This window comes from Lepidochelys kempii, chromosome 13 (assembly GCF_965140265.1).
Source record: "Lepidochelys kempii isolate rLepKem1 chromosome 13, rLepKem1.hap2, whole genome shotgun sequence".
NCBI lineage: Eukaryota > Metazoa > Chordata > Testudines > Cheloniidae > Lepidochelys > Lepidochelys kempii.
Window position 1 is genome coordinate 24,639,481 of NC_133268.1, and position 288,358 is coordinate 24,927,838.

Sequence of the window (288,358 nt, forward strand, 5' to 3'; positions counted from 1 at the left end):
CTTTCCTTTCCCTTCCCCAAACCAAACTCACTGTGGGATATACAATCTTGCAGAAAGACAAACACCAGCAAAGGCCTTGGAATCAGGAAATGACTGTACCTTATTCTTAGGAGACATCCTACAGCCAGAGCAGAAGGGACAGCACTGGCAAGGAATGCAGCAACAGAACCAAAGTCTTCAGAGGCATTAGAGGAACTGACCAAGGTAGCTGAGCTTTATACAGGACCAGGCATTGTTTTTCTGGAAGAGCCCATTCTGATGCAATCAAGTCATCACTGGCTGGATTTGAATCCTGGGGCATGGCTCCCATACAGTTTTATTACTCCAATATTATCAGTATTTCCTATATGCACTTTTCTGTTACATGGACAATGCTGCAGTGAATGTTACCCAGTCATCTTAACCTGTCTTGCTAAATTACAGAGCATTTAAACAGATATTAAAAACTAGTTCAGTGTTAACTGTTTATTCTGTTTCCTTTTTGCCTTTCAGTTTGCCCAGTGAAAACCCAGTCGACAGTTCCTTCCCTGGGTCTCATGCACTAGCAAAATGCTGCAATGTTTGAGTTGTAAACGCTGCAGGAGAATGACTATTTAAATCATCTGGGAACCCGCTACCACGAAAAAAAACCAAAACCAAAAACATTATAGGCTTATCTTTAGTTAGACTCTTCCTGTACGTGTGATTTTTTTTTAAAGAAAGCCTACATCAATTTTTGGTTCAGAAATCCTTGACATAAATAGAAATATTTTCAGTGAACATAATTGAATGAATGAGGTTAACTGTCTTGTTATTTTTAAAACATCAAAGGTACCCGCTATTATTGTTAGAATCAAGAAGTTAATTTCACATCAATATCATACAAACCTAGTTGATCTTAAAAATACCAGTCTACTTCTACTGTTCCAGCTGAGGAAAATACAAACATCTTTGTTTACCCAGATTGTTTATATTAGGGACTTAAAATATTCATATTTTACTCAGTCCCTATCAGTAACAGGTCAGGGCTGGTTTTATTTCATATCTGAGGTTTAACAGTGACTGAAATGTCCCTATGAGAATATTTTCATGCAAAACCAACTGGCAAGATCTCCATGGCCCTTTTGTGCTGCAGACATCCCTCAGCTGCCCTCAAAGTGACTGGAGAGCAGAGTGGCTGGAGTGGGCTTACCCAGGAATCCCAGCTGGGCCCCTGGCCATGACAGGGCAGTGGGATCAGGGGTGGTCCTGAGATGCAAACACACAAGCAGAAAGCTGTCGGGAATGGGCCAAGAGTTTTGCAGCGAGGCTGTCAGTGGTCAGCTTTCTAGGAGCTGTAGCGGGGTCGAGGAGTTAACCCTTTGCCCTCTCCTCTACTTATATTTGATCTCTCCAGCCTCACAGGGCCTCATTACAAACGCTATGGCCTGTGGGAGGGCTATTGGGCAGGAACTTTTCCACTGAGGAGGACGGAGTCTCTCCTGATTCCACAGCCTCAGGGACAGGTGGCTAGATGACGAGTTGGTCTCAGTCTCCCCACACTCCATTGGCCCTGTGACATCCCCACTGCCACGGCCCCTGTGTGTGCAATGTCCTTCCCATCTCTGTGCTCCAAGGCCTAGAAACAAAATAAACACTTCCCTCCATGATGCCGACCAGAAATCACAATTCCACAGATAATTCCTAAACCCTAAGGTTTTAGCCTCCCCTGTGCCCCCCTGCCCCGCCATCACCCACCCACACCCCTGGATTTCAACCTCTTCAAGCCTGGCTTTTAGTCTTCAGTCCTGCAGGAGGACTTCTAGTGCAGATTTGGGGCCTGTGAAGAATCTCACTGGCAGGGCTCCACACCCCTAGATCTAAGATGGGCCCTTGGGCTGTAAGCTCTTCGGGCAGGCGTAGCTTTTACTTCCCTGCCTCATACAGCTCTTTGCACATTGCTGGTGCTAACCAAATAATAGACACCGATAAGTGTCCAGCCGACTTCCCCCTCTCCCCTAGGCTCTCTCAGAAGGGGGGACAAAATGGCTTTAAGGAATAAAGGCTGCCATAGGCGCATATAAGTGAGAAGATTCAGATATGTTGGGGTTTTCCACACTAAAAACACTTGTGTCTGAAAACCCACTTTCCTTACTACTCCCAGGCACAACTAAGGTCTCCAAGATGGCAAGAGAACACAATGAAATATCTGCTTGCTCAGTTGTTTACTGTGTTCATTGGCAGACACTTTGTCCTTTATCACTTTCACTATTTCCCCTGAACAGTAAGTTACTTTATTGTGAACAGCAGCAATCTGTTTCCCTGTTGTTCTGTGGGTGCTTCACAATAACAGGGAGAAAAACATCTTTCAGGGATAAAATGTGATTGTATTTCCTGGTCTCCCCAGTGTTCTCTACAGAAGGTAGAGGGTTCAAAAAAGAATTAGCGGTAGATAAGTTCATGGAGGATAGGCCATTGATGGGCAGGGATGGTATCCCTAGCCTCTCTTTGCCAGAAGCTGGGAATGGTTGACAGGATATGGATCATTTATTGATGACCTGTTCTGATCATTCCCTGTGGGGCACCTGGCACTGGCCACTGTCGGGAGACAGGACACTAGGCTAGATGGACCTTTGGTCTGACCCAACATGGCCACTCTTATGTTCAGCTGAAACACGTTTTATAATAATTTTCTAGCCCGTCTGGCTGTAAACAAATCCTTCAGTCTGTGACCCAATGCAGGGCAATGGAAAAACCTCACTGACCTTGCAGACAAACAACCAAACAACTGGAGAGGCCTGAGTCCACTGATATCAAGAGTCATCATTATGGACTTCAAAGGGCTTTGGATCAGTTTCTAGTAGAGGTGTGAAAACTGGTCCATTCATCTCAATGGGGTATTCACTGTGAAACCTCCTTCTGGCAGCTGAGGTGGCCCCATTGATACCTCTTGCACTGCCCTTTGTGTTGGAGGCAATATCCAGGCACTGGGGTTTGCAAGTTTCATTCATTTGAAAGGTTCTTTCATGGGAATAAAGCTCGACATTAAATGTTAATGGTGGACTGTTCTATCCCATATAGCCATATTTCCCTCTGTCTGTGACTTCCCCATCCCCACTGCTCTGGTCTCTGGGAAAGCCTTGTCATTATTCTTCTTTGATAATATCCATACCAGGGATGGAACAGCTGGTTTTGTGCTGGGTGCTCTGTTAGGGACTAAAAAAAAAAAATCTTGATGCCCCTCCTGTTCCGGCCTCAGGGTGCCTCATGGAATAGCAAGGTACTGTCATTTCCTGATTCCAAGGCCTTTGCTGTAATTGTTTCTCTGCAGGATTTTTCAGTGTTCAGCTGCACTCACACCTGACACCCTGTGTTAGAAACTCAAGTGTTGGCTGGTGCAGGTCAAGTGGAGGTTGTACACGTGCACCCAGAGCACCAGGGCATGAGCTTCAGGCAGTGATGTTGGGGTTGAAATCACACGCTAAGATAGCACTGGCTTCTCTATGGGGACCCTGTTCCAACCAAGTAATGCAATGGGAGGCTGCCCTTTATCAACTCGGGGCACAATCCTGCAGGTACTTACAACAGGACAAGTCACATGCATCAAGTGAAACATGGATGTAAGCACTTCCAGGATACAGGGCTGGATGAACAGGTGTTGTGTATTCCCATTTTAGAAACCTACACACACAATGCACAGTGATAGGCCTGTTGTGTTGCATGCAGACTGCACACTAAGCTGCTTCTTCTTCTTTTTTTTAATTCATGTTTCAGGTGCAAGGGCAAAGCCTCTCAGCTGAACCTAGAGCCAACCGAAAGAATCTGCAGAATAACTCACCAATGCTGGGGGAAACCCTTACCGACAGGTGTCACCTTAAACCCTCACTGCTTTCTAGGGATGCTGCCATCTGGATGCCATGCCAGGTGCTGCAACAAGAGAGGAGAACCAGAGGCTAGAGGAGCATGCTGAGGAGTTGACAGAGAAAATGTCCATCATGGAATCCAGACTGGCAGGCCTCGAGCAAGCCCCAACCCCAGATGAGGCTGTACACACCACAGGTGTGGTCCTAATTCCCAAAGTGGCAGAGGTCAATGACACACGGCCAGTGGACTGTGAGGGGACTGAGGCTTGTCAGCTATACACCCTGGGGATGTGAAATCAGGAGAGGCTCCATCTGTCTCCGACAAGCAATCCCTGCCCCATAACCCTGCTACAGCAGCCAGCATACCTGACAGCTCCCTCCTGCACATCTCCCTGGAGGAGGACAGGAGACTGTTTGAGGAGGCCAAGGGGGACATTGCCAAGTATGCCCTGGCAGTGTTCAGAGACACAATGCTGCAGGATTATTACCAGCAGTGGCGGGGAAAGGCCAATGTGTCCGGCACGCACCAGAAAGCCGCCCTGTCACCCAATCTGGTGAATGCAGCGTTCAAAGCAGCAAAGAAGCAGAAGCCAGAGCTGGCAGGCAAAGACTATAGTAACCTCAAAATCCAGATCAACAACCTCATGCGATCCCGGAAGAGCAGAAGCCTGGTTGTGTCTACAGGGCAGTCGTAACAGCACAGCTCCCCCCTGTGCCAGGGTTTTGGATGCCACAGCAGCATAAAGAAAATCCTGAGAAACCAGTCAGCTTTGGCAATCTCCCCATGGCTCCAAGGGGAGCTGTGCCTGAGTTATGCCGGCAGGATCAGGCACTCAGTGGGTTTGCTCTCTGGGAGGCCACAGTTTTAACCAAGTTAAACCACAATTGTAGCAGTGCTGCCAAAAGATATTTACCAAATGTTGATAAGACCCTCACTCTGCATGGTCATGAGCACAGTATAGGTGCCTTAAACAGATTAGACAGTTCAAGGGGTTTTGCATGTTAATACTGGATTTATTTTTGGTGGAGGTAAATATTATGAGTAGGAATTATGGTTAGAAAATCTCCTGGTATTCTTATTGGTGTGCTTTAGAGAAATGTAATCATACTCTGGCAATTAGCAGTAGGGGCACAAAAAAGGATTCCAACAAGAAAAGGCTATAAAGACATCAACATGAGCCAAATGAATATGCGCAGAGCAGGTTCTGCTGCTCAGATCACAGCGTCAGTCTCTCATACGTGCTGGTATGATAGGTCTTATTGAGACTGTTCTGTTTTAATCAAGGTCTGTCAAACTACCCTCCAGCACTGATAAATATTTTCAAGTTGGTTACTAACCCCCAGCTTCTCTCTAGCTCCAAGGATCCCAATGCACCTGTTATACATTAAGCCTGAGGTTTCTAGCTTGGGGGGCAGGGAGGAAGGTACCAGTGTGTCAGTGTGTACTTTTAAGCAAAGTAATGGCTCACTTGTTCGCATCAATATTTTGTTATCGTTGTGTAACACTGATGGACCCGGTTGGCAGCATCAAACCAGGGACCTCTGGAGTTTAGTGCATGAGCCTCTACAGCATGAGCTAAAAACCAACTGACTGTGAGTTAAAGCTGTAGAGCAGATTCATAATCTCTCTCTCTCGCCCCCCCACCCCCGTGCCACTAGATGGGACAGAACACCACACCCAGAAGATGTGTGGGTTACAGTTGCACCACTGAAAATTAATTCCCTTGCATTGAATAAAAGCTTGTAATTGTAAATGTGGTGTATGTAGTTACAATAAAATACCATCTCAAATTGTTGTGCAGTTTATTTCCATGGATTTGACCTAACATTTTGGGAACCACTGTTATACCTCAGACATTTACCACCATGCCCACTCAATCTTACCACCAAAGCATGTCAATATCATCCCCATCTTCATACTGCAAAAATCTTTCAAAGGAATGAAAATTGCAAACCCCAGTGGAAAAGCTCATTAGCAGCCTGGATATTGTCACCAAGGCAAACAGCAGTGAAATGAGGCCACCTCAGCTGCTAGGAGATTTGACAGTTAACACCCCATTGAGATGAATTGGGCAGTTGACACCTCTGCTAGAAGTTGATCCAAAGCCCTTTGAAGTCCGTAAAATGACTCCTCTGGACTTCAATGGCTATAGACTCAGGCCCCTCAGCTGTTTCAAGCTGACTGACTGTAGAGGCAGTTAGTTAGTTTGCCCTGCATTGGGTCACAGACTGAAGGATTTATTTATGAACAGATGGGCTAGAAAATTATTATGAAATGTGTTTAAATTGAAGTTTACCTTCTGTAGCAATCCCGGGGGAGAACAGAAAATAAGAACTCTCCATACCCACAGCAGGGCCAGGAACACTAATTGATTCAACATAACATTGGATGAGGTGAATTTCAGAAGATATTTTTCAATACAACAGCCAACAGCAGGATTCTACCTGTTAACATGACACTTTCAAAGTGAAACTAATCAGAGTAAAATAAACATTTAAAAAGGACTTTCAGGGACTAATCATGCTCCCCACCTCCACCCCACACCCCGATTATTTTTATAGTTTTGCAAAAGCATGTTTTACTCCACTTTTGCTGCGAACAGTCCACAGGAACAACTGATGTCCTGTCCAGCAAAGGAGAAAAGACTGACATATAAAGGTAAAAGTGACTACAGACAAAGTGCCATTGTATTGACAGAATAAAGAAACTGAGCAAGCAGAGATTTCATTTTGATTTCTTACCATCCTGGTGAGCTGCGGTGTGACTGGGAGTAGTAAGGAAAGTGTGTTTTCAGACAGAAGTGTGTTTCTTGTGAAAATCTCACCATCCCTGAGAACCAAAACCTCTGACTGAATTGACGTATGGCAGCCATTATTCGTTACAGCCATTTTGTCCCCCTTTCTGAGAGAGCCCAAGGGAGAGGGGGAAGTCAGCTAGAAACTTTGCAGTGTCTATTATTTGCTTAGCACCAGCAATGCGCAAAGAGCTGTATGAGGCAGGGAAGTAAAAGCCAAGCCTGCCCAAAGAGCTTACAGCCCTAGGGCCCATCTTCGATCTAGTGGCATGGAGCCCTATCAGTGAGATTCTTCACAGGCCCCGGACCCTGCACTAGAGCTCCTCATGCTGGACTGAAGCCTAAAAGCCAGGCATAGGTGGACTGGGAAATCCAGAAGTGGGTGGCTTTGCAGGTTGACAGGATAGGGACTGTTCGTGCCATTCTCACTGCTGGTCACCATCATGGGAGAAATGTGGGGTTTTTTAAATGACTGGCCAAGGAGGGGCAGTGGGTGAAGGGGATGAACAGTGACTGGCATTCTCAAGTTACATGAGAGGTCAGAGAGGTCACTTCTGGGCAGTGGGAAGGTTCCCTCCAAGGAAGCAGTGTCTGCAGCCTAGAAATTCTTCAGTGCCTTTGAGATCTTGGGGCAGCCCTGCAGAGAGCCAAGCTCTCAATGGCTTTCCGAAGTCTCCATCCTGCTCCACCAGTACAGCTGTCCATTGCTGGACCCCACATCATTCCCCTCCCCGTGGAGCAGGCTGGCAGGCCTGGAGAGGACTCACTGCTGCTCCTAGCAGCATTATCTCCGAAGTAGATTTGTATCGAGATGCCCAATGTCTTGGGGAGAGGAGTGGAGAAAGCCATGGAAACTTCCTGCTCCCAGCCTGTCCCCATCTGGGCTGGGAAGCCCCAACCTGCTGTGGGGATTCCCAGGGATACCAGGCAGGGGAAGGGCATGTAAAGAAGGTGCCAAGTCCCTTACCCACATCTGTGACTCACATCCCAACTCTGGCTCCCCTGCCGTCCCATAAAGTGAGGCGAGCACCAGGCCCTTCATCCCCAACTTCCAATTCACAGACTCAGCAACACTGCCTGGTTCAAGCCAGGCCCCCATATCAGGACCTGCCAATCACTGTCAGACTGAAATACCATTCCCACTTAGCAAACCCCACTCTCAGGTTCGAGCTGGTTTTCTCTCTCCCATGAGTCACCAATGGGTCGTTCACTCCCAAAAGAAAATAATGGCCTCTGGGGATCCTGAAATGCAAAATTCCAGGCTCAGAAAAAAAAACAACACACCACCACTACCATGTATCATGTAGTTCAAGGGAGGCCTGGCAAACTAATATCCTCCTGACCAAAACTCCTGCTCCAAGGAAATCATAATGCTCGGACAACAGAATTCCACTGCTTATCAAGGCTGAATACACACTGGGAATGACTGGTTGAGAAGTATCAGAAACAGGGGCTCTCAAAGCCTGTAGTTAATGGGACAGTTACTTGTGTACGGATGGCAACGCACAAAGGACACGGCCTTGCTGGAGGTTTGGGATTTTTTTTTTTTTTAAACACATGGAGGCATGTTGAGCAAATAAGTTGAGGGAGTCACAAAGTGTCTTAGGCCAAAAACATCAAACTTGGCCCCTTGCATTAAAAGGTGCTCAGCACACAGGCATATGTCCTAGGTGCTCAGCACACAGGCATATGTCCTAGGTGCTGTACAATCCCATAAGAAAACCAGACCTGTCTGTGTCAATAGCAGTTTTACTGAGTAAGAACCTCAGAATTGGGATGGAAGAGTATGTTGGTTAGTTTGTGGGAGAAACACCCCAGGAATTCAAATCCAGCCAATGGCAACTTGATTGCATCAGAAAGGGCACCTTGAGAGAACAATGCCTGGTCCTTTATAAAGCACAGCTACCTTGGTCAGTTCCTCTACAGCCTGGGAAGACTCAAGTTCTGTTACTGAGATTTGTTGCTGTTGCTGTCCCTCCTGGTCTGGCTCAGGATGCCTCATTGGCCTTACAAGGTACAGTCATTTCTTGATTCCAAGGCATTTGCTGTAATTGTGTCTCTGCAGGATTGTTTACTACACCACCAATTTGGTTTGGGGAATAGAACAAGGGAACCTGGCCTCCTTCAGGGCATGGATGTCTGTGGTGAAGCTCAAAGGCCCCTGCATCCATTTCCAATTAGTTTTGTTTTAAGTTTTTTAATGTTGCAGGATTTGAGGTTGCAAACTCTGTTGGCCTTTGGCTTTTTTAACGCTTGTTTGTAATTAACCCTTAAATGTAACCAAACAGAATATCAGATGGAGGTCACTGGGAAGGGGTTAGGATCCTGAGACGTCAGATCATTCCATTCTAATAAGTCTTTCCATTCTTAACACATTTCCTTTCCCTTAGAACATTCTCGGGAAGATTCCCTATAGTCTTATTTTGCTGATGCTGCGTTTCAGCCCAAAGGGAAAATGTGGGGGATTTCTCTCCCCCCGCCCAGCCAAGTTAGTTGAAACCTTTGGAATTCTCCAAGTAGGTCAAATCTGATGTGTCCTTTTGAAAGGAAAATGCAAAGTATGCTCAAGCACCTTATAAGTCATTCTGTTTTTAACATGTTTTCATTTCCTGTCTGACACTGCAGACGCTTACAGTGAATAACCACTGAATTCAGACGATGCAATTAGTGTACTACAGAGAATATTTTTCTTCATATGCTTTTCTTTAAAAAAAATACACAAATTTGAGGTAAAAGCTACTCAGTTAATCTTTACTTATGTTGTCCATAGAACAGTTAAACAAAAAACTTAAACTAGTTTCCTTTGAATTGCTTATGCTGGTTTTATATTTCTCTCTCAGTTTGCACCAAGAAAACACACCAGGGAGTTAAATCACAACAGATTTTTTTTGGGGGGGGGGGCGGGGAGGAAACATAGGTGTCATATACAAAACCCACAAAAATTAGATAAAAACATCTTTAGAAATAGAAATGTTTTCATGAATGTAATTGAATGAATGCAGTTTATCATCGTGGGTTTCAAAAAATCTAAAGATTGCCCTAATTTGCCTCTGTTATGGTTCGAATCAAGTGAACTTGATCTAGGGTTACCATATTTCTGGTTCCCAAAGACAGGACACTGCCAGGGGTGGAGGTACCTGGGGGGTGCTGGAGGGAGGGGTGTGGGTGTGTATTGGGAGGGGGAACCAGGGGCCTCACTCTCAAGGTGGGGACAGTGTTGCTCCCAGTCATAGTGGTAGGGAAGCTGCCGCAGAACCATGACACAGCAGTAGTCATCAGTCACACCTCCCTGTGGGCCTTTCCCCCTCCCCAGGGCTGGGAGCCGGGACCTAGCTGGGTGGGATCTGGCAGGTGCATCTGCAGGGAAGGGCCTAATCAGGCATGGAGACAGCTCTGCAAAAAATCTGCTCTGCAAAAATCCCAGATATTGCCTCTGATTTGAAAAATCCACCTGCACAGAGGGTGGAGGATCAAAAAAAAGGGTCATGTCTGGGAAAACCCAACCTATGGTAACCCTAACTTGAGCTATATGATATTGCTATGAAACTGACTAGATAAACACTGACAGGGGTCCCTCTGCTTTCACTGTCCAAGCTGAGGAAAATGCAAACATACTAATTTACCGAAGTGTTTAAATTAGGGTCTTAAAGCTACTCATAGTTAATTCAGTCCCTACTGGTAACAGAGCAGAGCTGGGTTTTAAAATATCTGATCTTTAATCCAACAGTGACTGACATGTCCCTGTGAGGAAATTTTGTTCCAACACAAACTCACACCAGCAAGCAAGGGACCCCATTAGCCCTTTCGTACCACAGGCATCCCTCAGCAGCCCTCCCTGACAGGACATCGGGGTAGCTAGAGTGTGCATACACAGAGACCCCTGCACCTTTTGTCCATGCCCTGACAGGGGGCTCTCTGCTGGCCCTGTGGCAGGCATGCATACACAGGGAATGGGCCAAGATCTTCACAGAGAGGCTATACGGTTGACATTCTAAGAGCTATAATGGGGCTGAGGAGCTGTCCCCTACCCATTACTTATATTTGATCATCCCACGCTTACCAGGTTGCTCTATGCTACAAACGCTACCTGTGGCTGAAACCAGGCCAGGATGCAGCTTAGCTGCAAGGTTAGACAAGAATAGCATCCATTCCAGCAGCACCCATAGCTGACGCTCTGTGTTAGAAACTGGGGCTCTGGCTAGTGCAGGCCACGCTGAGTTGTACTTGTGTATCCAGCGCACCAGGGGGTGAGCTGTAGGCAGCGATGCTGGCATTGAAATCACAAGCTAAACAAAATTGGCTCCTCCATACTGGTGCAAACCAAGTAATGCAACGGGAACCTGCCCCTTATCAACTTGGGACCTGATCCTGCAAGTGCTTACAGCTTGCAGGATCACGTGTATCATGCAAAGCATGGGTGTAAGTGATTGCAGGCTAGGGGCCTGGGTCAGTCAGTGTTGTGTCCCATTACCCATTCCTATTAAGAATTCACAACACTGAGCGCAGGGTGGTGTGGCTTATAGTGCTTCCCACAGATGGCACACTAATTGACACTTTTTACATGTGTTTCAGTTGCAGAGAATCATAGCTGAGACCGTAGCCAATAAGAAGGATTTACCTGCCGCAGGAGAAACACAGCCTACAGGCATCATATTCAGACCATCCCTGCCATCTGGAAACACAGCCCTCTGGTTTCTGACCCGGGAGCTGCAGCAAGTGATGAGAGAGAATCAGAGTCTATGGCAGCATGTTGAGGACTTGACAAAGAAAGTGTCCGCGATGGAGTCTAGATTGGCCCATCTAGAGCAAGCCCCAGCCCCGGCTGTGACTGGACTCCCCACAGGCACTGTCCTGATTCCCAAGGTGGGGGAGATCCAGATACCCCTGGCAGAGATGGATGAAATGAGGGCAATGGATTGTGGGAGAACTGGAACCAATTTGCCAGCTGGACACCCTGAGGCTGTGGAATCAAGAGAGGTTCCATCTACCCCTGAGGGACAGTCCCCACCCCATAACCCTCCTGCAGCAGCCAGCATACCCGACAGCTCCCTCCTGCGCATCTCCCCCGAGGAGGACAGGAGACTGTTTGAGGAGGCCGAGGGCGACATTGCCAAGTATGCCCTGGCAGTGTTCAGATACACGATGCCACGGGATTACCACCAGCGGTGGCGGGGAAAGGCCAATGTGTCCGGCACGCACCAGAAAGCTGCCCTGTCGCCCAATCTGGTGAATGCAGCGTTCAAAGCGACAAAGAGTTGGAAGCCAAAGCTGGCAGGCAAAGACTATAGTAACATCAAAATCCAGATCAACAATCTCATGCGATCTCGGAAGAGCAGAAGCCTGGTTCTGTCTACAGGGCAGAGGTAACTGCACAGCTCCCCCCAGTATCTGGGCTTTGGATCCTGCAATTGAGAAACCAGTCAGCACTTTGAATCTCCCCAGGGCTCCCTGGGAGCTGCACCTAAGTTACACCTGCTGGAACAGCACAATATGGATCCCAGGGCTTTGCTCTTTGGGAGCCATTGTTGTTTTATCTTCCTTAAACCAAGGATGGGATCAATGAAGCAGTGCTGCCAAAGGACACTTACCAAATGTTGGTAAGACTTTCACTATCCATGGTGATGAGCACAGTATAATTGTCTTAAATAGATTCGCTAGTCTGAAGTGTCTTTGCAAGTCAATGTGAGGTAGGTAAGAATTATTATCCCAAGCATTGGTAACCTCTTTCAGATTGCCAGGAGTTAGAAACCCCAGGTTTAATTAATGTACAGCATTGGGATCCTTGGAGCTAGAAGGATGGTTTCCAACTTGTGGAACGTGCCCCGCTCCGTTTAATTTTTAGCAAATCGGTGGTCACTTGTTAAGAGCAAAGCAATGTTTTGATGTCAGTGAAATGTTGTATTCCCTTGACTTGTAATTCTAAAAATGCTGTGTATAGTTGGAATAAAATCGATCATTTAATACAGGCTGTTCACTTTCTGGAGTAGGTTCATTTGACTGGACACAACCTAAAATGTTGAGAGAACTTGTTAAGCCTCATATTGTCCACCTTAACTCCCTTTCCAAGGGATGGTAACATTATTCCCATTTTATACCAATGGACAAGATGAATTCTCTTACCCTTCTGCAAAATGGAGATCATTCACTCTGGGCAAAATTCATCCCTCTGCCTAGGGCTAGTACAAGCCCCAGGCACCATATATGCCCTCAAAATAGAATCTCACATATTCTGCTGGTCCTCTGCCCGGGGTGAATTTTCACTCGCCAAAGTTTGTTCCATGTATGCACATGAACCCCCAGCAGGCTTGCTACAGCCCCAAGTACTGAACAGGGGCTTGTTAGAGGCAGGGAGTTGGCTCAGTACCTCAAGAGGAACATAACCTAGATGGGAATGGGAAATGCAGAGGTGCTGGAGTGAAGGGGAGCGTTTATGAAGGTATGAAATAGCCCCCTTTGTTCCTGCTTCCTTAGGGTGGAAGGACCAGATCCTCAGCAGTATTTAAGCAAATTCAAACATACACACCGATTTAGGTGCTTAGTGCTTTAGTACCTTTGAGGATCTGGGCCTAAGTTATTCCCCTTCCCAGTCACACTACCTTTGCTGGCATGTCCCCTGTACCAACCCTTTCACCAGCTCTGATTTTCATAGCTGTGTCCACCCTAGGCCTTTCCCGCCACTCACATTTCCCACCACTGCTCGTGGCTGTGCAGTGCCATCAGCAGCACTAGCATTTGCATTGGCTGGGCCCTGCTGGCTTTTTAACCAGCACATCACCAAGCTCTGCTCAAAGGAGGGTCTAGACGACGTGGTGTTAGCACTCGCGCTCCCAAACAGGTCACCTGAGGAGCTGCTGCAGAGGGGAGCTTGAGAGGGAAAGCTGAGCATTGTTTCTGGACCATTGGTACAAAACACACAAGAGGAGCAGCATTGAGATATTGCCCTTGCTCGGAGAGCAGATTTTGCAGCCTACTTAGCTGTGTCTTTGGCAATAATTGGCTTTGTTACACTGCTCATTTCCTAGCTCAGTAGCAGAGTGACGGAGGCTGTTCCAGCTCTTGGGGCGAGCACGCAGGCTTTGGCCATGGCCACACTTTGGCCTTTTCTATTCAGTAGCCATTTCTCCACCAGCAGGAGCCAGCAATCCATGTTTCTTAATCAGCATTGGCCTCTCTATGAAGATAAAGGTATGCAAGGGTTGCACCAATTGAGCTCATCAGGGTTTAGCCTGATCAGTACAAACCATATTTGCCCTTGTCTAGATGCTGTAGGACTGGGGCAAGTAGCCCTATTGCTGACAACCGATGGCTGGTCAGGGCCATTCCTGAGCACAGAGAAGGCCTTTGCTCACCATGTTCCCTGCATCTGGGCTGTGTCCATGCTAGGTAAGCGTGGGCTTCTTAGGATGGGAAACTGAAGTCACAGCATTGCCAGCTCTCATTTTATTGCGAGTTTTGCAATATTTTATGTTCTGCTTGAATCCCCAATTCCTGGAATCAGGTGATCATGTGAGTCTCTGCTTCCATTTATTAAAAACAAACAAAAAAACAAAACAAAAAACACGTTTCTAGCCCTTTGGGGTGCAGAGTAGAGTTTGAAAAGGTGACCCAAATGCACCCTAAAGGCAAAGAACAAAACCTTGCATTTCACTGTTTTAACATAACTAATTAGTTTTTAAAGCTCATGTCATTTTGGGTACTGGACTCATGATTTTTCAACATTTGAGGTTGGTGGTACTGGAATTTTTGCTCTCAACATTTTCAGGTTGGTTCCTCTGTTGCCTCCTGGCATCCAACCACAGCAGAAGTCTCTACTACGATCAACAGTGACAAAGTTAACAGTGCTGACATTTGAATGTGTTACAATTCAACCTCAGAGTTCTAGAGAGGAATGGATTGATTCGCACCTTTCAGCGGTATTGTCAGAGTGGGTCTGTTTGAAGCTCAGTAGCAGCTGTCTCAGGTCACAACTTCACATTCACAAAGAAGAGGGCTGGAAATTTAATTTTGGTTTTAAATGAAAATCCATTTAAAAAAAAAGAAACAGCAGCCATGAGAGAGACTAAACCCTCATCAGCCATGGAACTGCCACCTCTGGCCGGGTTCATTAAATAGCAGCAGAAGCTGGAGATTTTTGATTTTTGCATAATTACATTCACGGCATTAGTCAAATTTTCTATTCAGTCAAAAACAGGACAAGAGAAATTGATTAGTTTAACAGTGGGGTGGGAAGAGGGAAAAAAAAAAAGCCAGAGTCTGAAAAGGGCTCAACGTATTATCGAAGCATGCACACTGGAAGATAATTCCTATAGTCTCTTAGCACAGCCAGTTGTAATTTCTAACCAGGACCAACTGCTAAAGAACACAGCAAACTCAGAGACGGTTAAAACAAATATACTGGGCAAGAAGAAAGCCATCCTGTGAATCTTCACTTGCAAAATAAGAGCAGCAAGGGAAAACCAGACTCCTGCAGAGGGAGACTTTAATTCAGTTGTACATATACACAAGCCGCAGGGTTTTAGAGCAAATTATATACAGTCCTCGTACAGCAGGAAGGGCTGGCTTTTCAAAACACGGCCTCCAGCTGACTGCATTGAGCCACTGGCACAGGCAATGTGTTTGCATGGTCACACAGGGATAGTTACAACCCTGAAGTTCATCAAGCACATCTTCTCAAGCAGCAGCACCAGTTGAAACGGTGCGAATCCGTATTGTAGACAAGCAAAGCAGGTATCTGCCCAAGTGCAGTTGACCATTGAATGAAAGCAGGCTGGAGCAAACAGGCCTTGCTTATCTACACTAGGGGTTACTGATGGCTAGAATCAGGCCCAGAGAAGGTCTAAACTCCCAAAGTCCTGCTCCATCATGCACTGAGCTCACTGTAAATCCTGGAGTTGTAGAGGCTCCTCTTTTGCTATTCCAGCACCTTGGCCAGGCATCTGGCATGGTTGTCCCCAGGACATGATAAGCCTGGGCAATTGTCTTTCTCCAGTAAGGAAGACAGCCATTTCCCCAACATCCTCTACCAACACACCCCTAGTCACAATGGCCACTGTCTCCCATTGTTCCCATGAATCCGAATCCAGACTGCCTTCAGAGAAGATGGCAACCCACTGCACCCTCTGACTTGGACATATAACTCAGGGGGCAGAAGCTTGTTGAGGACCAGAGGACTCTGAAGGAAAAGAGAGGGCGGCAGGGGAATGCGCAGGGAGACTGAGGAGACAGGAGACTGAGGGAAAGAGAGACTGGGGTGTAGAAAACATAGGGGAGTAATTGGGGGCAGCACACACTGTGGGGAGGAGAGAGGGAGTTTGGGGACAGGACACTCCACTGGGGGGCTGGGGTGGGTGGTGATAAGGGAGGGGATTGGAGGAAGATTTAATGGTACATTGCTCAGCCCCAGAGTTGGGAGGGAAAGGAGGGTGTCCTTTTTCAAAGCTTCAGGGTTAGCCGGGGGGAGGGTTAAATTGGGATTTTCACCCTGAAATTATCTCACACAAACAGGGGGAGGGGGAGAACAGCTCCTCCCCCCAAAAAGCTCAGAAATCAGCATGGAGAATAAGGGGATTCATTGCCTTTTAAAAGCTGGTGCTCCTTTAAGTCTAGCTTTCCAGGCTGCCACGTTCAGATTTCAGGAGGCTGGCTGGAGACACCGGCAAAGGGGCCTTGTTGACAGAGGGAGCTGAGTACCCTCCCTCTGGAAATCAGGCCCCTTTATAGTTGGACACCCAGAGGTCACTAGCCACTTGGTAGATCTTGGCCATCATGTTTAAATTCCTGGGAACGATCACCGGTATCAACACTGGGAGCATTTCACAGAACAGGCTGGTTTCTTTGATGTCACCTTAGTCCCTCCCTGTCCACCCTTCAGTTCCCTCCCCTTGCCCAAAGAAATCCACAACCAGCTGACCATAACATGAGTTATGAGTTATATGAGTTATAACACGAGCTACACTACTTCCAAGAGAATAGGGGCTTGACATGCTCAAAAAGCAAGCCAACCAGGCCAGCTCCTTCCAGCGTAGGTGAGGGCAAACTCAGGACAGTAGCACCTAGTCTTGCAGCTGTCACTCCTGCAGTTCCGGCTCAGAAGGCCGGTGTTTGGGGGCCTATTCCTTCACGCACTTAATTCCCTGGTCCTTCTCGCATGACCAGAGAGCAACAATACCCGAAGTCCAAAGGTGCAAACAATTTGATGTTTATTGGGGTGAACTTCCAGCAAGCATGATTCCAGTTTCCTTCCTTAGCGTCCCCCTTCCCAGCTCTGACACCACAGAGCCGTACACCTGTGTCCCTGTTCCCATTCCTGCCCTTAGCCAAACATGATTCCAATTTCCCCATCCCCATTCCCTGTTCCCATTTTCCCCACACACACTTTCTGATTAACTGCAGACTATATAGTAAAACTTGAGTTCTTCTTAGCTATACCTTAGCCAATCATTTTCCTGAAATTTAACGAACCAATCCTAACTTATTGTAACATGATTATTTAACCAAATTATATCCCACCACCTTAATTAGTTTACACCCAGCAAAATTAATTATACAGCAGACAGAAACAATCACAGAATCAGACAGAGATTATACAGAAACAATAGGGAAATGGGGACTACAATGATAGAACAAACACAGAAATGAGGATTTCACATCCCAGTTATTGATAAGTGAGTTCTTGCCAGACAGGATGCTATGAAACTTAGTTTCCTTTTACATCTTCTAGGCACTTCCCTTTCTTGGAGGCAACAGGCATTATCAGGACAGGATTGTATTCCTAACAGCTCAATAGTGCCTTATTTCAATGTGTCTAATTTGGAATGTGAGGATGTGATCATTCGCTTCCCCGCTTATGGCTGCCTCTTTTGCTTAGCCAGAGGCCTTAGCCTAAGAACAGGGCCTTAGACTGTCACAGTAAGAGAAAGACCTTACACTGGCAGACCGTGATTTTGATTCTTTCTTTTATACCTCTATAACTAGCCAAGTGATAAGAATGCAACTAAATTCTTAGAGTATAGGCCTTTACAAATAGGCTTGAATATCTATATCCTAACAGCTGGGACAGTTTGGCAGGAAAGAAAACTCCTTGATGACTTTGTGTGTATTTCATCCTTTACTTTTCTCTGTTTGAATTGTTTCTATGGAGGAGCTTGGGTCTGTGTTTGAGGGAACAGGATTGGTTTTATTTCGCATTGTAGACCAAAGGATCAGCAATGGGTTTGCGTGTGGGGTTGGTTAATGGGGTTTTCTGGAATAAACAGGCACTTATATCTTGCCAGCATTAGGAATTTGCCCTGATTTCAGCCATTGGTGAGCTGTATGGATATAAACCCTAGTGGAGGCCATGGCTTTGTCTACACACAGGGCAATTTGACCTAATTTTCGCCATTGCTGGACAGCCACTGGTGTGAACCCCAGGCAGGCAAATCTGACATACACCACAGTTTGACCAACCAAGATGAGGGCCCCATTGTGCTAGGCACTGTATGTACCCTTCGAAAGAGATTTAGCTCCTACCCTGAGGACTTTACAATCTAAAATACACAAAACAGCCATAGGGAGGGGGAAAAGGAAATCTTCTTATCCTCATGTTACCGATAGAGAAACTGAGGCACGGAGAGTTTAAGAGACTTGTCCAGGATGTCTGTGGCAAAGCTAGAACTTCAACTGAGTTGCTATATCAGTGCCAGGACAAGTTATTCCTTCTTGGGATGGAGGTAAATTAGGATTTGTCTACACAGAGACAATTGGAAAAATTAATCTGGCTTATTTTTAAAGTGCAAATTCAAAGTAGATTAGTTAAACTGCATTAAATCCCCCCTTGGGTGCTCTTAATGAATTAAAGTGGCCTTAATTCCGTTTAGTTTCGCTTCCAAAGTGACACAATGGTCACTAGACATGTACCCTGGTCTCGTATTTTGGGCTGACATTTTCAGCCACAGGTGACTTTGGTAGCAGTGCCAGTGTCCCAGGCCTGGGATTATCAGTCAAATGACCAAAATGGTGCCATTCACAAGACACAAGTGGTTCCGGATGCACTCTGAGGTGTCTGGGATTGCAAATATTTGGGGTGGGAAATAGCCCTATCTCAAGCCATGTTTCCTTTTCAAAGAAAATTTGCAGCACAAGGAGCTACCATAAAAATCTGGCAAAACAGAGGGGAACTTGTCCGTTACATTTCACACAAACAGTTTTCCTGTTCGATTGCCATGTCCCAGCCTCCTGCAGCCCTGGCAGTCTGGGAAATGCTTGTGTTTCAGTCAACAGAGGTTCCAGAGTAGCAGCCGTGTTAGTCTGTATTCGCAAAAAGAAAAGGAGGACTTGTGGCACCTTGGAGACTAACCAATTTATTTGAGCATGAGCTTTTGTGAGCTACAGCTCACTTCATCGGATGCATACTGTGGAAACTGCAGAAGACATTATATACACAGAGACCATGAAACAATACCTCCTCCCACCCCACTCTCCTGCTGGTAATAGCTTGTCTAAAGTGATCACTCTCCTTACAATGTGTATGATAATCAAGTTGGGCCATTTCCAGCACAAATCAACCTGGATTTGTGCTGGAAATGGCCCAACTTGATTATCATACACATTGTAAGGAGAGTGATCACTTTAGATAAGCTATTACCAGCAGGAGAGTGGGGTGGGAGGAGGTATTTTTTTATGCTTTCTGTGTATATAAAAAGATCTTCTACACTTTCCACAGTATGCATCCGATGAAGTGAGCTGTAGCTCACGAAAGCTTATGCTCAAATAAATTGGTTAGTCTCTAAGGTGCCACAAGTACTCCTTTTCTTTTTCAGTCAACAGAGGGTGTTTTTTGAGTGAAAAATTCAGTGGGTGAAATTCAGCCCTGTGCAAGAGACTGAGGTACCACTGAGAATGTCGGTGTTTGATAACTGTTCTGTTGGGCAATTCTGCCACACCCTCATGGAGCTGTAATAATGCAAAACGACCACAACCACAGACAACACACTTTCCGTGCAACACAAGATTTCAAGCCACACGGCAACCAGCTCTCAATAGAATTGCTACAAGGTGCAGAGCAGCCATGGGAGCCCCTGGATCATATACCAGAGTGCTGCTAACAGCTCACAGCATCCTTCCCTCACCCCCATGCATGGGGGTGAATCCTCCCAGACACACACTCCACGCCTCTCTGGTCACCTACAAATTCCTCATATCTTGCAGCTGGGGCCCTAAACAAACACATTGCAGGGGCCCCCAAACCTGCATAGAGCAATCACGGTAAGCGGCCCAGTTTTCTCCCAACCCCTTCTATTCCCTAACATTGTTTAGTGACCTGGACCTCTGCAGCCATAACTACCTCCAAGGAAGAAGCTAGGCTTGTATCGATCAGACTCCATAGGCATGAGCGTGGAGCCAGAGCCCGGTGTGTATTAAACACAAGAGACATCTCCACTTTCCAATTAAAAGCTAATTGTCTTTTCGTCATTAACCCGCCTGTGCTTGCTCATTTCCCCCAGAATTTGTCTGGCACTGGATCTTCTTTAATAAGCAATAAAGACTTGGCAGCACACCCGGCTACGCAGGGATTGATGGTATTAGAAATGGCATTTAATACTTTTCAGGCTCAGAATCCTTTAAATGTAGGGCCAACTCCAAAAACACGTGAGCCCAGATTCTGCACTGATTTACACTCCAGTCAATGGCCGCAGCCGCTGGGGAGGGCCCTTGGTTTGTATCATTCTGGGAAAGGAAAAGCCATTCATCATTTTGCTTTGCAGGTGACCCAGCTAGGGGATCCCCTGGCACCAGACAGAGGAGTTTGGAGAACACACTGTCCGTCCGCCTTTCCCCGACCCCGCTATGTGTGTTCCCATGAGCAGTTTGGTAATGCCTCTGTTTTACCTTCCTGAGACAACCTGTCATACGCAAATAGCCTTCACAACCAAAGTGAGAGACCATCCAGTCCCCAGACAGGGAGGGAATGGCGCATTACCCCAATACGTGACTCACCATGCCAGAGCATCTCCGTGTGGCATTGCAACTGCTCTACCTCAGTTTCCCCACAGCAATCTTCAGCCTACTCCCACCATAGAGGTGTCTTGCCTTTCAGCCAAGCACCTTCAAAGCCTTTAACCACTTCCGGGTAACAGATCCTGTTAGTCCAAGTCCAAAAACATCAACATGAGAGAGTCCTCTTCCTTGCTAGGCTCAGCCTTCAGCCCCCTTCCTGGCAGGCGGGCTGCCAGCAGGAACAGCCTGTGCAGTCTAACGGCCAGCTCCCACACACCAATCAACCCAACCAGCCGGGGCAAGTCTACCTTTCTGCCAAGGGCACCTAGTAGGCTTCAGCCACTTAGCAGCTCAAGCCCAGCTATTTGCTTCAGACTGCAGTAGCCTATCCACACTCCTCCCCCAGCCAGCCTGGATTGCTGGGCTTTCCTCCTCTTCAGCCAGCTCCCCCACAGCTGTTAATCCTTAGGGTAATTGTCCCCTCTAGCCACCCTCTCTCCTCAGGGTGGAGCAGAGGACACATCCCCTGGCTCTTTTCCTCAGCTGGTCCATCCATCCACTTCTAGCAGCTTTCCCTAGGTATTTCCGCTGCTGCTGCGTCTGTCCCACACCCTGCAAGGGTGTAGCAAGCCAAGTTAAATGGCTCCAGGCCCCCTGGCTCTTAAAGGGGCAGGCCACCTGTGACAGTTTTCACCCTTCTTTTACTTGCTAGAGAGAGCCAAAGCACCTTTTAAACCAGCCACACGCTCCAGAGGTTGGACTAAATTAAAAGCCAAGGGTGCGATCTAGTCCATTGGGAGTTTTGCTGTTGACTTACACAGAGCCAGGATATCACTCAAAGAGATCTTGTCCCCCGGCTCCAAAATCTTCTCCATTTTTCTTCCTCCTCTGCTGATTTTCCCCATAACAGAGTACAGGCTGCCTGCCCTCCCTGCACCCACAGATCAGAACCTCAGGCCAGGGACTCAGGTTAAATGATAATGCTGCTGCAACAGGGACAAACCTCCTGCAGTAGCGATTTTTGGTCCCTCTTTGGGGAGTGGGATTCTAGGAGAAAGCTCAGCCCTACCGAGCCCCCCAGGCTTGTGTTTCAGCCAGACAGCTGTATGTGCAACACACACAGGTTTGGTCTCTCCACTGCCCTTTAGACTCCGCAGCGGAAGCTGGACTTCCTCTTGGCTGCTGCCTACCCACTTAGGCCCCTAAACTCACTCAGCACATATATTTCCACTGTAAAAGCTTCCTAGACACCTATGTTTCCAACTCTGGGCCTGCACACTGAGCAGTCCACAACCTGGGGGCAACAGGCAAAACGCCTACCGCGCCAGCGGGGCCTGATCCGGCAGGTGTGCTCAGAGGTTGGCCAGCACCACACAAAACGGCCCAAGGGGGAAGACGCCGACTCCCTCATAACTTGTAGCCCAGTCTTTAGAGAGAGCCAGGCTCAGATCCCCGCTTTGCCTGACGAGAAGGCATTTGAACAGGGCACTCCTGACAGGCTCTGGGAGAGTCTCTCAATCTCTCTTGGTGAAGCTGCCTTTCACTTTCAGCTGAATAACAAAATATTAATTGGGCCAAAGGAGACAGCCTGAGACTCACTGTCTAGCCCATTGGTTAGAACACTTCACTGAGAGATGGCAGATCTCCGATCAAATCCCTTCATCTCATCAGGCAGAGGGAAGATCCAAGCCAGGGTTCCCACAGCCTGGGCAAATAACCTAAGCACTGGCCTAAAGGTTCTGAGGGAGGCCTGTTCCCACCAGCAGCCATTTTGTGTGGCATCAAACACCCGCCTAACTCATTCTCACTAGAACCAGCGTAGCTGGCTAAGCCACCTGCCTCCAGGCAGCCGGGTCCCAGCTGGGGATCATACACAGATAGGTAATTCCCTGCTGTGGGGACTTAGACCCCAAACTCAGAGTGGGGTGAATACCCCTCTCGCCAGCAGCTCCGCAAGTAGGATGCTGCCTTTTGTAGATTGCTTTGCCAGAAACCTCTCCCTCTCTCCCCATTCATTGAATAGGGAGCCTGGGCCCCTAACTTAGGATCCCATTGTTGTTCCAGTAATTTTCTGGGGGCCTCAAAATTAGGGATTGCAACACCCAAGTCCTGTTGTGGACATGGGCCGCCTAGACTAGGCAATAGCCAAAGCGTTTACACGCATGCCCGGTTGCTTTCACTGTGCTCCTAGTGTTGTTTAAACCTTTAAATACACAGTTAGCTAGCCACAGCTGAATGTAAAAAGGAAGACAGAATTATTCAGGAGCAGCTAGCCCCTTTTTAAGGTGTACAACTGAATCTACACTAGGTGCAGAGTGGTGATTAGAGAATATTAATTAATACATTCTCACACCCGACCTCTTGTTCTAGTGTCAAGGGTTTAGGACTGTTACTGGAAAGATAGGCCAGGTCTGTCTCAGGTGTGCGGTAAAGGCTGGCTACTCCAGCACAGCATGATTTGCTAAGTTACTGAGGTTCTATGGATTAAAGTATAGCTGTGTTGTGGGTTAGCCCACACAGCGCTGGTCATACAGAGATTTTGAGCATCTTCTATAAATAAGTCTGACCTGGATTCAGTGTTACAGTGATTGTCAACTCATGTTTGGGCCAAAAATTAGATCAGGGATGGGTATAAGTTATTTCCCTTCCTGCACCTATCCTAGGGGTGGAGGGGGGTTGCACTGCTTTAACTGCCTTGGTATAGTTACAGCGTAGACAAGGCTGAAGAGATAATTCACATTCTCCCTTGTCACCTTATCTTTTCAAGTGCATGGGTGGTGAGGGGCGCTGAACTGGTTAGCCTTGGACACTAAAGTCTTCTACTTATTGACAGGACAGATACAGTAAAAGTGGTGACACACAGAAGCTTTCCTACACCCCGCAGCAAAGTCAAAACTGTACCACGGCACACAACACTAGGCCAGGGTAAATGAAGTGACCATCCAGAATCACAAGTTCAGGAGTGAGACAGAACTCCTCTCTCCATTGCAGGTGGCCAACGCTGGATGCTCAAGACCAATAACACACCTCGTTGTGTCATACTATACCATGGAGGGGGAGTGGGTGGGTGTCTGGCCATTTCTTCCTGCCCAACACAGCAACCAGTTTATAAACAGAAGCTGGAGGGCTGAAGATCTTTGTAAATGTGACCCATAATCGCAGATGCTGTTTTCATGCCTGTGGCGAATTTTGTACTAAACACACAGTGCTCTGGGCATGGATGTATCTATATTACTTCACAGGTCACTGGGGCATTTTGCACAGCCACTAATAAAGTAGAGGGCTTTCTCCAGAAGCTCACGCACCTACTGCGGACAAAGCATTTTCTCAGCAATTAAGTCTCCATGCCTGTGATGCAGGAAGTGATCATCCCCCTTTATGCAACTAGGGAAACTGAGGCAGAGAGGTCCACCAATTTGCCTACAAATCACACCAGACTATTGTGGGTTCTGTTCTCAACTGTGCAAGATTTCCTGCCTCTTCATCCTGCAGCTTAACACAAAGCTATCCTCCCACTCCCCTCTCCACAAGTGATACCCTGACCTCATCTTCTGCAAGTGAGATATCACCATTGAGTTAAATCACTGGGGCCCTGATTCAGCAAAGCAATTAAGCCTGCATTTATGTTCTATTGAAGTCAATGAGCCTTAAGAATTAGCTTAACTGCTTTGCTGAATCAGGGCCCCAGTGAGTATTTGGTGAGTCTGCGGACACCCATGTGCGGCCCACCATAGCATGGTTGTTTCTAGATCTTGGTGCTGCAGCGTTCGGGCTGCAAACGCAGAAAGCCCATGGCCACAGTGTATACCAGTTAACCAGAAACCTTAAGCAAAAGCAGTTCTCAGCATGAGAGGCCCAAGCTGCTGGATGGTGGAGGAAAGCAATCCCGACTGTCTCTGCTGGAGATGGGGCTGATCTATCCGCTGGAGATGGGGCTGATCTATCCGCTGCACAGGAGCAGGGCTGGTGGAACACCGGAGCATAGAACCTCATGCAGTCCCTTGGGCTGCTGGCGTTTAAGGCCCCATCCTTCTCCAGTTTAACTGATCTCTTCCCTTCTAGTTTGTTCCCATTCACTCACACTCTCTCTCTAGAGAATCAAGGCACTCTCCACTTGTTCACAACAGGAGAGATGCTGGAACTAACCCCCTGCTCTGCTCGAGTCAGACAATCCTGCTAGTGGCTAGACCACTGTCAGGCAGCGCTGCCTTCCCTGGAAAGGCATAAGCACTCAAATCCAATACAGCATGTGGATCCACAGAGCTTTGGACCAGGTCTCAATAAAGTGGTGAAGTCAGGCTGATGAAGCCTGATAGGAAACAGATTTATTAAAATATATAAAAGGAGAGGGCATTTCCCAGGGGAATAGGTTCTGGCCAGCCCCCTCCTATATCATGTATGTATCACACATCTGGGCAAATGATTCTCCTAGGGTCAGATAGGAAGAAAGCTGCTAGTTCAAAATTATAATCAAACCATCCTGAAGGACATGCCCCCTCCAACATCCTTTCTTCTGCTGACCTCTATCACCCCCATCACCTGTGATGATGGAGAACACTCTCATCCAAGGAAAGCCAGGAGGTGCAAGGTGAAATGTGCAAGGACCTTACACATTGCTCCCAAGAAGCCAGAGCAGAATCTAACTCAGTCTGTTTTCTGCACAGCAACATCTCCACCTAGGTTAGGTAAATGCCTCATGTCCATTTCATAGGCATGGCAGAAAGGGGTGGTGTGTGGGTGGCTTATTTCTACCTCCGGAGAAGAAGAAGAGGAGGGGGTATCTTTCTTGGGGGGGAGGGGGGGAGGACAGGCTATTTTCCTAGCCCTCCCACCCCCAGATTAAAGTTTTCCACAAACAATTCCAAAACTTACATCCCACTTATCATCCAGTATTTAGCACAATTTATTAAAATAGGGATCTACCAGGGAACAGAATTCAGAGAAGGAAAAATAAACAGTGTCTTTGCCAAAGAGAATTCTTCTGCGTGTTCTTTTCCCCCTCTACTTAAAAACAAACAAACAAAAACATAAAGCAGAGAAAAACCAACAATCCTTCATGATAAGATCAATGTCCTTGACGTGTGGCTCTGTTTTAATGTGCCTAAGATCTGGCGAGCTTTCTCTTGCATGAAGAGCTGGTCTCGGGTTCCACCGCAAGCCACTACTTTCCATGCACTGGACATCTAGCGCAAATGGGGGAGAAGAGAGAGAGATTTTAAAATATGCTTATAGATTAAGATTTGGATGGCTATGGATACCTGTAAATACCTCTGAACAAGAACCCAGCCCTTCAAAGCATGCCACCCAAAGCTAACTGACTTAGCCTTACAACCCCCCAGGGGTAAAGGAATCAATATTATAATCCCCACTTGATTGAGAGGGAGCAGACATAATAGTCAGCAGCCTGATTCCAAAGGGTCCGAGGAGCTGAGCTCCCATGGGAGCAGTGCTGCTCTGCGCCTCGGAAGGAGCCAGGTTCAGTGACTGGCCCCAGATCACAGAGCAAGTTGGGAGCACAGTGGAGATCAGAACGCAGCGATACCTGTGTTCCAGTCCCAGGCACAGCCCAATAGCCCTCAGTAAAAGATTAGAGGATAGGGAAGTCGTGCCACTTGCATCGCCCAAGTACACCAGGGGTCGATTCTCCAGGGAGCTTGAACTTTGCTCAGCGCAGGACCCAAAGAGGAGAAGGGGAATGGGGCTTCACATCACCTTCGCACATCCCCTACTCTTGGGCCATCCAAAGGCTGCAGCACATGTTAGAGGAGTCGGAGGGCTGCCCTAACTTGGGTTCAGCTGCCTATAGCCTCAGGGGGCTGTTGCAACATCCAGAAACAGGCAGAGTGCAGAGATGTCAGTTGTGCCCCTTACACAGATGTCTGCCAGTGAGTGGCATGAAGCTAATATGTTTGCTCTGTGCCACACAGGGACTTCCCTTCTAGACCACAGGAATTCCCTGGTAGCTGAGCCATAAGCTTCACAGCCCCTTTGCACTGGAAAAACCAACAGAGAATCAGGCCCCATGAGGACTGCATTTGTTAAGAGCAAAGCAGCCACTGCAGCACCAACAGCTGCGGCTCAGCTGTCGGTGCATTTATGTGGGGCTAATTTAGTTCCCGCAAGCCATTTTACTTAATTTCCTAATCAAATTATCTCTTACTGCTAGCGACTCCAAGGAGAGCACTAAAGTAACCCCGAAGAGCCCAAAACTGCAGATGTCATCTTTCTCTTTGGGATTCTACAGACGGGATTTCACAATACACACACAATCTTGATCTAGTTCAGGATCGCAGGGGCTCACTCCTCCCTCCAGCCCTCCCATGCTTTCAAGACATTTTATTCCTTTCTGCACCTTCAAAGCTTTAGCCAGAAGTTATTTATGCAGCTCTGTCAGTGGCGAGAGCAATGCGCTCCCACGCCACACTGGGAGAAGTGGTTTATAAAACGGACAAATTAACTGCAAATGGGGGTTTATTGGGTGGGGGGGGTTGCTTTGCTGCGATTAAGGAGTGTTCATTCATCACAAGATAAAGCTTTTACAACAGACAGATCTAATCCAACTACAAACATCTGAGAAGAAAGTTATCCCTTCTGGCTGACATCTAGCTGGAGACAAAGAGTCAGAGGTAAGAAGCAGGGTTGAGAAGTTAATCACTTGTACTTGTGCTTCTGGGAGCTTTCAGCGGATCTCAAAGCACCTTAAACACCATTGTACAGACGGGAGAGGTTCAGTCACTTGCCCCAAGACCGACAGTGGCAGAATCATGACCTGAACCCAGAAGCCCTGGCTCCCGTTGCTAGATAATGCCAAGCAGGGGCTGGTAAAGGTTTGCCAGGTTGTCTAATGAAACATGTCCAGGGATAGAAGTAAGCACTCTTCAGAGAGATGCCATCGAACGGACACCCTCCAAAAAGGGGTAAATTGTTTAGAACTGATGTCAGCCAAATGTGTAGCCATTAACAGTCCCTCCAAAGCTGGCTAAGCACTGGCAGAAAAGGGAAAGGGGAGCAAGCAAAGGTCTTTAAATTACCCCTTGCTCACGGTTAGCTAGACAAGAGCCCAGTCGCCTCTGCAACCTGGGAATGTATTCGGTCACTCTGGCTGTGCCTATGCTAGCAGCTTCCCACCATTGCACCTCCAACTGCGGGAGCCTTCATGCATCTTAAGTCACTGAGTTAAGCCCTGCTCAGAACAGGTCTAGATGACACTTCGACTAGAAGACCTTTGGGGCAGGGATCCTCTTTTAGTTCTGTGTCCGTACAGCGCCTGGCACAGTGGGGGCCTGGGTCCAGAACGGAGGCTCCTGGGTGCCACAGGAACACAAATAATGGAGGTCTGCTGTTGCTACCACTGGTGAGCCTGCAGAGGTTGGAGTGCAATTGTGGTAAAATTAAGTAAATTGCTGGCATAGGCGAGACCTCTGCTTCTCTCTCTTGCTAAAGAGCTGGGGCAAGATTCCAGTGCCCCCTTGGAAATGTGGTGCAGAGCATCATAAAGTGATCTGTAGCAGAGATCAGACAGAGGAATTTCACCCTGAATTCCTGCACCTCGGTCACACTACACTGGGGTACCTGCTTGCCTAGCATCGTCCAGGTGGGCGTCACCGATGAAGAGCAGACATTTTGTGCCTACGTTTATTTTCAAATAAAGTTTCATAAAGAGAAAATGAAGCATTGAAACAGCGAACAACTTAGACTGTCTAAGCAGCAAGAGTCTGGCTGGCTGCCAGCTTGCCTCCACCACCAGCCGAGCACAGGAACAATTCCCACTCGGCTACTTCCCCTCAACTGGGACTGTTTCCACCTCCCACAAAGCACAAGCGTCATCCCCTTGGCCCCACAACCTACTGCACAGCTCAGCCCACCCATGCCAGCACATGGCTCAGCTCCTCTCCCTCCCCCACCCTGGAATAGTTAGCTAATACCTAGGGTCCTACCAAATTCATGGCCAGGAAAAACACGTCACGGACTGTGAAATCTGGTCTCCCCCTCTGAAATTTGGTCTCATGTGTACCTTTACCCTATACTATACAGATTTCATGGGGGAGACCTGCATTTCTCAAATTGGGGGTCCTGACCCAAAAGGGAGTTGCTGGGGGGGGTCACAAGGTTATTTTGCGGGGGGTCACGGTATTGACACCCATACTTCTGCGCTGCCTTCAGAGCTGGGCGGCCGGAAAGCGGCGGCTGTTGGCTGGGCGCCCAGCTCTGAAGGCAGCGCCCCGCCAGCAGCAGCGCAGATGTAAGTGAGCAATCCCATACCAGGCCACCCTTACTTCCGCCCTGCTGCTGCCGGCGGCTCTGCCTTCAGAGCTGGGCTCCCAGCCCGCAGCCACCGCTCTCCAGCCGCCCAGCTCTGAAGGCAGCGCCGCCACCAGCAGCCGTGCAGAAGTGAGAGTAGCTGTACTGCAAACTCTCCTACAGTAACCTTGCGGGCCCCCCCCCCCCCCCCAACAACTCCTTTTTGTGTCAGGACCCCTACAATTACATCACCCTGAAATTTCAGATTTAAACAGCTGAAATCATGAAATTTACGATTTTTTAAATCTTATGACCGTGAAATTGACCAAAATGGACAGTGAATTTGGTAGGCCCTACAAATACCCATTTGGAAAGCCCCTATCATGCTGCTGGTGCTATGGAAACAATGTAAGCTTAAAACTTCCTGAAGAGAGAACAGAACCCAGGACTCTTCCCTCAGGGCTTGCCTCCCAAGCCACGTGCAGGCGGGAGGTGAGGGGACAGGGCAGGCTATGCTAACTGCTGCAGCGCTGTTATCACAGTACTGCCATGCAGCCAGTTCCATGCATAGAGTTCCCTCCGAAAGTTTTCTGGTGTGAGACTCTCACTCACGAGCAGCCCAGTTGCTAAAGCATCTCCTGCTATTCCCCGTACACTCACAGATCGCTCTGAATGAAACCAAGTATCTTTTAGAGATCACTAGAGGGCTGACATTTAAGCCTGCAGTTAGAACAGCCCACAATGTTCCCAACAAATGAACCTCCACACTGCAATAGATGGATGGTCCATCTAATCTGATATCTTGGCTCTGACAGAGGCCAATGGCTGTTTGCAGGAAGGTGGGAACTCTCTAGAGTGTACCTTGCTGTGCAAGACCAGCCGGTGGTAGGGAAGTTACCTTTCCCAGCCAGTGTTCAGTTTAGCACACAAATCAAGAGCTCTTGCTACGTGATGTGAAGTGCATCTCCCATGGCTATGGGCCTAATCAGTTTCTGAAACTCACTAAGCCATTTGCCTCCGTCTATCCTGAGTCTCAAACTGGAGAGAAATATCTGGGCCACAGATACAGGAAAATCCAGTTCCTGCAGAGGTGTCAGTAGCAGCTCCAGGGTTAGGAGAGCACTGAGTTTTGCACTTCAAAAGCAGGATATGGCTGTGTCTTGGAAAACAGAACAAAAACCTCCATGGAAGTGGGAGTGCAGGGGGAAGCGAATTGCCCACAAAATCAGTGGCAGGAGCAGGAGCAGATTGCAGGATTCCAGATTGCTAATGCCCACATCTAACCCACTATAGCACAGCATCCCCCTTGCTGCCCCAGGCAAGGTACTTTGGCTGAATTCTTTAAGTAGTATCCATTGATTTTTGGTGCAAGGCTGAGATGCCCTGGGCCTGATGGTGAGAGATGCTGAGCTGATAGCGTTTTGATGTGTACTTTGCAGTACGTTGGTTTCCTAGGACTTTTTTACCCCTTCCTTTCCTTGATCCCCCTTAGCACCACATCTCCCAGCTACACACATCCCCACCTACCATCAAACATCCCCATGCCCCACTAGCCAGGGCAGCCGGTCAGTGCATGAAAGCCAGGGCCTAGAGACTTTCAAGGGAGTGTGACCAAACTTGCATCTTCCCAACAGCCTTGTTTTACTCCATCATTATGTAATAACCTTCTACTGCTGCAATTCTCCTCTGGCGCAGACCTGCAGGGTCCCCAGCCTGGAAGCCCCAAGGGGACCACCAGCATAAGTAAGGGGCTGATTAGCCAGTTTGTACTCCCTATGTCGGTCTTCAAAGGCCAGAACCGGATCATGAATAGAGCTGGTTGGAAAACAGATTTTCCAACCCATAACAACTTTAGAGATTTTGAAAAAAAACAACCACCCCAATAAATCCTGACTTGGGGCGAAAAGCCAAACTTCCAAAGATTTCAGGAAATGAAATTCTGGATTTTTGCTTGTTTCAGGTCAATCCAAACATTTTGTTTCAGTTTTGACTCTTGTGAACTCCCCTTCCCAGCCCTGAGATCCAGAGCAAGTGATTCTGGGAATGACTGCTCTGAGTGGCTGAATTTGAATATGGTAACAAGGAGGTAGAGAGTATCTTGGTTTAGAGGGAAGAATAGTGCTCCCTTCAGCTCCAAGTCCCAGCAGATGGCACTGCACAGCAATGCAATCTAACTTTCCTCCCACAGGCCAGGTGGGGTCTCTGTTCCTATCCCCTACCCTCCCAGGGGAAGAAAGGGTATGCCTAGACTGCACAACATGGCCATGGCTGGCCAAGGTTGTCTACACTGAAGTTTTATAGCCCCGCAGCTTGACCCCTGTGAGCCTGAGTCAGTGACCCAGGCTCGGAGATTCATTGCTGCGGGTTTTTTAATTGTAGCACAGAGACAGTGACCAAGGCAAAGCTCAGCATACAAAGCCTGGGTGGTGAGTGGCACTAGCATTTTGAGCTGTTGTGTGGCTCTCCAGGGACAGTGCTCTCTCCTGACTCAAGCTATCATCTCCCTTTCACCAGTACAGGAGGGACAGGGTTTCTGCAACCTCCAAGCCTTTTGGGTGGATGGCAGTGCTGGTATTTACCGGAGTGGGTGGTCTGAATTGGCTTGGGATCTTCCTGGAGGATGAAGTCTTCTCGGTCTTCACGTGCACCTGCACAAACCCCCTATTGAGCAAACCGCTGTCGTCCTTGCTGCTTGAGGAGGAAAGGTTTAGAGACCTCGAGAGGAAACTCACAGGCTGCAGGAAAAAAAAAAAAACATACGCACCAAGTTAATTTGCTCCCTTACACTGGAAAATGCCACTTAACTAGATCCATTAACTTGTGTTCCTGTATTCTCCTGTCCATGCATTTAAACTGCATGAGAAACAGCACGTTAGGATGCTAGCAAGGTTCTACATGCAGGGAAGTAATCAGAGTGTCACCAAGCGATTACTTCATGTCTGGGTTACTTTTTCCGGACCTGACGCAGAGCTCTATGCAGCTTGAAAGCTTGTCCCTTCCACCAGCAGAAGTTGGTCTATTAAAACAGGGGTTCTCAAACTTTTTTTGCTGAGACCCCTTTTGAAAATATTTCAGGTTGTGACGACGCCTCCACCCCCACACCATGCCACCCCTACTTCTGCGCTGCTACTGGTCGTGGCGCTTCTTTCAGAGCTGGGCGCCTGGCCAGCAGCCGCCGCTCTCGAGAACCCCCCCCGCCCCCACAATAGCCTTTTGGATCGGGAATGTTGCATTAAAAGAAATTCCCTTGTCCACCTTGTCTCTGTACAAGAGTATGCCGATATTGCACCTGGGAGAGAGCAGCCCAGCTCCATAGACTTGGGCAGTGGGGCTTGGCTGGCATGCTAAAAACATCTGTGTAGACAGGACTTTGACATTGTGGTTTGGGCTCTAAAGCCTCCCTGTCCCAGGCTTCAGAATCTGAGCGCCAGCTCAAGCCACAACTATTTTTAATGCGCTTGCGGTGAGCCCCCCTACTGCAAGGCTGTGGCCCGAGGCTGGGAGGCCAGTTCCCAGATGTAGCACAGACAGACCCTAAGGCCTAGCGAGCAGAAATCTTTCCATTAGGTGCACTTAACAAATTCAGTTAAAGTCTGTGCATAGATTTAGAAACTCCCCTGCTCTTTGTGCCATCCAAACATACCAGTACTGGGCTAGCACATGGGAGCCAGAAAATGAAACCGGCTAATCTACTTTCACTGTTCAAGCCAAGCGCAGTGAGAATAGCATTAACAGCATGAGTTCCATTTATCATTCTCCCTCTTATAACAGTCCGCAGCTTGTTCGCTGTGTGCACTATACTGTTGTGTTTTTAAAATACATGGGCCAAATTCATCCTTGCTGCAACTCCACTGAAGTTCATGGCGTTACACCAGGGGCTGAATGTGGACATAAATCTGTATCTTGGCAAATCTATTTCCCTTTAACAAGCTCCATAATCAAACGTTGATCATTGCATCAAACTTAATGGGGCACAAGAACACCAAAATGAATAAGAACTTTATAAGTCTAATAAAATACACTAAAGAGCCACACGTCTGACAGGAGCTCTCACCAAAATGCTCCAGTTATTTTATATCTGATCCTGTGAATAACCAACACAGAATGGGCTCATTTCGGTACGTTTCGTTGTGTGCTGCATTTAGTGTTCCAGATATTCAGTTCTTCAGAGAGGAGAGGTTTACAATGGGATCGGAAAGCACAATGCATAAAACATTAAGTTAAGGCCACCCCTCCTCCATTACATTCAGCACCATGTGCATGACCTAGCATAGAGGCAGGAAGTGGACAGCCAGGTTTAAGTTGCACCATCCATTTGGGTGGAGAAAAGAGGAAAGGAGAGGCAGTTTTCCAAGCAGGTCCTTCCCTCTTATCGTCACATTTATCTCATTAAATATTTGTTTCACTGGCACACCTAAAGCCCCAGTTAATCCAGTATAGTTAATCAGATTTCATAGCCATCCTCGGACATTTCTGATTGTTCCTGTGTTTCAGAGATGTCTGCAGGGAAATCCAACTCATAGCCAGCCTTAAGTTTTCCTCTACATTCACACAGACACGTCTTATCATGCAAGCACATGTCTCACAGCATCTGTGTCCAGCCCTCCCTCCCCACCCTCATCTGAGCATCCCTGACCTGTGCTCTTTTGAAGCAGATGGACCTGGGCATGGCGGACACAGTCAGCTTCACATCCTCATCCACAATGTCCAAGGCGAGAGACTTCCTGACCTTCTTGATGGGACTCCTGTGCAGCTGGGAAACACAAGAGAAGCAAAGCAAGCAACCGTAAGCGCTAGCCTGCAGGGGAGACAGAGCAATAGCAATGGGAAAGTGGGTCTCGGTGAGCATTTTCTAGTTCCGTAGAGAGAGGGAAGGGTCACCATCACACAACTGTTTGGGCTTGAGGGGCTGGGGACCACGGAGGCTCAGTGGCATTAAAACATTTCCTGTGAATGTCACTGTGGTGGAAGAGACCAGAGACTCACAACCCCTAGAGGCTGAACACCTGCCTTTACAGAGCAGGGAGAAACTCCCCAGCTCCACCTAACCGTGGGGCCTCCGGCCTATTCCAGGGGGGCCACCTCTAGAGTGCTGAGTGGGGAGCTCCTTCTCTTTGTCCCATCCACTGCTTGGCCTCTCTGCCAAAAGGGTGGGGTGGCTCATGGTGGGACAGCTCATGGTGGGGCTGCCTGTCCACGGAGACCCACCAGCGTGTTTCATGCAGGCCAGCCCTTTTACAGCAACACCTTTAGGGCCACATTGGGACAGAAACCCAAAAGCAAAAGGCCCCATGTCCCACTACCAGCCTCATCTCATCCGCCTGGAGGCGGATGGTTTGAATGAACAAATCTCTCTTCTGAGGGTATTTTAAACAGTCAAACCAATTGTCCCAGATGCAGAGTACACATCCGGAGACGTAGGGCTTGCTGTTAGCTGTGAGCAAGCTGGGGCACCTGTGCCGTGTGGGTGGCAGAAAGTCAAATCACGTCTGGCATTGACAGACAGTGTAAATAACGGGTTGGGTCTCTACTGTGACCATCACAGCCCAAGTGAACGCACCCGCTCTGCCACAGCTTTTATTGGTATGATTTCTAGCATGGAGAACAACCGACTTAAAAACAGAAATCCTGGCAGGTCTGGGAAGGGAAGGCCAGCAGAACAGGAGCAGCCAAGACGGAATTTGCCCAGGAGGCCTGGGCTAATGTTCCAAGCCCTGGGAGAAGTGCCTGAGGATCTTTATTTCCCCAGTGCTCAGAACCCCCGTTCTAAGTCTGAGCTGAGAGATGACAACTCCAGAACACATCGTGCCCAGTATTATGCTGGGGCATTGGGTCAGAATGGGTTAGGCCACAATCCAGAAGCACTTTAAGCGTGCGAGTAGCCCACTGACTCCAGCAGGACTGTTCATGTGCTAAAAGTTAAGCATGTGCTCAAGTGCTCTGCAGAATCAGGCCCTTAGCGGGAAGGGTGCCAGCAACTAAATCACCAACTTCCCTGTAGCACCTGGGCTTTCCTCCGATTCTCCCACCCAGTACTACCCTGGCCTGACCCTGCACGAGGAACCAGGCAGGATCACAGCAGGGGCAGCAGCTGTAAGACGAGACACTCACTCCTTGTTTCCTTTTCTGTTTGTCTGGCTTCACATCATCCTCTATGATCAACTCGATGCCAGCTTCACTCCGGAGCACTTCCTTCAAGTCTTCTTCCAGGTGAGGGGTCTGCGGCTGGGGTGAAGGACATATGGGGGAGGAACATAGCACAGGGTTTACAGTGCAGGCTACAGTTACATGTCTGGATTTACGGTGCAGGTGAACCTGTGCTAATGCTGCAATTATATAGTCAGTGGAGACGTCCCCCCACTGCAACTCAGTCTGCAGGGCCGTTGTTCATTTCTTAGTGTGAATGACACGAGAGCTCAGCCAGCCTGGCCTCTGCACAGGCCCTTGATGCAGTGAGGATACAGGACCCTACAGCAGAAGCTTCAGGAGAGCAAGTGCATCAAGAATCTCCTATAATTGTTCGGCAGGCAAGGGGTGCCATACCCACAGCCTGACTTCCCAGCTGGTCTACACAGCATCGCTGGTTATTTTGGAATAGCACCAGGTCTCCACTCGATGGGGAGTCCCAAACAACTGCTAAACTCAGAAGAGAAAACCCATTGGGTCGGTTTCTTTTTAGGCTCACAAAGGAACCAAAAGCTGCAGCATGAACACAAGGGATTTACAGGTTTCAGAGTAGCAGCTGTGTTAGTCTGTATTCGCAAAAGGAAAAGGAGGACTTGTGGCACCTTAGAGACTAACCAATTTATTTGAGCATAAGCTTTCGTAAGCTACAGCTCACCTCATCGGATGCATTCAGTGGGAAATGGCCCACTTTGATTATCACTACAAACGGTTTCCCCCCTAGACCCCCCCCCAGCTCTCCTGCTGGTAATAGCTCACCTTATGTGATCACTTTCGTTACAGTGTGTATGGTAACACCCATTGTTTCATGTTCTCTATGTACATAAATCTCCCCACTGTATTTTCCAATGAATGCATCCGATGAAGTGAGCTGTAGTTCACGAAAGCTTATGCTCAAATAAATTGGTTAGTCTCTAAGGTGCCACAAGTCCTCCTTTTCTTTTTAGGGGATTTATAAAGTACCTCAGTCCAAGTGGTCACTTATGGGAGCATATTCACCATACCATTTTAGGACAGTGTTCCCCATAGCCCCCCATCTCAGCCAAAGAATGTGCCAACACCCAAGCACACTGGTAACGTTAACAATGAAAACAGAAATGCACAAAGATAGGCTGATGGGACCTTTCGCACCACATATCCGAAGGCCTTTTCACTGGCAGATCATGCCAGAATATTCAAGGGTGAAGATGAGATTTTTGTCATCGGGGGCTACAGGAGCACAGCTAGCAGCACTGGACAATGCTAGACAGGGCACGCATGTTGGTTAAATACTCACCAGTGGCCTCATGGCGCCGTACTTTTCCAGGGCGTTCTTAAAAGGCGTGGGTGTGTGGGGCGTGTTGTCTGCTACGTATTTCTGATCTGGGGTGACAAACCTGCCAGCAGAGAGAGAGAGAGAGAGAAGGAGGTCAGGAGCAGAGCACTGCACGCAGGTGTCCCCCAAGCATTCCCCCCACAAGAGAGGAAGCACGCTCTGGCCCTCCAGCCCCAGGGCTGCACTGCCTCGCCTTCCAAGAGCACATGCATTCCAGAAACACCCTGACACTTCAGACACAGGAATTGGGGTCTTACATCACAATAACAAGGATGGCGTGAACCTCCCTGGCTGGGTGTGCTGCAGGGGCTAAAGAGCAGTGGAATAGCAGACATGCCTTCTGGCAGCACCACCCAAGTGGCTCTGACAGAGCCAGACGTTATTCAGTTATATCTCCACCAGATCACCTGGCAAATCACTCTTCAGTCACCAAGGTGGGTGAAACACAGATCCCCACCCACAGCCCTTCCCTCTCCCACCCACCCATCTCAATCTGGTCTTGAGCACACAACAACGCGCACGTTGCTGCAGGAAAGGCTCTGGCTCAGACAAGGCTATGTAATGCAGGCAAGGCCCTGTCTACATGGGGGAAATTGACCAGCACAGCTATTTGGCCATAATTAAGCTATTCTGGAATAACTGCCCCGTGTGGATGCTCTTCTGGAATAAAGGTGATTTTATTGTGGCACAATTACTCTGCTTTGTGAGTGAAGTGATTATTCTGGGATAAAGTGACTTTTAATCTGGAATTGAGTATCCATATGGGAGAGTTACTGTGGAACAACTATGCACATCAGTTTCCTTGGGTGGACAAGGCTTAAGAGGAAAGCATGCTCCACGAACTCTGTCAGGCAGGGGATACACCTGTAGACAACACACAGTGGAGAAGAGTTACAGGGGTCCAGAAAGTCCTGTTAGCAGCCAGGTCCATAGTCCAGCAACATTCCCCAGTAAGACACGTGCCCAGAAGCAAAAGTTCCAACCCCGCATAGACAGAGCAGGTTCTGCCAGGCATTCTAACACCAGGACTGGGCACTCAGTCGAATCCACCAGCGTTCCTTCCCCACAGCTTAGTGGCTCTGGAGAAGGTGTGAAATATTTCCCTGCCTTTGAAGATGAAGGGCAGAATATAACCATAGAAATGATTCCGACCTCACCATTCCAACTGAATGCCCTTCTGGTCAGTGCGAGCAAGAGACCACCCAGCAGCATTCAGAAGAAACTGCTTTGGAGAGAGGCACTTCATCACCATGAGCAGATCCCATTGCTTAATTGGTGAGACTTTCCCCTTCCAGATCCAGCCTCTACAAATGTGCCTTGCTCACTTTAAATACTCTAGCCCACTTTATAGTCGGACACCTTCGTTCCAGAAGGTTCGGCCCACAATTCACTATTAAAATATGTTACAATACAGCAGCCCTCCAGAAAAACAGAATACACTTGTGGAACTCGAAAAGTAGATAAAGCCCACTATTTGCATCCCCCCTTTCCTTCCCGTGGGGCTGCCACAGCTACAGAACACCACTCCGGAGACAGTTCAGCCTCCCTGCTGTGTGATGCAAGCTGGGATGAGGCTGGGAGAGTGGGCTATGACTTACGCTGAGTTTTTCTGATGCAGCGGGGTCTTGTCCCTGTGCAGCGGGGTGGTCACTATCACCTTCTGACTGCACACGGGAGTGGAGGTCAGGGACGGGTTCTCCAACTCCAGTGTATCCTGTTTGGTCCAGAAGTTTAAGAACTGCCAAGTGAGGGAAAGAAACAAACAGAGAACACACTTCACATCCTGGGAAATTCAAGGCTGTCACTGGCCATTAGCTTATGCTAGTTTTACTGAACTTGAAAGAGGATCGCTCACACTGACTGATTACATGTATTTTTGCTACCAATAAGGCAAACAATATTCCCTCCACAGATCAGGAGATCCGGACTTTGCCCTGATCCACATACAGTTTTTGAACCAGAATAACTATGTGAGTTCAGGGTGTGATTTTTTTTTTTTTTACCTAGTATGGATGTAGTTATAACCAGTATAAAGTGCCTCCTACCAGTGCAGCTTATTTCTCTTTGCTTCTGGGGATAGATATGCCAATATAAGCGTACCAATACAGCTGCATCCACGCATGTATCGCTTTGACTATACTGATGTCGTTCAAGCTGTACGTGTGTGTTTAGCAAGGCTCCAGTGGGTGTATCTTCACCACAGGAAAACAAGTGTTGGCTAACATGAGTTATCACAAGGTAAGTCCTAGTGAAGACAAAGCAGTTTGTAGTTTTCACATGAGTTAGCAGGTCAAGTAAAGCCTGCGCTGCCCCATAGTCTAACTCAGCCTATTAACTCATGTTAAAACCACACACTGCCTCCTCTTCATGATGCTTTTACCCCATGCTCATAATTCGTATTAAGAGATTGCCTTTATTCCTTGGGAAGATAAGGCCAGCGAGGAAAACGCCTTCCAGGTGCCCCCCACACTCTTACTCCACTCGGGGTAAGAGTTATTTTTGTTACATTCATCGCAGGAGACTGGTCTTGCGGTTGGAGGAAGAGCCCGGGAGTCAGGAGATCAGCTTTCTGTCCCAGCTTTGCTGCAGATTCACTGTGAGACAGCAGCTCATGATCTCTGTGCCCATGAAAATGGGTGATACCGAACTACCTCCCAGGAGGGCTCTGAGGTTACCGGCTCTAACACTGCCAAGGTACGATACAGAGAGGAGGAGACCGAACCCATCAGAGGGGAGAGATCATGAGCCATTGTGCACCAAAATCCACATAAGCTAAAAGGAGTGACTGGCTGTTATCCTCTATGCTGGTCACAGAGCAGAGGGAGGCATGATCACACACAAGGTGTGCATGGGGAGGTTAAACATGGAAGGTGTGGTGGTGCCTGAAGGCCAATTGTCCCCTGCATTCCTCTTTAAAACTCTCCTTTGCTGTGACACCTACAACAACAAAACAAAACACCCCAACCTGACAATACTTAGGCAGCTGGTGTGCTGAGACCACTGCCTGCCACGCTGCCCAGCACTGTCTCAGGCCTAGTCTACTCTACAGCATCAGGTCAGCGCAAGGCAGCTTACATCAACCTAGCTATGGAAGTGTCTACGCTCAAATTTCACTCCCACTGATGTAACTGCCCAGCTACACTGAACTCCACATCCACAAGCGGCACAAAGTCAAGGTCGATGTAGTTAGGTCAACGCAGTGTTGGTGTAGACACTGCGTTCCTTATGTTGACTGTTACTGGCTTTCAGGAACCATCCCACAATGCCCCACACTGACAGAACAACGGACACTCCTGGGCAGGACACGCACCACCGACACAGGTAGCAAAGCGTAGACACGCACAAGCAATGTAATTACTGCAGCAGCTGGATGCCAATGTACGTCAGGTCAACTTAATTTTGTAGTACAGACCTGGCCTCATTGTTTCCTGGTACTCCCCCATCTCTCTGTCTCCATCTGTTGTCTCTCGTCTTATATGTAGACTGCAAGATCTGTGGGGCAGGGACTGTCTTGTTGTTCAGTGTCCGTACAGCACCTAGCACCATGGGGCCCAGCTCTGTGACTGGGGCTCCTCAGTGTTATGATAACAAACAATAATACAATTGTACTGAGTCCTGTAGGAACACAGCATAAGCAACAGTCCTTGTCCCAACGAACTCACAGCCTAAGGGAATGTCTTCACTGCAAAACTAACTCAGGGGTTTGCATCACAGAAGTGTAGACTTCAGGTCCTGGCCTTGAACTCATGGCTCATGCTGGCCTCACAGCAGAGGTCCACCAGGAGCAGGGGTCAGCCTCTGGCCAGCTGGCAGCATGCTGGGAAGATCTCCTGGCCACAGTCTCTCCTGTTCAAGTGCTGTGGACACGCAGTAGAAATATGGAAGCGTTGCAGGTACAGCAAGCCACGAGCAAATGTACAGTTCAGACACCACACCAGGCTGTATGAACTGGAAGGTGACCTCTGGTTCACAAGCAGGGAGTAGGTAACACAGCCCAGGGAACTGTGGGAAGGCACTGGAGTGCACGCTGCTGAGCGGCTGTGTTAGCAGCACGAGTGCTGGCAGAACTCAGGGTCAGCTAGCCTGGGTAAAAGGGGACCACACTCGAGAAAGCGTGTGGGCAGGAGTCAGAGTAGGGCCAACATTGGAGTAAGAACCTGAGTTAGGACTTGTCCTTGCTGCACACAGCATTCTCCTTACCGCAGCAGCTGGTGAGGAGGAGAGGGCTTGGATTACAACACCTGCCCAAAGCGTTTGCTCCTAAACCTGGCTGGGTGACAAGCACATGGACTGAACAGAAGCAGCTTCTTCGAGGGCTTCTGCCCTCAGGGTACCCCCCCTCCCCATTGGGAGGAGACAAACTGCATACACCATAATGATGCTGTGCGGGCGGTGCCGGCTGGCCAGCAATAGGCCAAGTAGCTTCTAAGCGGGGGCGGGGAGGGGCAATTCTCATCCGCAGTTTAACTGTGGGTGAAGAGCTGGATGTGTGTGCCTCCACCTACCTAACTGCAGCCACCTCATACAGGGAGGCTGGGCTTCGGTTTAGCTGAACGTGTGCCCCATTATTCACGTGCCCCATCTCCCACGGCATGTCTAATGACCACAAGCGGCCAGAGAACGCCAGTCCTGTGGCTCAGCAGGGGAAAGACAGGTACCCTACACAAACTGCAGCGAGACTGGCCACACCCTCTGGGGGCTGGTCCGAGCCTGTGGAACGAACTCCCCCCAAAACTAAGGATCATCTCAAACCTCTCCATTTCCCGCTCAGTGGGCATTTCTTTGACCTTACCTTCTCTAACAAAAAGCAACAGATATATTTAGATTAAAAAAAACCACACAGCCTACCAAAGCAAGACACTCCTCTGCACACGCTTCTCCCCCTGGGGAGAGGATGAGAGAACAAACATGTGCCAGATGTCTAGTCGTGTAACCTAATGGACTCCTGGAAGGTGCTCAGATACCACTGCGATGAGCAGAGAACAGAATTCCACCACCATCCTACAAACTGGCAGTGCCCATTTCAAGGCAAGTGGCATGATAAATATTAAGCAAACAGAGCTGATCAGTGTCGACTGCATTATGGCCAATAAATAAAGTACCAGCACAGACCCTCTAATTCATGCACAGTGTCCCAAGCAGACAGCAACAGAATGAGCTTCGCCTGTGTCATAAATATTAAAGGAAGGGTAACCATCTTTCTGTATACAGTGCTATAAAATCCCTCCTGGCCAGAGGCAACATCCTGTTACTTGTAAAGGGTTTAACTAGCTCAGCTAACCTGGCTGGCACCTGACCCAAAGGACCAATAAGGGGACAAGATATTTTCAAATCTTGTGGGGGGTTTGTTTGTGCTCTTTGTTTACGTGGTTGTTCTCTCTTGGGACTGAGAGAGGCCAGACAGAAATCCATCTTCTCCAACACATCCTAATCCAAGTCTCCAATATTGTAACCAGTATAGGTAAGCCAGGCAAGGCGGATTAGTTTATCTTTTGTTTTATGTGAATTTTCCCCGTGTTAAGAGGGACTGTTTTCTGTAACTTTAAGGTTTTGCCCAGAGGGGGATCCTCTGTGTTTTGAATCTGAATACCCTGTAAAGTATTTTCCATTCTGATTTTACAGAGGTGATTCCTTTACCTTTTCTTTAATTAAAATTCTTTTTTTTAGAACCTGATTGATTTTTCATTGTTCTTAAGATCCAAGGATTTGGGTCTGTGTTCACCTATGCAAATTGGTGAGGATTTTTATCAAGCCTTCCCCAGTAAGGGGGTGTAGGGCTTGGGGGGATATTTGGGGAAAGAAGTCTCCAAGTGGGCTCTTTCCCTGGTCTTTGTGTAAGACGCTTGGTGGTGGCAGCATACTGTTTAAGGCCAAGGCAAAGTTTGTACCTTGGGGAAGTTTTTAACCTAAGCTGGTAAGAACAAGCTTAGGGGGTCTTTCATGCGGGTCCCCACATCTGAACCCTAGATCTCAGAGCGGGGAAGAAATCCTGACAGCCTGATTCCCATCTAGCTATATACCTGGGAGGGGGAGAAGGGCAGTGTCTTCACCGGGGTGCTCTTGGGCGTCATGCTGTTACAGGAGTCTATGAAAGAATAGCTGGTGTTCTCCGTGACGGGCGAGAGGGAGATCTTCCTCTTCTTCTGCCTCTTGAGCACCGAGGGCGGTGTGCCAGAGCTCACCTCTGAGCGGGGGGAGATGGGGATCAGCTCGCCCTTGCTGCTTTTGCTCAGGTCTGAAATGGTGTGGCCATCCAGGCGATACTCCGTCACATGGGGTACAGGAGCTGTGGGCTTGCTGGGGGCTTGCCTGACCGGGCTGTTGCTGCTGCTGTCGCCAGCAGCTGGATCCTCAGGCAAGTCAAAGTGAGTCAGGTCACACCACCCATCTGGGTCCTACCAGACAAGAGAGACGGTTAGAAATGGCCAAGAACGAGCAGCGTCCTGAGCCGCCACAGGACACAACCTCACAGACCAGTGCAAAGGCAGGGCCTAGCAAAAGGCTCCAAGGACCCTCAAAGACTGAACATTTGGTCTATAAAAGACGTGGGGCCCAAGTCTGTCTTCCACACACTATGCAGTCCTTTGCACCAGTGCAAATCAATACGGCAGCATTTTACATCCACTTTGCACTGCTCGATGCAACTGCACAAAGAGAATGGAGAATCTAACCCTTGTAGTTCCCAGGGCCCGCACTGCGCCCTCTGTTGCCTGCAGGGACATTTCATTTACATGCTACATAAGGCCAGGGCTACACTACAAACTTCTGCTGGCAGAGCTCTGTCAGCCAGGGCACGAGGAGACGTGATCCCTCACCAACACAGCTGGGCCAGTGTAGTCACAGTTACACTGGAAAAGCTGTTTTTTTGCCCAGATAGCTTGTTTCACTCAGGAGCATGGGCGGTATAAGCTAAACCGATATCAGCTGCGTTCACACGAGGAGCGCTTTGCTGGTATTCCTACACTAGTAAAGCGCTCCTCCTGTAGACATTGGCCCTTCTGAAGGCAGTGGCATCCTGCAATACATTTTAAGATCAGCAAGGCCAAGAAACTCAAAAATTAATTAAAATGAATCCCCCACAACAGACTTCAGTTTGGGGCTGCATTTAGCGTTCATGACAGTAACAGACTTAGCAGCACTAGAGACTAGGGGTACGTCTACACTAGAGAGACTATACTGGCATAGCTATGTCACCAGAGCTACACCAGTATAACCCCGTAGCCTAGACCAGTGGTCCCCAAACTTTTTACCTCGTGCCCCCAACCCCCGTCATGCCCCCCACACCCCGTGGAGCTGGGTGGCACTCCCTCCCCGCCCCCCGTGGAGGCTGGCCCTAGCCCCACCTTCCTGAAGGCTCTTCTGCATCCCCCTCTGGTATAGGCACAGCCTATGCAGACAGAAGGGGTTTTCCCATCGGTGTAGGAACACCATCTCCCAGAACAACGGTAGCTACGCCAACAGGGGCATTCTTCTGTTGACAACGCTGAGTCGAGACTGGTTAGGGGGTGGCAGCTATGTCAACCAAACTTTTAAGTGTACACCATGCCTAGGAAAATGCAGACAGTTTCTCTACAAGGCTGAGATTTTCAAAGCTGTGTAAGAGAACTGGAAGCCCAATTCCCATTCAATGTAATGGGAAGTGGACTCCCAAACTCCGCAGGCACTTGGACAGTCTCAGCCCAAGCTTCTTCCACGAAGTTCAGTCAACACCCCTCTCTTCTGCCTCGCTTCCCGCCTGCTACTTCAGTCCTGGTCCCCACACAGCTTTGCCAATGGAAAGGACAGTCCTGATTCAGTCCTTCACTTCTTGCCCCACATCTGCATGGATCCAGATGGGGTCATGTTCCCCCCCGTCTAACATCCTCCATGAATAGGAAGGTCAGTCGGAGAAGCTAGTTACCTGGAAAGCTGAATAGGGTCCATTTTAAACAAGATGGCCAAGTCCCACTGATATTTTTAACCTAACTCCTCTGTGACATGCTCTGAGCAGCAGCTGTGAGGCAGGCTGGCCAGGGCTAGCCAGTCAATCACATCCCTGTGGGAAGGTTTATGCCAATAGTTCTCAAACTTTTGTACTGCTGACCCCTTTCACATAGGAAAGGGTGCAGCCCCTCTTATACATTTTTTTATATATTTAACACCATTATAAATGCTGGAGGAAAAGCGGGGTTTGGGGTGGAGACTGACAGCTCGCGACCCCCCACGTAATACCCTGTGACCCCCTAAGGTGTCCCAACCCCCAGTATGAGAACCCCTAGTTTAAGCTTTTGCTGTGTAACTGACTTCAGGTTGAAACAAACTGAGGACTAGATTGGGACTTGGGTTGCAGCCTTGAGCATTCCGGGATTGAAAGCAGGTAGTGAGAACCCACAACAAATTGCCAGAGCCCAAGCCTGGAGTCTTTAATCACACAAGCAGCCCCACTGAAACCAACGCATCGACAAGGATCGTTTGGGGGCTGTGGGACTGGGCCACACCATTTGCCTCCCTCTCAGAGGTGTGTATTAGGAGACAAGACATCACTCCCCTCTTACCGATTCCATCATGTCCAGAGCTTCCGTAAAGGCCGGTCCCGAAGTCAGGCTCAAGTAGTTGGCAGTGTCAGCTGCCCATTTGTATGGAAAGGTGCCGTCCGGCAATGTGTCTTCAGGTGCCACGTCCTTTGGGGCCCCCTCGGCATTGTCCTCTGCCAGTGTTGCAGCTACTTGCTCAGAGGGCAGCTCCTGGAAGCCAGCTGCTTCCTCCTCACTGGCTTCTTCCTCCTTTATTTCCAAGGTATCAGCAGGCCAGTTAGCATGTAAGTTTTTCTTTGAAAACACAAAAGCCATATATCAAAAGAACGCTAAGGTTGCAAAATCAAGCTCTCAGGGGTTAGGGAGTGCCAAGCCTGAGGTCCCCCGTGCAACCTTAGTTCCCCTTGTGCGTATGCATTGTGCTGGAGTCTTGTTAGCATCATATGGAAAATCTGTGGCAGAGCCAGAAATACAACCCAGCTCCCTAGGCCCCAGTCCAGTGTCTTAACCACAACAGAATTATCCTTGTTCTTCTTACAGTCCTCTTCACCAAATGGAGGAGTCTTGTAAAACAATCAGTATGTGATCATGTAATTAAAGCCTGTGCCACACTGCACACACACACACAAAGAATAACTGAACTAAGCTTACACAGGCACCCTTACATCAGGCATTTCTTAACTTTAGAGAGCATGACTTAATGTTCTTTTAATGTATATTTTTGTATGTAATTTCCTAGGTTTAAAAAAAAAAAAAAAAAAACCAATACCACCACCACCACCCCCCCTTTACCCAAACAAACATACATCATCAGCAGGGTTTGTACCCAGGCTCTTCAGATCCACATCACAGACCTCTCCCACTTGAGCTCAGAGAACCAGCCTGTTATCCTCTCTATGGACCAGCACTAAAGGACGGAACATGCATTGCACTAGTGGCTTACACAACTACTTTCTAGACAGGAGAAGAGTTTTGGAATCAGGATTCTTGAGTTCTATTCCCGGCTGACAACGTGGCAAGCTAGTGGGTACAGACAGCACAGCCAGGCACACAGCTTTGGCACATTCATTCTGAAGGGCAACATGGCTGTGGATTAATGTCTCTGATCTGCATTAACAGAACAATGCACACCTCACCATCAACCAAAATGCAAGATCTTCCACTGCAAGATTTTATCAGCCAGCTGGTGCTGTACCTGGTTCCCGGCACTCTGGACACTTTGGCTTTCTTCACCCTCCACTTCCACCAACAAGTACAGGGACTCAGAGTCTTTTGTTTCACTGAGGAAACCTCCTGTGTCCACTTTCCGTTTGATGGTGGAGTTCCAGTGGTTCTTCACAGCATTGTCAGTCCTGGAGAGAAAAGCCACAGTCAATGTGCATTTTAGAGGTGATGGCTCCTGATGAAATTAAGAATCCATATTCTCAGCATCCCTCAGATACACATATTTCAACAGCATATCTGACTCTTAAGGTATTAGCATCAGGCAAGGGCCCTACCTCCCAGGCAGCAGCTTGGCAATCTCAGCCCAGCGATTCCCCAGAACTTTGTGAGCCTCAAAAATGATTCGGTCCTCCTCCTCCGTCCACGAGGACTTCTTCACCTCGGGGTTCAGGTGGTTGTGCCAGCGTTCCCGGCACTGCTTCCCCAGCCTGCCTTTCAGGTACTTCGCTATCAGTGTCCATTGCTTTGTGCCGAATTTTTTAACCAATTCAATTACCTTGAAACAAAAGGAAAATGAAGTGAATGAATGGGTATCAGGTGCACTCGTTTTCAGGTTTGCTTTTTCCACCTTCAGTGTCTCTACAGGGACCCGTGGATGCCACAGTGAAAAGAGTTCTGTCTAGAGGAGAGTCTACATGAACCCATCACTCAGACCCGGGGGCATGAGTCTCCTTTACTCTGCACCTAGAGTTGTCGCTCACACCAGTGCCACGTGTGTGTAAAATGCTGCCATTCTGTACTGGCAAAAGTCACTATGCCAGGGGCAAGGAAGAACTCTTCACGGTACAAATGTGGGTGATAGATTTTAAACCATGTGCCCATTTCTGATCAGGTGACATGTCCTGAGGCTCCTCCTTCCATCTGTACCATGGGGAACGTGACTGCACTGACAAACTCCGTCCTCCTCCTAGTTCTCTCCCTGGTCCAGCAAGACTATATCCGCAGCATGTGAATCACGTGAGCATATTTAAAACTCTGCACCCAGCTATAGTGCCAGTGTGGGCAGCCTGAGCTCTAATCACAATTAAATTACGTTAACTAAAAAACCAATGTAGACACCCATGCTAGCCCCAAGTGACCATGCAACCTTGTTTTTTGCATCTTCATTCCACCCTGCCCTGTATTACATCTGTCTGTTGTTTTGATCCTCCCTTGATCCTCTATGCACTTTGGGGCAAGGAATCAGTCTTTATTGGCTCTGTGAAGTGCTGTGCAAGCTGAGAGCACTATATTTTTATAGATATAGATATATATATATATATATAGAGAGAGAGAGAGAGAGAGAGAGTAATAACGTAGGCTACTCTCTGTATTTCTCCCCAGAGACCCACTTGGCTGATTAAGAAGCACGACTGATGGGCTCCCAAATGAGTCCCCATCCCATCTAGCCTTCCTTGGCTGACAGATTGTTGGCAGATTTTTATTTTTATAATGCCAAGCAAGGAGTTTTATAGACATCAGATGACCAAGTCCCTGCCCCAAATCACTTACAATCTCGTATAGACAGGCAACACACCTTGCACAAGCAGTCACAACTCCCACAGAGTTGCTGGGGCAGAGATCAGCTGCAATGTAAAAGGGGGTGGAAGAACATGAGGAAGCAGGTATACATGGTGAAGCAGCTTCATTTACCCAGTCTGGCAGAGACAACAGCGGAAGGAGACAAAGGGAACGTCCTGGTAAGTAAAGACGGCGGAGTCTAGGACACACAAAGGGGCACAGACAAAGAGGGAAGGAGAGACGCTGACAGAAGTGGAGTAGTGGAGGGCCCCAGCAGTGATGAGGAGTCGTCGTAATGCAATGTAATGTGAAGGGACCTGGTCACAGATGCAGGAAAGGCAGCAGATTTTCACAGTGACATGCAGGACAGAGCGTACAGGCAAGCACCAGGGTGCACAGAAAGGAGGAAACAGCAGGAAGCAGCGTGAGGTGAGAAAGGCACAGACAAGGGGTTAGCAGGGGAGTTGGACAGGAAAGGGTAGATCAGAAGATACCGAGGCAGAAAAAATGACATGAGGTAGCAACTGTCAAAAACGTCCTTTCCTCTCACTGCTAGCCCCCAAGTTCACACCTTGCTGGATCATTGCTCAAGCAGTGTTGTATGGGGAGAGAGGCGGTCTTTCAGATGAGCAAAGCTCAGGGCATTTAGAGCTTTACAGGTCAAAAAACAATGCCTTATTATGCAGCTCAAAAGCAGTTAACTGAGTGCACAGGAGGGTATCGAGTGCTGCTTTTTTGGGCTACATGTAAAAGGACTTCCAGACTGAAAATCCAGCACCTTTCGTGTCCTCCACACAGAGCAACGAACCCACTGACCGTGACGCTGCCACCAAGTTACCTTCTGATCCTCTTCCTTGGTCCAAGGCCCTTTAACCAAGTCTGGATTCAACACCCTCAGCCACCGGTACTGGCACTGCTGATCGGTGCGGTTCTATGCCAGGGAATTAAGAGCCTGAGTTAGAACAGAGGCCACAACGACAAGAGCAACACAGAGCAACTGAGGGAAACCTTCCATATTGGGCTGGCCGTTTTATTTTCAAAAGATAACCAGGCTAGGAGTGGACAGTTCAGGAGAGGGCCAGGAAGGGGACCCTGCCACAATTCACCTCACATCAGTGGTCAAGGGTGGTGATGATGTGACGGCGGAGATTGTGAGAAATGAGATTGGCAAGTTCTCAGCCCTGTTCCCAATGGAGGTGTCCACACCACAAACACACACTGGCCCCCTTGTGAGCCAGGTCAGTAGAGATGGGCCCTAGAGACCAAACTCCTCTCTCAACCTTACAGACGGTCCCTGCTGATCCTGGAGCACAATGGCAAATGCATGGGCAGGGGAATCCTGCTCCGGCACTGCTGTCCTTGTCAGGTGGATAAACAGAAGACTTCAGTCTCTGGAGCAGAGGTTCTCAAACTTTTTTTTTGCTGGGACCGCCTTTGAAAATATTTCAGGCTGTGACACCAGCCCCTCTGCCCCGCTCCACCAACCATGACACCTTTACTTCTGCACTGCCGCCAGCAGCAGTGCAGCCTTCAGAGCTGGGAGCCCGGCCAGCAGTTGCGACCCCTCTACAATAGTCTTGCGACCCCCTTTTGGGTTGGGCCCCCCAGTTTGAGAAACCCTGCTAGTGCCACCAGCCAGCTTTGAAATCCCACAAACACAGCCTCACTCACTGCCTCTGCCATGCTGGGGCATGGAACAAGTTTACAAACAACCCCCTGCAGAAAGAGATTCTGTCCAAACGTGTCAACTGCGTCCTTAGCATCAACCCTTCAGAGCTTGCTCTTCCAGTTCCCAGAGCTTCAGCCAAATGCTCCCAGCTCCTCTCTCTCCAGCTCACACTGCTCCACGGGAGCTCCCATCCTATGTCACGTTGGCGACTGGAAGCTACTCCAACAGCTACTAGTCACAGATGATGCCCATGGAAGTAGTCCCCTCCTAGCTTAGCACTTCCCATTCTTGGAGGGTGAAACAGACCAGTCTTTGTGGGCAAGAGTCTGAGGAGGCAAGCAGTGGGGAGAGGAAAGTTGCTTGAGCCTAGATCCACCCTCACCACAACCCATCTTGTAGAGGACTCTGCCCGCTGCAGGTAAGGAGGTTGTCTACCAGCCAACCTCCTTCCCTTCCAGCCTGTGATGCCCCACAGTATAGCTGCTGCTATACACAAGGCTGCTGGCTCAGCTTGCCATCCCAAGCTTCTCTGCCCAGCCAGAGGGTGCTAAGGGACCTCCTCACCAATGCTGCCCTCCATGTGGCCACCTGACACATTCAGACTGGAAATAAAGTGTACGTTTTTAACACTGAGAGTGAATAACTTTTGGAACGTGTCAAGGGTTGTGGTGGATTCTCCAGCACTGACAGTTTTTAAACGAAGATGGGATGTTTTTCTAAAAGCTTTGCTCTGGGAATTATTTTTGGGCAGTTCTCTGGCTTGTGTCATACAGGGGTTCAGACTAGATGATCACAATGGTCCCTTCTGGCCTTGGAATCTAGGAATCTGTGATGAGCAGGGGGCCAGGAAAGAAGCTCGAAACCAGCAGTTCAAGAAAATGAGAGACACCCAGCACGGGAGTGGCTGACTATTGACAGGGCCCCCATGCCATGTGCTACCATCTCTACAGAAGGGAATGAGGTTTGCACAAAGAACCCACCAATGCACAGAACTTGAGCATGTGGTCTATACACACACTTTTGCCTTATGCAGTCAAAACAGGGTCTGTGTTCTAATGCACCAAGCATGGGAAACTGCGACAGACACCCCCGAGTTCTTATCCCAGCTCCTCCCCATTTCAGATGGGTTAGTTATTCTCCCACCCTGCAGAGCTGCTCTGAGGGGTCAATATTATTATTTGTGTTAGCACAGAACTTCAGAGCCACAGTAAGGAACCAGGTCCCGTTGTGCTAGATGCTGTACAAACCCAACGCTAGCTCACAGCTGCAAAGCACTTTGGGCACAAGAAGTGCCAAAGCTCCGAACTCGCCCCGTGCCGCCTGCAGCTCCACTTACGGGAAAGTGACTTGCCAAGAACTTCCAGTCGCTCTGTCCAAACTGCTTCACTAGCGTCTTCAGCCATTCATCCTGCGAAGAGCAAAGGGGTCAGCTTTCACCCCACAAGCACAAGATGCTACAGCCATGCTATTGTACAAGGGACACGTCACTAAGTATAGCAGCTGGAGAGAGAAGGGCTTGAATCTTTGTCCTGCCATTTATAGTCATGTAAAAAAAAAAAAAAAAAAAAAAAAAACCCCAACAACTACCCAAACCCATCATCACTCCAGCTGTCTGTAGCAATGCCCAGTTGGCAGGATTTCTAACCTGGGCCATAAATGGCTGGCATAAGTTTTTAAGCACACAGGCCCAGGCTACACATTGAAAACAAGCGTTCAACTGCTGTAATTAAATACTGCTTTGGCCCACCTATGTTCTAACATGGTTTGATTCAAACTGCATGGACAAGGCCAAACTGTGCTCCAGTCAGTGTGTTTTAGGCCCCATAGAGAAGTAGGCTGAAAGCCGGTCTAGGCTGTTGGATTACAGCGTGGTAGGCCCTTGACATGGCTCAGACAGGGCTGTATTTTGCTGGGCAGACAGGGCTAAACCATGTTTTAACTGCATCCGCCACACCATGCTGCAGCCCTGCCCTTTGGGCTCAGGAAGAGCTGTTGTAGTGTAGACAGTTCACCCTACAGCTTCTCTATACAGGAAGTCCTGAGGTGCCCTAAAGAGCAGGCCTTACACCTACCTCCTCTCTCCCCCCACCCCCAGTCACCCTATCCCTACCCGCTCAAAGAGACAACACACATTCCCTGTTGTCACCTACCTCTTCGTGAGTCCACTTGACCTTGCACCTGTTCTCCCGCTGCTCTGGCACGTCTGAGTCTGTGTCCTGGTAATGCAGCTCATCTTGCTCCTCACTACACAAAACCAAGAGCATTAGTTTTGTTTTATGAGAGATGCGGCAGCTGGAATAAATACCACAGTGCAGCCCAGAGCTCTGACTCTGCTCCTGGGCCTTTTCACAAAGTTTTGGCCAAATTTCCCAAACACAGCTGCCTCACCTGAACAATCTAGGTATCAAGTAATTACCTGCAAGTAGGGGTTGCACTCTCTGCTTAGGAGAGCATCTTTGCAAATCAGGCTCTGTTATTGGCAAACAGTGTCAAGGAGCACAGCTCAACTCCTGTGACAGAAGCCACAAAGATGCATATGGGTTACAGGGATCCCCGGAGTCTGGTATTTATATATCAGTTCACCTAAGAGTATCACGTAAAGTCTCTACTGAAAGCTGGTGGTGTCACACCGGTTGTGTTGCCTGTGGTTGGTAGAGGTGGGGAGCTGACTCCTGGCAGGCCCTGGCACAACTTCTTCTCGGTAAAGACAGGTGGAAGTGAGGCACCTCAGAACCCCGGGAAGAGTCAAATCCCCATCCACCACAGGGACAAGGACCCTTTAAAAACTAAAAAAAGATGTGCAGCTTTTTACTTTTAGAGAGGAAGGATGGCCAAGTGGTTAGGGTGCTGGCCTAGTACTTGGGAGACCTAGATTCTCTCTGCCGCAGACTTCCTATGTGACCTTGGGCAAGTCGCTTAGCCTCTCTGGGTATGTCTACACTGCAGCTAGGAGCATGCCTCCCAGGCCAGGTAAAACAGTGGTGTGGACATTGCAGCAGAGGCTCAGGCTAGCCACCAGAGCTTGGACCTAGGGGGTTGGGTAGGCTTTGATTCAGGTGGCTAGCCTAGGATGCAACGTCCAGAGTCCATGCCCCTGCGTCTGAGCTCAAATCACTAGCTCGAGCTACTGCAGCGTCCACACTGCTATTTTGAGGGAGCTAACTTGGCTCAAGTCTGTCTACCTGGGCTGGGAGTCAGGCTCCCAGCTGCAATGTAGACATACGCTCTGTGCCTGTACAACAGGGTAACAGCACTGCCCCACCTCATGGGGTTTTGTCAGGGTAAACACATTAAAGACTATGAAACACATCGATACTACCATAATTAAGTACCCAAGGGAGTTAGGTCACCAGTTCAAACCCAGCCAAGGTGACAGTGAGATGCTTAGGATCAGTGAAATAAGTAGCAGTCACAGCACACCAACTGTCTAGTCACAGTCAAATACTCTGTAGGCACAGACCACCTCTTCATGAGTAGCTCACATTGCCTCCATGACTGCAGCCCACCCCCACTTCTCTCACGTTGGTGATTACATGCCATCGATCTCCGCGACAGCTTTGTAGTTACTCACATCGAAATAACATTAGGGAAGTATTTAATATTATTTACTGGTTTAGGAGGAGCAGCCACCAGCACCATGTGACCAGGCAGCTCTTCACAGGTCACAGTTTGAGAGCCACTAGCCCAGCGCAAGCCTTTTGCTTTATTTTGTACCCATGTCCAAGCCCAGGGCGCAGGCCAGCCTCCAGCTCCCTTATTCAGATAGGTAGAGCAATTGGACTTGATTCCATAGGCTTAAGAGCTGTAATTTTTATTGAAGGAGGGAGGAAACAAATTGAACTTTTGATTCCTTCTCAATATTTAGGGAGCAAGCAGCTTTCATCTAAGCACACAATCTCAGACTGAATATGGGTTAAAAAAGAAAGACAAGATATTGGGTAGGCCTGGTCCTTACACCTGGAGACTAATACTTTTTGATGAACCACTTAGTCTGTGTTATAGTATAGCTTGGTTTGCCTGTAAACTATTGTCTTCATCACAGTAACACACCCAGAGGCCAGAAACAAGACCAGAGGCCAGAAACAAGACATCACTGGGCTGGGTGCTGCTCCTACCATCTGATCAGTGACCGTCCTTACCCCAAGGACTTTTTAATCAAACTGGCACCTTTCACCAGCTCCAAACTGACCTGATCACCTGAGAGTCAAAAAACTTTTTGTTCCATACCAGACATGGCTGCTCCTCTCCCCACCCTCAAGTTTTGCAAGCAGGCCATTTTAAAGCAGCACTTTAACCCAGATCCCAGGCTGCCCTCCACTCTCTGATAGTCTCCCCTTCCTAGCAGTTATGGGGAGAATTATTCTGTGCATTAGATTCCCCTGCGTGTCCCCCATAAAGGGGAAAGGAAATGGAGGGAGTGCATTCTCCCCCCTGAAATACCTGGGAGGGGGTGAATGGGGAAGGGGGGTGCAATGCAACAAACCCAGCTTGCCCCCCAGGGCGGGCACGAAGCTCGCCCCTTTTGCATGAAACTTACCCGCGGGTCCTGCGAGCCATCCTGCCCCTTTGTGCATTAAAAACATCAATCGCGAGAAAATCGAAGGGGCGCGCCAGGGGGGTGCCGCACCCCTTGGCCCCGGGGCCGGCCTCTGCCGGGGGTACAGCCCCGGCGCGCCCCGGTTAGCGCGCGCGGCGGGCTGGACGCGGGGGGAAGCTCGCGCCTGCCCGGCGTACAGCGCAGGAGGCAACTTTCCTATCTCGCGCCAACTCCACCCCGGGGACCAGCCGAGCCTGCGCGAGAGCGACGAGAAGCGCAAAAATAAAAGGAGGGAGAGAGTGAGGGAGGAACAAAAAAAAGCGGGGGGGAGTAAAAGAGGCGCGCGCGGGCCGCTTGCAAAAAACTCCTTCCCTTTCTCCTCCTTCCCCGCCCCCGACTCTTATTAAAGCGAGAAATAATGGATGTGAAATACAGGCATGCAAAGGACGGGTGCAAAATACAGGCGTCCATGTCCAACTAGGCGTGCAAAAAGAAATGCATGCATGCATCAATGCCTCGGAACGGCAGGGACCCTACGCGGGTGCTTCGGGTCTGCAAACCCAACGTCTGTTAGTTCCTTAAAACTAGGTGCTCTCGTGGGGGGTCACCGTCTCCCTGTCAGACTTAGCAGACTTGAATGTACTTTGCATGGTAAGGCACCAATCTTGAAAGCTGACCTACAGAGACAGATCTCTGCTCCCAAGCAGAATCCCCATTGATTTTGTGGGCTTTCATCGGTCTCCTCTCTCTCTTCCTGTTATGGCCAGGCTCAACATGCCTCGAAGACACAGCCTTTACATTCAGTCAGACTACTAAAACTAAATTCACGCAGGATGCCAATCCCATTGAAGGCATCTGGGCTACAAGTCAGGAGACCTGGGCTCTGTTCCTGGCTATGTCACAGACACACTCCGTGACCTTGGCCAAGTCATGTAACTCTCTGTGCCTCAGTTTCCTCATCTCTAACACAGGGATAATGATGCCTACTCACTTTTGTTAAGGGCTTTGAGATCTACATGTGAGAAAAGCTACATATGTGCTAAATTACGGTTATTCCAGGGCTGAATATGGCCCTTGTTCTCTGAGTAAACAAGAAGCAGCTTTCTATGCCAGGCAACAGAAGATTTTCTCCATTTGTTTAGAGGGGCATTGTGAGGATTAATTTTTGCACAGTGTTTGAAGATTAGAAGTCATATAGAAGAGAATATTATTTCTATTATTACTGTTACCAACATATGTTATTTGGGGTACAGGTGGATTTACAGAGGGAAGACCACTAAATGGAAGTGATTTTATCTTCAGAGGCCCATGCCTGCAGAGATGCATTTGCAGGGATGTTTACCTGCATTTTGCTAGGCAGCACTGAAGAAGGAGGGGTAAAGAATTGCACTCTTCTACATACAACGTCCTACATGTACCCTGAATGACTATTTAATCAGAGCAGACACATCTGTAGCCACTCCAACAATACTATAACAAAGACAATCGCTGGTGTAAATGTCTATACGGACAAGTTCACAGACAAAGGCTTTGATTCAGCAAAAGACTTAAGCACATGCTTAAAGTTAAACGTGTTTAAGCGCTTTGCTGAATCGTGCCTACGTGATCAAACAACGGAACCTCCATTTCAGATTTGCAGCATGAAGGGTGAATAAGGTTTAAAAGGAGAACCATCACGCAGCCATATATAAAAGCAGACCATCATACCCCCAACCTTCTCTGCCATCTCTTAACATCCATTCACAACTACTGACAGCAGTCCCCACCACCTCCAGACAACCTGCCCAAAAGACAGAAGCTCATAGAACATGTTAAAGACCCCCATGGCACAGTCAAAATACAAGGTGGAAGAGTCAGAAAGAGAGGCGCCTTAAATCCATGCAAGCAGACTAAAAAACACCCATATGTGTAAAAGGGAGAGGTACCTTGCGTGCTCAGGTATGCAGGACACTGGTTTGTTTAATGGGTACCCAGGATAAAATAACTGAGGAGAGGATTCACATTCATCACTGATGTAATTGCAGCAGCTCCCAAACTTGTCCGTGGACCACTTTCTGGTGACCTTTGGAGAGCTGGCTGGTCATATGCTGCTGCCTCCTCCTCTTTGTTTCCAAGCCGCTACATCACACTGAAGACAGCTAAAAACACATCAAAATACTTTCCCTATGTTGCTTTTCCATGTAAACAGCTGCTGGAGTTCTATGGGGATGCTACAGGATTGTGAACGGAAGGGAGCTGGTCTGCACCTTTCCACAGGCAAGAAGAGGAGGTCTGCATAATCAGAAACGGGAGAGGAGACAATTTCTCCATTGAGATGTGGGTTCCCCAATGAAAAAGTTTGAGCAGCCTGGTGCGGTAGGTTTATCTCCTTTGGGAGCACATACCGTCATAGGACTAACCATTGCCAGCAGATGGCACTGTTGCTCCTCCCAAAAAGAGTTGCATGACCACATTGATCTGGTTCAGAGCTACTCCAGCAGCTGTGTGTGTGTTGGGGTTATTTCTATTTTTGTGCACTGCACTCAGGAGTTCGCTACCAACCAGCTCTCGCAATCAGTTCTTATTTCTGATGCTTGATTTTTGTGAATTAGTGTCTCCCCAAGAAGTCTATAACAGCACCAAGTAGACAGGCTAAATATAAACCCTGCAGAACTATTGGGTTATTGCAATTCTGATATAGGCTGCCCTCTGCTTATAGGCCCTGGTCCTGCAGAGACTTATGTTTAACTTTAAGCACCCCCAATGAGTTCAATGGGACTATTAACTGACATGCATAAAGCTAAGCATGTGTGCAGGTCTCTGCAGGACTGTTGGGCAACCTCCCCCAAAGCAGCTTCATGTTGGTTGTTGACAGCATCGTCACCGTCAAGCTGAAAATCTGCCTCCTCCCAAATTAGCTTAATAGGAAATGACAAGGACCTGCTAACTAATTACCAGTGCTACAAAAGCAGCATCATTGCACCAGTAGAACAGGAGTAAAGGTTCATGAGAATTTCTGCAGAAACAAGAGGTGAGTAGTTCCCAGATGGGACTCTTCTTCCCTCCTGTTATTTTTCAAATATTAGTGATTTGGTTTAGTTAAATTTTTCCTTAGAGAAAAGACTTCTTGGCTTCCAAAAACTGCCTGTATGGTCATGTAGCATTAGAGAATTTGTGGATTTTACTCACCCCCTCTTATGTTCCAGGGGATCTTCAAACCTAGTCAATGTCAAAAGTGAATTAAAATCAACCTCTGGTCATGCACCCGCTGCCTCCCTAGCTCATCTTCTGTGTCTTGTGTTCCTTTCCTGATGCTTCTTAAAAGCTCCTCTCTTCTCTCCCCCCACCACTTCCTATGTAAGACTCACTTACATGTGGGTGAGTGAGTTGAAGAAATATGGAAACAAACTAGTGTTGTAAAAAGTAAGGATAAATGATTGTGACTGCAGCTGGGTGTAACGTTCTACTGACTAGAGTGAGCTTCTCTGTAAGCACAACTCACTAGCCTGTGGACTGGGTGCAGAGAGAATGTATAATATGTGGATTAGTGAGACTTATCTGGACCCAATCACTTTCAGGATTAGGGCCTAAAAATAAAGAAATGTTGTTCTCTAAGCTGTCAGTGTCAGAAAGTGATCTACAAAATCTCTGAATTTGGTATTCTTTTAACTAGAATAATAGCTGGCTAGTGTACTTGTGTGTGGGGTGTTCAGGTTTTTTAATGCTCTCCTGTGTGGGGGAGAGAACTGTATTAGGACATTCTTTCTTCTTCTCTTCCCTGCCCTGTCACTATCAGTTTCAACCATGGTCTCAGGTGTGCATGTATGCCACATCTTGGTTTAATATTCTCAGTGAACTTATCTCTAGGACTAAAGTCCTACCCTGGACTATCTGAATCAGGGCTTTCTATATTGGATCTTCAGCACAGCCGATCAGATAGTCCTTTCTTGCTTTACAATCATGATCATCCAGTCTGACCTTCCACATAACACAGGCTAGAGAATCCAGCCAGTAACTTCTTCATCAAGTCCATAATGTCGGTTTGAGCTCAACCATCTTTTAGTAAGACCACCCAGGAGGCCAGGATAGTGTACAGCTTCTGGGAAACAGCAATGAGCTCTTCCTTGAGTGAGCTCTCCCAAGTCCCTACTGAGCAGCAGTTCATGTGACTGCCCTTTCCCATGTGTTCTGCCCCTCTAGCCCACTGGAGGACCCCAGCTTTGTCATCTAAACTGATATGTTGAATACTGAGCTGCCCTTAAAGAGACACTGTCCACCAAATGTGGTGTGTGGTTTTTTTGAAGCTTGTTTGTTTGTTTGTTTTTTGTTTTAAAAAAAAAAAATCCAGCTCCTGCTATGGAGCCTCTGGTACAGTATTGACTTGAGGTTTTAATCGTAACCTCTTTAGAAGGGATTTTCCAGCTCCCCTATCCAAGGGCCTCTTTGGTAACAGAAGATGTGCACAACAGCACATTGTTTTGTCTAGTCAATGTCAGGGGAACAGAAAGCTTCTTGCCAGCTGAAGAAAGCTGGTCATTTTAGGTGTTGCGTGTAAACTATTAGTACAAAGCTTCCAGGCAAATGTGATCTTAAAGTTGACTTGGTCCCCCAAGGAACACACTGTCTCTAAAATCCACATAGCCAGAGGAAAAGCCCTAGCCAGCACATAGGAATTCCTGGTCTACTCTCTAGTCTAGGGTAGTGGTGGGAGAAGAGCTACAAATGTTTCAGTTGCAGGGTAACCATGTAGCAAGCAGCCCCAGTGGTGTGTGAGAGCCTACTGCACAGCAAACTGCTAAAGGGTCTCTCTGGCATCAGACCCCAAGGACAGAAAATGAGCTCTCCTCTGTAGGTGTTCTAAGGAGTCCCCTCTCCTTAGTCTGACTTTGCTTATAAGAATGGTGGGACACAAGGACTGGAGCCATTCAAAGCCAACCCTTACAGGGGAACTAAAGCAGTATGAGTTCCTGGGGTAAAAAGTATCTTCAGGTGAGCTTTACTAGCTACAGCTAATGCTCATGAACCAACCTAATGCTAGAAATGGCCAGATGGCAGGACAGTGGTGCCATCTGTGAGGTGGGAAGAATGTAAACAATCTTCCAACCTGTTAACAACCTCTACCTCTCTATCTGTCTAGGACCATCAGTGTAAATCTTAAGGCACTCTACAAACACTAATTAGTCCATCCTAATGATGCCCCTGGGAAACTAGTATTGCTCCCGTATTACAGATGAGGCTTAACACTCTTGTCCAGGTTCATTGTGGGAGTTTGTCTATCCCTTTGCTCTCCTGGCTCCTAGTCCTCTACTTGGATGACCTCTGTCTGCCAGGGCTGCAAAGATTGGCAATGGGTGCTGTTTCAAAACCAACTGAAAGATTTAAATGCTGGTTGGAAATATAACTGAGGAAGGTGAGTTTATAGTAACCTAGTTAATGTCAAATATAAGCTCAAGGATGAGGCAGGCATGTTTAAAGTCAGAAAAGCTTCTGTAAGGCCTGGTCTATGCTAATGTTCTACTGGTGTCAGGGGTTTCTAACCAGTACAGTTATACTGGTATAACTGTGACTGCAGCTATATTGGTATAAAGGTGCCCTCTATCAGTAGAGCTTATTTTGTTTCCTGAACCAGAAACAGGCCTACTAGTGTAAAGTCTCTGGTATAATTACATCCATACTGTGGGGTGGCTGCTTTAACAATACATGGGGATAGTTAAAGTAGTCAGACCTGCTCTGCTCTAGACAAGCCCAGAGTCAAGACTCTGGAAAAGGAGCCCTGTGAAGGACAACGTGTTTTCCCTCTGTCAAGGCTTCCTTTACTCACAGGGTGTGTCTGTTGGATGCAGCAGGACAAGACTGAGTGACTTAGTGTGGAGATCCTGTGATGTCCTCCACCCAGAGGAGCAGTACCAACCTTGTGATGTTAAAGGAGATCTTGGAACATGGGTTTGTGGCAGGTGCTTCCAGCTGTATCAACTTTTCTCCAGGCATCAGCTACTACTTGGAGACTGACAGTACCTCTAAACCAGATGCCTGGGATGGCATCCTTGACTTGGAGAACACAACAAAAGGTAGTTCTCAGCTTGTCCTCAAGTGGCCAGAGTCTCTGAGCAGTTGTGTGAAGGGTGACCTGAATTGTGTGACCCAGGGCCTTTGTGATGGTGGTCTTGCTTGCTTCTGCAAGACCCCCAGTGTTCCAGTTGCCTTTGACTTGTCCAGTGTGGCTTCTGAATCCAACAGCAGAGTGAACTCAATAGTAGATGTATTTTGTGATGCCAAGTCCTCCACACCATGCAAGGAAGAAAAGCTCCGCAAATCAATGGACAACTTGCTCTCCAAAAGCTCTGAGATAACAACTGACTTCTCCAGTCTCAGGAAACCACCTCCACCCATCTGGGAGATCTCTGAGATACCAGCCCTGCTGGACAACACTCTTTCTCTGGATGCAAGTGTAGAAGAGCTGAGGTCACTGGGATCTCTGAAACCAGATACCCCATCTCTGGAGAAATCTGTCTTTGCTATTGCTTTGGCATGGCCTGGTGCAGCTACCAAGAGACCTTATGCTCCTGGCTTCAGGTCTCTCAGTTACGATACCCAGGGGAGTGAGCCAGAGCCCTTAGCTGTGGCTCACTGCATGAAGCCATTTGACTTTGCTATCCCCTCTCTGACAGATGGAGTGACAAGCCAAATGGGCCACAAAAATCAAAACTCCTCAAATGAGAGAGGAAAGGAGTGATCTTAGCTCAGTGCGATGGCCAAAGCCAACAGGCTAAGCACTAAGCTCTCTAGTGACAATGTTACTTGGGATTCTCTCTGGTAATGCATGTGCTCTGCATCATAGTGCAAACATAAGTGATACATGGTCCAGGGTGTTTGTTGCACAAGAGGCTAGTGTATAAAGCCTGACTGGAGTTGGGGGTTTTCATCTGTGTCCAGGAAACTAGCTCACCTCATGGCAAATCTCTAAAGTCTCTTAACAAATAGTTTCAGCTGCAAATGGTGGGAACCATCCTGGGTGAGGCTCTATTGCTGTGATGCCCTCTCATCTCCACCTGGGAAAGGACCTTTTTAAAAAAAAAAAAAAATTCTAGTGTGGAAACTTGGTAGGGGCACTGCTGGGTGGAGGAAGCTGTTCTGAATTCCTAGATAAGCTTGGTGGGTCTTTTTAAATTAACTGGATGTTGACTCTTGCTCAACAGCACTGAACTTGATTTGTGACCTTCATATTGACCAGAATGCCTTGTAAAACTCTGTCTTAATTGTTTGTAGTGTGCAAATAAAGAGAAGAACTCAATCTTGTGCATAGCTATTACTACTGGACAGCTGGCATGCCTCAAGGTAATGAGACCCTCTGCTCCTTTTGCTCAGGGAACACAACGCTATTGTTCTCCTTCAGCTCAGCTGTAGGGGCATGTTCCCATTGGTAATATTTATGGGGGAAAGCAGCCAGCTGTTAAATAGTGATTTGCAGGTTAAGTGTACCTATCATGCAAGAGGCTTCAAAAATAAAAATACATGAACTAGAATACCTGACAATGCAAGATCCTAACTTAATTGACCATACTGAAAAAATGGTGGAATGACCAGTCAATTGGCTACTCTAACTGCTACATAAAACGACACAGGAAGGATGGATTAGGTCAGAGTTCAGGGAGTAGCACTATACCTACAATCTTGGTAGAATGGAGCATGCAGCACAAACTGAAAGGATACATGAAGTTTCTGCACAGGAGACCAAACAGAGATCTACATCTAAAACCAGTAATTATGGGTAATTAATTGTTGGGACATTTCACCTACAAGACAATACTTAGAAGTAATTGTTTCAGGTGAGGAGAACAGCTCATTCAAAACATGAGCCTATTTTCAACCTAGCCTAAACTAATTGGCTGAGTCACTAAGGGGGGATCCATGAAGAGATTTAAGCCTTGACTCTCGCTGTTGTAACACTTCACTTTTTTGATGCTTAGAAAATCAAAGGAACAACACTGATCCATAAGCCACATTGACCCCTAGGCTCCCTATACAATGAATGCAAGAGAGGGGCACCTAAGAATGAGCCACAAGAGCCAGTATACCAGGTGCGGAGCTGCCTGAACTAGCCAGTGGGAGAGATGGACATGAGAGGTCTAAGTGCTGGAACTATGGGTGCTGCAGCACCATCTGGCTTGAAGTGGTTTCCATTATATACAGGGTTTACAGTTTGGTTATAGGGCTCTTAGCACCCCCACCCACCCCAAATTGTTCCAGCATCTGTGATGAGGGCTATATACTAAGCCCTTCCTTCTCTCTGAAATACAGAGATACCTATCTCTGCTTCCCAATCTACAAATGGGAACCAGCTGCCTGATGTGAGGGGGTTTAGGCACCTCATGCATTTCTTGTGGGAATAAGTTTAGCCACATGCCTTGCTCCACATAATAGCTGGAGGAGGAGGTGATGCCACCTTGACACCTAGCTTGGTAGGTAGAGCACTCTGGGGATAGAGGAGACTTGGGTTCAATTCCTTTCTCTCTGCCTGGGGGGGAGGAAGAAGTTGAATTGGGGGGGCCTCCAGAGGATGCTCTAACTACTGAGCTATGGGATATTCTGACACAGAAGTCCCTTAATCTTTCCTGTTCCACTGTGGATTTAAAAGGAAGTGACTAGAGCGGGGCACTGGACCTTGGCTCTCCTGCCTCCCATGCAGGTGCCCGAACCACTACTATAGTCATTCTCTCTCTGGCCCAAGGTCTGTTCCACTGTGGATGAATATTTAAATAGCCATTAGATGTGTGAGAAAGACAGAGTCCTTTGAGTTAAAAGCCATAAGGGGGATAATAAAAGTTGGTTCTGAATGGGATGTGATCCTGTAGGCATGCTCACAGACTGCCTACAGGATTGGGTCCTGCATGTAACTTAGGTGGCCAAATGCCTGTCTTCCCCAGTTTGTGTATTGTTCTGGGGCTTTGGGAGGTAGGCATCTGGCTGCCTAGAAACAGTGGTTCTCAACCAGGGGTACATGTACCACCACCACCCCCCTCCCCCCCAGAGGGAAAAGCTCATCAGATATTTGCCTAGTTCTACAACAGGCTGCATAAAAAGCACTAGTGAAGTCAGTACAAATGAAAATTTCATACAATGACTTCCTTATACTGCTCTATATACTCTGCACTGAAACAATTATATTCCAATTGATCTATTTTATATGGCAAAAATGTGAAAGTATGCAATTCCAGTAACAGTGTGCTGTGACATACTTTTTTGTATTTTTGTCTTTTTTTCTTGTAAGCAAGTAGTTTAAGTGACATTAAACTTGGGGGGGAGGGGTACACAAGACAAATCAGACTCCTGAAAGGAGTACAGTAGTCTAGGAAGGTTGAGAACCACTAGGCTAAAGGAAGGCAGTAGTACATCTGCTCAGAGGCAGAAATGTATAGGTTTAGTTAATTCAGACCCTGAAAACTTAGGTGCTGAATGAGTTTAGGTACCTACTGCAGTCGGCAGCAGTTCTGTGCCACCAAAACTGCATTAGGTATCTAAGTACCTCTTGACAGGTTTCAGAGTAACAGCCGTGTTAGTCTGTATTCGCAAAAAGAAAAAGTAGTACTTGTGGAACCTTAGAGACTAACCGATTTATTAGAGCATAAGCTTTCGTGAGCTACAGCTCACTTCATCGGATGTTGCATCTGATGAAGTGAGCTGTTGCTCACGAAAGCTTATGCTCAAATAAATCGGTTAGTCTCTAAGGTGCCACAAGTACTACTTTTTTCTTTTTAAGTACCTCTTGTGGACCTGGGCCTAAGTGTCAAATTAAACTCCAAATCCTTTGAAGCAGTGTTTAAACTACCACTGACCTAAAAACTTTGAAAAGGGAAATTTAACAAAACACTTCAAGTCCCTGAAACTACAGTGAGGAGAAGCCCTCTGTAGTGGGGGACAGAACACATTTATACAACAGATGGGCTGGAAGGGCAGGTTAGTACCTGAAACTACTTGAACCCAGTTTAACAGATTACAAAGTGATTGCCCCTCTAAAATGGGAAATATTTCTTTATTCATTTCATCTTTAAATTAGGGCATGATATTTCAGAATCTACAGCCTTTTGTCCATTACTTTAAGGTAGCAACTAGATAATGTCATTAACACTACACCCCACTTTGGGCCAAGAGCTAAACTACCCTCTGGCCATTGAAATGATGGCTCTAGAGGGGCACCCTCTAAGCACCTGAGCTGGGATCTGGGCTATGCCGCGCAAGGCTGGCAGGTAGAATAACTTCACATCTCTGCAAAATCTAGTGTGTTTTTGTGTAACAGTTTTACACCCTAAATATTTGGAACAGGATCCAGTAGAGTTCCCAATAATTATATTTAGTGGGGTTGTGCTTCTGAGGGGAGAGAAGGGAACCCCTTCTCCCCCCCCTTGTCTATATCACTAAGTGAACTGTTACCCCCCAAAGCTGTAACTCTGGCAAGTGGAGCCAGCCCTGCCAAATCTCAGCCTTGCTGAAGGAATCTCTCCTGGGTTGATTTTAAGGTCTCTCCCCGTCTTAAGAGACATTTAAAAGTCTTATTCCGGACTCTTCGGCATCTCTCCCCTACTTGACCCCTGCTCACCTGCCCTGAGTAACTCTCCTAACAGCGGCGGCCTACAGCAGGACGGGCCCAGCCTTAAGGCGGGACTAAGGCAGCAGGGGCGATGCAAGACATTTACACAAAGAAACAAGATGGCCGAGCTCACACGAGAGCATTACCCCGGCGTAAAGCTTAGCGGGGGCTGCCTGGTTTGTGAACTAAAAGGGCCGGGCCGGGGGAAGGGAGGCTAGCGCACAAGCAGCCGGCGGGGGACAGCAGCCCGGGCGGGGCACGTAGGAGGGGCGGACGGGCGGCGTGGGAGAGGGCGAGAGCCGAGGAGGGAAATCTGAAGTCGGCTTGTGCCTGCCGGCGGATAACGCCTCCTGTGTCCGTAGGAGCCCGGGGAAGCGGATCCGTGGGCTGGGGGGGTGGGAAGGGCGTTTGCGCGAACATCCCGCTGTACCGCTGAAGGGAGGAGGAGAAAAAGGTTTATACCTCCCTGAATCCCCACCCCCACCCCCTCGGCCGTGAACCCGGCACGGCTGGGCGCAGGGCTGCACGTCTCACGCGCACGAGCGGGGCTGGCACGACACGTGCACGAGCCCGAACCCGAACCCCCCCCCCCCCCCGAGGCGGCGGCGGGGGCGGGCGGGGGCGTGTGGGACTCTGACTCTCTCTCTCTCTCCCTCCCTCCCTCCTGGCACTAGGGACACAACCCTCGCCCTCCCCGGCAGCCGGGGGGGGGGGGTGTATGAGCCTATGCGGCGCGGGGCGGGGGGGGAATGCAGTTACCTCAGCAGCGCCCCGGGGGCCGCGTGAGTGGCGGAGCGCCGCGGGAGAGCAGCCATGACCGGCTCAGCATCCTGCAGGCTGAAGTGCTGCGAGCCCGGGTCTCTGCCTTAGCTCAGCCCCGGGCAAAGCCCGGCCCGGAGACGGGACGGACGCGGCATCCCGAGACCCCCCACCCGCCAGTGCCTACACGTGGGCAAGGAGAGTCAGCCCGGCGGCGGGGGCTGGGCCGCTGCGGGTCCCTCTTCAGGCCGGAAGAAACCCAGCCTGCGCCCTATGGGAGCCTGGCAAGGACAAAAGAGCAGCGCTGCTCTTTAAAGGGGGCTGCGCGGACGGTGGCTTGTTGCCAGTCCCAGGGGTCCCACGGGCGAGAGAGCAGGGCCTCGCTGCGGCGGGCACCCCACACGTCCATTGAAGCTCGGATGCGAAGTGACAGGCCCAATCTGCAGCAAGGGAGCTGGGTTAGCTGTTGGGGAAAGCGGTCTTGCTGTAAGGGCAGTTAAGCTCTGGAAGAGGCTGCTCAGGGTGGCTGTGGAATCCCGCTGGTTCTGTGTAGAAACACACACAGTCCCTGGCGCATTTACACTCTACCTAAAGAAGCCAGGTTGGAGAAGGGAGTATCATTATCCCCATTTTACAGATGGGGAAGTGACTAGCTCAAGGGCATGCAACCCCCTGAAAAGGTTTCAGGTCCCGCTTAAAATCTCCATTTTAGAGATTGGGCAAGTCACTTCTCTGTTTCCCTAACTCACACAGCCTGGAATAGATCATGGATCCCATGACTCAGAGGTCTGTCCCTTAATGGCTTAGAACAGTGGTTCTTAACTCAAACTATGGGTCAGGACCAGGGCTGGCTTAGACTTGCTGGGGACCGGGGCTTCAGTCTCCGCTCCTGGGGTCATGTAGTAACTTTTGTTGTCAGGGGGGTCACATAGTAATTTTTGTTGTCAGAAGGGGGTCATGGTGCAATGAAGTTTGAGAACCCCTGGCTTAGAAGATGCTCCCTCTTCTAAGTGTTTATAAAGCAGCTGAAGTCTTTTCTCATGTAGGATTAATGTTGGGGCAGTTTTTAGTCACTTCTCTTGTGAAGTAGGATTTTGCAATGTAGGAAGGTGCTGGGACATTCAGAATTGAGGTAGCTTGGTGCATTATTTCTGTAATCATTTCATATGGCCCTCATGGAAGGAAGTGGGTCAATTAGGAACTTCTCACATGACCTTTGTTTTCAGGGGCACCTCTCATCCTACTTCTAAAGTTCCCTTCATTCTGTATCTGTCTGGTATTTCTCATTTTCATTGATGAAAATTATTTACAATAGACATAGACACAAGAAATGGAGAACAAATAGTCACTTCTACTGACAGAAGGAATCCTGCAGCATTTTAAATTTTGTGCAAAAATAATTTTGGTGTCCCTTATTATGGATGAATTCATCATTCTGACTGCATCCTATATTTCAGCCTTAACAGATGAATAAGTCTGAGGAAAAGGTGGAGGTTTGGTAAACTGGCATGGGGAGGAGATTCCACAGAGAGGCACTGATTCTTGCTTGTGGATGGCTTTAGGGTAATAATAAATTATACAGTAGTTTATTCATAACCATGGAGTTCTTGAGCAGGTGTGAATAGTATCTTTGTTCTCTGCCACCACTCCCTGGATGACTCCAAGTAGAAGATCTCTTTAAATATTCTGTTAATTTGCAGTAGGTGTTACCAATGTCAAATCTCCCAGTTACTAGTCAGAATCATAGCTAGCTGAAAAGAGACAATGCTCTAGAAGTTAGCCTCTGATCAGTTTAACAGCTGAACAGTCAACCTCCTGCTTAGGTCCCTAAGGAGAGAAGTTGGAGCATATGAAGAAGAGAATACACTCCTTCAGGCTAATGTAAGGGGCTGTGATGCAATAAGCCCCACAAGTGTAGAGATGAGAAGTCTGTTTCTGAAAGCAGCACTCATTTTAATTTCCTTCTGGGTGTGATGCAGGTTATTCTGCAATGCTCCTTTACAAGCAAAGCATCAGGCTAGGGTGCAGAACTGACTCACAAAAGCACCACAGCAATTAGGCTTTTTCTTATTCTGTGGCTGTGTTTACACAGGCATATATCACATCCATCACACATGACTATGGGGGTCTGAGTGTACACACCGCTCAGATACTTGAGGGTTAGAAGACAGGGTAGAAAAACATCTACATCCTGTCTACATAGTAATCTCTGCTTGTGCAGAATTATAGGCTGATTTTTGGAAGTATAAGAGACAAAGCCTGTGTGACACTGAAGCCTATCTGTGATTAGTATCTAGCAAATAGGGAGTTGCATATTGCACAGTTAGTAAAAATCAAGGCTACACTAGTTACAGCAGTTCCACTGCATACCAATCCCTGCCCTCTGACTGGCTACTGCTCTTAAACCACCATCCACATGGCAAAACAGCTATGATGGTTTCAACTTCTATTAGGGGAATGAAATGAAAAGGAACTACATAATCATGAGATTTCAGTGTAAGTGGAAGGATTCCTGATAGAGGGGGCCAGGAGCCACTGTCTTAATGGATGCTAGTTGTTTTTTTGTTTTAAAGGAGAGAAGTGCATGGTTATCCCTATCTACATATCAGCTTGGGAAGCTTACTCTGCAAGTTATAACAATTTAGTGAAAATGCTTCCCTTTGTTTCAAAGCTCACTACAGTAGGCCCATGAGCAATGCAAACAGGGACACCAGATATACTGAAGGATAAACCCTAGCTCTTGGTTGGTCACACACTGCTTACTCTGCATTCTTAGAGGGCCCTGCTGACTTATTTCTAAAACATATTATTGCAACAACAAGCACAGTTGGCAAAACACCTTTTAAAAGCTTTCTAAAGGAAGCATTTATTTACTGTCTAAAATATAAACACAGAAGAACAGCACAGGCTGGAGCTATCCATCACTCCCTAAATACCAGTAGGATTGCTGGAATCTGTGGTGCTTTGGTGAATGGTATTGACACAGTCTTGGAAAGATTGAGGTGGTTGTGTAAATCTTCAGCTGGATTGTACTAGCTAGTGTCCTGGGTGAACGGGGTAACTAGTTTGTAAGAACACAAAGCACACCAACCTTTTTTGAAAAATGTGATCTCTGACCAAGCATGATCATCTTCCACCACTGCCATAGAGCTGTTGGGGCGGACTGGGACCCTACGGAATTTAGAAGTTCTACACTTGTCTAAACAGTAAAGGATGCTGGGGACCATATTCATAGCTGGCACAAGTAAGCAAAAGCTTTTGAAGTCAATGGAATTGCCACTTCTGCCAGCAGCATATAGTGCATATTTGCATAGTGTCAACAGCATGCTAGGTGTTTTAGGCAGGAAAGAATGCTAGCTCCTCTTCCTGACAAGCAGTGTAAGCTGATGTTTTAGCATCCATGCGGGGGGGATAGGGCAATAGCAGAAAGAATAGGATTTTCACTCATCTTCACTACACCACTGAGGAGAGGATAAAAGGTGAAAAGGCCTTTCCGAAGAAGCAACTTTGAAGGTAGTGATAGGGCAGACCAGGACTACAAGCAGGTGCCAGGGATAGAGGCCTGCATCTCAGACACGAGCAGAGAAAGGCGGTGGTTACTTGTGCATAATACACAGTTACATATGAGGAAGGGGTGCTCTCATGCAGTGCCAATTACAGGTTTAAAAACTATTAAGAAAAATAGATGTCCTTGCCCCTCTTGACACAAGCAGCTGGTTATTAACATTGGAAGAATGCGAAACCTTTTCATCATTTATGCTTTCGGTTTTCTTGTTTACTCTACACTCAGCCCTACACTCAGCTTGTACAATTAAAGATCAATCACTTCCACTTTAATTTCAGTTCTTATGCAGTAACTCAGGGCTTGTCGACACTTACCTGGGGACACATGAGCAGCAACTGATGAATCGGCGGTCAATTTAGCTAAATCGACCGCCGATCGCTCTCCCATCAACTCCTGTACTCCGCCAGATGGAGAAGAGTAAGGGCTCCCGTCGATATCATGTAGTGGTACACTGATCTAAGCTAAGCTATGCTGATTTGAGTTACGCTATTCATGTAACCCAAATTGCGTAGCTTAGATTGAATTTCCCCTGTAGTGTAGACAATGCCTCACGGTTGCAGTAAGCAGGTGGTAAATAGCCCATGGATAGAATAAATCCAAGCAAAAAGTATGGTGTGGCTTTCTGGTTTTGAAAAAACACCTTACACTGTAGGCATTGTGTGAAAATGTTCCTTTTGAATTCTATGTATTCTTCCACATGGCTGCCCCTACCTTCTAAATTTACATGGTGCCTTACACTTTACAAAGACTGATCCACAAAGAATCTTCTTATCTTTGCCTAAGTATACTCCTTTCCCTCTATTTGGAAGCTCATCCTTTTCCTCTGTAGTGACAAACCTACTTCTCTTGACTGTCAATCAGGAGGCAGCCACAGGGTGAGAGATTAGCATATGAGTTTCAGTCCCAATTCTACTTATAGCTACATACTCTGCTCTCCAGCACACACACAAAAATAAATAAATCACAGATGAGTGGCCTCTCTTCTACTATGCAATTAAAAAACAAGCATCTGTAAAACAAACATTTTATACTCAAACAAATTCTGCAAGCATTAGAGACAGGAAAATAAATACCAGAGACCGAAGTAGGGTTTGGAATGAAATATTTTCTTAACATAAGAATATTTCATAAATTACAGAATTATAGCTCCAATACAAAAATAGAAACAAGATTAAATATGGAATGTGTGTTACATAAAAAGCTTTTGAAAATTATTGCCACTTACAAGGCAAACCCTAATTTGGCATTAAAAAAAAAAAGTACCAGTTTAAGACTTTATACATATTTACAACACCCAAAGGTTCAAAGAGAATTGCTGAGGCAATGTCAACCAATATATTGAATAAACAAGTAGAAAAATAATTTACACTGAGGGAGGTACAATAAATGTTTTTGCTAAGAAGGTCAGTCGGTCTCTCCCTCTGACAGGAAAATCCAGTGCTCAGTAACCATTCTGGAATCCAGCTTCACTTGTGTCAATATCATGTTCCTTTACAGGGGTGGGGAGAAGAAAGGACAATATACAGTAAAAGTTATACACTTAAAAACAAAACAAAACCCTTCACCTTTAAAATGTACTTTTACTGATGTAAACCTGGAAGCCCTATTAATGAAACAGCTGATCAGAAGGGAGGCGCTCACAATTGACCCAGCAGCCCTAAACTTTGTAGCACCATCAGGAATGCTCTATTCTCAGTTACTGAGACCCAGAGCCTCAAAAGTATTTAGGCTCCCAACTCCCACTGAAATCAAAAGCAGTTAGGAGCCTAAATACCTTTGAAGATCTGGTTCTAACAGACTATAGTGACCTGGCTGGAGGCCCAAGCCATGAAGACAGAGTACCTTGAGTTGCAAGGAGGGAGAGAGAGACAGAGACACAGTAGGGCATGCAGTAAGCAGCAGAAGGGGGTATCAGATCTGAATGAAGCTAATCCCCCGACGCAGCCACAAAGAGCCGCCCTTTGCTGTGAGTAGAGCACCCCATGACAGAGGGTCATACCTAACATCATACTTTCCATACATTAGCTGTTCTGCTATTAAAACAATGTACCTGATTCAACTTCTTGAACTCCACCACTTGGAAGAAGATGTGCTCCAAGATATGCTTGGCATCTTGCTGCTCCTTTGGGAGTTTGTTTGTTACCCCTAAGATATCACCACATTTTCTGACATAAAACTCCAGGTCGTCTTCAGTACCTAACAAGGACGCACAGAGTGAGGGAGACAAATCACACACACACACACACTCTCTCTCTCTCACACTCACGGAAATCATTCATGCATAAAGACATGGACCAGAAAGCAGAAGCAAAATGAGAGACCCATTAATATCAAATCAGCTGCAGTCCCACTACTGAGATTCACTGCAGGATCAGGGATTCTGACTGGCCCCACTAGATCCTGATACTGAACACTTTAAAGTATTTTTTAGAGTAATGTCCATCACAAATTAGTGAGAGGAATCTAGGATCCTTTAACATGTATGGGTCCAAGAATCATATTCTAGTGACCACAGCATTGGAAGTCATTCTGGACAATGACTGGAGAGGAAGGCAGGAGACTCAGAAAAAGAAGAGTCACTCTGCTATTAACATTTTGATCTACAACATGTCATGCATGTGAGAAGGATATTTTCCATGGACCTGATTTCCAGAGATACTGAGAACCCCTAACCCTAGATGAAATCAATGTGAAGCTGTAGGGGCACCGTACATCTGAAAATCAGGCCCTATATTCCTACTGCAGCTAAAATGTGTCAAGTTATTTTGCTAAAGTTTTTCTCAAAAGAATGGGACTTCTGTATAAATATGAATGTAATCCAACTTCAGAAGTTTGCCTTGCTTACATTTGTTTGTAATCTGTGCAAGACGAGCTTTCTCAGAGGAGAACGTTTCATCTAAGTCAAACAGGTCCAGACTGGGCGGAGGTAATTCTCTGAAAGCAGGTGGGAAAACCTACAAGAGAAGATTTAATGTATTTTACTGTCAAGTGTTTTCCTTACATGCTATAGAAAGCTAGGAGATAGCTTTCAACTTGGATATCAGTAGAGCCTTTTGAAAATCTATGATAAGCCAAAACTCCACAATAAACTGAACACATTTCAAAACTTCATTTGTATTTCATATAGAGCTGTCGATTAATTGCAGTTAACTCGCACAAGTTAATTTTTTTGACTTAATCACGATTCATCGCAGTTTTAATCACACTGTTAAAAGAATACAGATTGAAATTTATTAAATATTTTTGGATTTTTTTCCTACATTTTCAAATATGTTTATTTCAATTACAACACAGAATACAAAGTGTACAGTGCTCACCTTATTTTTTATAACAAATATTTGCACTGTAAAAATGATAATAGTATTTTGCAATTCACCTCATACAAGTACTGTAGTGCAATCTTTATCGTGAAAGTGCAACTTATAAACGTAGAAATATTTGTGTTACATAACTGCACTCAAAAACGAAACCATTATAAATCTTTAGAGCCTGTAAGTCCAGTCGGTCTTACTTCTTGTTCAGCCAATTGCTCAGACAAACAAGTTTGTTTACATTTGCAGGAGATAAGGCTGCCCGCTTTTTGTTTACTGTGTCATCTGAAAGTGAGAACAGGATTTTGCATGGCACCGTTGTAGCTGGCGTCGCAAGGTATTTACATGCCAGATGCGCTAAAGATTCAATATGTTCCTTCATGCTTCAATCACCATTCCATAGGACATGCGTCCATGCTGATGATGGGTTTTGCTCAATAATGATCCAAAGCAGTACAGACCAACACGTGTTCATTTTCATCATCTGAGTCAGATGCTACCAGCAGAAGGTTGATTTTCTTTTTTGGTGGTTAGGGTTCTGTAGTTTCTGCATCAGAGTATTGTTCTTTTAAGATTTCTGAAAGCATGCTTCACACCTCACCCCTTTCAGATTTTGGAAGGCACTTCAGATTCTTAAACCTTGAGTCGAGTGCTGTAGCTATCTTTAGAAATCTCACATTGGTACCTTCTTTGTGTATTGTCAAATCTTCAGCAAAAGTGTTCTTAAAAATGACCTACAGGTGCTGGGTCATCATCCAAGACTACTATAACATGAAATATATGGCAGAATGTGAGTAAAACAGCTGGGAACATACAATTCTCCACTAAGGAGTTCCATCACAAATTTAATTAATGCGGTTTTTTTTAATGAATGTCATCAGCATGGAAGCATGTCCTCTGGATTGGTGGCCGAAGCATGAAGGGGCATACGAATGTTTAGCAATATTTGGCATGTACCTTGCAATGCTGGCTACAAAAGTGTTATGCGCACACCTGTTCTCACTTTTAGGTAACACTGTGAACAAGAAGTGGGCAGCATTATCTCCTGCAAATGTAAACAAACTTATTTGTCTGAGCTATTGGCTGAACAAGAAGTAGGACCGAGTAGACCTGTTGGCTCTAAAGATTTATAATTGTTTTATTTTTGAATGCAGTTATTTTTTGTACATAATTCTACATTTGTAAGTTCAACTTTCACGATGAAGAGGTTGCACTACAGTACTTGTATTAGGCGAATTGAAAAAATACTATTTCTTTTGCTTTTTTTACAGTGCAAATATTTGTAGTCAGAAATAAATATAAAGTGAGCGCTGTACACTTTGTATTCTGTGTTGTAACTGAAATCAATATATTTGAAAATGTAGAAAACATCCACAAATATTTAAGTAAATGGTATTGTTAAAGTTATATCTCATAATATATAAGTAGTAGTAGTAGTAGTGTTTAAATTTTTTTTTTAATTGCGTGGTTAATCATGGTTAATTTTTTTAAATCGCTTGACAGCCCTAATTTCATAAAAATAACTAGATAGTCTACATATTGCCTAGGAACAAGCATGCCAGCACCTCTCCTTTTTCCCATTTCATTTTATTCTCTTAGTTGTTTTCTTTTTTAAACCAATTAAAACCAAGGACAAGAACTAGATCCTCTTCTGGCCTGGTTATTCCTATATAGGGGCCAAGAAACAGCTAGAGTCTGAATGTGCAGTTTCTATCGCATTCTTCTACTCAAGGCTTGTAAAAGATGTGTGTCTGCCCACCTCCACCCCCTTTCTACAGTCAAAGTAGCATGGGGTTCAGTCTCCAAAGCCTGTGATTCCTCGCAACTGCAGGAACAGCTCTGATGTGAGCTCAGCAAGGATAGAATAGCTCTGGTTGCTCCGCTGCCTCCTTGTGGGAGCCCTAACGAGAGCAGGATGGGAGCCTGACTACCTCTGCCTGAACCTAGGGAAAGAGTTAAGATACTGACTGTGGCCCCAGGACCTTTCTGAAATAACATTTGGCCTTCACACTAAAAACACTGGGCACCGCTGGCTCAGAGCAACATAAAGCAGCTACGGAGACTTGTGGAAACACTAGATGTATGGAGCATTTTAACATCTTCAGGATATAGTGGGTTCTGCTGGCAGCTGTCTCAGTTTGCTTATCCTGTGTGCACTTAAGGGGTTTCATTGTTTTCAGTCACATAATCTGACTGAACACACATTCATAAGACCATAAAGAGTGCTACTTCATAAAAGGCATGTACTAAGGCACTCAAATGGTTCTACCGTTTCTGTCTCTTCCATATAGTTCTTTACAATAAAGATAGAATCCACCTTGTAACATGAACCTATGCCTCTCAGGGGTCAGTAAGGAGCTCAGTCAGGTAAGATTACTCACAGCTGGCTGGAGTGCAGGTAGTGGAGTCTCAAACTGAGGCTGAATGAGCTGGAGAGGTTCATGTTTCACATTCAGCTGTTCATAAGATCTACAATCAAGAAAAAGGCACAGTCTGAGGAGATACATTGTCTGTTTACACTTGCATGTGTAAGATACAGACTGTGAATTTGAATTTGCCCAGGACACCAAGGTTAACACCCTATTTGTGAAAATATGTCATGGGTTCTTTTATGACCACACTTACACAGTAACTTTGATCTCTGCAACAACTACAAAGCAACTGCTTCTAAAAAATGGACAAGCACTCACTACAATGCAGATAGATTGCTCAGCTTTTCTGTTTGTAACCTATGGCATGTTTAAATCCAAGTGTCCTAGGGTGAAAGTTCAGGGTATGCATCTAATCGGCATCTTACAAGATTACATTAAGGAAGTGAAAGTGTTTCCTTCAGTATAGGTATGCTTCCAAACACACCAAGAGGAAATGCAGAATAAGACCAAACACACAAACACTTCATAGTTGCTAACTTGATAACTTTAGGGAGGGAGGTTGTATCCAGCTGATAAATTGACATATCAAAAAGCGTTGTGAAATCTCGTGGGTTCTCGTCTCCCTCTTGTAGACACACTCGTAGTCGCTCAGACAGCGTGGCTATATCCGGAAGCATCGTATAGTCTGAAATCTGAACACAATGACACTGCTATGAGTAAGGGGAACTACCTCAAATACGCTCCTCCTACTTTGCACTTCACTTAAAAAAAAAATCATTTTTTCTAGATGAGATAACTTCAGTTTACACTTTTTCCCTCCCAAGACTCTTCACAATGCAGGTCACTATACTTTGTTAAGAATGTCACAGAGAACTATTTAGTTTCATGTGAAAAGAAAGTGAACACGAGCGCCAGCTTGCCTGCTGCAGGTGGAAGCTAGGGTGCCAGGCCAGTCGGTCGGCTGTCCCTGTGGCCCCGGCTAGGCGCAGGGGCGATCAGAGAAGCTCTGAATCTGTGTGTGCCTACCCCCAACCGCAGCCAATGGGAGCTGCGGGGGCGGTGCCTGCAGGTGCACCACTGGCAGCGCGCACCATGCATAGCTGCCTGGCCACATCGTGGCCGCTTCCGGGAGCGGCACGGGGCCAGGGTGGGGGGGGATCCTGCCTTAGCCCTACTGCGCCACCAACTGAGAGCTGCCTGAGGAAAGCAGCACCCAGCCGGAGCCCACACCCCTCCCTGCACCCCTACCCCTGGCCCCAGCCCTGAGCACCAACCCACTCCCAAAGAATGTACACCCACCCCAAACCCCCTGCCATGAGCCCCCTCCCACACCCTAACTCCCTTCCAGAGCCTGCACCCCAACCCCCTGGGGAAAGGATTGTGCCCAGACTAGGAAGGTGTCCAGTCTGAGAAAGAAATTTATTGAAGCATCTCTAAGGATGAGATTTTACCTGTATTCAGTTGTATTACTGTATTAGGTTTAGATTTGCGTGTTTCGTTTTACTGTACTTGGTAATTCACTTTGTTCTGTCTGTTACTACTTGGAACCACTTAAATCCTACTTTCTATATTTAATAAAATCAATTTTTACTTATTAATTAACCCAGAATACGTATTAATACTTGGGGGTACAAACAGCTATGCGTATCTCTCTATCAGTGTTATAGAGGGCGAACAATTTATGAGTTTACCCTGTATAAGCTTTATACAAAGTAAAACGGATTTATATAGGGTTTGGACCCCATTGGGAGTTGGGCATCTGAGTGTTAAAGACAGGAACACTTCTGTAAGCTGCTTTCAATTGAGCCTACAGCTGTTAGGGGACATGGTTCAGACCTGGGTCTGGGTTTGCAGCAGGCTAGTGGGTCTGGCTCAGACCAGGCAGGGCACTGAAGTCCTAAGCTGACTGGGCAGGAAAGCAGGGTCAGAAGTAGTCTTGGCATATCAGGTGGCAGTCCCAAAGGGGTTTCTGTGATCCAACCCATCACAGAAACCAGTGGCAAATAGGATGCAAACACGTCCATGACTGACATTTTATGATGAATAACTACCCAAATACGGCAGAAAATCCTAATCTACAAGTGGCAAAAACGCCATGGATATCTCCAAAATTCCCCTGAAAACAGTTTCAGTTTTTGAGACCTTGAAGTTCATTCACTACAACATCTGGATGCAATACCAACAAAAGCCACATTAGAAGGTACATTAAAATACTGTTTGTTCTTACATCTCTCTCTAAAATGTTGAACATTTGAGTTCAGGATCCAAACTCAAATATCTAGGTAAACGCTCGTCCAGAACATCAGGGTTAGCATCCATGCTGATGTCTCAAAGAGCGCAGATAATGAGGACTGAATCTTGATCTGTGAGACTCCAGATTATGGGGGTTTAAGTAAGACTATAACTGGATTTTAATGTCTTCTAGTTATTTTCAATCAGTGGCAATTGACACATTATTACTCAACAACAAAAACATTTAACAAAATGCCCTGCTAGAGAGAGATTTGACTTGCCAGATTGCAGTCTGAAGAGACTTTCTAAACCTGAAAATTAAACAAAACTCTTAAGGCAGGGGAAGTCAATTATTTTTTGTCAAGGTCCAAATTTCTTGATTAAAGTATAGTCATGGTCCAGACTCCAGAGAAAATAAAATAATAATAATGATAATATGTAAATGAAAAGATTTAGGGGTCCCTTCAAAAGCATCCGGTGATCAGGATTTGGCCTGCTTGTCTGCCTATTTACTACCCTGTCCTAAGGGATCTGTAATAAGAACAGGTTTCAGAGTAACATCCGTGTATCTGTAATAAGAACATAGATACAGCCTTGAACTATGGGGTGCTAGGCAGGTACTTCTGTAATTCTGGTCCTAGTGGATTAAAACATTATTAGCTATCACACGATGCATGTCTCTTACCTCAGGGTCCTCTGCATCAATCTGATTTAAATGGATGTCCGTGGTTGTGAGCCACTGGAAAATCACATCCTGTGGATCCACAGATGCATGTTAATTTTTTTGGAGTGCCCGAATAATTTACTGTAATGCTAAAACACTTTAAAATTCCTTGTCAAATCCACCCGTTGGAAGAGATGACGTAAATATGAAAGAGCCGGATAAAACAACAAAGAATATCAGGGGGAGAAAAACGGTAATATTAAGAGTATTTGTATTACTTACCAAAGCAACAAAAACATGGCAAGGAGTGCACTTTATAATGGATGCAGGTCAATTGCAAGGCAAGAGGATGAAAACAATTCAGTTCATCCACCTGAATAACGTGGGCTGTCTGAAGTTCATAAGTGTTCTTGAAAAATGCAATAATGGGTAAATGATTGCTGAATTGTACTTTTAGGGGGAATACTTGAACAGTAGAGATTGCTAGCTACTGGACTTGGGCAAGGACTATGGGGACAAACTGGCAAGTGCAACTCAACTGAGTTGCGTTAACTTAGAGAGGTTAATTTGGCCTTATGTTTTTAACATGTATTTGTATAGCAATGCAAATCATGACAGTCCTTTATCAGCCAGTCAGAATACTCCTTTCATAATATTTGTTTTAAAAAGGAAAAAATGTATAGAGAGGTGCACGAAGCTCAAGATGCAGTTACAAATCAGCCTACAAAAGAAGTCATGTTACAAAGAAACACATACAGAAACTGAAAGAACATGTAGACACAAATTGCCTAATAATCTGGATCAAGTAGAACAGTTATCTAGGGCTAGAACAATTATTGTAATACCAAAATTCTCTAACCCCCTCCCCTTTTTTTTTAAATAAACAGACAGGGATGGTAATACATACCAACTTTTGTGAAGCACTTTGTGATATTTAAACAAAAGGAGCTGTAAGTGCAAAATATTATTGTGTTGCCACATTTCTAGCTGTGACAAATTTCAACTATTTAATGACCAAGAAAACCCTACTGCATATTTTAAACACACACACACAAACAATCATGGTCAAGAGAGCAGAAGCAGTAAAAAGCTTTCCAGAATTCCGCTTTGCAATATACAGAGTTAGGTGCTCAACTGCTATCAGTGCCTTTGAAAATCTCTCTCACTATTTCAATGCCAAGTCTGGTTCTCCATCCCCCAACTATTTCATAGTGATGCTAGTATCTGTGCTCTGGGAACAAACTACAAGGGTTGGGTGTGTTTGTGAATGCTATGAAAAGACTAATGATAATTTTAAAAAAGTCTACCATGATCTTGCCATTTTCTTCTTTATCCAAATATTGGTCACTGAACATGTGGCAAGATCCCAACACTGCCATTTTTCCACCTTGGTTCTGTCAACAAAGTTAACATATAAAAAAAGTCAGATCCCAAACATTCAGGGGATTTCATACCATGCTCTAAACTATTACATTATTTTAATTAGAGGGAAATGGGAACTTTGGAACAAGAAGTAGGTATGACAACTTGCAAGAGGACAATCTGTTGAACGTGTAGCATTAGTATAAAATAAATGCATTATTTTAGAAGATTTATTCTTTTATTAAGATTACCTTAGAAGAAGTGCTCTGTATGAATGGGATTGGAGGGCTATTTCATGGGCATTCCACAAAGCAGAGCAACAAATAAGATTACATCAACAATAAGCAAATTGTATGTATTTTATTGTAGTTTTTGACTCTTTAAAAAAAACAAACCTACTCATCAATAGGAGCAAGAAAGATAAGATCTTAACTGAGATTAATACATAGGTGCGCATGAGATTAGTTCTCTTAAGTAATTCAGAGTCAGTACCTGCAAAAGTAAGGCATGCATGCAAGTCAACATAGCTTTCAAAGCCCCAGGCTAGCTAACAAAACAAAGGCATAGCAATTTTTGCTGTTTATAAGTAGAGTTACAAAAAATGCAGACAATTATATTTTAATTAGCTGAATTAAAAATGTCATATAAAGAATTATGTAAAAGGACACCCTTCCCCCAAAGAAATAGTAAGTTTTCAAGACAGCACAACAACCAATAATATTTCTTGTGGGCACCAAGATAAAAATTCATAGCAAATAATGTAACCATAAAAACTGCTGTTGTAAAGAACTTGAACTTGCTTCAAACAGGGTTCCAGTTTACTTGTATTGATCAAAGGATAAACATAATGGTAAATTTCTGAGTATGAATGGAATGCTTGTACTTTCTATTTAGCTCCTACTTGGCAAATGACCCCAGGAAAGGAAACAACCTAAAGCAAGTGACTTTTATCGCCTAACACATCCTCAGCTGTTACTGTTTCACAGAATCATAGAAATGTAGGGATAGAAGGAACCTTAAGAGGTCATCTAGTCCAGTCCTTCGTGCAAGACCAAGTACACTAGATCATTGTGACAGACTGTACCCCATGTACATTCTTTTTACAAAACCATTTTGTACAAAGTATACCTTGTGAGGTATCACTTGAAAACTCAATCTGCTGAACATTATTGTCCTGGTAAAATGTGTGGCAACACTGTATGTAAATTTATAAGATTCTACTGTATAATATTGCTGTGCCAAGTTCCAAAGTTAGAAAAACAGGCCCAAACCAGTTTTTCAGACACAAAAGACATACTGACACCCTGGCCAAGAATCAGCATAATCAAATGGACTATCGTGGGCTATCAACTGATTAAGAAGCCATTCTTTGGCCGGAAGAAGGGTAAGAACGAGAACTTTACATATTGGCAATAGAACAGCTGAGGGGTTTCTGGGTAAACAGACTGACTGTAACCTGAACCCCAGCTGGAGGTAATCCTCAAAGAGGGGAAAACAGTATAAGAATGAGAAACAGAGGCTTCCAAATCGACTCTCTCTACTCCACTCGTCTCTGCTCACAGCAGCAACACCTGAAGAAACACTGAACCGTAGGAGGGGTCCTGGTCTGGAGGCTTCCAGTCAATAAAGACTGTGAAGAGTACAGGGTGAGAAAAACCTTTGCTTTGAATCCATTAAGCTTGCTAAATTGGATACCAATCTGCATTTTATCTTTTATTTTACTTGTAACCCATTCTGACTTTTATGCCTCATTACTTGTAATCACTTAAAATCTATTTTTCTGTAGTTAATAAACTTGTTTTATTATTTTATCTAAACCAGTACGTGTTTGGATTGAAGTGTTGGGAATCTCCACTTGAGATAACAAGGTTTGTGAATATCATTTTCTATTAATGAAATGCATAGTCCAGTAGAGTGCTGGCCAGTAAAAGATGCACATTTCTGGGAGAAGATCTGGGACTGAGAAGTTGCTGGCATCGCTCTGTATGTAATTCATGAGTGACTGGACGCAGCATTCAAGTAATTCAGTTGGAACGGATTTTACATGTTAGAGGCTGTGTGTGCAAGTGGTTGCTCTACCAGCGAAGCAGTATAAAAGGCATGCCAGGTTAGAGATTTGAGAGGACACAACGGTTCAACAGTTCAAATTGTACTCTCAGGAATGTCACAATCTTCCTTGACAGGTGCTTGTCTAACCGGTTCTTTAAAATCTATAATGATGAGGATTCTACAACCTCCCTCGGAAGTCTATTCCAGTGCTTAACTATCTTTATAGTTAGATTTTCCAAATATCTAACCTAAAGCTCCCTTGCTACAGATTAGGCAATGACTTCTTGTGCTACCTTCAGTTGACATGGAAAACAATTGATCACCGTCCTTTTTATAACAGCTCTTACCATATCTGAAGACTTATCAAGTCCTCCCTCAGTCTTCTTTTCTCAAAACTAAACATGCCCGGTTTTTTTAACCTTTTCAAATAGGTCAGGTTTTCTAAACCTTCTATCATTTTGGTTACTCTTCTCTGGACTCCCTCCACTTGGTCCAGATCTTTCTTGAAGTGTGGCGCTCAGAACTAGATACAGTACTCCAGCTAATGCCTCACCATGGCCAAGTAGAGCGGGACAGTTACCTCCCATGTCTTACATACGACACTCCTGTTAATACACCTCAGACTGATATTAGCCTTTTTTGCAACTGCTTCGTATTGATGACTCATTTTCAATTTGTGATCCACTATACCCCCAGATCCTTTTCAGCAGTACTACTGCCTAGCCAGTTATTCCCCATTTTGTACTTGTGCATTTGATTTTTCTTTCCTGAATGTAGTACTTTGCACTTAACTTTATTGAATTTCATCTCATTGAATTCAGACCAACCCTCCAATTTTCAAGGTGATTTTGAATTTTAATCCCATCCTCCAAAGTGCTTGCAACCCCTCCCAATTTGGGATCATCTTCAAATTTTATAAGCATACTCTCCATTCCAAAACCAAGGCGCTAATGAACATACTGAATAGTACCAGACCCAGGACTGACACTTGTGGGACTCCATTAGATACATCCTCCCAGTTTGACAGCAAACTATTGATAACTACTCTCTGAGTACAGTCTTTCAACAAGTTATGCACCCATCCTACAGCAATTTCATCTAGACCACATCTCCCTAACTTAATTATGAAATTAAGATGTATCGTGTCTATTGCTTCCTCCCTATCCACAAGGCCAGTAACCCTCTCAAAAGAAGGAAATTAGGTTGGTTTGGAATTATATGTTCTTGACAAATCCAAGGGGCTATTCCTTATAACCCTATTATCCTCCAGGTGCTTACAAACTGATTGTACAGTAATTTGTTCCAGTACCTTTCTAGGTATCAAAGTTAGGCTTACTGGTCTATAATTTCCTCGTCCTCTTTGTTCCCCTTTTAAAAGATAGGTACAATGTTTGCCCTTCTCCAGTCCTCTGGAACCTCACTGGTCCTCCATGAGGTCTCAAAGACAGTCCTTAATGGTTCCAAGATTGCTTCAACTAGTTCCTTAGGATCAAGCCCTGCCGACTTGAATACATCTAACTTACCTAAATACAGTGGAACCCCATTAATCCAATCTCACTGGGACAGGGGCCAGATCAGATAATCAAAAATTCAGATAATCTGCAGAATGGACAAAGAGCTTCAGCTCTGGACAGTGGGCTCCCACTGTCAGCTCCGCTGCCTGCGGCTGAAGCATCAGTTTCCCATATTCCTGTGTGTGCACACTAGTGGCTTGGTTAATACTGAGAGCCAGATAGTAGAGGCTCGAATAAAGGGGGTTCTACTGTATTCTTTAACCTGTTCTTTCCCTATTTTGGCTTATACTCCTTCTTCCTTGTTAATATTAATTGTTTTATGTATCTGGTCACAATTTACCTTTTTAGTGAAAACTGAAGCAAAATAGGAACTAAACACCGCAGCTTTCTTCATGTTGTCATTTAAGCACTCTCCTTCATCTTTGTCTTACTCCTAATGTATTTAAAGAACCTCTTCTTATTGCCTGTTATGTCCCTTATTAGATTTAACTCATTTGTGCCTTAGTCTTTCTGATTTTGCCCCTACAAGCTTGTGTTATTCTTCTGCAGTCCTCCTTAACAATATGTCGATGTTTCCACTTTGTGTAAGATTCCTTTTAGATTTTCAGGACTTTAAAGAGCTCCTGATGGAGCCATGCTGGCCTCTTACTATTCTTCATATCATTCCTTCACATTGGGATAGTTTGTTTTTGTATCTTTAAATAGCATCTTCTTGAGAAACTGCTAGCTCACCTGAACTCATCTTTCCCTTACATATTCTTCCCATGGGACCTTACCCCTGTTAAAATCTGCTTTTTTGAAGTCATTGTCCTTATTCTGCTGCTCTCACTCCTTCCTTTCCTTAGACCTGGTCTACGCTGGGGGTGGGGAGAAATCCATCTAAGTTATGCAACTTCAGCTACGTGAATAACGTAGCTGAAGTCGATGTACTTAGATCTACTTACTGTGGTGTCTTCACTGCGGTAAGTCAATGGCTGATGCTCTCCCGTCAACTCTGCCTGCGCTTCTCGCCCTGATGGAGTACCAGAGTCGATGGGAGAGCGCTTGGCGGTCAATTTATCGTGTCTAGACTAGATACGATCACTGCCTGTCGATCCAGTGGGTAGACAAACTCTTAGAAAAATGAACTCTATCACTTATCAATCACTTTCACCCAAACTGCCTTCAACTTTTAAATTCGCAGCCATTTCTTCCCTATGTGTCAGAATCAAAACTAAAATGGCTGTCCACCTGGCTGCTTCCTCCACCTTCTGAAACAAAAAGTTGTCCCCCATTCATTCCAAGAACTTATTGGAAATTTTGAATTTTGATGCATTACTTTTCCAGTGGATGTCAGGGGAATTAAAGTCCCCCATAACTACTAGGTCTGTGTTTTGGATATTTCTGTTATTTTGTTCTCAAAAAGCCTCATTTACCTCCTTTTTGATTTCCTTATTAAGCTTATCTACTGTTCTTCTATTATATATTGCTATTCTTTTCCCTACCTCACTTTTCTCAAACAGATTATATATTTTCTTTCTAATCCTTTTCTCTGCCCTGACAGAGATTCTACCATTGTCTTCAGCTTCATCCTCCAGCATTTTGTCTATAATTTCCTCCAGCTAAATAGAAAAAAAGAAAGCCTAATTAAAGATCAGTTCTATTCCCTTGACTTTCATGCTATTTTCTTATATCAAAAGGGAGATTGCCAGGGAGAGCACGTGATGAGAACTCTGATGGAAACAACATTTTCTTACCCCCTCTGAGGAAAGAAGCAGAATCTTTAGAAGATCATTGGTAATTTTGTTGAGAATCAAGGGCCAAACTTCCATATAGCCGAGGCACGCTGTTGTGCTCACAAAATATACAAGCCCTTTCACTTGTGCAGTGAAATCAGATCACACACACAAATTATGAATTAGATGGATAGGCATGCACAGTTATCTGATTTGCACATGCAATTGTTGCCTAAATAAATTTAAAAGACTGGCTTCAGATTATCAGGTTCTCATCTCACAGACAAGCATTCATTTAATTTTCTCACTATATCAAAACCAAAAGAAAACTTATACATTCAGAAATTTAGGGAAGATAACATTCACTAAAATTTAATTAAAGAGCTTTTAAAAATACATTACACATTTATGCCGTCTCCTTTGCGACAAACCTGCTAGCAGCAACTGTGTTTAAATTCACATTTCTGATCCAGTTTCCTTGGCCTGTATGGTCTAGAATTTTTTTCATCTGACAACCCTGTTAGACTTCAGTTATTAACTGATGCAACGGATTACCTAAGGGTTGGAATAACCACTTTACAGTTTAGTCCATAGCACTGGTATGTTGTTATGGTTCTCAGATAAAATATTCCTGTCCAAGGAAAGAGTGCTAGAACTCAACTAAACAGCAGTTTTGAAATGCAATTTGAACCGGCACAGTTCTGATCCACGGGGGATCAAGGCTTTATATGGACTTGATGGTTAACATATTACAGAAATGTATGTTTGTACATGTAATTTCAAAATGACCACATGTATAAACACTCGCTCCATAAATGTAAATAAGAGTGGTGGGCGAGAAAACTGTTCCGTCTATCATTGCCATGGAAGTAGGCAGGCTGCGATTTGGCAAGTGCTGCCCCAGGCTCCCCTGTCTTAAATGCGCTGGCGACCTTGTCATAATATGACTTCATGCACTTTTATTGCCTCTAATTTTTTATGGGGTCTATTTTATCCATAACATGCATCTGTAACTTTGTGCACATTTAGGGGAGGAGTCCCTACATCGCTAAGATACCAAATATAAAATTTCATGTTAACATATTAACCATTAAATGTAAGCATCACTTAGTACTTATTATGGAGAAATGTTTGCAAACTAGCAAGTACCAAACCAAAGTCAATGGCTAAGATCATGGATACAAACATCTTTTCAGTTCCAGAGTCCCTAACTCAAAATTGCCTACCTATGCAGCTGAACTGATAATGGTTACTACATGGTTACTACAATGGTGGAAAGAGAGTAAAACTGGAAATAAGAAACAAAAAGTACATAATCTTTGGTGATGATCAAACATTTTTCTTCTTTGAACTCTGTGCAATAGAGCTTTCCAGAAAAAAGAATCAAAGAATTGTCAAGCGGGCTCAAGGGCTCATAGGTGCTTTGGGAGTAGAAACAGGTGTATGTAGATCTGCCACACCATACCGTTGCATTTCTTTACTGGGGGATGGATAGCTTATTTCATGCAGTATTGTACCTTATAATGGTAAAAAGCCAGAATGGGTCTGTTGAGTGGAAAGCAGACAGATCCTGTGGACAGAACAGCCACTGCTGGTTTCATCACATTCAGTGTGGCACCAAATGGATACACAAAAGTGAGAGCCCTGCAGAAAATACAAGCGTTTCATTAGTGTCTGCTAAATTTCAGAGACTAGATTTCTTAACTTTAGATTTGTCGATGATATTCCTGATAAGTGACTGATGTTCAATTCTGCATTGTTTGTTTAGAGTTAGAGGCATGAGTAATATTAACCAAGCTGAGACTCAGATTTTCAAATGCATAATTTGGCACACGTACAAGTCATGGTCTGTGTGCATAAATCCTGACTTGTGTCAGGAACAGTGCAGGCTCACAAAAGCACACTTTTGAAATCTTGCTGACTAGAATAAGATGTGGGAATATTTCCAGAGTTTTTTATGGTTGGAATTTTCAAGAAGTTTAAGTGTAACGTTTTGGTTATCTCTCAGGTATTCCTAGATACGAGAGACAAGTAGGGGTAATTAACTCTCAAATAAATATTCTGGAACATAACTATACTAAATGTTTCTGCACTTAAATTCTTTCCTATAATGAGCACCGTAATCAGTACAGCCCCGAAATAAACCATAAGAAAGAACACAATTAGCTACAGCTGTTTGTGGAAAGGCTGATGGTTCTTCAGTATTCTTCTGCCCAGAGCAAAGTAAAGGAACTACAAGGGGAGAGAAAGAGAAAAAACCACCAAATTCTTCAAGTGTATGAGTCTCTCTGGATTAGCACCTTTCCCCCCCTTCTATTGAACTCTTCTTGCCTATGCCTAATCCACTCAATTCTATACGTCTGCAAGGTACTAAGGATGTTCACCATTTTATGTCCTTTAAGCCTTTTCAAATCCACATACAAGGTTCATTTAATCATCACAGGTCTGGACAGTAGGAATAGATGGGACTCCCTTCAGAACCCTTCATTGTTACTCAGATTGGCTGGCAAGCGTTGCTAAAGAATTCATCCATTTAGGATTGAAACTAGAGAAGCAAGAAGCGGAGACCAACAAATGAATTAGGACATCTTAACAGAAGCACTGTGTACTTCAGTCATTGCCCTGGCCCAATAATTTAACTCTTCATGACTGTACTAAATCTTTCCTTTGAAAAAGCTAGTGAAGAAAATACACTTACTGTGAGTCATTTCCACTGTTGTCTTCATCCATTATCCCAAGCACTGCTTTCCCTGCAGCTCTGCTGATTTCCCTAGAAGAGGTGGAAACACAAATCTGATTAAAGTTACATGAATTTGCAATAATGTTACTCACAGATTTAGATCCCCAAAACAATTACCTATTCAAAACTCCATTGGAGACTAAGGCTTCCTTAGGATGAAAGTACTTATAATATACATTTCTCACCACAGCATCTTAAAGAAAAAAGAAGAAATTTAAATCTTTTATGGAGGCAGTTTGTCTAGTACTTAGAACATAAGATTGAGAGTGATGAGATGTGGGTTCGATTCCTATTTTTAATGCTACAAGCCTGGGGCTTATTTGGTTCCCAGCGTAACTTGGAACAGCCTTAACCTATGGCCTCTTTTTGGACCTGCAACTTCAGGCATCAAAAGACAGTGGGAACACTTATTCCAAAATTCAGATGAAGATATGCAGACACCTAATCACCTGAAGTGCAGGCACAATCATGTGTCTACCTGCCTTCACTTGAACCTGCAATTATTTTCAAGCACAGACAGGGAGGCCAGGTTTAAAAAATAAATAAATAAAAAATCTGGTTCAACAAGTTCAAATTTTTATTGTGTGTCTTAGAGGTTTCCAAAACTATGATGAACTCAATAACACCCCGGTGCAATAAAGAGTGAACCCACTACCCAACTGCCACTAAAACATCTGAAAAATGTCTTATTTGGTGAGGACACACTGCTTATTTACACTTGGATATTGCAAGAACAGCTGAATGGAATTTTACGAGACTGCAAAAAAATTCACTGCTGGGTTGAGAATGAGTATGGAATAACTCAGCTCACAGACTATTTTTCTCTCTCCTAAAAGACAAACACTTGAGGGAAAAGAAGGCTTATAATGGAAGTGGCTTTGAAACCCTAATTTGTAATAAGAACCATACATGGTTTGCATCTACAAAAGTTCAAGTTACCATTATTGACCATGATTCCATACTCTTCTAACAAGAAGTTAATATTGGTGTCATATCGGGATTCACCACCTTCTCCCAGCATCACCAGGATATCCCCACCCTCTTCTAGATATTTCTTCAGAACCTCAAACTAAAACAATAAGATGGAAAAAAAAACAAGAACACAGTTAGAGGCGCTAAGTATAGAACTCCAAAGAACTATATGGAAATGAGGCATAAATGGTTTCAGCTACTTGCAACCAACTTGACTCTAGAAGATCAAGAAGCGTTCAAATCTAAATGTATGTAGAATAGGCTTTCCAAACAAAAATGCTATTACAGAATGTTTTGGGTCACCTTTCTTCTGTCTTCCTAGACAAATCTGGAAGCATAACTAATCTGCAAACCATTGTTGGCTTTTTTTCTTCTTTATGAATATTTCTTACCTCAGCTGCAGTGAACTTCTCTCTGGGCCCTGCTGTAATCCACAATTTTACCCCAGCTAGCTTCTCGGATGTGATCTCATCTTTTAAACTACAAATAAGTTAATAAAGAGACATATTACATTGTAATTTTAGATACAATCCACGACTGAATCCTGGGCTGCCTTTACATAAAGAACTAGGCAGAGGAACACAAAGCAAGTCACTTCAGTCAGTCACTTTACATCCGTTTACCCTGGTTTTAAATTTGATATTTTATTATCTCAAATAACTACCAATTTGAACTGATGAAGGAAAATAAGTATTCTAGAAAGACACTGTGGCAGATCCACAGCTGATGTAAATTGCTGCAGTTCAGTTGACTTCACTAGAGCTATGGCAATTTATATCAGCTGACAATCAGCTCCACTCTTATTTTTCTGTGTTTTAATTCTGATTACAGCAGGTGGGTGACCAATACCATAAACTTGATGTACAAAGGCTAGGGTTCAAATTATCTTGACATTTTTTCCTATCATTAGATATTCCATGCAGCACAGAGGAGTACACACACATTTGGAACCTCACCATTATCAGCTAAGCTCTGTCCTCTCCATTGCCACAGTACCTGAAAGTTCAAAATAAAAGTCCTCCAACACCATGCAACAGCAGAGCTACAGCTAATGCCACTGGGTAGAACCAAAGGAAATAATCCTTTTACCTTTCTATTAACATTCCCAAACATTTCTATATTATGAATTACCCCCAAAGTCAGCATTAAAATGGTCCCATCTCCAATTAGCTTACATGTAATTACTTGTTCATGTCAGTTTCAATCTTGTGCTATAAAGCATGAAAAAGAGAGCTGAAGAAAATCCCCCACCTCTGTATCTTCCATTTACTACGAAGCCTCTTCTGTAAGGACTTGTAACCACTGTTGACAGTGAAAATCTCCTTTTTGGATGCATTGAAGACTATGGTGTTCCGAAGCTCTGTCTCCATAGTGACCTCAAGAATGAAAGGAACGGAGAGAACCAAAATCAGAAAGGAAGAGCAAAAAAAGGTACTATTTCAGACCAGTCTCTGAATACGGAACGCATGCACGCAGATGCTGGCTGGCGTGGAATGTGTTGGTGCAGGAACGGAACATCTGAACTAGAAGAATTAGGCCTAAAGATGTCTTTGTTGTTGTTACTTAAAACGTTTACTGCAATTTTAAACAACATACAGACAGAAATATAAAATAAAACTAAAACCTACAAGAAACTTCCCTACACAATAAAAAGAAGAGGCAACATCCCAAGAAGCACCCAAGCTTTCTCATTTTGTTTCCTCAATATATGTAATCAAAAAGTTATATTAGATTCACTAACATTTTGTTTTGAAAAAAATCACAAAAAATAACATTAAAATGAGAGCTGCAATCTTTTATGGTTTTCAAAGAACAAATAGGACACCCCTGAGCTAAATTATTTGGACCAAGGGCCTTGTCTACTTTCTGTAAAGTAGCTACCACGCTGTTGGAATTCTATAAATAAAATAAATAACCACTACCTCTGGCCCCTCCTGGAAGTCAAGGTTGAAGCATAATCGCAGAGAATCAGACGGTTAGCTGGTTAAACTTAGGCTATGTTGACACTAGCATTTTCTGGCAAGTTTCACTATTGCACTACTAACCTGTTGCAGCAAAGGCATTTTTACCACTGAGTCACCTAACCCAGTTCAAAGCAGGTCTAAACACAGAGATAAATCTTTGGGACAACAGGGACTGTCTTTTTGCTCTGTATTTGTACAGTGCCTAGTACAATGGGGTCCTTATTCAGGGCTGGGGGTCCTAACTGCTACTGCAATATAAATAATAAAGCTATCTATCTCCATACTAGAGGGTAGCACCATGCATGCGGCGGGGGGTGAGTAGAGGGGAAGGGCATAGAGCAGGGGTGGCCAACCTGTGCATGAGCAGGAACCAGAATTTACCGATGTACATTGCTGAAGAGCCACAGTAATACATCAGCAGCAGCAGCCGCCCCTGCTCCCAGCGCCTCCCACCCACCAGTAGCCCGGCCAATCTGCACCTCACCCTCCCTTCCTTCCCACACCTCCTAATCAGCTGTTTTATGGGGAGGCAGGGGAGGGGGAGGAGCGAGGGCAGGGCAGGCTCAGGGGAGGGGGCGGGAAGAGTGGACAGGGGCAGGGCCTGTGGCAGAGCCAGGGGTTGAGCAGTGAACACACACACACACACACACCCCGGCCCATTGGAAAGCTGGGGCCGGAGTCGGTGCCTGGACCAGGAGCCGCATATTAACTTCTGAAGAGCCGCGTGTGGCTCCGGAGCCACAGGTTGGCCACCCCTGGCACAGAGCACCGGGGTGGTGCACCTTCACCTACTGTCTCCATGGGCAGCGTAGCACAGTGCGTGGTGGGGCGACCCCTGACCCACTGTCTCCGTGGGAGGGGTGGCACGCTGGCTCTGCCTGAGCGATGGGGGAGCTATGCTCTGTGCGACGGGGTGGCACAGTGCACACGGGGGTGGGCAGTTGGCGCTACCCCTTGACCTGGTGTCTCCATGGGCCTCCGCTCCACCTCCTCTGCGTGCCCCTCACAGTCCTACCCACCATCGCCCCGGGGGGAGGGGGGCGTGAACTCCCGGGCCTTACCCGCGGAGTCGCCACCATCTTCCTGCGCCCCGCCGCCGACCTCGGAGCGGTAACTAAGGGCCGCTCCTTGCCTAGCAACCGCCCTTCTGCGCACGCGCAGGGAATGAATTCAACGGAACACGCCCGCAACCAACACGGCGGCCGGAGCAGGCTTCACGTGATGACATCACGCCGGCCCCGCCCTCTCCCACCATTCCAGGGGACGGGAAAGTTGCACCTACTATTTCCTGGCACGGGGGGGGGGAGTTGGACTCTACCATTCTCGATGGGAGGGTGACGTGTGCAGGGATAGCGCCTGGGACCCACGGAGCGGCGTGGCCCCTTCACTCGCTCTGAGCGCCAGCTGCTGCGTGCAGCGCTGCTCCCGGCACCTTGCTCCCCGGGCTGCTGGAGGGGAGGGCTCGGGAGCGGGCACGGGGCCAGCGCTGGATGGGCTCCCACCCCAGGCGGTTACCCAGATCCTGCCCTTCTCACTGGGCGTGCAGCTGCTGTCCATTCCACCCCCCCCTCTTTTTTGGGGGGGGGAGAGGGTGGGCTCCAATAAGCCATCACTAGGTGGTGATAGCCTCCGAGCCACAGCTGCAAGTGTGAGAGTTTTCAGTTGGTCACAGAGTCTCGGGGCGAGGGGGTGGGGGGCACCCGCTGATGCTCCAGCAAATGGACAGCTAGATAGCTCACTGAAAACCCTGGTTTTTGTCCTCCCCTCCCCCCCCCCCAGAAGTGCAGACAAGCTGTGGAGGTGAATAAGTTAGAGACCATTCACTTTAAAATAGGACTTTTTTTATTAATATCTTCAGTATGTACAATAAAGGTAAAATTGGGCAAGAATAAAAAAAAGTTCCCGTGCTCTTTTCAATGCAAGTATCACCAGTGCTCCAGCCTGTTACCAGAGCTTCTAGAGCAGAAGACAATATGCTCATTTGGACCAGTCTTTAGAAATCCAGGTTTTTCATGCTAACATCGTCCATGTGTGAACAAGTAGAGGAGAGTCTCAAAACACTATCAGACCTTATACCCCTTTCTCCTCCCCACAGAGACAGAATGATGAATAACATTTAAAAAACAAAAACAACCCAGACACCAGCATTTAAATTAAGGCAGAATGAATAAATTAGCCTTTAACACACACACACACACACCAGATTCCATTTAAATTTGGGAGCCTTTTTCAAAAAAACCTCCCACCTACATCATCTGGGCACTCAGATTGGCGGTTGCCCATGGGGTATTCAGTAGGTACTACTACATGTAGGATTTGGAGCACTTTCATAGTTGGGAGATCTGAATTCTTTAATCCTGGCGGGAAACCAGTTCTCATTCCTAGGGTGCAGAGCTCCCAGCCTGGAAGGGTGGAATGTAGTTAGTCCAACACTCAGATTATGCACAAATTTGTCAAGTGATAGCTTGAGTGAAGTGGCTATGTCAAAAAGACTCCAAACCAGATCCTTAGCTGGTGTAAATTACTGTCACTTCACTGTAGTCAACAGAGCTATGCTGATTTACACCAGCTAAGGATCTAGCCCTTCCTTTAAAAAGAAGGGAGGGAAGATATTACTAAACACACATTAGTACCGGTCAGTTACCCTTTGGCTTGTTGTTAACACACGTTACTAAGGAAAGTTCAGGGAGTTTTGCTGGATGTGCATATTTAAGTAAAGAATCCTATGCCATCTTCCCATCACAGTGACTCGTCACAGCATAAAGAAAGGCCCAGTCTACCCCTAAACCTTAGGCTGACAGAGCTATGTCACTCAGGGCTGTGAATTTTTCATACCCCTGGGAAACATAGTTAAGTCTGGTTTCAGAGGAACAGCCGTGTTAGTCTGTATTCGCAAAAAGAAAAGGAGTACTTGTGGCACCTTAGAGACTAAGCCCCAGTGTAGACAGCCCTCCCACAGAAGACATCTTTCATTGACTTAGCTCCTGTCCCTCGGAGAGGTGGATTTTACTACAGCAACAGACGAACTCCTTCCATTGCTGTGACTACACCACAGTGACGTAACCGCAGCGCTCCAGCTGAGCCACGGTAGCATTTCCAGTGCAGACATACCCGTAGTGTGAACAGATTTCCTCCTCACCGTTGATGGAGCAATCAGACAAGAGGGAGAAGACAGACTAGCTACATGTACGAGGCACAGTTACACAGACACTTCCAAAATCAGTAGGCCAGTTGTTATTGGGTAAGTGACATGTAGTGTACCGAGATGTGGTTTTGGCATGAATGCTTCTAAACATAAATAAGACCATGGAGTTAACTTCAATTCTGTAGGAGTAAAATCTCCAACTAGGACAATCAGCAGCCTCCCTGCCAGAGAAAGGGAAAAGCGTTGGGCATTACAGTGAAAGAGTTCAGGTCCATGCCAGTTAGTGTGCTTGTCCAAATTTCTTTAACAGTCATGAGCAGAGGACAGTGCCACTTTTAAAAATAAGATCATAAGTTAAAATTAGGTTTCCCCAGTCCTATTTAAAAACCTGAAAGTCCTCATCAGTCGGTGCATAAGAAAACCCTAAAAAAGCATCTGAGACACTGGAGCTGCTGGCTGCTAAGTCAGGGGTCCGGGTGATGGAGCTCGAGACCACTTCTTGGGTGAACTCTGGGTCAAAATGTCGCAGATCAGCAGGACCCGACTGAAAAAAGAAACCATATATAACATCATGTCAGATTAACAGGCCTAAGCTTTCAGGCAGGTTATTTCTTTAGACAGAACTGTTTTAGACAACTGTGACCAAACCCTTATTTTATGTTCCCACAAAAGAGACACTAGCTTACAGTTCAGGAAGTATACTTAAACAGCACTGAAGAAGATGAAGTCACCAACTAAGACAACTAGCAGTGGGGCAGGGGAAGAGGGGGAATTCTGCAACACACACGGTCTCTCTCCCCCCTCTCCTGCCCCAGAACTTGCCGACTGCATCCCCCGATAAGTGGATCAACTAGATGCGCTGAATGTACTATGGGAAGATGAGGAGGAACAGACAGGAAGAAGATGCAAGTTACTTTTAAGTTTCCAGAGGATGATGATTTCTGCCCCCCAGCCCCACAATACCCCACATCTAGAATCAGCTAGTATATTTGAACAACAGACCTTTGACCAGTGCAATCTCAGTTCCCTTCCCACTAAAATTATGCAGGGGAAACCTGCATCAGCCACCACTACTTACCACATTGGGGTTGAAGGGAGGAGTGATCCTCTTGTGATACAAGTCATCCCAGTTTATTGGGCTGAAGAACACATGATTCTTTATCTCCAGCTGTAAAGAAAGATGAAGGGGGGGAAATAATCACTCTCCCACCACCTTCCTCCTCAACCATCCCTTTTCCAACAGTCACCAAATAGGCACAGGCTCCCCGATAGTGGATGGTTGTAGCTTTACAGCTACATACAGCATGTTGGAAAAAAACAAGTTGTAATGTTCCTCATCTTGGCAGATTGGAGTATCCCCAACACAAAAGACTTCATGAGTTTACTGTATCCTGTTTATGCTACAGAAACACTACATGCTGGCAACCCAGCCCTTCCCCACACCTTTAACCCATGACAGCATAAAGTCCCCTTCGCAGGACTTAACATCCTGTGCCCAGTTCTGAACCACAGCTTCCTGTTGTGTTGCTAACATGGAGCTTTACCACCCCCCCGCCACACACACACACACACACACTCCCAAAGCCACCTCGAAGTTATATTTAGATACACCCCTGAAGAGACTGCAATTCACAAGTCACACACAAGCAATATCATGGTGCTTTAAAAAGCTGCCAAGCCAAGCCTTATAGGACACTGCAAGGAAGCTAGGGTCCAGGGCTTGAATAATGAACGTTTACCCAGAGGAAGCTTTCTTTCTGCTATGGAGAGATGTCCTCCCAGTTGACACTGAAGTCTTCCTAAGACTAAGATCAACCAATGCAGAACAGATATGAAAGAGAAGAGGGGCTCGGAGGAGGGGTGGGATTGGTTGTCTACGAAGAGAATAGGTTAGGATGGGAAACACCACGTACAAAATCCATCTTGGCCCCCAGCCTCCTCTTCTGGTCTTTGTGAAGCAGTCCCTGTAAGATACCACAAGCTGCCATGGTCTTGGTTCCTTGGATCTGGAGTGGCTGGTGTAGAATATTGTCATACATCTGAGACACATCCTGGCTGTAAAAGGGAGGCTGATAGGGAAGAGAAGAGAAAATCAGCTACATAAAACATGAGATCTGTAATGAAGCATGCAAACAATTTCACAGCTGAGAGAGACAATTCATCACATTCCATTTCTACAGGTTTCAGAGTAGCAGCCGTCTTAGTCTGTATTCACAAAAAGAAAAGGAGGACTTGTGGCACCTTAGAGACTAACAAATTTATTTGAGCATAAGCTCCATTTCTACAGTGTGTGCGAGGGAGAGAGACAGGTGAAATGCTTTCATTTCAGTAATATTAGGATGACTATTTCCACTAGTACTTTCATTTATGTTGGGACCATATATGTCATGGTACCCTATACATGGAACTACTGCTTTAGTGGCCCATAGCCTTCAAGAGGTCATGGCTTTCTTTAAGGAGAGTCTCTTTGCTCTCCACCAAGCTGCAGTGTGTGATTTTAAGACTCACCAACCCAAACAGCATCTCATAGAGGACAGCTCCCAGACACCACCAGTCTACTGTTCTGTCATAGGGTTGTTTTCTTAGCACTTCTGGGGCCAAGTACTGTGAAGAGTCAGAGAGCTTTGTTTGAGACAAGTTACAAAGGCTTCCATGACTACATATTACAGGTTGCAGTTAATTAATCTCTAAATAAATGCATTAGGGAGGTTTGGAGCTGTGATTTCCATCAGATTTTTTTTTTTAGTCGAACTTCCCCCTGCCACAAGACTGGATCTAGAGCTAAATTTTTCCTAAAGTTTGAGAAGCTCCCATCTTCCTATACGAAACTTGAGGAAGGGAGTTTTAACAAAACTCAGATCAGTGGTGTGGCTCTTTCCCCTAGATGTACAGCTATTTCCAAAATCACAAGTGGCTGACTAATACAGTTCAATTAATCTGGGAAGTTGCGGATTTCCCATCCCTGTATCTAGCATGAAGACACCTGTTATGTCAAGAGGTACTGGTGACTGCTAGATCACAAGCCTCTTTGAGACTGGGTGTGAATGTACCCTTCCATAAACATAACCGTCAGGATAAGTTCATCAGAAGTCCCCTCATCTAAGATCAAAGTGGGTTGTGAATCTGCCCAGGAGGTTGGACTGAGTGGGTGGAAGGGGTTGCTGAGTAAGGGGGAAGAGGTAGAACACAGAGAAACTAAGAACAGACAGAACAGAGAGAGGCAGAATCATAAAACAAGAAACCCAGGCAGGAGTTGGTGAGGACAGCATGACCCTGGAGAAAGCTAGAGGGAGTTTTTGGGTGTATTGGCTAACGAGGCTTGGGGCTATAAGCTAAGAAACTGCTTCATTTGTTCTTGGTTCCTCCTGCATTCAGAGAAGCAGAACTTTGACACAGTTGTATTTATTTACAAAGCAACACCTGATTATTGCCAGTTTCTACTCCCATCTGGCACATCCCTAGGGCCCCAAAATTTGACTAACTGCTTGGTTCAAAAAGAGGCAACAACACTCTTAAGAGAAAGCAGGGGTCATTTCATGGGGGGGGAGAGTAGTGAGTTAACAAGAGACATTTGATGAATGACCGAACTGGGAGCAGGTAAATTACAGAAGTGTCTGCGAGTGGTCTTAGCCAGCTCCACAGACTATACTGGTAGACACTGCCCAGTAGGGGAGTTTTATGCTCTCAGTGCTGCTACTGCAGGGCATGGATCAGCGTTGACGTCGCACTCCCCATCAGTACCCGTCCCGAGCCGGGAATGCTAATAATCCAACCAGCAGACCAAATTCAGTGACGAATCCTGATCATGGGCCACCTGAGGCACGTTGCACATATGCTAAGAAGAAATGCTGCTACTTACATATTGTAAGACCCACATGCAAGATTTCAATAGTGCTTTACAAAGACAACAGCACACCAGACACAGTGGCATGTAGCTATTTTACACACTAGCAATCTCAGCATCGAGTAAGAAGGAAGAGTCAATACATCTAAGCTTCCACAGAACTTGTACTGAATTCATATCATATGGCTCAGTTTGTGGGCCTCAGCAGTAAAACAGATGCAGCCTTAGAAGCATATCCTCAGTCGCTGTCCTGAGCTTATGCACAGCAGAGGGAGTTGAATGGAGCATGCCTGTAACATGGCAATGGACCAGCACTAGATTCAGGTGCATAAGCAGCTTTGTGTTGTGTGTATTCTATTTCTCACAGAAAATTCTGCAAGGAGGAGAATGGGACTGGAGTAGCTGCAAATACACCACAAGTCTCCCTTCCAGTTGCCTCCAGGGAGTCTCATTTCTACCCAGCACTCTAGTGAACAAAATCCAGGCTGGAGAGTTACTTAAATCTGGCCTGTTAGTGTTAAGGAACCAGAAGAGAACCCACCTATTGAATGCAGCCCCCTGCAGTCAGTCCAAGAAGCAGCAATGCTTCTAGCATTTCAGCTGCATTTGGGTGAGTGGGACAGAAAAGTCCGGTGAGTTGCAGGAAGCATTCCCTCTCCTATCCCAAGCAAAATATATTTTAAATTGTGTCCTTCTCCCACAGGGGACACATTTTACCTTGCCACCATGTACACCTGTGCTAGGAACAAAACATCCTATTCTTCTTGGTAGCATTTTATAGCCACTTTGCAGTGGTGATGTCACAAGGTGCAAGGCAGCAGAGAGGGTTACAACCTGTGTCATCAGGAGACACTAATGACCATGTGACTATGAACTTGGTGTTCTGTGAATTAAGGGACAGCAGCAAGTAAATATCTGGAACACTGTGCTCATAGCTACAGGAGTAAGTATTATAATCAAGGAGCGTAGCTACAGAAGGTCCTGGCTTCCAGTGTCAAGGTTGTTACCATGGCTACTGGAAGTCTTGCCAGGTTCTGTAGGAACTCCCATTCCAGAATCAGCAGGATTCCCCCCTCCCCAAAAAATTGCAACATTTTTAAAGCAAGTTTATTCAATGTACTAATCAGTTTAGTAAAAGCCATCCTGGCATAAGTTAAAATAAGGCCTTCTCTACATAGAAAAAATTGTAATGCTTTAACTATAATAATGCAGTGAAAACAGTACAGCCCTGTCCCCGCCTCCCCTCCACACACACCCCCCCCATGTGGACAGTTTTATCAGTGTAAAGTTATACTGATGTAAGCATCTTTATACTGGTCAGAAAATACAAAATATTTATACCAGTATAAAAGAGATGTGTGTGTAGACCAGGCCTATCTCCTGTTAATTGAATGCCCCAGTGAATTTCTCCTATTTGGATGTTTAAATCTTGAAACCTGATACCTGTGGAACAAAGTTTAAAATGAAAACAAAAAACCACATGGTAAAGATATAAGAGTCAGCTAGCAGTTTCTGCAAGGGTGGCATTGAGGGGGAAAAAGCATCATTATTAGGTTTCAGAGAGGACACCCAATTGAGATGAGTAAGCTTTTTAGAGGTAATGGTTCACAGTCTATTGGTCCCATCTATACTTGGACCTTGCTACTGACAATGGTCATCAGCAATGGATCTTCCTCAACCCTTCTAAACCCCATGACAAGAACAGACATGTTTTCAGCACCATTCCAGGGAACAGAAACTAGGCCTTCCTCAAACACACCCTATTAAACTCAGGCCTTGTCTTCACTTCTAAAACCACGAGGTAATTAATGCATACACGCTATCCTGAAGTTAAAACCACAGGGAAGACACTTTAGTGCAGACCTCCCCTAGTTTACCTTGTGGTAAAACTAACGTGCCTTGTCTTCACTGTGTTTTTACCTCAGGATACCTCAGACACATTACAGAGTAACAGCCGTCTTAGTCTGTATTCGCAAAAAGAAAAGGAGTACTTGTGGCACCTTAGAGACTAACCAATTTATTTGAGCATAAGCTTTCATGAGCTACACTCCAATGAAGTGAGCTGTAGCTCACGAAAGCTTATGCTCAAATAAATTGGTTAGTCTCTAAGGTGCCACAAGTACTCCTTTTCTTCAGACACATTAGATGCCCCAAGGTAAAGGCTGTTTTTCAGCAGTAATAATCAGGTTTACCCCTCTCCCACCAGTTGCAGTAGGAATGCAAGTGGTGGGAAGAAATGGGGGATGGCAGTGTTACATTGCTAAAGGGAATAATGCTTTTGTAAAAAGGTAATAAGAACTTGGTGAGACCCAAACTGCTAAGACAGCAATGGGGAACAAACAGGAAGTTTTAGCCTCCTTGTTTCCTTTCATGCAACATGCCAGCATATTCAGCACCGTGCACATCAAAAAAGAGGCTGAGACTGTCTCAGATCTTAGTCCCCGATTTTTCAGTGATGCTGAATACACACAGCTCCGATTGACACCTCTGTGAGGAACTGAGCACCTGCAGCTCTGAGGTATCAGGCAGTTAGTGCCTAAGTAATTCCCAGTTAACAAGAAAGTTGTCAGGTTGGCCATACTGTACCTCTGGGGTGCCACAGAAAGTTGATGTCGTTTCCTCTGGCTCCATTCCTTCTTTGCAAAGTCCAAAGTCTGTCAGCACTACGTGTCCCTAAAGAGAAGAAGGGATTTCAGCCTAATCAAGCTCTCCCTGGGGGCGCATGGATTTCTAGCCCCCTCTGCTGTTTTCATGTGCACCTTTCAGCTTCCCAACTGCTGGGCATTTATACATACAAACAGATTGAACAGGCAATCTGATGGGAGACTTCTCACAAATATATGGTTTAAATGTAGGCTTGTAAGGATTTGATTTTTATCAGTAAATGTCAATTTCACTGTACCCACAAACAGGTGTAAAAATATACACTTCTATCTGTAATAATAAAATTGACACTTTTTTCAAAGTTTTAGAAAAATGCTGCTTGAGAACTTTTTAGAGTTTAAGGATATTTACTTTGTATATATTTTGACATGTGATATTGACAATCTGTGTTTTAAAATGGTTATAAAGCTTTAACTTTTTGAACCTCAATGTCAGCTATCATTAAATAATTATCTGACCTCCCTGCAGTGTCTGACCCCCCCCCCAAAATTTCCTGCAACAGTGAAAATTTAGAAATTGGGGTCAACATTATTTAAAAAAAAAACTGAAATAAAATTCTGCCATGCCTATGTATAAGTATCTATTCAGTCTAGCCAGACTAATCAGCATAGCACTGCCATCAGTTGAACAATTAGCCCTCATCAGTCCAGGGAATTGCTTGGTTAGCAGAGTTTTACAATGCTCAAGTCTAGGCCTGCCATATGGGAGACTCAAAATGCTTGTCCACGGGTTAGTACTCGGAAATAACAAAAATGCTAACATCTGAGCTCTGGGAAACTACAGAGTAGCTGGAGCGTGCATGTGTATGCAGAGTTACTATAGCTGCTTGCTTTACAAGTCAGTGTTGTGGCTCCCCCTACTGAATGGATTTGGGGTATACCAGGTTATTTGGTGGGGGTAGGGCGGGAGGAGAGAAAAGGGAGGCAGTAATTACTCATGGTTCCTCTCTGTCATACCCAAGCTAGCGGTCACAAAAAATTGTGAGGAAGCAGGCGTGTTTGCAAGAGAGCCGAACATACCTGGCAGTCCAGGAGGATGTTTTCAGGTTTTAAGTCCCTAGAAGAAGAGAAAGACGTGATGCTGAACCAGATTTTCCGAAGAGCTCTACGCACAACAGCTCCAGTTGAAAAGAATGGGGACTGCAGGGGACTGAGAAATTTTGACAGTCTGGTGCACTGAGGTTTATGAGAACCCCATGACCATCAGGAACTCTAGAGTTACAGCTCTCACAGCAGCCGTGAATCAGCATAGTATGTGTTTGATATATAAATATTAGAGGCTGTTAGGCATATGTTTGAGTATCTGGTCGCACAGTGTGGCAGTTACAGCTGCTGTGGGAAACATCTTTAATTTCCTGACCTAAGACTTCGCCTCTAACGTGTTGTACTAACTACCTTCTCCTCCCATTCAAAACAAACCAAGCTAACTTCGCCCCCTCATCCCCAAAGCCAAAACTCCATTCACAGACTGAAAGAGGGAAATCAGGGGATGGGTTATTTCCCTGAAAGGGGCTCAGGGAAATGCTACATGAGAAGTTCTGAAACACACGGGAGATCCTGGATTGAGAGCATAGTTCTGAAGGTAGCTGCCTAGTTTAGGAGGGCAATGCAGCCCTGCCCAGTAGTTCTGCACTTTGCTTTTAGGAGTGCCTCTTGTAACATGCCTGCATGGTTACAATATCAAGTAGTTTCCTGCCCCTCCTCAATATTATACACACACTTAGGGGCAGCAGGGCGGGGGGAAGGGAGGAGCAGGGAAGAGGGAGTTACTAGTGCCTGCTATACACACCAAGGATATGCACTCTACCTGTAGATTATGTTCAAGGAATGCAGGTACCCTACTGCACTGGCTACTTCAGCTGCATAAAAGCGGGCACGAGGTTCACAGAAACAGCGCTCCCTTTGCAGGTGGAAGAAGAGCTGAACAGAGAGGAAAGAGCCTGCTGGTTACTTGGGAGCAGTCCTCTCCCGTCGCCCCCCACCCCGAATAGTCCCTTTTCTACCTTCTGTTCATGCCCATTGAAAGCTGCCCTCTGCCCCCAAAGCACTAACACCTCCTTCCCAAGAAGGAGAGCTGTGCAGCTAATCTCAAGCCTTTGCTTGTCAAGAAAGAAGTCTCCTCCTACAAAGGGGCGAAGCCGCCTATTTGAAAGCCAGCCACCGAGTGACCACTGCGGTTTGCAGAGAGTAAGGTGTGCCAGCCATACAGAATTAGCTAGAGCCAAGCTGCCTTATTTAGCAAGCTAAAGGTTTTCCTGGATGGGTGCAGCCATGCTCCCCCACTGCACCCCCTCCCCAACATCACCATTACAGCCAACCTGATCTCAATATAGTCATGCCTCCACCTCGTTACAATGTGTAGTGTAGACTGGACCTGTAAACAGGCTACACATCAGAGACAATGTCTGGCAATGACACACCTAAGACCCCTTCCCTCCTATGAATTGTAACTGGGCAGGGAACAGCCAGGTTCAACCAGGCCTCGTGATGGAGCATAGAAGGAGCCTTTGCTGCTTCAACATTTGCTTTCAGTTGAGGTTCAGGAATGGGAGAGGAGGTGGTGCCACAGAGCAGCTTCCATACGCTAGAACAGGATGGATGAGAGGGACTCATACTAGAGTTTTGGCAAGCCAGCTATAGTCAGACTTGACCCCCAGTGGTTTGAGACATTGCCATTCCCCTCCCTCACCACCCTTGCCTCAGATGTTCCTTCACTGATGGGCAGCCCGACCTCTGCTGTGCACCAATAGGAGAAGGCCCACATGAAAGATTGCAGCTGAAGCCACAAGGCAAGCAAGAGAGTTAGGTGGGGTGGGGGGGGGGGTTATTTTACAATCTAGATCAGAGAGTGCCTATGTGGCCAGGCTATTGCATGCAGAAGATTTTGCCAGATGTTATTTCTAAGCTGCTTGGCACCAGAGTCTCATTCAAAAGACAGTGTTCCTAAGACAGGTCTCTGACTGGACTGATCAATGTCACAGTAGTGTGTGTCCAGTTGGAACAAGGCCATTTCAGCAACAGGCATGATGCTGCTTTAGCACAAACATCCACAGCCTGGTTCCTGATGGGAGACAAATAGAGCCGGGACTGTTAATGTATACAGTGTGAGTCTAAAATGACAGCTGTTCTTGCACTCACCTCTCCTCCATTGACATAGTCTAGCACAAAGTAGAGCTTCTCAGAGGTCTGGAAAGAGTAGTGGAGGCCCACCAGGAAAGGATGTTTCACGTTTTTCAGCAGCACGTTGCGTTCCGCCATAATGTGGGTTTGCTGTGCAGAACCAGGCAAAGATGTGTTAGTACGTCAGTTCGTGTCGTTCCAGAGTCTGGTAGGCGAGCGGCCACCTAGTGCTGAGAGATCTTCAGATGGAAGGTTCTCGACAAGTTCCCGGTATTGTTATTCATTCTGAGGCCAGCTGACCATTCCTGGGGGTGACTAGGTTTAGTCTCCGAAAGGTCAATACCCAGTCCCTCTAAAGGCTGCCTTGGAACCTGACTGAGTTAGCAAGCAAAAGCTTGTCAAACAGGATTCCTCCAGAAACATGTTTGACAATTCCTCCCTCTCCTACCTCCCTGCAGCCCATCACAACACACGCATACTCCACACTGTGGTACGCACTAGCGCCCACAGTCTACAGCGCAGGGTCTCCTCCTGGAAACACAACAAGACATAATGCCCACAACTGCGAGAGCTCATCAGTGAAGTTAATGGGTCTACTCACAGCTGTAAGCACTATACTCGCTAGTAAGTATTTGCAGAATCAGGCCCAGGGTTTGGTGTGGAAGCAGAAATATTGTTAATGGTTATAGTGTAGACATAGGGGCTGGGTGGGCAAGGACTGAGCAGTGGCAGAGTTTGTCTGCACCATGCTCAAGCCAGTGCTGTTCAGCTTTCCTTTTCTCTGCACCATGATCATTCAAATGAGACCCCTAAAAGTGAGGATCGGTCGGGGTGTACACCAGCAGCGACTAGAGCAAGCAGCACAAACACGCTAGTATGATGCCTTGCTTTTATCATGAAGAAAAAACACCAAGAAGAGAAGTGAAACCCTCCTCCCCTCCCCAGAGGGCTCATCTATAATGTACCTCCTTTTTCTTCAGGATGGATTTCTTCTGCAAGACTTTCACAGCATAAGACATCCCATCAGACTTGCGTTTGGCCAGGAGAACCTACAGCAGAAGGGCCAGGTGAGGGGCATGGATCTCTGGTGCTCAACACCATTCCAGTTTATTTTATTAGTTTTTCACACCACCTTTGCACTAGTGCAGGTGACTGCACAAGGGGCCAGGCTATGATTTTAGAGCATGAAAAGCCAGCCAGGTGTTTTCCCCTTCCATCCCTTGACAAGGGCACACAGCAAACTAAGCTTCCCCTCCATTCCCCAGCTACCTTTCCCCTCACTCCACCCAGTATCCAACTAGAGCAGTTTCAGAGCACAGAGGGAGAGAATCCCCTTTCTACAGGATCACTGTCATCTCACAAAGCACAGACATGCCCAGGGACCCTCACCTAGTTGTGTGAGAACGTGCCAAGATGAGCAGTATTTCAAGGGCTGCTCTATACCCTACATCCTACTACCTTTGGGGTAGTAAGATACCACTCACCCTCTTCCTCTGGGCTGCTTGGAAGGAAAGTGGACCAAGAAACAAGCCTGGCTCTCAAGCCTTGCCAGTCAAGCCTTGCCAGGCAATGAAGGTGCAAAGCACTGGCTAGCCTGTTGCCTTCGACCTACCCTATTCACTTGTTTAGTGCTACAGGCCTCTTTGTTCCCAGGCCCGTTTCTGCACTGGTGACGGGCTACTCAAGAGAGGGGCACATGAAGCCCACTCCACTGCTGGTGGAAACTAGTTCAAAGAGAAAGAGGAGACCATGCAAGGAGGCCTTTAGAAACCCATGACCGACCCCAAGCTACACCCACTTACTTTTCCAAAGCTTCCTTTGCCAATAACTTTCAGAAAATCAAAATCCGTTGGCTTGGCACTGTTGGACAAGGAGACAGCAGGTTACCACCCAGACCACCCATTCCATGGGCTAAATGTTAAGGAAGGTTTTTTTCGAAAGTACATGAGGAGGGTCAGCCCTGAAAGATGGGTGGGAGACATAATCTTCATTCACTAGATAAGCTTCCTTCCCTCCTCCAGCCACACATGCAGCAATCCGGGAGGCAAAGATTTTGTATGGAGCAATACAGACACACAAGGGCAGCAGTGGGGTGGAATTCCTAGCCAAGTATGCCAGACACATGGAGAATCTGCTCTCCTGAATATGACAGTGGCAGAGAAAGCCGTTAAATCCTCAAATGCACCTGAAGGTTAGGTGCAAATGAAGCTCTTTGCTTTCTCTCCCTGAAGACTGGGAGGAGCTCTGGCTGATAAAGCAGACAGCTGGGAGATGCAATAGAATCAAAATAAGGAAGCGTCTCCCTCCTCCACCTAACACGGAACCAAAGTACCAGGTGGAAGCAGCAAAAGACAAGGGACTGGGGGTGGTATTAGAGTGCGGGCAGGAGACGAGGATCCTGACCTCAGTCAAAGTGACAAAGCAGAAACCTGAACATGTGACTAGCTATGGCTGAGCCCCAGAGAGCTGAAATTTGAGATATGCGCTATATCGGTGTCTGCCTGGGCCATTTGCTGGTTATGATTTCTTTGCTCAGATGGAGCAAATCAGATGGGAAGCCAATCATTTATTTCACTGCAAGGCTCACCTTGTGCACCAGGTTCAATACTCTCCCATGTAAACACAGGTTACTTACTTTGGATTAGCAGAAGGGCCAAGGTTGATGTTGTCAGTCGGTGTCAGAGGCTGGAGGAGACACAGATATTGAACTATTAGTCAGTGGTTCCCTGAGAAGGAACCTGGGATTCCAGTGAAGAGTTTCAAAGCAGACGTGTTCTTTCACTCGCTGCAGGAAGTCATGTGTTACAACCCCAAACAGAGACGGTCAGCCTATTTTTGAGTCAGAATCTCAGCCAACAGTGGCCCTGAGACTGCAGCAGTTGGCTTTATCCCGCCACCCTCAGTTCCCAACTCCTCCAAGTTCACCAGCAAGAGTGGAACAAATCTTCTGGCATCTGGCTGGATAAGTCCCTCCAGAAGGAAGGAGGTCCGTTGCTGGACACTGCACAGGACAGGTGTGGGGGGAGAGGGGGAAATGTCATTTCCCTTCCTCACCTAAGCCCTACTCACGTCCTAAGGCAACAGCATCAGCCAGAACCCCACACGCCCAGGCAAGCCCCTCATCAGCCTGACTTAGCCATTCGGAAGGCAGCTACTCCTGTGAGGAAGTGACAGGAGGAGGTTTAGCTGCTGGCAGGGTTCGTGCGAGATGAACAGCCTCGGCGTCAGGAAAAGCCAGGTGCGATGTTACACTCACTGGTCCCTCTTTGCGCGCGAGTCACACAGACCGCAGGAACACATGGGCGATTGCCACCATCTGCACCGGGCGATGGACTCATACGCAAGCACACTAGGGGAAAGCTCCCCATTTCTGTAGCACTTAAAGACCCTCCCTACCCTCGCAAGGGCTGGCAATCTCATCCCCATTGATAGCAAGATTGCAGGGACCCTAGGCACCTGCCAAGCACACCCAGGGCTAGAATTCAGAGCCAGGAAATTAATCTTCCTACCTCCAGACAACAGCACTAATCCAGCCCATGACTCAGGGACAACTCAAAACTGAAAGCTACGCTAAAGCCCTGGAATTTTGATTTTCTCTGGTGGCACGGGGCGGGGGCGGAGCCCGTTCTCTTCCTGCCCATCCCCCATACACACAGGTCCTTTTCCTCCTCTTCCCCACCTCTAGCCACAGGGGGATTTTCCCTGTCCCTACACTTTACAGGAAACAAGCCCTCTCTGCCAGGACTGTGTGCTCCTTACACTTCTGCTTCCTGCAGTGACCCCTGGTCAGAATCAGAGCAGCTCCCTCCTCTCCATCCAGCATTGCCCATCCGTGACCACAGGGACAAGACAGTGCTAGAAGGAAGCAATCCCAGAGGCTGCCGAGGAGGCGTGTACTAGTTTTATAGGGTAGAGTCTGCAAGGACTAAAGCCAGGGAACACCCCCCACCCTGCCCAAACACCCTCTGCAATGAATGATTGTGGGTTGGGAAGAGACACCTGCACACACACACCCCGTGAGCATGGGGTGGAGCTAAAGAATCCCCACCCCTGGAGGCGTGTGATTGACTCGCCGAGCTCCAGGGGAAGTGAGGGGTGTCTACAGCCCTGCCAGGGGATCAGCTGGAGGAATAGTCACAGGTGAAGCACAAGGGCCCTGCCCAGCATGGACTCACTGCAGCCCTGCAGGATTCTCATGGCAGGAATGAATCAAATATGCAGGTGTGGGGTTAAGAGTGCCCAGCCTGGTGCGGTTTTTGGGCACTCTTTTTTTGGGGTCATGGCTCAAGATCCACAGTCAACTTGATGGTGATGCTCCCAGTGTGGCTGAGGAATCCTGCAATAACGGGAGCTGACTCAGGGGGATCGCAAAAGTGAGGTGTCGTGAGTCACCTCCCACCCATGGCAAGACAAGGGTCATCTATCCCCCATACCTGGAGCGGAACGATTCCAAACAAACTGTTCTTTGCCTGAAAAGACACCCCAACCTCCTCCCTCTTTTCTGAGAGGAGAGAAGGATTAAGGCTAAATTGTCCAGCTCACATTTCTCCTACAAATGTCCTTCCTCCCTGTTACAATTAGCAGTAATTCTGCATAGGAGCCAGCAAGCCAGAACCTTACCTGGGGGCTGTTATCCGGATTTTTAGAACGGTCCATTAAGAAGGCAACTCTTTCAGCACTTGAAAGAAAAAGATGATAATAAAATGAACCAGCAAGGAGACTGTTCATCAGCACTTAGCCCTTAGCCCCCAGCCTGTCAGGGTTCAGAGCCAGCCTTCAGCACACGGAAAGCAGGCATCCGTTAAGGGGACCTGCATGATCTTCCCAGATGAGAATGGATAGAGCAGGAAAAAGGATGTTACTACCCAGTAACTTGTGGCATCACAGATCATACTTCCAGCACAACGTCTGGAGTCATGAGGCCTGATTCTTCATTGCCCTGCCGCTTGTATAGCTGTTTCCATTGGTGCGGAGGGGGGTACAGAATGTACTCTCCCTCTCTCTTATTGGGTAGCATTTAGCGACCTCATTGTGTACCCATGTAAGTGACAGCACAAAGTGCAGGCCTAAGAAGAATGAGGCCCAAGGTATTTAAGTGCCCAGGAGCAGCCACAAGACTATCTAAAACTCAATTATCAGGCCAAAGTTTTCAGGAGTGACCACTGATTCTGACACTCTGTGTTTGGGTGTCTTACATGTGATGCCTAGTACCCCATTTTCTCAGCTGTTGAGCACCTGAACCTTCCATTGGGTTCAACGGGGCCTCAGATTGGGTGCTCCTCCCCACAAAAGGCACCTCAAAAAAGTGGCCCCTTTTGAAAAGAGGCCCCCCACTTCTACTGAGCTCAGAGTGCAGATGGGAAGTTGCTGCTGGGACAGAACCAGCCAGAATTCAAACAGAGACAGTGTCTCATCAGAGCCTCTCTGGTTCAGCCAATTGCTGCAGACAGAGCTGGCCCTGGGGTAGTGTGGCCCTTTCACTCAGTCACACTCCACAGCCTCTCAAGAGGGGGGACCTTATAGTCTAACAAAAACCACGACAATCTAGTGCAGCAGCCCAGGTGAGGACTCCTCTTAGCTCACTGGATAGAAGTTCAAGCAGGTGCTGAGAACAGCAGGGATGCTACGCTTTCAGCCTCATGATGTGCTCGGGCTCAGTGCCCCTCTCCAGACACAGACGGTCCTTTTGGCTCTGCAGGGAAGCCAAGATAATGCAAGCTGGGTTTGACCACATGGCTTTCCCCAGGACGGTGCTGGCCCAGTTTTGATGCCGTTTCCCAAGCCAGCATAGACCAGGTCCACACACATCTGACACAGTTTTACAGACTTTACTAGCCCAGGTAGTAAAGCAGGTCTAGACCCAGGTGAGCTCTGGGCTGCAGGAGGCAGGCCAGCGTTACCTGGGGCATCTTTTAGGAAAGAGCTGTGCTCAGCAGTGGTTCCGAGCACCAGCTCCAAATGGCACTTTGGATCGACAGGTGCAGGAAGGAACCAAAAGAGACACTTTGTAGCTTGGCCCTCTCTCGTTCCCGGGAGCTGGTTTTCTGTGGTTGGAGATCATGTAGATAAGAACAAAGGGAGCCAGCCCCAGCCTCCACTTTCCCTTCTAAGCCCTCCCCTTTAGCTAAGGTTAAATAATATCAAAACCAAGTTCCTTCCCCACCCCCCGAAAGCTTCACATATTGTCTTGGAGGAAGCTCTGCAGACATATGGGGAGTCCATCCATCTCTGGAGCATTATCCAGGCCCATGAAAACCCCCACCACTCTGTGCCCCTTGTAACCAGCCAGCCAAACCGCACACTGAACACTCCTAGGTCTCTCCCTCCCCCCTTCCCCCCAGTGCCAGTGTGATCTCTCACAGCAAGACGTTCCCCCTCTGCAAGACGCACGGGCCACCTGGACTCCCAGCAGCTAGAGAAAGCCCCTCCTCCAAAGCAGAATCAGTGCCATGGCAGGGGACGCTCCCTGGCAGTGCCTGTTTGTACTGGAGGCAGCTCCCAGAGCCCTGCCCACAATTCTGGCCCGTGCCAGCCCACTCTGCTCACCAATTATTGTCTAGAGCAGAGGTTAGCAGGCTGTGTTTTAAAGGGCTAGTGTCCCATTGAGAGGCTTTTATACTCACTAGGAGCACAGCCTGGAGCCCGAGGCCTTGATGGTCTGTTCTATCCTCTCGCACCTGTGCTTTATAAGATCTGCGGGAAAGAAAAGTTAGAAAACTAAGCTGATTAGCTGGCGGTGTGAGCACAAGAACACAGAGGCCTGTTTGTTCCTAATTGACCTTGCCCTGCTCTTCAACATCCTTCCCCCCCTCCACCCACACACCAGAGTAGCCAGGCATTTATAGGAGCCAGGACAGCTTCCCCCAACTCCATCAGGGACCTTTCCTCAATTTACAAGCTAACCAATGAGTACTGATAGCTGGGGACCCCCCAGAGGTCTGATTTGCACAAGCCTCCCCCCACAAATCACCTCTCAGAAAAATTCCCTGGGTCTTAGTCTCCCAGCAAGGGAAAAAAAAATCACAAGACAGATGTGTTTACACTGGCATACATCATACTTGGAACTTGCATCGCCCCTTTCATTCAGGGCTCTCAAAGCACTTCAAAGCATGAATCAGGCCTCACAACATCCTCAAGCAAGCCTCGTTATTCCCCACACCCAATCATGGCACTGAAGTGACTTGCACAACAACATACAGCAACCAGGGTCAGTCAGGATTAAACCCTAAGAGTTGTCCTGCACCTTGTGTTGTCCTGCACCTTGCGTCATCAGTCGCACCAGCGCAAAGCACGTGTCAAATGTCACCTTTCTGATTCGGTGGCATTTTACTGTCACTGTACAATAAGTGCAGGCCAGTGGAAGAGTTGGGCCCAGAAATCCTGTTTTCTGGTCCCCCATCCTACAGGCAGAATAGAACTGGATCCAAAAACTGCAGCATTTTTTGAAAAACACACAAACATATATATTTACAGACACATACACACACATAAGATATAAAAACATGGCAGGTTTCAAAGAGGAATGATTTTTTTGGTTAGCTAATAAATATTTTCACAAAATTTCCAGGCCCTTCACTTCAACCCCCGCCCCAGCTTTGCAACGGAAAATAGTGGGGGAGGAGAATAAAAGAAAGGAAACCAAAACATTTTTATTTAAAAAGAATCTTTTACAAAAAAAACAAAAAACAAAAAACCCAGAAGATTCCTTTTTTTAAAGGGGAAAAAAAAAGGGAGAGGGCATTTCCATGAAAACTAGTGTTTCACTCAACAAGTGTTGAACAGCTGTACTGTAGGACAAACTCAGCAGCACTGGCTGCAGACGTACAATCCCTCCTAAGCTGGGAGTTCCTTTAGCTCAGGTAATAGGTTTGGAGATAAACATGAACAAATGACACTTTGCATATTAGCCTAAACACCTGGCTGGGAATTTGGCAGGGGAGCCAAGTCCCTGAACAGACAGGCGTAGCTGTGAGCTGAGTAGTTGTTAACAGGGCACAGTCCACTGGTCTGGGACCCAAGATTTAGATTTGGTGATGAGATAACAGACTTTACAAGCTTCTACTATAGATTCAGGGCAAAAGAAGTGGAATGAACCTTTATGTAGTCATTTCCCTGCAGCATTATGAGCCCAGTAAGACAGCAGCATTGTGCTGTTGCATGAGAACCAGAAAGTGATGCTTGGTGTGCCTGCCATTGCAGTGATGGCTGCAAGATCATCTTCCCAGGTGCCCAAGGACCGTAATCTATTTGCATACAGATGCCCCCTCCCTTCCCCAACATAAGTGCACTAGGCTGTAACATTTACCTGGACTTTTCTCTCCTGTGATAAGCTAAGGGAAGTTTGTTCGATTCTACTACCAATAAAAGCTTGCATTAGAGTTTGTTTGCCCTCCCCTGAGGTTACCGGGATAGCATATCAGAGGACTGCTTTCAGAGTAGCAACCGTGTTAGTCTGTATTCGCAAAAAGAAAAGGAGTACTAGTGGCACCTTAGAGACTAACCAATTTATTTGAGCATAAGCTTTCGTGAGCTACAGCTCACTTCATCGGATGCATTCAGTGGAAAATACAGTGAGGAGATTTATATACACACAGAACATGAAAAAATGGGTGTTACCATACACACTGTAGGGAAAGCGATCACTTAAGATGAGCTATTACAAGCAGGAGAGCGGGGCGGAGCGGGGGGTGAGAGGGGAAGAAAATCTTTTGTAGTGAGGGCTGTATTTTATAATGCCATGGACCAGGCAGCTCATTGGCAGAGAACCACATAAACCTGCCGGATATCACTGTCAAAATGGAGAGCAATGTGAAGAGTAAACCAGCTTTGCAATGGATAACATGGCGACCACTGGCTTTGAGAGCACAAAGGCAGCCCCTGAATAGCAGAGCAACTTAACCCAAGCCACAAGGACTGGTAGAATGAGAGGCAGCTCAAGAAGCAGCCATCCTTAAAGGGCAGGGAGGAATTTTAAGGATGCAATAGTCTTTCATCTCTGTGGCTTATGGACTTGTCTATGGAGTAACTGGGACTGAAATAATTAGTTGAAGTTGTCTGGTGCTAGTCTGTGCACAGATGGTCTTACTGTGAAATAAAAGACCCCTATTCTGGTATAACTTAAGCCAGCAAAAAAAAAAATCAGTTAAAGTTATCAGAATAGTGTTACCTTACTCTGCAGTAAGAGCATCTACGCAGACGAGCATCAAAACCAAAGGAGTTCGCACAAGTGGTTTAGGTATTTCGGTTCCGGTGACCACTGCAGACAAGCCACAGCAGCCAGCTTTTGAAGACAGCTCAGCACATTGGGTATGGAGCTTTCCCGAAAATCTGTCCCATACGCCCGATTCTCCTCTCATTCACACCCATGTAAGCCCATTGATTTTACTGCAGATTTTCACAGGTGTAACTGAGAGCTAGGTTCAAATTCCAGACTCAGGTCATAACAGAGAAGGATGTGGTAGCTTCTAGCTTAACCTCTAGAGGACAGACTAGAGGGTCTCTCCAGGTCACTAAGAGCAAGGGGTTCTCAGGACAAATTTTTTGGTGGCCGAAGAGTGCGGCCACCAACTCTTGCTGGTGGCCGCTCTCACACTTTTTCCTAAAATACTCAATTAGCTTTAAGAAAAACAAATAAATATGCACATATACATGTCCAAATCATTGTAATTATTTATTGCTAGTTAGTAAATCTGTTGTGAAAAGTGATATTAACAAACATGAAAGTATCACTTTTCACAGCAGATTTACTCAGCCCCGGCAAGCCTGGGGACAAATTAAGCCCTGGATGCGGGGGACGAAGTAGGCAGTAGGGGCCGGGGCAATGGAGTTGGGGGGGGCGGGGGAGATAGTGGGGGACCAGAGTTTGAAGACCCATAGCCAGAACCCAAAGCCCCATGGCCAGGGATGGAGCCTGAAGCCAGGCAGCTGGAGCCTGCCACCCCACCACTCTAGAGGTGAAGCCTAAAGCCTGAGCCCCACCACCCCTGGGAAAGTGGGGAACTCACCAGCTGCCTGTTCCTCCAGCGTTGTGCCCCAGCTGTCTCTAGAGCGGAGCAGCCAACAGCAGCAACACCAAGACGATGCATTCTGGAGCAACAGGGAGGGAGTTGGCTGCTGCTTTGCCCCCAGCCCCCAACCACAGCCCAGGAGGCTGTGGCTGCAAGAAAAGCCACCGGTGGCTGCATTTGAGAAATGCTGGACTCTACACTGCGTTAAACCCAGAGCACCAGGTCTCGGAGCCCAGATCAGCTCAGGTGACTTAGGCTTGTGAGGCTGGGGCTGCGGGACTATAAAACTGCAATGTAAACAATCAGGCTTGGGCTGTAGCATGGGCTTTGAGACCCCGTGAGGGTGGAGGGTCTCAGAGCCTACGATCCACCCAAGCCCAAACATCTACACTGCAATTTTATAGCCCTGCACCCTGAGCCTGCAGATCCAGGCCAGCTGTGCTGTGCCGCAGGTCTTTTATCACAGTGCAGACATACCTTTACCACAAGAGAGCTAGTCTCCTCCGGAGCTGGGCAAAATTTTTCAACAAACTTTTTCTCCCCCTGCAGATTAGGTTCTCCCCATGCATTCCGTGAGCGTGAGTTGATTTCAGCAAATAGTTTTGCTCAAACAACCTAAAAAGTTTTTCCAACTTTTTCGGAAGTTTTTCATTTTGATGTTTTCAAAGTGAAACGTTGAGACTTCAATTTGAAACAGCTTTTCTTCATTTCAAAATTCAACGGTTTAAAATAAAACTAAAAGTAAGAAGAAAAAAACCCCTCAAGATCTAAACAAAACATTTTGTTTGACCCAAAACATATTTGCTTGGTTTTTACACTTTTCTCAATGGCAGGCAAGCCAAAAAGACACTCAGTTCTGGTCTCCTCCTCCAAGCCAAGGCACAGGATGAGGCTAGTGAAGGTTGGCTGGGTCAAAACAGAACAGCATGGGCAGTGTGTTGGGCGTGCAGGGCAGAGTTTTCACCGCTTCTGCTCATTTTAAGGTCCTCTCCAGTGGTGTCTTGCTGGATTCAGTGAAACTACTTGACAATTCACTATGGGAGAACAGCAGCGCTTGCTTTGTATCTATCAACTGGGTCACTCAGGGACCAGGACCTCACTTTCTTATGCATTTGAGAAACACTATGCAGGTCTTAGTTCGAGGTCAGCCCTGTGCTCATAGTACCATTTTCAAGGCACCTATTGATATGGCTGTGATCAGAGCGGGGCCTGCCATCCTTCCCCATTTGGTCCACACACACCCCTTTTCTATGAGGTTGGCCTTCTCTTAAGTCGAGGCAGCTTCTGCCCCTCTGGGGGTTTCAAACCAAACAGCAGGTACGCAGGCAGTCACAGATCCTCCTTGCCCTAAAGCCTGGGGATCTTCCCAGCACACTTAAAAACTAAAAATAAGACCAGAAATAGGTCACAAAGATACACGAGAGTTCGGTTCGAAAAGAAGAAAGGTTGCCACATTCTTGCCTCTCTTGGGACTGCAGGGAAGCTCGAGGCATAGCAAGAGCCCCAGACTGGGGAGGCACATGATCCCAATTAGTTCACTTACATAACAGGAGCGCTGTACAGGTGGGAGACCGGCTGCTGAACCCACCCACCTGTCCATCTCCCCCCACCCTCCTCCAGTCTATTGCTGAGAGAATCACCTTGCACAGACCAGAGGCACTTCAGAGGTGGCCGGCACCTATTCTCACGGGAGCCATGCCACCGCACAAGTTGAAGCAGTCATTATAGTTAATAACAGCCCCTGCAAAAATACACTCTGTTCAGAGCACAGGACAAGCAGCTGCCTCCTCCAAACCCTCTTTCCACAATTTCACCAGATGCGACCCACATTCCCATGCCAGTCTATTATTTAATACTCTCCCTACATATAGATCACAAACATGATTCTTACCTTGCAAGAAGAGGCAATCTCATCATAGCCTTGTTTTGTGTGAGCCCCACTCCCCACCCCTCATCTCTGATGTCATCTCTCCCTCCTCATGTCCTATCTAACCTCATTGTAAACTCCTTGGAGCAGGGACCTTGCCCTTATCCTTGCCAGGAAGTGGCAGTAAGGACAGGGAAGCTATAATTGTGCAGGCAGTTTGTATTGTGGAAGAAGCATCAGGTTTAAGAGCCTGAAGGTCTGAATTAAAGAGGGGTGTGGCAAGGCACCAAGCTCCTGCAGCTAACCAGAGAGAGGTGTGGTTACTGACAGAGAAAACACATTAAATGCGTAATGTCAATCCACGCTTTCCTAGAACAGTGGTTCTCAGCCAGGGCATGTGTAAATACAGATCTTCCAGGGGGTACATCAACTCACCTAGATATTTACCATGTTTTACAACAGGCTACATAAAAAGGACTAGCAAAATCAATACAAACTAAAATTTCATAGAGTCAATGACTTGTTTATGCTGCTCTATAGACTATACACTGAAATATAAGTACAGTATTTATATTCCAATTGATTTATTTTATAATTATCTGGTAAAATGAGAAAGTCAGCAATTTTTCAGTAAGAGTGTGTGGTGACACTCTTGTATTTTTATGTCTGATTTTGTAAGTAGGTAGTTTTAAAGTGAGGTGAAACTTGGGGTACGCAAGACAAATCAGACTCCTGAAAGGGGTAGAGTAGTCTGGAAAGGCTGAGAGCTGCTGTCCTAGAACATGGATAGAGACAGTCTGAGCACAGAGTTGTTCCCCAGCTAAGGTTTCGTTGTACAAGTGCTCGGGGATGACCAGCCATTCCTCCAATGTTTGCTTTAGCTGTCCAAGCAAGGCTCCAACTTCCCCTGCCACACGTCTAAGAGATAGAGACACCCAAGGCCAGACAGCTCAGTTACACTTTCACCTCCCCAGAGTTCAGTGGCGTTTGCGGAGCTCAGGTCTAGGAACTAGCCAACAGCATGAGGAAAGGCTATAAGCAGAGGGAGATAGCTTCCCTTTTAATTCGTTAGTTACCCATCTCACAGATTCTGGCCTGTCCACATTTGCATGGAGCTTAGTTCTGAGCAGGCACCCCCCCAGAATAAACCACAACCCTTGTGTTCTGATTCCTCGACAAAAAAGTCGCAGCTGTAGGACAAGCTCTAGCTCAGTGCTATGCGCAGGGCACTTGTTCCCATGAGGATCAGCACACAGAAAGTCAGCCAAACTCACCCGCGTCTTAGAACAGTGAGACAAATAAACCTGACAAGCCAGAACAATAGCCAGATGTTTAAAATTGCCAGCATTTTGCAAAATACATGAGAACAGGAAAGGAAGCATCAAGAGCGCACACACACCTGCATCTGATGAAGTGAGCTGTAGCTCACGAAAGCTTATGCTCTAATAAATTGGTTAGTCTCTAAGGTGCCACAAGTACTCCTTTTCTTTTCACACACCTGTGATCACTTCTACCAGCAGAGCCAGCATCCTTGAGTAAGGAAAGCAATCCGCAGCAGGCTGGTTCAAAGACATCTCAGCACCCAGCTTTACCATCCTCTCCGGGACTCGTACCACAATCCGCTGCCCTCCCTGAGCATGTGCCTTTTAAAGGCTGTAGAGAAGCAGCAAATGCTGCTGCAACAGTCAGGCCTGCCCCAGGAAATTCACACACCCTCCTCTTCTCCCTTTGGGTCTTAAACATCCTCCTTCCTGCCACGGCTGCTGTCTCTATTGCAGACCCAAGGGGAGGAAGCTAAGAAAGGAGAGGAAGAGAGAGCTGATTTGCTGTGAAGACACCCATGCTGGAAGAAATAAAGCAGAGCAAGGTTTGAGACCGGCATGTAGGTGATGATGAGGCAGAGAGGATGGGCCCATTTGGTAGGAACCAATTAAATGCCTAGTGGGCATCCGAGTTCAGATGGCCAGTGTGGGACCGTGCAAGGGAGAAGCTGTCTCCCATTCCCCCACCCCCTTTCAGAACACACAAATCACCCATGGCCCCTGATTTTCTGCTTACTGTGTCATTTAACCCCTTCACTGCTGGATTACCTGCCACATGTTCCTATCCATGTTTGCAAGCTTGTTCTGAGTTTTTTCCCCACTGTGGACGGACTTCAGCCTTATCAAAATGGTGCCCTAGTAATAGCTCTTAGTATCACTACCCCCAGGCAAACCCCTAGTGCAGCTAGGCAAAGCTGCTCTCTAAGGCACACTTGTCCTGGTGCACCTTACTCTGCTCTCAAGGAGTGCTGGGCCAAAAATGGGTTTTCCAGTTTGCTGGCAGTTCTGAAAAATTGGGGAGGGGAAAAGTAGTTTCAGGTTGACCCGAAAACAAACATTTTTGGAATTAAAAAAACATTTGTTTTAAGGTCAAATGACACATTTTGTTCAACCACAAAATGAAACGTTTCCTTTAGATTTCCAGTGTTTTTTCTGTTTTCATCTTTTTATAAAAAATAAAACAATAGAATGAAAGGAAAATTCAAAAACGTCCAGTCCTTTTGACCCCCCAAAATCAAATCATTTCAACTTTGGGGGATTTGTTTGTTTGGTTTTCAACATGAACAGTTCAGTGAAACTGATGTGAATTCACAAAACATTTTGGTGCTGCTGACTCTGCCTTTTTGGTTGAAAAAAGTTTCGGCTGTAAAATTTCCCTCGGGGCTTGTCGGCACGTACAGTGCAACAGCGGCGCAGCGGCCTCGGTAGTGTTTAGGCCACGTCTACACTACCACTTATGTCGGCAAAACTTACTTCGGTCACTATGCTTCTCCTGCCGACACAGCTACCGCCGCTCGTTGGGGGTGGTTTAATTATGCCAACAGGAGAGCTCTCTCCTGCCGGCATAGGGAGGCTGTGCCATTGTAAGGTCTCTAGTGTGGACAGAGCTTTAGTGAAGACACTCCTATGCCCATAGGAGAGTTTCTCCCGTTCCTGTAGTTAACCTACCTCCCCAAGAGGCAGTAGCTGTATTGACGGGAGAAGCTTTCCCATCAACATAGTGCTGGCTACATGGGGAGTTAAGTCAGTGTAAGTACGTTGCTCTGGGCGGATTTTTCACACCCGAGTGCCGTAGTTATTTCTATATCGATCTGTAGTGTAGACATGACCTGAGCTCTAGTCTCAGGAAGGGTTCACCTACACCACCGCAAACTGTGGCTGCTAGCTGCTTTGCTTGTCTACCGGAGGGGTTTGCTCTGGTGTAGCTCTGGCTGGCAACTCACGGCTGAAGTCCCCACTAGGACGAGGCCTTAGATCTGGGAGGACTTCCTGACGCTCTTATAAACGAATGGCTGTTCTCTTAAAGCCGCAGATGGACCATGTAGGTTACTAGGTCGACTGCGTAGGAGACTGAGCTGCTATTTGCAGGTGGCTGTTTGGTGGCATGTATGAAAAGAGTTGGCTGGGCCTCCGCGGCAAGTGCCCACATCACAAAACGTTCACAGCTAGCACCCTGGGAGAGAGGTTAAATGCTGTACGGGACTAACCTACCCTTGCGGATTTGTCTGCACCACAACTGCTAATGCTGTTGGGTCACACATCAGCTAAGAACTACACATTGTAGTGCAGACAGAGCCCTGGAAGCAGTGCTTCCAGCTCAGGTTGGAGGTGCATTGGAGGAAGAGTTCACACACAGTTACTACCTTTGCTGGTACCTGAGTTCTGAAAAAAGGGATGATTTCAATGTATAGGGCTATCAATCTGGCACTTTTCACCTGCAGTAAATTCACACACCGAGAAAGAGAGAGAGAGAGATAAACTGCTGCCATAAGCATGCAGTGAAAGAGTTAATAATCTTCTGATGTAACAGAAACAAAGCAGAAGCAGAGGGGGGAAATACCCATTATCAAGGGGCTACCCATCTTCTCCCATTTCATTAAAAATAAACATTTTCCCATTGATTCCACTCTCATTGCCAATAAAATCTACTACTCTCAGGTGACAGAGAATGTCATCCTATAATAATGTGCTTTGCATTGTTTTTAATATAAAATGCTAAGTGAATACTGGAGACATCAAAGCATCAAGGGTGTGTGATACTATGCCCATAAACTCAATGGGAGTAGGATCACACTTTGTAATACAAAGTAGGAGACATTCTCTCCCAGAGAGTATAAAAGGTCTAATTGGGGTGTGGGCAAGGACAGAATTATGATTTTTTTTCCTCCAGAGTTTCAGCTTTCATTAGGAAAAAAAAAACCTTCCATAAGTGACCCAAGTATAACTGATATAGCAACCTCTTCTTGAGTTTGAAGAGTGGCTGAAACAATAGTGCTCAGCCCCCCTCATTTGAAAGTGGGATAACTCAGATACAACGATACTTTAAATGTCAACATTGTTAAATATTTTGCTGCTTATCATGTAAGAAGCGAAAGGCAGTATCATATTGCTTGAACCTTTCTTATTCCCATGAGATCAAATCCGGAAGTTCTTAGCTAAAAATCTACAGCAATTACAGCTGATCAGGAAATGATTATTTTTTCCCATGAAAATTTTTGACAAACACATACTTTTTGTCTAAATTTTTATTCAAAACAATTCCATTTTTTAAAATCACAAAACTGTAAGCCAAACATTTTCAGGTTTTCAGCAACCAAAAAACCAAAATGTTTCATTTTCAAATCAACATTTTCTGGTTTCCTCCCCCTCCCCCAATGAAAACCCCAATATTGTTGATAAAAACATCTATTTTTTCACAAAAAAAATCTCTTTTGTCAAAAAGCCACTTTCTGTCAAAAAAATGTTTTGGAGAGAAAAATTTCAGCCCATGCTAATTGCAAGGTGTAATGGTGTAAACATATAACAGTCTGGAAAATGGTGATTGTACTCCTGGGCCCTCTCTTCCATTGACTCTCTGGTCTATTTAGATTGTAAGCACTTTGAGGCAGGGACTGACACTCCGTGCGTACAGCACCAAGCACAAGGGGACCCTGCTCTAGGGAAGAGGCCTGTAGGTGCAATCATAATTCTGGCCTTAACACTGTAAGTATAACTAATCCGAAAGGGATAAACACAAAGGCACTTCCACTGCATCCAACTTTGGGAAATTAATCCAGTCAAAAGCCTTTACATTACATATTTTTAATTGTGATTTTTTTCCCTTCTGTGTATACTTTTATGCTCTTCTGATTTTTTCTCTTTGACTCCAGTTCCCCTGCTCTAATCACTAGGCCATGCCAAATCCCTTGTAAAGGCATGCTCCTTTTGCACATGCACACACGCCATTTTTGTGCTCACCTTGTAGGTGCAAATGAGGCACAGATGCCTGAAACTGTGACTCCAGGTGAGCAAAGGCTGGGGAGGCAGGATTAGCCTCTCCCAAAGCTGAGGAAGGAAATGAGCACAAGAAAAGACTAGGGTAAAAGAGCGGAAAGCCAGAGGGGTTCCTAAAACAATGGGCAAGGGGGAATTTTTGGCTCTTTAGGAACTAATGGGAACTCAGGACTCTGTGAAGATAGTCTCCTGCCAACAAGTGGGATAAAGGAAGCAGGAAAGTTTTACATAAGGGAGAATTAATGGGACTAAAAGAACGCTGCCCAATGACTCAGGGCATGTCTACACTACAAAAATCAGTTGACTTAAGGTAAGTTAACATACAGCCACCGCAGCAATTACAGTGGTGGTTCACATCCACGCTGTGCTCCTGCTGTCAGCAGTGCATGTCCTCACCAGAGCACATCCACTGGCTTAAATGTGTGGGGCACTGACAGCAGAAGCCCCACTGCCAGGGACTGACAGCCCCAGGGCTGGGGGCTCCAGCTGTGGTGGGGGCTCCCCTAGCTAGCGGGGTTCTACCTGTGAGCCCTGCGTAGGGCTGGCACCCAACAGACGATGTAAGCAATGCAGTGTGTAGAGGGACACTGCATTGCCCTAACATCGACCTTAGTACTACGCCTCTCGTGGAGGTGGCGTTATTAGGTCAGTGTAGTGGGCAACTTACATCAGCAGGCGCACCATTGTACTGTAGACGCTTACAGAGTTAGGGTGACGTAAGCTGCCTTACGGTGACCTAACTGTAGTGTAGACCAGGCCTCAGGATCTGTTTCAGCTGCTCCCAGAAATCCAATCCAGATTGCTCTCTTCCTCCTTCCCAATGAAGAGGCATTGCCAGTCTGACCCCAGGGCAGGTTTCACTAGGTCCTTAACACTAAGGCTATGGCTACACTATGAGGCTGTTTGCGACAGAGCCATGCCGTTAAAAGCCGCGCAGCGTAGCTGCTGTTTGTCGGCAGGAGAGAGCTCTCCTGCAGACAAAAAACTTCCACCCCCCACGAGTGGCAGCAGCTTTGTCAGCAGGAGAGCTGTTCGCACCAGCGCTTTTTTTCAGTAAAACTTTTGTCATTCAGGGAGGGCGGGGGGGGGGGGGGGGTAACACCCCTGAACGACAAAAGTTTTGCCAATGAAGTGCCAGATCCTTAGTCTTGGTCTACTCTTGAAAGTTATGTCAGCACAGGGGCGTGAAAAGCTACACCCCTGGCCTGTGTAGCAATGCCAGCATAACCCTGAGTAGACACAGCTAGGTCAACAGAAGCATGCTTCATCATTTGGGACAATCGCATTCTTACCCTGATGGAAACCCCTGATGGAAATGCCAGTATAGTCTCCATAATGTAGGCACGTGCCAGGGTTCAGGGCCACAGGCTTCCAGCTCAGAGAGAGCTGAGGCACACTCAAGGCCGTTGGTGCTGCCATTTAAGGTCATGGCCTCGGAGAGCCATAGGACCTGACTGAAAGGCCTTGTCTGCAGTCCATCCCATGCTGTAGGCATTATAAAGCTACAGCCCACGAACTGCACAGTTCAGCCCTGCTTGCAGAGTCAACCAATACAGCTGTGAGGTTACTGTCCAGACTTCAATGTCTAGCAATATTACAACCCTCCCTCTGGTCGACATTATGTCAGGTCACAGAAAAACTGCAGGGCTGAGCTTAAAGCCAGTCAAGTGACTGCCTAGAACCGCTGAGCTTTGGAGAAGTCAGGGGGCTCCCATTGACGTCAATGGGCTTGGGGTCAGACGTCTGGGGGACAGTGGGTTGTGAGTTGCTGAGGTTAATGCAGGGCCCCTAAAAGCAACTCACATCATGGCCCAGTTCCCGTCGGCCACCTGTTTTCCAGCCCTGATACTAAAGTGGGAGGCAATTCCCAGCCTCATTCTCCCCGCCAATTCATCCACCCTGCAGCTTGGAACCCCACAGCTCACACAGTCAGGCCCGGAGAGTCGCTTGACTTTTAAGATATGTACCGGTCAAGTTCATTACCCTTAGTCTTCCCCAGTGCTGTGGAGGGGGTCTCTGGCCGGGGCATGGGCATAAAGTCAGCCCAAAGAGATGCACGCTGCCTGAGAAACTCTGCTAGCAATTCAGTAATTGGCACCAGGTGAGTAGGCTCCGCTTCCTCGGGGTCCAGGAGGCAGGTAGACGTCCGGCAGGGAGGCTCGCAGAAGCTGTGCGGTTTCTTGGCCTTCCCCTGTGAAGATGAAGGTCAGGTCACACAGGCTGGATGCCAGCAGAGCACGTGCCCAGAGATGCGCTAGCATGCTCAGAACATTAGCTCCTGGTCTCAGGAGCATGCCCAAGAGGCTGCCTTTACTAGACACCATCCCCTAACATCACAGTGGGTATTGATTGATTCCCAGACAAGTTAAGAGGTTTACAATGTGTTTGGTAAATCCATGGGGCTGGGCTTTTCTGTTACCTGGTAAGGACTTGAGTATTTAATTGCTCTGATTAGTCAATAGGCCAAATTCATCCTTGGCGCAAATGCACTGACTTCAGTGGGACTGCACCAAGGATCAGGCTGGCCCCGCTGTTTGTACGGCCCGGTGGAAATGAAAAGAATGGTGTAAGTGCAATGTACAATCAGTGAAGCATGAGTAACTATTTTTGTGTATTGATTATAAGGACCGGTTCCCTTCTGTAGAGTCAGCCTGGAGCTGGGAACTGGCCACACTCCTGAAGGGGTAGCAGTTCCCTGAGGCAGCAGCCAGCCAGCCAGCCACAGAGGGCTGCTAACCTGCATGACTGAAAGGCTAGTGGGCAGGTGTCTCTGCAACCTCCCTGCCTGGGAGCTGCCGGGTAAGAAAGAAGACCGCTCCCATCCACCGCCCTACTGGCTTTGTCCCCAGGTGCCCCTTTGTGCCAGCTAGGGGCCGGCCCATAGGGCAGACATAATGCCCAGGGCTTGGTCCTCTGTGCCTGGTGCATGGTCAACTCTGCCAGCTTGGGGCAAATTCCAGGGCAGAGTGGAGGTGAAGCAGGGCAGGCCAGGGGTCGGTAAGAAGTTTGAGCGGGTGTGGCGGGGGCAGACCAGCTCCCTGGCAGTGTTGTACTCTCACAAAGTCACACAGAGGCCCTTGAAGCAGTCCTAGCCTGTGCTGTGGGGCCGTGCTGGCCCCAACAGACACTGAATAGGCAAGGCATGAGCTGCCTCTCCTCTCTGGGTTAGCACCTTTGCCAGCCCAGGGGTGAACCTGTCTCTTAACTCAGAGCAATCACTAGGGGCCGATCCAGCCCTTGGTCATGTTACAAAGTGCAGGCTACTGAATGGCATTGACCGTTTCATTTCCAGTGTGATGTACACACACAACTGGGCCACTCTGATCTTCGCTACAGTCTCACCAATTCAGTGCATTGCACCTGGGGTGAGTTAGGCCTATTAACTAATCAGATTAATTCAGAGGCTTTAATAGGTGCAGTCCTTTTGGTTTCAATGGGAATTACCTCCACTTACCCCAGGAGTGACTCTGGCCCCTGAGCTCCCATTTCCCAGCCCAAAATCAGGAAAGGCCCCATGATGGCGCAAGGCCTAATAAGCAGGAGTGAGTTATAAACCGTGTCTTCACAGACAGGCTTTCTTGCTGAGGAATTATATTGTTTTTGCCATGCCTGCAGCAGCGAAGGTGAGAAAATGTGTTATGCCTTCTTCCCCTTTGATACCGACTTAATTGTCAGAAGAGGAACAAGGCTCTTTAATGATTAAACATTGCAATTAAATATTAAACAGCCAACTTCTTCTTCTGACATTAAGGCAGCAGCTGACCTAGATGAGAGTTGCTTTCAGCTTATGACACTGGGTCCCTCTTGTTCCCCGGGCTATAAACCAGGCCAGGTTTCAGACAGCAGCTGCTAAGCACCCAGTGCCTTTTAAAGTGCCGTGTGACTCCATCCAAGCCAACGGTGTTGCCCTGATGTAACTGGTAGAGTGATTCTTAAAAGATTTTAAACCTCTCACCTTTCCCTGATTCTTAAATGAACTGCATGTGGTATCAGTGAGCACTGGGACACAACTTTGGCACATACAAGAGTGAGCTCTGGACCCCCTGGGGCGTTTATCAACCACAACACATGGGTCTGCAATCAGCTGTTATTACCTCATAACACAGGGTAAGTATTTTGTCAGATTAAGTGCATATTTGGGAATTTGTATCTCTTTGCTGCTCCCTCATTAGACCCACATTTACTCCTGCTGTTGTATTCATTTGAGACCCCCTTGAAAGGATTAGACCTGCCTAGCAGGTAAAGAGCCAGGAAAAGGTTAATTTGTAAGGATTGCCATCTGAGGCCATGTCTGTACTAGGAATGCTTACCTCTCTCCACTGCAAGACAGTTGGAGGCAACATCTGTTCCTATCCAAACCAGTCCAGCCCAACCCCTGCCCCCACACAGAGAAGTACTCACATACATAAACAACTCATACATTTTAAAGCAAGGTCAACATAGCTACTTTGGTGCGGGGTCTTTAAAAACCACACCCCTGACCAGCATAGCTCTGATGACCTAACTCCCAGTGTAGCCACAGCTATATCCATGGAAGAATGTTTTCACCAACGTAGCTACCAGTGTTCAGGCACAAGGTGTTCCTACATGGAAAAACCGCTTCCATCAGGGACGGCTGCATCCACACGACAGGGTTATGCTGGCATAGCTATGGCAACATGGCTATGTCGGTGTAGACTCTGTAGAGTACACATCCCCTGACACAGAAACAAGCACGTACACACTCACACACATCCGCTTCCAAATGTTGTGCACACTCCTTCAGAGGCTGTTTTATAGAGAACTGCAGTCTGTAGACATTCACTTATATAATAATAATAACCATCATCATTATAAATGTATCACAGTCTTGAGCGGAACGACACTGCCCACATGAACCAGTATGTACATGGTCCAAACAACATTAATACACATTTCTTTAGCATACAAGATAAGTTACCTGCAGCCAGCCGTGAAAAGATGACCTACAAATGCTTAATGCGCTTCTGGAAGATGCTCAGATACTACAGTGCTAAGGGTGGTATAAGAACCTATATATAATAGAATAGCAAGGTAATTTCTTAAAAATTGGATATTCCCTCTTTATGAGGAATAAGAATGATTGAGCAGATTTTTGTTGATGGGTGGGGATTTTTAAAGTATTATTTTCTATTTTGTTTTACCTTTAAAATATCAGGAATATCAAAAATCTGGTGCCCCCTGGTTTTCCTGGAGATCTCACATTAATAGTGGGAGATTTCTCAAACCTTAATTAAAGGAGTGCTGTTAATGTTTTCACAAAGACTTTCTTTCTTCCAAGTGTTTATTAGGTGTTTGGCTTAATGTTAATATTAACAAAAGTAAGCAAACAAAGAATTTTAAACAATCTGCCTCCCCCCTGCACAGTTGTTTGACCTTAATCAATAGCTTTCTATTTCTCTATAGGGTTTCAGGGTAAATAAGATCTGAACTGCTAATGTAAAATGCAGGAGATTTTTTAACAAAGGTTCCAGGCCTTCTTCATTCAGCAGAAAAATGTAAAATTGGGGCACCCAGCTGTAATGTCGTCGTCCCCCACCACTGCGTGGGACACCTTTTTAAATAACCTAATTCAAAGGGCCACTGCACAAGGCCAAAACTCCAGCTCAATCACAGTAATGAAGAAAAGGACCTAGGGGCAGCCTTTCAGCAGCACTCAGGACCTGATTTACAAGTGCTCAGCTTCCACCATACAGACCAGATATTCCAGAAGGGCTCAGCACCCTGAGGTTGCTACAATGCTACTTATGAGCAAATATTCAAAAAAGCTCACAGCACCCTATCTGCTAAAAACCTGGCCCCGTTGAGGGTGCTGAGCACGTCTCAAAATTCCAGCTGGGCCCACTCCCTTTCCTTTCTGCTAAACCTCAGGGTGCTTCTCACATGCAGCAGAGCAGACCTAGGGGATCTGCCATTTTACTGGCCACATCCCTTCCCCATGCTGCACGGGCGCCAACTCCTCCATCAGAGGAGAGGATGTTGGTCTGACTCTGCCCATTCTAACTCACAAGGCATGGGGAAGGATGTTTTAATCCCCCCCCCCCCCCCAACACACACATACACACAAAGATCTGTCACTCTGGAAAGCAGCTAGTGATGGTTGCTGTCAGCAGGAGGATGCTGAGCTAGATGGACTGCGGGGCTGCTGCAGGCTGGCGTTATCCATGTTCCTATGTCTATAGGGATCAGTCTTGGGCTGACCAGTCTAGATTGGACCAAGCAATGCTTAAACCGTTGACGAAAGCCATTATCCCAAGTGCAGAGTAAGCCCCACTAGGGGTTAAACCCCCAACCCTGACAGCTTGCTGCCCTGCTGCTAGCTGTTGAAATAAAGTAGAATACTTGTGTCTGTCTGTGCTGCAATCCCCTGCTGTACTTGATAACATGTGTCCCCCTTATTCTCCAGTGGGCTGGTGTTGAACTCACTCATGGTGCCAGTGTTAGAATGAGGCTGTGCGGTTAAAATGGGAGGGCGGGGGTGTTGTTGAACTCCACTCACCCTGCACACACCAGCGGGACAACCAATTGAGCACCAGTTCCAGAGGGGCTGAGAGGGAGCCAGCTGAAAATCCTAGTGCAGACACAGCCCTGGCTGTCATGGCTTAAGGGCTTGGTTTTCTTGGCCCTGGCTGGTTTGTATTGCCCTGGGAGTTTAGCTTTGTATCCAGGTATCCCTGCCCTTTCTGGTTTTTAAATAGGAATTTACACATACTGTATAACATAAAATGCCTCTGGCTGCTTCTTATTGAAAATGGATGCTGGAAAAATCAGCTCTGAGGGGCAGACAAAACAATGAGGGTGATGGGGGGACGTGACAGGAAACCGCTACTCTGAGCGCATGGTGGCTCTTCCCTTCTGGGAGAGAGAACGCCCGACACCACTCTTCAAAGCAAGAGAAACCTTCCCTACCAAAGCAGCTTTTCCCACCTCTATTCAGTATTGCTGAGAGTTTGATCATTTTGAAGAGGGGAACAAGCATGCTTCTGAAATCAGCCTCTCCTGCCTGCTGCTGCCACCCCTGTAGCAACAAGTCTGTGCCCAAGAGCCAGCCCTCCCCAAAGTCAACTCTTCTCTGGCCCTAGATTCTGACACCCATAGGTGCTGTAGGTGCTTCAGCACTCCCTGGCTTGAAGTGGTTTCCATTATATACAGGGTTTACTGTTTGGTTCAATGGCTCTCAGCACCCCCTACTCTATAAATTGTTCCACCTTGCCTGCTGACACCCCTGTATGGGATAGTCCATGATCGAGGACCAGGCTTCCCTCAAACCAGCTCCTTTCTGTGCCCCAGAATAAGGGACCACCAGGGAATAAATAAGTAGATAAACCAAAGTGTTACCTGCCAAAAGGAGACAGTCAAGCAGGCAGAGCTGTCCAGTCACGCAGCACTGGAGGAAGCCAAGTGTGCTAACTAGTACCAGTTGCATAAGGGTGTTATTTACCTCTCTGTGTTTTTGTTTTGGTGAGTTAGTCTGAAGGTCAAAGGAATATTCTCAAGGAGTGGCCTATGCCAGGAAGTAAATTATTACCCTGCCATTGCTCTGCGAGGACAAAGAGGTCCCGGAGAGCCACGCGGGGGGAGGGGAGGGGGTGTGTGAGGACAAATCTCCTGCTGAAGAATTAGAGGGCAGCTCATCACAGAGGAAAGAAGTGAAAAAGGTCTGAACAAAGTGCTTTGTTTTCTGAAGGCAGGTCACATGCTGGGCACAAGCTGAGGTAATTAGGCATGTGGCACCTGCTAAATGCTGGTCTCAGAGTAGCAGCCGTGTTAGTCTGTATTCGAAAAAAAGAAAAGGAGTACTTGTGGCACCTTAGAGACTAACCAATTTATTTGAGCTGTAGCTCACGAAAGCTCATGCTCAAATAAATTGGTTAGTCTCTAAGGTGCCACAAGTCCTCCTTTTCTTTCTGCTAAACGCTGGCAGCAAGAGCGGCAGGGGAATGTCAGAAGTCCTGAATCCGGACACAATCCATCTGCTAACAGCTGGAACATGGAAGTGGGATGATATCAGTGAAGGTCCCCATCAAATGCTGGATTCTCCTTTTCTCATGGCTCCCTAATAGCCTTGCGATTTATAGCCCCCTACAAGCCTCCTGCAGCCCTGTATGGAATCGTCACAGGTGTATGAAGAACCATGAAAAAGTGAGGATTTGGTGTAGTTTCTATGGAGATAAAGATACTCCTGAATGGGAGCATAAAAGGCTTTCCCACCAGAAAAGTTGGTGTCTCCAGCTCCTGGCTGTATGTTACAATTACAGCTTGGCAGGAAATGGCTTTCCCATGTCGGGAATATTTTGGAGATGTCAAAAAAAAGTTCCCATCTTGAATTGGGACAAAAATTGACATCACAGAAATTGTTGCAAAAATTCCATCCAGGTCAATCAAAACATTTTGCTTTGATCATGTTCAATACATTTTGTTTTGTTTTTGAAGTTGTTCCTTAAAAAACAAAACAAAACTAACATTTCAAAACAAAAAGTGGCTTCAACTAGAAAAAGTCCCCAAAACTTTTCTGCTTGAACATGTCAAAACAGGACTTTTCAACAACTTTGAAACTTTTTTCTCAAAAGTTAGACAAGTCAGGAGACTCATCAAAACCCATTTCGCAAACAGCTTAGGTTTAGATTAATCTGCTTTTTTTCAGAAAAAAAAAACGGTTAATCAAAAAACTCCCGACCAACTCTCGTTATAATCTGCTACAAGGACACAGTACTTTTTGGGGGCAGTATACAGCAGGGAGCCAACCAATTGAGGGACACCGGTTACAGCTGGGGAAGGCTGGACTTTGCAGCTAGTCCTAACTCTCTAATGCACTGAATCAAGGTGCTGGATCCCAGCACCCCGAACTCTGGGGCAGCTTAAGCCCCTCTCAGAGATGGACTGTACATGCTTTGTTCTACAAGGCTTGGAATCGGTCAGACTTGGCTGTATCCCCTGCTGCCACAGATTACTGGGGAATAGGAACTCTCCTCTGGTAAGAAAGCCGGATGCCAGAAGTTTTGTCTTCACAGAGCGAATCAGTGGTTGCCTTGGCCCTTAGGACACTGTTTAACCTTGCACAGATATTTCTGTCTGCGCCTCTTGAACATGGCAGCAGATGCTGGTATGCAAAGGAGATCTTATCATATCAGACAGCTCAGCAGTTGCTTAAAGATCTCTCATGCCCAACGCCTGTGCTGGGGGCATTAAGGGGCTGGTATGAATCATGGTATTGTGGCTTTGCAGGCAGAGTGGAATTTTCCACAGCCATGTGTCGACGCCCTGCCCCACCCTTCCTTCACAGCAGCTGAGGCACGACAAGAACTCTGGCCTGAAGGGGAAACACCCCCAGCTGGATGTTGGCGGTGAAGTTGTAGCCGTATCAGTCCCGGGATATTAGAGAGACAAGCAGACTCACAGGGTCAAACGGAGAAGGAGCTGCAGAGCTCACTGATGGGAGATGGGGGCTCCTCGGCAGCAGTGGGGTTTACAGTCTCTCCACCCAGACCTGCCTCTCCTTGGCCCTTTGGCAGTTGTGCCAACTACGGCATTCATGGCACCTCTGAGATTTTTGAGCTCATCCTGCTGGTCCAAGAAATCCCTCCCCAAACAATCCCAAGCCAAAAGCCTGAGGTGAGGCAAGGTAGGCTGAGAGCCTGCCCAGAAGCAAGAGCAACCAGGGGGCAGAGGGGTTGTGTAGCATTGCTTCCCCTCTGGCTCTGCTGCTGAGGAGACAGAGCCCTGAGCTACCAGCCCCTCTGGCTGTGCTACTGGAGGGGCAGGGGGATGGGGTCAGATGGGGAACTTCATTCCTCTCTGCTGCCTTTGTGGCCTGCTCCCTTTCTTGTCCTTGCACCATCTCATGGGCTCCCCTAGGCTTGGAGCACCCTTTCTCTCCTCGGGCATGGATCAGCCACCCCTCCTGTAGTCAAGCCTCCCCTTACCCTACAGGACTTCTGCACAGCCTTCCAGTGGGCATCTGCCCCAGCCAGAAATGGTGAAGAGAGACTCTGCCCCCCGTGGAGACCAATTCTGCTGTATTCCAATGGTGCAAATCCAGAGCGACTCCATGTCATTCAGTGCTATAACCGAGATCAGCCTCTGGCCCTGGACTTCATCTACCATTGTCCTTCATGTGGTATGTGCCTGGTCTTTGCACTCCTGGCCAAATTTTAATTGATGGCTGGAGCTGTGCATTAGTCTGTCTTAATCAGCACCTTGTGCAGTAAGAGGCAGCGTGGGCCAATAGACAGCATACTATGCTGAGAGTCAGGAGACCTGGCTTCTGTTCCTAGCTCTGTTATATGACCTTGGGCAAATCACTTTTCCTCTTTAGCCTTGGTTTCCCTTTCTGCAAAATGGGGATAAAGACACTTACCTTCTTTTGTAGAGCACTTGGAGAGGTCTGACTGAAAAGGGCCAAACGTGGGCTAAGAATTAATAACCAGGCACCAGCTTTGTATAATTCCATCGCTCACATTGATTTATTGTATTTTAAAACACTGACAAAAACACATCACATCTTGATTTGTTTGTTTGTTAATCCTCTGTATACTCAGGACACAAAGTTCCAGAATAGCTGCACCAGCGACGACGAGAGTATTTCGTCATGAAAACACACACACACAAAGGTGCCAATCCCCCAAAAACAAAACCAGAAATTAAATGAGTGCAAAATGAATGAAAGTGCAAAAAAGCTTTGTTGTCATTCACACACCCCTTCCAAAACACAAGCCCCTTTCCCCCCAACCAAATAACAGCAAACCCCACTCCCCAAAATAAAGGGGGGGGCTGGGTAGAACCAGGCTGCAGCCTTCTACTAGTACCCTTTCCTTGGCACTGCGGGATAAACCGTCAGCCCAAGAAATTATGACAACAGGAAGAAGAAAAGCCAGCCAAGTAATGGCTTCCAAAGGCTCTCTCCTCCTCTTTTTGATTTCCGCCATTGCACTCAAGTCCAAAGGTTCTCCTTGAGTTCTCCTAGCTACCTAACCTCCTGGACAATTTGGATTTATTTTCTTTTTAAAAAGTGCTTGAAGTTGGTGCAGAAATAGCTTGGCTCTCATAGTTCTGGAAAGAAACAAAAGATGGGACACCCCATTTCCCCCCCCCGAGTTCTAAGCTAGTCTGTTCCCCCACCCCCAAAGTTTCTGACTTTAGCAAGATGCTGCCCCATTACCTGTGTGTGACTGGGAAGGAATAAATCCCAGCCTGACAGCTGACAGCTGCTCCTCCCAACCTCCTGATCTGCAGAACCACCACCCAACCCACCATCAAGAGACACCGCCACTCTTGGGAACAGACCTGAATTGGACATGGGACCGTGTTGCCTTACAGGGGCCTGATCCAAACCCCACTGAGGTCCATGGTCCCGTTTGCTCCAACCGGCCCTGCCTCAGGCTGTCCATGTGGTGATAGGCCCTCTGCTATCTCCAGGCTAGCCAAGGGAAGAGCGATGGGCTGTCTAGCTGACAGGCTGTCATTAAAGAACCGGGCATCAGACTTTCTGTCTGCCATGGGAATCCGGAAAAGGGGTCTGCTGCTCCCTTCTCCATCCCCTCACATGGAGGCAGGGGGGAGGGGGCGAGAATAAAGGAGGAAAAGGGATGGGAAGGAAATGGGGGAAAGAGACTGAGTGTCCCCAAAATCCTATAGTCAGCCCTGCTGACTTGGAGAGTTCCTCAGGACACTGGGCAGACACTTTCTGGACAGGACCAGAACAGCCCCCCCCTTCCCGGCCCATGTTCTACCAGGCTGCTCCAGAAGCGAGAGTTGCTCCCAGCGACACTTTGTATCTAGTAAAAGTCGTACAAATCCTAGAAGCGTGCGGACTGTGCTCTTCTCCTGTCCCACGGGCCTGGCTGCTGGGCTGGCATGGGGATTATGGGAATGAGAACCAGGGCAGGGGCCAACCCCACCGCCTGGCTGAGCTCACACATAATGCTGGCAGCCTTCCCAGGGCAGCAGAGTGTCACAATCACAGTCAACGTAGCTGTTGTCAGCACCAGACGACAACGGTCACTGGGGGCTATAACGTGAGAGGGGAATTTGCTGCCGTCACAGGGGTGAAGGACTGGCTGATTGTCCTACCTGGCCCCAGCAGATAATTCTGTGCCACCTCTGCCACACCAGGTCCCAGGCCCACCAACTTCCCTCTGCTTCCCTCAGGATGGGCAGGCATAGCCAGAGACTGCAACTCAGAAGTCCATTTGAGACATTTTTAGCTGCTCTAGCCTCCCACAAAAGGAGTGCTGAGAACACTCCTGGGCCAAGCTCATCCCTAGTGAAACTCTACTGATTCAGAGAGTGCCACCCGTGAGAAATTTGGTCTGTTGGGAGGTTAAGGACTGAGACCCTCAGCGGGGGCTTTAGCTTTTCCTATGCATGGGCCTCAAGGCTCCCGCAGCTGGTGAAGCTTCTAACAAGTTTAAAACAGGGAGGAGATCTTGGCACGAACGCGCCGCAGAGGCCGACAGTGATTTTTAGGAGGCGTTCAAAACAGAGGATAAAGCTCCTCCTTCTCAGCCCTCCCATCGGGGTCAGGGAGAAAGCTGGGCAGGGAATGTTTTGCCCATCCAGTTTTTAAGATTTAAAAAAAAAAAAAAATTCCATTCTGCACTGGGACAAAACTGAGAGCTTTCAGAGCTTCTCAAAAAAGAGAGAGAGCCCCCGCCTCCAGAATAGGCCGTAGCCCCATAGCAAGGGCACTGAGCTGGGCTATCGGAGATCCAGGGTCAAGTCCATGTGTATCCTAGCAATGGAGGTTATAAGGAATTCTGGGGTCTCTCTCTGGTTTTGACCAGAAATTCCATCCTGGACCTCCGGAACCTTCCCGCCAAAAGTTTAATCAGACCTGGTATGTTCCCGCCAAAAGTTTCAATTTTGTTGAGTCAACGTTTTCTGACAAAAAAACATCTAGACGATAATTCCCAACCAGTTCCAATCAGGGAAGGGCTGTCCTTCTGCCCCCACATCCAGCTGCTGCCACATGGCCAGCTGTTCACATCTCAAGAACCACATCCCTCCAGTGAAAAGAGCGTGCCACAAAAAACAGAGTTGGACAAACAGTAGAGGAAATAGCATCAATAGATTTTTCTCGCTCTCTCTCACATACACACACTGCTTTGGGTTTTTGTCTTTTTAAGAAAAAACGTTACAAGCTTTAACAGTACATAGCCCTTGGCCGTCTACAAAATCTGTATTTCTCTCACCCAGACCAATTCAGAAGCTTCATACCTCAAAGGTCAGGAAATAGTCAACCCAAGAGGGGAATGGACTCATGGCTGAGGCAGCAGCTAAGCGAGCGTGACATAAGAACGCTGTCATTAACACAGACACACACACACAGACACACACTCTATCTCACTTCACATTTCCAGTGAGGATCATCTTCTTGGAGAGCTCTGACCCGAGAAAATCCCCCCTGAGAGACCATTCCTACAGGTGGGCATACCAGTCCAGTCCGGTCTGTGTCCCAGGTTACACTGCAAGGATGTAAAAAAGCAGTTCAGGTAAATCTCCTAGAAGCTGTATGAAAGGGTTGGATGGACACAGTTTGGCCGTGGAGCTCTCAGGTGGCTACAGCCTACAGTCTCAGCAGGAATCAGGAAGTTAGTTTCACAGGAGCCCAGAAATCCAGCTGAAAGTCTGTAAGGTGTCAGGTAGCCAGAGAACAGATCACCCAGTGTCTCAGTAATAGAACAGATCACCCAGTGTCTCAGTAATAGAACAGGAGATTTAATCTCATTGGCCATTGAGATTCTAGGGAGACAATCCTGGGTGGACATTTACAGCTCCTGTTCCCTTCAAAATGGGCCCACTTACTGGAACAGCTTCCACAGGAACCAATCACTCGATCTTTTGTTGTAGCTTCAAATGCAGAGCACAACTCAGGCATCTGACACTCCGTTCGAGTGCCAAACCCAGAGTGCCCCTCTGGCATTCAGCCAGCACAATGACTGTTTAGCTCACCTTTAGCTAAAAGACAAATGTAGTCACTTAGCAGGTTGAGATGGAGGTGATGAGAACAGGAGACTTCTTCCTTTCTTTCTCTGCAGTAGATGCTTCCTATAAAGACACTGACTGAGCCTTGTACGGGGATATAACGAGCTAATCAGGATACTTGCTTGAGTTCAGGATGAAGTTTGGAAATATGTCAGGGGAGGTTGATATGGAGAGTCCCAAAGCTGAAGCCATGTTTGTATCCCAAGGTCGCTCCTCATCTTCCTCTCCTCCCAACCAACAACAGCCCAGGAGAAGAGGTCCTCTTTGGATGTGGAGGCCGGTTTGGCACCATTTGCTGAGGATCAGGCTGCATCTATGGAAGAATTGGGTCCAGAGCCCACAACTCCTCTCCTCCCATTTCGCTTCTCCCCGCAGATGAACATATGGCAGCATTTGAACAGATGGAAGAAAATGAAAGGGAAGGAAAGAGAACTTGCGAAACATACCCAAACGCTTACAAAAAAACCCCATAAATTGTGTAAAAATCTCTCATGAATAGCAAGCAGCAAACATTGGAATGGCAGGTCAAATGTGACCCCAAAGAGTCAATAATAAAAAGAGTCAAAATGCTGCATTTCCATGGGAAGCCTAGCATGAATTTGACCCATATGTACATGAAAGTGGACTTCATATGCCATGTTGCTATGAGACATGTTGCTGGTGCATATGGTAGGAGCTCTCATCCCTGTCTTCAATGACTGGGGAGAGGGGAGGGAAGCAAAGGAAAAGGTCGATTCCTTTAAGGAATTGCGGATCTTGGGAATGCAAATGTTTCTAACCTGACAGAGCGTGGTTTGGGGACTGTGGTCCCCCTGTCCAGCCTACACCTCTTCTGATTGGTCCTTCAGGAAGTTTTTACGTGGCTGGAGTAAAGGCAATTGGTCGCACGCCATCACACACCCTGCACTGACCTTTTCTTAGCCAATCCCAAGAGACTGTCTCGTTAATAACCAGCAGGTGATTGTCTTTTGAAAAAGCAGTTCGCAAGTCTTATCCTAGGGAGATGTGTGTCAAGTAGCTAAGGACAAAAATTTGGCCCACCTTGAATTTCTTACAGTTCGATGGCGAAGGGCTGCTAAGATCTGAAAATAAAAACCCCACCATTGAGACAGAAAGGAAAAGGCCATTCTACCTCTGCAGAGGATGTCTGTGCTGCAGAGCAGCCACCTATCCAGCAGAGTGGGTACAACTTAACTGACTAGCCTTATTCCCAGAGCTGTGCTGACGTGGCTGGTATATTTATACTTAGGCTGTAAGCTCTTTGGGGCAGGGACCATTGTTGCGTTCTGTGTTTGTACAGCCCCCTAGCGCAGTGGGGTCCTGGTCCATGACTTGGGCTCCTAGCTGCTACTGCAACACAAATAATAAATAGTAATAAAACACTGACTCCCCCAGCAGCAAAGAGATCTGCAGCATAAATAGCACTATGGACTCGTTCCCCATGAGAAACAGAAGGAAATGGAAGAAAATTCAAGTTGGCCTCATGGCAAAGGTGAACCAGGGCAGGGGCAAAGCAAAGTTACTGCCCAGCTTCAAAGGGAGAGTCACAAAAACTGGAGAGAAAACAAATGGAATGTTATCAAAAGCTACTTGAGAATGTCCCGTTGAAAGAGCATTAAATACCCACCCCCAACGCAGTGAAATATGCTGGGAAAATTCTCTTCAATTGCTAAGAAAAGGGAAAATGAGTCATTCCTCTAAAACGAGCATGTGTGTGCTCACGTATGTGAGAGAAGGGGTGTGTGCAGGCAGCTTATTTCTTATGAGATCACCAAAATTTCTGATCTTGGTTTCTTGAGCAGCACCACCATCCCTCAGCCCCCACACCTTCTCTCCGGTACCTCATCGGTCCTGAAACACACACACACATCATCCTATGGAACAGGGTCAGTCAGAAGCACTTGAAGGGCAGGGGGGTCATCCCATCTCAAATCCGCATTCTGTCCTTTTAAAAGCATCAGTGGGAGAGAGCACTGGTCAGCAGTACCCCGACTGGAGCTCCCCCGCCAGGCCGGAGGAGAAGTGTAACAGGGCAGGGGAAGAGAAAGACAGAAAGAGATGGGTTTGGTGCAAGGACAGAGAAGGTGACTCAGAGAGAGAAGGAGCGTGCAGGATTTTACAACTGCTGCAGTGGGGAAGGTCTCTGCTCCAGTGAGCCAGACAGACAACTTGGCAGCTGCAGTGCTGAGGGCAGTCCCAGGCTGTGGGGCATGGTCACTTTAAGGTGTCGTCGGCATTTTTGAACATGAGGATGGCGTTGTAGATCTTGAGTGCTGGGCCCAGTTTGACGCTCATAATCTTGACGATGTCGGCCTGTGTCAGCAGAAGGAACGCCTCCCCGTCAATCATCTGCAGGAGAGATGTGGGTGGGTCCAGCATGTACACCATGCTCACGGGAAATCTGGATTCCAGAGCTGCCCATCCCCACTCCCACCCCTCAGGGCTGTGTGCTCAAACAAGAAGCATGCCCTTCAAAGCCCTTCATGCCCTTCAAAGGTGGCTCTTGGGATGGACTAGCTAGGGATGTTACAAGCACGGGACATATGATCCTGCCTCTTCTCAGTGAAAAGCCCAGCCTCCTCCCCAGCCACATCACACTAGGAGGCTGGTAAGTGGCAATGGAAAATGGTGCCACAGAAGGTAAAAATGCAGCTATCTACTAGACAGGGTGGGGTGCTTCTAGCAACTGAAGCATCCAGAGTCAACCGGCCCCAGCAGCTCTGCACAAGTGTCTGAGTAATTCTCTCTGCCAATGAGTCTGGGTCAGACGTGCTCCGTGTGTGGGTCAAAATCTTTGCAACCACTGGAGCTGCAAACACAGCCTGGGATGTGGGACTCCAGCTGGGCACGTAATCCCCAGTAACAGAGATCCAGCAACAGGAACTGAGGGAGGGGGTGGTGGACCTGGGACTAAGCAGACCCATCGGCCTTTTGGGAGAAGGCTGCAGCACTGCCTACAGAGCAGCTCTGCTTCTGCTCCCCCACAGACCCCTTGGAGCTCTCCTACCCCAAGACCCCATTCACAGGGGACTAGACTTGCCCCATACGTGGAGTGTCACCAGATCTATCTATTGACTATATCTGAATAGATCCATGAGGTGCCTTATGTGCACGATAGTCAGACAGACGTCTGAGGTCACTATCAGTGGGTTCTGCTGTAATCGGCCGCTGGTGCTATCCCAAACAAATGCTCTCAAGGACTGTTGCTTTAACAGCAACAGGGCAGAGTCCCAAAGGCTGGTGGCAGGAAACCATGTAGGCAGCCTGTTCTCCCACCCCCCTCCAACTGCAAATGGGCTTCCTTTGTTCCCCTCACCGACGCACTGAGCCCCATTCCCCTTACCTCATCTTTGAAGAGTTTGGCTTGGTCCTCGCAACCTGTTAGCGTCTGAACAAAGCTAAAGACCTTCGGAAGAGACAAGGAGGGAAACACAGAACCAGGGAATTAGCCTGCCTGAAATTCCACCAGCAGAGCTCCCTTTTCAGGGTCTAAGAGGACATGCCACAGAGCTAGGAGTCTCCAGAATTCTGCATGCCCTGCTCCAGCCAAGATCTGCTGCTTTCTGTATAACCCATGGGTCGAACGGGATGCAAAGAACCTTTTATTCTAGCATACTTGAGTGGAGATGCCTGCTGTCCACAGAAAGGCAACACATGACAGCAGGTACCTCACAAATACACTCACGAAACAATGAGCCCTGGAGCATTTGGGGCCAAGGCCTTAGATCTCTTAGAGGCCTTAGAAACATATTTACCATAATCTAATTTACTTCTCTGTCACAATAAAATGATCAACTTGATAAAGTAAGTGGGACATTTATCTTGTTTCCTTACAAGCGGACATGTGAACTTTTCTGTCCTGCCAATTTGTACTGATCCTCATAGATTCATAGATATTTAGGTCAGAAGGGACCATTATGATCATCTAGTCTGACCTCCTGCACAATGCAGGCCACAGAATTTCACCCACCACTCCTAAAAAAGACCTCACACCTATCTGTGCTATTGAAGTCCTCAAATTGTAGTTTGAAGACCTCAAGGAGCAGAGAATCCTCCAGCAAGTGACCCGTGCCCCATGCTACAGAGGAAGGCGAAAAACCTCCAGGGCCTTCCAATCTGCCCTGGAGGAAAATTCCTTCCCGACCCCAAATATGGCGATCAGCTAAACCCTGAGCATATGGGCAAGATTCATCAGCCAGATACTACAGAAAATTCTTTCCCGGGTAACTTGGATCTTACCCCATCTAAAAACCCATCACAGGCCATTGGGCCTATTTACCATGAATATTTAATTACCAAAACCATGTTATCCCATCATACCATCTCCTCCATAAACTTATCGAGTTTAATCTTAAAGCAAGATAGATCTTTTGCCCCCACTACTTCCCTCGGAAGGCTATTCCAAAACTTCACTCCTCTGATGGTTAGAAACCTTCGTCTAATTTCTAATCTAAATTTCCTAGTGGCCAGTTTATATCCATTTGTTCTTGTGTCCACATTGGTATTGAGTTTAAATAATTCCTCTCCCTCTCTGGTATTTATCCCTCTGATATATTTATAGAGAGCAATCATATCTCCCCTCAACCTTCTTTTAGTTAGGCTAAACAAGCCAAGCTCCCTGAGTCTCCTTTCATAAGACAAGTTTTCCATTCCTCGGATCATCCTAGTAGCCCTTCTCTGTACCTGTTCCAGTTTGAATTCATCCTTCTTAAACATGGGAGACCAGAACTGCACACAGTATTCCAGGTGAGGTCTCACCAGTGCCTTATATAACGGTACTAAAACCTCCTTATCCCTACTGGAAATACCTCTCCTGATGCATCCCAAGACGACATTAGCTTTTTTCACAGCCATATCACATTGGCAGCTCATAGTCAACCTATGATCAACCAATACTCCAAGGTCCTTTTCCTCCTCCGTTACTTCTAGTTGATGCGTCCCTAGCTTATAACTAAAATTCTTGTTATTAATCCCTAAATGCATGACCTTACACTTCTCACTATTAAATTTCATCCTATTCCTATTACTCCAGTTTACAAGGTCATCCAGATCCTCCTGTAGGGTATCCCTGTCCTTCTCTAAATTAGCAATACCTCCCAGCTTTGTATCATCTGCAAACTTTATTAGCACACTCCCACTTTTTGTGCCCAGGTCAGTAATAAAAAGATTAAATAAGATTGGTCCCAAAACTGATCCTTGAGGAACTCCACTGGTAACCTCCCTCCAACTTGACAGTTCACCTTTCAGTAGGACCCGTTGTAGTCTCCCCTTTAACCAATTCCCTATCCACCTTTCAATTTTCCTATTGATGCCCATCTTATCCAATTTAACTAATAATTCCCCATGTGGCACAGTATCAAACGCCTTACTAAAATCTAAATAAATTAGATCCACTGCGTTTCCTTTATCTAAAAAATCTGTTACTCTCTCAAAGAAGGAAATCAGGTTGGTTTGGCACGATCTACCTTTTGTAAAACCATGTTGTATTTTGTCCCATTTACCATTGACTTCAATGTCCTTAACTACCTTCTCCTTCAAAATTTTTTCCAAGACCTTGCATACTACAGATGTCAAACTAACAGGCCTATAATTACTTGGATCACTTTTTTTCCCTTTCTTAAAAATAGGAACTATGTTAGCAATTCTCCAATCATATGGTACAACCCCTGAATTTACAGATTCATTAAAAATTCTTGCTAATGGGCTTGCAATTTCTTGTGCCAATTCTTTTAATATTCTTGGATGAAGATTATCTGGGCCCCCCGATTTAGCCCCATTAAGCTGTTTGAGTTTCGCTTCTACCTCAGATATGGTGATGTCTACCTCCATATCCTCATTCCCATTTATCATGCTACCATTATCCCTAAGATCCTCTTTAGTCTTATTAAAGACTGAGGCAAAGTATTTGTTTAGATATTGGGCCATGCCTAGATTATCCTTGACCTCCACTCCATCCTCAGTTTTTAGCGGTCCCACTTCTTCTTTCTTTGTTTTTTTCCTATTTATATGACTATAGAACCTTTTACTATTGGTTTTAATTCCCTTTGCAAGGTCCAACTCTACTTGACTTTTAGCCTGTCTCACTTTATCCCTACATATTCTGACCTCAATAAGGTAGCTTTCCTTACTGATCCCTCCCTTCTTCCACTCCCTATATGCTTTCTGCTTTTTCTTAATTACCTCTCTAAGATGCTTGCTCATCCAGCTTGGTCTACAACTCCTGCCTATGAATTTTTTCCCCTTTCTTGGGATGCAGGCTTCCGATAGCTTCTGCAGCTTTAATTTAAAATAATCCCAGGCCTCCTCTACCTTTAAACCCATAATATTATAGGTATAACAGAGACCTGGTGGAATAGTCGTCATGACTGGGCTACAGGTATTGAAGGGTATGTGCTGTTTAGGAAAGACCGAAATAAAGGTAAAGGTGGTGGAGTAGCACTGTATATCAATGATGAGATAGAATGTAAAGAAATAAGAAGCGATGAAATGGATATGACTGAGTCTGTCTGGGCAATAATTAATTTGGGGAAGAAAACTATTAGAGCCTCCCCTGGGATAGTGCTTGGGGTGTGCTATAGACCGCCGGGATCTAATTTGGATATGGATAGAGCCCTTTTTAATGTTTTTAATAAAGTAAATACTAATGGAAACTGTGTGATCATGGGAGACTTTAACTTCCCAGATATAGACTGGAGGACAAGTGCTAGTAATAATAATAGGGCTCAGATGTTCCTAGATGCGATAGCTGATGGATTCCTTCAACAAGTAGTTGCTGAACCGACTAGAGGGGATGCCATTTTAGATCTGGTCTTGGCGAGTAATGAGGATCTCATAGAGGAAATGGTTGTAGGGGATAATCTTGGCTCAAGTGATCATGAGCTAATTCAGTTCAAACTGAATGGAAGGATTAACAAAAATAAATCTGCAACTAGGGTTTTTGATTTCAATAGGGCTGACTTTCAAAAATTAAGGAAATTAGTTAGGGAAGTGGATTGGACTGAAGAATTTATGGGTTTAAAGGTAGAGGAGGCCTGGGATTATTTTAAATTAAAGCTGCAGAAGCTATCGGAAGCCTGCATCCCAAGAAAGGGGAAAAAATTCATAGGCAGGAGTTGTAGACCAAGCTGGATGAGCAAGCATCTTAGAGAGGTAATTAAGAAAAAGCAGAAAGCATATAGGGAGTGGAAGAAGGGAGGGATCAGTAAGGAAAGCTACCTTATTGAGGTCAGAATATGTAGGGATAAAGTGAGACAGGCTAAAAGTCAAGTAGAGTTGGACCTTGCAAAGGGAATTAAAACCAATAGTAAAAGGTTCTATAGTCATATAAATAGGAAAAAAACAAAGAAAGAAGAAGTGGGACCGCTAAAAACTGAGGATGGAGTGGAGGTCAAGGATAATCTAGGCATGGCCCAATATCTAAACAAATACTTTGCCTCAGTCTTTAATAAGACTAAAGAGGATCTTAGGGATAATGGTAGCATGATAAATGGGAATGAGGATATGGAGGTAGACATCACCATATCTGAGGTAGAAGCGAAACTCAAACAGCTTAATGGGGCTAAATCGGGGGGCCCAGATAATCTTCATCCAAGAATATTAAAAGAATTGGCACAAGAAATTGCAAGCCCATTAGCAAGAATTTTTAATGAATCTGTAAATTCAGGGGTTGTACCATATGATTGGAGAATTGCTAACATAGTTCCTATTTTTAAGAAAGGGAAAAAAAGTGATCCAAGTAATTATAGGCCTGTTAGTTTGACATCTGTAGTATGCAAGGTCTTGGAAAAAATTTTGAAGGAGAAGGTAGTTAAGGACATTGAAGTCAATGGTAAATGGGACAAAATACAACATGGTTTTACAAAAGGTAGATCGTGCCAAACCAACCTGATTTCCTTCTTTGAGAGAGTAACAGATTTTTTAGATAAAGGAAACGCAGTGGATCTAATTTATTTAGATTTTAGTAAGGCGTTTGATACTGTGCCACATGGGGAATTATTAGTTAAATTGGATAAGATGGGCATCAATAGGAAAATTGAAAGGTGGATAGGGAATTGGTTAAAGGGGAGACTACAACGGGTCCTACTGAAAGGTGAACTGTCAAGTTGGAGGGAGGTTACCAGTGGAGTTCCTCAAGGATCAGTTTTGGGACCAATCTTATTTAATCTTTTTATTACTGACCTGGGCACAAAAAGTGGGAGTGTGCTAATAAAGTTTGCAGATGATACAAAGCTGGGAGGTATTGCTAATTTAGAGAAGGATAGGGATACCCTACAGGAGGATCTGGATGACCTTGTAAACTGGAGTAATAGGAATAGGATGAAATTTAATAGTGAGAAGTGTAAGGTCATGCATTTAGGGATTAATAACAAGAATTTTAGTTATAAGCTAGGGACGCATCAACTAGAAGTAACGGAGGAGGAAAAGGACCTTGGAGTATTGGTTGATCATAGGTTGACTATGAGCTGCCAATGTGATATGGCTGTGAAAAAAGCTAATGTCGTCTTGGGATGCATCAGGAGAGGTATTTCCAGTAGGGATAAGGAGGTTTTAGTACCGTTATATAAGGCACTGGTGAGACCTCACCTGGAATACTGTGTGCAGTTCTGGTCTCCCATGTTTAAGAAGGATGAATTCAAACTGGAACAGGTACAGAGAAGGGCTACTAGGATGATCCGAGGAATGGAAAACTTGTCTTATGAAAGGAGACTCAGGGAGCTTGGCTTGTTTAGCCTAACTAAAAGAAGGTTGAGGGGAGATATGATTGCTCTCTATAAATATATCAGAGGGATAAATACCAGAGAGGGAGAGGAATTATTTAAACTCAATACCAATGTGGACACAAGAACAAATGGATATAAACTGGCCACTAGGAAATTTAGATTAGAAATTAGACGAAGGTTTCTAACCATCAGAGGAGTGAAGTTTTGGAATAGCCTTCCGAGGGAAGTAGTGGGGGCAAAAGATCTATCTTGCTTTAAGATTAAACTCGATAAGTTTATGGAGGAGATGGTATGATGGGATAACATGGTTTTGGTAATTAAATATTCATGGTAAATAGGCCCAATGGCCTGTGATGGGTTTTTAGATGGGGTAAGATCCAAGTTACCCGGGAAAGAATTTTCTGTAGTATCTGGCTGATGAATCTTGCCCATATGCTCAGGGTTTAGCTGATCGCCATATTTGGGGTCGGGAAGGAATTTTCCTCCAGGGCAGATTGGAAGGCCCTGGAGGTTTTTCGCCTTCCTCTGTAGCATGGGGCACGGGTCACTTGCTGGAGGATTCTCTGCTCCTTGAGGTCTTCAGACTACAATTTGAGGACTTCGATAGCACAGATATAGGTGTGAGGTCTTTTTTAGGAGTGGTGGGTGAAATTCTGTGGCCTGCATTGTGCAGGAGGTCAGACTAGATGATCATAATGGTCCCTTCTGACCTAAATATCTATGAATCTATGAATCTATGAATCTCTGACAACAGAGCGCAATGCGAGGCAGCATGGCGAGAGTGTCCGAGAGTGGCTGGGTGGAGGAGTACGGCAGTGTTTATCAAAAGCAGCAGGCGTTAATAAGGAGCTCAGATAGAACTGTGTATAGGAAGGGGTTGGGATTGACTCTTGGCTCTTTCTCTGCTGATTTGAGGTTTATGTTTCGACTTTAAGTTGTCACTTACCAAAAAGAAAAAGAAAAAAAGAAAAAAACAAACTGATTTATTGGAAAATGTGTAATAAAATAAATAAGTAAATAGCTGGCTGCTGGCCATGTCCTTGCACAGCCTCAAGCGACAGGTTCTAGCCAAACTGAAAACTGCTCATCACATGAGAAGAGCGGTACCTCTCAATCAGACCAGTGGCTGGGATGAGTGGGGGCAGCGAGACTGAGTCTGTAAGATGAGTGGTTCACAGGGAGCAGAGAGCTGGGAGGAATCGGAGGCTGCGGAACCTGTACAACTCCCACTGGCAACCCTCCCTGATTCCCTCCCGGGGGAAAAGGACACCCTCGCCGTCTCCTAACCCTGACACGAACCACAGCGCGTGAGCATGCCAGGGAGGGCCTGTGCACACAATGAGCCATGTGCACTGGGGGATCTGCACATCTGCCTTTGGAAATCTGACCCTATATTTCTTTCATGTTGTTCTACATTTTTCTCTGCTTTATCAGCCCTCCCTGAAACCCCCTCACCTCATCAATGGTCCACTTGGCCACAGTAGCTGCTGTGATGCCAGCCACCCCTGGCAGGAGTTTGCAGTGTTGCTCCCAACAGAGGGACAGGGAGCGGTCAGGGTGAGCAGATAAGGCCGACATGAAGAGGGACTGGTGCATATTGTCCGAGGAAATAGCTGGCAAAGAAATTCAAAATGTTACACAAGGTGGAGGGCCAAGGAAATCCAGCCTCATCCTGAAGGTCCTACAATGCCTGAAAGAAGTGCTGAGGAGGCATTGGGGCTGAAGGCAGAAGCTGGAGGGGTTTCAGGTATCAGATAAGAACAGTGTGCTAACTATTGCTAAACAGACGGCATTCTTCTCCGATACAGCAGAACCTCAACCATGTCAGAATAAAGAGATATGATCAAGATTTCTATTGTGATGGTGTCTTTTTTATTAGAGAGACAAAGTGGATCAGATAATATCTTTTATTGGGCCAACTTCTGTTGGTGAAAGAAACAAATTTTTGAACTTACACAGAGCTCTTCTTCAGGTCTGGGAAAGGTACCCCAAGCCTGAAGAAGAGCTCTGTGTAAGCTCAAAAGCTTGTTTCTTTCACCAACAGAAGTTGGTCCAATAAAAGATATTACCTGACCCACTTTGTCTTTCTAATATCCTGAGACCAGTATGGCTACAGTAGCACTGGAAATCTATCATGACATGATTGAGGTTACGCTGTATCAGAGAGAAAAACCTCTATTTAGCAATAGTTAATGCAGAACAAACTGCGCTTATTCAACTTGATCATGTCCCTCTATTACAAGAGGTACATATATTTTATAAGTACATATGTAAGGACAATTTATATCTCTCTCTCTCTCTCCTTACTTGGGTTACCATTAGTTAAACTGAGAAGAATTTAAAGATCTGATTTACCTTTTGCATTTTACTTACAGTAGATTTGGGCTGTGACACTAGACTGTTTCACTTTCTGTTTATAGCTGGTGTCACTTTCTGCTTTTCCTGCACTAGCCCCTGGCTGTTGTGTTGTAGGTTCCCAGCATGAGGCAGGGGTATGTTTACATTCAAAAAGTTGGTTTCGTGAATTTTTTTTTGTTAATTATGAAAACCCTTCTGTTCAACAGTCCGTTTTGCAAACACCCACCCACCAACTTTCATTTCAAACCAAAGCTGAATTTCATGCCGAACTCTGTCCCTTTAATTTTTTACCAAGGTTGGTCTCTTCCCTCACTAAACGAGTTTACTAAGGACTTTCCTGAGTTCAGTGATCTCATTTGTTTCACTCATTCAGAATTCTGGAGGAGGGCTCTAAGCATGGCCATTGTCAGATCAGCTCTTGCTGTAAAAGCTGCTATTGTCCCCTAGTGGCCACTTAGCAGCTCATTCTGCTCACAGTGATAATGCACAAAGGGATGGCATGGAATTAGCTTGCAGGTTGTGGCATGAAAGATTAAAAAAACATTCCACTACATTTGGATATATTGGTCAGATGCTGAAATATCGGCAAACCCTCTGGTGGTAAGAGGGGGGATTGCAGGGCAGAAAGAGGGAAAGAAAAGAGCTGGACGGGGAATATATTCAAAGATGCCAGTAAGCATTCATGTCAGCCAACTACAGTGAAGGGGCACTGCTACAAGGTGCGGGGTTGCATTTCACAATCAGTATACATGCAGAAGGAGCCACATTCTTCACTGGTAGAAATCAGGGTAGCCCCACTGAAGTCATGGACAGCTATGTCCATTTACATCACCTGCGGACCTGGCCCCACATCCTGATCTTCACTTTGGTCTCTATTTCCAATCCCAGGGCCGTCCAGCCAAGGCACACCAGCCATTCCAAGGCCACCCCCACGGGTTCAGCACAGGATCCTTCCCAGTCTCTCCTGCTGACTTGGAATGAACATACTGCCTGGGCAAGTGCCTGGTTGGCAGCCCTGCAGAGCGAAGCTTTCTGCATCCACAGAACAGGGATAGCAGGAGCAGCCCCAGTGGCAGCGTCTCCAGACTGCTTTGCCAATGTGCCTTGCTCAGCCCCGCCGCCTGGGCTCTAGCCATGAGGGTGGCTCATTCTTTGGCCTCTCAGCTGAGACTGCCAACAGTGCTGGATTTTTTGTTGTTGGTGATGCAACCTGCCCACCAGGAAATGGACCAGTGCTCACCAACTCAATGCACAGAGGCCACCAAAGAGCCTTCAGTGTTGAGGCTTGCTGCTGACCTGGGCCAATCTGGTGATATTGGGGTCAAAATCTTTCTAACCCCTTCCCAAGCCCTGGGGCCACCCTGACCCTCCCCACTCCATGAAAAGACAGCAGCATGGGGAAAAGCTGCTTACTTTGGAAGTCTTCCTGCTGGATCTTCCGATACTTTGGAGGTCGCCCTCTAGAAAGATGAGAGAGGATTTATTTGCAAGCTGTCTGCTTTACCATTTCAGAGGTGCTGTAGGAACCAGCGTGTGTTCATTAACTGAACCACCTGTCGGCACAGCGAGGACAGCACCGTCAAATGACCGACCGCAGTACAAATCCCTTAGCAGGTATCGAACCAAGGACTTCTAAGGCTATGTCTACACTTGTGATTATAACGGTTATATGTGCACTGTTGTGCCATAACCCGCTATTGTCCACATCTGAAGCAGGTTCCTGAAGGACAGTGTAGTGCAGGAAAGCTAACACGAATGGGGAGTCTGGGTGTGTACATGACAGTGCTGTGGCATGGCCCCAGACCTGTTCTACAGCCCAGTGTGCACATGGACAAGGGGTGTGTACCAGGTCCACCAGCCCCATTCCCACCATGGATTGATACCTTTGCTGCTTCACCCTTTCCCAAATCTAAAGATCCCTAACTCCGTTGCCAGCGGTAGTAGCAACCTGCGCTGAGCTCTTAAGATGAGTTCTCCCTCAAATTGTATTAATTAGCACCGGCAACCATGGCTTATGCTCCAAGAGCTGCAATATGGTCTGCAGAGCACACGCGGGTGCTGATCAATGTGTGGTCAGAGTACACCGCCCTCCACGACTTCACCCGGATCAGCAGGAACACACACCTCTACTGGAAGGTTTCACGGAGGCGGCATTCACCAAACTCCATCCCAGTGCCAGGAGCACATGAAGCCCCTCAGGCTCCTGTACTGAAGGGTGAAGGACTCCAACAATTGCTCCAGGAGAGGCCCTAACACATGACTCTGCTATGATGAGCTGGCCCGGGTGCTCTCCGGGTCTGTGAGAAGTGAGCCTAAACTGAATCATGACCCCTCCTCAGCTTTGCTGGCCTCAGACAATGGGAAGCTGATGAGGGGCAAGGCAATGAGGCAGCAGGGACCACGGGGGAAGTCCCGGAGACCTGGAGGAACAGGAGTGTGGGATTCTGCACCTTGACCCCTGAGCAGCCTGAGGGGGACCCCGAGCCATGAAAGGAACCAGAATCTGAGGCTGGTAAATTACAATAAATCCCCAGGTTTCAGAGTAACAGCCATGTTAGTCTGTATTCGCAAAAAGAAAAGGAGTACTTGTGGCACCTTAGAGACTAACCAATTTATTTGAGCATAAGCTTTCATGAGCTACAGCTCACTTCATCGGATGCATACTGTGGAAACTGCAGAAGACATTATATACACAGAGACCATGAAACAATACCTCCTCCCACCCCACTCTCCTGCTGGTAATAGCTATCCAACTATACTCTCAGCCCAGCAGAAGCAGCTGTCCTATCTCGGGGCCTCTCCTTCTGCCCCTCCACCCCCACGAACATGATACAGTTCTGTGGTGACCTAGAATCCTATTTTCGACGTCTCCGACTCAAGGAATATTTCCAAAATACCTCTGAACAACATACTAATCCACAGAGGCCTCCCTACCAACATTACAAAAAGAAGGATTCTAGGTGGACACCTCCTGAAGGTCGAAACAGCAGACTGGACTTCTACATAGAGTGCTTCCGCCGACGTGCACGGGCTGAAATTGTGGAAAAGCAGCATCACTTGCCCCATAACCTCAGCTGTGCAGAACACAATGCCATCCACAGCCTCAGAAACAACTCTGACATCATAATCAAGAAGGCTGACAAAGGAGGTGCTGTTGTCATCATGATAGGTCGGAATATGAACAAGAGGCTGCTCGGCAGCTCTCCAACACCACTTTCTACAAGCCATTACCCTCTGATCCCACTGAGAGTTACCAAAAGCAACTACAGCATTTGCTCAAGAAACTTTCTGAAAAAGCACAAGATCAAATCTGCACAGACAGACCCCTGGAACCCCGACCTGGGATATTCTATCTACTACCCAAGATCCATAAACCTGGAAATCCTGGGCGCCCCATCATCTCAGGCATTGGCACCCTGACAGCAGGATTGTCTTGCTATGTAGACTCCCTCCTCAGGCCCTACGCTACCAGCACTCCCAGCTACCTTTGAGACACCACTGACTTCCTGAGGAAACTACAATCCATCGGTGATCTTCCTGATAACACCATCCTGGCCACTATGGATGTAGAAGCCCTCTACACCAACATTCCACACAAAGATGGACTACAAGCCGTCAAGAACACTATCCCCGATAATGTCACGGCTAACCTGGTGGCTGGACTTTGTCCTTACCGATAACTATTTTACATTTGGGGACAATGTATAACTTCAGATCAGCGGCACTGCTATGGGTACCCGCATGGCCCCACAGTATGCCAACATTTTTATGGCGGATTTAGAACAATGCTTCCTCAACTCTCGTCCCCTAACGCCCCTACTCTACTTGCGCTATATTGATGACATCTTCATCATCTGGACCCATGGAAAAGAAGCCCTTGAGGAATTCCACCATGATTTCAACAATTTCCATCCCACCATCAACCTCAGCCTGGTCCAGTCCACACAAGAGATCCACTTCCTGGACACGACAGTTTATTGCTAATAAACAATGGTCACATAAACACCACCCTATACCGGAAACCTACTGACCGCTATTCCTACCTACACGCCTCCAGCTTTCACCCTGACCACACCACACGATCCATCGTCTACAGCCAAGCTCTGCGATACAACCGCATTTGCTCCAACCCCTCAGACAGAGACAAACACCTACAAGATCTCTATCAAGCATTCTTACAACTACAATACCCACCTGCGGAAGTGAAGAAACAGATTGATAGAGCCAGAAGAGTTCCCAGAAGTCACCTACTACAGGACAGGCCTAACAAAGAAAATAACAGAACACCACTAGCCGTCACCTTCAGCCCCCAACTAAAACCCCTCCAACGCATTATTAAGGATCTACAACCTATCCTGAAGGATGACTCAACACTCTCACAAATCTTGGGAGACAGGCCAGTCCTTGCCTACAGACAGCCCCCCAACCTGAAGCAAATACTCACCAACAACCACATACCACACAACAGAACCACTAACCCAGGAACCTATCCTTGCAACAAAGCCCGTTGCCAACTCTGCCCACATATCTATTCAGGGGACACCATCACAGGGCCTAATAACATCAGCCACACTATCAGAGGCTCGTTCACCTGCACATCCACCAATGTGATATATGCCATCATGTGCCAGCAAGGCCCCTCTGCCATGTACACTGGTCAAACTGGACAGTCTCTACGCAAAAGAATAAATGGACACAAATCAGATGTCAAGAATTATAACATTCATAAACCAGTCGGAGAACACTTCAATCTCTCTGATCAAGCAATTACAGACATGAAAGTCGCTATCTTACAACAAAAAAACTTCAAATCCAGACTCCAGTGAGAAACTGCTGAATTGGAATTAATTTGCAAATTGGATACTATTAATTTAGGCTTAAATAGAGACTGGGAGTGGCTAAGTCATTATGCAAGGTAGCCTATTTCCCCTTGTTTTTTCCTAACACCCCGCCCCCTCAGACGTTCTGGTTAAACTTGGATTTATGCTGGAAATGGCCCACCTTGATTATCATACACATTGTAAGGACAGTGGTCAGTTTGAATGAGCTATTGCCAGCAGGAGAGTGAGTTTGTGTGTGTGGGGGGGGTGAGAAAACCTGGATTTGTGCTGGAAATGGCCCACCTTGATTATCATGCACATTGTAAGGACAGTGGTCACTTTGGATAAGCTATTACCAGCAGGAGAGTGAGTTTGTGTGTGTGTGTTTGGGGGGGGGGGGGTGAGAAAACCTGGATTTGTGCTGGAAATGGCCCACCTTGATTATCATACACATTGTAAAGAGAGTGGTCACTTTGGATGGGCTATTACCAGCAGGAGAGTGAGTTTGGGGGGTGGGGAGGCGGAGGGTGAGAAAACCTGGATTTGTGCTGGAAATGGCCCAACTTGATTGTCATACACATTGTAAGGAGAGTGATCACTTTAGATAAGCTATTACCAGCAGGAGAGTGGGGTGGGAGGAGGTATTGTTTCATGGTCTCTGTGTATATAATAAAAAGAAAAGGAGGACTTGTGGCACCTTAGAGATTAACCAATTTATCTGAGCATAAGCTTTCGTGAGCTACAGCTCACTTCATCGGATGCATACTGTGGAAACATCCGATGAAGTGAGGTGTAGCTCACGAAAGCTTATGCTCAAATAAATTGGTTAGTCTCTAAGGTGCCACAAGTCCTCCTTTTCTTTTTGCGGATACAGACTAACACGGCTGCTACTCTGAAACCTGTGTATATAATGTCTTCATCGGATGCATACTGTGGAACTGCAGAAGTGAGCTGTAGCTCACGAAAGCTCATGCTCAGATAAATTGGTTAGTCTCTAAAGGTGCCACAAGTCCTCCTTTTCCTTTTGCGAATAAATCCCCACGCTCCCTGGAAATATCCCCTCTTGCTCCAGAAACACATGCCTGAAGGCGGCCCCTCATCTGTCCTGCTGCACCCCATATGGCTCCGGAACGAGGCACAGCTGCAAATCAACGATTTTACTGAAATGCCATGAACCAGTTAAAGCATGTAGTGGGAGCTCTAACAGATTATTAACAAGCAGTCACTGTGCCCCGTGTCTGTGCATTTCTCAGTCAGCACTCTGAACGGCGATAGTCCCTGGGCCATGTGGACTGAGGGGGAAGGGAACAGAACAGTTTTATGACATTTATGATTGCTCAAAGACCTCCAAAACACCCCTCCCTCTCTCTTTCCCTCTTGCAAATGGGTGTCGTGCAGAAGGGGGTGGGGTGGTTGGTGGCTTGGGTGGTGGCCCGCCTAGGTCCAGGAAGGGAAAAGGAACCATTTGTCTGACCGAGGAAAGTCAAAGCGGTCCATTCTCCCTGTGTCCATTGCAAATATTTATTACTGTTCCCAGGTCTCTCCTCATGCAAAAAGAAAAGGAGTACTTGCGGCACCTTAGAGACTAACCAATTTGTTTAGTCTCTAAGGTGCCACAAGTACTCCTTTTCTTTTTGCGAATACAGACTAACACGGCTGTTACTCTAACTCCTCATGCAAAGTCTCTCTGAAGTAGCCAGGAGAAGCACGAGTGGGTGAAGCATCTGCTCTTGTGGTTCCACAAACACAGCGTCCTGTCCCTCAGCAGTGGAGAGGCAACTGGCATGCAGTGTTAATCCAAAAGTTTAGGGAAGAATATACACTTGCGACTGTTTCCCTGCGCCTTTCAATGGTGTTTGCTGGACACAGGGGCCGGACTTGCTGGCAAGGTGAGAAGGTTAGGGGTTGGATGGATGTTTTCTGTGGTTCTCTTTCCTCTTCCATGGGAGCTCAATCTGCTACCTGAGAATGCAGTCAGTCAATTGCCTCCCAGGCCTTTAAGCATAATTCAGAAAAATTCTGGTGTAGCAGAAATTCAAGGTGGTTCTTCAGATTTAGTGGCAGGACAAATGTGCTTGGTCCACCTTCGGAGCTCACCAGACTCCTCCACTCAGCATTATGTAGAGGGGTGACCATTAACAGAAGCATCTCTCTGTCACAGATGGCCAGGTTTCCTCCACGAGACTGAAAAGCCCCTTCTCTCTTTTCCATTCCAGTGTCTTGAATGCTGCTAAATTCTCCAGATGATGGCCAGCCATTAAAGAGGAAAAGAGGTAACTAGGAACGTAACCCCTGAAAGGAACCAAACCCCACCCCAACCAGCCCATTGTTGCACTGTCAATTTGAACAACAGTACTGCAGGTAATCTTAACATTTCTGCCCTCAGCTCCTTCCTCGTGGGCTGCAAACGCTGTCTGACGGAAGGAGGCTGTGACAGTAGCGTTCCTGGGATCCTTACAAGTATCAATATTGTGGCCTTCGGCAGCAGAGCTACAAGATGTGGGGGGATTCTGGAGGCTCCTTCAAAAGGAGAAATGAAATGGGACGCTGTCCTTGTCTTTGATGTGCCAGGACATTCTATAGGGAGCCCGTTCCAGCAGGAGGAGCAGAGGCAGGGAGAGAAGGACCCTGGAGGACCTGCTCATTGGCACTGACAGAAGGTGTCAGCAGCACTTCGAGTTCTTTGTGCAAGGGAGGAGCAGGCTCTTAGGCGGGAGGAGGCACAGACAAATCAGTTCACGGAGGGGGAGCAATGCCCAGGGAGAATGGGACCACGCACTCATACGGCCACGGGTACAACTGGTGGGGGAAAGCTTTTGGGACCTGCCACCCTGGCTGCTGCTCCTCTCAGGAACAGGCAGCACTCCTCCTCCATCTGCCACCCAGGCTGCTGCTGAGGTGGTGAATCCCAGCTGCCCCTGACAGGGAGGAGTGTGCTGGACATGTGGCACAACATCCTCCACTGACACCCAAACCCTCTCACAGGGGAACCCCGAGAGCAAGCAGGAGGGGAACCATGAGCCTGATCCAGTCCCTGTAGCCCAGCCTGCATTCAGTCCCCCAACCCCATGCAGGAGACGTCCCTGTTTGTCCCCCCACATGATATTGTGCAGCCGTTCCCTCCTTGTCAGGGGGAGGGGAAAGAGACGCCCATAGACACTGATGTTTGCCCCCTTGCAGGAGATTTTACCTATTTCTGATTAATTTGTTACTGTTACAAACTGTTTTAACCCTACATTCGATGTATGTTTGCAAGCAAAAGTTACTGTTCATATCACTCACGTGTGCACCTTGCTTTCCGAGTATGATCAAACATGATATTTCCCACACGTTAGGGATGGCTCAGCAGGATTCACAGCACATGACTGGTGACTTCTTTAAGTGTGTGGTGCCAAAGAAATACAATGAATGCTGTCCCCGCCACTCTTCCCCCCCGCCCCCCACAGCCATGTATTTCCTAATGTTAAAACAAAAAACAACCACAACACAGTTCAAGGGCAATGACCTAAGCTGTGAAATAACTATTGCTGTCCAAAGCACCGGAATGAAAACCAGAACATAAATTAACAGCCATAAAAGGTGTTTTAGTTAATGATTTAATAGACAATACAAAAGGAAATGAACAGTGAAGATACATGACACTGAACAGAGCTTTTACCACCCTCCATCCCCACCCTCCAACAAATCGTCACCACTGGCAGCCATGTGTGTGCTCGTGCATAGCACTGGATAAGTACTGTGAGCAATGGTGTCAGAAAACATTGTGAAGAAGAAATGTGTGAAGCCCCTCCCAAAACCCATACAGAACTGTTTTCAAACGACTTTAACAATGCTTAATTACTCCCCATTAAGCACCGGGACATAGAACAAAACATTGCTCAATGATTACATTCTCTGCAGCACAAAACCACAGCCAGAGGTGTTAACCGTGAGCGCCCTCACCCAATTTTCTGCTTTCAGTTAGTCACTATCAGCTGCAGGGGATCCCAATCCACCAAGGTATGTCAAAATACCAGTATGTGGCAATGCTCTACTGAGCTTTTCCAGCAGCGCCATAGCATCACAATAGTGTCCCTCGGCCCAGTCCCAAGTCACCTTCTGGCTCTATGCTGATCCCCAATGTACGAGCAAACAGCATCATGAATTTTCTTTGCCCGCCAGGAACTAGGAGCAGTGTGCACATAGGTGGGTGCCAGCTGCCTGTACAGGCTTTGTGAGCCAGATCTGTCCTGTGCCCACTTGTTCTGGAAGTATTCCCCTTTGGCCTCACATGTTATGCTAGGCACAGCACTCTATGATAATGCAAACTGTGTTGGCTTCATTGGCATCCAGACAGGTTTGCAGGCACCGCCAACGAGCTTTCAGCTGCCCAAGGGTGCACTCCACCATCATTCTGCAGCTACTCAGTCTACAGTTGAATTTCCTTTTTCTTGGATTGGAAACGTTGGGGTACAGCTTCCTGAGCCACATTAGAAGCAGGTACATGAGGAATGGGGGGAAAGAAGCACATTGTTTCAGGGGAATAGAGTCCCTTCTTCTCCCCATGGTACAATTCCGATCTCCAGAGCATCCTTGTGTCGTGAACCTTTCCCGTGAGTCCAACGTTGGTCTTCCACTAAGCCTTGGAGAATTGTGAATAGTAACCTTTATGGTTCACGTATTCACTGACCCTTTTTGGTGGTCAAAGGACTGGGATGTGTTCCATTAATGGCCCCTGCACATTTCAGAAACCTCCTCCTCTGAAATCCCACTATAATTTCAGGGACTTTGGTTATGGCAACTGCCTGTGTGTAGATTATAGTATTGCTATCTTGGCAAACCTGTAAAATCACCACCCTGACAGGTGACTTCCCAACTCCAGACTCTTTTACAACTGAACGATAGCTGGCAGGTGTCGTCAGCTTACAAAAGGGCAATAGTCACCCGCTTCTGTACTGGTATGGTTTTCTGAAAATGAGAGGTCTGGCAGTGGAAGGTGGGTGTGAGCTCCTTGTACAACTCCATGAAGCTCTGCTTCTTCATTCGGAAGTTCTGCAGCCACTGGTCATCATCCCAGGTTTCCAAAACAATGTGGTCCCACCACATTGTGCTGGTTCTCCGGGACCAGAAGCAGTAGCCCACTCATGGGCATTCCATTGCTATCCTGCCATTCAATACAACTATTCTATGGGACCAAGTGGATTTTCCTTCACCCTCTCAGTCACCTATGTATCTATCTATCGTCTTCAATTTTTCTGGACACATTCTGTCCAATAGCCAGTACTGGACTACATGAACTTTTGTCAGCAGGAGCAGAACAATATCTTCATAGACTTCCTTCATTTCTTCAGTGCAGTTAGGCAGAAGGGAGAGATAACTGGGAGCTGCTGATGCCAAATGTGTGAAGGCAGCATACAGTACCAGCAAGGCAGTTTCCCAAAATGTCTCCTGTCCTTCACCCCTGCAATAGTAGTGCTATCATCGCATACTGAAAAAGGGCCATGTGGATGCCAGTATATGCCTGTGCACAGAATACACTCACGCTCGGCACATGTGGTCACTCGGCACGGGTACATGTGCTAGCGGTACCTGGACTATGATCCAGGGAGGCATGCAAATGTAGACATAGCCTAACTCCAAAGCATAGTTTTCTCCCCCCTGAGCTAAAGGACTAACTCCATTAGTCAGGAGCAGCATTACAATAGCTCCCTCAAGCCCCACCTGAGGGGAGGACCCCACAGTCCGTACAAACGCACTGCGGGAGGGAGTCCCTGCCCAAAAGAGTTGCCAGTCAAAGCAGATGAAACAGACAAAGAGCAGGAGGAGAAACTGAAGCACATAGAGGTGCCCAAAGTCACCAGCAAAGCCAGGAATAGAACCCATCACTCAGCCCAGTGCCTTGTCCAGTGGGCTGTGCTGCCTCTCATAAGAGCAACATAAAAATATCAGAATAGTCATACTGGGTCAGACCATCTAGCCCAGTATTCTGTCTTTCAACAGTGGCCAATGCCAGGTGCCCCAGAGGGAATGAACAAAACAGGTAATCATCAAGTGCTCCATTCCCTGTTGCCCACTCCCAGCTTCTGGCAAACAGAGGCTAGGGATACCATCCCTACTCATCCTGGCTAATAGCCATTGATGGACCGATCCTCCATGAATGTATCTAGTTCTTTTTTGAACTCTGTTATAGTCTTGGCCTTCACAACATCCTCTGGCAAAGAGTTCCACAGGTTGACTGTGTATTGTGTGAAGAAATACTTCCTTTTATTTGTTTTAAACCTGCTGCCTATTCATTTCATTTGGTGACCCCTGGTTCGTGTGTTATGAGAAAAAGTAAATAACACTTCCTCATTTACTTTCTCCACATCAATCATGATTTTATAGACCTCTATCATATCCCCTCTTGGTCATCTCTTTTCCAAGCTGAAAAGTCCCAGTCTTGTTAATCTCTCCTCATATGGCAGCCGTTCCATACGCCTAATCATTTTTGTTGCCCTTTTCCGAACCTTTTCCAATTCCAATATATCTTTTTAGAAATGGGGCAACCACACCTGCACGCAGTATTCAAGATGTGGGTGTACTATGGATTTACATAGAGGTAATATGATATTTTATGCCTTATTATCTATCCCTTTCTTAATGATTCCTAACATTCTGTTCGCTTTTTTGACTGCCGCTGCACATTGAGTAAATGTTTTCAGAGAACTATCCACAATGACTCCAAGATCTCTTTCTTGAGTGGTAACAGCTAATTTAGACCCCATCATTTTATATGTATAGTTGGGATTATGCTTTCCAATGTGCATTACTTTGCATTTATCAACATGGAATTTCATCTGCCATTTTGTTGCCCAATCACCCAGTTTTGAGAGATCCTTTTGTAGCTCTTCACAGTCTGCCTGGGATTTAACTATCTTGAGTAATTCTGTATCATCTGCAACTTTTGCCACCTCACTGTTTACCCCTTTTTCCAGATCATTTATGAATATGTTGAATAGGACTAGTCCCAGAACAGACCCCTGGGGGACACCACTATTTACCCCTCCATTCTGAAAACTGACCATTTATTCTCACCCTTTGTTTCCTATCTTTTAACCAGTTACCAATCCACGAGAGGACCTTCCCTCTTATCCCATGACAGTTTACTTTGCTTAAGAGCCTTTGGTGAGGGACCTTGTCAAAGGCTTTCTGAAAATCTAAGTACACTATATCCACTGTATCCCCCTTGTCCACATGCTTGTTGACCCCTTCAATGAATTCCAGTAGATTGGGAGGCATGATTTCCCTTTACAAAAAGCATGTTGACTCTTCCCCAACAAGTTGACTCTTCTCCAACAAGTTATATTCATCTATGTGTCTGAAAATTTTGTTCTTTATTATAGTTTCAACTAGTTTGTCCAATACTGAAGTCTAGCTTACTAGCCTGTTATTGCTGGGATCGCCTCTGGAGCCCTTTTTAAAAATTGGTATCACATTAGCTATCCTCCAGTCATTTGGTACAGACGCTAATTTAAATGATAGGTTACAAACAACAGTTAATAGTTCTGCAATTTCACATTTGAGTTCCTTCAGAACTCTTGGGTGAATACCATCTGGTCCTGGTGACTTATTACTGTTTAATTTATCAATTTGTTCCAAAACCTCCTCCAATGACACCTTAATCTGGGACAGTTCCTCAGATTTGTCACCTAAAAAGAATGGCTCAGGTCTGGGAATCTCCCTCACATCCTCAACTGTGAAGACGGATGCAAAGAATTCATTTAGTCTCTCTGCAATGGCCTTATCATCCTTGCGTGCTCGCTCCTTTAGCATCTCGATCGTCCAGTGGCTCCACTGGTTGTTTAGCAGACTTCCTGCTTCTGATGTACTTAAAAACATTTTTGCTATTAATTTTTGAGTCTTCAGCTGTTCTTCAAATTCTTTTTTGGCCTTCCTAATTATATTTTTACACTTCGTTTGCCAGAGTTTATGCTCCTTTCTATTTTCCTCACTAGAATTTAACTTCCACTTTTAAAGGTTGCCTTTTTGCCTCTCACTGCTTCTTTTACTTTGTTGTTTAGCCACAGTGGCTCTTTTTTGGTTCTCTTACTATGTTTTTTTTAATTTGGGGTATACATTTAAGTTGAGCCTCTATTATGGTGTCTTTAAAAGGTATCCATGCAGCTTGCAGGAATTTTACTTTTGGTGCTGTACCTTTTAATTTCTGTTTCACTAACCTCCTCATTTTTGTGTAGTTCCCCTTTCTGAAATTAAATGCTACATATTGGGTCGCTGTGGGTTTTTTCCCCACCACAGGGATGTTAAATTTAACTATATTATGGTCACTATTACTAAGCGGTCCAGCTATATTCACCACTTGGACCTGATCCTGTGCTCCACTTAGGACTAAATCAAGAATTGCCAGTCCTCTTGTGGGTTCCAGGACTAGCTGCTCCAAGAAGCCGTCATTTAAGGTGTCAAGAAACTTTATCTCTGCATCCCATCCTGAAGTGACATGTACCCAGTCAATATGGGGATAGCTGAAATCCCCCATTATTACTGAGTTTTTTATTTTAATAGCCTCTCTAAACTCCCTGAGCATTTCACAGTTACTGTCACCATCCTGGTCAAGTGTTTGGTAATATATCCCTACTGCTATATTCTTATTATTCGAGCATGGAATTATTATCCACAGAGATTCTATGGTACAGTTTGGTTCAGGCAGGTGGCCATTCTCTGTTGGCCAGCCACAGAGCAGGACAAAGTCTCACTAAACCAGGGGGTCACACAAACGCTCCTCTGTGCGAGGCTGTCTGTTCCGCTGGGCCAGGCTTCTTTTCTGCGCTCTCCCTACCTTCCGTGGTGTCGGGATTTCTTTCGCTGAGAGAAGCCGATCAGGTTCCTCTTGCGGGCTGAGGCCTCAGTGTCTGAGAGATCGGCCTTGAGCCTCCCCTGGTTCTTCTCTGCCAAGGGGCACCCTGAGAGGCAGTAGTGAGCCGTGAATCTCCCTGTCACGTGTCCGGAGCCGTCACAGCCTGGTGTTGGACACTTCCTGGAGAACAGAGGGTAAGTGGGGAGTTATACTCAGAAGAGGCACTTTAAATGGGGACCAGCCCTGGAGAGAGATGGGCAGAGCACAAGACAGGAGCCCTGCTGCTCCCCATGCTGCTCGTTACCCCATCTCTGCCCCACCAAACAGCCTCAGCCCTGGGCACTCAGAGTGTGCTTGACGGATAAGAAGGGCAAAGTTCCCTGCACAAATCCCTCAGGACTCCAGTCACATGGGCATGCTGCTTAACTGACAGGTCCCCTGTAGCCTACACAGGCTGAAATAACCCCCATGCCTCATTAACAGTATCACACTTCCCATGGGAATACCCTGGCACTGCACGGCACTCGCTGAGCAGGTCACAGGCACCAGGGGGTCATACCATCTCTACTCCTCCCCACTACCCAGACAACTCCTTAGGCTCCAAAGCCAGCGGAGTGAGCAGGGGCGAGGTCTCAGGGGATCAGCTAATGGGCTGGGGCTAGGGAAATCCTCAGGGGCTGGAAGATCTGAGTTCCTCACGACTTGTGGCTTTGCAGCATACCTCTCCCGCTGCTCTGGTTCTATGCTGCAGTGCAGGGGCCGGGCTCCCACCATTCCTGATTCAATGGGAGCCTCTTAGAAGTCCCAGGAGAATGGGCCAGAAGACCATTTGAAAGGGCATAAGGAAGTTTATTGCTACATCTCAATAAACCTACAGTGCTTTATAGTGCTCACTGATTTCAGCTTCTGCAACAGACGGCTAAGCTCCCCAGTAATGCCCTGCCTCATCAGCCAGGCTACAGATATGATGTGGTACCTAAAGCTGCCTGGCAGGGTGCAGGACCATGAGGCTGCCACTGGTGGGATTCCCAGTGCACACGGGGCTTTTCCAGCCCCACTAGGCTTCTCCACTGTATGTGGGCTTCCAGCAGCAGACGGGGGCAGGTCCAGCACATGGAATACACACCCGGGGGGGTTAATTTAGCACATGCTACCCCTGCTCCCTGCAGCTACGGGGTCTGTCTGCTCTTGTTTCTCTGGGCCCAGAAGGAGGAGAGAAGGGGTTGCCTTAAGCTGGGGTAGCACCAAGTGGGATGGAAGGGAGGGCTGCCAGCTGGGTGGGAGGGGTCAGGTGGATCTGTGGGCTCGTGGATCTGGAGCCCAGGGGACCCATAGCCAGGTGGGGGCTTCTGAGCTCTGGGGGGCTCCACGGGGCACAGGTCTGCAGCTGCACAGAAGAGCCCCCAGTTGCTGCTCCCACGGCCCGCTGCCGGCCCAGCTGGGCTGCAGCCTCCTGCAGCAGCAGAGCAGGAGCCCTGGACTGACCCCTGGGCTGCCTGTGGGGAGCTCACCTGTGGTGAAAGCTGTACTTGGAGCCTTTGGTATGAGGGATGCTCTTGCAACCCAAGGTAGGGCAGCCCCCGTGGGCAGAAGCGGCTGGTTCCTTTGGCCCTAGAGCAAACGAGAGACAGGATGTGGTCATGGGTTCGGAGACCCAACTGCTACCTCAGGCTAGCAACGAAGCTGCCAGGTGCCAGCACTTCCCACCATAGGTGCTTGGTGAACAAGCTGATTTTAAAGACTGCTGGCTCTGCAAGTTGGAGCACTCCTCTGGAACTCCAGCCAGGGCTTTCCCTGCTTCTGGCGGCCAGCCTGCAGCTGAGACAGCTCTTAGCTCTGCAAAAGATCCCAGGCCTCACAGCCCCTAGTGGTGCTATCTGTGCAGTGCTGAGAGTACCGAACCCCCATCTGGGCCCAATCCTTCGCTCCCTCCTCTGCTGGGACTCACACCGAGCTCAGGGAGCTGTGCCCAGGGTCTGCCCCAGAGCCAACTGACAGGTTGCAGGCACGCAGGGAGCAGATCTGCTGGGTGTGGAGGTGCCAAGGGTTGTTACTGCTACTGGCGGTAAAAATAAAAACCTGCTGGGATCAGCGCAGGGACCAATACACACGGAGGGCTTGATCTTGTTTCCATTGGAGCCAACGGTCCAGATTCTGCTCTCACTGACAGTGGTGTAATGCTGGAGTAAGTCCATTGACTTCAATGGCACCACTGCAGATTCGGTCCATTGACAAAACACCCACTGCCATCACAGGGCGGTGTGGGCCTATGAGATTTGCCGTGTGGCATGCTGGTGCCAGCTCCCATTGAGAGGGGTGCACAGTGGGTGGAGCTGGTGTCTGTTCAGATACCAGCCCCGCTCTGCTGGCATCGCGCTGGGGAGGGGGTATTCCTGCACTGCTCACGGCGTCAGTGTGCTCACTGGCCCAGGGGGCAGGGACAGCACAGGGTGGCTACAGGTTCTAGCACTTACCGGGCAGGTGATGTCAGAGCAAACACCCCCAGGGCGAGGCCTCAGGCACAGCGCCAGCAGGATGGGGCCGCGGTGACAACACTGGCATCGGCACCGGTACTTACTGAGAGGAGGCTGCAGCGGGTGTCCAGTTTTTGAGCACCATCCCACGGGGTGGATATCCGGATGATCCGCATCGATCCAGAAATCGTAGACATGACTCCAGCCATCAAAATGGACCTGAGGAGACAAGGTGACAGGTCACTGTTTAACCATCACAGTCCCTCTCTAATGAGTATTAAACCCACGTGGACTTCTTGGCAGGGTGGGATTAAAACAGAGGCACTGGAGGGCTGTGCTCCGGGCCCCAGCTCCTGGAGTCATGTGAGAATATCAGAATATCAGCTTTCATTTCTAGCCTCTTGGATGATGAAAATGTACCCAGTGTAACAGATGTGCCCCAGAGTCTGCAGAGAGCCTGAAACAATCACTCCAAGAGGTGTGAACTGCCCCCATTCATCCTAAACTTGCTGCCACACCAAGGAGGGATGGGAGCAGGGTCACAGAGGTCCTCATGTGGTGGTGCCTTAATCTGGGTCTGCTCCTGGGAAGAGAAAAGCCCCAGATTCCCCATGGGGGGGGGAAGGGGGCAAGCGAGCTGGTTGGCTGGCCCACGCACACACACACACATGTATTTTGCACTGAAATCTTTCTATCAGTCACTATAAGATGGGGGTGGGCAGGAGCAAGCTACAGGGGCAGTTAAGCACAGGCACCAAGCAGAAAGCAGGAAACCCACCTTTATCCGGTAATCCTCCACGTCCTCCACGCTGGCCACGCGGATGAGGGAGGGAGTCCGCCTGTCCACCGCCTCCAGCTTCATGTTGGCCAGAAAGCTGTGGGGTGGCCGCTGGGGCAGAGAGTGCAGAGGGTCAAAGGACAGCCCACAAGCTCCTATTTCCTTCACTCTCACTCTGTGTATACCTCCCCCAAACCCTCCCTCCTTGTGGGTGGGGTCTGCCACATCCATCACGGAGCTCTCATCGCCCCCTGCTCCTCTCCAACACACTTGCCATCACAGGCTACGTCTACACTTAAAAAAACTAAAGGGCCACAGCTACAACTACACTTACCACACGCTGTAGACAGAAAGGGGTCACCATTGCTGTAGGTATTCCACCTCCCTGAGAGGCAGTAGCTAAGTCAATGGGAGTTAGGTTGGCTTAACTACATCACTCAGGAGTGTGGATTTTTCACATCCCAGAGAGACGTAGCTTTTCAGTGTAAGCCAGCCCACAGCCACAGACCTTCTGGTTTTAGAGGCCTCAGAGCTTAATGAGGTGAACAGAGAGGACAATGGCAATTTCCTGCAATATCTCTGGGAAATCGTACTGCATTATGTATCTGTGACAGAGGGCCATTGGTGGTTCACTACTCTGCATCAGCAACTCTCCTCAGGCCTGACATGCTTACTGCACCTAAAACGCTGTTGTCAAAACCTGTATCTAAAAGATGTCACATGAGGTACCACATACAAACTGGTAACACTGTTGTGTGGTGTATGTATGGGGTATGTACAAAGAGTCATAAATATGTGCTAAAACTAGGTTCTTAAAATGTGTTTGACAAGCACTGCATACGCCCAGTCTGCCCTAGAGAAAGGAATGTGTATTTGCCTGTCTGACCAGCCTGGTTGTCAGGCACAGACAATGAAGGTACAAATTATATCTAAAGTAAACAAAGCTATCAAGCTAACAAGTGTGGGAGAAGACAACATGGTGTCTACACCCCTGCAGGAGAGAGAAAGGTATCTGGGTTTACTTTTCAAAGAATACATTACAATGGTTTACTGGACTATAAAAAGGAGCGGAGAAAACCCCATAGTTATCCTTCACCAGAGGAGTCAAAGACACCAAGTGCTTTGAGCGCCGTGTGTGGCTAAAGAACAGGCCAGCCATGCTGGAAGAATCACTGTGAAGATAAAAACTTCTTTGAACAAAAAGACTCTAGTTGGTTAAGCCAAGATTCAATCTTAGGGGTGTGTTTTTACTTTTGTTTGTAACCCTTTCTGTCTCAATGCCTTCTACTTGGTAACACGGAAACCTCTGTCCTTGTGTTAATAAACTTGTTTTACTTTTACTGTAAGCCAACGCAGTGCTACGATTGGAGCAAAGGATCTGTCAACTCCAGTTACCTTAATAAGCTGCTTTGTACTGTCTCTTGAAAGGAGCAGTGAACTTGACAAGGTTTTGAGAGTGTTACAGTGAGAAGGGGCTGTGCACTGCAGAAAGACGTCTCTGAAGAACTTGGGAATTGGAATTCACTGATTGTTTCCTGCTAGGAAAGGTTTGGACTTGCAGAGACCTGAATTGTTTGCTGGCAGGGCAGACAACCTGGTTTGGCAGGGAGCTGACACATAGCTTAGCAGCAGCAAAACTCTCAGTTACTGAGGCTGAGAGGGTGACATAGTAGCTCACAGTTTTGAGAACCCCAGCAGGGTGTCACAGTATCATTGTGGGACAGCGATAGTCTGTAATTCCACGGAGGAGGGGGGCCACAGTCCTCCAGGAACTAACAACAGAGAGGGGTGATTGGGCCAATTCACTCAGGTTGTTACACTTCCAGAGAGCTGCCACCACCTGGAGAGGCTCACAAATACTGGGTCAAAGTGGAATATCCAGAGACCAACAGAGAAAGGACTTGGATAAATGCAGGCTGTTTATCCAAGACTCAGGGCCTTCTTTCTGACCCAGGGAATGAACAGGACCCTCTGTCCAAGCGGGCCCCAATCCTTCCCAGCAAGGGTTGGATGGACTTTGGCCTCCTGAGACTCCATAAGATTGATGGGTGATCTCTGGTAAGCTTTTAGCATGGATATAGGAACTTCTATTGTTTTTAATATGTTTTCTCTATAATGCTCCCACATTAAGAATAAATGGGCTTGCTTAGAAAAAGCTGGGTGGTAACTTGTGACTGCTAGCAGTTACATTGTTCATAGCCTTTGGAGAGAAAGCAAAGCCCAAACACAGGCCTAGTTAGGCAGTCTGGCTTGCTGGGGATATCACACTGTAGGTGGGGAACCATGTGGCAATGGTTTCTGTGACTCAGCCCACCAGGCAAACCTCACAAGGCACAGGCCCAGTTTCCAAATACGAGATCTGGAGCGTGAATTCAAATCCAGTGTCTGCAGGGGGCCCGGGCCCAGCACCCCTGCTTTAATGGCCCATGCCAGCATGGCTGAGACTCTATATGAGGGAGTGCCTATGTCAGATGCCACTTTAAAGACCCACATGGGAATGGCAGTCTCTCCAGAAGCCCAGTGCCCACTGGCTCGTGACTGCACCGGAAGAGCCAGCAGCAGGGCCAGGCCCCAGCACTCACCACTTTAAAGGCCCAAGCTGGCACTGCAGATGCTCCGGTTTCCATCAGGTATTTTTCCCAGTTGAAGCTGTCAGGATCAGGATAGTCTGGACAGGAAAACATGGGCAGGTTGAGTGGCTTCTCCTCTGGGGGTGTCTCACAATTCCCTGCTCCCGCAAGGGACCAGTGCAACATTTGGTCCGCACTGGTACCGGAGCGAACTCTGGAAACTCCTGGATGTGTGCCAATTCCTTCTGCACCCCAAAGTCCACTTCTGGGAGGGGACATGTTAGTGAGTGACACCTGTGCCAGCGTCCGACAGCTTGGGCTCTCCTTTAACTCACTGACAGGCCTGACAGAACCAGCACACTGCAGGTGGGCTATCACAGATAAATCCAGGGCAGGGTTTTTTCAGCTCCTCCCCTTCCCCTTGCTCCAGCTGGCTGTGGCAGGAGGGTAAAACATGGTGTTTTGAGTGCCCTCTAGTGGTATTTCTCATTATAGTACTTCTTGGTACAGGAAATGCCTGCTGGACTACACTACCCAGAATCCTTAGAAGGAGCTGGGTGTGTTCTGTGTTGGGAAAGTGAGAAATAACACATGAGGGATTGCTGGCAGCAGCCTCAAGGCCTGTCCTTATTTTAAAAAAACTCCCATGGGTAAAATCCTGAGTTCCTTATTACTGAAGCAAAACTCCCCCAGCCTTCAGCTAAGTCAGGGCGTTAGCGCGACGTCCCAAGTGTGCTTAATATACCACAGTGGGAGTTCTCTAGGGTTCAGCTCACGGAAGCCAGCGACAGCCTGGGATACGGACTCTGGCTGCGTACTCACCTTGAGGAGGCGTGAGGGGTTTCCCATGTGCCTGACACCAGCCGACTGGGTGGATGTACGGACTGCTGGGGTCGCACCTGCAGCACACACATACACGTTCATGGGGGATGCAGGTACAGTCACAACCAGGGCATGCCCATGATCGCTCCATGGCAGCGCACAGGACCTCAGGAGACAGGGCAGGTGTCCTGCCACAGGGGTGGCACCAGCTGGGACAGCACAACACACTGGTGGCCAGAGCACGGCCTAATAGCCATGTGCCAACCTAAGCATTCTACAACACAGCCTCCTCCTCAACAGAGAGGAGCAGCCCCTATGACTGCAAGTCCTGGCAGGGTCAGAGCTACAATATATGGGGCCCCAAATTTCCGAGGGGGAAATAAATGAAGCCCTGAGTTTCACAATGAGCCTGTGTGCAAGTCAGGTCTCGCTACTCCTGTGGTCCCACTGCTGGGAGAGGCAAAGGAGTGAATTATTCCCTGCCCCTTTACTACTGGAGAGGAAGACAGGGCCAGCCCGTGAAGTTTCAGAGTGAGGTGGTCCACGGGGCTAAGTAGTGTGTGGGGCTTGAGGCCAGTCCTGGACCGTTCACTCAGATCCCCGTGGAGCACAGCACACTGGCACCTATAGTCTCCACAGGTCCCACCTCCGTATTACAGACAAGAGTGGCATGGCGGAAATCTGTTTCATTGTCTGTTCTGTGGGGGCAGTTCCTAGACCCTAGAATAGGCCTCAGCTGGACAAAATTTGGGCACCGTTGGCTTGGAGCTCTGCAGAGAATCACAATCCAAACAAAATAAAAAAACCTGAGTGTTTTAAAAGGAAGGACAGCAACCTTTCCTTCTCCCACAGACAGGGCACGAACAGAGTACTCCCTTGCTAAAGGGGACATGCCTGAAACATCTTCTGGATAACAGATGAGAGGTGGGCGTAATGGCTGAACATTCCCTCTCAGTGCTTTGAAACAAAGAAATTGGTGTAATATTAAGAACATAAGAATGGCTCTACTGGGTCAGACCAATAGTCCATCTAGTCCAGTATCCTGCCTTCTGACAGCGATCGGAGCCAGATGCTTCAGAAAGAGTGAACAGAACTTGGCAATTATTGAGTGATGCATCCCCTCTCATCCAGTCCCAGCTTCTGGCAGTCAGAGGTTTAGGGACACCCAGAACATGGGGTCATGTCCATGACCATCTTGGCTAATAGCTCTTGATGGACCTATCCTCCATGAACTTACCTAGTTCTTTTTTGAACCCTCCTATGCTTTTTGGCCTTCACAACATCCCCCAGCAATGAGTTCCTCAGATTGACTATGCATTGTGTGAAGAAATACTTCCTTATGTTGTTTTAAACCTGCTGCCTATTAATTTCATTTGGGGACTCCGAGTTCATGTGTTAGGAGAAGGAGTAAATAACATTTCCTTATTTACTTTCTTCACACCAGTCATGATTTTATAGACTTCTATCATATCCCCCTCTTAGTAATCTCTTTTCTAAAATGAAAAGTCCCGGTTTTATTAATCTCTCCTCATGTGGAAGCTGTTCCATACCACTAATCATTTTTGTTGCCCTTCTCTGTACCTTTTCCAATATATCTTTTTTGAGATGAGGTGACCAGAACTGCATGCAGTATTCAAGGTGTGGGCATATCATGGATTTATATAGTGGCATTAAGATATTTTCTGTTTTATTATCTATCCCTTTCCTAATGGTTCCTAACATTGTTAGCTTTTTTGACTGTTGCTGCACAGTGAGTGGATGTTTTCAGAGAACTATCCACGGTGACTCCAAGATCTCTTTCCTGAGCTGTAACAGCTGTTTTAGACCCATCATTTTATATGTATAGTTGGGATTATGTTTTCAGTGTGCACTGTTTTGCACTTACTAACATTGAATTTCATCTGCCTTTTTTGTTGCCCAGTCACCCAATTTTGTGATATCCCCTTGTAATTCTTTGCAGTCAGCTTTAGACTTCACTAATTTGGGTAATTTTGTATTGTCTGCACATTTTGCCACCTCACTGTTTACCCATTTTTTCAGATAATTTATGAATATGTTGAACAGCTCAGGTCCCAGTACTGATCTTTGGGGGAACCTGCTATTGACCTCTCTCCACTGTGAAAACTGACCATTTATTCCTACTCTTTGTTTCCTATCTTTTAACCAGTTACTGACCCATGAGAGGACCTTCCCCTCTTATCCCATGATTGCTTACTTTGCTAAAGAGCATTTGGTGTGGGACCTTATCAAAGGCTTTCTGAAAGTCCAAGTATATTATATCCACTGAATCACCCTTGCTCACACGTTTGTTGACCCCTCAAAGAATTCTAGTAGATTGGTGAGGCCTGATTTCCCTTTACAAAAGCTGTGTTGACTCTTCCCCAGCCTACTGTGTTCATCTATGTGTGAGATAATTCTGTTCTTTCCTATAGATTCAACTAATTTGCCTGTTACTGAAGTTAGGCTTATTATCCTAACATTGCCAGGATCGCCTTTTGATCCTTTTTAAAAAAACAAATCAGCATTACATTAGCTATCCTCCCATCATCTGGTACAGAGGCTGATCTAAATGATAGGTTACATACCACAGTTAGTAGTTCTGCAATTTCATATTTGCGTTCCTTCAGAACTCTTGGGTGAATACCATCTGGTCCTGGTGACTTATTAGTGTTTGATTTAATCAATTTGTTCCAAAACTTCCTCTACTGACACCTCAACCTGGGACAATGGCTCAGATTTGTTACCTAAAAGAATGGCTCAGGTATGGGACTCTCCCTCACATCCTCTGCAGTGAAGACGGATGCAAAGAATTCATTTAGCTTCTCCGCAATGGCCTTGTCTTCCTTGAGTGCTCCTTTAGCACCTTGATCGTCCAGTGGCCCCACTCTTTGTTTGGCAGAGTTCCTGCTTCTGACATACAAAAACTAACAGCAATTTTTTTAAAGTATCTTTTGTTAGTTGCCCTTCAAATTATTTTTTGGGCTTCTTAATTATATTTGTACACTTGACTTGCCAGAGTTTATGCTCCTTTCTATTTTCCTAAGTAGGATGTGACTTCCAATTTTTAAAGGATGTCTTTTTGTCTCTAACTGCCTCTTCTACTCTGTTGTTTAGCCATGGTGGCACTTTTATGGTCCTCTTACTGTTTGTCTGTTTTTTAATTTGGGCATACATTTAGTTTGAGCCTCTAGTATGGTGTTTTTAAATAATTTCATGATGCTTGCAGGCATTTCACTCATGATTATTTCTTTTAATTTTCATTTAACTAGCTTCCTCCTTTTTGTGTAGTTCCCCCTTTTTAAGTTAAATGCTACTGTGGTTGGTTTCTTTGGTATTTTGCCCCTGTCAAGGATGTTAAATGTAATTACATTACAGTCACTATTACCGAGCGGTTCAGCTACATTCACCTCTTGGACCAGAACATGTGCACCACTTAGGACTAAATCAAGAATTGCCTCTCCCCTTGTGGGTTCCAGGACTAGCTGCTCCAAGAAGCAGTCATTTATGGTGCCTAGAAATTTTCTCTCTGCATCCCATCCTGAGGGGACATGTATCCAATCAATATGAGATAGTTGACATCCCCCATTATTATTGGATTTTCTGGTTTTGTAGCCTCTCTAATCTCCCTGAGCATTTCAGTCACAGTGCAGTGGTCAGTGATTTCTACTGCTATACTCATGAATTTCTATTCATAGAGATTCTATGGGACCATTTGAATCATTTAAGATTTTTACTATATTGAACTCTGTGCTTTCTTTCACATACAGTGGCACTCCCCCACCAGCGCAACCGACTCTGTCATTCCTATATATTTTGCACATTCCTATGCATTTTGAACCCTGGTATTACTGTGTCCCACAGATATTCATCATTCCATCAAGTTTCTGTGATAATGCTGCTCTCCAGGTGACAGGACGGGGGTGTGGTGAGAGGGTCAGAGATTGCTGGTTATGATGTTGGACTTCGAGATTCTGCATTTGTAGCAGAGTTTAACTGTGCAGAATTAATCCACAATGGGCCTGAGCTCAGCTGCAAACTTTGGCTCAAGGTCTGAACTTTCTCAAAGTTCAGGTGGGCTCAGAACCAGGGTTTGGTTCAGGCCTGTCTTTAGAGTTATTTTAAGAAGACATAGAATCATGGACTAGAAGGGACTGCGGTGGGGAACGATAACACTTAGGCCTGCTTGGTCCCTTTAGGGTTTGACATTTCCTCATCCTTGCAGGAAGAAGTTCACTTCCTCGGGACAGTACCAGACAATTGGCCAAGTGCATTATCCACATCCTGGGAAACATCCAGGATCAGTCACTGCAGGAGGCAGCACAGTGAGGCAGTGCTGGAAGGTCATGCCAGTGTTCTTACCAGTAGTCATAAGTATCATCCCAGTTGTCAAAGTGCACCAGAAAACGATTGTCCACCACATCCGTCACCGTGGCAACGCATATCAAGGAAGGGTTCATGCGGTCCACAGCTTCTAGTTTCGTGCCCACCTGGAATCCCGTGGGAACGGTGTTCTGGGGAAAGGAGAGAAACAGGGTAGGTGTGTCTGGGCACCAATCGGTTTGCTCTTATGGCTATGTCCCCAGCCCTTCCCCACCATGCCCTGAGCAGCTGCTGGCCGACACCATATGGAACGCTTGAGCAGTAACACTGTGCCCTTCATCTGAGGGGCTCAAAGTGCTTTTAACATTAGTGAATTTAGCCTCACAGCTCCCCTGGGAAGCAGGCACAGGTAAGGAAACTGAGGCACGGGGAATTTACATGACGTGGCTTAGGTACCAAGGCAAGTTGCTCACAGATCTGGGAAGATACAGATGAATCAAGACTGCCAGGCCCCTGCTAGATGCTGCAGTCCCAGACAAGAACAGCTTCCCTAAGAATTAGGGTCTGTAATAAGTCACTTGTTTCCACTATTGCTTTCCAATCTCTAGCAACAATCTTTATTACTAGGGGTTGACATGAGGAAAGACAGTGGCAGTATTCTCATCCTAAACCTCTGACACCTGCACTCCCCTCCTAACTTGTTCACAATTCCTGCACTCCCCTCTCATCACGCCCACCTGGTCCAGTCTTCTCAGATATAACATTTACATAAAACACAGTGTCATAAATACTGCACTGACAAAGCTGAATGAGAAATTGTTGCGATAATCACACATCATTTGTTGGTATTGATTTTATCAGAGAGACAATGATGGATTATTATTATTTATTCTTTAAGAGCTGATAAGGCCTTTTTTTTTTCCCCTAGAAAATTTTTGAAAATGTCAGCAAAAAGGATATTTTATTCAGGGTTCTTTGTACAAATATTCCAGGTATCACCCACCCCCCTCCCCTTTCTCTCCCTGTTCCATTCCATTTTGCTTCTGAAAAAAGGAGAGAACATGGAAGAAAGAGAGAGAAAGGAAGGATACAGGTGAAAAACTGACCTTTTATTGGTTTAAAAAAAAATCTAGAAATTTTTTTAAAAAAAGAAAAAAGTTTTCCTGGAAATATTTTTAAACAAATATTTTTGACCAGCTCTGTCTGTGGCTATATCTACATTTATGGCGGCAGGTAGAGTATGGGCACTGCACGTCTGGCTAGCGTGGGCATAAGTAGCAGTGTAGGCAGTGACGGACGGATTAGGTGAGTAGAGTGGAGTAAGCGCGCGACATGCCTGAACCCCCTGGTATAAACCCTACACAGTTCTCCACACACCCAGGCAGTGCCTCCCATGTCTATCCTGCTGCCTCCACCCTGCCAGAGCCTTTCCCCCCTGCTGGAGCCTTTCACTGCGGCGTGTGTCGTGCCTGTACTCCACATGGCACCTTAAGTGTAGACACAGGCTGTATTAGAGATGGGTCCGAACAAACCTCCCTTATCTGAACAACCCCCAGCATTGGTGATGCAGTGACACAGCCACTAATTTACACTGTTCTTTGTGTGCACGGTGCATGAACAGGTCGGTCCTGTTCTCTGTGGGTCACCCCCATTTCAGAAGCAGCATTACTATTGGGATTGGGAAGGGATCGGGGGCAAGCAGCCAAAGCAAAACTGGTGGGGAGATCCCCTTTGGGGGGAAATGCATGTGAAGGTAGAGGAGTATGCTTGGAAGGATCTGCCACTCACATTGTTTGGGGTCACAAAGAGGTGCCTGGGAGCAGCCTGAGCCTTCGTTATCCTCAGATAGTTCATCCAGCTGAACTCCTCCTCTTTGTAACCTAAACACCCTCAGGAAAAGAAAAGACAGAAGCAAATGTACAGAGAGAGCAGCAGCTCCTCCACAGGCCAGCGGGACCTGCAAGGACAGGCGTGGTACCTCTATGCTGTACTTCAAAGCACTGCCTAGGCGTCAGACGGGGGAGCCAACATCCACCCACTGCCTCCTGCCCAGCATCTACCCTTCTACCACCCTGCAGCCCTCATCACTCCCGAATGGGTGCACATGGCAGCAGGGCCGTCCCTAGCTGTTCTGGGGCCCTACGCAGCCCCCCTGTGGGGGGGCGGCTGGCTTGGGGGGTAAGGGGGAACCACCCCCCAGCACTCACCGGCGGCGCGGACTGGGGCCGGGTCACTGCACTTCCCGCCACCAGTGAGTGCAGACCCAACCTTGCTGCAGAACTGTGGGGAGTGGGGGTGGGGCTGGGGCGGAGCAGGGCCCTGGAGAAGAGCCAGGCAGGGGCTGGAGCAGCACGCAGCTGCGCGGGGCACCAGGAAATTTCACCAGTGGTTGGCATATGGGTAAGGACGGCCCTGCATGGCGGCGTAGTGGTTGTGGCACAGGCAGAATGGGGAATGCTGCAGTACCGCTACTAGCCACAGGGGCCAAGGGCGACAAGCACTCTTCGCTCCCGTTGGTCTGTGTGCTTGGCCCCTCACTGGGTCAGGCCCTACACATCTGCTTTTCAGTGCTGCCCACCATGCTCCTGGCTGGGACCATGACACCCGGGACTAAAAGTCTCAACATCTGAGCAGGATTTGAACCCAGACCTCCAGAGGCGACAGACACCTACATTAACATACTGTGCCATGCAGTGCCACGCCCTCCCACATGGGAGAATCTGACTCCTCCCCCTGTAGCACCACTGTCTCCTCTTCTCCCTACAGGTCTCCATCCTCGGTTTGAGCACTGAGGAAGACATAACCAGCCCTCTCCTGCTCTCAGAGGTCCCACAGGCTCCCACGCATCCTGACAGCCAGCACACAAGGGGAAGCCCCATCTGGAGCAGCGTCCACAGTCCTGAGGTCACCGACCTCTTACCTTTGGGGGGCTGCAGTTTGTGCCCCGTCTCCTCAGACCAGCCAGCAGGATGAATGTTGGGGGAGTCGGCGTTCAGCCAGAAATCATGGCATTCAGAGTAGCCGTCAAAGTGCAGACGCATCCGATAACCACACACCTGCAGGGAGGAGGGGAAGGGAACTGAAGGATGAGAGCGCCCCCCAGTTGCACTGCCCCGGGTGTGCTCTAACTCCCTTCAAGCAACATGTGCCTAAGACGTCTGTCTGGCAGCCCACGCACAAGCCCCATCACTTACCTCTTTGCTAGCTTGCTGAGAAGGCTGGAGAGCCATATTGACATGCTGGTGTCAGGAATCAGGAAATGCATTTGAAGTCTGGGAGATCTGTACGTTTAACATAGGAACAGGGCAGGCACTGAGCCGCTGGCCCCAGTACTTCTACTCTCAGCAACAGCGACAGAAAGATTCCGACTTTACCGCCAGCCTTTCTTGTCGGGGCACAGGGTGAAACGGTGACGCAGTCAGCACTGGTGTGGATCCAGGGTTATAAAGATCTCACAGTGGCAAATTCCCCCCTCTCCTTCTCCCAAGCGTTTTACAAGAGGTTGTTGCCCTGGCAAAAATATGCCAGCAGCAAGAAATAAACAAAACAGCTGCTTTGTGGAATTTCTCACCTTGAAGAAGGATTGAGTAGACTTCAGCTGCTGGCCCATGAGTGCTGTAGGTCACGGACTGTGCACCTGACACAAATGCAGTACAGATGGAAGGGTCTGGCCTGACAGCCTAGAGACTGAAGGCCTCTGTTTATCCACAGAATGGGTGCAGATCGGACAGTGGAAGAACAAGCTCCTACTCACTGCCCCACCAACGTGGCTCAGACTGTCCAAGAGTGATTAAATCAAGGGACCATAGGGTACTTCCGTCTCCATGGTCTACTCACTCCTGGGTTCCTCTGACGACCGTGCTAATATGGCCGCCAACCGAGATGGTGATTCTGCGACGTGGCCACCCATCCTCTACCAACCCGACTGACACCCCCAACTCACTTGAGATACACCACCAAACCACCAGTGCATTTCACAACCAGCAGCTTGGCCAGGCGATGGTCTGGGTGACTGCCAGCCAGCTCTGGGTTTGAACAGATGGCCTAACTGTGTGACTCACGAGTGGTCTGCTGAGCCAGAGAGCACAGCATTTCCTTCTCTCCTGGAAACCCCGCCCACAACACGGCTGTGAGCACGCGTGGGGAAAGGGCAGCGGAGGAGCTGCGAAAGGCGGGCAGGAGCTGTCGGCCTGTAGCTGTGGCTGCACAGGAGGACATGGAATGGCAATGTCATGCTGAAGACCATCAGAGGAGGGAGGTTCTGGAACAGCCTCCCAGTAGGAGGAATGGGGGCAAACCACGCAACTAGTGTCAAGTTGGAGCTCGATATGTTTATCGTCAAGATCATATGCCCAGGTTCCCTGCAATAGCAGGAGACTGGACTTGATGAGCCAGGAGGTCCCTATCAGTCCCATGTCTTACCTCAGCCACAGTCAGGATGAAGTACATCGAAGGGTGCTGGGGATCAATCCCCTCCAGCTTCATCCCCACCTTGAAGCCGTTCTTGTGCTGGGCGACTGACTGGTACTGAAAACAAGAGAGAAATAGACATGCTCCAATCACCCATCACAGCCCATTGGGGGACGGAGTCCTGGGGTTAACCAATGGGGTTTTTTTGTGTTTTAAAGCTATTCTCTGTTTTCTGTGGTTTTATTTCTCTCATTGCCAACAGGACAGGAAACACAACAGTACAGCTTGCCATGCATGCTCCCCTGAGCACTCCCTATTGCCCAGCCTGGAGATGAGCCTCCCCTAAGTATAGGGGTGTTTGCAACTGGAGCTATGGGCTCATCTCTTGCCCAGACAAGGGCAGGAAAGAGCGGTTCGTAGAGTGAATTAGACTCACGTTTTCCCAGCCAGCGGGCAGATGGTGAAGGTCGGGGTGGGGCAGAATCAAGGGGAAGGAGGAGAAGGGCATTGCCAGGGCCATCACTCTTTAGGGCATTTGCTGAGCAAACAGGCTTCGAGTGGGGGGCAAAGGTCACAAAGAGGAGGGCTAGAGCAAAGCTGGAGAGCGGCAGAGGATTGGGCATTGCTCAAAGCTAGGAAAACAGGAACGAGATGGAGAGGGGACAAGAAGAGACAAAAGAAAAGCCAGGAGAAGAGGAGGCATCAGGAAAGAAAATCCCAACTCACGCCCTGGAACAGATTTAAAGGGGCAGCAATGGCTTTCTGCTCCTCCAGGTAGGACGCCCAGGACCAGCCTTCTTTCTTCTCCTCACTGGAACCTGAGCTCGGCAAAAACGCACACACATGCCAGTCAGAGACGCGGCTGAAGATCTGGTTAGTTTGCATAGGAACCGACCCTTGAGATGGTCCAGTCCAGGCAAGGGGAAAGGCAGACCAGCTCCCCCCACCTCACCCCAGAGTGCATCGCGCAGGGTCCTTCACCAGCCTCCAACCGCTTTCACCTGCGTTCGGAGACGGGGGAAGGCAGAGGTGGGCCTGCCCAGTGAATGACGCACCTAGACGAAAAGGGCTGTATCCTGCTCTCAGTGACCTTCTCCCATCCCCAGTGACGGCAGGCACCGCCCTCCAGGCGTAACACTGGGCCAAAGCCCTGTCTGTCCATCTGTTCAGCTGGAGGGGGGAGATGGAAAGCCATCTCCCATGCAGACCAGACCTAGGCCAGTCTTCTTTCTATCCCTTTACATGGTGCCACTGCTTATAGTGAGGGGCCCAGGGTCAGGCAATAAGTCCCATTCCTTTTAATCCAACCAAAGGTTCAGGAACAGCTATAAAAACAACAAGAGGGAGTCCCCAAAGCAGCCAGAGACAGGCCAGCTCCATTGGCTCAGGGGCTAACCAATTCGCAAGGCTGAGTGTGAGCTGATGCATTTGTACTGGCATGTGCCTATCTGAGATGTTTATCTGGCTCCGGTCACAATTTTTAACCCATTAAAGACCCCTGGGAGGAAGGCAAGTGCTACTAGACCCATTGCACAGAGGGGGAACCAAGGCACAGAGAAACTAAGTGACTTGCCCAAGGTCATAGGAAGTCTATGGTAAAGCAGAGATTGAACCCAGGTCTACCTAACCACTGACCCAGCACCCTAAGTCCTGGGCCATCCATCCTCTCTTCACTTGGGGAGCTCTCTGGTGGGAAAGGGACTATAGGAACCCAAATCTTAATGCTATCAGTAGATGTATTCAGAGACTAGACACGGGACTAGGCGGGTCTGAACCAATCTGACAGTTCCTATGGCTAATCATCCATGCAATACAAGGTAACATCATTTCATCAGGGGGCCTCCGGTGGCATCATGAGCTACAGGAGTGCCCCCCCGCCGGGATGTTGTCACCTGGATGGTGAGCAGGTCACTGCAGCTGTCTTTTACCCACCTGTAGCTGCTGCTGCCTGGGAAGCAGTGACTAGAGACTGCTCTGCCAAACCCCTTACCATGCTGGTTCATGCTCCACTCTTCGCTCTCCGTGTTGCTGATGGTGGGGTCTCCCCCCGAGTTCTTTCTCTCTTCCTGCTTCTCCTCCTAACCATGAGAGGACAGAGAACTGATGTCAGTCACTCACCAGCCTTGTAGTGTCTCAGACCTTCTTTGATTATGACAGTGCTCAAGAATTTTTGGGTACCCAAATCCAACAAATGGACAGCCAAAAAGATCTGGCTTGTGAGTAGACCGAAGCAGTTGGAGCGGGATTTGGGAGTGGATTTGAAAGGACCTCACTAAAGATGGATTTATTGTGGGCAGTGCCATCTTATTTTTTCGGCCAGTTGGTGCTTTAGGCCCCAGAACACAGCATCTGGGTCACAGAGGCAGATGCGCTCTGTCTTTTAAGGGTAGTTTCTTGGTGTTTCATGCTCACGAGGCCAGGGTTCTCACGGAGCTCAGGGCTGGGGGTTGAAGTGTTCAGCATCCACAATCGTGGCTTGGTTTTCAAGAGTGCTCAGCACCCACCGTCCACCCAGGCACAGAGTCCTCTGAAAATCTGGCCCAAGACGTCCACAGTATTCAAGGGTCGGTCCCTTTGAATGTCTATTTCTTCCACTCTCTTTCCGCTCTTTGGAGATAAGTTGTCAGTTTCTGATTAATACTTGGACGTATAATTGATATAACACTGACAATTATAAATAAAAAAAAGGGACACAAACACACACACACACACACAATGGCAGGGCACCCTAGCCTCTCCACTGACAAGTATTTGTGTGTGATCTTGTCCCCTCTGTGCCGTCCCTCTCCCCTACCATTTGCTCTGATTCATACTCCTCCTCCTCCGAAGGGCTCTGGTAATCCTTTCTTTTCCGTTTTTTCACCGGCTTGAGGATTTCGGTGGCATTAGTGCTGCCGGCAGAGTTCTCCACTATGACAGACCTGCAGGGGAGAAGGGATTGTAAGGCCCATCAGCAGAGAAGAGCCACGCTGCACATTGGGATGTCAGCAAACTTGGTTTGAAGGGGCCTGGCAGGGAGGAAGGTTGTGCGGCCAACACCAGTCTGAGAAGCAACCAATTCCTCCTCCAGTGCCAAAACACACCCGTACACACAGGCACAAACATATATGCATGCACACACACACACACGGTTCCTCATGATTAAAATGAGCAATCTGCCAAGAACATGTGTCTTCATGAGGTCAAAATTAAGAGATAAGCCTGAACCAAAATCCTGCATCCAAGTATCCTCGAACTTTGGGGTGTCTGAAATCCAAATCTGAATCCAGATCCAAATAGACTGATCTTTGTAACGGTGTGGACCAAATGCCTTGATCCAAGTAACCCAGAATGACGGGGCACTGGAGATCCAGATCTACATGTGGTGGCCTGCCCTCATCTGTGAGCTGGGAAATCAGATGAGGGAAAACGTGTCCTGCGGGGACCAAGGTGAGGACGCCTTTCCCTGGGGAAGCTTCTCATAGTGCCAGGCTCAGCCCACTCCTGCACTGAGACCATAAACAATCTGAGTGAAAGCTTGGCCCCACTGAAATCAATAGCAAAACTCGCCCTGACTTCAACAAGCTCAGGGGCATCCTGCGCGTTTGCTTATAGAATAACCTGCCCACAGGAACAAGAGAGGGGTCTCCCAGCCCACGGAGAGACACCCCATATCCCCTTCTCTTCTAGAGAACAAAGGCTGGTCTGAGAAAGACAGGGTTTGGCTCAGAGCATTTCTCCCTAAGGTTCTTCTTCCCCAACCCGAAGTGGCGTCTCCTTTACCTTTCCTTGAACTGCCGATGACAGTGTTCGCTGCAGAATCCCCTGCCCTCCCGGGCCCCCTCCGACACATGTCTCCGGCCGCAGGTATCGCAGTGACACATACCCTCTGCTATCGGCAGCTTGGGCTGCTCGGGCACGTCTGCGTCAGGAGAGAGTGAAAGGAAAGTGAACTCTCAACGGGAGAGAGCCGCCGGGGAAGGAGAACAGTACAGATCAGAAGACACCTGCCTCCCACGCAGTTCGAGGGTGGGCGTGGCACCACACACATGCCCTGGGGAGGCTGAAGCTCTCTTGCAGACCTACCCCGGGGCAGGACTGAGGGAGGCACTTTGGAAGCAGGCCCTGTAGTCAGCAGGTTCCCAGAGCCAGTGTGCAGCTGATTGCTGGGCTGGGCTTGGACAGGATGGACCGTCTCACTCCTTAGCAAGACGATAATGCGGTACAGAGAGGGAGAAAGCCCCATGGAATCTCTGCCTGAAAATGATGCAATGGTTCCAGCCAGCCACTGGGGTTTTGGGACAGGGCAACAGGTCTGTTGGGCTACTGGCCCTCCAGAAGACACCAACGACAAGCGGATAAAGGAGCCTTCTGGATTTCCCATGAGGGAAAGCCAAACACCCGTCTATAGGGGCAGAAGTGGGGATCTTTCTGGAGGGGTTGGGAAGGCAGAGCTCTGGAACCCACTGTGACTTAGCTCACCCCCACCCTCCCTTTAGGGTCTGAGATGACTTCAGAGGAGAGCCACCAGCAGAAACCCACCCTCCCCATGGCCCAGTGTGACAGAGATATTAACATCACCTCTGACACAAATACCGCTTCCCCATGTTTAAAGACATCAGAGCCAAACAGAGCCAGTGTAAGCAAGTGGGACTCCCTCAAAAGCTCCCCAGCCCTGGGCCCACCCACCAAGCCACAGTAAGAGGAAGTGCTGTCTCTTCCCAGCACTCTCCAAGTCATGGTGCCTAGCAGGGCGCCTAGAGCCAAAATCGTGCCAAGCTAGCATCCTTACCCTGAGCAGCAGCTGGATTGTCCCTGCTGGTGGGCGCCACCTCCAACTCCCCATCTCTCTCCGCATGACTCTCCTTTAGAGGCTCCACAGGGGGGATCTTATCCGCACTCACCACTTTCAGCGTCCCATATTCATTTATCCGAAACTGGGTTATTAATGCGCACACACAAGAGAGAAGAAAGATAAAAGCATAATCCACTGGGGAGTGTGCCACAGGTCCCTCTTTGGGCCCACCCACAAGGGACGGGAGTCTGGGACAGTCCCAGCTAGGAAGCCTTAGCTCAAGTTGTAGCAGCTTGTGATTTTTAGATGTGAAGGTTCCTAGTTCAAACCCCAGTGTGTCAGCCAAGATGGCGGCCATCACAAAAACATAAGGCATGAAGGACTAATGGACTCAGACATAACATTGGTGACCCATCTCTCCCATGAAGGTCAACCCTTCCCCTGGTGCTGGACATGCCAGGTCAGCCCTACCAGGTGAGAGAGGGGCAAAGAATAGGATGGGGGTATGGGAGCTGTGGGGTCTCCACCCAGCCCTTTCACTGACCTGCTATTCAACCTCAGGGAAAGCTTTTCACTGCCATGGAGACGGCAGGGTTTGGCCTGGTGGCTGACACAGCAGGGAGGGGCAGAGTGCTGTCCGGAGGCTGGGACGGCCCGGAGGAGGCTGGCTGAGGTAGTGGAGGGGACGGGGTACACCGGTTACTGTAACAGTCTAGTCACTGCAGCTGTGTGTTGTGCGTGGATCACTAGCACTGAGCTACCGAGCCAGCCCCAGTAGGTGCTTAGCATAAACACCCGCCGAACCACCTCTAAAGATCGTCCTGACAGGACATACTTAGGCCAACATTTCAGTGGTGGGTGCCATGGTTTGGCCTGCAAAAGCGTACACGCACGGGGGCCACAGCTGTGCTCTGAAAGGCCACTGGACCATACAGAGCCAGTGACGTCTGCTCCTTCAGCGTGTGCAGTTACCTGTTTGTGGGCACACCTGCAGCATCCTCCACCCAAAGGCTGGCCAGCGATTTAAAGGGTCCCCTCTCATTCTCAGCTAATGAGGAACAGGCTCAGAAGATAAAACCCTAAGGATGAACCTGGAGGGCAGGAGCCCAAGGAGATGCTCTTATTGCCCTCCTAGAAAAGCAGCTGCATAACCTGCCAGTTCATAATTCTCCATGGGTGCGCCCAGCCGGGGTTAAGGGTGCTAGTGTACAGAGGTCTGGCTTCCCCGCACTTACCCTTAAGTTGCTGCCAGGCAGAGTGGCCACCCCATCTTTCCACTCCAGCACCCGCACAGTATTGCAGGTCTGCACCCCGCTGATCTGGGGGATGACGGTCGCTGTGATCGGCTCGTTCCCTGCCCCCCTCTCCAGTCTCTCGGCGCCTGCGCTTCTCTGCGGCTCCCGGGGAAATCGCTGGATCTCTAAGGTGCTGGCGGGGAGGTTGATGGTGGTGGCATTTGCTGGAGAAGGGTGAAAAGGTAAAGAGGGACAAACACTTGATATACATGCAGCAGGCGCGGGGCAAGACAGCAGCCAAATACAGCACAAGGGGGTGAGGGATGCCAGGCACACGGTCTGCGCTCACTCTGTTCTCACACCCAACTCTTAGGTTTGTGCCAGGGGTTTCCTTGAAAGGTGTCAATCCGCTGGGTCTGACCTGCCTTACAGCAACAGCTACTCATTCTGTGTCCTGCAGAATCAAGCCCCAATTCTGAGCTCAACACATCTCAACGGGGGGAAGGGAGCTGCATGCCACCTCTGCAGCCCCCCATTGGATTCTGGAGGGACACAGGGCAGGAGCTGCAATGGGAGAAGAGCAGAGAGGAGGACTGAGGGCCAGGTGGAAGAAGGGAAGCGAGGGGCTGAGCACTGAAGTGTTCATTGGGTTCCAGTTAGGAATAACTACAGGAATAACAGGGCCTGATTCTCCTTTACACTCATGCCCACTCTGGACCTTAATGCGGGTGCCAGTTACAGCTACACCTGTAAGGCCAGCACAGTGTAAAGGGCCCCAGTGCAAATGAGAATCAGGCCCAGTACATTTTAAACTTCATCTACACCAGTTAGAACCAGCTGGATGAGCACTGGGTCTCTGTCCCTTCCAGCCCTCTGAGTCTGCTCAGCACCCCCCTAAGGGCCAAGCTGCAGCTGCGCTCCCGGAAGGGTGTCTGACTCCCTGGGCTAGGGAGCACACTGGGCACAGGCCTGCGCCTGAACTGCTGCAGAGCCGCAATGGTTGGGAACAGCAAATTACATCCCAAGCTAATGACAAAACAGCAGCTGCTCCACACAGACAAAGGTGTGGTCACAGCAACCCAGGTTTTGGTTCCTTCATGGCAGGACTGCTGCAATGGAAGCCACCCAGATTCCCTGATCTGCCCCAGCTGCTCTGCATTGCTCAGATGGTGGAAAGCGACCGTATTCAGGCTGGAGGCAGCCAGTGGAGAATCCCTCCTGCGCAGGGTAACACGTGCAGGTGTAAAGCTGGCAGAAGTGATGCAGCCACCTCCAGCAAAAGGGGATGGAGGTAGTGTGCTGCGGGCCACAGAATCATAGAAATGTAGGACCGAAGGGACCTGGAAAGGTCATCTAGTCCAGGCCCCTGCACCGAGGCAGAACTAAGTATTATCTAGACCATCCGTGACAGGTGCTTGTCTAACCTGCTCTTAAAAACCTCCAATGACAGCGATTCCACAATCTCCCTTGGCAATTTGTTCTACTGCTTAACTACCCTGAAAGTCAGGAAGTTTTCCTAATGTCTAACCTAAATCTCCTTTCCTGCAATTTAAGCCCATTATTTCTTGTGCTGTCCTCAGTGGATAAAGAGCACAATTTATCACCCTTTTCTTTATAACAACTTTTTACATACTTGAAGACTGTTATCATGTCTCCCCTCAGTCTTCCTTCCTCCAGAATAAAGAAACCCCATTTTTTCATGGGAGGTCATGTTTTCTAGACCTTTAATCATTTTTGTTGCTCTCCTATAGGCTTTTTTTTCAATTTGTCTACCTTTTTCCTTAAGTGTGTCATCCAGAACTGGACACCAGTGCTGAGTAGAGTGGAAAAATTACTTCTAGTATCTTACTTCCAACACTCTTGATAATACATCCCAGAATAATGTTTGCTTTCTTTGCAACAGTGTTACACTGTTGATTCATATTTAGCTTTTTTCTTTCTTACATCATTTTGTATAAGTGCAACTGATTGTTCTTTCCTATGTGGAGTACCTTACATTTGTCCTTATTGAATTTCATCGTATTTATTTCAGACCATTTCTCCAGTTTGTCAAGATCATTTTGAATTCTAATTCTGTCTTTCAAAGTGCCTGCAGCTTGGTATGATCCACAAACTTTATAAGTGTACTCCCTATGCCATTATCCAAATAATTTATGAAAATATTGAACAGAACTGGACCCAGAACAGATCCTGGAGGGACCTCACTCAATATGGACTGTGAACCATTGATATCTACTCTCTGAGTATGGTTTTCCAACCAGTTGTGGACCCACCTTATAGCAGGTTTGTCTAGGCCAGGGGTGGGCAAACTTTTTGGCCCGAGGGCCACATCGGGGTGTGAAATTGTATAGAGGGCCGGGTAGAGAAGGCTGTGCCCCCGAAACAGCCTGGCCCCCACCCCCTATCCATCCGCTCCCATTTTTCATCCCCCGACTGCCCGCCTCAGAACCCCTGACCCATCCAACTCTCCCTGCTCCTTGTCCCCTGACCGCCCCCTCCCGGGACCCCCCGCCCCAAACCACCCCCCCCGGGATCTCACCCTGTATCCAACCCACCATGCTCCCTGTCCCTTGACTGCCCCGACCCCTATCCACACCCCCGCCCCCTGACAGCCCTGTCCCCTGAGTGCCCCCCAGCCCCTATCCACCCCGCTGCCCCCCGACAGGCCCCCCTGGACTCTCACACCCTATCCAATCCCTCTGTTCCCCGACCGCCCCATCCCAGAACCTCCGCCTCATCCAACCGCTCCCTGTCCCTGACTGCCCCCCGGGACCTCCTACCCAACCCCCTCACTGCCACGCACACACGCACGCCACCACCACACCATGCCGCTCAGAGCGGCCGGAGCTCGCAGCCCTGCTGCCCGCACGGCCGCGGGGGAGGGGGGACAGCGGGGGAGGGGCTAGCCTCCCCAGCCAGGAGCTCAAGGGCCAGGCAAGAGGGTCCCTCAGGCCGGATGTGGCCCGCGGGCCGTAGTTTGCCCACCTCTGGTCTAGGCTATGTTTCCCTAGTCTGTTTATGAGAAGATCATGTGAGAGACAGTATCAAAAGCCTTACTAAAGACAAGATATATCACATCTACAGCTTCTCCTCTATCCACAAGGCTTGTTACCCTGTCAAAGAAGGATGTTATGTTGGTTTGTCATGATTTGTTCTTGACAAATCTACGTTGACTGTTAGTTATTATCACATTATTATCTTCCAGGTACTTACAAATTGATTGTTTGATTCTTTGCTCCATTATCTTACTGGGTATTGAAGTTAAGCTGATTGGTCTATAATTCCTTGGGTTGTCCTTATTCCCCTCTTTACAGATAGGAATATATTTGCCCTTTTCCAGTCCTCTGGGATCTCTCCCATCCTCCACGAGTTCTCAAAGATAACTGCGAATGGCTCAGAGATCTCTTCAGCCAGTTCCTTAAGCATTCCAGGATGTATTTTGTCAGGCCCTGCCGACTTGAAGACATCTAACTTGTCCAAGTAATTCTTAACTTGCTCTTTCCCTATTTTAACGCCAGATCCTACCCCGATGTTCATCGTGCGATCACAGCTAACCGTTTTGGTGAAAAACAAACAAAAAAGGCATCGAACGCTTTGGCCATTGCGGTATTTTCTGTCATCGCCTTTCCCTCCCTCATTGAGTAATGGGCCTACTGCATCCTTGGTCTTCCTCTTATTTCTCAGATGTTTGTAAAATATATTTGTATGGTAGAGCAGAGCTCTCCTGCATCTCTCCTTCACTGGGGTGAGTTAGAGCAAGCCTTCAGCTGCTCTAATGTCCACCAGGGCTTCCAGGCAGCTCTTCCCTGCCCCTCCATTTTGTGCAGGCAAAGCTTGGGCTGCAAATTCAGCCCAGCAATTGAAGTTGGCCCTGAATGTAATGGCCCAGCTGCTAAGTCGAAGCCCCACTGCTCTGCAACCCGTCCTGGCTCCTGGTCCTCACCTTCAAATCCCTCAACAGGCTCCATGCCAGCTTCCTACTGGAAACCCTTGCCCGGTCTTTCTGCTCCACTCCAAACTACTGCAAATCAGGCATCGGGCTACTACCTACGCCCAGGATGTACATTGACAAGGATGAGGCGAGCAGCCGATCGTACTGACTGGCTGCTGGGTGTTAGCAGCACGTGGGAACCATGCTGGATCATCCCCCTCAAGGTGCTAGTTAACATCCACTTTACCCCTGGGAACTGTGCTGGGAACCACTTTGATGCAGGAGTCCTGGGAGAACCACCAGCTCTCCAACGGCCAGGAACATCTCCAAGGAGGCACAAGTCTCCCCGTTGGCCAGGAGACAGAGAAAACCTAAGGAAGTACCTCAAAACCCTTCCTAGCAGGGATCTCGCTCAGGGCTTATGTTGCACAACTGGGTACAGGAAGGAGGGAGATGTGGGGGAGGAAGTGAAAGAAAGATGGGATGGGAGTGAGAGTTAAAGGGGAGGGAGAGAGCGTGTGAACGGGCTGTGGGGAAGGATATGGCCTAGATAACTGGGCTGTAGAGTTATGTGCACCCATATCCAAGGGCTCTGATCCCCCCCGGGGTAGCCCTGACAGTGAACCCCAGGTGCTGTTACCCTGCCAGCACCCTAAGATGAGGGGACAGGCATGCCCTCAGCTTCCCTGGCTTGCGGTGTATCCATTGGATGGATCAACACAAGATCTTAAACAAGACTAACACTTACAGCACAAGCATGCCCAAAACGCCATCCCAGCCCCAAGCCCTGCTGCGTGTCCCATGGGGGAGAATCTGCTATGCAAATATTTCCTACAGTTTACAAGCCTATTATTGTAAGTTGCCTTCCCCTTCCATGGCTGGTCTATATAGAATTTAACAGCCTACTGCTGCTGTCTAATGGAGGTGCTCTCGAGGCTCAAGTGGTAAGAGATCCATCCCAGAGGAGCAGGAGGTGGTGACTCCATGAATGGAGGAAACATCCCAAGCTATTTGGAGAAAGGAAGGATAGTTCCATAGTTATGGCACTAGTCTAGGTCTTGGGAGACCTGAGTTCAAGTCCCAACTCCGCCACAGACTTCCTGAGTGGCTTTGGGCACGTCACTTAGTCTCTCTGTGCAACAGCTGCCTTTCTGTGAAATGGGGGATAATGGCACTGCCCTGCCTCACAGGAGCGTTGTGAGGATGAACACATTCACGAACGTGAGGCACTCCAATACTGTGGTGATGGAGGCTGTCTAAAGTACCACTGATAAATACTCAACTGCCGGTGCCTGGAACACATACCTGGGATGATGAAGGCAGTCGCAGGCAGGTGTGCATTCTGCACTGTGTTCTCGTTGGCGACAAGATGGACGCTGACCTCCCCGGCGGCATTCCCTTTGGTGCTTCTCATGACCTCCATTTCCGCTCTGCCATCCATCACCCCCTCTGGGCAGGTGTCATAAACCTGGAATCCAACCAGCAGGCGTGGAGGCCAGTTAGAGCCTGGGTGGTATGACCTCAAGGAGTCGGAACACGAGTCCCAGCAGGAGTCAGTCGGACAAACAGCGTGAGAACACTAACTATGGGTGGCTCATAGCACCACCAGTCCCACTCTCCCCTAGCAGGCGCTCACATGATAGACAACAGCATGAAAGTCATGGCTTTCCCTCAACCATTGCTCAGTACATGGTACCCAAGGCCCTGCTGTCAGACCAGGAGAGGACACGGCTTTTCCTGGCATTAGGGACAATTCTTTTTAAACAGCTTGATTCTTTTAATTGAATGGTTAGAAAGACTGAGCTTTGCTACGGTGCCGGACTTAAACCGAGCTCTACAAAGGGTCCCTCGTCCTGGGCTACATTTCCTCTAAGCTGCATGGATGCGTAGCAGGCTATCAAGGGCCACGCAGACGGGGAGAGGTGCCTCTCCCCCGGCCCCAGCCCCGGAGCTGCTGCGGCCGGGGAGAGGTATCTCTCCCCTGGGCCAGGCACTGGCCCTGGCCCGCTGCAGTGAGAGAGGGCTGGGGGGAGTCCTCTCTCCCCACTGTAGCCCTGGGACAGCCAGCACCCCAAACCCCTCATCCCCGGCCCCACCCCAGAGCCCACACCCCCAGCCAGAGCCTAACCCTCTGCCCCAACCCTGAGCCCCGCCCCCACACTCCGAACCCCTCGATCCCACCCCTGCCACACATCACCTCCATATTGGTGCACATAACAAAATTCATTCCGCACATGGATGTAAAAAATTAGAGGGAACATTGGTCCTGGGAGAGAGGCCTGTATGTCAGTGACACTATCAAGTTTCTGACTGGTCCAGCAAGATCAGACTTATTTAGTTTAAGAATTTCAGAGAGGATGACAGATAGGGAGGGTGATATTAGCCAAAGGCTGCATGCCAGTCAGATCTCATCTACAAAATGGAGATAATAATAGGCCAGGAGTACGGGGAGGGTAAACTAATTAGTGTAATTAAAGAATGTTCCTATTCAAATGAAAGTTGCAATGGAAACGCGAAGATAAAATAATAAAGAGCAGGAACAGTGTAAGGGAACAGAGATCTGCAACAGGTCATAATCTAGAAAGCACGGATTCCGCAGAGCAGAAGTGTGTGTGAAACAGATAAGGGTCAGGGGCAACATTTTATCAACATGACGCTCTGTTAACTAAGGCCTTGTCTACCTTACAAACGGTTTGCCAGTATAGCTATACTGGTGTAGTAATACCAGCAAACAAAAAAACCTAGTGTCGATAACGCTTGTACCAGCAAAAGAATTATTTTGCTTGTATAGCTTAAACCAGTTCCCTGAATGGGTGAGGTAATACAGCATCAACACTGGCACTGTACCGGTAAAACATATGGCATACGTCATTCGGGGAGGTGGTTTTCAGCCACCGAGAGGAAGGGTTTTATTGACAGGACTCAAAACTGAGTGTGGACACATGCAGAGATATGCCAGAATAAGGCATGTTTACTGGTAAAGCTTTCTAGCACAGAGCAGACCTGAAAAAGCTAGTCCAGCAAAAGGATTTTTCTGCCAGTATAACCATGTCTATCTACCAAGGGAGTATCCTGGCATGGCTATATAAATTAGGGGGGTGATTTTTTCCAACACCGCCATGCCAGAGAAATTTGCTAGTATAGACCAGGCCTAAGAACGGAAAAGATAGCCACTGTCAGGGCATCCAACGGATAACGATGACCTGGAAATTGTGCTGATGTTAGGGAACATCAATTCAGGGACGGGGCACCTGAGAAAGTGAAGACAGGACAAGGCTACCTGTTTTCACACTTGGTTATGGGGGTTGCTTCATATTCCCTTAGAAGGCTCGTCAGGTCACAGCTGTTCAGAGCTGGACTCAGGAGGACGTTTGCACTACATAACAATTACAACTTCATTGAACCTACCACATCGTGAACATCTTCCTCTTTGGAAAGGACTCCTTTCCATCTTTCAGTAGAGGATGCTCTTTATAGTAACAAACTGTATACACAGACATAAATAGATATATTTATCTTATTACACGGAACTCTCACACCGACTTTCTTCCTATAGTGGATTTGAACAATCTCAGTTAACAATATAGTCTTGCCACTCTGAGCCAACTTTACTATAGGAGCTCTGGGTTCAGATCCCGGCACTTACACCATGTTACATCTAAAAAATATGCTATAGAGCTCAAACAGAAGGTGGGGGCTTAATGTAAAAATAATTCAGTGAGGCTCTCTGGACTATGCCATGCAGGAAGTCAGGCCAGATGATCACAACAGTATCTTCCGGCCTTTAAAAAAAAGAAAAAAAAATCGATGAACAGCTGGATTCTGGAACCTATTTGCAGAGTATAACAACAACTTCACTAACATAAAAGCTTCTGAACAATAGTGCATAGTCTTGTGTGCCAGCAGGTGGTTTTTGTATGTTAACTAGCTGTGTATCTTTTATATGCAACAGCAACGCACCTGGTTCTTTGCAGAACAAGTGGCGCTTGCAGCAAGGCAATTCAGCCAGGTGTTGGCAAATTAGTGCCACTGCAGGGCTTGGGATTTTATTTTATCTCGTTTCCCAAGGTTTGAAGATGTATTTGTGATAGCTGCAAGAAGAATGTAAAAGATAAGACTGGACGGTGCACTTTTTTATCCCTTTAAACTGAAGATTTGCTGTAGGAGTGAGGAAGGAGAATATCCAGCTACAAGGATGCAGCTCAGTTCCTGGATCAAAACACACAGTCCCCACTCAATGGAAGATAAAGACTCTAAAGATGCTCCTGGGGGAAATATTTAATGGACACTATTAAGCACCAGGGGCCAGATTTTACAAAAACTCCTAAGTGAGGTAGGCACCCAACTCCCATTGAATGTCAATGGGAGTTAGGCAGCTACCTGCTTAGGTGCTTTTGTAAACCCCACTAGGCACCTATCTGCGTCATCAGGCAACTTTGTGAATCTGTCCCCAGATCAGCTACTTAGGTTTTGTGAATGAAATAGGTTTTACAAAACCTAATTCAGGTCCACTATTTTTAATGGCTGTGAAAGGTATGAGGTTTCTTTATTACTATTATTGAAACAATTGCCCAGAAGGAGAGTCACGTCACCAAACCAAAACAACATCTTATGCTAGGGCAGGAGAAGTCCAAGAGAAAAGGACTACAAACAGAAAGCAAAATAGACCAGTCTAGTTTCAGTATCCAAGCTGAGATACGCAGGCTGGAGGAGTGCAATTCATCTCACCCTGGTGCAGAGGGCGAGCATGTACATACAAAATCAATTTTTAAAAAAAAAGTAATATTATCATAAGAAATATCTTACAAAACCCTGATGGGCTGCACTGGGACTGAAGCAATGCATGGACATTGGCTGGCCCACTGCAGGGGTTGTATTTCGCCCTCAACCAACAGTATTCATTTTGATTAGGAACTCTCCTAGTTAATATTTTTCCCTTTTAAACTCCTTATAATAAATTTAGATTTAGATTTTATTTCCCCCCAAAAAATCATTAAAATAGAGTTCAAGTCGAAACAGTCCATTGTGCTTCCTGTTACGACAGCGAAGTTATTAATAAAAGATATGAAAGTCAGGACATGTGGAGTGAAAGTTCTGCAAACAACCATCCCAACGGTCACCTTCACCTTCACCTTCCCCTGCCCCGCCCCCCTTCCCCCGCGCACCACTCACCTAACAGGGACACAGATCTACAGAAAACGTGCAGCTAAATCTTGAGATTACAAAAAGTTCAGGTGACACTCAACACCTTCCTAGATTTGGGGGGGTGGGGTGTAAAATCCAGCAGGACAGGACAGGATAGGCTGGGAGACAAAGTCACTTCACACCTAAGAGAGGGTCATTACAGCCAAATTTGTAAAACTGGGGTTCAGTGTTGCCAACTCTCACAATTTTACCACAAGACTAACAATAATTGCTGGTTTTTGTAACTCCCCAGCTAATGGAGTCACGTGAATATACAGCAGAACCTCAGAGTTATGAACTGACCAGTTATTAACCACACACCTCATTTGGAACTGAAAGCAGGCAGTCAGGCAGCAGCAAAGACCAAAAAAAAAGCAAACACCGTACAGTGCTGTGTTAAACATAAACTACTAAAAAAATCAAGGGAAAGCAGAGTTTTTCTTCTGCATAGTAAAGCTTCAAAGCTGTATTAAGTCAATGTTCAGTTGCAAACTGAACAAACATAACATTTTGTTAAGAGATACAAACAACCTCTGCTCCCGAGGTGTTCATAACGCTGAGGTTGTACTGTATGACAATCTCAGCTTTCATTGCAAAAGAAAAGTTTCCAACTGTGGTGGAGAAAAGCCGGAAAATCATGGACCCTAAAGGCTCAAAATCCCCTATATTTACTTATTTTTAAATGTCTCCTGATTTCTGAATGCTTGCTAAAGTCCTAGCAATGTAGCCTTATCATTAGCCGCATCTCTTCATTTCTCTCATTTGACTGCAAATGAGTTCTTCACACCCACATCACCATGTGGGCCATGAGGGTAAAGGTACATCTCAGGCCTGTTTCCAATGCATGGGAAGCAGACAGGTTGCTCAGGCTGAGTGTGTTTTGGTGCTGTATAAATGGTGCGTTCTGTCACAAATGGCCTGGAAAGGTGGACGGTAGAGCTGTTATGAGACCAGTGGGAAATGGTACTTGGATCCAACTGTATCATATGAGAAGGGAGGATTTGTGGTCTCTACTGGAAATGGACAGAAGGTTATGCCAGGGCTGCAAGTGATCGCTGGGACAACTCTCCACCTTAGCTGTCAATTTGCATTTTCATACCTGCGTCAAGTGGAGCTAGAAACTTACTTATAGGACATGAAAGCTAATATTAGCACTGATGTGCAGTGGGTGACCATCCAAATTCATCAGCTGGGGCCCCGCTTCAGCAAGGTATTTAAATACCTGCCTCACACAGTGTTGCCAACTCTTGTGATTTTATTGCAAGTCTCACGCTACTTGGGGATTTTCTTAGAGACCCGGCTCCTGGAGCCAGGTGACTCCGTGAGGATCTCAGCTCTTTTTTTTTAAAGGGAGTTTCTGGCCTCATGGTTGTAGAGAAAATGTGACTCCTAAACACTCAGAACCTAAAAGGCAAATATAAAGAACCCAGCTTTCCTTTTTTCTTTTTTTTAATAATCTCATGGTGGGGGGGGGCCTGAATCATGATTTTTGAACACTTGGGGTCGATAAGACCACTTTAAAAATGATTTCAATGGGGTGACTCATGCTTAAAGTTAGACACCTAGAAGTCACTTGCTGGTTCAAGGACTAAGCGTGCACTTGGCAGAGTTGGTTTTGTTCAGCATTTCATAGCAAATAGCTCTACAATAATCCACACAATCTTCCCCCTCCACCCAAGAATAACTGAAGCACCCACATTGGGGCTGAAATCACAGAATCATAGGACTGGAAGGGACCTCGAGAGGTCATCTAGTTCAGTCCCCTGCAGTCATGGCAGGACTAAGTATTTTCTAGAGCAGTGCTTCTCAAGCTATCTGATGTGGGGGGACCAGCAATTTTTTTCCCCAATGTGCGCACAGACCAGCAGCTGATGGCTTGCAGACTGGCACTGGTCCGCGGACCACCACTTTGAGTAGCACTGATCTAGACCATCCCTAACAGGTGTTTGACAGGCCTCACTGGCTTCAGCAGAGCCAGGATTTCCCACTGCATGTGTCCAAACCAAGCCATATTAGATAAAACATGCCTCCAAATCAGCCAGAAGATGTTTCCAAAACCAAAAGAGCTCTCCCATCTTCATCTCAAATTCACGGTCCCCAGCTGACTTACTTTTGGGTAACAATTTAAATAAACTTTTCTAGAGCCTCAGACCAATGGGCATTTCTCCAAATCACCTTTAAAATAGCCCACTGAAGCCAGTTGTTTTCAATTACACACACTCAGCCCCCTGCAGTGCTAACCCAGCAGCAGGAAGTACCTGCAAAAGTGGAAATGACTCTAAACCAGTGGTTCTCAAACTATTGTACTGGTGACCCCTTTCACATAGCAAGCCTTTGAGTGCGACCCCCCCTTATAAATTAAAAACACTTGTTTATATATTCAACACCATTATAAATGCTGGATGCAAAGCAGGGTTTGGGATGGAGGCTGTCAGCTCGCAACCCACCATGTAATAACTTCACGACTCCCTGAGGGGTCATGACCCCCAGTTTGAGAATCCCTGCTCTAAACAAATGCGAAAGTGACTTTCTTGAGTTTTACTCTCTAAACTGAAATAAATGCAGGAAGTAAACAAACAATTACAAATAAATTAGGATTTCAAAATTCTTCCCCATATAATAACATAAGGACCGGAATTATTAGCGCCATTGGTCAAGGTATTGTTTACAAACACACGATTTTCATAGGGACCGTGACTTTGAATCTCAAAAACGAACAAATTTCTCATGGCAGATGTCTGTTTGTTTGTTTCAGGTGGAAAGTGGCATTCTGAGGAAGGTGGCAGGGCAAGTGGGAACAGCAAGAGGCTTACAGAGGAAAGCAAGTGACCCATTCCCCCCAAAACACTTACTTGAGTATAATGCTCACTGCTGTTACTCCAATACTCTGCATGGTATGAAGCCAACAAGACGGTCTGTTCCTGCGAGCAGCTGTGCAATCAGGCCTTTAAGGAACCCATCATGTGTATTAGTCAGGGCTAGTGACTCCAAAGGAACTACTTGTGGGTGGCTGGATTGGAGGGATTGCGGGGGGAATCCTGCTTTCACTGAAGCCAGTGGCAAAACATAACTTAAATGGGTGCAAGATTGAGCTCTAAACCCTTGATTATTATAGAAGTTCCACTTTGATTCAGAACCATTAACCTTGACGCGTTGTTGTGACTAAGCTCATTGAGCTGAGGGGATGTGGCATAGTATAGGCCAGTGCTTCTCAAACTAGAGCCACTGCTTGTTCAGGGAAAGCCCCTGGCGGGCCGGTTTACCTGCCACATCCGCAGGTTCGGCCAATCGCGGCTCCCACTGGCTGCGGTTCACCACTCTAGGCCAATGGGGACTGCGGGAAGGGCGGCCAGCATGTCCCTTGGCCTGCGCTGCTTCCCACAGCCCCCATTGGCCTGAAGCGGCGAACCACAGCCAGTGGGAGCCGCGATCGGCCGAACCTGCGGATGCTGCAGGTAAACAAACCGGCCTGGCCCGCCAGGGGCTTTCCCTGAACAAGTGGCAGCCCTAATTTGAGAACCACTGGTGTAGGCTATTATTTAGCACTGTATTTCTCTGAGCTTTGCACTAGAAGATGCACAGAAAATGGAAGGTCTTTTGTTTTTGTTTTTAAACTGTCCACATCATTGCTAAAGCTTTCCACAGAACACGGATTCTTTGTTTCTGATGATCCTATATACAGCACATGCAGTGAGTACATGAAATCCGGCTCTTCAGATCACATAGGTGGCATTTGCTCTCCTCTCGGGTCAGCCATGGATTTGCTGACCCACATAACCCCCAGGCAGAGTAGAGCTCCCCCAATTTGTACTGTTTGTCCTCCAAACGTTGTGGAAAAGCACAGACAATCTGACAGACAAACAGAAAGACAAACCAGCAAGGACCACCAGAATAACAATTAACACTACACCTCTTAAACCATGGCCTAATGTAAGCTGCAGATACTCCTATCTTGACCACTCAAGAGACCAAGAAAATATGGTTGGTGAAATGAGGAAACTTGCTAAGGAACCAGCATTGGGCCTGATGTCACCATGAGAGTGAGTGAAAGATAGGGGGGGAAATGTCCATGAAAGTTTTCACCCCCAAAGGTTTCCACTTTTCATTTAAAAAAAAAGCTGAAATTAATTTTCCACTGAGCATTAGCTACTCCAGCGCCTTGGGCCAGTTAGTTGCAGGGTTCTCCCAGTAAACATCTGTATTGTTGATACACAGACTGGCCCAAATTCTGTCATAATTCACACACCCCCAGCCACACTGAAGTCCGGGGGAAACTTGCAATGTACAAATATCCTTGAAATGTCTTGTTGCTTAGAGCCTTGGGGAGGACTAATAGAATAGAAATAGCCCACCTAGGATAATAGCAGGTACAGAAGTGTTTTGGGGAGGTGCTAGAAGCAGGCACTTTGCTGAGGAGAGATGCTACTTATGACCCAGCCTGAGACCAAAAATTAATTTCCAATAGGCTTTAATAGTCAATCATCAGGAATAAAGCTCTGCAGAAAGCGTGAACTCTTTGTATAGCTACCCCAGTGTCACAGGCATGCCTGCACCCATTGTGCCCCCTGCTGGCCAAGAGGGGCATTGCAGGTACACCTTACCCTAATTTTCTCCTCATAGGTGGGCCCCCTCAACCTCCTCCATACAGGTGGCAGCTGGTGACATGGCTTAGCCCCAGCTAAAACGTAATCCCTTCCAGCATAACGAGAGTCCTGTTCAGCCCTCTGGGCTCCCTTCATGCCTCGCTGCCCTGGGACAGAGTGTTGCACCCCTCCAGGCTACTTCTGTCATCCACTTCCTCTGCGTCTTCCAGGCCCTGCTTCTGGGCATGCCCCAGGCACCCACCTTGCTCCCTGGGGTTCCTCCAGCTAACCTCTCTGCCCTCTGGTGAGACCCAGGTGTTTATCCGGCTGCCACCTAACCCCAGTTCGTCCTGCCCCCTTAGGCCAGGAGGCAGCTAATTATGGATGATTGAACAGGACTGGCTAGCCCCAGGTCTCCTCGCCCTTGAAGGCGCAGGCTGCCTGGTCCCACATGGCTATTGCCAACCCCATGCTTTCAAAAAAAAAATAAATCAAGAATCTGGCCCCCCAAAAATGATGAGATTGGCTTAAAAATTATGAGGTTTCTTTTCATTTGCCTCTTGCTTTCTGAGGCTTTAGGATGCTCTTTGGTGACATTTTACTCCACAACCATGAGGGCTGGAACCCTCCATTGTTTTAAATGGAAGCTGAGATTCTCACATAATCAGTTGCCTCCAGGAGCTGGGGCTTTATGAAAAGAACCAAACAGCATGAGATTCATGATAAAATTATCAGGATTGGCAACACATGATTGATGAGATAGAGCAGGTTTGTTGATGGTCCACTGTAACTTCCACTGTTTTCTGCACTGCCATGGCCAGATTGCTGAAGAACAGGCTCCACTCACAAAAATGCACAAGCAGTTGCAGATCCTGAAGCTTCGTATCCGAGCTGGCAGCTTAGACCTTGAGACACCCCTTTCCACACACAGATGCCCAATGGCAATAATTGCATGGTCACGTGTAATCATGCAAGTGCAGGTGGATCTCTGGCTTCTCTCTGCCTTATCAAATCTGGCCCTGTGTTTCACAAGTGTGGAATTTACTCCCTCTTTGGATCAGACATGGATTTGCTAATCTTGGGGCTCCCACCAAACCCCCTCTGTTTTCCCCAGACTTTTAGGGAAGGAGAGGGCTGGAGTCCATTGGGTTTATTTCTGTCATCCTCGTTATATTTACATCTCAAAGTGGGACACAAAGTCCTTTATTGTACTGGATTGTGATGTGCATTGTATATTTTAATTTATCTAATGGGTGCCGGAGGACAGGACCCTGTGGGAGACAGACAGGCAGAAAGACGGCTACCTTCAGCACTAGCTTCAGAAGTGCCACCTAACAAAACAAATGCATGAAAGTAACAAAACAAACAAAACCAGTAAATTCTGAGTCAGAAACATTTCTTACCCTGTGGACTAATCTAGCACGACACCTCTGGATGGGACTTTGGCATCATGGCTTGAACTCAGACTTGTAGCTCTATAGACACAAACTTCTGTACCGTCTGAGCTAAAAGACCCGGCTATGCTAGCTGTAGCAGACTCAATGTGGGTCAGTCAGTTACTAGCACGGGTTACTTCTACATACTCATGAGCTGTGCAAACTGTGGGTTAAGTTTTTAGTGTAACTGATGTAATATTCCAGTGGGTCACCTATCAGCCGACTGATCTGGGATGTCCTATGGGGGTGCACCCCAGCTTCTTATTAACATCAACAACTCTGCTTTTTATTTTTTAATTGATCTCACCTCTGCCAAGGTGCTCACTGTTTGGGGGAATTCTAAAATCCCAGTGCAGGCTGCAGGACACAGATGGGGTTTGGCTCAGGTGTTTTCTGACAACAAGCTCATCCACTTGCAATAAGTCACTTTAGGGACTGGTCTAAGAGAGCTGGTTGTAGGGAAGCTCACCGCTACTGCAGTTCCGGCATCTCCTAGCAGGGGTTGCTGCATGGAGCAGGGCAGGAGCATTGTGGGTAAGCTCACAGCTACTCCAGCTCCAGCCTCTGCCAGCAGGAGGCGCCGTAGCACACAGCACAGGTGACAGTCATTCTGCAGGGTATTTTGTACATTCCACTGACTTTAACATGGAATTAAAACATACACCTACTCCCTGGGTAGATGCATCAAAGAGGATGGGAAACACCGTCCACAAATATTCCAAAAAATGTTCACATTTTCCTGGGGTCACCCATAATTTTTCTATTAAACAGCTGAGAAATAAATCCAAATTCTGCCCTAAAATCACAGCCCCTCTTCCTGCAGCCTGGGCTATGCCTTCGTAGTCACTACGTGAAAGCTGAAGGCTGAATGGGTTTCCTGGATTCCGCGTGGCACTTTTTGTGTCACTCGGGCTGGGCAGTGACACAGCGTTCAAGCACCGTACAGTGGGGTTTCACACAAGACTTGAAAACCCCCCGTAAAGAGGAAAATTGCAAAGCTGTACAGCAGCACTGGACAGACTCTTTGGCCACTCCAGCCTCAGCACATCCCCGAGGAATCTCTACAAGGGCACAGGATACAGGGACGCTCCCGTCCTGGCCTCTCCCAGCAGCAATGACGGAAGGGAACAATGCAGGAAGGCAGAGTGTATTGGTTCTCCAGTTCCAGCATCTTCCCGCAGGAGTCACTATTTCGAATAAGGCAGGAGCATCTACTGACTGTCTGCTCCTGTGGTCCAAAACCCCCACAACAGAAGTCACCACAGGGAATGGGGGAGAAGCAAGGAGCCCACAATTTCACCGACCCCCCCCCCCAGCCTCTCCCAGCAGGAGTCACTGTGAGGAACAGTTTGGATACCTGGCAGACTTACATTCCCCATATAACCACAGGAGGAAACGGTGCAGGAGCACTCCCATGACAAACAATACACCCTGACATATGCTTTTTTTTTTTTTAATGCACTTGTATCATATCCCCCCATGCTTGGTGTAATGGTTTGTGCAGGAAAAAATGCCTTTATTACACATAAATGTCAATCATAAAATGGTCCAAAGCAAGCTCTATACTCCACCTTCTGATTTGCTAGGGGCTCCATGTCTGATATTTTATAATAATAGTTGTGTGATCCAGTGTGAAGCACATCTCTGACTCTTGTTCTAAGCTAGGCTCACTCCTTCAGAAGGAAGGGCCCTCCATTTATTCACAGCAAGTCCTAACCCACCGGTATCCTCAGTACAGAACACAGACATATTTCCCCCCTTGCCTTTCACAGATATATAGCCTGCCAGGCACAGCATTTCCAAGGATGCTAGCACACCAGCCTTTCACCCCGCCCCTCTCCTTCCAGCCGCTGAGAATCAAAATGTGAGCAAGTGCAACAATCTTTTTACACACTGAACCTGTCCCTCCATATTAATGGCACTTAGATAAAATACCAAGTTGGAGGGGGGGGGGGGGGGACACACCAAAAATGTTATGAATCCTCTGTAACAACAGGGGAGAAAAATTCCAAGTCTACCTGTCCAGAACTGACCTTTCCCACCTCTTTAAAGAGATTATAGTAACACACCTCCCTCCCAAAAAACAACCTTGGGACCCTTATGGAAGGACCTACACATGCTGCTGCTTATCTAATACCTGGATGCAGCCACATGCCACCTGATTTGCAGAGTTGTTCCTAGAGAATCTCCACTTCAAGAATCTTCATCAAAAATACATAAAGGAGGGGTGTCATTCTTTGCCCCCTCCCCCGTTGCTCAGCCTGCCACTCTCAGCCTTGCTTGCATTTGCCCCCACGTCTCGGCTCTTGAGCTCGTAGCAGGGTTGCCCATCAGCCCTTCATTCCGAAAAGCCTTTAATATTTTTAAACATCAAAATGGCGGAATTCCCTCTCTCTTTTAAAAAAACATTCTCTTGCACAAACAGAAATTCCTCTAATTTGGGGAGTGGAAATTGCACGAAGGAGAAAGTTTGCAAAAATGACCCATTTTCTCCCCTCCGAGCTCATCGCAAAGCTTCCCCTGTCCTCTCTCCCTCTCCCTCCTACCTCGCTTTCTTCCAAACTCTTCAACTCATTCGCCTATTTTGGGGGGAGGGAAGGGGGTTTAAAAAAAGAAACCCTCCCTCAGTTTAAACATGGAATAGAAAAAGCATCCCGAGGTTGCAAGCACTTGCATTGTCCCTGCCAACCCCCCTTTGCCTCCTGATTTCCTCCGCTCTTCACTTGTTCTATTGCTCTGCCCATTGCAGAAGGAAAAGTAAAATAAAAATCTAGAGAATTTGGTTCCCAAAAGATACAGTACAAAAAAAAATAAACCAAAAGGCTGGTGAGCGGAGCTAGTTGCAAAGGCAGGCAAGTGCAATTTTCGAAGCAATGCGTTGCATGCAAACCGGGCGCACAGGTGGGCAGAGCACGGCGCAGACCCTTTCCGGGGTGCATTTTGATGATTTAAAGAGGTTTATAAATTACTTTCTTATCTGATTCCTTACCTACAATAATCAGCCTGTGGTCACTGAATGCTGAGCCTGCGGGAACCGGGGCTGCTACGCGCCTGCGCACACGGGGGGGCGGGGCCGCCTGCCCTGCAGAAATGCACTGGCTAAGAAATTGACAAGCAAAGCATATTTAATATACAGCGAGCGAGCGCGGGGTGGGCTGGGGGAAGGGAGACGTGTGTTATCCACGCTGCAATCCCCGCTTTATATAAATATATAATTAAACCAGCGATTAACCCCTCCGAGGCTGCCGTGCTGCAGGGTTTCCGCTGCCAGGGGGGCTGCTGCTCCTCCGCACATCCATATTTTGATGGGTGGTGGTTGTTGTTTGGTTGGGGTTTTTTTTTTTAAAGATCAGGGTTAAATTTAGAACTCATTAATTAATTAGAATTATAAATGTATCAGCTCCATCTCCCCCCCCCCCCACCCCCGCCCCGCTTCTTCCTTTTTTAAGTGCATGTTTCTTATCAAAGGCACCCCAGGCTCTGTTTGCTCCGAGATCGTCAGCAGTGTATTTTGTGCTGCTGTTGAGGGTGATAGTTTGCAGCAAGAAGACAGGAGAGTCAAAATACGCTGCCTGAAAGGTGCAGGTTTTTAAAGCCAGGGAGCCTATGTAGCCTGCATTTAAAATAACCCCACCCAAACCCATTCTGGATCCATCAGAACAGCGATACTGGGTCAGACCAATCACCCATCTGGCTGATGTCCTGTTTTCTGACAGTGGCCAGTGCTAGATAGATGTTTCAGAGGGAATGAACAGAACAGGGCAATTATCCACTGAGCCAGCCCCTGTTGTCCAGTCCCAGCTTCTGGCTGTCAGAGGTTTAGGGACACCCAGAGCATAAAGTTGCATCCCTGACCACCTAGGCTAATAGACGCTGATGGACCTATCCTACCTGAATGTATCTAGTTCTTTTTTGAACCCAGTTATATTTTTGACCTCCAATCTATTTGGTTTCTGATTGACATGGGAGGGCTATCTCAAATGGATTGCTCTTCCATGGCAAAGTGGAGAGTACCATCTAGATCGGGGTGGGCAAACTTTTTGGCCGAGGGCCACATCTAGGTATGAAAATTGTATGGTGGGCCCTGAATGCTCATGAAATTGGGGGTTGGGGTAGAGGAAGGGGTGATGGCTCCAGCAGGGGGTGCGGGCTCTGGGGTGGGGATGAGGGGTTGGGGGTCCAGGAGAGTGCTCCGGGCTGGGACCGAAGGGTTCGGAGGGTGGGAGGGGGATCAGGGCTAGGGAAGGGGGTTGGGGCACAGGAGGGGGTCAGGGGTGCAGGTTCCAGGTGGCACTTACCTCAAGCAGCTCCCAGAAACAGCGGCATGTCCCCCCTCAGACTCCTATGCAGAGGTGCAGCCAGGTGGCTCTGCGCTCTGCCCCATCTGCAGGCGCTGCCCCTGCAGCTCCCATTGGCCATGGTTCCCAGCCAATGGGAGCTGCGGGGGTGGCACTTGGGGCGGGGGCAGCATGCGAAGCCCCCTGACTGCCCCTACACATAGGAGCCAGAGGGGGACATGCCGCTGCTTTCGGGAGCTGCACAGAGCCACGGCATGCATGGAGCAGGGCAAGCCCACATCCTGCTCCCTGGCAGGAGCTTGAGGGCCGGATTAAAATGTCTGAAGGGCCGGAAGCAGCCCCCAGGCTGTAGTTTGCCCACCCCGATCTAGCTGTATCCAGCAAGCCACCACTTGGTGAACTCCATTATATTATCTGTTGGCAGTGGACAGCAGGATTTCTAACTCTTCTAGAACCCTTTGGAAGCTGCAAGGAGCTTGTGAGAGATGCCTGGGTGGTGAGCACCAGCCGCAGAGGTTAGCCACTAAAAAAGGGGATTGGGTTTATAACTATTTATCTGCATTTTAAGTGTGACTGACAGTCATACATTGACTGTATGTGTTTTGTACATCAGGTATCTGGGGTCATGGTCTGCTCTTAGATACACCAGGCAAAGCTCACTGAAGCTAGTGGGGTTAGACTGACATATCTGAGAGCAAAGTTTGGCCCCTTGGATTGGATGGCAAGTGGCGATAACTTCCCAGAATCCCTCCCCACCTTTTGAAAAGAATAAATGTCCAGAGTGGGAAAGCAAACGCTGTCCTGGCTGGCTTCTTGCTGGAGTCCGTGCTAGCAGGCAGCAACCCTGGCCCCAGAAGGAACAGACTATTTTTAAAAAGCTTGCCTAACTGGTTGATAGGCGCATAGGACACGGGGGAATTTCCCCCTCTGAGCGAAGTGTGAAATGCAGCCGATGTCACATTTGCATCCAGGGCGGTGAGGTCACCACTGAAGTTCTGTTGTTTTCAAAACAATGCCCATGCTGACTCCCTGGACTGTGCGTGACTGATCAACAGCCGCCTTGGGTGGAAGGGGAAGAAAGAGGTCTCCAATTGTCACCGCGAGTAAAGAGCTCCGACCTTTCAACTGCAAGGATTGCCGTGGGCAAGTATCACACGCACTCTGCCCTGACTGTGCCCTCAGTATAGCGGCGACCGTACATGCTGCAGAATCATCATGGATGGGGTCCTGGAGTTTTTGCTAGGGACGGGCTTGGTACAGGGGCGGTGGAGAAGTCAGAAACAGAGGCAGTCTCTGGTTTTACAGACTTGGCGTCCATCGCACCAAACGGCCCTTCCCTGTGTTCTTCTGCAGTCTCGCCTGCTTCCCCTCACCTTCGGAAGCAGCGGTAGAGTGAACTGTACGAGCCCCTACAGCTTATGTAGGGCAGGAGCATCGGGGCGAGGCTGAAAGGCAGCGATGAAGCCAATGCAAATTCGCAACTGCCCCTGCCCGAATCCCGTCTGCACTGGAAAGCAGAGTGCAATCGGAATAACGAGGCTGACTAGGTTTACACTGCAAACGAGAAAGCGATTCTACCCTTAACCGCGCGGCTGGCTTTTCACTAAATAGACTCCGGCGGGGAGGTGAATCTCCATGGCCGCGTCAGCAAATTCTCTAGATTTTTCAGATAATTTGGCAGATTTAAATTTATGCAGGCAGAATTTAACTCTTCCGGTTGCCATAACAACGCAATACGTTTATTCTTCGACGCGGCCGTGTCAATTTTTAATCACATCACATTATTTTGGAATGTGATTGCCTCGGTTTAGAACTTTGGTTGCTATAACAACTGTGCAGATAAAAATACATATGGTAGCCAGTTTACATTTGCTTTTGGCTCGGGGATTTTTTCCCCCCCTTTGAACCGAGGGCAGGGGAATATTCGGAAAATTAGAGTGAAATGGCGAGATCACCCCTCCACATCTCTCGGACTCTCTCACACACACGCTAGCGATCACAGACTTTTAAGATCCGTTTGAACATTCCAACATTCATGCTTAAGTGGTTGTCCTGTATTAATAAGATCCTTTCAATAAGAATTAAAAAGACACGACTCCCAAATAAGCACGGTTATTGTAAAAAATCCCAAACCGTTTTATTCATTTAGTGACGTGATTTGTTTTAAACTGAAGTGGGTGGACTGGAAGCCCCTGGGAAAGTGTTTTAAAATAAAATCAACCTGTCAAAAATTATTGACCCTGCTTGTGTAAGAGAAAATATTAACCTGGTTTCTCAGTTTGAATGGGTCTTGTTTGGGGTAGCTTGGGAATTTAGACAAAGGCAGCAACTAAGGGTTTTGGTTTTTAGATCTTGTGTTTGGAGTAAATAGGTGTCTTTAAATAATAGGATTATATTGCACAGTAGTGGTCAAGTTTCAGAGTAGCAGCCGTGTTAGTCTGTATTCGCAAAAAGAAAAGGAGGACTTGTGGCACCTTAGAGACTAACCAATTTAACAAAAACAGCAAAACAAATGTTAGGGTGCATAAGGAGTGAGATGGAAAATATATTACTGAAAATATTATAATGGTATATATAAATCAATGGTGCATCCTTACCTAGAATAATGTGTTCAGTCTTGGGCACCCAATCTAATATTAGATAGATAGATGGATACTCACATTTTTACACCCCCTCACACCTTTTGTTTTTAAATTAGTAACAAAGAATCAAATTTTTCAAAATATTTAAATTAATGAAAATTTCAACTAATTCTATAGTTGGTTTTAAAAAAAGGGAAAAAGGGAGGTGGGGGCTTTTCATCACAAATTTTCTGAGTGTGTCAGCTATTGCAATCGCAATTTTGAAATGTTAAATTTTTACTCAGATTTTATTCACACCTATCCGTGAGAGAAGAGAAGAATGAGCAGAGACACAGTAACAGTCTTCAAATACATAAAAGGTTGCTAAAAAAGAGGACAGCGCTCCATCCACCCATGGTAGGGCAAAAAGCAATTTGCTTAATTTGCAGCAAGGGAGATTTAGGTCAGATATCAGGGAAAACATTCTAACTATAAGCACTGAAACAGGCTTCCAAGGGAGGTTGTGGAATCCCCATCATTGTAGGTTTTTAAGAACACATTAGATAAACATCTGCCAGGGATGGTTGTGCACACTTAATCCCACCTCAGCATGGGCAGGGGTGACCTAGAGGACCTCTTAAGGTCTCTTCCAGTCCTATCTTGCTATGAGATATTAGGAGTCCAGAAATGGAAGATAAAAATTATTAGCGACATGAAAAGACTTATATGAAGAAAGACTGAAAAAAATAGGGACAGTTTAACATAGTCAGGAAACAATTAAGAAGGGACATTATGGAGATATATAGACCAATTAAATGGTAGAGAGAATGGGAATAAGACACTCCTGTTGACCCTGTCCTATAATTCAGGAAGAAGACAAAGCACATTGAAAATGAAATTAAAATTGAGGAAAAGAAATACTACACAACACATAATTAACCCGTGGAACTCACTGCCAAAAGGCATCAAAGCCAAGGCCTCTGTGGGAATCACAAAAGGATTAGCTCAAAGCTAGCACATGTACATCTATGTGAGCTGGAAATTACATCTTTATTGCAGAACATAACAGCAAAGCTCAGACCCAGTGACCTAGATATATTCATCCACCAAGGGACATCCTAGTGACTAGATCCCTCTGCTAAAAAATTGTCTCTACCTTCATGCTTACCTAAAAGCCATTGGGGAACAGCACTGAGTGGTAAGGACTGTGACCCATTTTTGTACCAAAATGGAATGCAATTAGCCAGTCGCCCAGTGTTCTTTGACAATGTGTTACAAAAATATCAGAACCCAGGCTTTCGTGCTTTGCTTTTTTATTCCTTTTGCCCTGTGTGCAGTAGCATGCAGAGATTCCCTCTTTCATGTACTTGCACAGACTCCAGAGCCAGTCTGCTCTACCTTCCTTGCTGCTGCTGAAAGATGTAGCTGAAACCGATGTGCTTGAAAGTCATTGTAAAGGACAAGGAACAAACATCTTCCTAGCTGCCAAACTGTGAAGCTTCTGCATTCTCTCCAGTGCTGGACATTTGGTTGGTATAGGTCTCTACTTCATATAGCTTTGCTTAAGTAGGTATCAGGGAGTTCTGTATGCTTCATACGCTGCAAGTGTCCCTGTGACAAATAAAATATTTACTCTTTAAATCTCCTAAGACTCAGGCTCAAATGTGACTTAGGTGAAGAAGTGGGTGGCAAAAGGGCTTGAAGAACAGAATGTTTTCTCTCTAGGTCACCAATTCAAATCCAGCCCACGTCAATAGTAACTGAAAGTCATTCCGATCTGATGGTGACCTGTGGTTTCAGTGCAGTTCCTCTTGGGCAGGTGTGTCTGCATTACGGAAAGCATTGGACACTCAGGTTGGCAGCTGAATGGGAAAGGACCATGGACATTGAACTTCAGATGTGGTCACTCCAGGTCCAGGCTGAAGCAAAGAGACCGTATTGCTTCTGTTTCCTGTGCTGGGGATGGAAATAGAGAGAGAGAACTCCACTCCCTGCAGCTGTCAAGTTGACACCTTGAAGTAGCTCTCCAATCACTTCAAAATTTTAAAATAAACATACCAAAAAATCCCAGGGGAAATTGGGTGGGCTGAGTCTGTTCGGCTTAACTCAATCTTGGGAGGAACTTGGGGTGTGACCTGCGAAGTGCTGAGCATGCTGGTCCTGCTTCAGCACATGCTTTAACTTCCAGCGCTTGAGCATTATGGGACTGCTCCCAGCACTGTGCAGGAGCAAGTCCTTGGTTGGTACCATTATAAAACACTGACTCCAATTGCTTAGGCAGAACTGGACGTCCGCCTGCGAAAGTCCAGTCTGGAGTAGCAGGGCCCAAGGTGCTTTGGCAGACCTATCTGGGAGACCAGGCCTGGCACAGAGACCAGCACGGAGGTGCCTTCGCAGAACAAGAGAGGAAAGCTTGCACTATCTTCCCCCATGCCTGGCCAAATCCTGCTTCATTGAAGTCGACGGCAACATTCCCACTCACTTCAAGGAGAGCAGAACCAAGCCCGTGGCTCTGGTAATCCTGTCAGCCTTGCATCTCCAGGAGCACAGAATCACACAGCTCCTCTTACACACTCCAACATTTTCATCTGTTCATAAAAAGAACAAGATACCCAGTTCAGGGATTTTGATGAACTAATCAGAGCTGATCATTGGAGTTGGCTTAATGCACTCAGGGCTTTAAATGAGCTCTTTCTCTTCCTTTTTTCCCTTCTTTCAGTGTCACGGGGGAAATTATTTGTAAGAATGGCTGCTTGTTCTGCCAGCTTTACTGTACTGGGGAATTCACATGTAGCTTCAACTCAGGGAGAAAGAGTCAACTCAGTCACTTTGAGAGAAGCTGACTCATGGACAGACAGAACGTTCCACCCTCACTGCTAGCAAGACGTGCAAAAAGCATCATGTTCCTTGAATGCAGTTTACTGTGAACAATCAAAATTTCAGACACTTAAGAACAGGAAGCAGTGAGGCCTAGTGAATACAGCACAGGACTCAGGAGACCTGAGGTCTATTCCATGCTCTGCCACTGGCCTGCTGGATTACCTTGGGCCAGTTACTTCACCTTGGTATGTGCTTGTTTCCCCTTCTTTAAAATAGAGATAATCATACCGACCTCCTTGGTAAAATGCCTTGAGATTTATGGATCAAAAACAGTATATAAGATTTCTAGGGACTTTTGCTTGTTTTTATATACATACACACACACACCCCCAACTCAGTGCTACTGGACTTAATTGGGCAGACCAGTCTGCAAACAGATGGGGCAATGTTTAGTAAGAATTCCTCTGGGATGGGCCATGACATTAACCTCAACGCATTCTTCTCTTACTGACATGGATGTAACACAGAATTCTAGAGTGTGTGTTTTAATTTAACATGATGACCCTAAATAGGACCTGAGTCTGTTGCCACTGAAGACAAGGGTACAAATCTCATTGACTGAAGTGGGAGTGGCATGGGGCCCTCAGAGCCTTCTGAATGGCTAAGGACTGACTGTACAGTAGGGGATATATTCACATGAGATGCAAAACTGAATATAATATTCATATTTACAATTTGGTTGCCCTCCCACCACCCACTGAAGAGACAAATTGTTTTCATCTTTATTCCAAGGCTTCATTTCAATCATATTTCATTTCTCAGCTTACCTGATCCTTGGAAAATGTCTTAAAATGTTGGTAAATACAGTGAAAGTTAGCCTTTTAATGCGCTTTTAAGAACATTGCATTTGCCTCTAGACATTCATATGATATTGACTACAGTGTCTGAGCAGCTGTACATAGTGATGTGATCCTGCTAAAAAACTGTTGACAAGGGACACTCAAAGAAACATGCTAAGCCTAGTTCTCTCTGGCCTTGTCTTCACCAGGAAAACAGGAATGTTCTTACCTCATACTAGCTAACATGAGGTCGTAAAATCCTAGCAAAGACCAAGCTGTTGTAGTTTAAACACAAGGTAAGCCCTAGACTCCCCCACACTCCTTATTTCCACCTGCTAACACATCGTAAGAACACACCCTCTCTGTGTAGACTGTCCAACTGCTATGCACACAAAACATTGAGCTATCAGACACAAAGGTGCTGGTCAGCTACTACCCCAGAGCCACAGAGAGCTCTGCGTGGGATATCTTTCCTTCCTCTCTTTTCTCTGGGGACAGCAGAATGCCCTGCTCATTCATTCTTCCCCTCCTGGGAAGACACTTGTTTGATCACTCCTCCTGTTAGCCACCAAGTCTGGGGCTCCATTCCAATTAGCTCACATGCTGTTTCCTTTCTGCCCACAAGCTGCTGGGAGACAGAGGGAGATGTGACCTATGGCGAAATGTTGGTGGCACAGGAAAAGTGTAAAACTGAACATTCCACCCCCTAAGTGTCTGCCTTTGCCATGCTCACCCCACCACCCCCGCCAGTCACTTCCTCTCTTGTTAGAGAACGGGGGATGACATGGAGGTATACTAGAAGTGAAGCAATAGGATTCTGGTCTGGAGTGGGACTCAAGAGCCCTAGGTTCTATTCCTGGCTCTGCCACTGATTCACTAGATGACTTTTCCCACCAGCTGCAAAATGTGGATGATGCTACTGACCTCTATTGGAAAGCACTTGGAAAACTACGGAGGAAAAAGCTCTAGCTTAGAGTCAGGTATATTACTGAGTCGTCTCACTCAGTGCCTCAGTTTCCCCATCTGTAACACAGGGAAAACAATACTTCCTTTACAAAGCACTGAGATATATGGATAAAAAGTTATATATAAGACAGACATTATTACAAAATTTCTTCCCTCTTGGGCATCAAAAATGGTGGAACGTGATGTCCAAAATATCTACACATTGCAATTACACTATCACCCCAAGAGGAAGCAGTCTTCCATTACCAACTAACAGATCCAGACTATATGTTTTATTAGGTTCTTTCAAATTCCTTTGTTTTAGCCTTTGTTTATGCAAATTCTCTTCAGACGCTACCTTATTTCAAGGCTTCTGCTTAAGTCAGCATTCCACCTTTAAAAACTAAAAGCAAGGCGAAAACAGCATCTCTTACAACTCTTGCATTATTAGGGTAAGGGTTAGGGTTACCTTTCACTCTATCCTTAAATTGACTAAGACATCTACCCCCAGATCCTCCTTTTTCTCTTCTTCTGCTTCCACACATTCCTACTTGGTCAATAGCGCGTGTGCACATACAAAATTCTACCTCTACCTTTCATAGGAGAAATCAGAAATGCATGCATTTGAGGCCAGAATTGGGATACTAATGTGCCTTACTAAATTTGCCCCACCCCTCTCCAGAAGTCTTCACTCACCCAGCACACTCTTCACTTGCTCAGAATTTTCCAATAACTAATTTTGGGCTGAAATCCTCTGCGCTTGAGTCCTGCCCACAGGCAAATGTTTGACAAATATTTAAGCCTATTTCATGAAGTCATTACAAAAATTTCCTATTGCAAATAATTATTTACATTATAGTCACACCAATATGTAAAAAAAACACTTTCCATGAATAGATGATGATGCAGTCCTTGGCCTGAAGAGTCACACACACATAACTGAATAATGGCTGCATTCAGGTGTGAAAGTAACTTAAAGGACTTGCCCGTACTCCCAAGTCCTGAGGTGGGGGCGTGGCCTCTACCAGAAGAGGCGGGACCTTTAAAGGCTTGGGGCTAGGGCTGTGGTAGCAGCAGCTGGGAGCCCCAGGCCCTTTAAATCACCCCCTGAGCTCCCAGTTTCAGAGGTGGCTGAGAGCCCTTGGGCAAATTTAAGGACCCAGGGCTCTAGCTGTCGCTACAGCAGCAGAGCCCTGGACCCTTTAAATTGCCAGCAGAGCCCCGGGGGCCATTTAAAGGACCCAGGGCTCCCGCTGCTTCTACCACCCTGGGCCCTTTAAATCATCCCCGGAGCCTGCCAGAGTACAGCGGCAATTTAAAGGTCCCTGGGCAGTAGCGGCAGCCCTGGGCCCTTTAAATAGCCACTCGAGCCCACCGCTGCTACCCCAGGGCTCTGGCAGCAATTTAAAGGGCCTGGGGCTCCAGCTGCTGCTGGGAGTGAGCCCCGGGTCCTTTAAATTGCCACCTGGGGAAGCCAGTCCGCTCTGGTACGGCACACCGGCTCTTGCCGGCAGGTTTGTAGAAATTTTGGTGGTGCCCAGAACCTGCCCCTGCCTAAACTCTGCCCACTCCCAAACTCCACCCCCACCTGCACAAGGCCCTGGGAGGGAGTTTGGGGATGGGAGGGGATGTAGGGGTGAGAGCTATGGGGAGTGGCTGGGGATGAGGGGTTTGGGGTGTGGGGAGGGGCTCAGGGTTGAGGCAGAGGGTTAGGGTGCAGGGGGGGGGGATGAGGGCTCTGGCTGGGGTTGGAGATGAGGGTGTTGGAGAGGCTCAGCGCTAAGGCAGAGGGTTGGAGGGATGAGGGCTCTGACTGGGGGTATGGGCTGTTGGGTGGGGCAGGGCTGGGGACGAGTTTGGGGTGCAGGCAGGCTGCCCCGGGACTGGAGCCAGAGAGGAGAACTCCCCCCAGCCCTCTCCCCCCTGGCAGCAGCGAGCTCTGGGGTTGGGGCCCCCTCTCCTCCCCAGCAGCACACTCACTCCCACCATTGTCACTGCATGTGCTCCTAGGGCCCCTTTCAAGTCCAGGAATCTCCCTCCCCTCTCCTGTGGTGGGTGCCGTGGGCTGCCATCACACGTGCACCTCGGCCCCTGCTGCTGCCCCTCACTGTAGCCTCACTGGGGGTGAGGGATGTGGCTGCCCCTTGCCTAGCGTGGAGCAGGAGCAGCACCTGTGTGCATGTGGAGACCAGCTGTACTGGTGGAGGGTCCCGCCAGAAAATGAAAGGGTCTGAGGGGGAAGGGCAGGGGAAGGGCAGCCTGCCCTGGCAGTGGTGATAGGGGGGCACTAGTACCCTGCAGAGGCAGTTGATGCAAAGAGGCAGCATGGAGCTGCAGGGGAGAGACAGGGACACTGCTCCAGGACCCAGGGAGGCGTGAGATCAGCAGCGCGGGCCAGGGGACACTCAGGGGAGGGGGCAGCAGGTAGGACCATGGGGGAGACCCAGCCCCCAACACTGGTGGAGCCGAGCCCCTGGGGCCATCAATATATGCTTGCCAGTACCCCGTACCAGGGCATACCGGCTTACTTTCACCTCCGGCTGCATTTCAGAACCTGTAAGTGGACCAAGTTATGGAGTACATCCATAAAAATCTTCATACTTCCATTGTATACATACAATCCCTCCACAATGCATCAACCACACACTACCTTTTGGGTGAGGCATACTGTTCTGATTTCTATGGTCTACTGCCTCTTAGATAGGTCAGTGCACCGAGCTTGTTTACACAAGATTGTTTACAAACAAAACCAGTGCAAACTGATTTCAGTTTAAAAGGGATTTATTATTGTTAGGTTAACCTCTTATTTTACTGGATTAAGCTAAATCCAAATGAGCCAGGCAATTGAAATGAAAGTGTCCACACACAAAGGTGCACCCCTTCAACCTAATCGATTTAAGCAAACACTGTTAGTTACAACAATGCAAATGTGTGTGTAGACATGGCCCTCTTTAAGAGTTAAGAAGTGCTAATTCTGCTCTGATCATTTTTACTCATCTCCCTCTTCAAATAAAAATGAAAGAAAAGTTTGTCGTGGCCATGTTAACAGGGGTATAATTAAAAAAAAATCACAAGAAGACAGGCCATGGAAAAGTTCCCACAGCATGATTAACACATAGCACTACACCCAGTAATATTTATAGTCTGGTTTTCCCCCTAAATGTGCAGCTTAATATATTCCTCTTACTATTAAATATACACCATAAACCAGACAGGAAATGCAACATGGTTAAATTGGCTTTCCGGTGGGAGCCTGACCTTTCTTGTTGCTCAACATATTGTAATTTCAACTGCACCCATGCCATTTTATTACCATAGCTTTCTGCATTTATTACCACCATAACTCTCCCCTCAAGGACATCCTGAATGTAAGGACTTCTGACTTTTGAGTGCTTCTGGACCACTGAGCCAAATTCCCACTTTTTCATCTTTAGCTCTTTGATTTACAAGCATGCAGAGATTTCATGAATGTTGGCAATAACAATTGGACTTCGGAGAAGCAGAAACTGGAAACAGTTCAACAAAAAGCTACTCGGTATATGAAATATTAATTCAAGTAGGTACCTCACACACAACCCCAGTCTCCATTCGGGATTCAAGGACACTTGCAAGGACTGGGTAACAGCTGACTTCCATTCAGAAATGAAGTCTTCATATGCAAAGTTTGTAGATGGATCTTTTTTCATAAACCGTTTATATATTTCTACTAGATTTTCAAACTACTCCCTGTTCCATTCCAGTTGTAATACCACGGCTTCATGTTCCCTGAGTGAAAGGCTTTGATGTGTGCACAATAAGAAGCTACAGAAGCATACCTAGATGTTTTTTAAAAAACTGTTTTGTAATAAATGCACCAATACAGTAGAGTTGTATAATGTAAACAGCACTTTAAAACAGTAAACTTTTGCTTTAGAGTAGCAGAATTTGCTCTGGCCCAGTACATTTTTCTGTGCTTTTCTATGCAAAAATTGCAGAACATCCAACTAGTCATTGTTCAGTTTGCCAGTAAGCCAGCAGCATGCTCAGTCCACCACATGCTTCATAAGGCAATTCACCAGGGTGCGCCTAAAGCAGGATATTGTTATTGAGGCTGGCACAAATTGTTGATCTGTTCCAGAGCCTTAATTTGACATACTACCCATCCATCCATCATGGAACTTTTAGGACTTGTACTGTAGTGTTTTGGAATTATTTACCTTAGGGTAGCACTTGGATAAGAGGAGCCCTCTTGCAGTAGACACTGCACACACTTAAAGAAACCTTGCCACAAAGAGCTTACAAAGCATTTATGTTACTCTTACATCCAAAATGACTATAAGTAAAGTCTTTAATACGCAACTGAGAATCAGGATTGGTAGGTCCCTGTAACAGGGTCAGTTCCTGCCTCTTGTGAGTGCACCCTTTCTCTGGTCCATAGTGCCTGCAAACAGTTGTTTTTCACAGGGCAGCACCCACCTCTTGTGGACAGCCCCCTTTTCTTGGTTGAATGCGAGCTTGCTTTTGTTTTTCAGTCATGCATCATAGAACGAGAAGGGATTCGAGAGGTAATCTAGTCCAGTCCCCTGCGCTCAGGGCAGGACTAAGTATTATCTAGACCATCCCTGACAGGTGTTTGTCCAGCCTGCTCTTAAATCCCCAATGATGGAGATTCCACAACCATAAGCACACCCCTCCCCTCAGCTGATGTTCTCTGGTAGGTCTTCAGCAGCTCCGGCTTCTGGCCAAGGCACACACACAGTCCCCCTTTCTGGGGTATGCAAGTTATCACGGCCCTGGTATGGGGACGTAGCTCTAAGGGTTCTCCCAGAGGCACTGCCTTCTTCAAACACTCAGCTGGGGCTCATCTTGGTACCCGCAGCTGGTGGTATTTCAGCAGGCCTCCCTGGGCTCAGTCTGCAACCAGACCAGCAGGACCCATCTTGGTACCCTCGTGGGCCTGGCCATGTTCTGTGCCCAGTCCCCTTGGGCCTCATAGCCTACCCGCACTGGCCTTCCACTGGTCCTGCTGCTCTTCCCAGCAGCCAGGCACCCGGTCTTCAGCAGCCTTCCCTGGGCTCCAGTCCTACTTGCAGTGAGCTCTCCAGTCAGCTATCCAAAGTACTGCTTCTCTTCCCACCAGCCAGTCATCTGGTCTTCACTTCTCAAGCTCCACACAGCAACTGAGCTCCCAGCTCTCTGCTGCTTACCTTATATAGGGCCTTTCTGGACCCTGATCGATCGCTCCAGCAGCCTGATTGGCTGTTCCTCTACAGCCGCTCTAGGCTGTCTGGAGGACTTCTTGCTGCTCTTATTCTGGGGCAGGGTGAGGCAGAGCCATGAGGCCCCCAGCACAGGGACTCCGGACCTAGTCCACTGTGCCACATTCCCAAACAGGTTTGTGCCTTACTATATACAATTAACTATCCTTGATTAGAGACCACTCTAGGACAAGTTTCACTAGTTCGGGAGGGAGGGCAGGGGAAGGAGAGGAGATAGCCTCACGTGTAGAAATGTAAGGTTGATTTAATGTGTTTCCCCCTCCATGCATCTGACTGCACCTTTCCATCAGTATTACAGCACCTGACAAATAGGGTTTACCTAAAGCATCATTCTTTAAAACTCATGAACTCACGTTTATCTTGTTTGGAGGCAAGGTGAAATGTTTAGATCAGACCAACAAGCGTAGCTTTAGCTAGACCAGAACAACTCAAGTAAAAGCTACTTCAACTTTTCACATGATCAAGTTGCACTTGCTCAAAATCTGTGCTACCGATATGGTACAGCTCTAGTTCTCTTCCCATGAAGATTTCAAGACTTCCTGGAAAAGCAAAACATGTGACAACCTACTGACGATGGCCCTCAAAGAGGATTTATAGTTATAAGAATCATTTCTAGAAAAACTCATTTAATTGGGTTAACAGTAATGCTAAATGCAAGCAGCCTGAAGTACTTTATTTTCTTAACTTTTTTTAGGCAGCTGTAAACCTTAGAGCCTGAAGAATTCTTCTGTTTATTTACAGAACATGTAAGATACAAACAGAAGTAGCTTCCCCACTACATTTCCTTTTATCTACCAACATAGTATGTAGTAAAATTCAGTCTCTTGAGCTAGGCTCTCTTTGTAGAGATAAGGTGCTGAAGGTAGTGATTCTTTAAGACTAGAACAGCAACCTCCATTTTGCACAGGCCACCAAAGAGACATACGCTGTTAAGAACGGTTAGCAACCAAGGTAAGAAGTGAGAGGTTGGCTGTTTGATCAATTACTAAGACCAAGTTGTAATGGTATCAGGCAGACATTCCAAAGAATAATTGCAAGAGCAAACTGCTAACAGCATCTGGCTGGCGCCTATACTAAAACAAGAGATTAAAAAGAATATTGCCGTAATACCTAAATGCAATGGGCAAAGAATGTAAGAGGCAGGCTTGCGACATTTCAGCCACTTTTACAATACCCAAAGAAATCCTGGCTTTTTGTTTGCAAAAAATCAGGAATTGTAAGGCTGTTTTGCTGAAGGATATCTTGGCAATATAGAAAGAATATCATGACCCTAACACCCTATGTGAAGGGTCAGAGAGGGAAGTATTCATTCTTTAACAAAAGATCTCTCTTCTCCCAAATGCTAAGTACTGAAGTTCTATAGCTAAAAGTTTGAATAGTTCTCCAGTTGCCATAGCATTGCAAAATAAATGTAATGAAACTTGACAAACATTTCAGTGCTGCTGTATACAAAGGACATCAGACTGATGCCTCTCTCCACAGTATATCACCTTTAAGAAAAGGCCTTTTACAAATGCAACAATTGCTACCTCCAGCACATGAGAAGCATGGAACTACTACATTCCTCCAGACTTACCCATTAGCATTAACAATTTAATGCTTATGTAGCTATTTCAACATGAAGAAGCAGTGTTAAGGCTTTCAATATACTCTCAGACAACCCAATTATATAGATGAGCTGTGTTTACGTAACAAAAATCAAAAGGGCGATTGAGCGAGTACAGTAGTAGTAAGGACGATTTGTGGCACCTTAGAGACTAACAAATCTGAGCATAAGCTTTCGTGAGCTGCAGCTCACTTCATCAGAAAGCTTATGCTCAAATAAATTGGTTAGTCTCTAAGGTGCCACAAGTCCTCCTTTTCTTTTTGCGGATACAGACAAACACGCCTGCTACTCTGAAACCTGCAGTAGTAGTGTTACCCTCCCACTTAGCATCTGGATACCTTGGTTATAGGGAGATGGAGGGAGGCTGGGGCTATAGAAATACCCAGATCCAAATATCACTGAATTTATAGTCTCCCTCATGTGAGCTGCAACACCACCACCTTAAACAGCAAGCACCAAGAGTTTTTTTTAAATACTAAAAAGTTCATAGGAAGATAGGACTGAAAGACCTCCTTGGTCATCAAGTCTAGTTTCCCTGCTATTGCAGGTAACCTCAATTGGTTAATGTGCAAGATTCAGAATATTTTTAATTCAGTTTTGTTTCATTCATGAGGGTTATTCTCTCCTGACAGAGAAACAGTGAGATGATTCCATAAGAGATTTCAATCTAGAATCGGCATGCCAAACTATTTCAAGTGTTTGTTAACGAACTGTGCTTGCAACTAACATTTCCTTAGTCGTATGAATTCCAAATATATCAAAGCTAAGATGACCCTTCAAAAAAAGGGGCACAGATTTCTGTCATTTGAGCATCTTCACTCAACTTTTAAAGTCCAGATACACACATGAAAAATCACATCTTTTCTGGCATGTATTATAGAGCAACATCTATCATAATCAGTGATCAAAAACTTGCTCTAGAACACTAATTACAATACTGTAGCACAATTCCCATTTAGCTATGAGGTGACAGTTTCGGTAGGAATTAGAAATTTCCACTAAGTTAAAACACAGAGAAAGGACACCAGCATAAATTTATGCAGTAACATCTGGTCATTTATCAAGGCCTTCCAGGTACTTCACGACATGCTAGAACTAAATTCTATGGCAAGGACTCCGGATTCTGCAGTTCAGAATGGAAGTTCCACAGCAGCTTCACTAGCCTTTGGATTATTCTTTGATATCACATTTAACCTCATGATTCTCACGTTGTGCGTTCATACTGAGGATGCATAAATGGAGTTGTAGTCCATGGGGAAACTAGGGTTGGCAGCTAGATGGCTGGGGGATATGTGGGAGTGTTTGTGGGACAAGCATACTAGGTGGACATATCTGCCAAAATATCGAGCTGTGAAATAGTTCAAGTGCGTGTATGTCATCTTCAGGGTCTACCACGAACACCCAAATGTCAGGCTGTTGGCAGACTAAGAACTTGTACACACGGACAATCTAAGCAATGTGCTGACAGCCTGTGGATAGGTGTAGTGGCTCGTACAATGGTAGGACTGCTAGCATACAGCACCCTTCAACATTTTTAAGGCTTTCTAGTAAAGATGCCCCATCTTTCCAATATTCTCCTTACAACCAAAAGGAGGAAACACACATGTTCATTACAAGTTCAAATCATGGAACAATTCTGTGAGCAGTATGTGAATGTGGCAGCAAATTCTGCTGTATCCCAAAATAACTTGGGGTACTGCCTACAGCCAAATTGAACTTGACACTTTTCCTGCCCATCTGAAATTCCAAAAGAATTTAGTACTAAATGAGTCAGTAGATGTGCCTCTGCTTCAGACTGACTGGCAAAGGCAACATTATACTAGAACAGTTCTCAACTTTTTTTTTTTTTTTAAATTGAGCTATGCTCAGCTCCTTTTACAAAATGTTTCCAATGTTATCTAAATGGAACTTGGGCCACTGATTCCAATAAAGGAGATTCTACTTTAAATAAATCAGCCCTTTGATCCTGCTGTCTAATGGTGCATATAGGCCGACACTGTTTCCCAAATGCGGCCCGTAGGGGCTTTTCTTGAGACCACAGCATCCTAGGCAGTGACTGGGGTGGGAAGTAGCACTCCTCCCGCAGGGCTGCCACTAGGGGCTGGTCCCTGCCCCCTTCTGGAGCCAAGAACACTGTAGGAGCAGGCAGGCAGTGTGAGTTCCCCACCTTCCTGGGGATGGTGGGGACTCGGGCTTCATCCCTGGGGGGATGGGCGGCAGGATCCTTCCCCCAGCCACAGGGCTTTGAGATCTGACCCCAGGGATGCAGCCCTGGGCTCACCCCCCACACATCATCCCTGGCCCCCACTGACTCCCCCAGTCCCCAACCCGTGCAGCAGAACCCCAGGCTCCAGCCCTGGTCTCACCCACCCCCGTCACGCCTGTCTCTTGCTGCTTCCTTTAGCACCTCATTGTCCCTAACAAGTCGGCTGTGAAATGTGATATTAAATATACAAATAATCACTTTTCAAAGTAGACTTACTAGCTAGCAAATCTTAAAAAAGCAATCAAACCACCAAACCATGCATAGCACCTTACTTGTGTTTCTATTCTGTTTAAGTCCAATAAAGAACAGAGACAACACACATTTTTATTACGGAGTCTGCAAAAAAAACCCTACATAAATAAATTACAATGTTTTGGACACATATATGTACATATTTGTTTTTCTTAAAGTCAATTAAGTATTTTAGGAAAAATAGAGCAGCCACCAGCAAGAGTTGGTGGCCACACAATGAGGCCACCCAAAAATTTCTTCAGAACACCCAGGAGCTAGGAAACCTTTTAAAAGCACATATCTTAACCACAAAGATCCAAAGTTTTCAGAGCTCTCTCTCTCATTTTCAGCAGCAAATAATGCTAGGAAGCACTGCAAACCGATGCTCTTGGTTGCAATGCCATTGACTGAAACTTGGCCCAGCAACCCCACCATTGCGACCCTGTGAGCAAGGAGGCTCAACACTATGCCTCTCCCCCGCCCATGAAAGTCTCACGCCTCAGCTGAGACTCAATGCACTAGAAGAAATAATTTGCCTCACTGACATACACTGGTGTCTTACTAAAGAATGGAAATACTATTTCAAGGCCGATCAAGCAAATGGTTTTCTTTAAGGGATATACTTTCAACCAAGCTGAAATCTACCTTGTCTGCAGGTGTCGTTTATGCCTTCAAAATAAACACCAGGGACAGATATACAGGTGCAAGATGCACCCACATAAGGGAAGCTTTCTGAATGCTTATCCCTGCCCACAATTAAAATATTCTCAGTCAAGGAATTTAGAGACCAAATGTTACGTTGGTGTAAGATCAATACCACATGTAAAAAAACTACAGGATTTCCTGCCACATCTCATTTGTTTTATCAAGAGACCTGATGAATTCTCTACACAGCAAGTATCTACCCCAGAAGAAGCCACAATTTGTCATGGAGGTGGATCCAACACAATATAGCCAGAAAAGAATTAAGCTATACTGTAATAAAAGCACAAGAGTTTGAGTCACTGATTTAATTTTATACAAGTAAAACTACACATTGTATAAAGATTACAAGGCAGTTCTAATGTTTGCTAATGCATGTTACAAAAATCAATTTAGCTAGAAAGGGGGCTTTTGGGATGGATTCTACTCCACAATTTAAGTGAATTGGCAACTCTGGTTTAGCAAAGCCTTCTGTTAAGACTAGAACTCTAGCTCCAATACATTAAGATCCCATAGGTTTAGATTCATACATAATAGGATTGTGGTTCTCATATTTTGAAGCAAAGTGGGTGTTAAATGAATTATAGGGGAAGGAAGGCAGCTTTACTCAGTTTTACATACCCAATAAGTAAATATTTAGAGGCCTGCAAACAAGACAAGACACTAACGACATGGACCATATCCAGAAAGACACCATTATGTCTGAGAATTGGAGTGTCTCCTGGAATTCAAGCAAACTAAAAAAAAGTCACATTACTTCCATTATGTGAACTTAGTTACTTATGAGTGTAGGCAAATCCTGCATCATGTCAAGCTACAGAGTAGTACCTTTATTAGCTTTTTAATACAATCATTGTAGGGAAGGGGGAAAGAAGAAACTTTTGGCAAGCTGAATTAAGATACAGCACAACTGAAGTGCTCCAAATTGTGTTTATTGCTGGTCTGAAATTTGTCTAGTTTTATGTTAACCATATGTCCAGTTCACATTCTGCTTCCACAAATTAATATAGCCACATCATCTATACTGACCTGTTCAACAAGGCCGTCTGTAATGCCTCTGGTAGCAAGCCATAACCCATTAAACTACTGAAGTCCATAATTTTAAAACAGTGGAAAAAATTAGGAATAATAATGTTCTCAAAATGCCTGAACTTAAGCCTCATACTCAAAAGTATTTTTAATATAAAAAACCACTTTCCACCCAACAGCAGATAGATTATTCCTGCTGAAATGCTATAAAATTAAAAGTTTAGCTTAATCTCTACAAAAAGGGGGGCTTTTCCTGCTTTGTACATTTCTGTACAACCTCATATTTTCATCAAATTTAGATACGAATCAAATCTTTATGCCTCATTACTTGGTTCTCAGGCCATTCCCTTCTGCAAGAGAAGAAACCAACTTCTTAAGTATTAACATAAAAGATTAATGGCCTGGCAAGTAGGAAAATGTTCCATAATAGTGTGCAACGTAAGAGGAGAGTTCTAGTCTTAATCTCTTGAACTAGATCTTGACCGTGAGCGAGATTTTGAGCGAGATCTGGAGCGGGACCTTGACGCAGCTCTTTTGGGTGGTGACTCAGAGTGAGCCTTGGCAGGTGGCTGCTGCTGTGGCGTTTTGGAACGAGACCTACTCCTTGACCTGGATTTAGACTTAGCCTCTCCTTTACCATTCTCTTTGGGAGAGCGAGACATAGACCTAGACCTGCTGCGAGACTTCTCAGATTTCTCCTTGGATCTGCTGCGGGAGCCCCGGTCAGACTTGGGTTTAGATTTGCTCTTTGATCTAGACTTCCTGCTTTTAGATCTGGAACGTGAACGATCTTTGCTTCGTGACCTGGATTTAGATCTTTAAAAGAACACAATCTTTATTCGACATGAACTGATATGTATCCATGTCAGTTCTACATACATACAGTTACCAACTAAAGGTAATAATTGATGGATTAACAGAAAGCACCATTAAACAGACAAATTACTCACCGCGAGCGACTTTTTGAGGCACTACGGGATCTGCTGCGGCTACTCCTACGACTTCTGCTTCGTGACCTTCTTCTAGATCGTGACCTGGTGACATTTCAAAAGGTACCTATGACATTCTATAACAATTTCAGGGATTTTTTTTTTAGCCTGGTATGTCCTGCTCCCCCCTTACTTTAGCAAAGCCAAAGTGTCTTACAACGTAGAATTTTTAGCAACAGGAGTGGCCATACCAGAGCAGATCATTGGTCCATCTAGGTCCAGAATACCATCTGTCACAGTAGCCTATACTTGATGTTTCAGAGGAAGGTGAAAGGTCTTCCCCATAATGCACCTGGTCAACTATGCAATGTTACATCATGGAAAAACATTCCTTCCAGACCCCTGGGAGTCATCTTATCCCTGAAGTATCAACAAATTATAAAGGTAATGATTACTCTTAATGTTAAGAGTACATATAATAGGCCCTCTCTTATTAGAGCTAATAGTCTTTGCTATAAAGCTCCAGAGTTTCAAAGTTACCTTGACCTGCTGCCAGAATAAGATCGTCTATGGCTTGTCCGGGGCTTGTCTTCAACCAGCCTGATTTTCCTGCCATTTATCTCTGTGCCATCCAATTTGTCCAGAGCACGCTTCATGTCAGAGTAAGACCGGAATTCAATTACCCCTTCATTTGTGCGTTCTTTGTGAGCATCCGCATAGGTTACCTCACCAGCTTGCCTCATGAAATCCTTAGAAAGTAGATGGAGTTACATAACCATTTCACTTTATGCGTGCAACTAGGTCACTAAGTCAAATCTGAAGAGATGCAAAGAGCTCTAACAGTCTAAACTGCCATGCCTGAATACATTTAAAAACATTTCTGCTAAATAAAGAAGAACATTCAAACTAATATTGCTTTCTGCTAGTCACAAGCGGCTCTATTAAGGGATTTCACATTAATACATACTTTCAAATCCTGCCAACTACAACGACTGGAAAGGTTTTCAACAATCAGTCTGTATTCTGTACGAACAGGTGGTCCATATTTATCTCTTCCTGATTGTCTCCGACTGCTATATCCACCGCCTCCACCACCCCCACCTTTATTGTGCAAAGAAAGAAAGTTAGATTCTCACAATTTGAAGGCAGCTAAATGTTCTGAAAAAGTTAGTTAAACACAGATTATATTTACTGCAGTAGGACTTTATCTTTCTAAACCTCCAACAAAGCTGCAATTTTGCCATGATCTATATTAATGGCAAATCAAACAGACTAAAATCCTACACGTCTGTGCTCCTAAGATCTGTTAGAGAGTGACTGCTCCTTTATTAGATTTACCTTGCTAAGTTTTATTTTACAGAACATTGTAAAATATAAAACTTAACTGATTACATGCATTTCTACATTTTACAAAAACGTTTACTAGTTACACTAAGTACTTACATCACAGTATGAGGTTTTTGGTGGTTGGCCACAAAACACGCAAGGTAACAGTCACCTAGTTCAGTTTAACCAGTTTTGTCTAACCCTTGGAATCCTCACCATCACCCTGCGTCTAATGGCAAAAGGCTGCTGTCATCATGGCTTCCGGTAAGGTCAGCCAAAGGGTCATAGGGCAAGGGTCACACAATGTATGGAAAAGCCATGGCCAATCAGGAAAGGCAGTCATCTTAGCCTCAGTGGACACAGCCTCAGCCCCACTGGTCACTTTTAAATTGAAACATCAAGGACTTGTTAAAAAGTTTGAATTGGACATGCAACAATTTTAAACAACATACATTTGAATTTTTAAAAACTTGTAAAAAACAGACTCCCACCCACCCAATAACACAAGCATCTAGAACAGTGATACTCAGACTGAGGCTCATGAGCCACAAGTGGCTCTTTAATGTGTCTCTTGCAGCTGTTTGCAGTACATGATATTAAAACACTGATTTCATTATTAGCCAATCTGGATACTTTTACTATGTTACTAACCAATTATAGTTGTTAAAAATAATACTTGGTCACTCACTTTGTGGTGAGAATAATATATATACATAAAAACTAAATATTTCCCATCATACTGTTTAAATATGAATAGTACTATAGAAAATGAAACAATGAATTCACACTACTGTGGCTCTTTTGGGTAATGCTGATCACTAATTTGGCTCCTGAATCACGGAAGTCTGAGTATCATTGATCTAGAGTTTACTGAAAGATATATCACACTTACTACTCTTAAATTTCTATACCATGCCAATTAAGCTATAGTCAGCTGAATTACTCATACTGTATAGCAAAAACTACACAAAATGAGTTTTCCCCTTTTTACAAAACTTCCCATATTTCCTACAATCTGTCTCAAGTAAACCCTTCCCTCCCCAACCACTAAATTCTGTATATTCAATTGAAACATTACAGTTCACAGCTGAGTGCTTCTACCATACCCAAATATGTAACTTTTCATTTAAAAGCTTCCAAATATTTAAGTGAATATAACCAATCTCTTCTAATAAAGAGCAGGGAATCCTTACTAGATTAAGACTACACTTAAGCTTTGCAAGTAAAACTGTCCCCCTAGTCTGCTTCATATGCAATTACAGGTACCATCGAGTGCAGTTCTATTCCAGGGTACCTAAAGCGCAAGGCCTGTGCTAGCAAAAAGGCTAGTAAAGCAAAGCTTGACAGGTCATCCTGCAGCCAGCGTTGCACAAGGAGTACCCCCAATAGCCAAGCACACCATGCCTGGTGAGATGATCAGTGCCATCCCTCCCACACCCCAGGGGGCCGGCCCCACGCACCCAGCAGCCCTCTGCAGACGGGACACGCGGCCAGTGCAGTAGTGACTGGCCGAACATCCCCGCCCCCCAGCTATGATCCGGGGCAGGGAGCTGTACTCACTGCGGCTGCTGTAGCTGTACCCGTCCCTGTCCCGGCGGGGGCCCCGGGCATGCTCCACTATCACCCGCTCCCCGCACAGATCTTTGCCGTTCAGCTCGTAAACGGCATCGTCGGCGTCGCGGGAGTCCTCGAACTCCACGAACCCGTAGCTGCGGGGTCAGAGATCGGCCGTCAGGGAGCGAGGCCCGGTCCCCACGGCGCCCCGCTCCCGGCAAACGAAGCAGCCCCGGGGCTCCGCGCGACGGGACAATGGAGCCAGCCCCGCCGCAGCGCCCCCGCTCCCCACCGCCGCCATTTTGAACGCGGCGCCACGCGGCAGCCGCGAGCCCCGCCACTGGCCTCTTAAGGGCCCGGCCACTGCCCCCTCCCCGCCAGGAGCCTGCTCAGGACGAGGCCGCGCTCTCCCCCCAAACTTCCCCCCCGCCGACCCGACTGCCCAGGGCGCCCCCCCCCGCCTCACCCGTTCTTGAGATCGACCTCGAGCAGGCGGCCGTATCCGCTAAAGAAGCGCTGGATGTCCTTCTCCCGGACGTGGTAGCTGAGACGCCCGATGTAGACGCGCGGCATCTCCGCAGGGCAGAGGGGAGGCAGGACAAGGAGAGCTCGGTGCTGCGCAGCCCGCACCGCACCGTCCCAGAAGCGCGGCCTGCTCCACAGCACAATGGCGCCCGCCACCCGCGCACGCTTTTATACCGGGGGCGGGGCGTAGCTCCGTACGTCACCACGGAAAACGTGCTGTGCGCCGAGGCGCATCCGGAGGCGGCGGAGAAGGGAAGCTCTCTCTCTCTCTCTGCACATGCGCCTAGCGCTTGCACATTTTCCATAGCTCGGGGGAGCGATTCTTCTGCGCATAATTTCCCCGCGCAGACCGAGCGCGGCTCTTATACGCATGCGCAAAGCTATTCCCTCAGCCCAGGTTGGGGTGGGGCTGCAGCGGCAGTGTTTTCACTAGTGCCTGTAAAAAGCGTTCGCCGTTCTTCCCTGTCACAGGCCGCGGCCGCGCGCGCCGTCCCTGTCACAGGCCGCGGCCGCGCTCGCCGGGCGCGCTCGCCGTCCCTGTCACAGGCCGCGGCCGCACGTCAAACGCGACAGCGCTGTAGCTGCGGTGCTTCCATGTAGACCCTGGCTACAGCCGAGGGTGGGGCTCTCCCCTGGCTGTAGGTAATCCACCTGCCTGCTGCCCGGGCAGCGCTACAAAATTAGGTGGGTGGAAGCCGCCTTGCATTGACTTAGCGATGCACGTGCCCACGCTTCAGTTGGTTGCCTGTCAGTGTAAGTGCCCTGTTATGCCGACATAGTAACCTCGGGGCCCGGAGTGGCGTTGAGCCCTGGTCAAGGATGGCCTGAGGTTGACTCAGTGAAAGTGTAGACACCAGTTACCTATGTCGACCCTCACAGTCGTCCAGCAGCTGTCCCACAATGCTCCCCACTGACCGCGCTGGTCCCAGTTGTGAACTCCACTGCCCCAGGGTCACGGAGACCGGAAGTCCCCCTTAAAATCCTGCACCTTTTTGAAATGCTTTTTCCTGTTTGTCTACCTCAATGAGGGCAAGCACGCCTTAGCAGGAGCTCTCTGGCGTGAGCAGCTGCCCATGCTGGCTACATGCTCCTGCTGTGCTCTGGCCTGGAGTACACAGGCGATATTGCAGCGCCTGGGCCTGTGGGGAGACCAGGCTGGGTAGACACAGCTTCAGACCATCCGTAGAAAAGTCAGCATTTCCAAGCAAAGGGCCTTAGAGACCAGGAACTGGCTCGTCATTCCTGAGGAATTTCTCAGTCTCAGCTCTCCTGGTTTCATTGCTCCAGGCCTTTTTCTGTCATCAGCTCTTTTGCCTCCACAAGAGAGTGTTCTTTTCACACATTTTACCCAGCTCCCAAGACACTGATTGATCCAGACTCCCTGACACTTTCTTCCCCACTGGGGCACTGCTACTCTCACTACACTTTCTTAAATAATTTCCTGTGCTCTCCAACTGACCCATAATCCACTGCCCCAACTGATCAATAACCAACCGTCACCCTCAACTGCACTATAACCAACTGCCCACTCCCAACTGTCACCCCTGCTACACAGCAGCTGCTTACCCAGCCTCAAATGCCCACCCTTAAGCTCCTGAGTCCCAACTGTCATTCCCAACTGCTTGATCCCAATTGTCACATCTAGCTGCCGCAGAAATGGCTGGAATCTCATATTCTGCACCTTCTGTTCATTACATACAGCCCAAAGTTCACTGCTCCAAATAGTTTATAGAAAGGATGAAAAGATCTTGTGTGAAGGCACAAGAGTGCAATTCATGGGAGCTTTTCCCACTCTTTCTCCTGATCTGCTGCCTGGACCATGGACCACCAGTTTTCTGTGGCTTAGTTTCCACATCTAAAATGGTGATGATAATAAATACCTACCTCACAAGAATGTTGTGAGATTAAATACATTAGTAGTTGTTATACCCTTAGCTACTATGGTGATGAGAGCCATAAAATGACCTAGGTAGAAGTAAACATTTTTTCCTGTGACCCCCATTACCAGATGCAGGAGAAGAGGGTGATTTTTCACGGCATGTGGTACTGGGGTCAACCAAAAATTCTTGTGAGGTTTGAAGGAATCTTCCAGGCTTTCTTTACAGGGACAGCCATTTATTAAAACTGCAAATCCATCAGAGCAGGGACCTTACTTTTTAATTTGTCTGTAAAGCACCTAGCAGCTCTGGGTGCTATTGGGCTCCTGTTGTGTTAGGTGCTGTACAAACACAAAAGTAGTCATTGTGCCAGCCCCAACGAATGTACACTTATCACACTCCCTCTCCCAATTTCCCCTTATCATCTATTTGAAATAATAACAATATCCTTCTCATGATCTAATAAACCCAGTACATCAGCCTGCCGCCTTCTTCCCAGCAGTGTTGTCTCATAATACCAAGTATCACTGTTACTGCCTCAGGTCCCCCTCCTTCCATGTTCCAAAAATTCAATAAAGAAAGAGAAACATGAGTCCTTTTTCCAGAAAATTTTAAAATATTAAAAAAACAACCTATTTTCTCCTATGCTGAGATTTACCAGTTTTATCCACATGAAATGTAAGCCTCATATGCTTCTAATTCTTCATTATGACTCTCCTGAGAGCATTAACATCACTAATATAACCAACTAGAGGCTCCAACAATTGCCTTCAAACCTTCACAGTGCTCAGTTAATCTGTACCAAACTAATTGCTGAGTTTGTGTTGGAGAGGCAGAAATCTCCAAGACTACATTCTTCTGATGCAAGAAAGTGCCTGATTCGTATACTCTAATATGCAACATGTGAACCATCCTTCTCCCACTTCATGGAATATTTAGCATCAGGAGATTTTATCAATGCTATGAATATTTTTCACTCTGTTGTAAAAAGACTTATGACTATGCAGATCTGTCTGTTAGCATAAAGGCTTGTTGTCTTTTTTCATACATTGTCACTTGGAATATTTGTTTATGGGATAATTTAGCAATCAATCTTAGTAGGGGAAGCTGTGAAACTGCCTATAGAGAACTCTGAGAGGCACAATCTATTCCCAAGCTGTTCAATGAGACTGCGCATGATGCCCTGTGCCATCCTGCAGCCCTTTGAAGTTTAACGAGTTTCATTAGATTACCAGATCAGCCTTAGAATGGACATGTATTTAGATGTCTAGCTGGATCATGTGCTACAGTACTTCACAGCCCTCCTCAAAGTCCTTACATGTAGTATTCTACATAATAGCGTGGCTCTTAGGAGAATTCACCCCTGAGCAGCAAATACTTTGTATCAGCTTAATTTTCACAAAGTAGCAACCAAGGGACCAGGTAGTCTGGCCTTGTGTCAGGTCTGCTCTGCATCTGTAGAACCCCTTCTCCGCTCCGCCCCCCACTAGAGTTGCTAGGTGTCTGGTTTTTGACTGGAACACGTGGTCAAAAAGGGACCCTGGTGGCTCCGGTCAGCACTACTGACCGGGCCATTAAAAGTCTGGTTGGCGTGGGGCTGGCAGGCTCCCTACTTGGCTCCGTGTGGCTCCCTGGAAGCGGCGACAAGTCCCTCGGCTCCTAGACAGAGGGATGACCATGGGAGCTCTCTGTGCTGCCCCCGCTCTGCCCCAAATGCCAGCTCTGCAGCTCCCATTGATCGGGAAACGCAGCCAATGGGAGCTGAGGGGGTGGCGCCTGCAGACTGAGACAGCGCACAGAGCTGCCTGGCCTGGCTGCGCCTCTGCCTAGGAGCAGAGGCACATGTCACCGCTTGCAGGAAGCTGCCCAAGGTGAGTGGCGCCTGGAGCCTGAACCCCAACACTCCTCCTGCACCCCAACTCCCTACCCCAGCCCTGACCCCCTTCCTGCACCCAAACTCCCTCCTGGAGCCCACACCCCCTCTCGTATCCCAACCCCCTGCTCCGAGACCCCTCCCACACCCCAACCCCAGCCCTGAGCCCCCTCCTGCACCCAAACTCCTTCCTGTGCCCCAACACCTTGCTCCAGCTTGGAACCCCCTCCTTCACTCTGAACCCCTCATACCCAGCCCCACCCCAGAACCCACATCCCCAGCCGACGCCATCACCCCCTCCCGCACCCCAACCCCCAGCCCGGTGAAAATGAGCAAATGAGTGATGGTAGGGGAGAGCAAGCGACAGAGGGAGGGGGGATGGAGCGAGTGGGGGCGGAGCCTCAGAGAAAAGGCAGGGCAGGAGTGGGGCCTCAGGGAAGGGGCAGGGCAATGGTGTTCGGTTTTGTGTAATTAGAAAGTTGGCAACCCTACCCCACGCACACACCTGGAGCAAGTGATCTTCCAGGGCAATTGGAGGGGGGCAATTTTAGAAGCAGGCTGGAGGAGGGGAGCACACCAAGGCAAGAAGTGGTGTGACCAGGGCAATCATGTGTCCTGGCAATTCTGCTCCCTGCAGTGGCTCATCAGCAGCCCTAAGGGCTTTCTTGGCACATTTTTGAAAACTACTTGTTCCGCAGCAACCTCAGAATATGGGAGGTGCAAGCTGCCTCCCCTTCCCTCCCCTCCTGCACCATCACAGGGATGTATCTGTTCCTATATATGGAGATGGAGGAGAACGAAAACATGAGATCTAGTGGCAGCTGAAGTAGCAGGATCTCCTCACTCATTAGAAGTGTGAGAAATGAGGCACAGAATAGTGCAGATAATTGTTCAGGAAAGTCCTTGTTCTAATGGTTATTGTGGCAGCACCAATGTGGACCTTCCTCATTTGCAGTAATGAAGTCATTAGCAGCTCAGGAAACAAAATAAACAGAAGCTCATCAAAATAACCCAAAACACAAGCTGGCACAGTAGACCGTCTAGGTAGAGCATGTTGTCAGAGGCTAAAATAACCAAAAAGGCAGAGTCCTATTTAAACTTGCATTTTTAAAAAGCATCCATGGATGTGTTTGTGATCTCTCTTATGCCAACGTAAACAAGGAATAACTCTACTGAAGTCAATGGAATTGTGCTGGTGTGAGGCCCTGTTACTCTAATTTTGTTACTGCAATAAAATTCTTTCCAAGTAGTAGATGATTTCCTCCAAGCATGCACAACTAAGGTAACTGAGTTCTCCCACTCTTATCCCCAAGTATCATGGCCTTTTGTCTTATGTCTGTGCACAGTCACATAGGCATCATGTCTGGGCAGCAAGCTATGAAATAATTGCTATTGGTCGGAAAAGGGAATTGGGCAAAGTATTATTATTACTATTTATTATTTGTACTGTGGTAACAGCTTGTAGGAGGAGCCCCAGTCATGGACCAGGGACCCATTGTGCTTGGCAATTTATAAAAACAGAACAAAAAGATGGTCCCTGCCCCATAGAGTTTACAGTCTACAGAAATTCTATTTAAGTCATTCATGTTCTCTTTTAGATCTCTACCTTCAGCAAGCCGGTCATTATGTATAACAACTATCTTAAGTGAAGAGTGCATTCACACATCAGTTTTAATGAGGTTGTAACTCAACCCATAACATGGTTTCACCTAACTCATAAGATCCATTTCACCAGCTATACCCAATAAGAGGAGCTGGCTCACTGGTTTCAACATCAGAATTAAAATTTATAAACGTTTATGAATGTTTATCTGAAATTGTGCCAGTGCCTGGAGCATAGAAAAGGCACATTCTAAAGATAAAAGGAGACAGTTCAATTAAATACCTCCTGCTGTAGCTTCCATAGGCCCCAGTTCAAGAAAGCACTTAAACGCACTTACAGTTAAGCCTTAGAATGGAAAGTTAAGCATTCGCTCAAAGGCTTTCCTGAATGTGGATGTTCTCAGGATCACAGATTCAGATTTTAAAACCAGAAAGGACCCATCATGATAATCTAGTCAGACCTACTGCACATTGCCGGCCACAGAACTTCACCCAGCCATTCCTGTAACAGACGCTTCATCTCTGGCTGAGTTACTGAAATCCTTAATTCTTGATTTAAAGATTAAATTACAGAAAATCCACCATTTACTCTAGTTCAAACCAGTGAGTGACTTATGCCCCCTTCTACCAAGGAAGGTAAAAAAAAAAAAGAAATCACCAGGGTCTCTGCCAATCTGACCTGGGAGAAAATTCCTTCCTGACCCCAAACATGGTGATCAGTTAGACCCTGAGAATGTGGGCAAGACCCACCAGCCAGACACATGAGGAGAATTCTCTGTAGTAACTCAAAGCCCTCCCCATCCATCTAGTGTCCCATCTCTGGCCGTTGGAGATATTTGCTAATACCAGTCGCAGATGAGCTATATTCCATTTTAGGTTAGAAACCTTCGTCTAATTTCAGGCCTAAACTTATTGATGACCAGTTTATATCTAATTGTTCTTGTGCCAACAGTGGCCCTTAACTTAAATAACTCCTTTTCCTTCCTGGTATTTATTCCTCTGATGTATTTATAGAGAGCAATCATTCTCTCTTCAGCCTTCATTTTGTTAGGTTAAACAAGCCAACCTCTTTGAGTATCCTCTCGTAAGGCAGGTTTTCCATTCCTTGGATCATCCTAGTTGCCCTTCTCTGCACCTGTTCCAGTTTGAATTCATCTGTCTTAAACATGGGAGACCAGAACTGCACACAATACTCCAGATGAGGTCTCACCAGTCTCTTGTATAATGGTAATAACACCTCCTGTCTCTACTGGAAACACCTTGCCTGATGCATTCTATGACTCTATTAGCCTTTTTCACAGCCGCATCACATTGGTGGCTCATAGTCAACCTGCGATTGACCAATACATCCAGGTCTTTCTCCTCCTCTGTCACGTCCTTCTGTTTCGTCCCCAGCTTATAGCAAAAATTCTTGTTGTTAGACCCTAGATGCATGACCTTGCACTTTGCACGATTAAATGTCATCCTCTTTCTATTACTACAGATTTTAAGGTCATCCAAATCTTCTTGTATGATATTCTGGTCCTCCTCCGTATTGGCACTACCTCCAAACTTTGTGTTATCTGGTCCCCAGACCAGTCAATGAGGAACTCTACTAGTAATCTCCCTCCATCCTGGCAGCACACCTTTCAGTATGACCCACTGTAGTCTCTCCTTTAATTAGTTCCCTACCCACCTTTGAATTCTCATATTAATCCCCATCGTCTCCAATTTAACTAATAATTTCCGATGTGGAACTGTATCAGATATCTTACCGATATCCAGTAATGCAAGTATGCAAGTAATCAAAGTATACAGTAATCAATGCAAGGAAATACAAGGTGCATTTCCTTTAGAAAATCAGTTATCTTCTCAAAAAAGAGATCAGGCTGGTCTGATACGATTTACCTTTTGTAAAACTATGCTGCATTTATCCTAATTACCATTCAATTTTACATCTTTAACTGCTTTCTCTTTCAAAATTTGTCCTAAACGTTGCATAAAATTGAGAGCCTAATGGGTCTGTAGTTTCCCAGATCATTTGTTTTCCTTTTTAAATAGAGGTGCTATATTTGCAAGTCTTGTCTCAAGGGTACAACCCCTGAGTTTACAGAGTCATTAAAAATCCTAATATTGGTCTTGCAAGTTCATGTGCCAGTTCTTTTAATATTCTTGGATGAAGATTATCCAGGGTCCTCTCACTTGTTCCCACTAAGCTGTTTGAGTTTGACTTCCACCTCAGATGTGATGATTTCTACCTTCATATCCTTCTTCCTATTAGCCATCCTGCCACTGTTCACAAGTTCCTCATTACTCTTATTAAAAACTGAGGGAAAGTATTTGTTCAGGTGTTGGGCCACACTTAAATTATCTTTAATCTCCACCCCATCCTCCGTATTTAATGGTCCCACATTTTCTTTACCTGTTTTCTTTTTATTTATATAGCTAAAGAACTTGTTAGTAGTGGTTTTAATTTTATTTGCAATGTCCAACTCTGCTTGGCTTTTGCCAGTTCTTACTTTATCCCTGCACTTTCTCACCTCCAAGAGGTAGCTTTCCTTGCTGATCTGTCCCATCTTCCATTCCATGTAGGCTTTCTGCTTTCTCTTATTAACCTGTTTAAGATGCTTGTTCATCCAGTTTGGTCTGCAGCCCTTCCCTTGTGAATTTTTTCCCCTTGCTCGGGATGCAGGCTTCAGATAGTTTCTGCAACTTCAACTTAAAGTCATTCCAAAGCCTCCTCCACATTCAGATCTTTGAGTTCTTCAGTCCAGTCCATTTCCCTAATTAATTCCCTTAATTTTTTTAAAGTTTCCCCTTTGAAAATTAAAGACTCTACCTATTTTTGTTTATCCTTCCATTTAGTTTAAATTGAATTAACTGATGATCAGGCCAATAATTATCACTTCCCACACTCCCAGACCTGACTGTGATTCCCTCACGGGCTTCCTTGCTTTTCTCAGAAAGATCTCTGCAAGCTATGTACAGGATCTCTGGTGAGTAAGGATGCTCATTTCAGTCTCTGAAGAACTGTTAGCCCCTGGCATATAGAATTTCCTTCCAGATTCCCACAAGAAGATGAATTCTGAATGGAAAAGACTCTCTGGCCATGAGCTCTCTGAGCTATCAGCTGCTGTTAATGTCTTCTCTTTCTGGCTTGTTTTTGGGAGGATGTCCCAGAAGATTCTTTTGAAAGAAAGAAAAAGCAATGGTCCATTAAGGTAATGATCCAAAACCATACTGGCAGCACGTGAACACAGACAATTACGATACTTTCCAGCCTGTCTATTTTTGTGGATGCAAAAAGGTGCACTGGGTCCTGTGAAATAATATTGGGATATTCAGGACCATATGCTTGTCTCTGTCAGGACAGTGACAGTTATAACACATCTGGAAGTAAACAAACAAAAGAGGAGAGAGGCCGAGGAGGGAAAAGACAGAGCGAGCAGCAGATCAGTAGTCTTGTTATGCTTGTTTTAAGCATGATAATTTCAATCCGTGGCAAACTAAAGCAGATAAACCAAAGTCTGCGCTGGGCATCACAACATGGGGAATAGATGGTCAGCCCTCTGTGGAGAAAGAGGTGGTTAGGGACTATTTAGAAAAGCTGGACGTGCACAAGTCCATGGGGCCGGACGAGTTGCATCCGAGAGTGCTAAAGGAATTGGCGGCTGTGATTGCAGAGCCATTGGCCATTATCTTTGAAAACTCGTGGCGAATGGGGGAAGTCCCAGATGACTGGAAAAAGGCTAATGTAGTGCCAATCTTTAAAAAAGGGAAGAAGGAGGATCCTGGGAACTACAGGCCAATCAGCCTCACCTCAGTCCCCGGAAAAATCATGGAGCAGGTCCTCAAAGAATCAATCCTGAAGCACTTACATGAGAGGAAAGTGATCAGGAACAGTCAGCATGGATTCACCAAGGGAAGGTCATGCCTGACTAATCTAATCGCCTTCTATGATGAGATTACTGGTTCTGTGGATGAAGGGAAAGCAGTGGATGTATTGTTTCTTGACTTTAGCAAAGCTTTTGACACGGTCTCCCACAGTATTCTTGTCAGCAAGTTAAGGAAGTATGGGCTGGATGAATGCACTATAAGGTGGGTAGAAAGTTGGCTAGATTGTCGGGCTCAACGGGTAGCGATCAATGGCTCCATGTCTAGTTGGCAGCCGGTGTCAAGTGGAGTGCCCCAAGGGTCGGTCCTGGGGCCGGTTTTGTTCAATATCTTCATAAATGATCTGGAGGATGGTGTGGATTGCACTCTCAGCAAATTTGCGGACGATACTAAACTGGGAGGAGTGGTAGATATGCTGGAGGGCAGGGATAGGATACAGAGGGACCTAGACAAATTGGAGGATTGGGCCAAAAGAAATCTGATGAGGTTCAATAAGGATAAGTGCAGGGTCCTGCACTTAGGACAGAAGAACCCAATGCACAGCTACAGACTAGGGACCGAATGGCTAGGCAGCAGTTCTGCGGAAAAGGATCTAAGGGTGACAGTGGACGAGAAGCTGGATATGAGTCAGCAGTGTGCCCTTGTTGCCAAGAAGGCCAATGGCATTTTGGGATGTATAAGTAGGGGCATAGCGAGCAGATCGAGGGACGTGATCGTCCCCCTCTATTCGACATTGGTGAGGCCTCATCTGGAGTACTGTGTCCAGTTTTGGGCCCCACACTACAAGAAGGATGTGGATAAATTGGAGAGAGTCCAGCGAAGGGCAACAAAAATGATTAGGGGTCTGGAACACATGACTTATGAGGACAGGCTGAGGGAACTGGGATTGTTTAGTCTGCAGAAGAGAAGAATGAGGGGGGATTTGATAGCTGCTTTCAACTACCTGAGAGGTGGTTCCAGAGAGGATGGTTCTAGACTATTCTCAGTGGTAGAAGAGGACAGGACAAGGAGTAATGGTCTCAAGTTTCAGTGGGGGAGGTTTAGGTTGGATTTTAGGAAAAACTTTTTCACTAGGAGGGTGGTGAAACACTGGAATGCGTTGCCTAGGGAGGTGGTGGAATCTCCTTCCTTAGAAGTTTTTAAGGTCAGGCTTGACAAAGCCCTGGCTGGGATGATTTAATTGGGAATTGGTCCTGCTTTTGAGCAGGGGGTTGGACTAGATGACCTCCTGAGGTCCCTTCCAACCCTGATATTCTATGATTCTAGGATTCAAAGTCACCTCATACGACTGACAAAATAAACAAATCTCACCTCCCAAAGGAGAACCATTCATGGCAACCAAAAGGAGGATCAAGGAGAGAGGGAGAAGAGAAGAGGAAGAGGGAGGACAGAACAACACGGAAAATGCTTTTTGTGAGTCAGGCTACCAGCTAGGGAAGAAAAAGAGGGAGATCAGCACTGATCAAACCTGCCCTGAGCATGGTCTTCAGCCCACTGGGGTGTTTGTGTGGCCCCACCCTCCCCGTTAGTAATAACCATGCTTTGCTCTCCTTCAGCACCTTCCAGCTTCAAACACTTTGCCACCATTAATAATGAAGCTCAGAGAGCCTGACTGATTTGCTCAAGATCACAGAGCTAGGAATAGAACCGAGAGGCCTCATTCTCAGTTAACGTAAGTGCACTTCACCCAGGGATGGTTAAGGTGGCTTTAAGATACCTTTGAACTCTCCTTATTCTGGGGTCATGCAGGAGCCTGCTTGGCCCCCAGAGTTAGAACAGCCTCAGGGCTTCTCTAACACATACTCTGCTTCCTATAGTCCCCTATAGACCCTAGGAAGCAGACAATAGCTGTAGAGCAGTAGACTCTGGTCACATCTCAGACATATCCTTGGTCTGTCTCACTGCTTTTACACCTGTCTCATTCCCTTGACTTTGATGGAGTTACTGTGGGTTTACCCAGGTGCAAGTGAAATTGGAATCAGCCCCCATGAATCAGTAGCCCTTCTCCAGGGGGACATGTGCGTCTCCCCATGGGGAATGCCACAGAGAATTACACCAGCACATTAGTTAGTTATATAACCCTAGCTGCCATTCTGATTCACTGAATATTAGCAGCTGCTCTGCCCAACTGTAAATTGCAGACCTGTAGTGCAAACCTTTGGTGCATGTCGCATGGGTCCTTAAAACTCACAGAGAGAGAAAGATAAGAATTACTGTGACTGAATGCAGTTTGCACATTGGAAGGTATGAAGAGGATCATAAAAAAAAATTACAATCAATCTTTCCTTTCCTCCTTAAGGGTGAAAAGCTCTAATATCCTGCTCTAAGGGCTCAGAAGTCTGTAATAAATCATAATCTGCTAGATACAAAATCAGTGGCCTGGTAACCTTTTATTAGATCCTTTATTGTTAGTCCAAAAAAAGATATCACATCATCTAATTTGCCTGTTCTGCTGAGAACTAATATTTGGATACTGATTATTCCTTATAATCTGTTGTCGAAGGAGCCTTCTGTGTGAAATTGATGGTCTTTTCCCAGACCTTGCCAGCAGTGGAAATAACCATATGTGAATGTCTCATGCAAACAATATAAAATATGCATATCATGCATTTATTATGCACTAGCTGTTTGTAGAGAGACTGGAGTGTCAAGGAGTCATTTGTGCAGCTACAGTTAATAGTTGGACAGTATTTCTACATGCTTCTCCCATACATACGCTTTCCAGTTGTGTTTCTACTAAGGTCATTACAGAAAGCCAGATTCTGATCCAGCAATTGACTCAAATACATTACAGGCTGAAACATGGTATACTAGCTGTCAAGATCTGCTGGTTTGTAATGGTTCTGCAACTGTTGTTCAAATGAATGGCATTGTCATTGCAGAGGGACTTTAGACCAATAGGCAAAATGGAATCAATGACCTAGGCTGGAGATTTTGTCCAGGTCACTGGACTTGATAGTATCTACCTAGGTGCTTCTCTGGCCCCTGTAACACCTAAGTGCCTCATTTTTTATCCTCACAGCAGCGTGCTGTGATGGGAAAGTATCAACACCCTCATTTTACACATGGGGAAATTGAGAGCCAGTGATCTGAGAGACACAAGGTCATATGGTGAGGATCTGGCGGACCCTAGCTCTGTCAAGCCCCAGGATAGGGCCTTAACCACACTGTTAGCCCAACCCTCTTCTCATACCGCGGAGAGTCATCTGGGGTAAGGCTCGCTTCGTCAGTGGGGGGGGAGGGGGAGGCGGTGGAGCAAATGACCCAGCCAGGCAATAGGAGTGTTTTAGAAATGGGTTATTGCACATGCATATGTTTTAAATTGATTATTTTCCCAGGATTTTTACTCCAATGGCCACATGACTCGGTAAAGCACAAAGCTCCAAAAGTTATCTTCACTGAATCAGTGATGTACAAACTATAAACTGCCTCAAAACAAGCCATGGCACAACAGATGTTAACAACTCCCAAGTGTTGTTGCCAATGGAACTCATTCGTCTGATGTACTATAACTGTTCCTTTGGAGCTATCACACTCTACTAACATCAGCGATCTACTAACAAGTGTCTAAAGCCAGGGATTTGGACCAGATCCTGCCCTCTTTACTTGTGGGAGAAGCTATTGAAGTGAATGGGACTACTCATGTGAGTAAGATAGATAGGGTATGTCCTTTTCTCTTTGTCTTTTGGGTGTGTGTCCTCAAATGCCCTGTGGATACTCGATGGATGTAATCTCAGAGGTCCCCAATTCAAGAACATATTTAAACACATGTCTACATTTCACTGGGATTTAACGACATGCTTAAAGTTAAACAGACGTTTGAGTGCTTTCCCAAACAGGGATTCAGTTTTTCCCTGGGAACACTCCAACTAAGCATAAAGGCTTCTAGTAGAGATTTGAATGGCTGCCTGTAAGGCTGGGAATTCCAAATATGGTCAGAGGATTCCCTTGTGGCTAACTAAGACAGGAGTATAAATTCTGAGATCCCAACTTTCTTGGATTATATAACTCATGGATGATACATATTGATCTGGGTCTGTTTCAGTTCATCCCACATATACACCTTTCCGAATGTCAGTTGAATAGTAAGTTTCACAGCATGCAACAGAGGCATGTAGCTAATACCTATTCCCTCAGATTTTAAAAAAAGAACTGATTAGAGGTGTTTCCATTTTGAATGCCCAACTCAGGACGTTAGGGAGGGGTGCTTAGCATTTTCTGAAAACCAGGCCCCTGTAAAGCATCTTAAGTTCATCACTCTATAGCACTACTGGAGCTGGTCAAAATTTCCCATTTCCCCCCCCAATTTCTTTTTTGTCAATTTTTAAAATTTTGATCCAACTCCTCTCCCCTTCTTACCCTCCAACAAGATGAATTGTTTGCAAAAAGAGAGCAAATATTTCATTCTATTTTTGACCATCTAGAAAGCTGGTAGAAATTTTCCAAACTTTGACAAAAAAGGGACAAATTTTAATAAAAGTTTCCATGAAAAATATTCCTATTTTTCAACCAGCTCTAAACACATGTCACCAGGAATGTTGAGTTGTATGGACCTGTGGTGCCCGTGCTCCAGGAATATTCAGAGCACGGGGGCCCGGCTCCACCAATGTTCGGGGTCAGGTCTCTCTCCCGGGCCCGTCTGCCACCCCCGCGTGCCTCCCACAGCGTGTTTCCTGGCCCCACCTGCTGCCCCCGGGCGATTTAAAAGGGTCCAGGGGCCCCCACCACCACCACCGGCAGTGCAGCAGGGTTAAAGCGGTTTCCTGCTCGCCCTTACTCCGTGTGGCACGTGTGCCACTCCCGGAAGTGGCTGGCACTTCCCTGCAGCCCCTGGGGATATATGTCTCCACGAGCTGCCCCCACCCCAAGCACCAACTCTGCCATTGGAACTGCAGCCAATGGGAGCTGAGGGGGTGGTGCCTATGGGCAGCAGCACGCGGAGACTGCTGGTGCCCTGCCTAGGAGCCGCTGCCAGAGGCGTGTGCAGGTCACTTTCGGGAGCTGCCTAAGGTAAGCACTGCGCCCCTCACCCTCTCCCGCACCCCAACCCCCACCCAGAGCCCGCATCCCATACCCAAACTCCCTCCCAGAACCCACCCCCCCACACCTCCTCCTACACCCCAACCCCCTGCCCCAGCCTAGAGCCTGCATCCCAAATCCCCTCCAGCACCCCGATCCTGCACCCAAACTCCCTCCAAGAGCCCGAACCTCAAACCCCCTCCTGCACTCCAACCCCCTGCCCCGGGCCAACGCCCGCACCCCTCACCCAAACTTCTTCCCAGAGCCCTTCCCCCGCCACCCTCCTGCACCCCAACCCCCTGCCCCAGCCCAGAACCTGCACCCCAAACTCCCTCCCAGAGCCTTAGGCAGGTAGGGGGGCGGGACTTGGATCTGTTCTGGACACGTCCAAAATTTATACAAACCTGCCACCGCTGCTTGTCACTTTTGAGAATCTTTGCCACCTTGTACAGCATTTTGCTGCTGCTAATCCCCAGAGTGCCCAGCAGAGGGTGCTGAAGCCAACACACAGTGCTTGAAATTCAGTTTCATTTGTCCTGTGACCTATGATCTCAAGTCAGGCCACCTTACGGCTATTCAGCAGAAAACTGACAGTTTCCATCTGCAGCATTGTTCCTCATTTTAGGAGTCATCTTAGCCCCAGGAGCGAGTCTACCAAATTTCTGTGATCTGCACCGAAGTTGCAGGGTTAGGTTCTGAACCCTCAATGTGCACTTAATGCAGGGGCTCTCAAACTTTTTTTTTACTGGTGACCCCTTTCACATAGCAAGCCTCTGAGTGCGAACCCCCCTTATAAATTAACACCACTTTTTAATATATTTAACACCATTATAAATGCTGGAGGCAAAGCGGGGTTTGGGGTGGAGGTTGACAGCTCGTGACCCATGTAATAACCCATGTACGTGACCCATGTAATAACCTCATGACTCCCTGAGGGGTCCCAACCCCCAGTTTGAGAATCCCCGAGTTAATGCATCGCACACAGCACTGCAATAAATTTGTTATTCTCTAAGGTGCCACAAGTCCTCCTTTTCTTTTTGCGGATACAGACGAACAGGGCTGCTATGCTGAAACGTGTCAGTATTCTGTATTGTGATAGGGAGCTGTTTCATGCTAATGCCACTAGGTGGCAGTATATATAAAAGAAACCAGCCAGCCTTCCTCCTTGTAGACACTAGGGTTTCATCAGCAGAACACTAGGTAATAGATTTGACATGTAAACATCTTCAGACATTCAAGAAAAGCCCAGCCATTGCATAGGATCAGCCCACACTATTCTAGGCAGCTACAAAAAAAATCTAGGCCAAAGTTATTCCTTTTCCCAGTGACTAATGGAACCGAGGGACAACTCTACCTTGCTGATTGTAACACAAACCAGTCGTTAATGCTTCTTACCTGGCAGAAACACAGGGAAATTCCAGCCCTGATTTTTTTAATGCATTTGAAATGGAATTGCCATGTTCCTTCAGTGACTGGCAGAAAGTGCCAGTTCAGAGCTGGGGAGCCCAAGGTAATTTGGGTGCCAATCCTTGGTGGTCTGGTTCTTTACAATACCTTGCACCTTGTTCTAAACTTCACTGCAATATTCACACATCAATAAATCAGCCTGGATCCCAAGCCCATAGGACTGGAACACTGTTGTAGGCTTAGGGGTCTGCAAACCAGTTGAATGGCCATGTTGCTTCCCCTGGTTGTTGTCTTGCTTGTGTTACCAGTTTGATCATTCTGCCTTTCATGTGGGCTACCTCTCAAATATGCCTCTTTTTGCGGAACTCTGGGGCCTTCATTTTAGACCCAAATTTACTTCTGGTGATTTGAGCCCTGCTTTCAGGCCTCTCTGATCAGGCATCTGAAGAAGTGGGTTTTTACCCACAAAAGCTTATGCCCAAATAAATGTTAGTCTTTAAGGTGCCACTGGACTCCTTGTTGTTTTTGATCATTGTAATTTCTTAAGTCATTGGTTCAAATCCAGTCCAGGGCAGTCATGGCTGAAATGTGTTACCAAGTGATGGATATTTGGAGGACTATGTGAAATGAGCTTGTTGGTTCTCAGGCAAGTTCCTGAAGGACAAGTGCACCTAGAGACAACCACCCCCCATTACACCTGGCACCTAACGACAGTCCCATTGACCATCTCAGCAGAAAGGCCAAGGATTGAGGGCATGGAGACTGAGCTCCTAGAGGTACAGATCAGGATTTGGTGATGCTGGCAAGATGATCTTGGGAAAGCTTGTACTCATTGCCTGTGCCGAGCCTTTCTGTGAACAGAGACCGCCAGTGTCTAGTTTTCCTTCAGACCAGTATAGCCAAGTGGCCAGAGCCCCACAGTAGGAGCCAAGAGGCCAGGGTACTATTTCTAGCGCTTCCACTTGCCTAATGGGCGATCTTGTGCAAGTTGCCTCTCAGTTTCCCCATCTATAAAATCAGAATAATGATACCAGCCTCCATTGTCAAGTGCCTTGAAATCTACCACTAAAAAGTGCTAGCTAAGAGTTATCCATTGTCTGGGGTTGTCAGCACTGAACAGAAGCATTACTGCCAATGGCTGGCATTTAGAAATCATGAGTCAGAACAAAACAGTGAGATTTTGTTGGTTTTTTTTTTTTTTAAAAGACAATCAATCACCAGATCTTTATACATAATACATTTGAGGTCCTTTTACTTTGCTGGTTTTGAGCTTTCAGGTTATGCTTGAGTTCCATTTTCCAGTTTCTTTCCATAATCAGGTGGCTGTAAACTTCCTTTTTTTTTTTTTTTTTTTTTTTGGTTTAATGAAAGCTGAAATTCTTATGACTCCTGGAGCTGGAGTTTTCAATAGAATTGCCAGGGTCGGCAGCACGGCAGAAGAAATGCTGACTCCAACGGACATCCCAGAAAATGCTGTTTATAGAAAGGCAATTAATCTCAGTTCTTTTTAAGCCTCCTTGGATTTTATTTACCTTGCAAACCTCCTTTTGAATCTTCATTTTCCATGAAGTCCCAGAGCCTCGGGTCCTGGCAGGCTACGCGCTGTGCTCACTGGTATGGGTCACAATTCATTTAGCAATTTTTAAGAAATCCTAGAGTTTTAAGCAGAAAAAAACCCTTTTGGGCTAGAAACACAAGGGAGGACATCTCCCTGAGAGAGCCAAGCTGCCAGGGGCTCCATCAAACCACAGGGAAGGAACTGTGCTTGCCATTTAATTACAGTAGTTCCAAGAGGGAAAGAGCGTTTAGCCCTGTGCAGCTCTTCCCCAGCCTCCTTGAACCGAACCACAACCCCTCCTCCAGTCGGCAGGTTCAGCTTCCTCCTTATCCTTGCAGCTAATAGGGACATCCACTGAGATTGCTCCACATGTCACATTTTGCTCCGATGTAATTTAAGGCTTGAGCCACCTCCCTCTGAACTGAATGGGAGTCTTTCCTTTGACTTGAGCAGGGAGGATGATGCTGCTTATGGTAGCATCTAGAGGCCCCATATGAGACCAGCATCCCATTGTGGCCAGGTGCTAGAAGAACAGAGTGAAAGAGTCCCAGCCCCAAATTGCTTACAATTACAATAGGCAAGACAAGCAAATGATGGGAGGGGAAAGAGGCACAACACCTTGCCCACCTCAGTGGCAGAGCTAGAAGCAGAGATCAGGTTTCTTGAGTCCTAATTTAGTGCCCTAGAGGTGGACTGGGCCCCAGCAAAGGGAACGTGCACAACAGTTCTTTTCCATTCATTTAGGCGTAGTGATTCATACACTGGGATAGAATCTGAATGGCATTCCATGGAGCTCAGGAACCAGCAGACGGCAGCTATCAAGAAATTGGATTATCCTAAAAGCCAAATGAATAATGAAGGATAAGAATACCAAACCATATATTCTTAGATTGTTACACATGAGTATAGCAAGGCTGACTGCCTTACAGGGATGATCTTCTGGCTATATCTTTGGACAGAGGTCAGTAATGTTGGCTTTATTTCTCTCTGCCTCAGACTAAAGTGCCCAGATTTCAAAAGTAACCTGGTGAATCCAATGCAACATCACTGGGTTATGCCACATGTATATAGGGACACAAGACTGGGAGGGACCTTCTGGGTCATCATATCTAGTCACCTGATATCACAGGAAACCCTCTCATATAATCCCATTCACAAATTTGTCAAGCTCCATCTTAAAACAAATTGGGTTGTTTGCCCCCACACCTCCAATTGGAAGGCTGTTCCAAAACCTCCCTCCATAGATACACAGTATTAAATATAATTGTATGGGCCCAATCCTGCAAATCAGACGTCAAGAATTATAACATTCAAAAACCAGCTGGGGAACACTTCAATCTCTTTGGTCACTTGATTACAGACCTAAAAGTGGCAATTCTTCAACAAAAAAACCTTCAAAAACAGACTCCAACGAGAGACTTCTGAATTGGAATTAATTTGCCAACAGGATACAATTAACTTAGGCTTGAATAAAGACACAATGCACAAAGTAAAACTATTTCCCCATGTTTATTTCCCCCCCATTCCTCACACGTTCTTGTCAACTGCTGGAAATGGCCCACCTTGATTATCACTAAAAAAGGTTCCCCCCGCCCCCCCCCCCGCTCTCTTGCTGGTAATGGCTCACTTTACCTGATCACTCTCATTACAGTGTATGGTAACACCCATTGTTTCATGTTCTCCGTGTATATAAATTCTCCCCATTGTATTTTCCACTGCATGCATCCAATGAAGCGAGCTGCAGCTCATGAAAGCTTATGCTCAAATAAATTGGTTAGTCTCTAAGGTGCCACAGGTACTCCTTTTCTTTTTGTGAAATGCTCCAGCCACTCTTGAATTCACAGAACGACCATGGGTTTGCAACTGTGCATGTGGTTTTTGGTCAGCTGAGGGTGGTGGCCAATTGCTAGAGCAGACAGAAGTCCTAGCACATTGGTGGGTGTTATATAGAACATTAATAACTTTTGGAAGAGTGCCCCACATCCCCCATGGATCCTGAATTGTCTCACATCAGAGACTCCAATAAGACCTTCGTGGATCAAGAACCGTAGTTTGGATGGTGAGTAGGGTTGTCAACCATCCCGGATTGGCCGGGAATCTGGAATCGGCGGCATTGATCTCTCGGTGACTACTGAAAGCAATCTGAGAGATTTTAATAGGTACAGTACAATTAATGACGTTACATCATGCTGGGGGAAAAAATCTCCCAGAACAGCTTCAGTCAGAATTGGCAACCCCAGAGCTGCCAGGAAGTTGCCTGTCTCTGTCCAGGCCTTGCTGGGTTTTAGCTGGAGGTTACCTACTGCAGATCCTGAGTTAAATTCTTCAATCACCAGTATGGCTGTATGACAGGCATCCTCAGTCATTATCAGAGAGGGGACCTACCGGACTACAACCTTGATAGACATGGGGATCTGGTGAGGTTCCACCCCCCAGCTTCCACTGCCCAATCTGCTCCAATTTAATGTCAATGCTATGGGTTCGGTGCCAGTTGGATTGAGCCTTAGACCATGATTTTCTGAAGTATCTAGTGATTTCAGGTGCTGTAGGTTTTGGGAGCCCAAAATGAAGCACTTCCATGGGGCCTGATTACAAGGGTGCATGTTCTGAAGATCAGGCCCCATGACAGTGTCTCAATTTAAAATTTAGGCCCTTGTAATCGCATGTAACTTTGGAGAACCTGGGCGCATGCCTCTCATCGCAAGAACAGGAAACCTTCCAACATACAACCTGGTCAGCAGGGTTGCCAACCCTCCAGGATTGTCTGGGAGACTCCAGGAGTTAAAGATTAATCTTTAATTAAAGATTACGTTGTGTGATGAAATCTCCAAGAATATGTCCAACCAAAACTGGCAACCATAAGCCTGGAAGGATCAGCCATTTTACTGTGGAATGGTCCAGCTGCTCCCTTCCATCATCAGTAAATGTTTCTATAATGATATGGCGTTAGAGACTGTAAAAACGGTACATGCTCCCTGCCCCAAAGAGCTCACAGTTCAAGAGCTCCATCATGCCATTTATTCTCCCTGAGGCTGACTATCACACAGGGATGGTGTGGAGGTTAAATGTGGACTGTGACTGGAGTCCTGGACTCTGCTGCTCCCTCTGCCACAGAAATAAGTGCCATTTAGGCAGAGCTCTAGCAATGGGTAGTGCAGAGCCATGATGCCCCAGGAGGAGCAGAGAGAGCCACTAGCTACTCCCACCCCTGGCATCCCACGCAGTAGCTGGCTCTGTGCAACATGATCACAGTCATGGCTCCTCCTCTTTGTTCCTCCTCTGCCCTTTCTGAAGCCCGCATCCCCAAGAGAGTGGGGCAGGGCAGAGACTGCTGTTCTGCCTGTCCTTGCATGGGCTGTAGCAGAGGCAGAGGGGGGTTGCATCTTACCCCTAAACTCCAGCACCACAACATGCTGGTATAAAGGCAAGGTAGAATCTGGCCTAAAGAGCGTGCCATCTCCTACCCAGCCATGAGATAAGACACCCTTAATATAGACCTGGAGCTGAAGTTCAGCCAAAGGGATGTTGTTTTTGCAAGCTGAAAATGCAGTCAGCAAGGCTCCTGCTGTATTATGAGGTCCAAACCAAACAGAACCATCCCTGCTCCCTCAAAGACCATCCGTCCTTCAAACACTCTCCCATCCCTGCTGGGCGTGGCAGAGTAAAGCTCATGGGATGGTTTTTTTTAAACTTTTTTTTTTTAATTAAAAAAAAGAGAGACCATTTTTAACAAAATCAAAACATTTAGAAACGATGTTCATTCTGACAAATTCTCAAAGAAAAACCATGTTTCTAAACAAAATTTTTCTGAAACTGAAATTTTTCAAAAATCCCATTTTGTAGAAAATTTGAAAAATATTTGTTTTTTTCCAATTTGGAATGAAAACAAATATAAAAATTTCCTAGAAAAACAAACTCCAAGTTCCAACCAGCTCCATTGCAGAATCTCCTTCAAATATGTCAAGGGCTGTTATAACCAGGACATTGATTAATTGTTCTCCATGTCCACTGAAGACAGGACAAGAAGCAGTGGGTTTAATCTGCAGCAAGGGAGATTTTGGTTAGATATTAGAAAAAAAAACCTGTCTAGCTATAAGGATAGTTAAGCTCTGGAACAGGCTTCCAAGGGAGGTCATGGACTCCCCATCACTGGAGGTTTTTAAGAACACATTGGACAAACCTGTCAGGAATGCTCCAGGTTTGTTTGGTCCTGCCTCAGCACAGGGGGCTGGACTTGATGACCTCTGGAGGCCCCTTCCAGCCTGACATTTCTAGGATTCTATGATTTCCCTAACCTAGAGCAGAGAGCTCCCACAGAAGCCCCTTATAGTTCTGCCCACAGGCTGCTGTCTGTAGCCTTGCACTCCCCAGCCCTCCATGTGGGAGTTAAGAAGAGTCACCATGTAGAGCACTGCATACAACCCTGCCTGATCCCCTAACCTCTCAGCCTTGGCTGGGAGGCAACTGATTATGCAACAGGTGAGCTGGACCCACTTCCCCTTTAAGGCCCAATCACCCTGTAACTGTGCAATATAAGTAGGGCCAAATCAGCACCTGCTGTAACCCCACTGTCTTGAAGAGTTTACAACCGGAATCCATATGCTGTCACCCAGCATTATGGGTGGCAATCAAGTAATTGAAGGCGAAAGAGCTATATGAATAATTCATTCCTAATAGTGGTCCTGATGCAATCCCCACTGGAGTTAATGAAAAGAATCCCATGGATCCGGCCCCAGCCCTCTATACTTCAGAGTCTTGGCATGTATTCCCCCCCCCCCGCCCCAGCTAAATAATTATTTGCCAGTGAATTTGTCTCTTATTTGACCATCTGTATTAATGCTACATATTATCCCCTAGTTACAGGGTTAGAGAAGCAGTGATGGGTATTTCCACAAAGTATTTTTAAAATTTTCTTATGAGGTGTCTAAACAGGGGGCAAAGTTTGCAAGCATTAGCGCCCTGATTTTTCAGAGGGGTTGTGTATACACAGCTCCCATTGACTGCAAATGGAGTAACAGATGCCCAGAATCTCTAGTCATCTGACCCAAGGTAATTTTATAGGAGTTTTATCAGTTTTGCCAATAAAGAATGGGACATTTTTTCCAGAAGTCCCCCAATTTTCTGTGAAAAATGACCAAAACCTGAATTTTTAAAAACATTTTCTTGTCCTCCTCTTTTTCTCCCACTTCCTGTTCTTTTCCAGTTGTGGCATGAAAAAGGGCAATAGGAAAAAGGGGCAAGAAAGGGAGCAACAAATAAAAAGAAATTGAGTTTTGCTTTTTTAATTAAAAAAACTGGAAAATTTGTTTCATTTGAAGCTTTCCTTGAACATTTTTGTCCCCCCCCCCCCGGCCCATTTTTCATTAAAAGGTCTTTCTGAATGAAAAAAAATTGACCATTTCTACTTACCAAAACTGTTAGAAGCTAATTCTGAAGAAATTAATATTGGCTGCAGTTTAGCCAAATGCTTAAGCAACCCAGCAGCTAGAGCACTTAAAAGAACTGGGTACTATTCCCACTGGTATCTGTGGGACACTGCACAAGTCACTTTACATTAGTGTGCCTCAGTTTTTCCATCTACCTCTTTTGCAAAGCACCTGGAGATCTACTGATGGAGAGGGCTCTATAACCGTTATTATTAAGCTTGGGTTTAACTTTACTTCAGTGGGTTTGGGGCATCTGGTTAACTGCTTTGGTGAATCAGGGACAGAATGGGGGGGCATTTAAGGAAAGTGGGGGCATTTGGTAGAAAAGTGTGCTGTCTGGTTATTTCATGGGATTGCAGTTTCTTCTTTATTTTCTTAAGTCTCTTCCAGAAGGTGTCTAGTGTGCTCAGAAAGGCACCTTCGGCTATTTCAGAAATCTCAGTCATTACTGGGCAGTTTGTGAAGTCTGGATGATCATTCACCCCATAATGGGGACAGCTCTACCAGCCTTCACCCCTCCAACTTGGTATTCCAAACTGCAGATTCTGCACTGGTTTAGATTTCTAAATTGCGGAAAGGATTGGGTCACACAGCTGGAATGTTGATCAGGGACTTTGAGAGGGGAAAGACTTTTTTTTCCCTTTTAGGGAAAAAAATGACCAGTCCAATATTTGCTTCCTATGAAGAATCCTTACCTGTCTTTTTACATCTCTGAATAAAACTTAAGGCTGTTATGCAACAAAAAACTGTTTATAGGGGTCTTTATTCCATTCTGCAAATAAAACATATTTAGCCCTGTCTGTCGCCCCACACACACACTGATCTTTGATACACAAATCTATATAACACTAGCCCCTGTTCATTCTTGGGCCTTCCTGTCTCTCTGTCACTTCTCTCATCTCTTGGCCTGGCTTTACATATTGGTTGTTCCCTTTTTTCATCCCTCAGTTTTATATTCCCCGCCCCCATGTGTGTCTCTCCTCCTTTGTCCCTGAAGTAGAGTCATTCCAGAGAAGGCTGGCTCAGCAGTTAGGGTACTAGGCCTGGTATTCAGAAGACCTGAGCTGCAACCGCCAACAAGGTGTCACGTCTTAAAGGCATTATGACATTACTTAGAATAATTTCATGGTATCTTTAAACTGCCCTGCAGTGTTGCAAAGCCATCCACACACCCACAGAGAGTGGAAGCCAATGCCTGAGAGCCAGAAAGAGAAACAGAGTCACATGACAATAAGCAACAGTCGCATTAACAGAGTCTTTCAATGGGAATCGTCACAGGGTAAGTGAGGGAGGGAGGGACGTTGTCAGAGCATGAGGCTAATATGGCCAATGCCCTTTAATTCTGTTACAGGATGTACACTGGTAAATAACTTTGGAGCCTGGCTATTTGGCAATGAGCCGCTCAAAGTTCATGCTGTGTGGCAGCTGGCCCAGGTAATACACCTTTTACAGCCAATTACATTGTTTTATGCAAATTAGCTATAGAGTGAGCATGGTGATTGTTTTAGTTACCATGGCTATCAGAATGGTCTAGGACACCTGGCATGGTGGAAATACATGCCTTGCTGTAGCTATATACTGCAGGGGTGTGATTTGTAAAGTCTAAATGGCTGAGAACTTAAATACTGGCTGGTAACAGACTGCAAATCCCAGTGCTGATTGAACCTGGTTACATTCTGAAAAAAAAGAGCTCTCAACCATGCTTGCTGCTCTTTCTATCACTTCACGCTGATCCAGACATTCAAGGCTTCAGAGTTACAGTCCAAGACAAACTGGGCTAACCTCTGGGGTGAGAAAGTATCTAAAAATGTCCACAGTGATAATCCCCTTGATGACATGGGGATAGCTGACATACACTAGCAAAACAAAGAGCCAGCCAAGCTGGTGGGGAATACACCTCAGAACAGGACTGATATTACTACTCACAATACACGGCCCATCTCTAGGGCCATCCACCTGTGGATCTCAGAGTACCTTCCAAACTTTCATTAAATGAACCTCACAGCACCACAACAAAGTAGGTGTTATTGTGCCCATTTTACAGATTGGAAAATTGAGGCACTGAGTGGTTGGTGCAAATTCTTACTCTGACACCCAAGCTGTGTAGCTGGGATGAATGCTGGGGGGGAAGGCTTCCTCTTCTCAAGCTCATCAAGAGGCTGTTTTTGCCCCATGATGGAGGAAACCCAGCACAGCCTGAAAGCAGCCTCTCCATGAGTGGAATGACAGAAGGAAGGCACATGTGGATTCTCTAGCCCCAGCCTAGTTCTGCCCATGGCACCTGCCCACACAGCAAGGCCCATGGCGCAGAGCTCTGTGCCGTGTAAGGGCTGTAATCCAGTCTACTCCCTCGTGCAGCAGAACCACAGCATGGGGGCCTCTGCAGTGGTGGAGGCCGCATGTGACCCTATGTGACTCAGTGCCAAGAGTGGAACCCAGAATATGTGACTCCCATACCTGTGCTCTAACCACTAGCCCAAATTGCCTGAAATAAAAAAAGCCGTAGTAATAATGCTGTGAAATAATAAGGCAATGAGCGCCACAGAAATGCCCAGGGCACTTTGAAAGTCAAACATGATTAAAAGCCCCGTTAAATATGAGCTCTTTACATTTTGATTTGAAAGCTCCAAAAGAGATTTGGCTTTCAACAGCAGCATGGAAGGCTCTCGTCCTAAATGCAGCTTCCACATAAGACAAAGGGTTGGATTAGCAGCTTCAGATCTCAGAGAGTAACTGGAAAAATTAAAAAGTAGGCAAAATGAGGGTGGTGGGGGATATGTGGGAGCACTGGTACTAAGGAGCTCGGGGGAAGCCAAGGTTCTCTGAATCAGCACAAACCCTGCAAAGGGATTTCACATCCTGCTTAATATGATCAGTTTTTCTTTCCCCAGTAAGAACTTCAGAAAGCAGCCTAAAAATTAAATGCCTAGAACATCATCAGTACAGAGTTAAGGCTGCCCAGAAGCCTTCCAGAATGTGGATAGTGGCTAAACTGAAACTAGAAAGCAAAGTGTTAAAGGAATACAAAAGAAAAAACCCTAAAAATCGGGAAATACAAAGTTAAGGTACACACCAGCCTCACAATGCAACCTTACCTCTGAGCCTTGAGCTGGTGGCCATAGCCACTAGGAATGGTTCAGGAAGGGGCATGCCCTAATAAGAAGGATGAAATGTTCTTTGAGAACGTGTTTGTGTTGTGCTCTGCAGATCTGTATCGCCACATTTATCTGCATACACTCCTGCTGCCTTTCCTGTCTGAGGTGGAGCGGAACGGTGAATTGAATGGTGGAGGGATGAGTTGGCGCATCTTGGCAAGGCTGCAACTGTGATAGGATGAGAGGGGCATGTGTACTTCAAACAATCAGCCTCAAGTTTTGTAGGCTGGGTCTCCTGAAGTGGACGCGGGTGTCTGCTTGCCCTGGGAATTGCCAGCAGCCTGGTGGAAGACATGGCTGTGGATTCTCAGGCTTAGGGAGGGTGAGTGAAGACAACATTTCAGGAGGAATCTCAGGACAAGGCTGAAGGAGTGGTCCCAGTTAGCAAGTCTGGGGCAGTTTGTGTGGAGCAGCTCCTGTTTGCTATGCCACACCTAAACCTGAATTCAGCCATAGCCAAGAGAAGGTGTCAGACCTTGTCCTGTGGCACTCGTGTGCTCTGTTCCCCAAGTTTTCTATAGCACCTATACTGGAGAGTGCGAGTGTGTGTGTGTGACTAGTGTACTGGGGCACGGCTCAAAGAGGGCATGACAGCTGCATCGCCAGGGTGGCAGAGACCTTAACTTCATGTCTTGGTTTTCAGAGGTTTAAGCGTAGCCACTCTCCACACTGGGAAGGCAACACAGGACAACCTGAACTCTGCATCAGCAGAGATTGGGGACATTTAATGGAGTTGGTCTTTAAAGAAAAAAAAAAACACAAACAATTGTCTCCAGTGGCACTGTGAAGAGTGCACGTACCAGCTGGAGGCAGGGAGAGACAGGAGAGTGGAGTTGCAGAGTCCTTGGGCCTAGCATATGGGGAATGGGATCTACCCACAGCCCATTCTTCTTCAATGGGCCGTTCTCAGCTGAGTGCAAATGCTGCCTGTAGATGAACACAGCCTGAAACGTAGGAACTGCTCCCCTCATTTCAGTGGGTTTACTCAAGCTCCCCCATCCCCACGTGTCAGTGCTTGGGGGCTTGTGCTGTGCACCAGGCATGCCCACCCTCAGTTCCTCGCCCTGGTCTCAGCACTGTGTGCTTGGTACATGCTCCCTTAGAGCAGGCCAGTTTTCAGCTCTCCAGCCTGCCAGAGCAGGGCTTCCCCAAATATTGGTTCACATGGAAAGAGGGGGTTTCAGACACCCCAGAAGCACAAGTCCACCAGATCCCAGCACAAACACAGGGGGACAGACAGGGGGCTCAGATCCCTCCAGAGGGGGTGGGCCCCCAGATCCTGGCACACACATGGGGAATACAGAAAGGGGCTCAGACCCCCTGCATCCCAGCACATGCATGGAGGAGAGAATGTGGGTATAACAGGCCCCTTGACAGGCTCCTCCGAGTACCTCTGCCTGCCACCCCCCCTCCCCCCCCCAACCCCTCTCTCCGTTTTCTGCCCTCTCCTTCCCACCGGCCCACACTCATCTTCCCTTCCCTGCTACCCACCCCCAGATGTCCTCCTCCTCTTGCCACAGCCCCAAACTCCTCTCCCCTTATTCCCCCACTGCTCCCTGCACTCTCTCAACCCCCACTAACACAGCACAGCTCACTCCCCTGCCCCCCCATTCCTCCTGACTGTTCCAAGCTCCCCACCCATGTTCCCCGTCTCTGCACCACAAAAGGTTATAAGAATCTAAAAATGTTACGAGCACTTCACGTGCTGTGCAGCAGGAGCCAATTGCTCTTTAGATCACACTGAGCTCCATTGTTCAGGAGGCTGACTATTTTATCCAAATTGTTGTTCATCTTCCTCCTAGTTAACCAATGCTTATTGATTAACCAGTGCAAGCACTCTGCTATGATAATCCCCCAGGTGGAAAAGTAGCAACATGCCCAGAAGTCCCACTCACAAATAGGCACAGACCATGTGCAATTTATTAGCTTTCAGAAAAGAGTTAGAGCCCTTTCTAAATGACAGGTTTCAGAGTAACAGCCGTGTTAGTCTGTATTCGCAAAAAGAAAAGGAGTACTTGTGGCACCTTTAGAGACTAACCAATTTATTTGAGCATGAGCTTTTATGCATCCAATGAAGTGAGCTGTAGCTCACGAAAGCTCATGCTCAAATAAATTGGTTAGTCTCTAAAGGTGCCACAAGTACTCCTTTTTGCTTTCTAAATGAGCCGTTCAAATTAGCAGGTCACATTTGCCAAAAGTACAAAACAAACCTCACCCTTGATCTGTAGCAACATGTTTACAGATCATTTGTAAATTTCTGCCAGGGCCCAGACTCAGTGCATGGGCCTAGCTTAAGTTCAATGACTTTGTTGTACCCCCTTCAGCCACCCAGCTACTGTGACAATAGGCTGCCAGGAAAAATCCTTGCCTAGGCTTGCTGCACGTGTGCATTTCAATCTCTTTGGCTCATGAGGTTTAGCATGAACCATCGCAGAGCACTAATCTCTTCCTTTAGTAATGCTGTGGGCTGGTTAAAATTCATTGCTAAGGGTTGGGTGTAACAATGATCTTTCATGCCAGATAAACATCAAGTGACTGAAACAATAGTACTAGTACCAAAACCACAGGCACATGGAAAAGTTGGAGAAGAAGCTGAACCTTGTGGCCCAAGGGGTTTCGAATGCGGGGACTAGGGCTTGGATAAGTAGAACTGCTTTTGTGGGAGAAGCAGCAAAAAAGACAAGCAGACAATGACAGATGTGCTGCTAATGCAGCCCTGAGAGAAAGCTACCTGGGCACAGGGTACTGCCTGAAAAGGTGGGTGTGGAACAGTGAGTAAAGGACAACATCAGCTGTTTCAGTATTGCTTCCCCAAAGGGGGAGCGGGCGCCATGCACTAGCTGAGATAAACGTTGGCCAACTGAGATCAGTTGGAGACAATTAGAACCAGAGTTTGAGCGCCAATGTAAGAACCCATTGAGTGTAAAATGCTGTTTTGAGGGGGGGGGAGCCTATATCTCAGGAACCCCTGGCTCAGTTGACCCCATATTTGGACCACTACCATGACTCAGTATCCCCAGGAGGCAGAGCAAATTTCAAGACATTCTGAATAAGCACAGGGATTTTAGTCCCCTTAGAAGAGTCAGCCTTGAATAGGAAACACTGAACAACCTCCACTCTGTAACTACAGTGGCGCTAATACAGCGTGTCAAGTCCCAAAGAACCAGATAGGATGAACCAATTTCAGTCATTAAAGAAAAGGCAAATAGAGTAACAAGGCAAAGCTCAGACATACACAGGCAACTGACACAGACGGCAAAAACTGCACCCTCAAGGGCCGAATGGCACCTACATTATAAGTATTTATCATTTCAAAGAGGATAATTAAAGCAGTACAAGCCCCTACAGCAGATACAGTTATATAATTAATTAGGTGCTTTAAATTGATACCACTATTCCCAAAAGGGAAGGGGAAAAACTATCCCAATATAAGGCACTTTTATACAGATATAACTATGTCCACACTAGGGATTGCACTGGTATAACTATATTGGTTAAAAAAAAAAACACACACCCCTAACCAACATATTTATATGAGTAAAACTTTTAAGTGTAGACTAGCCCAAAATCTGCAATATCTCCACATCCCCAAAATCGCTCTCCCAAAGCAACAGATGAAACAGAGCCATCTCACCCTGCCCTAGTATTGCCAAACCCAAGTCATGAGTTAGGCTGCAAAAATCGTGGTATTGGCATAAGTCAGGAGATTAAAAAATTAATACATTGAGTGTTTTATTTGCCTTGGATTTCTCAGCCTTTAGGGTGCACAAGGGGCATATTTTCAAGATTTTCTCTGCAACCATAAGGGCTAGAAGTTTACTTTTTCTTTCTAGTGAAAGCGGAAATTCTCCCTTATTCACATGACTCCAGGAACAGGGACTTTAGGAAACAAACTGAGGATCATGAGACTGATAAAAATCTCCTGCTAGAAACACTGCATCCCACAAAATTTTAGTTAGTGTGTTTCATTTTTGCACAACCTGAATGTGTCAAAGATACTCCCAGCCCAGGCAGTGCAATTAATCACTCCAGAACATGAGTCAGAGCCTGAGGAGTCTGCTGAATGTTAGTTTCCACTTTCATTTAAAAAAAAATAAATAAAAATAAAAATGGCACCACTTCCAGGAAAACCAGGGCTCCTCATGCTAACCAGAGCCGGGCTGGAGCACAGAATCTCAGCATGTATCGGAATGCCAATGGGACACATCAGCTGGCAGCTGATACAAGCGCTACAGAGACCTAGCAGCAGCAATGGGAAGATTAGGCTAGGATATTTGAAACTCCAGCCAAACCAACAGCCAGCACGGCAGCGCTTAGTCAGAGCCATTTCTGCAAGCTGTGCAGCTCTCTGCTAACCACTGTAGCTGCCCAAGCAAATCATCAAGTTGTACAGTGCACTCAGGAAACGATAATGCATAGTCATGGTTGGGCAGCAGGGCTGGTTTGAGACCTTGAATTCAATATTTTGTTAAAAGCTAAATCCTGGCTTTAACCCCAGCTTGTGTTGGAGGGAAAGCACAGGCCATGTGCTGCAACTGGAGCCCCAGAGAAATTCCAGCTGACTCTACAAGAATCCCTCCTGGACAGGGGCACGGGATGAAATTCACTCCTGTGCAAAGGACCCAAGTAATTTTCACCATCTCAGTGCACCTTTGTCCCTTCTGTTCTTTCCCTGTGCCATACAGTCGTTTAGTCTCCCGAGGGCTGTAGTACATTGGTCTAATTCTGGTTGTTAGGTTTAGCACGGCATGCATGTGGCTGGATGGCCTGTGATATACAGCAGGTCAGACCATATGATCTGATGGGCCCTCAAGCCTTCAACTCTACGACTCTGCACCACTTCTCTCTCACCTACGCTCTTACGGATGCATAAGCCAGATACTGGTTCTCGGCAGAGGGGTGAATTTTACCCCCTGGAAATCATCACAGCTGGCACTGACAGAAGACAGTGGATTGGTTATGGGTTGCCTCTCACCTCTATGGTATTGGTTCAGAATGCGCCCAGAGTGCTAGTGACAGAACATTCCCACCAGGTGATTGTTATTTGGTGGCCAGTTCCCTAGGAGGGAATGTCTCCATCCTGCTCCTGGTGGATGAGTGTTCACATCAACAAGCCAGCCCCCTTTCCAGGGGCCTCTGCACAGAGATCATGGACTAAGTGGGCTAGGGAGGCTGAACTACTTTACCCACTCTTAAAAAGGGAGTTCCATCAGGTCAGGGCACCGATGATGCAGCGTGGGGGTGAATCCTGGGCTGTTGCTCGTACGGAACCTGCTCTATGGATAATGGCCTTTAGGCTCCAGGGCTGTCAGGCTGACACCATTCGCCAGGGCGAACATTCAGAGCAGAAGAAAATAAGATCAGTGGAGTGTTCCATTAACATCCCTACCTGGCAGCACCAGGATACCAATGGGAGCAGTACACATACCATAGATGGATGGACAGACAGATAAAGAATAGGTTCTCCATGTGCTTGTGCTCTTTTGGTGAGATGACAATGGGGGGAGGGGAAGTTATCATTCATAACCTTGCAAAGGGCTGATATGGATACCAGAATGAGAAAGCAGACAGAAAGTAATTGAGATGACTGGGTCATCATCTCCTGTGCTGCAAGAAATTTCACTATATGGCAACAAACATGGGAAACAAAAACAAAGGCCTGGCCCAACCTAGCCCATTGTTATATTCACCCGCAACGGCCACATCCTCAGGCTTTGTTTCATGGGCACATTACAGTCTAGTGAATTCCAGGTCTATGCTTGCAACAGAGCGGCTCTGCATTTTAATTCTGCTAATTCCAGCCTGATGGATCACTGGAGGATTAGGCCTGATTCTGAACTGAATCAAGATCAGTTCATTTCCCTCGAAACTGTTTTGTTTGGTTCTCTTTTCACGCTGAGGAGGTTTTCCTGGTGACCATAGCCAGGGCAGACTGTGTACTGTGGATTATTAACAGGGATCTGAAGTACCCAGTCACCTGAAATATCTGACATTTCAGATTTAACAGACACTTGAGACCACTGCTGTGCTAGGAACAGCTAGACCACATCGGTGTAGAAATAGGATATTGACAAGCCATTTTTCAAAATTCTATTATCTGATCCCTAAATCTACAAAAATATTCATTACACTCTCACTAACCCCCCCCCCATATAATAAAACATTATTAAATTAAGGCTATAAAGTCAAATCTTAATTCAGCCCTTTCTTGCAGTTACATTAGGATACAAGCTTAATTACATGATCACATACTATTTTTTCCATAGGACCTTGGCCTCATTCAGTGTACAGGCTGGATGGTGCTCATTTAATGAGCTCTTCAATATTTTGCTTTTTATCCATTGGTGAAGGTGTGGCCCCAGCCTTCATTTACCGCTCAGTATTCCAACCTACTCTGAATGATTAATTTCCCCTCGTGGGCTTTACTACGGTGCTCATCACTATAGTATCTGAGTGCTTCACACACATCACAAGAATGAATGTATGTTCACAACACCTGAGAGAGGTATTATTCCCATTTTACAGCTGGGGAAGCGAGGCACAGAGAGACAGTCAGAAGTGTCCATACTAGTGTTGGATGCCCAACTGGAGACACCCGAGACCTGACTTTCAGAATACTTAGCCATTATACATTCAAACAGCTCGCACTGACTTCAGTTGCGGATGTAAGTGCGCTGCATTTCCACAAACTGGATACCAGGATCTCAAGTTGGCCAGTAATTGTATGTTCCCATTTTCTGGGTGCCCAGCTATGAAAATTATAGTTCAAGTGACTCACCCAGCATTACACAGGAACTCGTGGACCAGGATAGATTCCTTGTTTGCTCTGACGTCCCTTGCCTCATTTGCCACACACCTTCCAATGTCTGGAACAAATGAAGCAGGGGTCCTACAGCCAACATCTTTCTTCACTACATTACCCTGATTCATCCCCAGAGCTGGTCCACCCTGTGCACCGAATGAGACAGGAGGCCTGTGGAAAAACAGTATGCGATCATGTAATTAAAGATGCACTCATCACACATACGCACAGCCTCAGCTCCCTGTCTGAAAACTGGGGATGATTATACCCCCTCATCTCACAATGGCACTGGGAAAATAAACTCAATGTTTATAAGGCACTCAGCTTGCCTCTAGCTAGGGACTGAATTAGCCAATAAGACCTGTACAAAGTGATCAAAATAATGGATGGAAGGAAGTTGTGTTATTTTGCATCGAGAGTTGCAGAGTTTTTGATCACATTACATGGAAAATCCAGTTAGCCAAAGACCGAACTACATGGAATGTAATGGTAAATAAACTGACTTTTTTGCAGCTTTTGTGGCTGTCACTATGTTCACTCGTATCAACCAAATATTTGTTCCCATAGTAACTAATGCACTTCATAAGTGAAGAATTAGAGAGACAAAGAAAAAAGTCCAAACCCATAAAACAAAGAAGCACATAAAAACAAATTATGCAATAGCACAGCCGGTCAGAAAGGTTTTATTGTCCCTTCCACTTGTCTGGGGAAATGTTTTCTGCTCAATTAGCACTGGGTATGAGTGAGTGTAGTTGATATCTAAGAACCCTAGGGGGAGTGTTGGGAAGGAGTCAGTATGGGAAGCAAGGCTAAAAAGAAGTCAGGCACTATTTGTGTACATATGAAGTATAAAACATTGTCACAGCCCCTCCCCACCCCCAATCAGTATCTTCAAGACTTCATACTCAAACAACCCCAAATTTGCACCACTAACCCTACTCCAGCCCCTGATGAAACACAGCAATTTCCAAATCATTCAAGTCAGCATGTAGTTTTTAGAAGTGCTTAGAAAAATAGCATATTAACTAGAGCACATCTACTGCTCCATCGTAACACAACATACCAGATTTCCTGAATAGCACATCTACTGACTGATTGCATGGGCCTACACTTTCTCTCTGCTGTGCAATGAGCCCTCAGCAACTTAGTCCTCCAGGTGAGTCACACACAGTCTCAGAGCTTGTCCTGGTTGAGTCCCAACAGCTCCTTCTTGCCCCCAATCCCTTCCAGCAACTGCTCTATCAGGTCATTCAGCCAGCCAGGAGCACCCTTTTCCCCTCTCCAGCTTTAGGCTGCAACTACTCTCCACTTTGCATAACAGCTCCTTTTATGTGGGCCTGCTGGGCCCAGATTGGCTGCTCCCTGCAGTCCTGCTCTGATTGGCTGCATCCCACACAGCCTCTCTAGGCTGCTTGGAGGACTTATTTCCACTGTTCTTTTAGGACCCTGAGGCCTCCAGTAAGGCCAAATGCTCCAGCCAACAATAGTCTTAAATTAAATGTTGGGGCCCTTTAAAATTGCTGAATAAAGGTGCCCTGCAGATCTTTCATAGCGGGTTAAAGGATACAGCAGGGCCAACAACACCCTCACTCCTAGGCCTGCTGAGTTTTCCCCGTGCAAGCTCTGCAAGTTTGGGCTCTACACGGGAGCCAGGCAGAGCAGACAAGCGGCAGCACATAGGAAGGGACACTGCTGCATCCTTCCCCAGCACCCGATGGGGATGTCTCTGCTGGTCCCTGAGTAGCAGATCACACAAATGCCTGCTCCAGTTAGTCACTGAATGCCCCCCCACCTCCCGGGGTGCTGGGGAGAGCAGTCGTCTCCTAAGGGAACCAGTCTGCCAGGTTGCATGATATGCTTAGGACACACAATGCAGAGGCACTGGATCTAGATCCCTGTAGAGCTGGAGATAGCGATAGGCTTCTGGGGCCATGGGCGTCGACTTTTCAAACTGCCGGGGCATGCTCGATCTCTGTGTCTGCCCCACGGCCTGCCCCCACTTCACCCCTTCCCCCAAGGCCCCACCCATGCCCTACCTCTTCCTGCCCAGTTCTGCCCCCTCCCCCAAGCGCACCGCGTCCTCGCTCCTCTCCACTCCCTCCCAGCACGCCGCAAAACAACTGATTGCAGCGGGCGGGAGGTGCGGGGGGAGGCGCTGATCCGCAGAGCCCGCCAGCGGGCAGGAGGTGCTGGGAGGGTGTGGAGGGTGCTATAAGAGAACATTGCACAATTTTCAATGATCGTGTTCTCTAATAGATCAGCGACTTAATAACTAAACAACTTTAACCGGGACAACTTTCAGTGAGGAGTTACTGGACAACGGAGCATTACACTGCCTCACAGGGCTGGGGTGAGGTTAAATACATCAATGACTGCTGTGAGGTGCCCACATACTATGGTGATGGGGGGCCATATAGGTACCATAGATAGAAACTGCAAAGTTCAGCTTAGGCCCTCAAAAGAGAGCTCTTAGTCAGGTTTCAGTGGTGCACAGGACCTGTGCTGGCCCGCTGCACAGGGGTGCGTGTCTCCCAAGCTGCACGAGCACACATGGATCAGATAGGCAGGTCTACCGCCATCTAGTTGGTGTGCACATAGGCCGCTTGCCTGCACGTGGCTGAGGTGTGGCAGTGGGCCACACAGCACCCCCGGTGTCTGAGCTGGCATTTGAAACTCTTGAGAGAGGAAGGATGATCCAGCGGTTCTTACGACCCCCACATGGGCCCCAGGAGGCCTTGGGTCGGGGTGAAAGTAAAATTGATCTCTTACTGGTACAAGGGGTGCGGTTCCCTTTTAAATCGCTGGCCCCGGGGCAGCTGCTCCTTTTGCCCCTCCCCCTCTCCCTCCCCCCTCCTGTTGGCGGCCCAGGGGGTGGAAAAGAGGCAACAAAATAAAAGTGCTACCACGGCAGCGCTTTAAGCAGGGTCCTTTGCCGCGGCAGCACTTTCATGTCGCTGCCCCTTTAGTGCCCCCCCCCCCGTCAGTGGCCCTGCTGCTAGGGACCTGGCAGGGCTGCCGATGGGGGGGGGTGAGAAAAGGCAGTGACGTTAAAGTGCTGCCATGGCAGCGCTTTAAGCGGGATCCTTTAAAGCCGTGCCGCGGCAGCGCTTTAAAGTCAGCTGTACAGGCGGGTACCGGCAGCCACTTTTTACCGGTACGCCGTACCGGCAAGTCCCTTACGCCCAAGTGAGGAGCCTAAATACCGTTGTGGATCCAGGCCTACATTTTCCATCTGTAAAATGGGGATGACAGCATTTCCCTACCTCACAAGGGATGTGGGGAGGCTAAATACGCTCATAATTGTAGGGTGCAAAGATTCGGTGGTGATGGGAGCCACATAATTACCATTGACAGAATCTGCAATGCTGCCTGCTTTTCAGCACAGTGTAATTTGTAGGTGTTTTGACTCTGGCGCGATCCGTCATTAGCTCAGACTTATTTAGATTTTTATAAAGCTCTTCTCCAAAGGCTGAGGCCTACGTAAAAATCATTTGTAAAACACACGCAAATCTCCCATCAGCTCATTGCCAGTATGAACGATCCTTCCCTCTCCATCAGCCCAGGTCAGCCCAATAGGTCACAGTTTAATCCCCTTATTCACAATCTGTAGTACCTCACTTCACCACAGTTCTGACTTTAATGGGATCACTTGTGGAGCAAGGTGCTACTCAGTGTGAGTCAGGGTGGGAGAATTTGGCCCAGTGTAATTATTCTTGAAGCAAAAAATGATTGCAAATATAAATTGGCAAAATTTGTCAACATATGCCCCTAACTTATGCCTGCAGAGTATGTACAGCAGGTGCATACAGGTGATTACACGTATGTAACACCCAAGGTCCTGTGCTGTCTTGTATGGACCAGGACACTGGAAAATACTAAAGATTGCTATTGTTATAGGTTGGGTTAAACCTCATTTAAAGTGGTGAATGTAATCTTTGCCCTTCATTTAAGGTAGTTGTAAGAAGCCATTAGTTCCTTTTTGGAATCAGAAAACTGAAACAATATCAGATTCCACCCAAAAGGCACATGCAAGACACATGTGGGCAAAAGAGTTTTACAGGAGTGTGTGAGAGAGAGAGTGAAGCAGGGAGAAAAGATCACAGAAACAGACTGAAAGAGAAGGAACAAAAAGCCAAGGACACGGTCAGAGCAAGAACTAGAAGCGTGAGCCTGAGAAGGAGCCTTGAGATAGAGCTTTTGGGGCTGAGTGCTGGCTGAAAGAGGCTTGGAACTATGACCAAAGAAACTATGTCCTGTTGTTCCATCCCTGTGTGTTGAGGAAAACAGGACTTTGTACATTCTTTGTAAATTATCAGGATTGCATCAAAGATACCTGTCTCATCCTCAGTTTCCCTTCCCAACGGACACAGTCCGCAGGATCTTGAATATTGGCTATAACCTGCAGGACCCTGAATTTTGTCTAACGGCTCAGATCAAAAAGGGGAACAGTATAGTAGGCTATTCTATAGGGCTCATCCCCTTATTAGACAGTATCTCACAAATTTCCATTCATTGAGCCTCTCAAAGGCCCAAGGAAGTGTTATGATGTCCATCTGACAGATGGGGAACTCAGACTCAGAGAGATCAATTATAGGTGTATAGCTCTTTTGAAAATCTGGCCCAAAGAGACTTACCCAATATCACCTGAGGAATCTGAGGCAGAGCTTGTGGGCAGAAGTCAGCTCTCCTAAAATCTATTCCAGTGCCTTAACCTAACCACAGGACTATCTGTTCACCAATAAAGCAAGCAAGTGGCTATACAATTCCCCTGGGGTGTTAACATCTGCCCTTTTCCTGGTGGCAGTCGGGTGCCTCTGCGTGGGGCTGGTGCTCTGCCACAACTGCCAGGAGACAGTCTAAGATGCCAGATGTTTTCTCTCCCCCCTTTGAAGGGTCGCCAGGTGCCTGTTCATCTTATCCCCAGCTACCAAGAGCTGAACTAGCTACTACGTCCCCACTTAACTCACTGGAACAATAAAGCCACATTTACAAAAACAGGCATCTTTTTACTTTCATATCTCCCTGCGTCTCTAACTCTGACAGAGCCCCGCCAGTCCCTTCAGCATGCTTTCTGAAGTGTGGCTGTGCTCTCACTTCAGTGACCCCCAACCGATGTCACAGACTTCACTCCGACTTCAGCTTGGTTCCCGTATCATTTCCATTTTCTTTAATTCCTTCACGTCGCTTCTCTTTCACTCCCCAATCCCTGCTGATAAGGGAGAGAAATGAAATATTGAGTCCCATGCAGAGCTCATAACATTTCTAAGGAGAGGCCCTCTCCGATTCTGTACAGCTAGCAGAAGTAATCAGACTTAAATGACGTGATTGACAATGAGTATGTGGGGCATGTCTGGAACTGAACAGGGATCATTTAGGCTGAACAGCAGTTTCCCAATCATGCTTGTTTGAGTGTGTTCCGTAGTCTGAGCCCACATATTCATTCCAGAATCTGGAAGTGTGCTAAACTACTCCAGTGAGAATTAGGGAACTCGAGGGAGGCAAGAAGCAGTTAAACAACTTGTCCAAATTCTGTGCTTTAACCATTAGACAAAACACTCTTGGCTGCCCTTTTGCCAAAAAATTTCCAATTTGTCAGTGTCTTCCAAAAAGTGTGGCACCTAGAAATGAATGCAACGCTCTAGGGACCCAATCCAGAACCCTTGGGAGTCTTTCCACTGACTTCAGTGGGCTTTGGGTCAGGCATTAGGAATGGTCTCAGTGAGGCTGTACAGCAGTGGTTCCCAAACTAGGGGCGCCACTTGTGCAGGGAAAGCCCCTGGTGGGCCGGGCCGGTTTGTTTACCTGCCGCGTCCGCAGCTTCGGCCGATCGCAGCTCCCACTGGCCGCAGTTCGCTGTTCTCGGCCAATGGGGGCTGCGGGAAGCAGCGTGGGCCGAGGGATGTGCTGGCTGCCCTTCCCACAGCCCCCATTGGCCTGGAGTGGTGAACCGCTGCCAGTGGGAGCCGCGATCAGCCGAAGCTGCAGACGCGGCAGATAAACAAACTGGCCCAGCCCACCAGGGGCTTTCCCTGAACAAGCGGCGCCCCTAGTTTGGGAACCACTGCTGTATAGAAAGAAACCTTGTTGCTCCATGATGTGGTGCTTCTCCATACTCATTCCCCAAATTGCATTAGCTATTTGCTCCCACATTACATTGCAGACACATGTATAATTTGCTCTCCACTGTGACCCAAGATGTTGGCACCGCTGCTTGCCGCATTCCTTACTCCCATAGATTATCTGGTTGAGATGTTCAAAGCCATGCAGAGACTGTGGCCACACCTCTTCTCTCTTCTGTCACAGGGTAGCCAGCCCCTTTTGAAATCCAGCCACAGTGTTTGACTCAGTGACCTCCTGCTGCAGGGAGTTACACAGGTTGACTCTATGCTGTGCAAAGAAGCATTTAACCTTCATTGTTTCTCTGTTTCCCAGCCATTAGTTTCACATAGTAGCAGTCTCCCCATTTTTGTTCTTGTAGCATGAGATGGGGTCTCCCATCATGAACACTGCTGGTTCATCCCTCACTCAAATCTCTTCCCTTCGCCATTGGTTATTCTCCAGCTGAAGTGTTTCTTCTCACCAAGACAAGCTCTGTCCAGACAGAGCCCACTTAATAAATAGCCTATAATTTCTGTGTCAAAAATAACTATATTGCAGAGGCATGAAGGTGATGTGTCTGTCTCTGGGGCCATGACTATCAGCACTGCGTTAATGGCACAGCCTCACTCAGTGGGGCAGCTGGCATGACTGAGCGATGCAGGAGGAAATTAGGGTCCTCTCTGTGCACGTTGGGGCATGTTTAAGATTCCCGTTGGCAAACAGAGAGGAGAAAGCTCAGCTCCCCTGAGTCTTCACTTATACCCTGCTCCCATTAACATGAATGTAGGGATCCAGCCTGGGTTGGCAGTCACCAGACATACCAATCCAGCTACCGGGCTGGCAGCTGCTGTTAGCTGAGATGGTGCTTTGGTGACACGGGCAGAGGTGCACTAGAAAGCATGAGGCAACCCACTTATTTCCCACAGGCCACTGAACAGTCACAGGATTGGGACAATGCTAATGTAGATGTGAAGGACTTGATCTCTCATCCCCAGTCCTGAGACCCTCACCCACACGAGGGGCTGTCCTTTGCCTATCCCATAGGATCTCCCCACTGTCCCTTTGCGACGGGGAGGCGTTGCTTCTACCTGTACTGTACAGGTGAATTTGTCTTACAGTTCAACCCTACAGAGTGTGTGGGACCACAGCTCACTTGAAAGGAACAGGAGAATTGTCTTGGGACTGCAACAGGGAACTGGGACTCAGGACTCCTGGGTTCTCACTCCTTCCTGCCCCTGCCAGCTTGGGTAAGTAAGTCATTTTACCTTCCCTGTGCCTCATTTTGCCCAGTTGTTAAATGGGGATGATGGTGCTGACCTATGGGACCTCCTTGGGGGTTGTAGGCTATGTTCGCTCTGCCATAAGAACATAAAAACAGCCATACTGGGTCAGACCAATGGTCCATGTAGCCCAATATCCTGTCTTCCGACAGGGGCCAGTGTGAGGTGCTTTAGAGGGAATGAACTGAACAGGCAATCATCAAGCGATCCACACCCTGTTCAGTATGAGTTCCAAGGTCCACAGTGCTTGGAGACCCTCAGAGGAAGGTGTCAGAGGAGCAGAGTTTTCTCTTTATGGGCTGAGGCTGGGAAGTCACCGTAAATACCTTCCATTATCTTTACCTTTTTATAGCTGCTGCCTGAGTTGCTGTATTCAGATGGGTTTCAGAGTAGCAGCCGTGTTCGTCTGTATCCGCAAAAAAAAAAGGAGGACTTGTGGCACCTTAGAGACTAACAAATTTATTTGAGCATAAGCTTTCGTGAGCTACAGCCCACTTCATCGGATGCATTCAGTGGAAAAATACAATGGGGAGATTTATATACATAGAGAACAAGAAACAATGGGTACCCATTGTTTCATGTTCTCTATGTATATAAATCTCCCCACTGTATTTTTCCACAATTGTTTCATGTTCTCTATGTATATAAATCTCCCCACTGTATTTTTCTACTGAATGCATCTGATGAAATGAGCTGTAGCTCACAAAACCTTATGCTCAAATAAATTTGTTAGTCTCTAAGGTGCCACAAGTCCTCCTTTTCTGTATTCAAATGTACATTCAAGTTTCCATCGGCTCTCGCCCCCACTCCTTTTAATTTGCTTGTGTGATGATTTATAATTCTTGTTAAGTTCTTTTCATTTTTTCTGCGTAATTAGGCAGAGGAGCAGCCTTTGTTCTGCAGTCGAAAAGCATTTAGCTGGGCTTTTTGCCTCATGGTTGTTTAATTAGTGCTTTGTTGCGGGCTGTTGTCTTCCACAGAAAACAGGGTAGGGACCAAGATGTGTGCGGCCACCGAGCTGCTTAGGAATGAGAGCAAAGGCCCCTTTCTCCCCCTGGCTGCAGCTGCCATGTCCCATTGGGATGCCTGGCCACTGTGGATGCTCTGGTTCCCAGGTGTACCCTTGTCAATGGTGCCACATTCTGAATCTTGCATTGTCTGTCTGATACACAGAGCCCCTTCTGGAACCTCTACCCTACAGAGTTCTGGGGCCTTTCGCACCCAGCCTCTTTGAAAGGTGACTTCCAAAAGCTTTAAAAAATTGGGTTGCCCCCTGCTTTGCTTCTTTAGGATAGATTTTAAAAGACCTGAAAAGGGGCCTTTACTCCTTCAAAACCAGCTTGGGGTTTTTTTAACATACAAGTATCAGCAATACCAAGTCTAAGTCTCTCTCTCTCTTTTTTTTTTTTACTGGACGTTGCCTTGGCGACCAAAGAAGTGGCCAGGGAGATTTCTCAGCCCATCGCTGAGGGCGGGAGTACTGCCTCTTTAACAAAGAGACCTTTCTTTTCCACTGTTTCCTGGGTGTTTGAGTTAAGTAAGTGTTAATGAAAACAAAGAGCTTTAAAGAGACTGACTATGGGCTTGGCTTCACTTGGAAGTTAGAGTGCATTAAAGCATCCCCAGGTGCCCTAACTCCCAATCCGTCCACACTGGCAAGGCACTAAGAGATCCTGGACTCTGCAGCTGGAGCGCTCCTGGTATTCCACCTCCACGAGAAGCATAACGCTTGTTGCGTCTCGGCTGAAATGCCCCAGCGTCAGTGTGAACGAGGTGTTGCATTACTGTGCTTTGATTGGCCTCTGAAAATGTCCCATAATCTCCTTAAGTCAAGTGGCCACTCTTGTCATTGCTTTGGAATGCAGATATGCCCTTTCAAAGCTCTGTTTCTGACAGCCGGCATGCTTATCTGCTCTGGGACAAAGCAAGCCATTAGTGTGGAATTTGTGTGCTGTGAGTGTATGAGAGAGAGGCGGAGGAGAGGGGTCTGAATTTACAAGACAGCATGCTGAGACACTCTCAGCACCCCAAAAACCCACCCTCTCTCCCCCCACATACACACAACACACTCCCTGTCACACTCCACCCCACCCCCTGCATTTGGAAAGCACACTGCAGCCACTTGAATGCTGGGATAGCTCCACAATGCACTACTCTTTGTGGCGTTGCAAGAGCTGCTAATGTGGCCACACCAGTGCGCTTCCAGCTGAAAGTGTAAACACTCAGCACCATTTTCCCTGCTGCAGTCTCCGAAGGCTGATTTAACTCCCCGCGCTCTACGTCTGGAAGTGTAGCTATGCCCTATGTCTGCACTACGGACCTAACAGCGGCACAGCTGTGCCGCTGTAAGGTCTCCAATGTAGCCACTCTATGCCAGCAAGATAGAGCTCTCCCACTGCCATAATTAAACCACCCCCAACAAGTGGCAGTAGCTATTTCAGTGGCAGACACTCTCCCGCCAATATAGCGCTGTCCACACCAACTCTTTTATCGGTGAAACTTATGTCGGTCGGGATGTGTTTTTTTTCACACCCCTGACTAACATAAGTTTTGCTGACCAAAGTACTAGTATAGAAAAAGCCTAAAAATCGCTTCCTTCTCCCAGCTGCTTGGCTTTCTTTTCTTTGGTGTGTGTGATGCCATAGCCTTAGCAGTTCTCCAGTTGTCCAAGGAGACTTTCTGGAGGCATGAGGCAGACATGAATTTCTAATGTAAAAAATAAGCAGAGAATAAACCTTTTTAAAATACAAAATCATTCGGCCTTTTTATCCCTCGTAAAGCAGCCAAAAAAAGAAGAAGAAAAAAGGCACAACTCCAATATTCTTTTCTTGTAAGTCACTTTTAGGTCCTTTCTACATCGGGGAAATTTGCACTGATGTAACTACACTTATGCAAGCCCAAAATTAACCCCCATGATCTCCTGCACCAATGTAAAGTATGGCTTACTCCAGCAAGGTACTGGATTATACTTACATTCGTGCAGATTGTCACCCTTCTCCTACTGTGCCTGGTGGCCAAGTGCTTGGACTGTCCATTCTCCAGCACCGGAGCTAGAACCACTGCTTCAAATCCCATCTGCCCCACGCAGCCTGTCTTCATAACTAGAGCTCAATTCAACTGTTTGGGGTAGCACGCTTCTTGTCAAGATTTTAAAAAGCAAATATCTTTTGTCTGTGCCTGTAAAGGGCCACACTCTTAAAGGAAAAGTCAGCCTGAAGACTCTGCGTGCCCATATTTGCACAAGCACTTACTGTGTGTACATGTGCAGTTTGGGTGATTACACACACACACGGGTAATGAGGCAGCCAGTCTGTGCGTGCATTTACAGTAGCTAAGTACTCAAATCAGGGTACATCATTCTGCATTGGATCTCAGGCCTCCTTTTTGAGAGTCTGCTCCAACTCCCATTCAAGTCCACGGCAGCTCCCATTGATTATCATGCACATTGTAAGGAGAGTGGTCACTTTGGATGAGCTATTACCAGCAGGAGAGTGAGTTTGTGTGTGTATGGGGGTGGGGCGGAGGGTGAGAAAACCTGGATTTGTGCTGGAAATGGCCCAACTTGATGATCACTTTAGATAAGTTATTACCAGCAGGAGAGTGGGGTGGGAGATGGTATTGTTTCATGGTCTCTGTGTATATAATGTCTTCTGCAGTTTCCACGGTATGCATCTGATGAAGTGAGCTGTAGCTCACAAAAGCTTATGCTCTAATAAATTGGTTAGTCTCTAAGGTGCCACAAGTCCTCCTTTTCTTTTTGCGAATACAGACTAACACGGCTGTTACTCTGAAACCTGATGTAAACAAGTTAAGTGGAAGCCTTAAGGGTGCTTCAGAATCAATGACCTGTGAATGGGTGTGTTTACTGGCCAGCCTTCCTATGTACCTGTCTTCCAGCTACTAGGTAATGAAGAAGAAGGTCTCACAGGACATGTGAACATGTCACATGATACTGGAATTAATCTTTAATGTGGTGTTTTTCCTTTTAGAAGGAGGGGTGGGAACCCAGAGAGAGATAAAAGATTCCCATCTTGTGTCAAAGCTATAAAAGGGGGTGGAACAGAAAAAAGGGGGCTGCCAGTCATGAGAAACCCTCTAGTTACCACCTGAGCTGGAACTAACAAGGACTGTACCAGGGGAAAGGATTGGGCCCAGACTAGGAAGGACTATAGTCTGTGAAAGTAGCTTATTGGAACATCTCTGAGGGAGATTTAGCTGTATTCAGTTTCTTAATATATTAGGGTTAGACTTGTGTGTTTTGTTTTATTTTGCTTAGTAACTTACTTTGTTCTGTCTGTTATTACTTGGAACCACCTAAATCCTACTTTTTATACCTAATATCACTTTTGTTTATTAATTAACCCAGCGTAAGTGATTAATACCTGGGGGATAAAACAGCTGTGCATATCCCTCTATCGGTGTTGTAGAGGGCGGACAATTTATGAGTTTACCCTCAGCTTTATACAGAGTAAAACGGATATATTTGGGGTTTGGATCCCATTGGGAACTGGGTGCTGGAGATAGGTGACCTGCTGAGCAGTTTTTGGTTAAAGTCTGCAGCTTTGTGGGCATGGACCAGACCTGGGTCTGAGTTTGCAGCTGGCTAGCGTGTCTGGCTCAACAAGGCAGGGTTCTGGAGTCCCAAGTTGGCAGGGAAAACGGGCTGAGAGGCAAATTCAGCACATTAGGTGACAATCCCAAGGGGGTCTCTGTGACCGAACCCATCACAGTGCTGTCACATCCACCTTATACAGAAGGTATGTTCACAAAGTTACACCCTTAAAGCCATCTGTTTATAAGTACAAGATACTGTCAGGTTTCAGAGTAACAGCCGTGTTAGTCTGTATTCGCAAAAAGAAAAGGAGTACTTGTGGCACCTTAGAGACTAACCAATTTATTAGAGCATAAGCTTTCGTGAGCTACAGCTCACTTCCTCAGATGCATATCGTGGAAACTGCAGCAGGCTTTATATATACACAGAGAATATGAAACAATACCTATTCCCACCCCACTGTACCCCAAGATACTGTGTACATCATCTGAAACTACCCAAGGGCATGAAGACCCCTCCTAGTTTTGTACTAGGGTAGAACAGTCATATGTCTTGTCCTCTTCCTTTGGGACAGTCCAGTGCTGGCCTGTGAGAATAACAGCATACCTACTGCTATGGTAAAATAATTGTATGATCATGACAGCTTTCTTATCTATTGAAGCCAAAGCTGACTTCAGCTAATGCAAGGTGTAATGAGATACTTAGCATATGTGATCAGGATTAGAGTAAAGGTATAGGCCAATTTAGGCACTATAAGAGCTGTACTTTTTGTGCTTAATGCCTATTAATATATGGTGTGGATAATACACATTATTTTATATATATGCTAGACAGCAATTATTGGCCAACACCCTGCCTCACACATTTAGGTATGAAGGGTTTGACGGCAAGCTGAGTGACTAAGTGAGAGCTGCTTGTCATTACAGCAGGGGAGGGTTCTAGTAACTGGAGAAGAGGACGTGTGGGTTGCACTATTATTAAGAGGCAGAGGGTTCCATCAGAGGGGGAGGGCAGGTGAGGCTAGGTAACTGGGAGGAGGTTGGGCCTGGGTCTGCCCCAGCTAGTTTGCAAGGCTGGGCTGCTGAGTGGGGCTGTGCTAGCTAGAGCATTGTGTGCGCGCAGGGGTGTGTGTGTGTGAGGGGGGAGGGGTTGCTGCTGAAGCAGAGCCAGGTGTGACCATGCATTTCACATTAGGGCTGAACAGGGAGCAGAATTTGCTCGCACCTACAATTTCACAACATTGCAAAGTCTTTTTCCTGATTTTTCTTTTCTCTGAATTCCAACTGCCCACATCCCTCCAGTGCACCTGGAGTTTGGCTGTATCTAATCCGAGTGGCTGAGTGATGAGCAAATATACACGTACCCCCCTTAAAAATGCAATCTACAAATGTTTATCCCAATCCCAAACTACCAAATTTGTTCAGAATGCTAACGTGTGATCGGATATTCATCTCTGCGGTCTTAGTGGTGGCCTAGGGTTGGCCCTAGCTGGCCTATGGGAGGATTCTGGTCTCCACTAACGTTGTCCTCTGTGTACCAGTTCAGATCGCATCTACTGCATACAGAGGGGGTGAATATTTCCCTTCTCTCTCTGGGTTCCCTTGTTTTGACCTGTACCTTCCCCACCATAGTCAGGTAAATTCTAGGTTCTGTGGCCCCTCCCACACCTAAGAGAGTTCTGGTGGGCTCCACTGCCTGAGTTTAAACAGGCTGGCACCTTTCCTTAGCACTAAAGTGACTTTAAAAAAAAAAAAAAAAAGAGCGGGTCCATGGTCCTATTTCTCCATGTAAGGGCAAAAGCAGTTCCTGGGCCAGCTGTGAGGATTAATGCTCAGGATGCTCTTTGAAAATGGACTGTACTAGGTAAGTGTGAGATTGAGGCATTCTTGTATCAAAGAGCATATGCATTCTGGTCACTAACACAGGTTGCTGTGTAAAACCAGGCTGCTCAGCCCAGGGCTTCTATCTTTCAGAGATGTTAAAGCCATTCAATCTCTTGCCATATTTTCTTTTGGGATACAGGGAAGATTAAGGTTGGTTACACATGTATGCGTCTTAGAACGAGGCTCCTGCAAATATAGGGCCTTATTCTGCTTCTTGTTCACATCTTTGACCTCATCTATAACCTTTTGTCATCTTTATGCTGAAATGTTCCCAATTAATATTAAGTTGTTAAAGATAAGGGTGCAATGAAACCCAATTTAGTTTTCAGGTTCGAGCCTCTAGGTCAGTTACAGAAAAATGTATTTAGTAGAAGACCACTAGGTGACACTTTGCATAAGACAACCAAATTTTAGTTAAGCAAACACACATACAATTATCCCTTGCAGAATACTACAATTATACTTACACTCAAAGATGAAATGGAACATCAAAGGGTGATCAGTCCACTGACTACAGAATGAAGTACAGCCTTATAATCCTGGAATCTAATGGTACCCTTCAGATGTTTATAGGAGCTCTCTCCCAGTTTAGCAAGGCTACTCCTTTTATACTCCATTGTAATACTACTTAACATTAAACTGCCCTTTCCTATTTTTGTATTTCTACCACCTCTTATTGGCTCTTTACGTTACACATTATTTAAATTAACATCTGCAGCAATGTCCTTCTCCTATCACTACAGATAGAATTTTAATAAAATATTCCAAAATTCTCAAAACACTTAACCTTGCTCAGACCAGTTATAACCAAAACATAGCAGCAACAGAACCTTGTGTCGTGTCCTTGCTAACTTCAGTTTTCCCCATCTTACTGTCTAACTTCTCTCTAACTTTTCTCACACTAACACCTTCAGTTTCCCAGAGTCCTCTACACTTAGGTTATGGGCCTAAGTTAGTCTACCTTCTACATATTTCTTAACCTCAACCATCCCATAGGCTACACAGTGGAGTTACTCCTGATTTACACCAGGGCAGATGAGATCAGAATCAGGCCCATTATCTGGATTTCACTCTGCATTTTGCTTTAACATCCTGTTTGTGTTCCCATCCAGCTAGTTAGAGAGAGGCTACAGGCTGTGGGAGTCCTGCAGGGGGTTGGATCAAGATGTCCTTAGAAAATCCTCACAGCCAGGTAGGTAGTCAGGGATTAGTAAAATGAGCAATAATGTTGATATGTGGCAGAGTGAAGTCTCCAGCTCCTTTCCAGTGTCTCATCCACTCTGCAAGATTAGCAACACTTGCTCTGTTCACCAGGCTGAGAGGTGATTATGCCAGCACCAGTCTGGGTTGTATGATCCCCTCCTAACAGACATGTCTTGAGAGTCGGTACCTAAATTGCATGAAATATTCACTGTAGGTTACTCCTTCTTAATCCGCCTCTATACAAAGGCCACCTTACCTTTGCATGAGTGTCCATGAAGGGGTTCAAAGGCACTTTAACTTCATAGCTTTCGTTAACTCCCATTAACTAAGTGTCCCCTTGCAGGCAAGCGCTCAGTTGTAAAAAAGGCCGCTCTTCCTCTGGGCCTAGATTGACCTTTGTCAATCTGGCCCAAAGCCTTTAAGTACCACTTAAACCCTCTGGCTTGTAGACGATGAGAGTTTGGCTATGCAAGGCTTCAGCCTGAGCCCATTAGGAGTTTTGAATAAGGAGGGCAGCATTTGTCCTGAGTAACACAGACCCTTTGATATGTCCGCTTATGGTGCATAAAGCTGTGTCACTGATGACTCTTTTCAGTGTTATCACCAGCACTGTGGTGCATCCCAACAGGCCGTAGTCTCCTCACAGCTGGACCGCCACCCAGATCCATCTCTAACTAGGGCTGTAAGACTGGCTGGCTGTTCAATCTATGTCTGTCAATGGTCGTCTTATTGCACCACTGAAGCATGGGCAACTCATGGGAGAGACACAAAGGGGGGCACCAGCTAAAGGGGGGCATGTGACCCACCCACATAATCCACCACATGACTCCTCCCTGCCCTGCCCCCAGCCTGGGCCCCCGCACACTCCCCATCCCCTGTTACCTGGGGGGTGGGGTGCTCTGTGCCGGGAACTGCAGCGGCGAAAGGAGCCCCCAGCCCTGCCCTCTGGCGGGGATGTACAGATCCCAGGAGACGCAGCTGCGTGGAAGGGCTGGGGGCAGGACTAGGGGCAGTACAGCCATGCTGGTGGAGCTGCTGGTGTGGGGCCGCCCTCCCCGCTGTGCATCTGGGGAGGGGCACGTGACCCTTCTTGACTCCCAGGCGTCGCCTTTGCACCGAAGCGTCTGGTGACCACGTGATAGCCGGCCAGCTAGCAGCATTCCTTGGTAAACATGCCTCATTGATCTCTTTTTCAGTGTGCTCTTAAATAATAATGGGAACACCTAGCTTTTCATCAGTAGATCACCAGATGCTTTCCAGAGGAGGTTGGTCTCATTATCCCCATTTTACAGGTCTACAAGCACTCGGTCTGCATGCAGACAGAGCTGCCATTTTCTTTTCAGCGTTGCCACAGCCTTGCAGTGGCGCTGGAACCCTTTTAATAGTGGGGGTGCTGAAAGCCAGCCCCCTGACCCCTGTCAGTGTCCCCCCACAGCTGGGGCCGGGAGCAGTGCTGTGTCTCTGGGAGGGGGTGGCCGGACAGGAGTAATGGGGCAAAGGCTGGGAGCGGGCATGGAGCCAGGAGTGGAGCCACGCAGCCGGGACCTCATGTTCGGGGCCAGTAGCAGGGTCCTGGGCATGGGGCCAGTGGCCAGGACCCTGGGAGCAGGACCAGCGGCTGGGAAGCGGGGCCGGCAGCCGGGACCTGAGCCCAGGTGCAGGGCCGGGGAGCAGAGTCCTGGGCACGGGGTCCCGGGATTGGGGCCCCGGCACAGAGCCCCAGGCACAGAGCCAGCAGCTGGGGAGCAGGGCTGGTGGCCGGGACCCAAGCCCCGGCTGGGGAGTGGAGGCCTGGGCATGGGGCCAGCAGCCCCACATAAAACCTGGCAGTGCTGCAGTACCCCCCCACACTTCTAATTCCCGCGCCTATGCAGTCTTCTTACAAAGGACACACAGGCACACACACTGCTCTTCTTCTGGACACCCCCACTTTTGTTCTCATTGCTGGTTTATTTCATCTGCAATAAAAGTCCTTCAATCTGAAAGCTCTTGGAGTACAGAATGACATAACCCAGCTGTACCGTTTTCCCTCTGTGTTTAATTTTTCCCCGACACACACAGAGAATGGGGACTGTCATGTATGTCAAGATCTATGTGATTGTCCTACTAATTAAAACTCTCTTGTCCAAAACCTGGGTAAGCCTATATATTTCCCCTTAAGGGACACGGTCAAAAGCAGTTCGGCAGGCCTAAAAATAGGAGATGTCACGCATATATTGAGTTGTTTACTGTGAGTTGCATACTAAATCAGGTACTTCCTGGGCTAGTTATGGTTGGAGATGCAAAATAATGACATGTTTGGAATCCTTTAAGAAAAGATCTTTAACTTGAGACAAGGTGGGTTCGAACAGCGGTCAAACAACCATGGCAATACCCCTTTAATCACTAGCTCGGGATACAAGAAGCTGACAAGCTCTGAATACAGTACAAGGTGCAGTCTGCTTGGAGTTACCCTCCTTGCCTTGTTAATGGGTGTCTCATTTGATACAACCAGCCTACACAATATTAGAAATATGACAGTTTCATAGACCCATAGGGCCAGATGCTGGCTGCAGACAAGTCATGTCAGGAATATTTAGATGACAAACCTTTCATCTGCCCTCTAGATTTTTTTTGTTTGAGATTTGGTCAGATAGTGGATAAAATTATTAGCAGAATTACATTTATTATTTGTATTACTGTAGCACCTAGTCATGGACCAGAACCCCAGTGTGCTAGGGATGGGAGGTGATTATGCCAGCACCAGTCTGGGTTGTATGATCCCTGCTTAACAGACATGTCTTCAGAATCAGTACCTAAATTGCATGAAATATTCACTGTAGGTTACTCTTTCTTAATCCGCCTCTCTACAAAGGAACAAAAACCAAGGTGTCTGCCCCAGGGAGCTTGCAATCTAATAATAAGACTCATGTTTTGGGAATCACCCAGACTAGTAAGGGATTGTCACCACCTGCCTTGTAACCCTGAGGTGCCTTAATGCCATGCTACTATGGCTCAGAGCCCTGACACCAGCAGCCTACCCACAAGCTCAAGGTCTCACCTTGACTCTCAGCACCAGCCCAGATTACTCTTTGCAGGGTGATCCCAACAGCCCTTCCAGTCCCAAATCTCCCCAACACTTGGCTTTGGAGGTGCCTCTCCTGGTCTGATTGCTCACTATCCCGCTGTGAGGTGGAGCTGAAGTATTATGAGCACACTTCTCTAGGTACCCACTGTAACCATGCCTCAGTGGGGGTCACAACTGAGAATGCCAAATTCAGGATGAACTGCTGAGAAATAGAGCAGATACACCCCAAGACTGGTGGCTAATCCCCCATAGGATATACCAAACCAGCAACAAAAGTAAACTTCTATTTCATCACACTGACTAACAAGAAGACATAAAGGTAGTTTCCTCAGGCATTCCAGTTCTTATATCAGTACCAAAAACACTGGATTCAGAGATGAATGGTTATTTACAACCAGTCTCATCAAATAATAGGTTCTTCTAATCCCAAAGGACCAGCCATACCCCCAGGTCAATATAACTTAGATATTACCCAAAAATCACGCTGAGGTCAATCCTTTAGTATCTAAACTCTAAAGGTTTATTCATAAAAAGAAAGAAAAAGAAAGAAAGGTAAGAGTAAAAATTGGTTAAAGGAATCAAATACATACAGTAATTGCAAAGTTCTTGGTTCAGGCTTGTAGCAGTGATGGAATAAACTGCTGGCTTGATAAGTCTCTGGCTGCTTCCAAATCATTGGAAGGTCCTCAATTCTTTGGTTAGAATGCTTCCATCAGTATAAGTTCAGAGGCTTAGACAAAAAAGAGGCTGGCGCAGGATAGAGGGAAAATGGAGGGGTTTCCAGGGCCTTTTATATCCTCTGCCATGTGGAAGGAAATCCAGTGTTCTTACTGTGGAAAATTACAGCAACAAGATGGAGATCTGGAGTCACATGGGTAAGTCACATGCTCATGCATTTCACCTAGTCATTGCAGGAAGCCATTACCTACATTCCAGACAGCATGTTTACATGACAGTCCAGTCAGAGTATATGGGCATCTCCCATGGTCCCTTGTCAACCAAATGTTGTTTCTTGATGAGCCACTTAATTTGAATAGTTTCTCCAAGATGTGCTGGCTAGCTACCTTCTGGGCGGTACCCCAGGAGCAAACATTTGAAATTCAAGTATAGAGCCAATACTTATAGCTTCAAATACAAAAATGTTACATGCATACAGATAGCATAGTCATAACCAGCAAATCATAACCTTTTCATAGACACCTCACTTGACAATCTTTGTACAAGATTTGCTGCAATTATATAACAGTGGTTGCAACAATCATCTATATGGTCATATTTTAATCAGATAACATCACACCCACATATTCATAACCATAGTCTGGATACATATCTCAATTATTATCATGCTTAGAACATTACAGGCTTTCATAAAAGACCTTACTCAATATATTTTTATGGCACCGTGACATTGTACACAATCAGTTGATTCAAATGCTTATTCTTTTGTTTCAACCCCTACTCCCCACGTTTTCCCCCTGGTGGACCCAGACCCGGACTATCACAAAAACAAGAGACAAACAGATGGATATAGACAGAAGGGGGAGTGCAAGTAAACACTCAGATGATATTGGTCAGCATGGTAGGCAGCGCTATCACCGCACTAGCAGCAAATAATATATTTGATGTTATAATGATGTGGTGTTAGATGGAGATTGTTTGAGCACCCATATAACAGGGAAAGTAATGCAAAGAATCATTTGTTGACTAAGCTCTTTGGAGAATAATAGCATTATTAATGAGGATGCCATTCACCCCTGTGCAGATAGCCAATGCAAGGCCCATGTACCATTTATAATCCCATAGAAGCCATCAGCTAGGGTTTAAGTGTGATTTAAGTGGGGCCTAGGCTTTGTGCCAGTCCTCTCTGCACAGGGAATTTAATCATGAATACATTATTCAGCAAATGGTATCTGATCAGCTCTTTGCTCCACTTGGCCATACAAATGATTCCCTTTGGAAATTAAATTAATCTTCACGCTGTATTTACTGTCCCAGCATTGCCACCCCCCAAGCCTTCAGAAATCATGAGTTTTCCAAAAATATGAAATTGGCTTAAAAATCATGAGATTTTTAAAAAGGATGATACATTTGGCCTCATTTTATTCAGCTTTTGGTCTCTGAGACTTTAGGGTGTACATTTCCAAGCTTCTCTGTAGCCACAAGGGATAGAAACTTTTTTTTTTTTAAAAAAAGATGAGATTCTTACCTAATCACATGGCTGCAGAACCTGGGGCTTTCCGAAAACCATCAAATATCCAAATCCTGCAATAAAATCACAATAGTGGGCAGCATTGTTGCCTGTAATTTTTCCTTTCCTCCACTTTTTTTTTTTTTTTACAAATGGTGGAAAGCACTATATAATAGCTATGTACTATTAAACTCCGAAGGAAGAAAGAGAAATAAAAATAAAGCCACCTTTACTTTCTCCTGATCCATTGATACTTGCCGTTTGTGGATATGGTGGAATTTCTTCCCCATTTTTCTCTTCTAGCCAGATCAGAGCACAAACAAGATGCAATCTGCTCCGACCTGTCTCTTTGTCTATCAGCATTTCTCAAGTGCCCATAATTATAGTAGCTAAGCTCAGTTCTGAAGCCCACAATTAGACATATGTATTTGCAATGAAGTTGAAATTCATCCTCTGCAGTGGGCTGTGTTTCCCTTTGACTGAGTGGATGGGCTCTGCTCTGTCTCCATTATCTCCGAAGATACCACGTGCCATTGTGAACAGTGGGCTAAGTCCTGCCCTATGCTTTGCTGGATATTTGCAGCCAGGTCCCTGCATCAGAATAAAGAGGCTGCATTCTTCTCATCTGGCTCAGATGGGGAAAAAATGATCTTGGCCACAGCCCCAACTTGAGCAATCCAGGGTCTCATAACATCACTCTACTGTGCATCTGCTTTACAAACAGCAGCTGCCCCCCTCAGAGCACCACCTCGTGCAATGGCTCCCCCCAAATTTCTCTCTGCCTCATCTGGAGTAAGTCACAGCCAGCTAGCAGCTGTACACAGTCTGTCGGACATGGGGCTAGTCATCGCATGCTCCAGCTGTGTCAGGTGCCATGGAAACAGAGTGAGTGCAATCAGCAGACTGCATCCCCTTAGGCTGAAGCAGCTAGCCAGTATTCAGGGCCCAGCAGGGTTGGGTGAGTTGGATGGTAGGAGTGAGGACTGTTCTTGGTGTTCACATTTTGTAAGTCCTGTCTCCCTAAACACAGTAGAAACAAATGGCAGCGGGCAGTTTCCTTGCTCAGAAATCCCCAAGTGCCGTTCCCGTGAGCAATGTGCCCAAGAAACTGTCTCACTGCTTCCTCTCAGGGTCGTGCTCCCATCTCTTTGTCCCAGCTTCCTGCCTCCAACCCCCCCAGCCTCTGCATCTGCAACCAGGGAAACCCCTTGAGGGGCTCTTTGTCAGAGGGTTGTCACTCGCTCAAGGCAAGGAAGGCACGGTGGTGAGCGCCGGGGTCAACCACCATCCCTCCTACCCCCGAGGTGGGGAAGAAGGCTGCTAAAGGTCGGACCCAACGCAACATTGGTGGGGCCCGTGAAGGGACTGGGGAGGAAACTGAGCAGGGAATTGTTTCCCCTTCAGTCCTACTGCTGGAGGCAGGGATTGAGGTTAGGCTGACTCCATTGGGCTTTGGATCAGTGCCCGAGGCAGGAACTGTCTCTGTGTCTACGAGTTCCTAGCACAACGGGGCCCCAATCTTGACTGCAAGAGCTAGGAACTATGGTAACATCAATATTAAATAATGAAGGAAAAGAAGAGGCCCTGAATCATGAATGGCTATCCTACCATACAGGTCCCCCTGGTTAGATCTTCATAAGGCTGCACAACATTTGCACACAAGAAGCTGCCTTTTCTGCTAGGCTAACATTTTGGCCTGGCCTCAAGTTCTGTGGGTGTAATTTGCTCCCATAAATTTTGCACCCATAAGTCTGAAAAATGAATCAGGGGTACAAATGAGAACACCCTGCAATCAGATAATTATGGATGAAAATACTCATGCTGTTCCCATAAGTGAAGGTATTACCCACACAGGAAATCTTCACGGCTTTAATTATACCAGTATTGCTAAAATGTTGCAACCCCACCTGTAGACATGGTTATAGTGGTATAAAGGTGCTTTACCAGTGTTGCAAGTGCAGCCTGGCAAGTACCCCTCTGTACAGTCACCAGTCTGTTGGGAGTAGACCCAGTTGCTGGATCCCACGTGCTTCCATGTCAAATGGATCTAGGCAGAGTCTAGTCTGTTTGCAGCTCTGGGCCTGTAGGGCACACTTCCTGGCTCAGAATGCTGACTGAGCCCTTCCTTGGGATGTGGACTCGGTCATCCAGCCACTCTAGATCTCAAAAATCTGTGTGGGAGAGACCCCCCCAGCCACTGCCAGTCATTTACATATGCTCCCCCAGAGCTCTGCATAGGCTGTGGGTGCTCTGTGCTTCTTATTTAACCCCTTGGTGGACTCTGTGACAGGAAGGCAAGGGACACAAGCTCAAAGGAATGTCTTAACCAGTCTCTTTACTCTTAAAGCATTCAGGAGTTACAGCTCTTTGAAGACAACAAAAATCCCAAGATGCCCCCTCCCCTAATCGGATCTCACCCCTTCTGTGAGTCAGAAGTTCAGCAGCACTGCAGGCTAGACAGACTCTCTTCTGCCCCCCCGCCCTCTCCTGCATGTGGTGATGGTTGCCCCACCTTGCACAGAGCAGATGTCTGCTCTTAAATAGGGTCTCTCCTCTGTGCCATGTACTCAGTCCCCATGATGCTCACTCACACATCCCTCCAGGACCCTGTGTAGAAAGACTGTTTTCCATGGAGGTGGACAAGCAGTTGAGACAAAGACCTCAGTCTTGATGGCTTCTCTGTGATCATCCTTCAACAAGGGGTTAAGTGCCTTTTCTGGGCAGGGCAGCTGTTTGAAAGACAGTACAATGGGCTGCCCTCAGGTAAATTTAAACTTGTGTTCAACACAATAGAAACTGGTTTTCAGAAATGGATACTAGCATGCCCCACTCTGTCAAGACCACTATAGCTATACCTATATAGGCAGGGGAATAACTACCGGTATGACTGTGTCCACACTAGGGGTTGTGCCAGTATATATTGATATAAAATAACACCCCTAACCAATATAGTTATACTGGTAAAAGTTTTAACTGTAGACCAGGCCTAAAAATGGGTGCAGTCCAAGTACTTGTGTCTGCAAACACCTGAGTGCAGGTGCAAACAGGATAGAGAAAAAATATTCTGATTTGAACTGTCAATTTATTACAGCCACAAATGAGAGGCCACTCTTGAGAAGGCCAACCCAGATAAACAGGGGAGTTGGTGTACACCAGCCACAACTCATGGCAATAAACACACAGGACATTTCCAAGTTGGGTGCAGAAATAGACAAGTCTGCACAGCTTCCCCTTCCACATTGCTCAGAATTGGGTAGAAATGGGGTGGAACTAGAATTTGTGGGTCAAGTTTCATCGGAAAAAAAAAAAGCTTCCATTCCAACGAACCCCTGTCTGGATCGCAGAGGATCAGACTGTTATGTTCATCGCATACACACAAAGAAGTTAAGATATTTTATAGGGTGTTTATGCTTTCTGGGAGATTGCAATATAATGCTTCTAGATTATAAGAAATAAAGTAACCCAACACACAAGACCCCAAAACAGAGCGAGCCAAAGCAGGCTGCTCCCAAAGGCAGCCAGGCACAGGTCAACCTACTGCATTCTAGGCTAGTTCTTTGCAGACTCACCGCACAGGTGCCAGATTTCATGCTTCCCTCAGAGAGGCCCTAGCCTGCAAGCAGGACCAGGAAACTCCTTAGGATTTAAAGTGACAGCTTGTAATTTTTTTTTTTTTTACTACAGTTTTCCATACACCACTCAAACCGATTTCATTATTGGCATGAACATATGGTGCAAATGATAATATCAATATCCTTTTCAACAGCAGGTTTGCTGAATTTACCATTAACTTAGATAAGCTATTGTAAATCTGTCAGTGGGTCTGCTTCCACTTAGCTGCAATAGCAAGCCACGTATGCTATTTATCAGGCTTCTTAGCCAGAAGCTGTAGATGGAACCACAGCTGGCTCCATTTACAAATAAATCATGCAGAGGTTATGAAATTTTTATTCCTTAAAAATTATATGATTTTAAATGTCAGGCTTAGCATGGTGTGGGCAGGATGCCTGCAGTTTCTCAGCCAGAGTAAAACTGGTGAGGAGCTCTCTGAAGACAGACAAGCTGAAAACGTGTTTTTTTTAAAACAATATACCAAAGGTTTACAGTCTCTCATATGCTTTTAATTGGCTGTTATTGTATGTACGTGTTGATATACTCCAATTTTCTGCCTTATCGCTACTACCACTGTTCTAGCTCTAACCTACAGCGCACCTGAAGACCAGAAGTGCTAGGAGCTGTGCAAACACATCATGAAAGACAGTCCCTGCCCTGAAGAGCTCACAGTCTAGACAGGACACACAATGGAGGGGAGGGGGCACAGAGGGCATGGCTATGCTGCAGCTCGGGCAGGGTGATTTGCGGCTTGCGCAGACACACCCACGCTAGGTGTACTGAAACTGGCTCATCAAAAATAGCAGCGCAGGCCGCACTCATGAATACATACCCAGGGGGTCGGATGGGCTTGTGCAGCCCGTCCTGGAGCCGGCACTGCCGTATTCTCATGTCTGCTTTTAGTGAGCTAGCCAGAGAACAGCTAATGCAGGTATAGCTATACAAGCTGCACGCCACACTCTCAGCTGCAGTGCAGACATACCCAGAAAGGGGAAGCAACTCATCCAGGGTCACCACACCGTCAGGCAAAGAACCCAGCCCTCCTGCAGAGTGTCCTAGCCACTCAACTGACGCTGTATGCTTTGGGGGCAGGAACCAAGCTGTGCCTGTTCTGGAAATCATCTACCACCCACTGGCTTGGGTAGCCTAAACCACTGTAGGGCCACATGGGTAGGAAATGGAGAGCAGTCCTATTGGTTTTCCCAAATCATTAGATATACCCTGCTGGAATCCTCCCTGATGTGTGATTTCAGACTGTGTTCCTGTGCTCTCCCTTTCCAAGGTTCCCTTGATTTTCTATTGGATCAGTATATTATTGTTAATATAGCGCTAGCTATGACTCCATGACTCTCTGTCACTGTAACAATGAAGCTGGGAACCTGCATGGATGCCAAGTGAGTGCTAAGGATTTCAACAAGAAAGCCAGAGAGGAAGAATGGCTTAGGTCAGTGATACTCAGACTGAGGCTCATGAGGAGCAAGTGGCTCTTTGCAGCACATGATATTAAAACACTGATTTAATTATTAACCAATCAGGATGCTTTTACTATGTTATTAAGCAACTGGAGTTGATAAAATAATACTTGGTCAGTCGGGGTGGAGTGGGGGAGGGGCTGAGGGTGGAAAAGGCAGGACAGGGAGCTAGCCTCCCTTCGGGGACGCTTTACCCGCTGCCCCTGGTTGAATGCCTGGGTTGGCCATAGGCTTCTTGACTTGCCCAAGATCGCACAATTACCCTCTGTGTCTTGTTTCCCCCTCTGTAAATAGCACTGCCTTTCCTCAAAGGGGTTCTAAACCTACAGAGCCTGATTCTTCCCAGCCCGGCACATGGGATAATCATTTACACACATGCTGAGTAGGTGTAGTAGCATCCTGACTAGGGCGGCTGTGTTTTGCATGTACTTTGCACACATCCAGGTGACTATGTAAGGGAATGGCCGTGGAGAATCAGGCCCAGTGTTAACTTCTGAGACCTCCAGACCGAAATGTGCAGATCTGTAGCAGTTTCTGACCTTCCCAGACCTCTACATCTAACTGCAATATTTCTATTGAGACACTATTTGAAGTGCAGCAGTACCTGTGCATAGGTGCCTCTCCCAATCAACTCCCAAACACAGTCTACACTGTGTAAAATCCAAACTCAGCCCCTTGCTGGAGTTTGGCTTTATTAGCAAAAATAGAATATAAAATTCAGCTCAAACCTTCTCCCCAGACCTGGCTGCTCCTAAGGCTTCTCTAGCAGGACTGCCCAACCCACACTTTAGAGCCCAGCTCTCCAGAGAGCCCTTCCTACTTCTCTAACAGCCAGGTGGGCTGATTGGCCACCCATCCCAGTGATCATGTTTTCACTTCACAGTTAAGCCAGGTGATCAGCACCCAAGTCAGTCTAGCACAGATGTCAGCATCCCCACTGCAAAGCTCTTTCCATGTTACTGTAGCCTTACAGTTTCTGCACTCACCAGGGTGCGCATCCCATGGTTGAGTGTGCTGAGATGTTCTAGGATTCTTTCCCAGTCAATTATCCGTTGCAGGAGAACATGTCTGTCTTTCAGCAGGAACTGTATGAAGGGCACTGGAGGACTATCAGCACTCGAGTGATTTAGCCAATGCCCTCACTGCACTGGGTGGGTTCCAGTCTGAGTTAAAGCAGAGCGTCAGTTCAAACCTTACAGCCCATCCCCAGCTGGGTCAGCCAGCCTGGGCTCAAAGCCCCTCCAAACCTGGGTCAGTGGTTCATCTACATGGACAGTATGGGGATGAAGGCTAAAACCTGGGTAAGAGCCCAGATCAACTGTGTAGTATTGACATACCAGTGAGTCAGCAGAAGCCACTTAGGTGTTTGATCCTGCTGGGAAAGGGCTAATTGGGTGGAGATTTTCAGGTAAAGACCATCAGCCTGTTATATACTGAAACAGCCTTGAATCTACCTGCCCTCAAACACCCTTCCATTCAGCTATTCTTTTCCTAATGGTCCATCATATCACATAGGCTGCTGCATTGTATCATGTCAAAATGGTTTCTTATTAACTCCTGCCCATTTCAAGGCTGGGTGTAAAGTCAGAAGAAGCTTCTAAAATGTCATTTTCCTAATATCAGCTCAGTCAGTTTTCTGGAAAATTAAGTGCTAGCCAGTTTGAGTCTCATTCTGATGCCCTCTAGGATACAGCAGCACTGCCAAAGGGAGAGCATTCCTGAGACAAGCATGGCTTCAGCTAACATGTTGGAGTAGCAAAATGCCCAGGGCATTAGGTAATTGCCTAGGGCCTTGCATTGACACAGAACATAAAAGGGGGGATTCTGTTCTTTTCTCCCCCATTTGGCTCCTGTCCATGGACAAAGTTACATGCCCTTTCACTTTGTTGTTAGGAACTTCCATCTCTGCTGGACCGAGAGAGGCACCTAGCATTTTTGGAGAGAGGACTATCAACCCAGTGCTGGGGGAAGGAAAAGGTTAAGGGATGATCTGTTGCATGAAATGCATGGAGACTCGATGTGTAAAGCAGGCCAATGCCTGCACTACCAGACAAGGAAGGAGGAGCGGGATGTGGAGAGGGAGGACCAAAGGATCAAACAGTACCCAGACCATGACCAGAGGTTGAGGGAACAGGATGAAGAGCAGCAGAAGGAGCTATGAGTCGCTGTTCATGCTCAAGACCCCAGCTCCAATACCATCATCAGTATCTGGACTCTCCTCTATGCTGCCACATCTTGCAGCCAACACAGCCACTAGAGAATTCTGGGGTGGAGTGAGCTATGAACCACGCCATAGGCTGGAATGGGCAGATGTTCCCTATTCACGCCAACCCATTCAACTGGGGCAAGGAGAACAGGTACATTTCTGACATCCACTTCCACGACCATTGAGTGTGTCATGCTTGCATGTTAGGCAAGGACACACTTTTGCACCCCTTTGAACTTGTGCACTTTCCTGCATTTGTAAAAATTGTTGTATGGTTGCAGATAGCGGAGATGCCAGCAATAGTTTTTCAAGTCACAGTTATTTTAATATTATTTGTGAATAAATTGGTTTAGTTGTACAATAGTTTTGCATGTGAGCACCTGGGAAAGAAGCAGCAGTCAGGAAGTTATAATAAAGTCTCAACCTCTCTTATAGAGACAAAAACCAATGGCAAGTAAATGGGTCTATAGATTACAGCACCACACAGCATAACAGCCCCCCATCACAGCATCACATCTCCTCACCCACATCACCGTCAAGTTGCCTGTGCCAGACCTGCAAACCAGCAGTGTTCTAAGCCCACTCCTAGCGAAAGCTCTCATCTTTATCCTGGTAGATGTTGTACAGGGTGCAGCAGGCCTCAACACCATAAATGGCATTGGTCACACAGGCATTCAAGTGGGTTTTATAGGTAGTGTCCTCTTGCCTTCAGTCAGCCAAATAGATACTCCACCATCATCCTGGAGTCACTCTGCCTTTAATTAAACCTTCTTCTGTCAGGTGTTCTCGCATCAGGGTAGGGCTTTGTGAGCCAGGGCAGTAAGGCTGAATCTCCTAAAAGAGTGCACACAGACATCCCCTTGGTTTCCATATTATTGATTGGGAATAAGGTCCCTCCCTTCTTGTCCATACTGGTATATGCCAGATCTCCTCAGGCCCTGGTGTCATGCACCCTGCCTGTGCATCTTATGTCAGTGTTCACAAATCTGCCTTTGTTGCCACCCAAAGCCTGTGGCAGGAGGACATTACCCTCTCCCATTGATATTCATGTGCTTCTTGTGGCAGGCACACAAGTGCCATTGATGGCTCCAGCGTAATTTGGGAAGCCCATTCTCTCAAAGTCAGGACATTAGCAATGCCAAGCACCTATGAGTGAGCCACAGTGATCATAGTCTCACAAGCCTTCACTCCCAGAGCACCGAGAACTGGCTTGCCCACAGCGGTTTGTCACTGACTTGTAATCATCTGGGGTAGCTAGCTTTCAGCTGGTAACAGCAACCCACTGCTGGACTGCCATGGCCTCCCATCTCCGTGTATCCTGGTACTAGAGGGTTGGGGCAAGCACCTCACACTGCTCCACGAAGCTCTGCTTCATCATGAGATGTTCCAGAGCTACTGCAGGTAATTCCAGAGCCATACAATGATGTGGTCTCACCATATGGTGCTAGTTGGCCTGTACCAGAGGCACTGGTCTACACGTGGAGAATCTGCAGCAATTGCAAATGCAACAAGTGTTTCCACAATCTGCCAGGTCACCATCCAGCTGCTGTGTGGTCTGAGGCATGCTGTTAAACAGCTGCTGTGTTTCAGCAGTGGATGACGTGATCCCTGCACACAGTGTATGTTATTTTGTTTATTTGGGAGGAATACTCCAAGATGATCAATAATGAGTTGCCTTTCCATTGGGTATTTCATCGAGGAAATCACGGTTCTCTACAGTTTTTATAGACTCAACATCCCGGTGATGTAGGTAAACATTCCTCTCCCCTTTGACGGTGTAGGAAACTGAGCCACAGAGCATTCTGCACCAATGCAGTTAAATTACTTGCCCTGGGTCACATGTTGCAGCTGGGGAACAAGCCCAGCAGCCCTGAGTCGCAGTTCCCTGCTCTAGCCTTTAAGCTTTGCTGCTTCTCTTATGTTAAGGAGAATAGACAGGGGTGACTGACCTTTGTCTGTAGAGTAAGGTGGCTTGGTTCTGAGCAACAAATAGGTTTCCTGCCCCTCTGTTGTTGTTTCACTGATATTTGTCTTCCAAGTTGTCTCTGTGTCCTTATTTTTTCCTCAGCCCCATTGAGATGGGGTTTGTGTCCCACATCAGTGGTGATATTTCCATATCAAAGAGGATCCAATCTCCCCTGAAGTGGTTGCTTCTGTCTGGCGATTTTGCATAACCCTTTAGAGACAGTTGGGTAACAATGATTGTTTGCCTTCCTAGACACTTGGATTAATTCCCTCTTAACTACTTTCCTGTCTCTAAGGGCGCTTTTCTTCCTGATTCAAGACATGCACAGACTTTAATACAGAAAATTATGCCTTTGCCTCAGGATCCTTGCCCAGGTATGTCACAGGGCAAAAAGTAAAACACACTGCTTTAGACACAAGAACCTATCCAAAGGAAGGGTAACAGGCTGTCCATAGGACAAGCACCACTTACCACTGCCCCTTTCTTCAGAGCCAGGTCTCCGTCCACCCACCAATGCAAAGGGACATTTAAAATTCTAAGAGAGTCTTGTATCACAAGGTGCTCTGTTCAGCTCTCAACCGCACCTGGCCGTTCTGGGGATTAGCTCTGCCAGGCCAACACCCCTTCCTGCAGTCTCTCCACCAATCATCCTCTCATGCTGCAGCCCTCTCACAAGAGCTACAGCTTCCTCTTTGTGACTTGGCCTTCTGGCTGGGTTGCTATGATACTCCCCTTCTGGGGTATCAACCTCTTTCAGGGCAAACTGTCCCATACTTTGCTGCTTCCCCACTGAGCCTTTCCTACTTTTCCAGCTTCCTCCTCTTTGGGTTTGCCAGCCCAAACTCCCTTCTCCGAGGGAATAACTGTAGATAACATGCCATAGTCCCAAACACACCTCCCTTCACCCAGGGAGTGACTACAGACTACTTCCCTGCAGCCACTTTCTGCCCTCAGCTCCCTGGCTTTATAGAAGCCGAGCTTGTTCCCTTATGAGGGCTTTCCTCTCTGCCTTGATTCCCCCAGCTCGCAGCCAAATAGATTAATTGGCCTCTCTGGTCTCCATTAACCCCTTCAGGGCAAGTGTGGGGAACATACCCTATCACACTTGGCAATAACACAAGAGGCTAAACAGGGTCATCCTGAAGCACATGGACACTTGCTTATTGCCCAGAATTCTTTAGATCTCACCATTCCCCATTGAGATGCAGTGAAATCTTGGTCCCTAGATCTGAAAGATCCTTCCTGTGTGCTGCATGTGAGAAACCAGGAGCTTCCCAAATCAGGCACAGACACAAATGCGAAGTCTCCATCCTTGGAGATGGAGCAGGTGCTGCCTGACATTTTACTCCCTTGTAGGATTGCCAATTTTGGTTGGATCTATTCCTGGATATTTCATCATATGACATAATCTTTAATTAAAGATTAATCTTTAATTTCTGGAGACTTCAGGACAATCCTGGAGGGTTGGTAACCCTACTCCATTAGGTTGGTCGGTTAGGTTATAGTCAGCTGGGAACAACACTCCCGGCAACTGCAACATCCTTTACCTGCAGCAGAATGGCTGTCCGAAAAGGGGTGAAATTCTTTCTTGCATTCAAACAATCTCACCCAAAGCCATATAAGCAAACCCATGCACCCATGCACCATTACAAGTGGGAACTGATCCAGAGAGCTGGAAGATCTGAACTAAAACTTAATTCCACTGTGTGTATTATGCTAGAAATATGCAGTTGCTTTTCCAGGAAACGGTGTGTTTTTTTCCCCCTACCAGTTGCATTTAGAATGATAGTCCATAACCATTTCTCTTGTTGTCTGTATTCTGGCTCCAGGCCCCAGTATTTCATGTGTCCCTTTGATGGCCTGTTTATTGACAGTGATGTTTTCTGAATGGCTGCCTTTCCTAACAGTGATCTCTGCTTCACTTTGTTCAGCTCAAATTCCACTTTGCTGTACGGGCTTCTGTGTGTCAATTTGTTTGGACAGAGGTATTAACTGGCAAAAATGGGAGCTGCTGTCATATGATTGCTGCCTTAATCCAGGCTGCTGCTGGGCTCTTGCTTTTCCTCTGGGCCCAATTTCCAAATGGGGGCACCCTAAAAGGATACCAAGCTCTTACTTTAGGGGGCTCAGATCAGCACAAGAGGTGCTTATTTTTTCTATTGCTAGGCTTTTCAGTGGCGACTCTCACTGGAATAGAATAGAGAGCACACCACAAATCTAAATAGATTGATCCTCACAGCATCTCTGAGAGGCAGGTATTAATGTCCTTTTTCACAGATGGGGAAACTGAGGCATAGAGTAAGGTGACTAGCTCAAGATCATGCAGAAGGAAGTCTATGGTGGAGCTGAGCTTAGATCTAGAGCTGGTTGAACAATGGAGAGAAAAATCAGCTGAAATTTCAGTACATTTGAAAGCATTTTGAAAACATCCCATTTTGTTTTGTAACAAGTTGCTTTACTTCTTCTGGATTTGGTTCAAAATAGTTTCTTTTCTTTCTGTTCGGACAATAGAAAATTTCCAAAGTGCGCAGTGTGTTGGGGTGCATACCCCCCACCCTCGTTAACCAGGGGATAACAGGAGCCTGAGCCCAGTTAGAACAATGGGTGGTACTGGAGGGGTCTTAGGCCTGCTTAGTGATCAAACCCAGCTCGGGAGGAGCTTGGCCTTCATAAAGGAATGAACACGGGGCGTGAAAGAATGGCCGGGGAGGGGATCTAGCTGAGAGGTAGTGGGGAGTGTAGGGGGATTTCTCTTTTGGGCTACAGGTAGCTTGAAGCCTGGAGCCAGAAACAGCAAACATGGGTTCCTGAGCCAGGAGGAATCCTAAGAGGCCGGGGGAGGGAAGCTTGTAGGGAGAGGCATTTCTTCCTGAGCCAGGTGGAAGCTGGAGGTAGTGAAGACCAAAAGCCGGTGACAGTAAAGCCTAAGGGACATTTGGGGACAGTTGGAGAGGAGCTGCAGGAAAGGATGGGCTCCTGTAGCACCCCCAGGCAGGGAGATTCCAGGGAGGCAGTGCTCTGAAATAAGAGTAAGCAGGAACTTTGCAGGCACTGGGCTGGGCCTCAGCAAGGAGCCCTGAAGAAGGAGGGTGGGACTGGGGAAGGGAGCCTGGGAAGCTGAGGGTGTCAGGGAAGGCCATTGGAGGCAGGGAAACCCTGAGCACAGACAGGTGAAAGGGGAAGCTACAGGAGATGGGGACTCTCAATGTAGTAGGGCTCAGTACAGACCTGAGACCGAGGGGGTGGGACTGGGGAGACACAGTTTGGTACCATACTGGGAGTTGAGAAGGACTAGAAGTACTGCAGTTGAGGTTTCTTTGAGTGGTCAGTGCTGAACATCCTGGGTCTCGGGGTGTGTCTACACTGCAAGCGTTTCCACAAGACAGCGGCAGCTTTGCTGCTGTAGTGTTGACACTTATTGCAGCGATGGAAGGGGATTTTCTGTTGCTGTAGTAAATCCACCTCCTAGGCAGGCCCCATTCTTCCATCGGCTCAGCTGTGTTTACGGTGAGGGTCAGGTTGCCTAGAGAGAGAAATGGTTCACAGTCCTGAGCGATGTAGCTAGGTTGACCTAAGTTTTAGATATAGACCACGCCTTAGTGACCCCCAGGCAGAGAGGCGGCAGGGAGTGGAGCTGTGGGTATTGTTTTCTGTGGACTTGGGACTGGACTGGAGTGCCCTGGAAGGGGCGTGGAACTAAACCATGATCTGGACAGATGGCTGAGACCACTGCCGGAAAGGGTGACCATCAGCTGGGGCCACTAGAGAAGAAAGAGCTGCCACATCCAACCACAAGGGGGTGGGCCAGCGGTGAGCCCACCCTTCTCCGATGGATGTTCCATTTGGAAAAGACCATCCACTCTGTGACCTAGGTACCCAATTGGAAAGCTAGACAGTAGGACTGCAAGAAGGGGAAATTGAACTAAACCACTCTGCAGAGCAACTGGTAGGCTAGAGGCTTGTGTTTAGAGCTTCCATTGGGAACGAGTGATTGCAACAGGAACAAATCTGGGGGACATGGAGCGGTTCCCACAAAATCCCAGTTCTGAAATAAGGCTGAATTTCAGAAGGAGTGTTTTCTGTTAGAACGATTCCAAGCAGCTCTAGTTAGAACGCCAGTGTCCTGAGCCTTAAGCCATTGCCTTAGCTGTCAAACTGTCCTTTCTTTATTAGACACCTGTTGGGCTGAATGGTCAGATGCAGGATGTGGATTTTCTAGAAAGGGGTCAGCGTTTGAGCATTGGACTCTCTATCACTCTGTCTGTTGCTATTGGCTTGTCTACGCTAGGGAAGTTTCCACTGATGTAACTACATCAGCCAGAAAGAGGCCTGTCTACACAGGCTGGGTTTTTGAACTGGTGCAGCTACATTGCTGCAGATAGACCACTGCAAACCCCTCGTACACATGCACTGTGCTAGTGTGAACAGGGCTGGCACCAGTGCCACCAACCAGGTGCTTATATTGGTGCCAGGCAACCTCACTGGGAGGTTGCAATAGTGGAGCTATGCTGCTGAAGCTACTTCTGTGCACAAAAATCCAGTATGGACAGGGCTTATCACTAGCATGACCCAGCCATTCTCCCC

The 288,358-nt window shown here is 46.9% G+C and overlaps 5 protein-coding genes across 19 annotated transcripts; all 5 read right to left on the bottom strand.

Annotated features, from left to right (window-relative positions):
• Positions 1-25,472: 25,472 nt before the first annotated feature.
• MYBL2 (MYB proto-oncogene like 2) lies at positions 25,473-65,376 on the bottom strand. 2 transcript variants are annotated; one of them, XM_073309806.1, is made up of 14 exons: positions 65,099-65,376; positions 51,389-51,482; positions 50,575-50,646; positions 48,408-48,500; positions 46,345-46,565; positions 46,041-46,197; positions 44,867-45,139; positions 42,353-42,727; positions 37,931-38,070; positions 36,294-36,393; positions 34,946-35,059; positions 33,471-33,587; positions 31,414-31,569; positions 25,473-25,776 (listed from the first exon to the last, which is right to left on the bottom strand). In XM_073309806.1, exons 1-14 carry the CDS (start codon positions 65,152-65,154, stop codon positions 25,648-25,650), a joined length of 2,097 nt encoding a protein of 698 aa, XP_073165907.1. In that variant the 5' UTR covers positions 65,155-65,376; the 3' UTR covers positions 25,473-25,647. The 2 variants fall into 2 exon arrangements, with proteins under 2 accessions (XP_073165907.1, XP_073165908.1); XM_073309807.1 differs by lacking the exon at positions 65,099-65,376 and adding an exon at positions 53,776-53,920.
• A 4,427-nt stretch (positions 65,377-69,803) lies between these two features.
• Positions 69,804-90,713, bottom strand: IFT52 (intraflagellar transport 52). Of its 5 annotated transcripts, XM_073309808.1 has the most exons (14): positions 90,620-90,713; positions 88,846-88,970; positions 87,987-88,074; positions 87,562-87,691; positions 86,740-86,815; positions 86,581-86,652; positions 85,400-85,526; positions 78,550-78,636; positions 77,264-77,332; positions 74,884-75,038; positions 74,356-74,443; positions 71,509-71,617; positions 70,714-70,859; positions 69,804-70,152 (listed from the first exon to the last, which is right to left on the bottom strand). In XM_073309808.1, exons 1-14 carry the CDS (start codon positions 90,635-90,637, stop codon positions 70,105-70,107), a joined length of 1,338 nt encoding a protein of 445 aa, XP_073165909.1. In that variant the 5' UTR covers positions 90,638-90,713; the 3' UTR covers positions 69,804-70,104. The 5 variants fall into 5 exon arrangements, with proteins under 5 accessions (XP_073165909.1, XP_073165911.1, XP_073165910.1 ...); XM_073309810.1 differs by lacking the exon at positions 90,620-90,713 and having other exon boundaries at positions 88,770-88,854; XM_073309809.1 differs by lacking the exons at positions 87,987-88,074; positions 90,620-90,713 and having other exon boundaries at positions 88,846-88,953.
• Positions 90,714-91,377: 664 nt separating this feature from the next.
• SGK2 (serum/glucocorticoid regulated kinase 2) lies at positions 91,378-127,031 on the bottom strand. 8 transcript variants are annotated; one of them, XM_073309824.1, is made up of 16 exons: positions 126,876-126,961; positions 121,503-121,710; positions 108,954-109,023; positions 108,231-108,374; positions 106,951-107,008; positions 104,966-105,015; positions 104,133-104,190; positions 103,296-103,379; positions 102,349-102,480; positions 101,018-101,130; positions 100,231-100,267; positions 99,134-99,220; positions 95,212-95,307; positions 94,617-94,772; positions 93,782-93,871; positions 91,378-93,247 (listed from the first exon to the last, which is right to left on the bottom strand). In XM_073309824.1, the coding sequence occupies exons 5-16, from the start codon at positions 106,984-106,986 to the stop codon at positions 93,080-93,082; spliced, it is 1,107 nt and encodes a 368-aa protein (XP_073165925.1). In that variant the 5' UTR covers positions 106,987-107,008; positions 108,231-108,374; positions 108,954-109,023; positions 121,503-121,710; positions 126,876-126,961; the 3' UTR covers positions 91,378-93,079. The 8 variants fall into 8 exon arrangements, 7 of the variants coding, with proteins under 7 accessions (XP_073165925.1, XP_073165924.1, XP_073165920.1 ...); XM_073309823.1 differs by lacking the exon at positions 108,231-108,374 and adding an exon at positions 109,574-109,760; XM_073309819.1 differs by lacking the exon at positions 108,231-108,374.
• A 2,958-nt stretch (positions 127,032-129,989) lies between these two features.
• On the bottom strand, positions 129,990-197,841 carry L3MBTL1 (L3MBTL histone methyl-lysine binding protein 1). Of its 3 annotated transcripts, none has more exons than XM_073309817.1 (22): positions 197,755-197,841; positions 184,868-185,030; positions 179,632-179,855; positions 178,394-178,538; positions 177,385-177,523; positions 176,417-176,543; positions 175,613-175,700; positions 174,349-174,440; positions 173,635-173,739; positions 172,133-172,268; positions 171,001-171,092; positions 169,252-169,403; positions 164,893-164,969; positions 164,083-164,168; positions 161,501-161,611; positions 160,827-160,941; positions 159,760-159,859; positions 158,231-158,428; positions 146,012-146,058; positions 143,696-143,853; positions 136,864-136,926; positions 129,990-135,869 (listed from the first exon to the last, which is right to left on the bottom strand). In XM_073309817.1, the coding sequence occupies exons 2-22, from the start codon at positions 185,001-185,003 to the stop codon at positions 135,735-135,737; spliced, it is 2,526 nt and encodes an 841-aa protein (XP_073165918.1). In that variant the 5' UTR covers positions 185,004-185,030; positions 197,755-197,841; the 3' UTR covers positions 129,990-135,734. The 3 variants fall into 3 exon arrangements, with proteins under 3 accessions (XP_073165918.1, XP_073165916.1, XP_073165917.1); XM_073309815.1 differs by having other exon boundaries at positions 171,001-171,101; XM_073309816.1 differs by lacking the exon at positions 197,755-197,841 and adding an exon at positions 191,599-191,665 and having other exon boundaries at positions 171,001-171,101.
• An 18,743-nt stretch (positions 197,842-216,584) lies between these two features.
• On the bottom strand, positions 216,585-221,791 carry SRSF6 (serine and arginine rich splicing factor 6). The gene is made up of 6 exons (XM_073309826.1): positions 221,596-221,791; positions 221,136-221,284; positions 219,217-219,350; positions 218,790-218,998; positions 218,271-218,354; positions 216,585-218,136 (listed from the first exon to the last, which is right to left on the bottom strand). Exons 1-6 carry the CDS (start codon positions 221,700-221,702, stop codon positions 217,779-217,781), a joined length of 1,041 nt encoding a protein of 346 aa, XP_073165927.1. The 5' UTR covers positions 221,703-221,791; the 3' UTR covers positions 216,585-217,778.
• Between the last annotated feature and the right edge of the window lie 66,567 nt (positions 221,792-288,358).

Coding starts and splice junctions, on each gene's coding strand:
- MYBL2 (XM_073309806.1), bottom strand. CDS start 65,154: ATGGCTGCTCTCCCGCGGCGCTCCGCCACTCACGCGGCCCCCGGGGCG. Junction 48,501..50,574: donor TCTTGGCAAGTCACTTTCCC/GTAAGTGGAGCT, acceptor TCCCTGGCATAG/AACCGCACCGATCAGCAGTG. Junction 46,566..48,407: donor CCAAGGAAGAGGATCAGAAG/GTAACTTGGTGG, acceptor TTTTGTTTCAAG/GTAATTGAATTGGTTAAAAA.
- IFT52 (XM_073309808.1), bottom strand. Junction 85,527..86,580: donor AACAGTGGAAATGACTCACA/GTAAGTGTATTT, acceptor TATTTTCTGCAG/GGCTCTCACTTTTGTGTATC. Junction 77,333..78,549: donor AAGAAAATGGCAAGATCATG/GTAGACTTTTTT, acceptor GTGGATCCACAG/GATGTGATTTTCCAGTGGCT.
- SGK2 (XM_073309825.1), bottom strand. CDS start 115,799: ATGGTAAAGCTGGGTGCTGAGATGTCTTTGAACCAGCCTGCTGCGGAT. Junction 103,380..104,132: donor GCAAAGGAAGCTTTGGAAAA/GTAAGTGGGTGT, acceptor CTTCTGCTGTAG/GTTCTCCTGGCCAAACGCAA. Junction 94,773..95,211: donor ATGAGATGCTGTTTGGGTTG/GTGAGTCTTAAA, acceptor CTTCCCTATCAG/CCTCCCTTTTACAGCCAGGA.
- L3MBTL1 (XM_073309815.1), bottom strand. CDS start 185,003: ATGGATGGCAGAGCGGAAATGGAGGTCATGAGAAGCACCAAAGGGAAT. Junction 164,169..164,892: donor ACCCCTCACGCCTCCTCAAG/GTGAGTACGCAG, acceptor TTTCCTGTCCAG/ACTATCCTGATCCTGACAGC. Junction 159,860..160,826: donor CCCGCTGCAGCCTCCTCTCA/GTAAGTACCGGT, acceptor CGTTTGCTCTAG/GGCCAAAGGAACCAGCCGCT.
- SRSF6 (XM_073309826.1), bottom strand. CDS start 221,702: ATGCCGCGCGTCTACATCGGGCGTCTCAGCTACCACGTCCGGGAGAAG. Junction 221,285..221,595: donor GAGGTCGATCTCAAGAACGG/GTGAGGCGGGGG, acceptor CTGACCCCGCAG/CTACGGGTTCGTGGAGTTCG. Junction 218,999..219,216: donor GTAGTTGGCAGGATTTGAAA/GTATGTATTAAT, acceptor CTACTTTCTAAG/GATTTCATGAGGCAAGCTGG.